General features: G+C 40.1%; 9 protein-coding genes and 1 long non-coding RNA gene across 17 annotated transcripts in view; 3 read left to right on the top strand and 7 right to left on the bottom strand.

Moving 5' to 3' along the window:
• Positions 1 to 23,453, bottom strand: part of LOC144512252 (uncharacterized) — an 85,721-nt gene extending 62,268 nt beyond the window's left edge. The window contains exon 1 of the long non-coding RNA XR_013500979.1: positions 23,371 to 23,453. This is a non-coding gene — a long non-coding RNA (uncharacterized LOC144512252). The remainder of the gene's footprint in view (positions 1 to 23,370) is intronic.
• Positions 23,454 to 25,612: 2,159 nt separating this feature from the next.
• On the top strand, positions 25,613 to 41,499 carry nrf1 (nuclear respiratory factor 1). 6 transcript variants are annotated; one of them, XR_013503896.1, is made up of 13 exons: positions 25,613 to 25,749; positions 27,609 to 27,729; positions 27,925 to 28,069; positions 28,799 to 28,913; positions 29,103 to 29,229; positions 29,394 to 29,534; positions 32,085 to 32,243; positions 32,652 to 32,864; positions 32,999 to 33,097; positions 33,444 to 33,616; positions 36,007 to 36,128; positions 36,830 to 36,924; positions 40,394 to 40,483. XR_013503896.1 is itself a non-coding variant. In XM_078281676.1 (12 exons), exons 2-12 carry the CDS (start codon positions 27,652 to 27,654, stop codon positions 36,351 to 36,353), a joined length of 1,500 nt encoding a protein of 499 aa, XP_078137802.1. In that variant the 5' UTR covers positions 25,613 to 25,749; positions 27,609 to 27,651; the 3' UTR covers positions 36,354 to 36,391. The 6 variants fall into 6 exon arrangements, 5 of the variants coding, with proteins under 5 accessions (XP_078137802.1, XP_078137799.1, XP_078137801.1 ...); XM_078281676.1 differs by lacking the exons at positions 36,830 to 36,924; positions 40,394 to 40,483 and adding an exon at positions 36,226 to 36,391; XM_078281673.1 differs by lacking the exon at positions 36,830 to 36,924 and having other exon boundaries at positions 25,614 to 25,749; positions 27,609 to 27,720; positions 40,394 to 41,499.
• A 16,943-nt stretch (positions 41,500 to 58,442) lies between these two features.
• ube2h (ubiquitin-conjugating enzyme E2H (UBC8 homolog, yeast)) lies at positions 58,443 to 84,786 on the bottom strand. The gene is made up of 7 exons (XM_078243139.1): positions 84,501 to 84,786; positions 67,972 to 68,048; positions 66,808 to 66,882; positions 66,655 to 66,694; positions 64,217 to 64,269; positions 63,099 to 63,227; positions 58,443 to 62,897 (listed from the first exon to the last, which is right to left on the bottom strand). Exons 1-7 carry the CDS (start codon positions 84,551 to 84,553, stop codon positions 62,773 to 62,775), a joined length of 552 nt encoding a protein of 183 aa, XP_078099265.1. The 5' UTR covers positions 84,554 to 84,786; the 3' UTR covers positions 58,443 to 62,772.
• A 1,033-nt stretch (positions 84,787 to 85,819) lies between these two features.
• On the bottom strand, positions 85,820 to 91,051 carry zc3hc1 (zinc finger, C3HC-type containing 1). Of its 2 annotated transcripts, XM_078243138.1 has the most exons (11): positions 90,412 to 90,744; positions 90,272 to 90,311; positions 90,035 to 90,137; positions 89,640 to 89,790; positions 89,429 to 89,512; positions 89,176 to 89,303; positions 88,815 to 88,954; positions 88,284 to 88,554; positions 87,918 to 88,121; positions 87,079 to 87,291; positions 85,820 to 86,779 (listed from the first exon to the last, which is right to left on the bottom strand). In XM_078243138.1, the coding sequence occupies exons 1-11, from the start codon at positions 90,488 to 90,490 to the stop codon at positions 86,705 to 86,707; spliced, it is 1,488 nt and encodes a 495-aa protein (XP_078099264.1). In that variant the 5' UTR covers positions 90,491 to 90,744; the 3' UTR covers positions 85,820 to 86,704. The 2 variants fall into 2 exon arrangements, with proteins under 2 accessions (XP_078099264.1, XP_078099263.1); XM_078243137.1 differs by lacking the exons at positions 90,272 to 90,311; positions 90,412 to 90,744 and adding an exon at positions 90,902 to 91,051.
• Positions 91,052 to 92,841: 1,790 nt separating this feature from the next.
• On the top strand, positions 92,842 to 97,885 carry klhdc10 (kelch domain containing 10). The gene is made up of 9 exons (XM_078242778.1): positions 92,842 to 93,072; positions 94,191 to 94,412; positions 94,519 to 94,673; positions 94,801 to 94,949; positions 95,051 to 95,135; positions 95,293 to 95,359; positions 95,441 to 95,488; positions 95,684 to 95,823; positions 96,301 to 97,885. The coding sequence occupies exons 1-9, from the start codon at positions 92,982 to 92,984 to the stop codon at positions 96,508 to 96,510; spliced, it is 1,167 nt and encodes a 388-aa protein (XP_078098904.1). The 5' UTR covers positions 92,842 to 92,981; the 3' UTR covers positions 96,511 to 97,885.
• Positions 97,886 to 98,894: 1,009 nt separating this feature from the next.
• Positions 98,895 to 107,017, bottom strand: cax1 (cation/H+ exchanger protein 1). The gene is made up of 20 exons (XM_078242701.1): positions 106,896 to 107,017; positions 105,705 to 105,881; positions 105,411 to 105,538; positions 105,138 to 105,246; positions 104,903 to 105,019; positions 104,753 to 104,814; positions 104,482 to 104,646; positions 104,122 to 104,307; positions 103,422 to 103,524; positions 102,954 to 103,095; positions 102,409 to 102,592; positions 102,184 to 102,283; positions 101,966 to 102,084; positions 101,662 to 101,699; positions 101,304 to 101,557; positions 100,863 to 100,999; positions 100,521 to 100,615; positions 99,691 to 99,769; positions 99,497 to 99,605; positions 98,895 to 99,284 (listed from the first exon to the last, which is right to left on the bottom strand). The coding sequence occupies exons 1-20, from the start codon at positions 106,966 to 106,968 to the stop codon at positions 99,211 to 99,213; spliced, it is 2,451 nt and encodes an 816-aa protein (XP_078098827.1). The 5' UTR covers positions 106,969 to 107,017; the 3' UTR covers positions 98,895 to 99,210.
• Positions 107,018 to 107,759: 742 nt separating this feature from the next.
• On the bottom strand, positions 107,760 to 116,986 carry smo (smoothened, frizzled class receptor). The gene is made up of 12 exons (XM_078242661.1): positions 116,086 to 116,986; positions 114,910 to 115,109; positions 114,530 to 114,739; positions 114,266 to 114,438; positions 113,944 to 114,163; positions 113,698 to 113,821; positions 113,467 to 113,559; positions 113,014 to 113,122; positions 112,460 to 112,645; positions 111,669 to 111,817; positions 110,543 to 110,677; positions 107,760 to 110,430 (listed from the first exon to the last, which is right to left on the bottom strand). Exons 1-12 carry the CDS (start codon positions 116,345 to 116,347, stop codon positions 109,832 to 109,834), a joined length of 2,460 nt encoding a protein of 819 aa, XP_078098787.1. The 5' UTR covers positions 116,348 to 116,986; the 3' UTR covers positions 107,760 to 109,831.
• Positions 116,987 to 120,632: 3,646 nt separating this feature from the next.
• Positions 120,633 to 128,215, bottom strand: tspan33a (tetraspanin 33a). Of its 2 annotated transcripts, none has more exons than XM_078242488.1 (8): positions 128,193 to 128,215; positions 123,389 to 123,446; positions 122,964 to 123,091; positions 122,539 to 122,613; positions 121,827 to 121,922; positions 121,550 to 121,678; positions 121,287 to 121,448; positions 120,633 to 121,160 (listed from the first exon to the last, which is right to left on the bottom strand). In XM_078242488.1, the coding sequence occupies exons 1-8, from the start codon at positions 128,208 to 128,210 to the stop codon at positions 121,059 to 121,061; spliced, it is 768 nt and encodes a 255-aa protein (XP_078098614.1). In that variant the 5' UTR covers positions 128,211 to 128,215; the 3' UTR covers positions 120,633 to 121,058. The 2 variants fall into 2 exon arrangements, with proteins under 2 accessions (XP_078098614.1, XP_078098613.1); XM_078242487.1 differs by lacking the exon at positions 128,193 to 128,215 and adding an exon at positions 125,617 to 125,934.
• Positions 127,917 to 131,910, top strand: LOC144511979 (uncharacterized). The gene is made up of 8 exons (XM_078242486.1): positions 127,917 to 128,020; positions 128,229 to 128,431; positions 128,804 to 128,914; positions 129,091 to 129,186; positions 129,361 to 129,471; positions 129,612 to 129,732; positions 129,978 to 130,181; positions 130,272 to 131,910. The coding sequence occupies exons 1-8, from the start codon at positions 128,002 to 128,004 to the stop codon at positions 131,300 to 131,302; spliced, it is 1,896 nt and encodes a 631-aa protein (XP_078098612.1). The 5' UTR covers positions 127,917 to 128,001; the 3' UTR covers positions 131,303 to 131,910.
• Positions 131,911 to 133,625: 1,715 nt separating this feature from the next.
• cacna1c (calcium channel, voltage-dependent, L type, alpha 1C subunit) lies at positions 133,626 to 287,799 on the bottom strand. Its single transcript, XM_078243219.1, has 50 exons — positions 287,787 to 287,799; positions 286,231 to 286,681; positions 279,816 to 279,921; positions 214,409 to 214,548; positions 209,734 to 209,873; positions 208,712 to 208,864; positions 207,420 to 207,619; positions 204,190 to 204,293; positions 197,961 to 198,048; positions 197,347 to 197,431; positions 187,200 to 187,290; positions 182,854 to 182,880; positions 180,101 to 180,261; positions 179,816 to 179,889; positions 179,518 to 179,669; positions 179,200 to 179,401; positions 178,806 to 178,926; positions 178,258 to 178,372; positions 177,463 to 177,583; positions 177,294 to 177,363; positions 176,684 to 176,816; positions 176,363 to 176,492; positions 175,027 to 175,086; positions 174,473 to 174,579; positions 171,265 to 171,352; positions 171,058 to 171,165; positions 170,902 to 170,954; positions 170,638 to 170,784; positions 170,186 to 170,387; positions 169,164 to 169,322; positions 168,915 to 169,025; positions 164,929 to 165,012; positions 156,221 to 156,358; positions 154,675 to 154,740; positions 154,231 to 154,322; positions 152,970 to 153,132; positions 152,360 to 152,487; positions 152,156 to 152,252; positions 151,589 to 151,691; positions 150,869 to 150,970; positions 150,523 to 150,650; positions 150,083 to 150,217; positions 148,841 to 149,205; positions 146,519 to 146,647; positions 146,286 to 146,413; positions 146,066 to 146,163; positions 145,800 to 145,896; positions 144,808 to 144,916; positions 144,529 to 144,691; positions 133,626 to 143,149 (listed from the first exon to the last, which is right to left on the bottom strand). Exons 1-50 carry the CDS (start codon positions 287,797 to 287,799, stop codon positions 142,670 to 142,672), a joined length of 6,717 nt encoding a protein of 2,238 aa, XP_078099345.1. The 3' UTR covers positions 133,626 to 142,669.
• Between the last annotated feature and the right edge of the window lie 559 nt (positions 287,800 to 288,358).

The raw sequence follows: 288,358 nt of genomic DNA, 5'->3' as shown, positions 1-288,358 counted from the left end.
TCTTTATTAGATAGTCTGCATTGAAGTTTCACTGGCAGTGAAGTTCACTTATGACACAGCAGCTTCTCCTGAAATATCAATCTTAAGGCGAATGCTAATGTAATTACCAAACGTTTTGGGTTCCCAACAATAGATTACACAGCCTGTACAGCATGCTATTTAGTAGCAAGAAGCATAATTCCTTTTCCTTTTCTGCTGAGCAAGAATTGAACACCCATAATACATTGATTACTACAAATCTACTGTATTTGGCACAGCTCAAACTATACACACACATGCACACACTCCCACTGGACCTAACCTTCAGGGAAGCAAGACTTGCCTTAACAAAGTGGAAAATAATTTCCAATACATATTAATGAAGCAGAGTAAAATCGATGCCCTTGGAACTTTATGATAGTGTGTGCCAATGCAATGCTGCAACAGCAGCATAGTGTGGCTCAGATTTTGGGGGGTGGGGGCAGCGATGCTAGCTAGCTTGGCTCAACAATAACAGCCCTCATCTATCATGCTGAGCTCAGTATCACACTGACTCATAGGTCCATGTGAGTGACCCTGACTAAAAAAGCCAATCATGTCTGTACAGAAGGACTAGCAGTGTTTGAGTGCTTCAGTACTGTATGTGTAAGCAATTTAAAAAGTCAGTTAATGATTCACAACACAGAGAGATTCCATCAATGATCTTTGGATGTGCAATCGTTCTCACATGCACATATTTGTGATAACTACTAAATGTGTCTGCACTTGCTTGCACGCACGCACACATGCACACATCCTGCTTGGGCAGCAAATTGCCCGAACCAGCTTGTTCATCAAGGGAAGAGCGTATGTATTGAACAGAGGGAATTACAACCCCTGCAGCACTCGTGAATGACACAGCCACTTACAGCTTGACCAATAGGCCATTTGCACTCAATAAATCACGTATTTAAACACATTAATAACTAAGGCCACTGACTACTGTACAAGGGGGGAATAAAAACAGGTGAGGAGGCAATCGTGAATGTCCACACACCTGTAATTTAACATTCTGCCTACAGCCACAGAAAAGCAAAAAATGTAAGCTTTTGTAGGCTTTTAGTAATTAAACATTGTTATTTGACACAGCAATGTTTTCACATGCAGACGGGTGTTTTGAATCAGTTTATTTGGTCTCACAGGCATGAATTTAAATGTGCAGGACCATGAAGTTTTTCCAGAAAGGAAAGACACTCGGACTGTAATTAAAAAGTGTATAGTTCCAGTAGCAACACACACACACACACACACACACACACACACACACACACACACAGCATGGTGAAGCTTGTTGTTATTCCTGTGCTGTGTTGCCACTGCATGATCATGCTGATACCCTGGGGCAATTTGTTATGGACATCAAAGGAGCAGCGAAGGTCACAAGCAAGACAAAGTATCCAGCCAGCCTATCATAGGCTCTGCTGATTCAGCACTTTCAAAGACATCACCTGCCGATGTTGAAAAAAGAAAGTGACAGAAAAAAAGACAAAAAAAATGTCTGGGACAGAGTGACGGCATGCAAAGGGATAAAATAATAATAATAATTGTGTCTGTCCTAAATTCAAATCGAGATCAAGAGCATCAGATTTATGCAACATAGTAAATATAATGGTATTTGATTTTGGATAACAGGTTATTTGCCTATTATTTGATGGTATACATTTTTAAATGTCACCAAGTGGAGGGCATCTCATCTTTACATCTTGAGCTTAAACAGTACTTGTTCTGCCAACTACTATAAAGAATGCATAAAAAAAAAAACTAAACTCTTGACTCTAATATGGGGCTTTATGATGTAGTGGGCATCATGGTTTAGCAGAAGGATACATTATTAAAAAAATGAAAACACAGAAGACTGGGAAAACAAAACTCATCTAAGGACTTCTTCCTATTCATCAATTTATTCAGTGCAATTACCTGTAAAGGCCAACATATCTTAAAAACAATCAAATGGCATTTCACACTCAATCACAAAAACACTGAGCCATCTGATTAATATTGAGCTGAAGCAGCTTTTGCATAATCCATATCTCAATTATCTTAAAGCCTCAAAATCCTCCTCTAACTCACCTACTTTTTCATCTATAGAAGTTACTTATTACTTTATTACTTATTAGTTATTAGTATCTCTCGGTGGCTAGTGGTTCATTATTGGTGAACAGGTGCAAGTGATCATCAAAAAGTCATTTTCAAGTATGCTTTTTTTAACTACCACTATGCAGGAACTGATAAGGGCACAGATTCAAACGCATAAGCCTGATTTTTCCTGAATCAGGTTATGAAGGATTACAGGCACTGTGGCCCCTTGATCATTCTAATTAACACACACAGCGGTGTCACAACCCCTAACTACCACTTCAACAGTCAGCCAAAACTGGGCAGATATCCACAATCTCCACAAGTGAGATTAAATTGGTCTGTCTTGTCATAAACTACATTTTTTTTCTGACCACTAAAAGGAACTGGAAAGTTAAGTATTGTGGAAATATTTGACTGTGACAACGTGACCTCCAAAAAGGCACTGGGTGGAACAAGACTAACTGAAGCTCTTTGGAGGCTAGATTTAGACAGAGACAGATATATTTTGAGTAAAAGTTTGAAGAGAGATCGAAAGAACTGGAAAGACAGAGAGAAGGCGAGAAAGACTTCCACAGGGGAGAGTGCGACAGGAAGAGTGAGGAGTATTTAGGTCTCTTTAGTGCTGAGTTGCAGCCACTACTTGATTGGGTGCTTTGGGAGGAAATGGAAAAGCTCTCCAGCCAGGTGCTTATCTCTGACCAGAGCTTACAGAGTCAACCGACCGCCAAACTGCTTTACCTTGACTGCCAGACACTCACAGGGTAAGTTCCAATCAGCCTGTGAAGAGCAATGTCCAGGAAAGATATTTCCACCAAGCTAGTGTAACTTTTCAGTAACCAATATGTGCTTTTTAAACTTCTGTGTGAGTTCAAAACACTTACATTGTTGTTTCAAGAACCATGAACTCCTATTTCAAATTTTTTTCTAAAAGGTACCAAACGTGCTAGAAGGCAGAAACAGCATCTTCACTCGTAACAATTTTGCAATGGGTTTTGGTTGGAGGGGTACAGCAAGCAGGAAGAGAACTCACTCCAGATCTTCACTCTAAACACTAAATTGTGTGATCACTGAAATAATGCTGTTGATTCAAACTGATGGAAACAAATCCACAAGCAGTTCACAGACCAAAGGTCTAGACAAAGTGCTTGCTGTTAGATATGTAAATGTGTTATTGGCCCAGTAATTGTTGAAGGGTTCCTGAGCTGAATAGAAAAGATCTTCAATTAGCAGTGCTTTCTATACTTGAACTTCTGTAGAACTTTGATGGGAACATTGCCATAACAGGGGCTTAAGCTCATCTAACACTTAAGGGGGAGCATAAAAGAGCATTGCATTCCCAAGTTAATCTCTAAGTAGAAAAGTCACACAGTATTTTCAGTCTACACATCTATGAATCCATCATTATGGCAGACGTTACAATCAACCCATACTTCTAACTTTATGTGCGAGGCAGGCTTTTTAATGGAAGGAATAAAGTACAATAATGTCAAGACATCTATTTGGGTGGATCACCGAAATAAATTCAATATATGGGAAACAGTGCTTTTAATATGCTTCTCAATAAAGATACAGCTAAAGGGTGATGTGCATCTGCATAAGAGTAGGATGACTCCTTGGAGTGTTCAATGAAACATGACCTATTACTTAAATATAAACAACAATGTTGAACATCAGCGCATTCTAGTTGTCGTTACGGTTCTCAGTCTAAGGTCTTTTTTTAATGAATATCTGCATCTTATACATGCAATCCTTGTATAAGATGTGACAGTCCCACAGTGTAGCGACAGAGCCAGTGGGTGGTTGGGGGGGGGGCTGCTGATAGTAAAAAAAAAAAGAAAAGGTAGGTTCCAGAGAGAGTAGAGGAAAGAAAGGCAGATAGAGAGTGAGATAAAGAGGTGTGGTGTGTGGGGCTATGGGCCTCTGTGTCCTGCAGGGGATTACAGATGGCCCTCAGAATTAAATCAAAACTGTGCTGACTGCCAAGGAATGGGCTCTGCGACACATCGGGTGCCACATGAGAGGGGGGTAAGACTGGCGCAGAGGGAGGAAGCTGAAGGCAAGGGCTGTAGCCATAGAGTGGCCTTCAAATGAGTTTTTGAAATATCTAAAAATAAATTACTTTGAAAAAGCTCAACAGACAGTTTATATGCGGGCTGGATGGGGGCCAACTGAAAAGTTGCCCTCTCCCTCCATTTCTCCTCATCTCAGCCTCTTCTAAATCTTGGCATCATTCATTTTCTCACGTCTCGTTCCCTTTACTGCTCACTCTCACTCATAGACACGGACACCGGCATGCATGCAGGTACTGTACTAATACATTGGTTTAAACAAAGGTCAAGTCTTTCATTTAGTTACCAATTAACAACATTTGGATTATAAAATGAATAAAGCACCTTCTCTTGGCTGTTAATATTTATCTACAAAATATTGTATATGTGGATTCATTCCAAGGGCCCAGCAGATGGTAAGTTCTCTTTTTAGAGGAAAAGACTGAATAATATATAATTGCCTCTGTCTGCTCATCATTTTCTTTGCACATGCTGCGGATCATACCGTACATACGGATAGTATTAACATTTAACCTGGCACACAAAGGTGATTGTTACTGTTGATAACCAAATTAGGACATTAAAGCTCCAGATTTGCCATCGTTAAACACCTTTTTAATGTCATGTATTTGTTTAACCTATAAAGTCATGGAGTTTTGAGAACATTTAACACACTTGCATTTTCTAATTTAGGAAGCCACACTCACATGCTACCATCTTTGAGTCAAGCCTGATGCCACTATCTAACTTACAGCCCTGTAGAGACTAAGTATAGTGTGTAATTGAAAATGTCACATCTATAAAATGCAAATGAACATGTAAATGAGTCGAGGGACATATAAGATTGAATTTTTAAAACTCTGCAGCTCACAACTTTTATAAAAGTAGGCATACGACAATGATGAAACGTCAAGTGTATTGTACATACCTGCAAACTCAGAAGGGCTGAAAAAGGTGACACATTCCCTCCCCTTGAATGCAACAACATGGTTAAGGAGGCGAGGACATCTTACTTATCTAACCTCATTTCTTCCAGTAAACGTAACTCTAAAGTCCTTTTTGAAACCATCAACAATATTGTCAATCCTGCTCCTCCTGAAGTGCCAGTGTTTTGAAATAAGGACTGCAGTGACTTTCTCTATTTCTTCGTAAATAAAATTAGTGATGTCAGAAATGGCATTATCCCCTCTTGTACTCCATATTCGGTTCACTCGATCCGGCCTCCAATCTTGAACTGTTTTGCTCCGATCTCACTACAAGAACTCACTGATCTGGTTAGCAGTATGAAATCTTCCTCGAGCCCAGTAGATATTATACCAACTTCCTTGTTTAAAAATGTTCTTGGGTCTGTGAGTACTTGGGTTCTCTCTATACTCAACAGCTCTCTGCAATCTGGTTGTGTACCTTCGTATTTTAAACATGCAGTTGTTCAGCCACTACTAAAGAAAACCAACCTGGATACATCAAATACCGCAAATTATAGGCCCATTTCCAAGATGCCTTTCATTTCCAAAATTTTAGATATCTAATCTAAAACTTAGACTTAAGCACTGGGTTGGTATCTCAGGGAGCGCCTTGGATTGGTTCACCTCGTATCTTTCAGATAGAAGTTCTTCTGTCACTTGGTCCCTATGGTTCAGAAACTGCTGCCCTTTCCTGTGGGGTGCCTCAGGGTTCTGTGTTAGGTCCGATTTTATTTGCATTGTATATGCTTCTCCTGGGACATATAATTAGCCAATTTGGAGATATCCGTTATCACTTCTATGCAGATGACATCCAGCTATATGTCTCTTTTAACCCAGAAGAAACTGACAAAGTGTTGGAAAAGGTTAAATGTTTGACTTCCATCAAGGATTGGCTGGCAAACAACTTCCTACAGCTCAATGAAGATAAGACCGAAGTCCTTGTCGTTGCTCTGGACACTACAGCTTCCAAGGTTACTCAGCTCTTGGGGTCCCTTTCTTCAGCGGTACAGTCCAAATTGAGAAATCTTGGTGTTATATTTGACAATAACATGTATTTTGATCAACCTATCAAATCACTGACCCGCACATGTTTCTTTCAATTAAGAAACATTGCCAAACTTAGAGCTGTTGTTTTGCATTCTGAGCTTGAGATGATCATTCATGGTTTTATATCATCCCGGCTTGATTACTGCAACTCCATTTTCACTTGTCTCAGCAAGTCGTCCCAGGACCATCTACAACTAGTCCAGAACTCTGCTGCAAGGCTTTTGACCAGGTCCAGCAGGATGTCGCACATCACTCCATTTTTATACTCCAATATCCAATATAAAGTTCTTGTTCTGGCTTATAAAGCTTTGCATGGTCAGGCACCTGTTTATATCTCGGAGCTGCTCCATCCATACACTACTAACAGGTCCCTCAGGTCTTCTAACCAGGGATTACTGGTGGTCCCACGCACTTGTTTAAAAACTAAGGTGGCCGTTCCTTTGAAGCAGTTGCTCTAAACCTGTGGAACACCCTTCCTACTGTCTTATGTTCTGCAGTCTCTGTTGAAGCTTTTAAAAAGCAGCTGAAGACGTACTTGTTTAAATTCGCTTTTGACTCATGTTTGTAACTTTGGGTTTTCAGTTGTTTTTTTTCTAGCTTATTTTCTGTTGGATCTTACTGTATTTTTACAAATGTTTATCATGTGAAGCACTTTGTGACTTTGTCTTTAAAAGGCTATATCAAATAAACATATTATTATACTATTATTATTATTTATCTATAATAGGCAAACGGTAAGTGTACATAAGGACATGATTTTACTTAAAATTATGCATTGTTTTTATCAGCGAAAACTGAAAATCTGTGGTGGTAATTCCTTAAAGAAAACAAACCCAGATCATACACCTACCTAATGACCCAAATGTTTGGTAGCAGAATATGTGAAACTGCTTCAAACTAAAATTGTCCCATTTGTTCAGATTTGTAAACACTTGGTTGTGCACACTCTGCTCATGCCTGAGGCACAACATTAATCATATTTCCCAAGGCTTACATTCTGTTATTGTTTTCCCTTTGTCTTTTCATAGATGCTAACACTATAGCATAAACCAGGTACTGCCAGGCCCAAACTAAAAATAATGAATCTCTGGAAGAAAATTATAGAGCTTTCCCCAAAGATACAAAATAAATAATAATAATAATTCAGTGTCCACACACCTTAAATATATTTAGTCTACCCTTGAAACACATATGCTGTAAGTAGTTAACCATATAATGGCAAGAAATAGGAATCATTAACATTTTCAGCAATATAAACGTGTGCTTTCACACACATCTTTAGAAACCTAAAGCTAACCCTTCAGAAAAGTAAGGGACCATACACACAGAAACAGACAAACTCCAGCTTCTCTAATGTCCACTACATCTCTGCAGTGTCCATCTCTCAGAGGTGGATATAGGAGGTGAGGACACAGAGGCTTGTTGGCCTACATAGAGTGGAGACCCCACTAACCTTTAATATTGGTAGCTTAGCCTTGATTAAATTCCTGCAGTTTGCATTTAAAAAAACATATCAGTTGCCTAGGGCAAAAGCACACCTGTATGCCTCAATACAGGGTTTACTATTAGTCAAATTACATCAGCTGCACAACATTAGAGGATACATCAACAGACTCTACACCAGAGAATTGCCATTCGCGTATTGGTGACCTTCTCTGATAAATCATTACAAAATATATATATATTCAATCATTAGCCATCTAAATCAGACTGCCACCTCTTTTAGACTTGAATCACACTAACTGGCATTTATATAGCCTACACAAACTGCTGGCATCACTCACCAGTTAGGTAAGCATTGATCATAATACTATAATAGCTTGCTTCTATAGCCTCTTTTCACAAACTTGGGTTTAGTTGCTATATGGCTTATGGCTATATGAACCAAGAAAAAGAATATCTCAAAGAAAATATCTTCTAATATAATTTATCATTTATTTTGTAAATGAAACATTGGCAATAAAAAATAACAGCTTCTTAGCACTCTTCCCAGTCCCATGTTTACTCTTGTAAAACTAAATCTGCTCCACTAGTGCAACCAAGTAGCTACGTATTAGCTTTCTTCCACCTCTGACCTGACAAATGGTAATTATTTATTAAATTTTATTATTGCTTCTAAATAAGCTGAGGACAGATTGTTGACGACAGCACAAACAGAAATGTCTCTGCATAAAGACAGACTGAAAGACATTTGTTGAATCTGCATTCCATGGAAAGCAGTGACTGATAAAGTGATAGTGGCATAGAAAGGTGTTGGATTTTTGCTATGCAGGCTTCTATCAGGTTGTTGCAACTATGTTTTGTCCAATATTTAGCTACAGGCTGTTAAAAGTCAGCAATTTTTCAGGTTTGAGAAGTTAAACTATATTAATTTTGCACAATACCAATAATCTGAGGCAGTACAATAAATAATAATAAAAAATGGCATTCATTGTTCTAGCAAGACATTAAAAAGGATTATTTTCCAAAGTCTTGGTTACATGTGCCTTCTATTGTACCAGCCTAGCTTGGTGAGCCTCAGGGGACCTTGGGACTGAATAACCAAGGAATTTACAATAACAAACTAGGTTTCAGTTTTTCTGAAGTATGGATTTACATTGATAAGGATAGGGTGACGAGATGACACTAAGAATGATTCTCTGTGGTTAGAGTCTAGCATAGACAGACCACATCTACCATATCTGACAGACGGCTAGTTTCCCAAAGGTTTCTTTAAAGCAAAACAAGACAAAAAAAACAGAAACAGACAAAGAAATCTAAAATGAATGGGTGAGGAGGAGTGAGGGTAGACGATGAGGGCAGAAAATACATTAAATGGAATGTTTTTTGTCTGTCTGGAATGATGATGATGATGATGATGACAGTGAGCATTGGAGGATCGGAACCGTTTATGAGCCACTTTAAGCTGTTTCTTAATGCGCTTCACTTCAATGCAGCTCCTCAGTAAAATAGCCTATTAAAGCTGATCATGAAGGCATGTCTGCCATCAAAATGGTCTCTTTTTGTGGTATTGCCTGTGAGGGAGGTTTTTCCCAATGATTCATCTTATGCATATGCAAATAAGACAAATCTAAATAAAAATGCAACAGGACACTTGCATCCTGCATCTGCATGAAACCGACCTGGGGTTACAAAAGGTGGGATTTGGTGCAGTGGCCTTTGCTCTCTATCCTTTAGACAGTCCAGAAGTACATTAGGACTCAAACCAAGAACCACATAATTCAGATGTACTGAAGACTGAGCCTCCTTCTGGCGATTTATCTAACTTGCAAAAGTGAGAAGGCAGATGCTGTGGCATGGACAGAAAGCAGATTTAGAATGAATCAACACTATACTATAAAAACTAATGTACATTTTTCAAGGGCGGCACAAAATTGCTCCAAATCCCTTTGGCACCATTTGGCTCCACTGATAGCCATACAGAGAAAGGGAGGCTGTGAGACAGATGCATGTGGCCTAACAGGGCTGGTCTAATAACAAGATTAGCCATTTAATTTAGATTATTCGAGACTTGTTGGCATGCAGAGATGCTTGCTGTCGCTCCGACTAGTACAAAGGCAAAGTGAGAACATCAAAAAGATGAGAGAGTGACATGCTGTTTTCCAGTAGCGCTTTGGTAAGCCCAACAGCTGGGGGAAAATGCTTGGAGCTGGCACAGCCCCCTCTGAGGAAGACAAACCGCAAAAGGTCACTCATTTGGCACCGGATCACACATGCTTTAGGGAGGTTACATGAAAGTAAAGCCAGTTATGAAGTTTACGCATTAGGATCCATATCTTAGCATTTGACATGAGGTGTAGTGGTGGGAGGGACACAGCAATTAATTTTTAGTGAACCTAAGCAAAACCAAAACACTAATCAGTCTGTTGGAGTCCTGTACAGTTCATCACACTTTGAAGTGACATGATTCATTCAAACACACTTTTGCTCTTTCAGCAGAAGCTATGGGGACTTAAATAGTATGTCTTGAATAAAAAATTACTGAGAACAAGGAAGTTAAAAATCACTCACAAGATTGTGAAGAAAGATTTAAGTCCAAAGCTAATAGCAGGAACCGGTTATTTCTTTCTACAGAATATCTATAGCCATATACAGAAGTCACTTAACTTTTAGATCTTATTCTGTGAGCCTCCAGTCATATGGTATCATTTTACTATCACAAATGTTCAGGAGTTTTGGGAATTTTCATGTCTTATACTCATGAGGGCAGAATGAGGAAATCCCACGGTGATGATCAATCTAACATGACCTTAGGCCTTGTCATAACATTGTCACAGTATCCAACCAACACAGGGGCCACTGTCCATGCGTAATAAAAACTGACACAATCTGAATTTCTCCAATTACATACACACACCACCTCTGGCAGTGCAGTAGCAACATTAATACCACATTACAACTGCATTTCAGAGACATTATGAATAAGCAGTGATTCACAGCAGCTGCATTCATTAAGCAAACGTGATTAAAGTGACGGACCCCTCGGGCGTCCGGGGGCCTAATGATCCCACTCTGCCTTTTGTTATTCACGTTGGCTGAGGGCACGCCACTAAGCAGCAGCCCTGGGTGTCTGCTTGCACCAAATGAGACCTCATTAATAACAGGCTATTCACAAACCTTGCGTTCATACTCAGTACCCGGCCATGGTAAATAAAAGAAACGGAGCCCCCCGGATGCCCGGGTCTATCCCTGGCGCAGATGGGTCTACTCGCTCTTCTGCATGATGATGTTGATGTCCACTTGTGTGTGTGACAAGCTGACATATGTTACTGGGCATTCATCGCTGGCTGTTAAATTGCCCTCTTTGGATGCTCAATTCAGCCCCATCGGCGCACTCTCCCTCCAGAGACTGGCAATGTACATATTTACATAATGCTTTAATGCAATCAAACAAATGAATACAGTCCTGTGTGGGGGGGGGAGGGGGGCTGGGTCAGAGAAAATAAACCAGCCCACACTATTTGTACAGTGCAGCTGCATATTCAATAAATGCCTTAAAACTACATCATGCAGACATTAGTTTTGTCTTAGGTGAAGCATCACTCCAAACATCAGCAATAACCATTGCATCACTGCAATAACTGTGTTGTTGAGGTTCCAAACTCACTTTCATATATCTTATTATATTTGGACACAAGGTAACAAGATTAAGCTAAATGTGTGCCTACATATTGTTACCTAATAAATCACAGATTGATTTAGACATGATTTAGTTAACTAAGGTAAAGGTAAATATTCTCATTCCTCTCATTCCATCCCTTGGATGTTGTCCTAAATCACAGGGATATTGAATATGTTTTGCTGGTTTTGCTGTGTTAATCTCCCTTTATCCCTTTAAAAAGGGCCAAAGCCTACTGACAGCACCACTATGCCATAGCATCCATCAGAAGACAGACTCAAACCAGATAAATGAGTTTTAAGCCCAGGTATTTCAGCATGGGTTTTCTATCCCAGAATCCCTTAAAACTCCAACTGATCGCATTACCATTATGATGTCATAAAGTTTAACAATTCATGCTTTGTCAGTTGGACAGGCTAACTCTTTCGATACACGGTTAACGTTAGCTCGGGCTAAACCTCTTGTGCTAATCTTGCCGACAGGCTAACGTGTCACGGCGCGCCTGGTAAGGTTGTATATTTACGCTGTTTTTCTTCCTTTCCAGTCACCATGTCCTCTGCAGCACCCCCCGCCAAAGGGTCGGAACCGAAGGCTAGTGAGGCTGTATCCTGCCTGTGCCCCGCGTCATGTGGGGCATCCATCTCGGGCAGGGACCCTCACCCAATGTGCATAGCCTGCATGGGCGCTAAACACGCTTAGGCAGCGCTGGCTGACTCTCAGTCGTGCACCCACTGTGCGTCAATGCCAGAAAAGATACTGGAAAAGGGACTGAGGGTGGCGGTGGCCAACAGTCATGACCCATGTCTGTCAGGAACCACACCGAAAGCCACAAACAGTACCCATCAGCCGCGAGCTACACCAAGCTGGGTGGACATGATGGATGAGGAAACCCCGGACATGCCTCCACTTTTCGAGGACCTCCTCGAAGTGGAACCGGGCTGTGAGGATGCAGAGGGTGATGCCATCTCTGATCTCCTCGACATGGATGGAAGGGAGGACGTGAAGGAGGACTCCACGTTCCCCGTTCAACAGTCAAGGCCTCCTAGTGCATTCAACGCTGCTCCCCCAGCAGACAGCAACTTGTACGAGGTCTGTAAATGGGGGGCTGCCAAATTGGGGATACAATGGCCGGCAGCCCAGGACACCATTGGGGGCAGAGAGAGACCTGTACGACAGCCAGAGGCTACCACCAGCCCAGCCGCCTGCGAAACAGCTTCAGCCGGCAGTGTCTAACCTGTATGAAGGAAATGAGCCGGTACTGGTCCAGCCCGTTCAAGAGTAAGCTCCCAACCAAGGGTTACTCTAAGCTTGAGAGCCACGGGATGGGGGCACTGGGGCTGGCCGAACCCCCAGTGGTGGAGCCTTCAGTGGCTCATCACCTCCACCCAAACCGCCGCTCTCTCTCAGCCTCCCACAGCATTCCTCTGCCTAACGAAATGGAGCGCCTCACTGCATCCATGTTTCAGAGGATGTACAGATATGCAGCACAGTCAGTGTGCTCTCTAAATGCAATGACACTGCTGGCTGCATACCAGGCTCGAGGAGATGGGCCGTCAGCTGGACTCAGGGGCACCTAACCCGGTCCTCTGGGACAAAATCTGTGAATGACCTTGTGCTGCGCTCCTCACCTGGTGCAGTGCAAGGCTGCAGTCATGTAATGGGGCTCGCAGTCGCAGGTGAGAGGGCCTTGTGGCTGAACCTCTCGAGCCGAAGTGACACACAGAAAGCAGAGGTCATGGACACAACATACGCCCCACAAAAGGTCTGTTTGGTCCAGCTCTAAAGAAAATGAGAGAGGCCAGCACCCTCAGAAAACAGGAGGGCGAAGCCTTTGACCTCTGCCTGCCCCGAAAACACCCAGATTCAACATTGTGTTAGTTTCAATGACAAAAGGTGATGCAGCACAAAAATTAACATCCCTATTAAACAAACGAGCGGTGGCTGGTTAGCTCAGTTGGTAGAGCGGGTGCACATATGCAGAGGTTTATTCCTCGACGCAGAAGGCCAGGGTTCGAGTCCGACCTGTGACGGTTTTCCTGCATGTCTTCCCACCCCCTCTCCCCCCTTTCATATCTCAGCTTTCCTCTCTAATAAAGGCAGAAATGCCCCCCAAAAAAAAAAAAAGAGAGATCAGAGCTGTGCCGAGCGAGGAAACGCATCAAGGGTTTTACTCCCGTTATGTCCTCATTCCCAAGAAAGGGACCTCGTCACTTCACCCGATATTAGATCTCCGTGTGTTAAACAGACACCTACGAAAATACACGTTCAGGATGTTAACACACAAAGTGCTCGGTTATTCAATCCGGGGGATTGGTTTGTGACGATAGATCTTTCAAATGCATATTTCCACATCGCTCCACACATTTATCCCGCACACAGAAAATTTCTCAGGTTTGCGTATCGGGGCAGAGCCTACGAATACCAAGCCATCCCATTCAGGCTGTCGTTAGCACCGAGGGTGTTCACCAAGTGTGTGGAGGCAGCGCTGTCTCCGTTAAGGAACAGCCGTATCAGAATATTTTCATACATAGACGAATATCTGGTCTGCTCCCACTCACGGGAGCAGGCAGTCAGAGATTCCACTACGGTGATAAATCATCTCAGGGATTTGGGGTTCAACATAAACTGGGCAAAGAGCTGAGTAGAACCTGCGCAATGTACGGAATATTTGGGTCTCAAAATAAACTCTTCAAACCTCTCCTACCGCGTCACGCTATCGGAGGAGAGATTAGCGTCTCTGGTACAATGTCTCTCCCTTTTCCAGCTGAGCAAAGCCGTGCCGTTCAGACTATGCCTGCGCCTGCTTGGCCTTATGGCATCAGTAGTGTCTGTGGTACATTTGGGGTTTTTAATGATGAGGGATTTTCAGCGTTGGGTTGCAGCATAACGCCTGTGCCCAGGCCGTCATCTCAACCGAAGGGTGAAAAATAACCCATGGAGAAACACGGGCCCCCGCTAGGGGCGTTGTCATCCAGAGTAACCATGACAACGGACGCGTCCCTGTCAGGATGGGGAGCGATGCTGTTAGGGGGAACAGTGAATGGCACATGAACCGGAGGTTAGCCCAGGCTCACATAATTGTCTTGGAGCTTATGGCAGTGTTTCTGGCTCTGAAACATTTTCTGCACTTTCTCCAAGGTCGTCATGTTTTAGTGAAAACAGACAATTCCACTGTGGTTGCGTACATCAACCGCCAGGGCGGCACTCGGTCACTGCAGTTGCACAAGTTAGCTCGCACAGTGATTTTGTGAAGCAGCAGGAGACTGCTGTCTCTTTGAGCAACACAGGTGCCAGGCGTTCTAAACAGAGGTGCAGATCTCCTGTCACAGGGGAATCCTCTATACGGAGAGTGGACTCTCCACCCACAGGTGGTAGAAAAGATATGGCAGATATACGGTCAGGCAGCCATAGATCTCTTCGCCTCGCAGGAAAACACGCAGTGTCCAGTGTTCTTCTCTCTATGCATTTCCCCCCCTCAGTCTGATCTCCCCCACCCTAGCAAGGGTGAGAGGACAGGGCCTGTTGTTAATCCTGATAGCGCTGCGGTGGTCATCCAAGCAGTGGGTAGCAGAGATAATACAGCTCCTGGCAGGAGAGCCATGGCCTCTCCCCATACGCAGAGACCTTCTCTCCCAAGTGGGAGGGGAGATCTACCACCCTCACCCAGACCGCATAGTGCTCTGGGCTTGGCCCGTGAGAGGTGGAACCTGAATGCATCAGGCCTGCCAGAGCAGGTCACTGACACCATTCAGAGTGCAAGGACCGCATCCACCCGCTCTCTTTACAGTGGAATGTGGCGGGTTTTTGAGGAGTGGTGCAAACATAGGGATACCATCCCTTTTCAGTGTTCTGACCTGCTGTATTTCCTGCAGTACCTGATGGATAAAGGGAAGGCTTTTTCGACAATTAAGGTGTACTTAGCTGTTGTCTCAGCTTGTCACGTGGGTTTTGGGGATAAGCCGGCCGGGCAACATCCCTTAGTTTGTCGTTTTATGAAAGAGGCACGCCGCAAGCTCACAGTTTCCAGGCCCCTGGTTCCACTGTATGATTTGTCGGTCGTGTTAGACGCCCCCTCTCATCACCCGTTTGAGCCTATGGAGGCAGTAGGGATGAAGTTTGTCTCTCTTAAAACAGCTTTGCTCTTGGCTTTAACCACTGCAAAGCACGTAAGTGACTTACAGGCTTGGTCTATTCGCCCTACCTGTCTGCAGTTTGCCCCAGGGCTCTCTAAAGTCTGTTTGCGGCCTAACCCAGCCTTTGTGCCTAAGGTGGTGGAGTCAGCCTACAGGAGCTCTTGGCTTTTCACCCGCCTCCTTTCTCCTCAGGAGAGGAGCAAAGACTTCACATGTTATGCCCTGTCCAGGCTCTGCACATTCAGAAAAGCGGCTCAGCTGTTTGTGTCCTGGGCTACTCCCCATAAGGGCAAGCCATTGTCCCACCAGAGGCTGTCCCACTGGACTGTGGAGGCCATATCATTGGCCTATGAGTGCAAAGGTTTGCAGGCCCCCCAGGGCCTGAGAGCTCATTCCACAAGGGGCATGGCCACTTCATGGGCCCTTTTCAGGGGTGCGTCAGTGAAGGAAATTTGTGCGGGTGCAAGCTGGGCTACGCCTCGATGTTTCCGGACCGTCCTTGGCACAGGCTTTGCTGGAGGCTACGGCACCGGGGTCAGTGTGACTCTCGGTTCAATATGATTTTGGTTTTGGGAGATTCATGCAATATGGGAGTGGTCTATATCTCCCATAGTGAAACACCGAACGAAGTTACAAAAAGAACTTTAGGTTACTTAACCTTGTAGATGTAGCAACAAACTGTGTAAACTGACAATGGTTTTCCTAGTGTTCCTGAGCCAACATGGCAATATCCTTTACATAATGATGACGGTTTTTAATGCAGTGAAATGCCTGAGGGATTAAAGGTCACGGCATTCAATGTTGGTTTTCAACCTTGCCGCTTACGTGCAGAGATTTCTCCTTTCAGTGCATGGCTACTCATCAAAAGAGATCAACATGTATCATGATGAAGATATAGGTGTTACAGAGACACACTGTTTAAACCATCTCTGAAGGTTGCTGACAGGTCCAGACTCTGACTTTGCTGACTCTGGACCTTCAGACCTCTAATGGACCTGTGGGGGTGGGCAGAGGGGGGCTCAGAAGCTTATTAAGCCAGGTTTAATGGCCTTGACCCTGGCCCACAACCCCAAAGAAGAGTCCTGGAGGAAGAAAGGTCAAAGTTTGTATAATATTAAAGAGCAAGAGGAATCAGAGGTGTGGGATGTTTGGCAGGGTTCCATCTTTGCGTTGACTGTAAAACAGATGGAATTCTGTAAACCAAGTTTCCCAAAATGTGCTTAAGCATTCAAAGCCAGCCAAGTCTGAAAGTACAACATTCTGTGACCTTAGCCCACAGCTAACGCCAATTACATTTTTTTTTAAAGACTTTTATAAGTTGACAGCAAGAGGGGTGAAAAAAGGTGCTTGGCCAGATTCTAACCCAGACCATGAGGTTATGTGGCATGCGCTTCAGACTATGACACCCAGGTAGCTATACAATTATATATTTTAGATGAGAACACTTTAATGTACTCCACTTAGCCTATATTACTGTCACTGAATTTGACATTCAAGAAAAGTGGGTACATTAAGATTTTAATGACAGAAAATTGTGGGACATTTTTCTGCATGCTGCTTTTTTCATTGGAAATCTTTAGCAATTAATTTGTGCTGGTATGGATTTATTGATTTCTGCACACTGTATCAAGTAGATTCCTGAAGTGGGATTTGGTATACATAATTACATTTAATTTACAATACAAATTGTTTTCATAAAGGAATGGGATTAATAAAGTGAAAAAAACAAACCAAGCTTGCCCATCCTGATCATCTATTCCCAAACTGACTTTCTGCTTCCTTCAATATTTTTTCACTCCATCTATCTTTCTCCTCCACTTGCTTCCCTCTCTCACTGAAATTATTCCATTCTCCCTCACTCTGTAATCACAGTCCCCACCAGTTCCTTCTCTCCTCTTCAGAGGTGTTATGGATGCCTGGAACGGAGGGTACAAGCAAAGCAATAAGGCCTGTTGTGAGATGGCCATGGGATCAATGGGGGTTTTAAGGAAGCAGAACACGTAGCTACAGCTGGTCAATTAGAGAAAGGACAGCAAAAGCACACACACAAACTTATGCACATAGTGAAGGTGGCTGGCCTTTAACAACAGAGTTACTTTTCGCCTCCCGTCAGCTCTTTTTCTCCAGTTTCAAATGGATCAGCATCAGGGAACAGATTTGACTGTAAGGACAAATGGCTTGGGAGATAATATAAACACAAGAAAGACTACTTTGATGGCAAGAGTTGTCCTGACAAGCAAATATGGAGTAAAGTGCTTAATTGCATTGTAAGACATCTAGCAAGATATGATAAGATAACTACACATAATCACATAATGATCACACACATGATCATGAAGAAATCTAATACTCTACAAGCACCAAGCATGATAAAAAAAACACCCAAAACTCAGGAGTCAGAACTTAATGATGCTCATTAAATCAGAGAGAAAACATTGTGTATGACAGAGTGAGTCACTGGCATCCAAATATGCACTTCTTTCAAGCATTTAAGCATGGGTTAAAACTAGGGCTGTCAGCATTAACGCGTTAATCGCGACGCGATTGAGGGCCGACGCAATGCGATTAATTTTTTTTAATCACATTATGCGCATGCCGGCATGCGATTAATTTATTTTACACTTCACTCGGCTTTGCATTGTGCCTAACGGCTACTATTTTGACCCTTTGGCGCTGCCGTAGTTCTTCATAACACATCTTCTGCTGCAGAATGCAGGCAGGCTGCCGGCATGGAGAAAGACAGCAGCAACACACTTCTGAATGGCGCTTTTCTTTTAAAAAAAACTCCCGGACGGCTCAGTAGACAAGTTGAAAGCCATATGCACATTGTGTAAAGCCGAATTAAAATATAACCGAAGCACGTCAAGCTTGAGCTACCACCTACGAGCTAAGCATATTAACGTGACGCAGTTTGATGCTAGAAATGGATGGCAACTAACTGCAGACCTGTCAGCATCGTAGAGGACTCGGGTCTTAAAGAAGTGCTACGGTTGGCATGTTCTGACCCGTCTTATACACTGCCATCGAGGGGGACAGTAGTTTCACCATACACAGCCTGTATGACACGGAGAAAGCAGCTAAACTGTAACTGCTGCCAAGTGCAAACGCTGTCTCATTAACCGGTGATCACTGGACGTCAGTGAGTAATCAAAATTATTTAGGAGTTACTAAACACTATATTGACTCTGGCTGGACTTTGCACTCGTTTGATTCCCAATCAAGATACACTGGTAATAATTGCTTTCCATTGTTATTATGTACTTAAAAACAGTCCTGAAATGCAAAATAATAGAATTTTAATTGTGATAAAACATGCGATTAATCGCGATTACCTATAGAACTTCAGCGATTAATCGCGATTAAAAAATTTTAATCGTTTGACAGCCCTAGTTAAAACAGGTAAATCTATTACCATGTTTTATATTACAGCTTGACAAGAATTAAGGTCATGGTGTTAGTGCACAATTTGTAACTAATAGAATTTCATGCTGAGTATTTATTTCGTAAATGGAATTTCAACTAGGCTTACTCGACTCCTGCAGCAAGTGACATATCTTACTGGTTGGGTTGGAAACGTAGTGCTGAAGCTCAGGAGACTCTTGTGATTATGCCGATGTGATGCCAAGCAAAACAGGTACAGTCAGAGAAAATAATTACCTACAATATGGATAGACACAAAGCTGAATCTTTTTTTCACTTGGAAAGCAGAGGCCCCCCCTCCTCTTTGCTAACAACAAGCTAGTCAGAGTTCAACCACCACAGGTGCTAGAATAACAATAAAACATCATCATCATCATGACAATCTGACCAAGTCACTCCCCACAAGCATACACTAAGCTCAGAACAGCAAAGATTGAGGAGTGAAGATACACTCTCACTCTCTAGCAACATTAGCCCACAATTTCTGCTTTGCTCATGATGTACAATCTTGCAGTAAAAAACTGAGCTTGCAAGATGTACAGCAGTCTGGTTTTACGAGGCTATACTCCCGTTTGGCAGGTGTTAAACGAGACACTCATGACACTAAACAAGCCGACAGGAGCCCAATTATCTTGGTCACAATAATCAGCATGTGTGAATAGACATCAAAGTACACCTGCAACATCTTTTTTTTTTTACATCAAAGTTTGCAGATTCATGACAATGATATTTTCCCTTCCATAATTTTCAATTGTCCTTTGTGTATTTCATTTTCTTCTATTCTCCTCTTCACAGCTATTGTCCTGGATGTCCACAATACGTTGTGCTAATGCTGAATATTGTAATGATGAGTCTATAGACAGCTTCATTACCTACACTGTATTTCCAATTAGGCATGGGAACACATTGTGAAGCAGGAAAGAGACAGAAACTTGATAGAGAAACAGCTCCCTGATAGTTGTTTCACTCTGTCTTCCCTTTACAATGTCTGCCTGTTTTTCCCTTCAATCTGTTTTCTTGCCTTTTATTATCATCCTCTCTACACTCCTGTTTCTATTGACAACAGGCTGGGCTTAGAGAATCAAAGCAAAGCCTTGACTAATGAAAACACAACTCTGCCTTCTTCCTTCCCAACTCATATACAGTGGCAAACTCACTCACAAATTCTTGCATTTACATGTACTCTGTTTTCAACCATTGTACTCAGAAAATACCACTGATAGTGAAAGGGCAGATAATACATTACAAGAAAAAGGGAGAGTTGAGGAGAGTGGTAGAGCAGATGGTTGGAAACATTAAGAAACATGTCTTGCAGCAGGTAAACTAGAGACAAAATATGGAATCAATAAATACTAAGTGCCTCACTGGCTTCTGTGTGTGTGTGAGATACTTTAAATGTTCTACATCTATTCATATTCCCTTCCCGCTGAATGGTAAGTTACATAGAAACAGAAGAACGTCCAATCTAATATCCGGTTAAATTGCAAAAAGCATTCTTCACTGACAACAACCTTCACCAAATCCTCCAGGGAGTGGGACCTACAAGAAAGAATGCTGGAGCAGCTACTTCTCAGCCAGCCAATGACAGGAGAGCTGCAAAGTTGTGTGATCACCTGGAAACCATTGGATGCGACATCAAAGTAAGTGCTTGATGTTGTATCAATGCATTTACACCTACTCACCTAAAATTTCTCTCACTTTAGTTTGTCAATCCAACCACTGCTCCCATTCACCTATGGAGTCCTTGTGTTCTCTTAGAAATGTGTATATGTTCTTTGTAGGCTATATCACAATTGGTAAAGACTAAAACAAACAAGCATCCAGAATGCGATATAAGGTTGTTGATATTGACTATCAGAGACATTATACTGATCCATATGCAAAAATGTAATAAGAATTAAAAGACATTGCATTACCGTCTATGCTAAAGAATGCAAATGCTATGCTAAGAAAGTTTCATCACTACATAATTTGTGCATCAGACTTTTGTTTATGCAACTCTGCAGCAAGTAAGGTGGTAAAGTACCCTATCACAGGTACACATTTGAGCAAATAATTGGAGGGACAGCATCACATAATCAGTCTCTAAAATCGGTTGGCATTGGGACACAACATTCTACAGAGTGTCCCCAGCCCTTTTTGTCAGGGACAAATTTGACTTTTTGTATCCCAATTTTAGGTGAAGCCTCATCGGTATCAAAGTCCATACTGAGCACTGTGAAGTCAAAGAAAGCTGTACTGTTGCTGCAATGTTGTTACTCTCAGTGCAATACCACAATAATATTTTGTACTTTCAAGGTTACACTAAATACATAATTGTATTTATTCATTGCTAATACAATATAAATGTACTTTCTGCAAGTGGAAGTAAATTCAACTGCAAAGTACACCCCTATATTAGCTAGAATCCACAGAAAGATAACATAGCATACATATTGGATTTATTTTTGCTCTAAGATACTAGATGGAAGTAATTTCTGAATGCTATAAGAGCAAAAAAGATGAAAAAGTGAATGAATGTGTCGTATCGTTCAGTGGGCATGACTCTGCAAAGCAGCAATACAATTTCTACATCAGTTTAGTTTTGGTTCAATGCATGGTACTCCTGTGCCCCCTGCTGATCATGCAGAATATTTCACCCATTATAGCCAATGTATGAACCCCTGGAAAGTCCAACAACCTTAGGGAAAGGAATATACTTTATAATCAAGGAAATTTACTACATTAGTATTTGTTGTGTTCTTTGATTAGTAAATTGATCTAAGACACACATTACCAATGGAACACTGGCAGCTAAATGACATGACATGTAATGTATGCGAGTTACAGTACTGTTAACACCTACACTTTGACTTTAAGCTGTTGCAACCTTGTGGCTAGAGATTTAAAAATCTGCCTGTTTTAATCTTGTTCGGCTGAAATGATTTAGACAAAGAAGTGAACGCAGTAAACTGCGCACTCAGTCCCATATGTACTGTTGAGGTGCCCTTAAAGAAGGCAGGTATCCAACAACTGCCACAATGCACTGTCTTAGAGGCCAGCAGCACAATAGCATAATTGTGCTTATGAGAAGGTAAAACAGCAAACATAAATATAGAGGCAACATGATTTTCTAGCATGTAAAAACTGTTTAAAAAGTGACTGGAGGTGATAAGACTGAGAAGAAAAAAAACTATAGCTCAATATTTAGAATTTCCCCTTGGGGATCAATAAAGTATCTATCTATCTATCTATCTACCTACCTACCTATCTATCTATTTGCAGTCTTTATCACTGCTAATTTCTCTGTTAAATTTAAATTAGTTTCTTAATTATACACAACACCAGAACTTTACAAGTTGTAAAGTACAAGTAGAGATTGGTACCATGGAGATGTTATATACAGTAGGTCGGCCAATCGGAAAACCCGGGAATCATTTTCTTTTCCCATCACCTTCTACTTCTCTTCATCTACTACTACTCTTGTCTTGACCTCTCTCCAAGGCTTGTGACGATCCACACAATTACCTTCAATTATCCTCACTTCCCCCTCACCAGTTACATCCATTATTGATTCCAGACCCCTAGGCTGAAAGCCTTATCTATACCCAACCACAGCCCATGGAGGAGAAAGCAGAATAGGACCAAATAATAGGACCTTGGTTCATTAACACTCTCCAGCTTTTCACTCCATCTACGTCACACCATCACCTACCTATTGGGATGGTTTTCCACTGCAGTGCCCTTGAGAAATAAATTTGCAAAATCAGTACCTTCTAAGTAGCTACAACTTTGCTAAGGTGATCCAAAAACAAGAATACAAGGTAGTTTATTAGCATTTAATCCTTAAATGGTCACCAGAGTCAGAAAGCCGAATATAAAAGCAGGACTAACAAATTATAATTGATAATATCCAAAAGCTGGATTTTTGCAACGAGAACAACAAATTCAGCTCTTAACAGGGTTCTGTAAGCAACAGTGTAAAGTATACCCATCCATTTCTGACCATAGTTTGTCGATCATGTAGCATTAGGAGACACTGAAACTATACTAATAATATGGCATCCTGTCTGCAGATGTTGAAAGCAAAGACAGAGGCATTACAGTGAGACATTGTAGTATGAAGGTCAGTTACACAGTATGGAAGCTGTAAAATGTGGAGTCACACTCTGCGTCTCTCCTGCCATATTTTTGAATATGATACTGGCTGACATTTAGTGAGACACAAACATAAGCTGTTGTCACCACACACTAATGTAAAACATCCATCATCTTGAATACACGCCAGGGTACCTGCGGAGAGCCACGTCAATGATGCCTCACTGCCATCTCCTGTGCTTGAGAGGCTGAGTTCCAAGTGTGATTTGTAATGCAACGCTGCCCCCTTGAGGCGTGTTTTAAGTTGTGGATGCTGGCCAGTTGGAGCAATAAAACTTCTAATGAATATTGTTTTCATCTTGTTCTCTCTTGCTGCTGGTCACGGAAAGTTACCAAACATAATTTTGTCGTATGCCTACAATGACAACAAAGTGTCTTATGATATGAAATCGTCAGAAACTTACCCTTCCATCCTTTCAGTCGGGTATCCATGGAACTGTCACCTTGTAGCATCACCAAACATTGTCCATCTCACCTTATGTCCCTTGTACCTATTTGGTGTGCAAAGTAGGGGAGGATTATAGCATCAGGGCAGTGCAGTAAACTTTAAAGTGTAGCCACCAATACAGACCAAAATCTCCCGTGTCAGGGATAATTTTAGTCCACTTTAATGAATACTGAAACAGACACACAATACCTTTAAATGCTATTATACAGTATAGAGTAGCAGTTAACTGGCAATGAGATTGAGAGGCTTTTACCTTCCAAATTTATTTGACATCTCTTATGTATTAACCTATTTGGATCGCGAGCATGTTGACCTATAAAAGAGAAGAGAAAATTAGGCCACTTAAAAAAGTAAACTGTCATGTTAATTTATGTAAGTTTACTATCATATACACTTATTTGCAAGTCTATAGGGACAGCTAGCTCAAACTAATGCAGTCTAATCCAATAGTCCTGCAATGAATCCTACCTTCATTAAGGTTAATGTTTTGGTTGAAACTGTTTTAGAGATGTGTTGATTCAACTTAATGTATTGTATTGCGTTATAATGGCAGCTGTTTCTATCTTTTTGTCCACCCCATATATATATATATATATATATATATATATATATATATATATATATATATATATATGAGAGTAGGCTAAATAACAGAATCATCTCTGTACAAAGCAGCACAAACTGCAGCCTCCAAACTGATCATAAAGTATCTCTAAAACAGTTTTAACACTGAACATGAAACCTTCATGGAGGTGGAGGTAGGATTTTTTGTAGGACTGTTATTTGTACAGACTGCGTTAGCTTTAGATAGGTATTCCTACTGTAGCAATGCAATAGTGTTCTTAAAAGCTGGTACCTCGGTAAACAATAAATATGTCTGTACAAGCCTAGCTAGGTCCAATTAGAATCACTGTGAAAATGTTGTGCAGATTTAATCCCTTTAATAAATGTGTCCTACATTGTTTGCTTGAATAATGTTTTTGAACAAAAATTCTACCAAACTCTTGGGGGAATCAACAGTTTAATGTAGCAATGTATACAGAAATGTATACGGCTTGAACGACACAGGTGATGCTAATTGGAGTAACGTTAATTTGGAAAGTTTACTTTGGTCTAGAGTCAGTTGCTCTTTCTCTGCAGTGACGTTTTCCCAAATTAGGACATGCACCTTTTTAACACTAACACTATATAATTAACCTCAGCTGCTTTTGTTGTTCTTTTTGGCTTTGTTTGTAGCACAGCAAGCAGATAACTTCACAACAACGACGGTGGTAGGGTGCTTCTGTTGAGCTGATCAAGTGAGCCTCAGTAGAAAGGGGCGTGGTTTGCCATGTCTTGTGTGGCGTTTAAAAACTATCGGAAATATTAGCCACAATAAACGATGCATGAATGACCGATTTCGATTTTAACAAAAATGCACAATCGCTGTGATCGGAAAAGGGGAATGTATGATGCCTAAGTTTCCAAAGTGTAGCCAATGGAAACTAAGTCAGCAAATGTCATATGTAGCCTACTGTAATAATAAACGTTTAAATGTATATATATATAATTGCTCGTAACAATGCTACAAAGTGCTTTACACAGGAAAATACGGTTTTACGGTTTTTCTTTTTTAATGTTTTAATACTATGAACACTTGCCCTGCATTGTGGTTTACATTTTCGATGTTGCTTTTCTATTTCAATTTTATTTACCTTTATACTTCATGAATATCACTGGCTTTGCAACAACTGCACATATCTTATAGACACGTTTTTACATACATTATTATTGTGTTCTTAGTTTTGCACTTTTTAAACACGTGGCTTGGGTGTCCACTTCATTTATGATTTATTCCTTGTAAAAGCATGTGTGACTTGTGTCAGTGAAAAGCGCTATACAAATGCATTGTACTTACTTACTTACGTACTTACTTACTTTTGTATTACTGTCCCTAAAGATTTGCAACTATTGGTCAAATTGTATATTATATTTTCTGGCCATAATGGCACGTCCTTATATGTAGTCTACTATCAGCATAATATGTACTTTCGATGAAACGAAAGAAATAAACAATATAGATGTGCTTTTGCGTACGTCTTGTGACTAAAGGGGTTTCAAAACGCATGTCTGAATCACTGAATCATAGTCTACTATGGTCTATGTATGAATCGTGACTGTAGGAGTTAGAAGCTCAAGAGGAGCACCTGAAGGCATCACTAGTGCAGATCAGTGTTGTGTGCGGTCTGCTCGCTGTGTTTGCTGCGTTTGCTGCTGGCTCCCCTCTGTCGTCCATTAGAGCTCGGTTCCATCCCCACTGTACGGCGCAGGCCCGAAGTAGCGCAGCCGCTCTGAGGTTAGTGCCCTACCGCGCAATCTCCATCTATTTCAGCCCCGGCGCAGCCGCATCATCGAACCCGGCAGCGTTGTGTTGAAAGATGCAGATTGTTTAGATGTTGACTGGAGCAGGTTTATGATACATATATGGCTCTTGTGGGGAATCATGTTCTAGGCGCGTATCGACAACAAGCCCAGAAAGAGTAGAATAGATGTGGACGAGATGCAGGCCGCTGGGCCTGTTGTAGCGATGTGTTTTGTTTCGTATTGCGCGGGTTTCATGTTAACTGATGCGTTACCAAGGTTTAACGTTACCTTTCATTGCTGAATTCATGTGTGTTCAGTGTCCGAACATCAGGAACTTGCTGCTGTTCGCGTTCAAAGCTAATGTTCATTCAGATGACCAAAGCTACACCGCCAAATGGTTAGCTAGCTAGCTTATTAGCCAAATGTAGGACATTGCTAGCTTAGCTAGCTCAGTTTGGCAGTCGTTGTCTACAGACCCGGCAAGTCTGCTAAGATTACAGCACCGCAATGCTTGAGCAGTAACGTTGCCTATTTAACAGAGTTAATTATGCGTACTTACTAGGTGATAGGACATTTGCCTTATTGCAGGCCGTGGATATGATTAAACATCAATGTTATTGTCGAGTCGCGCACCGATTCGTGCATCATCCCATTGATCCTATCCGCAGCTAACGTTGCAGTCCATGTAGTTGTTAAAGGGGATATTGCAGGCAAATAAACCTGCCTGGCTGCTGTTGATAACAAACATTTTGCTTTGTAATTTTGTAATGGTGGGTAACAAACCGGTAACAACGTTCCTGTCCAAGTCTCTTTCAAAGAGACACGATCTGTTCAAATAAATATTCCATATACCAGCTGCCCACCATGAATCCACTGAGCAGGTTATACCATATTAAACTGCCCAGTCAGTGGTTCATTTCACTCAAAAAGCGTGTCTACATTGACCATGTATTGATTGAGTCGTGGATGTCTGAGCGAACAAAAGCATATTGTGTATGTTACTGACTTATGTTCAAAATTGCCTTTAACTAATTTGAAACTATGATATGCATCTAAATAGTTCTAAGCAATATCTATTAATGTGTTGAATGTATATCTTGCAATTCCATTTATTTTAAGACCTATGATTTAACACATAATACATGGGAAAATAAAACTCAAAATAAATAAATAAAAATTCATCCTTTTGATCACAGTTATTCCAAATGAAACTCTCCATTAATGCAGTACAACGCCCCCTATAGGCAGAGCAGCTGTGGTACAACCAGTACACTCAGACAAGAAGCACAAAGATAACAGGGCATATATTTCCACTATTAAGACACACTTTTTAGGTAATAGAGTAATAACTATTGTGCACTAATGTAACAGAACCTCGTGAAATAAATTATGAAGATGACAACTGTGCATGGTCACAGTTTTGTCCTAAATTGCTTGAGTTTGAAGGTCTTAATTCCATGAACTTTGCATTCATGGTGCCCCTATGTTCACATAAATACACAAAATACTTGCAGTGTCTTGTAAGATTAACATACCAGGCAGTATTTCTGATTAATTTGTATTTCATTTAAATTATGTGTTATCAACATGATGTAGTTATGCCAGCAAATGATTATAAGAACCTGTTGCAATATAGATAATAGTAGATTTTGAGGACATGTTACATCATTGTGTATATGCTAAGATGTATATCAATTGCCAATACAGCAGGAATTACTCTTAATACGAATTTTGTGCTATATTATAATGAATAGATGGAATTTACTCAGGCACCATATAGGGGTAAAATAGTTAATCGGTTAGTGTCAATATCTTACGCTGCCTCTGCTCTTTTCCTCTTTCTCTCCTCAGTCATTGTAACGTGGATCCAGCTGTGTAGACCAGGTGGCCGATAATGGACGAGCACGTCGTTCACCAGACAGAACACATGACCACCATCGAGGCCAGCGCCGTCAGCCAACAGGTCCAGCAGGTGCCCTTATAAGCAGAATAATTAAACAGTGGAAACCAGGAAGGATGAAGAGGCAGTCCTCCTCTTTAGCACAAGGCCCAATTACTCACAAGATATTTAAACAACCAGCTAGTTAGATTGTTAGACTAGAACAGAAACAATAATGCCTCAGTCAATTTAAACCCATTCTATTTGGATTATTACTGTATACTATAGGTACATGTGGCCACCTTTACCGAAGCGTCCATGATGAGCGCTGAAGAAGACTCAACGTCCTCACCAGATGATGATCCTTATGACGATACGGACATCCTCAACTCAGCTGGCACTGATGAGATCACAGCTCACCTGGCTGCCGCAGGTACGTCTTGACTCTACCCAGTAGGGAGAAGCCGAGCATTTGGTGGTTCCAAATTAGTGGGACTAATTTCATAAGAAGCATCCAAGAACACTTAAGGAGTTTCCCAACCAATGTCTGGCAGACAAGCAGATGTTTTTATCTTGCATTTCTGATGAATTCTGCTAATCCAGTAAAACATTCCATAGCCACCTGAGTTCAGTGTAATGCTTTTAATTAAACAACAGGTGGTGCCAGTGGACTGTTTTGTGGATACATGTAACAGTTTGCCAGATTGAATGTATATACTAGAAAATGGGGAAAGTACTGGAGGGCTCCTAAGTAGCTTTGTGCTGGGGAGAGACGTGTATCATGGGCTTATGGTGTTGTCATACATGTGTATTTGGTTTATTGTCTTTTTTTTGTTACTATTCTGTTGAAGGGTTTCGAATATTGTAGTTACTGTGTCATCTTTCTTGATTTTTGTCTGGGTGGGTAGTGATGATGGGGGGGGGGGGGTTCATGTTGTGAGTTGAATGTTTTGTATTTTGTTAAAAATTGAAGAAAAAGAAAAATTGTTAATCACAAAAAATCAAAAAGAAGATTGAGTTGTGCAGGCTGTACATTCAAGAGAATTATTGTAAGCTCAATTCAGAAAGAAAAATACATTTAAAGACAATCTACAGTATGTTGTTCATTTTGATTACTAGCCTCTTATTTTACTAACAGTCAAACTTGCTCTTTCTCTCTCAGGGCCAGTAGGCATGGCAGCTGCTGCTGCCGTGGCAACTGGTAAGAAAAGAAAGAGGCCTCATATCTTTGAATCCAACCCCTCCATCCGCAAGAGGCAGCAGACACGTCTGCTCAGGTGAGCTTAAAACACCAATAGTGCAACATTCCCCAATACCTCTACCATGTATTATCCCTCAACAGTTTCAATGACAGAAATATCACTTTCAGCACCTGAAATCATTGGTGACTCTCAGACAGAGTTGCTGTTGTACTTTATGGCTTTTATTGTGAACCAGGAGATAAAGGATGGTGTGTGTGTTTTCAGGAAACTGCGAGCCACCCTGGATGAGTACACCACTAGAGTGGGCCAACAGGCCATAGTGCTGTGTATCTCTCCCTCAAAACCCAACCCTGTGTTCAAGGTGTTTGGTGCTGCTCCTCTGGAGAATGTGGTGAGTGTTATAGTCAGCAGTTATTTGCAATTATTTGTGTTTGTGAAGATGTTTATCAGCAAATGTTTGGTATTTGTACTTGATAAGAGACTCAGATGATTAAACGATCTTCCAAAATTAAGTCAATTAATTTTCTGTGTTGCAACTGTCTTTCTATCCTCCAGGTGAGGAAGTATAAGGGCATGATATTAGAGGATCTGGAGAATGCTCTGGCTGAACATGCCCCCGCTGGTGGAGAGCTGGCCTCAGAGCTGCCCCCCCTCACCATCGATGGCATCCCTGTCTCTGTGGACAAGATGACCCAGGTCAGGCTCAACACTCTCTCTGCTTATCTATTATGGTCCAACATATGTTCCATTAAACAGCTGTTCCTTTGTCGAAAATTGACAAATCCAAAACTCCCTTTTTGGTGTCTAAGACACAAACACAATGCTGACAGTCCCAGCAGAGGGCACCAGTTGGCAACAAATCAGAATCATAATTGTGAGCTTAGCTAGCTCCTACCTATGTATCAAGGTCAACCACTCCGTTTTAGCTGTGTCCATCAGTGTCGCTTGATGAGTTTGATTCATGCGTGTTTAACCAGTTGTTATTTCCAACATACTCATTCATTTTATTGGTAAAGAGCGACTTCGATATTGTAATTCAAGCACACAGTATGCCTGATGCATAGGTAGTATCCGCATTTGAAGAAAAAAAACCAAGCCGCCTCCCTTTGCAAGATAGGCTGTCGTACCAGTGAGAGGATGTGCAGAGTAGATTGCTCTTTGTAAAACCCTCACTGCAACATTAGCACCATTGGCAGCTTGAGTACTCTCTTGACCCGAGGGAACTCGGCTTGTTTACTCTGCCATCCCAGTGCTGCTGACGCATTCGCTGGATCATCGTCTGAGTAGCCAGCATGACAGTGGCCCTCAGAGACGGTCCTCAACCCTGGGAGTACGGTAGCCAATCCCAGGACCTGATGCGTCCTCAGAGGGAAGGTGTTAGTTGGTGCTTGTTTTTCTGGAGGCTGTAGGATGAGATTATCATGAGTAACCTGTTGCCTCACTCAGTTTGGCCAAGCCAGGTGGAAAGGTGTCGGGGTGGGGTGTTTTTAGAGGTATGTGTGTGCCAAGTGTTGGAGACAGGATGGTTGATCAATCTTGGAGATGGCAAATATGAAAATTAGAACTCTGCGATGAAAGAGAGCTAATTCAGACTTCATGCTCCTGATCCATTTTAGCAAGGCCTTATTGTCTTCTATGCAGGGACATCTGCAGTAGGCTTTACGCAGCTGAAGAAATCCAAAGTGAGGTTTAGTGACGCAGGTCGAGGCCCTGGCCAGTCCGATATATGGAGCATCTGTAGCAGGTGATCCCGGGTCTAGCCTGAGCCCATAATTACCCCCTAGCCTTGTTAAGGCCGGGGACCCAGCAACATAGCCGCCTTCCTAAATGCTGATTGGACCATTGCTTGGCGGATTAGGATTGTGGGGGGGTGGGGTGGTGGGTGCGAGCACAACATGCCACTTAACTCACTAGCTACTGTAATTAGGCCATCTGGCCACATGCATCCACATACATCCACACATGGATGAGCCACAGGTGGAAATGCAAGCATCTTTTTTGCTACTAAGTCCGTCTTTCTGGGGCTAATCTAAGTTGTTCTGTCAGCGTGCCAAGTGTCGGCTGAAGAGAAGCCCCTTTACTGCAGCCACCAGTTGTGGTCTGTGTTTTTCCAAAGCTGGTGGGATAAAGTATTGACCATCCATTTTCTATCAAGATCCATTTTGTCATATCTCTTTGTGATGCACTGAGGAACTGTGTATAGGTGGGGAGGGATGGATTTATTTCTCCCGGAACCAAATTTAGACTGTGATGTCAAGACAGGCAGACGCTGCAGTGCCTCATTGTGCAATATAATCCCCCAGTGATGCTTGCATATTACCAGGACACTGAGGACATTTGCCACTAAACCCCACCCCAGCCTGTCAGATAGTGTGAGCGCATGCCTGGCCTGGAAGTGGTGATGGTGAGTGAATAGGCATGCTGCTCACTGCCACACGTGAAGTATATATGTTGCCCGTTGATCAATAGTGAGCAAATCGGATAAGACCCCCACTTATTCTCTCTCCCTGCTTTGGACCACAGTGCAAACTCTCAAATAACAGCCACCACAAATCAAACAATTTCCTCTTTTACAATTAGTAAAAAAAAAACAAGCCTCTGAAGAATGGTCATGCTATGTGAGTGTTGGTCCCCAGGACAGAGCAATCAGCCCACAATAATGGTATTTTTTTTTAGTTCTAACGTCATGCATTAAAGACGCTTGGCTCCCTTACTTTGTTGTTTGTGAACACTCAAATATAGTGGACAAGCACTCATTGATACAGTCAATGTACAATAATGAAATAATAACTTGAGTCTCATAAAGTAGCACACACCATGAGTGATCAAAGTAAATCTAATGTTTTTGTTTGACATTGATTTTCTTTTTAACAATATTGACCAGATTGTCCTCGTTAATACCTCCACTGAGTGTACTGGAGCCTTTGCTAGGACAGGTTGACTGCTGGACTGTGTTGGATCTCCCCTGATGTTCCCATGGTGTCTGTCTAACACATCAGGCTGGAGCCACAGCCATAGATTGGTCTGTTAATAAATATGATCGCACTGTTCTCCTTTTAGAAAGCCTGATTCTATTTGCAGGCCTTGACCACCTCAGCACCCTGCAGCAGGCACCCGATCAATACGCGCCTCCTGTTGCCTGCTCAAGGGCGTGTGTGCTTATGTGTGTCTGAGAGAGACACTGTGACTTTCCGTTTTGGTTGTCTGTGTCATCTCTTTTCTCAATGCGTCTCTCTTTTGTCTCAGGCCCAGCTGCGAGCGTTCATCCCAGAGATGCTGAAGTACTCAACGGGCCGAGGGAAGCCTGGCTGGGGTAAGGAGAGCTGCAAGCCAGTGTGGTGGCCTGAGGATATCCCTTGGGCCAACGTACGCAGCGACGTCCGCACAGAGGAGCAGAAACAGAGGGTGAGAGAAATACTGGTGTAATGATGATGTCGATCTTTGCAGGGAAATACTGTTTTTTGTTGCCCCCCTCTGTTTTTGTTTAGCCTCGATTTCTGCACTGTACGGAATAGTTAACAAGCATATTCGAAGAGATGCTATGTATCTTTTTGTACATTAGGTCCCAAAGTGACACTAAACTACACAAACTTCTGATTTTGCATTTATGGGAGGGTAATTAAGATTGTTATCCCATTCTATGTCAGTCATCAAAGGTATCTGATGATCTGGTATCTGAATACGCAGTTCTTTAAATCTTTGACATGAGTGAATTAGGGCACTCTAATCTGTAATGTGGCATTCAGTGTCAGAAGTCCTTAAACCAGTCTGCAGAAAAGTTTGCCATATTGACTTGTATTTTTGTTTCCCAAGGTGTCTTGGACGCAGGCATTGCGGACTATCGTTAAGAACTGCTACAAGCAGCATGGCCGTGAGGATCTGTTGTATGCTTTTGAAGACCAGATAACCACGACAACCACTACCCAGCACCACCTGACCACTGCGCAGAGTATCACTCATCTCGTGCCCTCGCAAACTGTGGTACAGACCGTCAACAACCCTGACGGAACGGTCTCGCTCATCCAGGTACATTTTAGCTGCTTTTTAAACATTATAGTCTTGAGGATTGCACTTTTTCAAATCAAAATCTCATTCAGTTATTCTAAGGTTTAGTACACCATTTATGAACTTTTTTTTGTCACTGCACCTCTTTCTCTTAGGTTGGCACAGGACACACAGTTGCCACCCTGGCAGATGCCTCAGAGCTGCCAGGTGTGACGGTGGCACAGGTCAACTACGCCACAGTGACTGACGGAGAGGTACGCATACCTCTAATCACTTTTTCTAATACTACAATACAAACACATTCTGACCATTTACTACACACACAAACTGCAGTAATAAACTCCAAATCAACCACTCCTTCATTTCCTCAAACACATAAATTGATAGAGCTAGCAAGTCTTATGCCTGAGTCACAGAAACAAAGACTATGCAGCAAAAACAGTGAAGTGTTTAAAAGGTACTTAATAAGAGCTCTCCGTTCAGCACCACAAAATCAAAACACAGCCCAGAGTACCAACAATCCAATAATAGTTATTTTTCTTATTTTTTTCTTAATTACCTCAACGCAGATCCTCATTTGCTTTCTGTATGAAATTATATATTGTCCCTTTCGAGGTGGAGCAGAACTGGGCCACCCTCCAGGGCGGCGAGATGACAATCCAAACCACTCAGGCCTCAGAGGCCACGCAGGCTGTAGCATCCCTGGCAGAAGCCGCTGTTGCCGCAAGTCACGAAATGCAGCCCGGAGCCACCGTCACAATGGCTCTTAACAGGTAAGTGTGGGAGATTTGAATAGGTTATTTTGCAAGTCACAAGAAAATAGCATTTTGATGTTATTTAGGTGGCTTTAACTTTGTAGGGGCTGAAGGCAACGTGAGAAAGGAGTGTTAAATTATAGATATAGACCAGGAGGTAATCAAATGTCACTATTTCAGGTGGACTCCTGTCATGTGCTTAAGAACATAAGATATTGTAGATCTCAAGTGCATCTATGGCTAGTATCCTCAGGTCAAAAAAAATGCTACCTCTTCAAACTTGAAAATGTGTAATAGCGGGGAAACAGAGGTTGGCATTAAAGCATAAAGCTGTCACTGTAGAATTGTCCCTACTTATTTTTTTTTAATTTTATGTACACATACTTTTAGGATGGTTTGGTGTTCAGCTTTCAATGACAATCCTCAAGGGTCCTCAGTTACTGGTGGTGGAGGCAGCAAACACTGCAGTAAAGAAGAATCCATAATTATATAGGCAGCTCTAACAAGTGGATGAGAATGGGACAACTGTCAGGGCAGGTCACCGGGGTCTCTGGAGATGAGAGTCAACTGCCTCTCATCCTAGTTCAGCATCTAATTAATTAGCCTGTAGCTTTTATAGAGGCAAGGTGCACAACCATTAAATTGGTCCTTAACCACATATTTCCATGTGCTAACGACTCAGTAGGATTTTGTTTACTTAAAAAACACTAGTGCATGTGTTAAATGCTTGATTGCTTATTAGTGCAACAAAGTCAGTTCAGGTTTGAAATAAAATCACACATAACAGCTTTTAACTTGTACTAGGACTTGTACTTGGTCCTGTAATTAAAATACTGTGAGAGTTGAAGATGCAGTATACTGACCTTGAGCAATAGGCTGTCTGCAGAGTCTGGAAATAGTCTTTGTTTTCAGTCATATAACTATCAGTGACAAATGTCTTAACTACAGCCACTTCAGTGATACAATATGTACAGGGGTTGTTGTCGGTGTAATGTTTTTCTAGAGGGAAATCAGCCACACACAATTGTACTCAGGAGGGATCTACAACAGGATCTTAAATCATGTCCCTTGGAGGGCCAAGTGTCTGCAGGATCGGATTACAACGCAAGAATACAGCAGGTTGAAAGTGTGCCCATGAATAAAATGAGTTAGTAGTCTTTGGCTGCAGCTACAACCTGTAGACCTTTAGCTTTCCATAGCCTGATCTACACAGCTTTGATTTGCTTTATGATATTATATATATATATATATATATATATATATATATATATATATATATATATATATATCTCATCAAAGGTATATAATTTGTCAATTTCAGTTCAGTCAGTCAGTTACTGAGGTGCTAACATGTTAGCTGTGGTTAACCCTAACCCTTTTTTACTGCAGTAGTGTCAAGGCAATAATTTCAGATGTGTATGGGTATGTCCCATTGGGGCTTGTTACCTGCACCCACCTGAGTCCTCCTTCCCCTCCCCTCCCCTGTTTACCTTTGCCAAGCCACTATAGGCTCTCTGCTCCACAGGCTCTGGAACATTTTGTTTCTGCTTTCCAGCTCCAGAGGGAGAATAGAGCCTCTTTCTCCCACTGTCTTTTCTGCTGAGTGGACCACAAATGATACTTGATTATCTTGTGTTCATTGGTGTAATTTGTTGCACAGTAAGCTGTAGATTGATAACATAATGTTTACCGCTAAACTACAAAATGTGTACCCATGTTGTCTTTGCCACCACGATTAACAGCAAAAATGATCAAAATTCAATATCTGTATTCAAGGCTCAATAAGAAGCCTTTTTTTACCGATGTTGCCAGACTTTGCTTCCATTGTCTTACCGAACAGCATCCAGTTGGGTGGCATCCACTTACAAAAGTGTGAGTGCATGATTACTGCTTACTCAGCTCCTCCGTATCTGACTGTCTGTAGTTCTATCTCAGATGTGATTATCAACCAAGCTGTGAACAGTTCCATTAGTTCATAACGAAGCTGGTGCGGTAATAGGCTCCTGGTAATTCCACTGGATAGATCTGGTTAATAAAACTGCTTTGTTAGACCCGTAGCACCTGGCCTTTAGGGAGACGTGACAGATTCTCCATAAGTCCCGACTAGAAAAGCCTCTTACAGCTCATACACTCCTACCTCTTCACCCCACATCTCTATAATAACCCTTGCCTTTGTGAGCAGACTGTGTGTGTTTTACTTTGCTTTGTAGAAATGATTGTATCTGAAAGCATAATATATGCATCCATCTCGTGTGTTTTTTAATTGTAAATTGTATGCACAGAAAAGGTTTAGTTGCCTGTTTTTACATATTGCACACTACATCGTGTGTGTGTGTGTGTGTGTGTGTGTGTGTGTGTGTGTGTGTGTGTGTGTGTGTGTGTGTGTGTGTGTGTGTGTGTGTGTGTAGTGAGGCAGCAGCCCATGCTGTAGCGACGTTGGCGGAGGCTACTCTACAAGGCGGAGGGCAGATTGTCCTGGCAGAGACAGCAGCTGCTGTTGGGGCACTGGCAGGGGTTCAAGATGCCACAGGTACATATCCATTCAAACAAGATGCAAAATGCACCTCAAATGACAGCATTTACAGTCATATACAGTATAAGGACACCTTTGTTATTGTCTATGGCAGTGGTTCTCAACCTATTTGAGTCGCGACCCCCCAGAATATTCAGGTTGATGTTGCCAGAGAGAGCAAGAGAGCTGCAAACGGACGTAAACAGCTGTTTCTACGTGCCTACCCCAGCTGAATTTGAGTGATTATTGTAAATGCTCTGATTATTAAATGTAAATAAATGCTTTGTTTGTGATGACAGTTTTGTTTAGTTTTAACAGCTAGCATGTTGTCCAATGTGCTCCAGGCACTGTAGATTTTTGATGCGTTCCGTGACTTTTTCTCTCCTCCTGAACCGACAGCACCCTCTTTGTGTACTGGGACCTCCTGATTTACAAATTAAGCATGTGATATAGTATCATCAAAATGCCTTTGCTTGTTTAGCTGTTGAATTCATAGCTGCCATTAATAAATAGCAAGTTCAGCTACTAAAACCCTAGATATAACATATGTACGTCTGAAATCACTCTTCCCTTAATTGTGCACACATCCCTATATAATAGACACTCAATAGTTTACTTTTTAGTGAGTAGTAAATTGTGATTTAAGAGAGTTATGAATTAGAGGCTGACATTTTTTCGGGAATCCTGTGGGTCACGGGATTCCTGTGGGATTCCCGCAGGATGGGAGTCAATTTCACTATTCATCACATGACTGGGACGGAACAGGAACAAAAGTCAACAGGAGCGGGCGGGACAGGAATCATAGTAACAATAGGTCAGTTTTTATATATAAATATATAGTTTTAATATGAACAAACTATATAGTCTATAAATTACACTCCCAGAATTCAGACACTAGCACACCCCCCAGAAGATTAGGATTAAACCACATTTTCTATATCTTATTCAAATCAGTTGTCTGAGCAGATGAATGTAAAAGTCACAAAATTTTGACAGCTGCAAAATTTGCCACCTATATTTATTTCAACCTAATTCGAACAGTAGGAGACTCAAGTAATCTCCCAAACGGAAGTTGGGAATATTTTGTCAGAGTTTTCTATTTTGACAAATGGAAATACAATAACAGAAAACTGCTATGTTTTATCAAGACCTTTTTTACATCACATCTTTACTAATTGGTACTTGTGTGTGCTCCCCAGCCAATGGCATGTCTAATTAGTCTGACTAAGTGTAAGCCTCCCTGCAGTAGCACTGCGCCCTCTGAGCTCCTACACTCTAATCTACTCTGTGCTGATATGACAGATGGTGTGTTTTTTATATATGTGTCTGTGTGTATCTTATATATACTCCCTTCTTTTAATGATACGTTAGCTGCATGACCCCATCGTCAACCTCCTTACATGCATACTGTATGTAATGCTGTGACGATGTTGGCGATGTGTGTCTGATGGGTGACCAGTTTGTAATGACATCCTCACATCCTTGTTGCATAGCAATAACAGCCTTTTTTAGCATATGTTCAGTCAATAGCCCAAGGGTGGAATTTAAAGCTACTGCTTGTCAATGATTAACATCAGGGGACACGCTGCTAATGTTAATTACTAAATGGAGTCTGGAAATATCAGTGGCCTATTGCGCATAAATACAGATATACAAGTGAAACTAAGCGTGAAATGCAGAACATATGAAGTCTTGCTGGCTTAATAGCAATTTGATTGTTCAAGTTGCAAGTGCAATTCAAAAGCTAATGATATTTTTATTTTTCAATCCAGTTTTGGAAACCATGATTTTATGCATTATTATTTATCTTTATTTTATATGTATACGCATTTTTTAAATGTTTATTTGTTATTAAAATTGTTATCCTTTCATATTGATTATTGCTGGAGCCAAAACACATCAATTCAATCATCTCTTTTAGCAGATTGATGATTTGAATCTTGGTCATTTATAATCAATGCAATGATACAACAAATGAATTATTAAACCCCAGTTGATAATGCTAACAAATGTAAACATCTAAGTCTATCTCTGCCATATACAGTATAACAGGAAGGTCTACCCAGACGAAAGGTTTAGTTACACACATCTTGTCAGGCTGTCAATCTTTTTCTTATAATCAGCACAATCCTACTGTGGGATAAACACACTCACACAAAGTACACTAGTCCAGGGGCATGAGCAGGTCCCACAGGGTCCCTTCTAAAGAGTGCCAATCCACTCCATTATCAGTCCAGGGTCTAAACACCAGGGCAGCCTTCAGCACACAACCCCAGGTTCTCTTGTTTGGCTTTATACATGCTCACACACACAGGCTTTTTCTAAAGTCATGCAAGTGTATCTGCATACCTATTTGTCTCTATGCTCTAGCACAGTCTTTTCTCACCGGTTTATATTGAACCACAAATCTTTTTTCAAATCAGTGGATCTCTAGAGGCTTTTTACCTAAAGCAGCCTTCTAGTTGTAGCACCCAGTTTATACAATCAACAAACAATTTAACTTTTTTTTTATGAAATCAGGTTAGTCAAAGGGAAATTGAATTTCATCAGAGAAATTGTCATAACAGACAGCCCTCTAAAACATTGTGGAAAATGGAAAAATATGTACAGTGTGTATTTGCACATTTGTACACTAATTTAAATTCAAGTTATTCAAATCTGAAATCTGAGCCTTTGTTTTTTTGGCATCTTGCTTCCTAAACCATAAGAAGTCATTTGGCTGCAATAGCTCACTTAAACAATCAATAGAGCTGCCAAAGCCAGTCCTTCTCCCAACGATTGACCTTAGCTAATCACTGAAGTGCTACACAAGAGTGGAGCGCTCTGTTTGAAGTGCACCTGCCCAGACACCGCTGATTGGCTTGTGTAGCGACCCTTCGCTGACACAGGCATGCAGACATACACACGCCACACGACCCTTAATGTCTAAGTAACTATGTTTGAGTGACCCAATGAGGCCCTTCACTCAGTAACTGTGCAGTGTCTGTACTTCACCGTGCCCGGCCCAATGCCCTCTTCCCTCCTCCATAATCACCGGCAGCACAATTGCCTGCATCAGCAAAACTTAACCCTGTCACAAATCACTGATGAGTGGGCTTAGCAAGGGCCCACATTAGATGACCAACAATTACAAACTGACCTATCAAAAGGGGCCTGGGAAACTTGAAAGATGAATAATTATGAACATGCAATATATATATTTTTGTACTTTTTTCTTTTTCAAAATCTTTAAATATCATAGGTATTTGAAAGGATTTATTGGTTGTGTGTATTCGGTGCGTTTAAAGTCCAGTGTCTTAGCTCACAGTAACGGGAGCGGGCATGAGCCACTGCCATCCCTAACACTGACCTTCTTGCCTGCCTGTGACACTGTGACAGCTTGCAGGGTGGGGCAGAGGCCCACGTGACTACAGCAGTAATCCCTACAGGCAGAGACACACATACAAACACACAGCTGGGCATGGGGGAAGCGAGCTGAGATCGTTCAATCGGACCATTGTTCAGAAATGCCGTCTCTGTAACATAGCTGCCTCCTGTCACAGACAACTACCTGGACTTGACTGCCTCCCAAGCACCGTGTCAGACACAAACTTTAGTTACAAGATTACCTTTGGCCAAAGACTTAACGAGCAGTATTTGTTAGCATTAGGGCAGCAACTAATAATTATTTTCAATATTAATTAATATGTTGATTACTTTTTTCATTAAACAATGAATTGTTCAGTCGATAAAATGTCAGAAAATAGGTAAGGTATGCCCATTTCCAGAGCCCAAGGTGATGTCATTACATTGCTTGTTTCATCCAAATAGTCGATTTACAATTACATAAAACAGAAAAGTCGCAAATCCCTTTCATTCGAGACTCTCCAACCATCAAATGTTATGCATTTTTCACTGATAAATGACACGAATGATTAATCGATTGTTAAACTTGCCTATAACACATTCTGTGAGCCTATGGCAATCTCTTCAATAGCTTGTTTTATCTGAAAAACAATCCAAAACAGAAGGATATGCAATTTAAAATCATAGAAAAAAAGAGGGAAAACGAGAAATTAAAAACATCTATTGCACTACCAAATGCTACCTGGTAAATTTAATTTAAATCTAATAAATAAATAAATAATCAGTTTTTGGAATTGTTGCCAGTTAGTTTTTATCTGACTAATAGATTCATTGAGTACTAATTACAGCTACTGGGATACTTGGTGTTCAACCCTAACACAAACAGGTTAATGGTGCCGTGTGTCTACATCTAAAACATCTCTGTGTCTTCTCTTCAGGTCTGGTCCAGATCCCAGTCAGCATGTACCAGACTGTAGTGACCAGCCTCGCCCATGGCAACCGGCCCGTCCAGGTTGCCATGGCACCTGTTGCCACACGCATAGATAACACTGTCACACTTGACGGCCAAGCGGTGGAGGTTGTGACCCTGGAACAGTGACAATTAAGACCCTGGAAGCAGTAGGAGGCACTGAATGCCACCTTGAAGATTTGATTATCCTACTGGCTTCCAAGACATCACGCTGTGTACAATGTCAAATATATTTTTAAATGTACAGCTGGAGGGGTAGCAAAAGTGAGTTATCAATGTGTTTACTATGTAAAGATATTGCTTTTGTCGGTATGATTTTTCTCCAATTTAGCTTCATGTTTTTTTTGTTAGCTCTGTGATGTTGAGTATTTAGTATTTATTTCTTTACAATTAATCTTTACTTAAAACAAAGATGAACCAAAAAGCCAGGGAGGAAAGCCACCACTGCTTCACCCGGAGTGTGTAACTATCACTGTTCTGGATTTTTCATTATCGTCTATGTGCTTGACTGTTTTGTTTTTAGGATGCATTTACAATTCACTGCCATAGTCAGAGATCGCTCCTCCTCGGTTACCCATATCCTTGATCACTATTCTAAATGTCACTCTTTCCACCTCAACTCACTAAGGCTCTGGAACAGCATCTGAGCTCCCAGACATTTCTCACATTAGATGAGGAAATATTATGTTGTGCTTTTCCCTGTGCTGTTTTACTGTAGTCCACGCACAAGCCAAGATTTGTGAAGACTCAGGATATACATCAAGATGTTTTTTACTGCTGAGCTCCCTTCCTGAAGCAGCTATTTTGTCTACCAAATCCATTTATTTACAGTGCATGGATAGGGGCATCCCTTGGTATGTTATTTTTTTTAACATGAACTTGTATCATGTCATATTTGGACAGGAGCTGCAGTATTTGTGATGCAAATATCAAATGGGCATCTCTTTAAATCTTGGAACAACCTAAATTTGCTTGCCAAGAATCGACTTAGTTTGATACAGCTTAACAGTTGGTTCAACTTTCACCACTATTTAAAAAATAAAGTCCAATAAAATGGCTGCTGTTCACCATTCATTCAGTTTCTCTTATGATTATTAGTACACTGTTCATCCAACAGCATAACCATCAATGCAAACATAAAATGCTAACGCTACGGTAGTCAGTTTTTCATATTAATATTGAATCAAATGACTACATTAGATAAGGGCAGTTCTGCAGCTCAATAAAGCCTTTTAGCATCTTTTAACTGTATTATCAACCCATGTAGGCAGCTGTATTCAGCAAATAAGCTATTAACCCAATGTACAAAACTCAAACACCAAATGGTGACAAAATTGGAGAATACAGTCAAGTATCTAGCAAGGTTGACCCAGGTAGCCTATTCTTTCAGGGGCTGGTGGAAACCCAAACAGAGCTACAACAGTGAATACTGGGCTTCATTTGCCAGGAAGCCCAAAAGCACAAATCAGTGCTTATTTTACTCCATGTCTTCTGAGCTATTGTTTGCTAACACATTAGATATAGCATCATAAACTTAATTTGTTGGGTGATATATTGTTGGCTGTGTGTCTATCAATTTGTTTAGGTTGCATTTTGTTTAGCAACTTAAGATTTATGATTTGGGAGCTGACTTGGACTGGTCTGTCTTGACTTGAAACTATTGAAAACAATGACCTTGTCCCACCTCTTCCATTATATCACAAGAGACATACACACAGGAAGCATTAGACTTTTCGGTCCTCACAACTATACATAATTAGCTTTTTGAGGAATGCCACATTTCTCTGCATTTTGTCCCATAATAAAATAGTTGTCACAAAATCCGATAGCATCCACGCTCTCCTATTCAGCACCCCCACCTTCCCTGCCGTGACAGACAGGGCCATGATTACATCATAAGCTGCCTGAACCTCCTCTGCTTTAAAGCCTGGGATTTGCTAGCTGGGCCCTTCTGTTGCAGAGTAGAACAGAGAGAGAAGCGTTCAGGCCTTAATCTATCAGGCGTGTATATCCCGCTCTTCTTCCAGATTAAAGCGGAACCAGGTTGCATTCACACAGATGAAAAGATCCCATTTTCTTTCTTGTTTTACGTTGTATTCTCTCGTCTGTCATTTTAGATTGGACCCATTGTGTGAGCTGGAAAACACTCAAGGGTATAATATGGGTCTTTGTAGGGGAGAGAAAACTTTATATAATGTTGAGTCATTGTAGGTGTGTGGCACGCATGCGCGTCAAACTGTCACTGCAGATTAAAAAAGCCTTATTAGCGTGCTTTCTTGGAAAAATGCCTACACCTCATGCTACCTAAGCCTCTCCCTCCTCCATCTCTGTCTCTCGTTTTCTCTGCACCTTCCGCTCAGCTACACTTACACAAAGTGCATTGAAACCTTTCAACTGTATCATTAAAGCTGAACATAACTGAGTTATGAAATGGCACAGGTTCAAATAGGACAGAATTTGTCTCGAAGTGATGATGTCAACTCTTGTCTTAAAATGGGGCCTTCAGCTGTTTAAATCCTAGTGATTGATGTATTTGAATTTTTACCTTTTTTTTCATTGTTTCATTCTAAAATATGAACTAAAATATTTGTAAACAGAATGCACTCAATTTTTGTTATTGCAAAATGATGAACTAAATGAGAAAGTGTGTGTTGTATTTTAAAAGGAAGGATTATGGTTGACAATGATCCAACACTTGAAAAATAATTCCCTGACACTCTATGGCTCACATCGAGAAAAAGTGTCTTTGACTAAATAAAGTTGCTATTTTTCACAAATCCACAACCAGTATTGTGCTACTCTCTTCATATAATAAATTATCTTCATCAAGATCATTTTTTATCACTATTCAATGCCAAATATGCTGTACATTTTCTCTTTTAAAAATTATTCTTTAAAATGCCATTATAAAATTATAGAATTGTTTTGTCCCAAAACTCTGTGGAGTCATAGTTGAAATGTTCTGGGTGAATACACATTTGTTGGTTGATTACTTCACCTGCTCTGTCCCCCTTTTAGGCCTCACAGCTATGTTTTACAAGTCTGTGCTGCATTGCGTGTTACACTGTTACAAGTTACATCATCGTGCACGACACAACGCAGTGCACTCTTCCAATCATCATATCCATCTGACTGACTTTGAACCTGATTGGATGTCATTAAAACCATCCAATCTAGGCAGTCAGGCTGCAGTGAGTGCTTGTGCTCGGTCCTGGGGGCAATATGTTTAGTGGGCAGAGGAAAGGCAGCGCTATTGATTCTCCACAGCCGGTGGACAAGCCTGTAGCCAGGACTTCAGTAGCCTGGCTCCACAGGGGGCACTGCAGGGTGAGGGGAGAGGGGTTGGTCATTCTTGTTGCCTGGGGTCGTGCAGGAAGACTCTAAGGGCAGAGCTTTAATCTCCACTAATCGTTTCTTAATACGTGCATCCCAGGCTCTACACCCCCGCATGCATGCACACACACACTCCCACATCGGCATACACACGTGTAAAAACCCCAAACGAGGGGCAGGAGAGATAATCTCCTACCCCTCGTTCTGAGCATAGAGTTGGTTCACAACAAAAACATCCTTCTTGCACAAGGAAATGGACTCTGTAACCTGCAAAATTGAAATGATGTTCCTTAAAGGTGAATACTTGTACATCTGTCACTGTCTAACCATTCACAAAAATAATTTCCCTCTTCTACGGACCCATGTCTGACCTGGCCTGAGAAAACTTGTGAAAATCCAGAAAAACTAACATAAATACTTTCTTTTGAAAAGAAAAAAATCTATCTCAGCACGCATTTGGGCCTAATGCAGCATTTTCTCTGAAGTCTGAGCATCAGCAGACATGATGAAGTATCTTCCCCCATAATGTAGTCCGATAGTCTAATAATGGCATCCTCACCTTCCCAACTCACACCTCTGTCCATCTCCAGCCCAGACACTGCGTAAGGAACAATGATAATCTCATTTTACTAATGCTCTGCAGCCTGCATTAGAACACAGGCAAAGCACTGTCTCAGCCCAACTCTACCCACCCAGGAAACCGTGTGTGTGTGTGTGTGTGTGTGTGTGTGAGAGAGAGAGAGAGAGAGAGAGAGATGGAGAAAGGGGCCAGGGGGGCTGTGGGATAGAGGGGGCACTGAAAAATGCGGTGTAACCTGAGCTGCTCGGCCCATCTGGAGAAGGCCTGCATTGATAAGGGTTATCCCACAATGCACTTTGCTGCAGAGTAGATCATTAGAGGGAGTCTGACACACGGATCAGTCTTTTGAAAGTATTTATTTGCATCACAGATAAGGGAATTTGTATGATAAAATAAAACATATCATTTGAGAGTTAAAAGTCAGCAGGTGCAAACAAAGAACTAACTGAGAACATTCTTACATTCATGTGGCATTATCAAAGCCCAGACTGTGTGGTTACATGTACACACTATATATGTCATAGGTGTGTGTACATATGTTCTGTAACATCAGACACAACCACAGTTAAGCCGAATCAGTTGTCCGGTGAATAATAGCTTGAGCCGAGCTCTTTTATGTCAACTAGAATCACCACAATGTCAGCACTTACCCACTCTCCTTCTGTTTTAAAGGCCAACCTGCACAAAAGCAGTAGAGCCCCTGCACAGGTCTGATGACAACGTCCACGTAGATCAGATATAGCTAGCCTGCAGGCAAACTAATAACAATACAACAATACAGTAACAATACAAATGATATTAGCTCAAGCTGAAGTATAGGCTATAAAGCAGGATTTATGCAAAGGCAGATAAAGAGGTTTTAATCCCCAGATCCCTGTGCCACCTACATTAGCAGACCCTGACCCAGATATATGGAGCTCAGTATATAGCAGCTTTTCAAGCCATACCATCAATGGACTGTTACAGCAAACCAAACCAACATCTGAGAAAGACTCCCTCGCTCACCACCCTTTCCATGGAGGGGAGGGAAAAAAGGCTGCATTGAAAGAGAAGGGTAAGATGACACCGCACAGTTTGCCAATTATGCCATGGAGCTAAGAGAGGAATCCCCTGATGGCTGGCTGAAGGCAGAATAGCTCTATACCTAAACCTCTATAGGTGAAGTCAACCAGTGAGTCCCTCATGCTGCAGGGCTGCACTCACTTGATCTAACTCTGCTTGTCAAACCTGAAGACAGTCTGACTTTTGAACAGAGGAATCCATTATCATCGTAACATTATGGGCATGAAATATTTCTTCCATTAAATCCATGTAAGGATGCAACTAATGATTACCATCACTTTTTCAAATAATACATACGTTTTTCTAGTCTGCATCAAGAAAAATTGTATTGTGGTCAAATGCCCTTCACAACTTCCTAGAGTCCAAGGTGATGAGTCAAATTGATGGTTTTGTCTGATCAACAGTCCAAAAGCCAAAGATACTGAAAGTAATAGTATTATAAAAATGATAATAGTAGCAAATGCTCACAGCAAATGTTTCTCTTTTTTGCATAGTAAATGACATAATCAACTATCAATCTAGTTGACGAGTAATTTTCTTTTGACTAATTCTTTAAACGTACAATATGTAACTTCCTGCCGCTTGGAGTCTCTCAATCAAAACAAAACCAAAAGACGCAGTTCGGCGACATTGTGAAGTAGCTTGGGATCAGGGGAGTTGTTGTCTTGATACAGTTAAAATATATAGAATATATATATATATATTTTTTTATATTATATATAATGGCCAAGATCTAAAGTGTATTGTAAAAAGGTGGCTTAAAACTGGATACATAGTCAATCTATGACAGCTTATGGCAGACAACCACAATGAGGACGCACGCGCAAAGGGACATGACGCCATTGACAGACAACCAAATGTAATGTTAATTGACTGTTACCTTGAATAAAATGACAGATTTCTCTGGGTTTGAACATTGTTGGAAACATTTAGGATAATGCAAGTACACAACTCAACAAAATACATAACATAGGTCTAGTCGTTTTTAGATATTTTAATGCGGAAATGTTACATATTACACCTTTAACTGAGTACTTCAGCATGAAAAGCTTGAACAATGACATGTTATGACATCTTGGTTTGGGGAAGAAGAAAGTAAACATACAATATCGTCTGAGGAAGTGATTTTGGGAGGTGCTGATAGAGGTATTTGCTTTGATTGCATTGTAAACTCTTGTTTCAAGAAACACTTAAATTGATTTGGTCTCATTTCTTTCTTGTTTTTAGGGGCATTACCCATCTTCTACAGCCTATTTTTTTGTATTTTACAAACAATAAAATAAAATAATACATCGTATCAAATTTACGCAGAATTGACTAAATATGAGAAACATATCTTGACGTTGTTTTTGAGTTGCAGTCCTTTGCAAAATCCACATTTCCATTGTCTCAAAGCTTAAAAATCCTTTGTGTCCATATATCTCCACATATATCTCCATATGTTGCCTCCTTCATCTCCTCTTTGGTAGATTCAAGAAGGCAAACAGCTCATGGTTTTTACCTGGATTCCTCAGTCAGTGCTTGACCCAGGTCTGGTACGTTGTATGCTTGACCGCAATGCAGACTGTCCTTCAAAGAGTCACTGGAGCTTTGAGGCTGGGGTGTGCAGGGGAGGAACAGAGTCTTACCCCACCCTTCACCACCATCAGCCACTCACTCACTCACTCACTAATATGTCCTCAAGATGTCTCTCTACCTTGGACCGGAAGGCTGGTTTTGTCTCCGAGTCGTTTTTTTAGCTGCTGGACACTCTCAAGCAGTAGTTGGCAAGTCTAGAACCACCGGATCCATCTACCTCACCAGTGTGAGTTCTACCATTGCCAAACACCACCAGAGAGCTGCTGGGCCTCTTCAGACCCACCTGCGCCCCAAACATGGATTCTTGGGATGTAGAGTGATTCAGATTGATACGAGAAAATCGCTAAGATGAGAAGGCATCTGAATTGCTTAGCAAGAGGAGTTACCTTGAATGAAAAGATGGGACAGGAAAATGGGGAAAATCATCCACTGAATGTTTTTACATAGTCAGGCAATGAATAGCAAATTACATGAAAGGACAACTGAAAGGAAAAAATGCCTTACAGAGGACAGTGAGGAGAATTCAGAGATCAATCATGAGCAATTTTTAACTGAGACACCAAAATATGTGCGAATACAGAGAAGTTTAGAATTCACGATTATGCAGAAGCGATGGAAGTCTGTCTTGTCCTATATTGGCACTACACATAATTGCTCAAAGTATATATACAGAAGCAAAAATGTGCTAGTGCCAAAATGGGCAAAGAAGAGAAGTGGCTGCATCCAAATGCAAGCAGCTGTTGTTATGGAGGCACATCAGGACAGAGAGATGTCGAAGTACCCAGAGACATGCGCAACTCAGCTCATGCAACCGCACCAGAGTCATTACATCACATTCACCCCACCCACAAGCACAGGAGAGGAGAGCCACAGACAGTAAGCCGCTATGGACGGACATCATCAAGTGGTTCTTTCTCTGCTCTGTTTATGGCCCTATGGTAATTCACTGATAGTGAGCTCTCACAGTGAATTCTACCAGTGCCATACACAGAACAGGAGTCATTATCACCCCAACACCTAGGCCAGCCAGTCAGTCTTTGAGGATAGTCAGCCCCATGAAGCAAAGCTATATGCAAACTAGACCACCCGACCCTCGTGAGGAGAGCAGAAACAACAGCCTGGAGAGAGAAAGTGAGAAAAGGAGGGACAGAGATATGAGAGCAAGGGATGTGAAACAGGAAGAGGAGCATCCACAGCCGTCAATATGTCCAGAGTGTTGCAGTGATGCAGCTTAACTCAAGATGTGCTGCACTGCAGTGGATTGATCCACGCGTTGAGTAACAGGTCAAAGGCTACTGTGTCTCAATGTGGGCAACTAAATATAAGTCCAGTCAATCCTAGGGGGAGCAAACATCCTCATCTAATTGCTCACTGCTAATCACTTGCACTGCCGTCTTTAGATTTCTAGGAAAGGGGAGTTAAGGTTGACAGCAGGTGACTAGCAAGAGGGGATTTTACAAAATCATTGACCACACTGTACACCCGACATCAAACCACTACACTCTTGCTACCTAGCAGATTTTTGTAATTTAAACAGCACGGCTGCTTAATTTTCCTCTTTGCTTTGCAATTGTTCTCAGTAAAAAATTACAAAACAGGAATAAATCAATAATGCTATTTTTCAAACACATACAATGATTCAAATATTATGGGCAAACACTGGACGCGACTGACAACGTACATGCAAATGATTCTACATTAACGGCTACTATTTTGTTAGGACGCAATGGGGAAACAAACATTGTAAGACAACTTAAGGTTGGGCCCTCACGGTAATCTCTTTATATGACGGCTCTGCCCTCCCCCTACACCTCCAATTTGTCCAAAGTGTGACACCCTAAACTTGACCTCTTAATTCGCTCTGTAGATTAGCGTTGTAACATTGCCCTATCAATGTTCTTCATGGCTGCATGACGGAGACATACTGCCACCTCCTCTACACAGCAAGTCAATATAAGGCCTTTTTAATCTTTGCAGATCTATGTTTAATCTATTGCAAGCTTTTTAAAATAAACTTCTCCCTATAAAAGTCAAATTAACAGCCTGCTAATAGGTTTTTGATGTCTAACCTGCTAACTATATAAGCTCCATCAAAACTGGGTTGTGATTTGGCATTGATGTCTTAGGGACTTACAGCAAGCAGTAAGTATAGCAGTATTTTCTCTCTCATCTATGTAAAGCACAAATCCCAGAAAATGGCTGCCATCAGAGTCAGATGTGGACATTGCAGTAAATTTCTTTTTCAATTCAGCTCAAAATAAACAGCTCAGTATGAATGTTAAGTCCACACAAATTATTATACACAATATTGCTGCTGAGTGATAACCTTCTGTCCATCTCCCGACCTTGGATGTGTTGTCAAAAGCATCTCTGCGCTGCAGAAAATCCGAATCGGAGAGGCTAACCCCCCTCAGACGCCTCACCCTTGCTTCAGCCATTAGCTCCCTCACCCTGGGCCCTGCAGTGCACGGAGCTTCCATTGATTCCAGTGATCAAACCATGTACTAAGTGATTCCTTAGACGCCCAAATGGCTCCCTGAGCAAGACTCCCATTGCCATTTCCTGGAGAAATCAATACCACTAAAAAGCCAAGTCGAAAAGAACCTGCGTCCTTTAAAGGTGTGCCCCTGTCTTGTTTTCCCATATACCTTAATTAGTTAATAATGGAGCTTCATGAGATTTTGAAATATGTAAGAGTCTCTTTGAACCATGGCTGTAGCACAGAAACTAAATTTGTTGCATACCACAAAAACATATTACTTAATTGATTTTAGTTATTTATTAATTCTAAAAGATTATATAAATATAATTTCAAAGTGTTTGTTCATGTAGACCTATTTTCTTTTTTTAATCCTGTAAAAACCAATCTTGTTAAGATAGTTATCTGGTCAACAGATGACATATATAGTCATCTTGCTTTGATGTGTCATCAAGGCCAGCTGTTACTAAATACACAACACATCTGCATTAGCCTACATAAAAAGGAACCACCCTTTTTAATGAGGATGATTTAAAAAAAACGTGAAAATTGTTTTATTATTAAGGTTTGCACATTTTTAGTAATTCTGTAGCTTCTATACACACTGTCAAGAGTTCATAATTTACCACATCACTCCTTAATGAACAATAGTAATAATATTACACATTTACAAAGGGAAAATGGTAAAATGTCATTCCATATCAGAATATTGCAGTAAGATTAAAGATTTTTTTTACAGATTAAAAAGATAGTACTAACTATGGCAGACACGTCATACATCTATTATAGCGATGTTAAAAATATTTTTTCCCTCATTATTAAGCAGCATGTGAATTTACTAACACGCTTTATTCGACTGTAATGTTAACATTGCATGGGCCGGACTGCCTTTTGTCTTTGCCATCGTTAATTTAACCTCAGAGCAGCTCCAAAGCCCCTTCAGTTAATCGCATTTGTCTGAATCGGGAGTCTACAAGTCCTCAACTTCACGGTTATTTCAGGAGGATTTATCGCTTCTCTAAAGCCTGCAGCAAGATTCAAATGCTCTATCCGTCATGCAACCTGAAGTAGGCTCCGGTTTAAACACAAATAGGCCTTTCGAACAAGATGAAAATCCTTTACAGACACTCACAATCTAATTTTATTCCGATGCGAATTTACAGATTGTCTAATGTTACTTTTAAATGTGTTATTATTCTTATTCTAAGAACCTACGGTTTACTTGCAGTTACCATCCTACTTAGCCTATGTAAAATGTGTTTACTGTGTTTTCCCCCCTTTTAATTTTTGTATTCTACATATAGGCTACGCCTACCATTCTGACTATCCTCTGTCGATGTGCGTAAACATTTATAAAATACCAAATTTAGTAGGCTATTAATCCATAGGATTAGGCTGTTTAAACCTTGGTTCTCTTCAGTATTTGTTGCAGTTGAAAAAGCAGGTGTAATGTGATTAAGATGTAGGCTACCAACAACCTCCGGCTTTATCGGAAACAATATTAAAATAGCTACAAGGTCGTTTGATATAAAGATATTGCGGACAATTTAATTTTGTAGCACTGTATTTGTTTTCTTTTTCTTGGTATTAAGACCAATTTCAACCTGTTAGGACTACTTGTGGGTCAAGGCAGAATTATAAAAGAAATAAAAAATAGTACCCCGGCATTCGATTTGATTTAGCCTACCGCTATTGCATTTAAAAGTAGTTTTTCTGGTTTTAAATTAGCTAAATCCCAGAAATTATAAACCTGTGGGACATAAGCTACTTTTATGAAATTTCATCGCGCTGCTTTCTTTTTTTTCACGCGTAGCTCTCCCCAAGTTGTTTCTAAGCTATAAACCTTATCATGAATAGTCTTACTGGAGTAAAACTGGGAAACATAAAATGTAGTCCATACCTTCCTCCGTGTACATCGTTGTGCGTCACACCTGAAGCTACAAACTGCACTGAAGTCGAACCCATCAGACATTTTAGTCCTTAACCTATTTTATCTTTTAAAGAGTTCCACTATTGAAGTCGTGTTGAGGCAACACAAGCCTCCGGTCCGTGTTGCCCGCAGCAGGACTGCAAAATTACAATGAAACAAAAGAAATCCAAGCGGCGTTCTGAACTTCCTGAGTATCAAATGTCAATTTGAGCCCTCTCCTCTCCTCTCCCCTCTCTACTGCAGGTTCTCTCTCTCTCTCTCTCTCCCTCTCTCCCTCTCTCCCTCTCTCTCTCTCTCTCTCTCCAAACTCAACCTCCTCCCTTTTACCTGCGCGTATAAACTTCACACTGGCAGAAAAAGGTGCTCCGTGCACCTTTTTAAAGGCGCAGACACACAAAGGAGCTAGCTGGTTATGGGAGTAAAACAACAGCCCTTAAAATATGCAACTGGTTTAATAGTATGCGTTTAAAGCCTTTAAAATGGATTACAGCTGCCGTGACTGATATATTATCTGGCCTATATGTCTATATAGGCCAATGTGCGTTTTTAAATAGATCCCAAGTGAGAACATATCCATTGAGACATATGCAGTACCTTTTACATACAAACACTGTTTACATACACAACTCTTTAACTTTAAAATCGCATAGCCTGTAATGGTACAAATTGTACCGGTGTGTACCTGTGTTCATAACAGCGGACGTTTTTCTAGAAGCGGAACTCAAACAGCTTCCATCGTCTCCCTCGACCTGGTTTAGGCTGCGAGTCCAGGAAAGAAAAGACACATTTTTAAGCACCAAAGCAATAATCCAAACTGTATGTGCCTTTCCTGTTCTGTTGCATTCATGGCCTCAGGTATCGAGCTCTATAGGCCTATCTGTAAGGTGGATCTCTCTGGAGGCCAGAAGACCTGAACAGTGGTGGTGTTTTAACCCGGGGACTGCTGCAGTCTGAGCGGATGAAGACTGGTTTTGTCTCTCCGGATTAACGGTTTCCTGATGAATAATTTGGACCAACCCACTGTTTAGAATGTCCCAACCCGAGAAAAGACAGACACTTGGTAATTTTCATACTTTCATTTGATATTACTTTCATTTTATTCCCATAATATTGACACACAAATCAGTAGATTTTAATGATCCCTGTTGTATTTATTTTATATTTTAGACATTAACTGCTGCAATTTATATTTTACAATGTCTCCCAGAGGCCTAATACCTGTTTTAATTTGAAAAGGCCTTTACAGGTAGCAGAAGGGAGGCCTGCAGGCCAGTGGTTTGTGTGTAGGTCAATAGTTTACATTAGCAGCACCTGCAGACCACAATGCTGTCACTAGATATAGCCTACTGTTGGAGAGAATGATCTAAATTACACGTTAGCCTACCATTTCAATTTGTATACGAGTCTTATTCTTCACGGGCCTCTGGATTCTGCTAGAAGATGGAGAGAACAAGCAGGCTCCACCATTAAACTAACTACAGTACAACATGGCTTGCCGTTACATTTTCAGATATTAAACCGAGCATACTATCAGACAGACTATTTGGCGCAGCTTCCCAGCCCCCCATCCCGGGATTAGTTTTAGTCGGCTGATGCTGTTGAGGCTGCAGTTCTTAGGTCGAGATGCTGCAGGATCAAATGACCACGTCCAGATGGCTAATGATTATCAAATACTGCATTTAAAGCCTGCACTAGTGGTTACTCCGTGCAGATTGCATAACATTTCCTGTCCGCGGAAAGCATGAAAAATAGCCTACTTTTGCTATAACAGGAAAATAGGAATATTGTGTTGTTGCCCTGTTTTCCTATTTGGTTATCAACTAGCCTATATTATAGCCATTTCTGTCTCTTTGTTCAGGAATTTGTCACTAAAACCCTTCCAGTTAAAACCATACAACCTGCTGGTGTCCTGACAGGCAGCAGCGGCTCTTCTGGGCCTTCAGGGGCCTCAGTGCTGCTCCTCATCCCCAGGTTTTTGCAAAGCTGCACAGCATCAGCGGGGCACCTGCTGAAGTGGGAGCCCGAGGTAGGCCTATGTCCCTTGTTCACTTTTGGGTGCCTATTATATGAGGGCGAGCTCCTCTCCGATGGCCATTCAGAGTCCATTTACCTGCTGTTGATAATTAGGCAGATAACTAGGTGGACACAACTCGTCTAATATTTAGAGGTGATGGGGCTGGGTTTGGTTACACTCCTTTCAGTGTGGATAGCGACAGTGAAATCAATCCGCGGTGACTCGCCGCCGCTGCTCTGCGCTGAGGGGAGGAAGCCTGAAGTCTCTCCGAGCCTTGACGTGGTTTCCACCTGGAAAAACTGAAACCGGAGCCGCGAATCATCTGTGCGAGAGGCCGGCGTGTATAGGAGATGAGTAGCCCTTGATGAATATTTAAAACACTCATTTGGTGTCGTGCCGGAGCCAGATGAGACAGGTGCCAGCGGAGGGATCAGATGGACGCTGTGCGTGTGTGCCACCACCCGTCTACCGTGAAGGGATCCAGGCCATATGATAGGAAGCTGGATGAAATAATAATGCGGCAAGATTTAGTCTACTGATCCAAAAGAAAAACTAAATAGCAACAATAGAGATCACTTTATTGAGGATGCAAGGCAGCTATCTGAAAAAATAAATAGGCAGAGATCATATTTCATTATAAATCCTCAAAGACAGCTGAAATAAATGTTTAAAAAAGATCTGGTATTTCACAGAACTTTATACGGGCGTGCTGAATAATACAGTTTCATCCGAACTCTACACATACACATACGTAATAGAGCAATTTCAATTATTGAGCCAGTTAGTAATTTATTCCAAATATTGAGCATAGGCCTACTGGATCAAAATAAAATGGCAAGCCAATTTCAATAATATTAAATCAAACGGGATATGAATGATGATTACTCATTTCTGTGGGGGTAAATATTAATTTTCTCCTGATATGAAATTACATTTTAGCTCCAACTGGCGTTACTTCTGCAGAGGATTACTGAACAGGGGATTTACTGCCATCAGCAGCACGTGCAGCATCATTAGGCTACCCAGGAAAACAAAACATGTAAAGATGACAGTAAAAAGAAGGTCATGAAATAAGGGCACAATAAAACACATCTGACAACTGGCCTTATTTTGTAGGGATGCCTGATCAAAAACAGGTCAACATTTTTTTTCATATTAATGTTTTTTTTTTATGTTGAAAACTGCTCTTTCTTTGTATAACTCTTTCCATACAAACCACCTTCTGCAGGGTCTACTACACCACTGCAACCACCAGTGCTATATTTCTGCTGTCTGATCCTGTTGCAGCAAAGGAGTGGATGGGGGCATCATGTTAATCAGTGGGTCATCTATTAGTAAAGACCCAGGGATCACTGTATTGCTTGCTGCTGCTGTACCACCTCCTCATCCACCCCCCACTGTGCCGGTGAAACAGAGCTTGTAACCTGAGAGAGCCCATTGCCTGCCACCCAGCCGTAGCTTGAGAAACCCAACACACAGCCTGCATGTGGTGATGGTTCACCCAGATTGGTTGATGGGCTGTCAGCTCACCAGCAGCAGGGTATATTGAGGGAAGAGAAAAGAATGGAATTAGTAGGGGAAAAAACACAAGAGAAGAAACAAAATCATCATTTTTATTTTTGGTATCTTTGGTACCATATAACACCCCAAACTGTTTTATATGATTGCACCTGCACCATGTACTTTGGATCTGTAGAGGCCTCATGCCATCAAACGAGGCGTGATGGAAATGTCAACAGCTATACTGACTCTTTTCTAAACATAGATGAGTATAACTTGAGCTACTAGGGCCTTCATTAAAGAATGTACAGTATATTTACTGCTAAAAGCTTTGCTATGGAAAATACCACAGCCAACAAAGATTGATCATAACTCGCAGCAGACAGCCCATGAGCCTAATGTGGAGCCTCGGGGCATCGTAATGCCTTAAAAGGCCACAGCGGCACAGGTCACCTGATCATCCTGCTCAGTGAGGACCAATCAGACAGCTGGCATTACGTCATGGAGGCCCACAGTTTGTCTTGACCAACGCACTGCGGATAAAACAGAAGCTTTAAATATTTCATTGAGGATCTCAGGTTGCTGGACTTCTGGAGGTCAGGACTACGGAGAGACAGATAGCCTCGTCCTCTCCTCCCTCCCTCCATCATCATCCTTCTCCTCTTTTTGATGCAGGAGAACGGTGAAAACAGAGGGTTGGCTTTGAACAGCTAAAGGAGTTTGTTGTAAACAATAGTCCTCAACCAGGGGACTTGAAATGAAGTACACTGACAGGGTTGTCCAAGCTACTGCTTTTACATACTTCTACTGCTCTGACTTGTGCCTCCTCAGAGGTTATTTATTAAACAGAAAACTCACCAGAAGGGATGCAAAATTGCTGTTGCATAATGGCAGGTATCACAGGAAGTATTTGCACCCTTGGTAGTTTAAGAGGAACTAAATCTACATCGAGACTTCAAATTCTGCATTAAAAACTGGAGTTAGTAAGATGAGGGTTTTAAACAAGCAGGGAGGGTTCGAAATCAAAGGCAATTGAGGTGCATTGTCGGAATTGTTGGAACCATCATTTTTTTAAGCTTGAGTCATACTAGGGACTAAAAGTCCAGATACCTCGTCCTCTGCTGCTTTCAATTCTTTTTTCTGTCTTTTCTACGTCCTCTAACTTTATGGAAGTGCAATAGGCTACGGAATTTCTGGAGTACTACTTTAATTTGTACCCACAGTATGGTGAATTAGTATGAAGAAATACTGTAGCTCTGAACATGTCTGCCTTATCTTTTGTTGGAACACAGACACGTGTCGATCACCTCACTGACATTCCTGGTCGGGACGAAGACCCTCTAGGCTAGGGCTCTGCTCTGTCACGCTGATGCTTGTGGACCGGCAGGGACGTACAGCACGGAGAAAGAGGTGTGTATAAAGGAAGAGCACAGAGTAACCTTATAATGTACTGTAAGGCAATTCAATCCAACTTCTTACTCCAGCCTCAAAAGACAACAAAATGGCAAGATCAAACACAAATCTAACAACACGGCTATTATAGAAACTGCATTACATTTGAGGGTGTTCTTGGAATTTTGTCTACCCTTTTTTAAGTATACATGACAGAGAGAAAAAAATGTAACATGGGCAAGACAGACAACAGAACATCTAAGAAACAACAATGTGGAGTGTAATTTCACATCTCAGCACTGCTCCAGAAATGAAGACAAACAGGAAGAGAGAGCAGATTGCTGCGTGACAGAATACATTTTTAAGAGGAGAGGGGATTGAACAGCCTTATGTCACAGCATGTATCCCCCCTGCTGTGACTATACAGACGGGGTTTCAGCAGAGGATTGAGGATGGATGAGACAGCACCATCATCTGGCTCACTTGTGAAACGGCATCCATCATTGCATGTGAAGGAGACTGCCCTCACAGCAAGGTTAATCTCACACAGTCCAATGTCCCCTTCAAAATAAAACCCCAGTCAGAAGCTCAGATGCTTAGCAGATTTGGCACAGATCACTGCAGTATACAAGACTTATGCAATGCTATATAAACCCAACCAGCACTCAGAAAGGTTGAGACACCGGGCACTCAATGTAACGGATCAAATTACTCAAAACACCATTTTAATTTAGGCTTTGTAGGAAAACTCAGAAGCCAGTTCTGTGTGTTTGGATGGCTATAGTCATTCATCACCCCCATTTTAGACTGGAAATACTGGGGCACTAACCTCTTTCTCAAGTTTCACAGAGAATCATGCCAGACAGTGGCCCATACAGTGGAGACAGTGGAGTCGTGACACAGACGAGTGTAGTGCCACACTGACACCTTGTGGAAGTGCTGCTATTACAGGCCAGTTTTCTGTGGAACACAAACTATTAAACTATTAAAAAACACGTAGCTCTGTTGTTTGGAAATTTGGAGTGCTGTCAGTAGCAAGAAAAACTAAACCAATCGGTGCTGCCTACACCGTGTTATCCCCCTGCTAGCGTTAGCACCCAACAGGCTTAAACAGGGCAGGTTTTAAACGTGTTTTTAGCCTCTAAACATGTTCGAAATGTCATTACAAGTGCCTACCCATGTGCAGGTTCCTTCCGAAGGAACACAGCAAATTTGACTGGAATATTGGATTGTATGAGTTCGACAGTGTGGACTTGACCGGAAAACAGGAAATTAACAGAGGTATGTGCACTGGCTGGATTAACACAACTTTTATGCCTTTCTGTCACATCTACTGCAGTCAGATTCGCGGTGTTCCCTCGGAAGGAATCACTGCACATGGGTAGGTACTTGTAATGACATTTCGAACATGTTTAGAGGCTAAAAACACGTTTAAAACTTGCCCTGTTAAAGCCTGTTGGGTGCCAACGCTAGCAGGGGGATAACACGGTGTAGGCAGCACCGATCTTTTTTGCTACTGACAGCACTCCAAATTTCCAAACAGAGCTACGTGTTGAAATTGACCGGAATTCTCCTTTAATTACATACGTTACATAATATAGATTCAAACTGTGGAAACTAATTGAATATATGTATTGTGTTGGTGGCCTGTGTAATTTGCCCCATATATAAAAAATGCTAAACATTATGTACATTATGGGACAGTTGTAAAGCCAACTATAATGAAATACTGCTAAAATGGCTAAAAAAAAAAAAACTAAAAAAAAAAAACTAGGACATCAGGATATCTAACACAGCTGGAATTCAGCTCACTGAGAGAAAGTTAAGGGAGATTTAGATGTACACTTATCAGATGCTGAGGACCCACAGGTTCCAACTTGTATGAAACAAAGGTTCACAGATGCTGTCATTCAAATTTAGAGCATTGAAATGTTAATATGAGATCTCTTTGAAAGCAACCTTGATGCATGAATAAAAAACTCAGGGTCATCACAATGTTGATGAAAATGTACATTGGATGCATTTAGACATATGCAATATATATTGTTCAAGTTTTCTGCAGTCAAGTCCTGAGGATATGACAGATCCTATATCAGGAGGTTAAAGCACACTGGGTGAAACCTATGAGAATCATCAGCCTCAGACAAAGACCTTTCATACACATTGAATGTTTTATTAAAAAAGAAGTTATAACAGTTTATTTTATACACAACTATTTATGAGGTTATAAGCATATTAATAGAGAGCATTTGTCTTTTTGACAAGCATGCCCACTTCACAATGCAAAGAAAAAACAAGAGGGCAAAGAGGGTGATAAAAATAAGACCAAGGATGGACTTTTCAAAACAAAAAAAATAAACCTTTTGACTTTTTAACCCTCAAGTATCACACACTAGGTAAAAAATACATAGTTTCTATAACAAAAAAAACTGCCATTTTCCATGCTGTGTGGGCCTGCTAAATCCCCTGATGGCAGCAGTAGGCCACAAACACAAGCCCAAAACAGAATGGGGAGGTGTGCACCAAGCGAGCCTCGACTCCACACCAGAAGCATGCAAGTGCATAACGAGACACAGTCAACACACAGAGGGAGGTGATATTACAGGATCAGGATGCTGGCTCTCTGCAGATGTGCTGATAAAACTGAGAACAGGCCCTGGATGTCTTGTCTATGGATTAAAGATAGAGCAGTCCATTTGCTTAGCGGAGGCCCTTCATCCTTATTGTATCTGGCAGGGTGTGGGGGAGTGCGAGTACGGATGTGGGGCTATGGCTTTGGACTGGACCTTCTCTGCAGGTTTGCAGTTAGAAATTTGAAGCCCCGTCAATCATGTTATTGTGGTTGTCTGGAGTCGCTGTGGTTAAAACTGTGGGTAGTTAAGACATTATCTGTACACCTGTGGTCTTCGAGCAGACAAGGAGGGGTGAAAGCCAAAAGGGAAATTAAATAAAAGCACAATAAACATGTTCTTTTTTTTCCAAAAATAATTTAGAATTCAAGTTTCAATGGGAAGCATAATCATTCACTGATTTAAGGAATTTTTTTTTTTAGTTCTTGACTCGAGTTAAAGACAACCTGAAACACAAAGGCAGTAGTTATTTCTTTTGACCTTGAATGAGTAAATGTGAAGTAAAAAAAAAAAAAAAAAGTGAAGATCAGATGGTTGTCATGTTTACCAGAGCAAAACTAGGCCACAGCTGAGTATATCATCAGTTTATTACCCAGCAGATGCCAAAAACCAATTCTATGATTTAACCCAAACACAAAAGTCATATTTTTGAAAAGACAAAGAATATCATTAGTTCCCTGTTGCACAATTGCAACTATGTGCTATTTTATTACAATTCTCAAATTGGATATACTGTATCTTCAGCACTCGCATACAATACTGCACAAATGTAAAGTAAAACAAGAATTTCAATCTGAATTACTTAAGAGAAAAAAACAAAAACAAAAAAAAACTCAAGATCAAGTTCTTATCAGGGTGATAATTTAGCGGAACCATAACTTAGAACAGTGGTGCTTGGCGGCCAAGATTAAAAACAAAAAAAGAAGGTATCTCTAATGGATAAATAAACTTATAGGCTGCTTAGGGAGAAAACACAAGCCAATTATGAGATTGGGAATCTGCATACAGTTTGTAGGTTTGTTCTGTTTGAGTGGATGTCGACCACAAACACTCTGAAAACACGAAAACATTCATATAGCTTTATACTGCCTTGAACATGTTGAAGTATCACAAAAGTTAGCTCTACGGCAGTTAAAATGGCTGCATCCTCCTGGAAGCTAACCCCAAGCTAACATTCAAAACCTCCCCGGGTTGGGTGAGAGAAATTATTATTATTATGAGCACAGAATTGTTTTTGGAGAAAATCCAATGTCTTGAAAAGGGCTGAACCACACCTTTGAATTCTGTACAGTTAGATCTACCAGGCTCACTACAGGTCAAACATCACCCTAGTTTGAAATAACTCACACTCATCTGTACAACTCTGCAAGAAGAGGACAAGCAGGCATGTCTATGGAGTATCTTACATTTAACCACACGACAGACACTAACTAAAAATCAGATGAACAATGAATGCTTTATCAGGTAAGTATATCAAACTAGCTAACTCTATCTGTAATACAGCCATATAGCATATGTTGTTTAGTTGAAGTCAACACCGAGCAAAACTAACTACCCTGTCAAAAACACAGTTCAACAAATGTTAGCATGAATCCCATCCTTTCAACAAGTCCTGGGTGAAAATGTTAATTACTATGCAAGATACAACCAAACTGTATTTCAAACCTGAGCCAGAAAAGTCTAACGATCCTACATTTGCTCAAATAAACCCAACGTCACTCACACAGCCATGGGCAATCCCCCCTTTTCTGCAACAGAGTGAAAAATTAGATGTCAAATCACAAATTCCGCAAGGTCACATTGCAGAAAGAGGAGAATAAAAGTAGGATGACTAAAAACAATGTGTTTTTCTAGTTGCTTTTAACCTTCATGGCTTTTTGGAATAATGGTTTTGGGGACTTCTTTAACGCTTCTTCACCCTTCCTTTTGTGATGAGGCACAGAAGAGGGAGTTGAGATCAGAGGTGATAAGGTAACCTTCGGAGTACGATTCAGCGTTGAATCTCCCACAAAGCAACCAGTGATTCTTACTGCAATCTATGAAGTGAATACTTTTCAGGGTTTTCTAGGTAGTTTGACTGCCACGTTTGCCTCGACAAGCAACACTCGGCCAGTGTTTTGGGTTAAAGACAGAGTTTTCATGACGGTGTCTTAACACTATTCGTTCCACGTATCATGGATTTACATGTTATCCTGCCACATTGACTCAACAATGAGTAACATTTTTTTTTTTAGATAAGTCTAATCTATACATATGAAATTAATTCTCAACGAAATTTGCTACAAGCCTAAATGTTATACATTGAGCTCTTATTTTGTAATCTTCTTCAAACTAGTGATCCAAATAGGTGTCCTGGTAGGCAGACAAAGTGTGGGGGTCCAGTTGATGCAGTCGGGGTACATACCATAGGTCAGACCAATATGAAGGGCATGCATTGGAGCAAACTCCATGTAACAGTGGACTGTGAGGAGGGCCGATACTACACAAATCAGAATCTTCAATAAATCACTTCATTTTTTACTCAGAGCCACTCTATAACCATGTGACCATTTCTGTTGCTTTTCACTAAAATAAAAACTGCTTTGGTGCTGGTTTTCTAAATTCACAAGAATAGGTGATAATGACATTATTTCTCTACCTGAAAAGTTGTTATTGACCAATAATACTAACAGCAATGTGTTTTTAAAGCAGGACAGGTGATTAAATGCCAGTGGCATCGTGCACAATGAGAATGTTTGGTGTTCATGTGTTTGATGCACCTCCTGACAGAAAACTAGTGAGAGCTGCATGAATGAAATTCATATGGTTAGATGGTTAAAGGGTAACTCCGGGCTATTTCCAGGTCCCATCATACCAAGTGACTCTGACCAGAATCTCCACAAAGGCCACTCCGTTCTTCATTTCCTTTGTGCACGAGTCTTCCATACAGTTTATGCAGCTAGTGTACGTTCCACAAATCAACACCAAAAGCACCCAACACATCGTTCTCACCACACTGTCCCTCACCCTGTAACAAGACATATTTAATGCATTTGTTTTCCAAGACCTGACCTTGTTAAGCATTTATTTAGCCATGCACAGCGGCACATGTAGACAGGCAGCTGCAGCAGGTTAACAAAGAGTAACATGAAGTAACATACCAAGGTATCATCCGAACTAAACGAGAAACAAAGCCATAATTTTTACTGACGTGTCTCAATCAATATGTTGAAAAATATATGCTTAGGAAGCATTCAGGGTTGATTTATGAACGTCTATTGGCACTACACTTTAAGTATTTTTATATAAGGTGTGCTATGACACCTTGTTAGTGATTGTTCACTTCAAAAAACCTTCTTGACTACAGGATATATTGTAGAGCTGTCGCCCAGGCAAGCAAGACCTAAGCAGCTCTGTAGCGGAGCAACTAACAAAATGTTTGTCAGAATCAATTAGCATTCTGGAAAAAGAAAGGAAATTAGGATTCAGGTGAAACGTATAGACTTTTTATATTTTAAAAAGTGAAATTTCAGTAAAGAAATAAAATGCTATTGGGGAGGTTTCCTGTCTACGCCTACATGACACCTTAAAAATGCGGAGATGACAGCGAGAGAGTGTGAAAGCAATGTCGACATCTGTGTAGGGAGAAACAGCTACAGAATGGGAGGGGTGTCTGTCAAACACACCAAAGGCTAGATATCCATAAAAATCCTTGTTTAGTAGTAATAATAATAATAATAATAATAATAATAAAAAAAATCAACTTGTTTAAATATGAATATTATAAGTCTGCTTTCTCATGGTTAGGAAATCAAATATAGTCTCTGTGGGGGTTAAAGGAGGAGGCGGGATGGGGGAGCCCTCCTATCACTACAACTCCATGTCCTGGGCCTCGTCTTCTGAGAAATCCGACATGGAGCTTTCAGATGAAGAGTCGCCTGCCCCCTCTTCCTGCTCCTTCAGAGCCTCCTCTGTTGCATATTTCTGGATGTACTCTGGAGGGAAAAACAGAGAGGAAAAGAGAGCGAGAGCATGGTCAGACAGTAAAAAGTGATAGCCTAAACTCCAAGAGAATGAGGTGATCTGAATTACTTATATTTTGTTGGGTAATAAAACTGGGGAAATTCCTTTTTCCAGGTGTGCAATAATTTAAGAAGCTAAAGGGATTACATTAACAGTTTTAGATTAGTTTGAACCTTTGATTTTTTGCTTGTACTCCTCTGGCCGGTGAAGGTACATGGCCGCTGCGTCTCCATTCAGGGGGTCGATGGGGTTTGGGTAAGCCAGCAGCTGCGGCAGGAACGACTCAAAGATGTTGGTCAGATCTGGGGAGGAAGGCAACAGATTTTTCATTACCACTTTACCAACTGACAGAAATAAGTGATCCGACATTTATATAATCTGGCGATTTAATGGCAGTTTCTGTTGGGCTTCTTTGAAAGGAACCTGATGCTCACCCAATATTATGCCAATTACACGTCTAATATAAAACTGCTGCCTCTGTTGATTGGCCACAGGAAAGCTCATAATCAATGTACACACATCAGTCAGTGATGACCATACAATGCAAGGTGTATATGCTAGCAACAAAAGTAAAATCCTCCCCCTGATAGCCTCACAGCGGCTGGCACCCCACTAATCCCTTTTACTAGCTCTCTGCTAGCAGGCCTCAGCTTTCTCTCAGAGTTGAGGCCTAGTGGAAATACCTGCAATTCCGCTCTCCTCTCCTAAGTGTCACTGTTGCGTCCATTCAGTTGGGAAAACAAACACTTTCCTACGGTCTATTGTACAGTATTATCATGTAGGGGTTTAATCAGTTGATTAAAACTGCAGCATTTTAGTACAAAGATTACATAACACAAATGTGATTATTGACTTGATGGTTTAACTATATTTCAGAGAAGGAAAAAAACAGGCCAAGCTTGATATTGACATTAGTTATCAAATCCTTTCCTCTTTATATCAAAACAATGGAATCAATAGTTCATTATGAATCAAGATGCTTAAATACCATTTAGGGGTTTCATATCCAGAACAACAGTGAAAACAAATAGGGTGAAATGCTGAAACATCTGCTAGAGATATTACTGTAAAGTCATTTATATTGCTCGAAAGCCATCTTAGTCCTGTGTTGGGGCTGTAATGAGAAATTAACATTAAGAAATGAATGCCTAATGTGACCACACTTGCTAGCGAGGGGCCCGCATTCACCTTTTTGGTGCTGATGTCACAGTGTGTCAAGTTCTTTGCACATAATCGCACAGACTCCAGTGGGGAAACTTAATATGGACACATAAGCAGTAGGGCCGCTCACCATAAAGGGCTGTCCATGTCTGGTTGATGACATCTAAGCACACTGTCCCTGACCTGGGAAACAGAAGAAAACAGAGTTAGAGGGGTAAGGTTGAAGGGAGGGAAGAGCGAATCTGTGTGTAATGTGTGTCCCAGCTCACAGACTGGATCCCTTCAAGTCTACTTCTCTATACTAAGTATGTCAACAGTTCAACAAGGCTTGTCCTTTTGCAAGTGTGGCTGAGAAATGCAGCCTTATTTTGCCCAAAAGTGGAGTACAAGGGTGATATATTCCTTACAGCCCTTTTCACTTGTGTAGCGTCAGTTGTTTTAGGAGAGTTCAGGAGATTCTAGTCAAGTTGTGAAATATCATGTGACCAGGTTGGACATACCAGGTAGTTGCAAGAAATGGTTATCAGTCACAGATAAATATTTAACTTTAAAGTAGACCAATGACAAAGCTAGGTTTGAATAATGGAAGCCTGACAAATACTCTCATATTGATATATTTACAGTTTACCCTACTATACAATATTTACCTGTTGTCTGTTGTGTTTTGAATTGAAATGTCACTACTTGTATAGTAAACAGGGTTAACTTGCTGCAGTTTACAACTGGTATTTGCTTTGTCAGTCGTTATATCCTGGTGATAAATGTGAAACTTTCTGATTGGAACCACCTGAATGCACCATGATTTTGATCTTTGGGAGACTAGACTATCCTCTTTGGGGAGGAAGCACAGGTTCAGCCTGTCCATTGGGGCCGTTTCAGGAAAGAGGTTGAACTAACTTGGAGTCTAACCCTGAACTCTGAGTTGATTTACCCTGAGATGGGAGTTTTCTGTTACAGAACAGCTGATTTGAGTTGGTTCAATCACCTCAGAGTAGGTTCACTCAGAGTTAAGCGCATGCACCACCACTACAAAAAGGTAGCATGAATGGAGCCATGATACTACAATTCACCATGGCAACAACCACAAAAAAAAAAAGAAAATCGGTCGCTGTACTTTACCCCTCTGGAACTGCAAATACTCATGGGCACATGCAGCGAGTTTGAACATCTATTTCGTGAAAAAGAAACACGGCTGCTGCTGCAAAAGAGTGAGAATTGGCGTGGGAGAAAATTGCTTCTCGAGTCAATGCGTAAGTTCCAATATAGTTCATTCATTTCATATTTAATCACAAGTATAATATTACTGGTGAAAACTGGTGGAATGGTATTTAACCTATAATCTATTTTATAGTTGCAATCCTGTTGGCAAAAAGTACTACTAATCCCATTCTAAGGTTGCATCACCATGTCATTAACAGATTTATAATTTTTAATCATTTATTTCAAAAAAGGGTTTTACATCATTCACCTGCAATCCTGTGGAACTCCTTTTTAATGGCTCTCACTGGTTGTAAAAATGTTTCAGAGCGAGGCACACAGTGGCTTTACTAATATGCTCCGCATCACCAATGTTGTAAAGAAAACTGCCGTTTGCAAAAAACTAACTAATAATGTGACACAAAGAATCTGCTCGGAAGTAAGAGCATGTCCAAGATGGGTGACGTTAGTGATACGAGGACGGATAAGGTTATGTACATATCTGATGGACTGAAGAAAAATGATACCGCTCAGGTAGTTATCTGGAAATGAAAATATATCTAGTTGGGGCCTCAATATCATCTCTCGACGTATGTTTAACTCCCTGCGAAGTAATACAGCTTCTTCATCAACGGGATCATCGACAAAAGGAAATGTTGGAGAGAAAAAAATATTTACGCCTGATACAGACTGAACGAATGAATGAGGAAATTAAAGAGCGCTGTGTCAGAGGGAGGAGACTGTGAGAAACTCAAGGTTTATTGAAGAAAACCTGCTCCCAACCAGGTAGGGTTCACAGACTCAGTAACCATAGTAACTGACTCTGAGGTTAAGTTACCTCTCTTTCTGAAAACGGGCTGGAGTTACCCCTCTTTCTCAGATTAGATTTACCTGCCTTTCTGAAATTCCCTCATCTCAGGGTTAACAAACTCAGTTTTTACTAAACCTGCTTCCTGTAACGGGCCCCTGGTCCTCCCAGAGACCAACCTTCACAGACCAGGTCCGTCAAAGGATCTACTCTCTCAAGCAGTGGATTACTGGGCTGAGATGAGGTGATTTGCTGCTGCTAGCCAATTGTGCCAAAACTGGTGGCTCATATAAAAGTTAAAAGTGTAGTTCACAACATAAGCCGATATTCTATTACTATTTCAAGGCCTAGATGTTAAAACATGTATAAAGCAATATAGAAAACAAAGAAATATTAATGAATTCAACCAGTGTTTTTAGTTTACAATATGACAGTCCAGCAACATGACATAATTACAAGTAAATATTATTCGATGAGCTTAAATACACAAGGCCTTAAAAGGGTGTTAAGGACCAATAATCCAATAAATATTGACTTCAAATACATGACTATAATCAACTTACGCTTCGTCAATGTTGGGATGAAAAATCTTGTTCATGAATCCTGAAAAGAGAGATGATGAGGAAAGTGTTTTAAAAAAAAAACTAAAAAAAAGAAAGTGGAACCCCCAATAAAATGTGACCTTATAATCCCTCATGCGATAGTAGAGCTCCTACCTATTGATGGTGATTTAAAAGGATATTTGTCAGGAAGATCTACTCGCACCTTCCATACGCCTCCCTCGTAAGGTGCTGTACATGAGGAGGGAACACAAAAATGAATGAGCGAACACTATTGAGGGCAGAGAAGAGACTTTGATTCCATTTAACATCATCCATTATGCACGGCGATGGATTTAGACACTGAAAGGTTATATCAATTTTCTGCACTCCTTTCCTCTTTCTCAGAAACACAATAGAGAGAGGGACACATAAACAACACATATGTTTTCCCTTTACCATTTATATCATGTTTTTTCAGTAATGTATTTCAGGCCAGGGGAATTCTTTACTTCCAAATCACTTCATATAATGCACTAACAAAGAGGAAGAGAGTGTGAGCGAGTGATGCTCTCCCAGAGTAGCTGTGTGTAACAGGACCCTTATGTGTCATACTGAACAGCACATAGGTGACTGAAAACACACTTGATGGGTTTGAATGGTGGTGAGTATGTGCGCACACACACACACACACACACACACACACACACACACACACGTGGGCAGACAACAGTGCCATTTTATTTGGCATAGTTATGAGGCATCATAAACAGGGTCATACACCCACTTCCTCTCTTTGCTGATGCGTCTGTCAGTCTTTAAGTGGCAGTGGTTTTAGTGTGAAAGATATTGCGAACAGCACACAAAAGAAGTATTTCCTGCTGATGAGGCCACTCTCATCAAAATTCCCATCAAGCCTAGCTCATCCACTTCGTGGCCTCAGGCATGGTTTCAATACATTTTACGTTCTTTACGCCTGCTGTAACAAGCCTCTCTTTATGTTCCACACACAAGAATGACAAATTCCTGTGCTGGCTGACCTCACAACAACAATCATTGTCACGTCATGCTCTAATTAGAGTTTTTAAAAAGTTAAACATTTGGTCAGAGAAGGGGCATTGATGGGAGAGATGTCAAGATCCCAAGTGGCAGACACACAAATAAACGCTCCTTAATTTGTTCCATATTTCATGGAACCCGGATGAGAACACACCCAAAATCCTATGGCCACTTTCTGGAGCACATTAATCAGCCCGAATGAGGATTCAGCAACAAATTAAGATAGTTGTTTCATTTGTCAGGACAAAAAAACATTGTTAAATCAGAAAAGAGAACACTTACTTCCTTGTGGTCCGAAAAACTTCACTACAAATTCATTGAGTCCACTGAGGATGGTGACTTCGTGCTTGCTCTCAATGCTGTAAGGCTGTTAAGGACAATATCTTCACATGACTGCATACACATGAACAAACACAACCTGAGGGACTACAATAATGAAAAATGCTCAAATAACATTCAGGATCACTAAAAATTTGGCCTCTGTTAAATGGTAATTCAGCTGCAGTTGTTTCCAGGTAACACATCATTACATGCTTTGTTGAAAGGAAGAAAAAAACATGACCAGAGTCTGACCTTTTTCCCTTTCTCCTTACCAACATCATTTTTTCATATCCTACAGAGTTCTGAAAACTAAAGAGAAATTATAGCTTTAGACAGATAATGAAAAATCAATGCAGGAAAATTACACTTGGATTATGTTCTGACCCTTAGTCCTGGAGCATCACTTAAATGACAATCAATAGCCTTACGCCAATTTGTCATTCTGCACGTTGAATTAATAACCCCCAGATTGAATGTGAAGTATGCAGGCCAGTGATTAAAAAAACAAAACAAAAATCATGCACACTCACATCAGCCAGCAGATCATATTCACCCATGCTTCAGAACCATGCTGGCTTTCCTCCACCTGTCCCTCTCCAATAGCAATAAACACACAAGTCCCCACTGGGAAACAGTGCAGACGTTCATCTCTTTACAGCGACTGTCTGAGATTCTACAAGTTTATTTTACCACATATACTCCTGACAAAACCCTTATCCCCTCGCTATGTCTGCCCTGTTTCAACATTAGATACAACAAAATTACATAAAAACAACTTAGCTTGTCGTAATCAATTTCTGATTCAACTTGTGTTATGAAGCTTGTGATGCTCTAGAAGAAAGTGGAGAGAATCTCCCACTATCTGAAACCTACACACTACAGTCTCACAGACATACATGTAGTTATTTTCAGATGAAATTATGTTGGGTTTCCTCAGCTAGACAGAGTGGCTCCATTAACCCAAATACTATAACCAGTCAGAGAGAAGCACTCTGAAAGGCATGTGTAAGTTACTAAACTGAGAAGTGCCTTTGTCAAGAGGTAAACTATAAGCTTGCAACCATTTAAAAAAGGTAATTTAGAATTTTTTTTTAACCTGAACCCTATTTTCCTATGTTTTTGTGTAGGTGACTGATGTGAACAAAAATCTTTGAAATTGGCCAGTAAGCAAAAACACTGCACTGGCAGCCACGAACCGAGCTGCAATGTAATCCTATAGGGCAAATGTGCATTGTCAATTTCATCCACTAAAAGTGCTGTTTTTGCCACCGACAGGCTCATATTGTTATTATAAGTGTCTGACTACATTATGGAAAGGATCCCTACAGAGATAGACCTTTTTTTAAAAGAGTAAAATCCTCATTTTTTAAACAAGAAACAACTCAGAGATCTAACTCTAAACCTACCAACCATCCATCAAGACTCCATTTAAATAAACAATACTTTTAGCATGTATAGAGCCAGCATATTTCCATATGTAAATCGGTAAAGTATGTGTTAATTTCAACCAAACCAGAGTGGCGATTGTTGGTAAAGTGAAAAGACGAACCAAGACAGCTTTTCATAGTTTTACTTTGAATCAACTTTGAATGTAGTGTACGATGCTGAAATTACTGTTTATTTACATGGAGTCTGGTGGGTTTAACGAGAAAGGTCGACCTCCGTAGGAATCCTTTCCATGATGTTGTCAGACACTTGGAACAATAATCTGAGCATGTCAGTGGTAAAAACAGCACTTTTGTGGATACAAATTGAATGTGCGCAATTGCCCAATAACATACATTGTAGCTTGTTTTGCTGACTGCAGCGAGCTTGCTTGATACTGGACAAATTCCCATCAGTCATTTAGACACAAAGGCATAGCAAAATAGGGTCCAAGTTGAAAAAGACTGAAGTGATAATTTATTATCTCCACTCCAACACAAAATCATCACAGAGAAATGATTTTTTGATGTGAGCAGAGGGAAGAGGCACAGGAAATCAAATTGAAGCAGAGAGAGAGAGACTCAGAGATAAAAATAAACAAGAGAAAAAGAACGATAGAAAGAATGATCACAAAATGAGAGTGAAAGACTCAAAGAACACATTAGAGACAGAAGGTACAAGAGATGTGATAAAACTCTGTTTTCCATGCCACACAGTAGCAGCTGGCTCGTCCATCCTGATTGAGTGAATATCCCATTAGCAGTAATGTAGCACTGACCCCCAAAGGGTTAAATCAAACTGAAGGTTATTTTAAGCTCTGGTTGAGTCTGCGAAGAGCAGACTGAGTCCTTCTGCAAGGAAACGTGTCATTGTCAGACAGAAGAAGCAGCTCTCTGTTCTGACTTGTGCTGGAGTCGAAGAGCCATGCTGAGACTCTTTGATACAAAATCCAAGGCAGAATGAAAAAACACTAACACCAGGACAATATGTATCCAAAGCATGCTAGCAAAACAACAACTAGCCATGTGCAATAGGGAGACTCCAGTCAGACACATTAGACTACATGCATTATGTTTATGCTCACCAAAGTCTGCCCTTCATGTAAGGACAAATTTGCATCTAACTATTGTAGTAGTGAAACTACTGGTGTGTAAGTGAATGTGTGTATGACCACAGGAGAGAAGGACGCAATGCTGAGGAGGGGGATGGTATGGGCTGTGTGTGTTATGTTATAGAGGACAGCAGTGAGGCATGGTGGGGGATAAGCTATTAATGGTGTTGAACCAACACTGATTATGCTGAAGGCTAATTGACATTGGCCATAATGACTGAGAAGCCAAAGAAGAACTGGTCTACCTGTGCAAAACTAGATTATTTTATTTACATTTTAGACATTTAGTTGACACTTCTAAGTACATGTTTGCAGAATACAGTGTCTAGCAGGAATTCACTTTATAAGACAGCAAAATTACAAGCAGAAATGCAAAGGTCGGGGTCTTGATCTGTAAATATTCGTGTATCAATTAGTGAGATCATGTGAGGTAGGGAAAGGGAGTAGCCCAAATTGCACCAACTGACTTCTCGCATAATGGTATACTCACATGACTATGCCACACACACACACACACGCTGATGAAGTTCAGTCATAAGTCACAAATAACCATGTCAAGTTTTCAATAGTGACTGTGGCTGGACTGAGCGCCTTCCATCTATCCCCACCATCACAAATCACCAACCAACCCCGCTCTCCTTACAAACCCCCTAGGTTAATGATATTAATACGAGTGTGGTCTTTGTTGATTTGCTTGGTCAAAACCATAGCAGCAACATGCACACACAATACTCACAATCTTTATCTTAAGAAACTATCTCTGGCATTGACGTCAAACATCAACCCTCTCATCTGTGTCATAAGAAAGACCAATCCCAATCTCACTTTGATAGGGCCATCGTCCATGTCCTCATGACACAAAGGTCTAATCCACTGGCCTTTTGTTTAAGACCGAAACCAAGCACTCATTCCTTTCACACAGTAAATAACTAGTCACTGTCAACAACAGCCCTCTTCTTTTCAGATGGCATTATGTTGAGATTCCTCAGCTAGACCAGATTGGCTCCATTAACCTAAATACGCAAATACTACAACCAATCAGAGAGAAGCACTCTGACAAGGCATGTGCAATGGAGTAGTTTGGCAGGTCTGGTAAAATGAAGGGAGTTCCTGGTAGAGCCTGTTAATTCCCAACAGTTTGATGGAGTGGGAGATGTATCGAGAGTGTAGTTGATAAACAGCCACTCAGCCAGTATAACAGAGAAACAAAGAAAAACTGGATAGGCAGGACATTCAGTATATACCATTTAACTATGTGCTGCACTGTCTTTTGGTTTAGATTTGTAAACAGAGGTGAAATGACACATTGTATTTCAAAAGGTAAGGCAAATTGGTTTCACTCCAACAGCTGACAAGAAAGCAAGACATTATTATAAGAAATTATGTTATACAACAACAAAAAATGCATTTGGTCACAGTCTGGAGCCCTAGGCATCTACTTGTTCCCTATTCCCACCATAACGACTATCCATCCACCCCCCACCTTGGATTAGTATAGATAAATCATAATCTGTGGATAGCACCAGGTAAATATCCTTTTACACACACTTGTAATCTGATACACAAAGCCCAAACAATCCAGAGGAACATACAAACACATCCTCTTTACCATATCTCAGACATCCCTGAAAACCCTGAACTGTAACAGCAACACGGTCTCCTGTGTTAACGCCATGTCAATGCAACACTTTCTTCATATAATGACATACTGGCTTGACAACACTCAACACTTGAAAATGCTGCATAGAAAGAAAGGTCTAAAAGAACTACTTTCAGGCTACCAATTACCCTGTTTCAAAGTTTATCCAGCCACTTAGGGCAATGCTCTCCTGATTTCAAACATTTAAAAGGTTAAAGTATAGAAATATGCAGTAATTAGCATCTACGGTTGTGGTCTAGACATGTCTTGTTTTCCTTCTGGTCCATTCAGGCCACTATCCCTGTCTGACCCTGGATCAAAATATCCCATCCTGACCAACCTCTTTCTAAGTATGGAAAATAAACGTGATGGGGTATCATAAACAGCACTCTGTCAAACAATGAAGTGTCAACCATGCTTGAAATGTTCCTCTTTGGAAACAGAAGTTGTTGATCTAGTAAAAGGGAGACAACGGCTAGTTTCAGAGAAGTTCCCATCTTTCTTTTTGAGAGGAAGGGAAGCCCACTATATCCTTTCATCAACAGGGTGATTCAATAAATCCAGTAGCAACTTCTTATGTTTTGTTTATTTTCAATTTTTGAAAAACAAAGCAATCAAAAAGTGCCAAAACGTTTCACATCATGGAAAGAAGAAAACATTTCTTCAAATATTGTACATCTTTATGTCTTGGGCATGGACAATCAAATTCAACAATACTCTGACCACCTGCTGATGCCTCCAGCTTCAAGTAATCCTTTTAAATGGGAACGTACAGACCTTCAGGGCAGGCTAGGCTGAAATAACAGGAAAGGCAGCAAATCAAATAATCCCGAAGGCATTAGGAGAGAGCTAGGTTACTGAGTAACAGAAGCGGCACCATGCAGAATTTCCAGTTATTAATGGCACTAACCAGAGAAAAAGACTCTCAAAGAATGAACATAAGAAGCAAAGCTAAGAAGTCTGTCTGAAAGACACTAATAGTTCATAACCTGCATAAAGCCAGCGGGAAATAGGAACATAAAAAGAGCGGGTAGAATAAGGTCAGCCAACAGAGCGGGTGGGGGGGGGGGGGGGGGGGAAGCATGAGAAGATAAAGAGTTGTTAAAGAATAAAGCAAAAAGGAACATGGAAAGAAGCAAAGAGATAGTGATGCAGCGATAATGAGAGAAAAGAGTTAAGCCTGGTGAATGCTGATCTAGCCTTGTGAGCAGATCTGTGGATGTGAAAGACATTGCTGTGGACTCCTGGCTGATAATGGTGATGATGATGATTTGGCCTGTGTGTATCAGGATACATAATAGGGCAAAACCTGTGTCTGGATAGACTTTTAATTTATGTTATGATAGTTATCGGTTAAGAATCAACCCAGATTTTCAGGTGATTGACTTTTTGACACTTTAAATAAACAAGCTAACCCACATGCGCAAAAGAACAATAACAAAGACAATGTTTAAGTACATAGGGATTGGATTATGCTAATTTGTCAAATTAGTTGTTTCAAAAGGCAGAACAAACACTAACCTAGCACATCTTTGTTTAGAGATAAGGAACTCTGAGGCAGCTACCTCTCTTTCGTGTTCTCTCCCTTCCACACATGTACAATCAAAAGGCCTTGCAGATGAAAGGCAGGAAATACAACAGCTGTCCTCAGAGTGTAAGCAATGGGTAGGCTTCCTCTACCAAAAGAGATTCAAGTATAGACTACCAAAAGAAGAAGCTTATAGTCTTTACCACAAAAAGATGGAGAGAAAGATGACTTATTTACTTAAGACAGTGAGCTACATTTTGCAATGACAACAGAAAGCAGCCTGTACATTAAAAAACAACAACGAAACAGACAACAAAGTCAATACTAACAATACACCAACAACAAAGCTGTTTTCTTCCTCCAAATATGGGCTCAATGCCCACTCTCTGATATTCTCATAGGAGTCAAAGAGGGTTTGCTCGTTTGCAGTCTCTGCCTAACACTTTTATATATGCATTGCTTCTTTGAAGTCCTAGCCTGTGTGTAAATGTGCCCTGTGTTTGTGCATTAAACTTTTTATGTATTAGTGCACTGTATCGAGCCAAGGATTACTGTGTGACCTCCACTACACTCAGAGCTCTGAAAACAGAGGCAGCTAGCACAGCAACCATCCTGTCACAGCAGGCAGATGAGTGATAGGCAATGTGTTGCTGTGAGAGTGTGATTTAAATCAGTTCAACAACACCGTCACTGCAGCCGTCACTGACCCACTCCTCTACCCTCTGCATCTCTTACACTCTCTCTCATACTGAGGCTGATGTCTTACCCCAGCGGTTTATTTTTCATCACCCATTAAGTAAAACTCTCTCTACTCAATTTTATTGCATTATTTGGAGCCTAACTGAACCATTTCCACCATCAGAAACCCCCTCACACCCCAGCTTGACTCAGTAGATAAATAATCCTGTGTTTACATGGCGAGTTTAAAGGAGACGAAAATGAGAATGAATTAGACAAGAAGCCAAGTCTAAAAACAGCTCCCATTCATCCAGACTACAATCTTTTCATTTACATTACATAATGAAAATAATGATCTGCCTATTCCAATCTGATATTTCAGATGTTTTATCAAGCTATTAATAATCAATCAATATGCAACTTGCCTGTTGCTTGTGTTGTATAATAAAATGAGATGCACTGTAGATTTGGTTTAAGTAAGAAGTCCCTTCGGGTTACATCAAAGTGAAAACAACAAAAAAGATCAAATTAGCTAGCTATATTTGACAAAATGCTAAAAAGGAGTGTGGGGGGGGGGGGGGACAATACAGCACAGAAGCCTAGATACTAATTTTCAGTTTATAAATGAAGAAGTTTTAATTTGAGTTCGTAATTTACAGCTAAAAAGTAGGTAATCATCAGGCCAGCTTAACAGAAATCAGGTCACAGATCAGTGGTAGAACAGAGGTGCAACAGTGGTTTTAAGGGTGTTTGAAGGTATGCTTGACTGATTTGGAAATTGAGGTGCCCTCTACTGTACCATACATACAAGCTAATGCAATGCTTGTCCCAAACTGTTTTAGACAAGCCTGGCAATAACCACAGTTCCTCAGTCTAGTTCCTTCATTGTCAATGTATGGCAGGGTTGTTCTCAGATCCAGTATGAGGCAAGCGGGTCTTGGCTGTTCATGACTGCCCTGGCTGGCTCTGATAACTGAATATAGGTATAGTGGTATACTAATACTAGCATGCCTGTGGTCAAGCCAGCTGCTCTCACTTCCCCTTTCAGCCCAGATCCCACAAGAGATAAGAGCTCTCCCACCTAGCTTTGTAGATCTGGGGAACTAAGGACTTAATAACCTGTACTACTTACATAAACAGATGAAGAAAATGTGATTATTCTATGTGGAAGCAAAACAAATGAATTAGCCACAAAGAGTGATCTAATCCTTCAAAGACTAGGGTGGAATAGTTGTATTAAGATCATGTTTACTAGGACTTTAGCAGAATTATGTGCATATTCAGAGGTCTACAAAGTTCTCCACAAACAAACTTATGAAGGGATCGGGAGATTCTGGGATTCATGGAGCTTTCTTTAAGTCAAGATTCTAAAAGCATGCCCCAAGACATTAACTTACTTCAACCTCTGCTTATTACTAAAAACACAACATAAGCTTCATTGATCTCTGACAGGAAATTGGTTACATATGTGGCAAACTTTAACCCTGAAGTCCTGTTATCCTCGGGTTTATTCTTACTCTTCTATACTCTGCCAACTACTGCTGCCTCACAAATGAAGCTTAGCATAAATTCTTTCAGGAAGACTTCAATGCTTCACATTTCTCTCTCTCCCAACCTAATCAGCTGCATTGTCATCAGCTGAATATGGGCGTTTACTCTTTCAGTTAAACCAACCAGATTTGCCACAATCTCCATGAGCTATTGCGTTGTTGCATTCAAACTTTAAATCTGTTCTGCTCTCTGCTGCTGCCAGTTGTCATTTCAGGCTAAATCGATGCAACCCTCCTCCACCGCATTCACCTCCGGTTCTCATCAATCCCAGCACCAAGGGTTCCTCCATCAGAAGCCCTGCTTCACATCACATCCATCCAGATCTTCAGGCTTCCTTTATCCCTTCATCACCTCCACCAGTGTCTAGACTCCATCGGGGGGATATTCCTATATATCCACTGCCCCTTAAAAACGTACATTGCGATAAGAGTCTAATCGCCAAAGACTAACCCATCAACCTATTATGCACCATGTTTATTAAACTTATTTCACTCTTAAATGAAGTCTCTCCTTACTGAAATCATCTAAGGAAATATACTAGACAGCAGTTAAATAAAAAAAATTGGTCAGATGGTCAAGTTCAGAACCTCTTATGGTCACAGTCACAAGGCTTAGGCCAATAATGAGAACTGCGCCACAGCACTTGTTTTGCATTGGAGCTCAGTTTAGTGACAATTACCCCAAAACAAACGGGTACGGTATGAGTAAAAAAGGCTTAGGCTTTTGTAAAGCCATGCAGCTGTTAATGGAGCTACTAACTATGTCAGTAATATGGAATAGAGTAAGTTAGCTCGCACCCAGCCTGTTCTGACAAAGTGTTTAAATTCTGATGAAGCACTTGGTACCAGCGTGTGCGGTCTGTGCGGAAAAAAACCTTGCAGCACGTTTTACATATCAATGGACACATGGCCCCAAAGGCCTGACTCACTGAAACCAACATGAAAATGTCTGGTAGCTGTTAAGTGCTGCACTCACTAAATGGTGGATGGGAAGTAAATTAACTTTACTTCAGTTTCATTTCTGCTTTGAAAATTAAAAAGGTAAACATCTAGAATTTGAACACATTTAACATGATGAAGCCTAAGGATTACGTATACAACTGTAATTATATTAGTTACTTTACAGTAAACAACAAAAGCACACATATACAGGCAGCCTAAAATGTTGGACCTGTGTAAATTTTACCCGGCCTCATTCATAAGTGTTAACAAGACTATGTTTTCTCAGCTCACCGAGAGATGTGTAAACACAGCTGAGACTAAAACACATTGCAATTAACATTTTCAACCAACATTATAGTAACAGTTCTGAAAATGTACATAAATGCATAAGCTGTCTTTGCAATCCACAATTTGCATGTGCAATCAAACAATTAGAAAAAGACCTGCAGAAACAAATATACCTAGCTCAATACTCAAAACTTAACCCAAAATATTATAATTATTTTGCAATGCATACTTGGTTTCCATTAAATACAGGCCTGACTATACTATGTTAGCTGATGGCTACCTCCTTGTGTGAGAGCTGGAGTGGCACAGTGCTGCACAGGCTAAATTCTTTGTCTTCTCTGGTGAGAGATGAGAGCCCACCCACTGCAATTAAAATGTCAATCCCTCAGCTGTTCCTCCTCTCAGCCCTTCACTAAATCAACAGTCTATTTACAGCAATAGCACAGAGTCTCTGTGTGCATGCACGTGTCTGAGCTGCGTGCATGTACACACAAATTAAATTATCATTAATGATCACAAAACTGAGCCAGGACAGAAGAAACAATGGCCTAAATCAGAGGCAACCATTTAATGAGCAAATCTATTAACATACAAGACAAGATTTTCTGTGACAGGGCTCGACATTAAGTTTTTGAGACACTTGTCCTTTGGACAAGTATATTTACGTTTCACTTGTCCATGCACAAAAGTCACTTGTCCGGGTAAAGATTTATCATTTTATAAAAACAATTTTGTGTGTTTTGCTAATGCTGAATTCGAACAAACCGTTGAAAGCATCCAAACTCTAGCAACATTAATAAAATTCAGTTGAAACAGTAGAAACAAACGTGTCCCAACAATAGATTTCCCCTTCAACAAGAAAAAAGGATCTCCAGGTTCCATATTACAAAGTAATACATTGCACGCTGGTGTGTGCAGTGCATCACCAGAGGTAGTGGTGACTACTATATCTAAAATAATTTTGTAGACATAATGGATTTTGCACTAAATGTTGGTGTTAATTTTTTCCTACAATTTCACTTTCTAACGGCAGTGGATGATTTACCAAGAGAACCTTTAAAAGGAGTAGCTACTTTACATTTGATTATTAGTTGATATTGAATCAGGCAAGTCGCGGAGCTGAGGTTTTACAATAACTGACGGACAAACGAGCAGCGGAGTAGTAACGCTAAAGCTTTAGTGGCTGGCAGAGAGCCAGCCGCTAAATGAGTCAAATTAACTTAATGCTTCATCCACACAAAGCACATTGCTATCGCCACGAGTGACATCTGTATTCGGCTCGTTTTCTGTGAACGATGTGGCGAGGGGGATAAGGCGGAGTTAGCAAGCTAACGTTAGCCAACTAACGCTGGCTGACTTGCTGGTTCCGCGGTGCTTTCATGTTGCATCGCTTACAGAGAATGAGCTCAACAGCGGGCTGGGTCTAATGTTAGCGGTCCGTTGACCCTCTGCCGCTGGGTCTAACGTTAGTTAATGTATTGATTTCAAATCGGTAAAATAAAATCGGTAACATAGACGTAATGAATGGCACATAACGTGACGTAACATGGCATTTTATTTTGTTTGAGTTTTAACTTGTCCAGTGGTGCAAGTCAATTTCTCTTCCACTTGCCCTACAAAAAATCCACTTGTCCCGGACAAGCCTTAATGTCGAGCCCTGCTGTCTGTTTCAAAGACGAATAAACCCTGAATTTCAACACTGACATGTTGAGGAAACTGTTAACAAACCCAAATTTTAGTGTAGTGAGACAGATACGGCTTTATACGGTTTTATTAACTTGATACAGACGAGACGCACAGAGGCAGATTACAAGATAGAGTCAAGTGTAGGGTGTGGGTAGTGTAGGTTGCACTTTTTTGATAAGGTTCTTTTGCTTCATACATATAGGCATACATTTTAGCCAAAACAAAGGGCTATTTTAAAGTCAACATTTTTTAGACAACTGGACTTCGATTTTCCACATTAAAGCAATAGCGCACATGAGCGGCAGAGGCAGGCTGAACTCCCCAGTGCCAGAAAAAAAAATCATGTGAAACAAAGAGAGGAACTTCAGTCCATCTGTTTTTCTAAGGGAACTCAGCCATGCGTGCAGGAAGCTTCACTGTTTGCACTGTGGGATTAACAGTGATGGCCTCAAATCTACTGTCAGAGAAGCCTTGCTCATGGACCCCCCCCAAAACAGGATTATCAATCAAGGTGGGGGCCCCTTGACTAAAAGGGGCCTCATCCACAATATACTAGGTTACCTTATGTTTACTCATGAAGAAATAAAAAAGGAAAAAGAGCAGGAGCTTGGTTAGGGCTGGATGATGTAGCATATGTATAAAAATACCTGCATGGTGTTGTGTTGAAAATAAAAAAATTAATAAAAAACAAAAAGAATGCATGCATGGGCGCAGACAAAGGCATATGTAAACGCAGCAATCACAAAAAGGAGATGTAGATATAGAGAAGCAGAAACTAGTATTTTTTAAGCTTTTAGACTAACACAAACAGAAAACAGCCCAAGAGCCCCGACACTTACATCTGGAGACATTTGCTATATTTCACTGTGTACAATACAAAAACATTTGAATCTAGTATTATATTATCAGCTTTCCCAGGACTCGAAGACACCAGAAATATCTCAGTTTAGTCTTCCTAATTCTGTACAATCATTGGTTCAGTACAGCAGGTGGGCCATTCCCTACATTGTCTTAGTCAGTGTTTGAGCTTCTCACAGATGCAATCATTTTGTAAACTCATTAGATTCCACAATCAAGGGCCAATGTTACAAAAAAACTAATGTAAAGTGAATTATGTGCATTTCCATCCACTTGGTTGAGGTAAATAAAGTGTCCTACCTGAGCACATGGCTCCAATGTCAGGATAAAATCATGGAAAAGAGAGCTTGGTCGTCTAGCTCTTACTGCTGTTGGGCAGGTTCTTCCGTTTCAGCACATATGAGACCGTATTTGTTTCTTTCCGAAGCAAATGTGTGGTCGAGCGAGAAAGAGTGAGGGTGGATGTGCTCAGAGAAGACAGATGTTGGGGATCGAAGCAGAGACTAAATTAACAGTAAAGTTGTCATGTGGTAGTAAATGTACAGTGTTGGTTCCATTTTGTCTCTGAATAAATGCTGTAGTCTTGAACCACTTTTTGGTTATACAGGTTTGGCCTACACAAAAGTTTTAGAACAATATATTTGAAATATATCTGTGCAGCAGATTAAGAGGTGAAACATTGTTTCAGCAAACTATTTGAAAATCAATTGACACTCCTTTGCCAACGATCACATAATTTCGATGAGCAGTCATTGAAATTAACAACATGGATTTAGGTCTAGTTGCAAAGCCAAACACAACAGCACCGCTGTGTGGCATAAAATGAACAGAAAATGCCAATTAAAATCGTAAATCGCAATTATTTGTATGACAATTAATTGTCAACTAAAATTTCGTGATGTAATAGCCCTACCTGTAGCCACAATAAACATGGTCTACAAAGTGATAACCGGCCTTTAGTGTTAACCAAATGACCAATGCCTACGTCACAGGTCGGATTCGAGCCCTTGACCTTCTGCATCGAACAATAAATCTCTATGTGTGCCTGCTCTACCAACTGAGCTAACCGGCGACACTATGCCATTTTTGCTGTCAGCATAATGGTACACCATAACAAAACATTTTGTTTATGCAACTTCATCGTCCGACCAGAGCTTTCCCCATTCTCATCATGAGTCCATCGTGCTCCTATTCATTCAATCAATCTCTCAGTCAAGAACAGGCAGAAAACTGCTGGCTCCTTCACTACAGTCAACTGCGTCTAGTTGGTTCAGTCCCACAATAATAGCACTGGGTGCAGAATAGCTGCCTGTGACTGTGTGACATGGTCTGACACAGCAGCGGGAGATGGAGGTCGCAGGGGCTTCTGTAAACGGGGAAACACAAAAGACTCCACTGCTGATGCTGTCCGGATGACATGTTACAAGGGCACAATGAGGCCAGAAACACTAAGCGGAGTGCAGATGAAGCTCAGGATTGGTTTCCACACCGGGAGGATGGAGGGATGTGGTGGGGAAGGGAGTAGGGGGAAGACATTAAAATAAAAAAGGAGGAGGTGGACACTGCCCCTAGAAGCCTACCCCCTGATTGTGGACAGTTGAATAAACCAGGATTACTGAAAGTATTGCTTCAATAGTTTCTTCAGAAAAGTTGAAGAAACATGAAGCAAAAACATGACACAAAACATGTATCATACACCTAATTTGGGGGGAAATGATTAAGACCCATATACGCTGGTATTTATGCCAGGATACTGGAGCTGATGAAGCATGCAACACCCAGTCTTGAATATAATTCACCGGTGGCCATGCTTCACAGAACTATAGCGCATATATATATATATATATATATATATATATATATATATATATATATATATATATATATATATATATATATATATATATAAAATAAAATTACACATTTGTACAAACATGTCTTCTTCAGGTCAAATATAAATAAATATAAACTGCTGTACAGATCATTTTACACTTCCTTTTCCATTCTCTGCATTCAAATCCATAGGCCAGACACTGCAAGAGCCTGTGTTAACATTCAAAATAGGCTTAGTCCTTTGTAACCTACCTGTGCTCAAATTCCAGCAGCTTACTGCTTAAAAGCATTTGTAAAGCGAGTAGAATGATGAAAACATGCAAATAATAGCACAACTACCAACACAGTATGTGCAGTCAACCCCACAGAAGAACTAACTGAATGTAAAGCTCTTTGAAATGACACAACACTTAGACTCCTGATCAAGAACACTGTGTTCCAAAATTAAAGCAACCTGTCCTAGAGAAAGACTGAATAGCCAGTGGCCAAAATGTATGCAGGTCATTGGAAAATAAGTCTAATTAAGGTCTAGGACTACAGTTTGGCAAGAACTGGACAATAAACAAGTTGTCTCTTGCCACTCAGGACTAGTTTAGGGTACTGGCATGCTAACACAAAGGCTGTACATTTGGTGCAGAAAACAGGCTGCCATCCATGGGCCTGGCTCAGGACAAAGCTTTAACCCAGTGATATGACATACTGAGGTGATTCTGACATTCATTTTCATGAATTCCCTTATGGCCAACGCTCTAGATTCTCAGCTCTCCGGTGGCCACAAGAAATGAATGTGTTCTCAGTGTCAGCCCATAAGAAAGAAGCCACTCCTGTCTAAAAGGCAGCGTGAGTTTCGGGTTTTGGTTACACCAGGGGGAGACGCAGGGATAGAGAGCACAGAGAGGAGGTTGTTACTGCTAGTTTTGCTCAGGGGACACAAACAGAAGGAATGACCTGTTTCCCATAACAGTAACCTCCCTACTTTAACCCAACAAGACGGACTAGTCAGCAGTGAACCTATGTGCTATGTAAGCCTGTAAATCCCAACTCTGCAAACCTACACTTAAACGCACATGCCTGTCTTCTTCAACACTTGCTGGCCACTGCTCCCTCATGGTATCATAAAACAAACACAGTCATTGTATGGAATTGAGCAGGTGGCATACAGCAAACCTGCTCTTGCCTGTCAGTCAAGTAGCTCAGGAAGGAGAGGGGGTGTACTACTACTGCAAGGCTGCATGTCTGTGTGCTGCTCTCTGTCTGCTTCACCACTCTGTCATGGCTGGCATAGCCAACACGTTAGTGGAGACAAGTGGGGGGGGGAGCATAAACTTGCACAAACAAGCACTTTTGCTACCTAGCAGATGTAATACAATGCCTTAGGCCACATGCCAAAATAACAAGATAAATGTAGCTTAAAATGAACTAGCTTCACCTTCCTTGTTAATGGTTTCAATGTATCTATAGGCTACTGATATTCCAACTCTAATGTGATGGTATTAGACAGGATGTATTATGAAATGCACAGTATTGCGTGAGTCAGATATGTTAGGTCTATATTTGCAAACATAACTCAGAATACAGTTATTCCTCAATTTCAGGATCAAACTACCAAGACTTTCAAACTTTTCCTTTTTAACCATTATGTTGACCCTGTTAAGACAACTTCCCCTTGTTTTTGGTTTGTTTTGACCAGCCCAGTTCTAGCCCCATATTTGACTAAGCTGTACAGCCATCCCATCAGCTGTTCTAAGTCCCTCCCTCTTATGGTTTCCGGTTAGTAACAGGCTACCCAATCATAAAGCTGGTTTCCACTGTGCTGGGACAAAAACAATACTACTTGTTCATACTGTTTTCTAGAACATTGTATGGACTGGAAATTAATTGTTAAGGTTCAATGTAGAGCTCCCTCTGTCAGCCCTAAGTGAAGTTGAACAAATAAAGCAGCAGGACAAAAGTAAACATGGTGACATCGACTTGAAAAACAGAACACAAATAGATAAAAGTTAAAGCATTCCTCAGTGAAAACGACTGAAGGCTCATGACACCTGCTGTACCACTTAACAGCTGTTACGTTCACTCCAATATTTATAAAAAAACAAATTACAACCACTACAAAAGTATACAAGTTAACCTTCCATATATTTGCCTGCAAACACTGAGGTACAGTGAGGCACACAGATCAGGTGGCCATTTTGATGTTGAAATTAACCAGCAGGCTAGCCAGCCAGCTCAGCAGCGTTACAAGGTAACATTTCAAGTGGCAGATGCAATAACACAATTAGAAAACCCTTAGTAGGGTTATAAAGTGAAGCTAATAAGCCCCAGAATGCTATACATTCTGCAATAACGCCAACGTTTTTACGAGAGTAGAACAAAAGACAGCAGCATTTTTCAGTTGACGTTAGCCTTACGTTATGTAAACAAGCTCCTGTGTCAACGTGTATGGACAGTTTGACTACCCTGACAACAACAGGCTGGACAAAGAAACCAAATTGCCATAAGGTGTTAATATAGTCTATCGCTGTCAGGTCTATTGGTGGTGCAACAAGATGACAGACCTTCCTGGAAAATGAGAAGGACGTTAGTCTGTTCGGCTGTTGCAGTAATTTTCAAATATAGACAGCAAGCTAGACAGCTAACGTTACAAATATACAGAGTTGGAAAAATGCTAAAAAGGACTTGGGAACTAGCGTTATGTGATTATCTAACACAGCTGTCCCGATAAGCGACTGAAGGTTCGCAGGACATAAATAGCTAACACTTGGCTTTGCTAGCAAAATGTTGTTTACACAAAAACACCAGTCATTCACAATGAAAGCTCTTTCTGCTTTGGGTTACCAAGACAAACAAACAACAAAATAGGGTCTGCTAATGTCACATTTCCACATAGCTACATCAGGAAATAGCTGACTAGACAGCGAATGAGCGACTGTTGTTTATGTTCAGAAAGGATACAGTTTCACCACGTCGGTATCCATTCGCCTTTTACCCGGACTTGGAGACGACATTTTTCCTATTTCCACCGCAGAACACCAGTAAGTAAACTGAAAGCTAGCCCCCGAAACGCTAGACAGTCCAGCCAACGGTACTATCCGAAAGTTAACATTTGCTTTCAGAAATGTTCACAGCAAACGTCTTCTCAGTTCTATGTCTCTGTCCTAATGAGTAGCTGAGGCTGAGCTAACGTTAGACTTCTGCTGTTCACTGGCTCTCAGCGTTCTGACCATGGTTCTGACAAGATAGGATCCCTCCGCGGCTACGTCATATATCTGCGACCAAACGTCAACATAAATGGCTCATCTTTGTAGTTTATTTAGAACACCTTTGGTTTTGGTTTTATATCTTAAATTGCATGCTAAAGTACATTTTGATACCAATTACATTGTTATTTTCTATTTCGGGATTTAGAAACGATAGAAAAATATCGAGACATAGAAGAAACCTAACTATAAAGACATTCTTCAGGGTTTTACAAGTAAACAACTCATTGCTGTGGCACTGGCTCTGCCTTGGTTTTGCCTGTCTTCCACTTCTTCACAAGATGTTAAGGGACACACCCAGGTGCTGAATAGCAAGATACATAACTCAAAATGTCTGGCCACAGCTAACAATCCTTGGAAGAAAACTTTTTCCAACGAAACAAACAGCGGGGGAAAGGTTGCTGCACATAGATCTTTGAATCTTTTTAGGGGAACAAAACTTAAAATCGGCTCATTTCTGCTTTTTTTTTCTGTTAAATGGCCAAATCGAGGTTGAAATATACATCATTACAGGATATACATGAGACCCAATAAAGAGACTGTTTTTAATAGCACAACCATGGCTAAAAATATACCATTGCTCCAAAGACAGCCTCATCAAAGCCAATGTTTTTTCTTGGGTCCCCACAACTGCAATGAAAAGACTGCCATAGAAATCGTCATTTGCATAAAACTGAGAATTCTAAGGAACATACAGTCTTTGTATAACTTTCATCCTAAAATGTTTTCAGGCAACAAAATGGCTGCCAGTGATTACTGAAAGGTAACGTATATCAGCAAATTGAATAGATTAGCTAATCCCAAATCACAACTATGTGAAATCACAGAATTTTTTTTTTTTCCAGAAGTCAAGTCACTGTGCAAGCTGCAACAATGGGTACTAAAATATTTACAAGAGGCATATCTGAATGTACTTAATGTATTTTCCTTGTATTAACAATATAATCATTTCTAATCTTAGCTAACCTTTTCTTTGGTTGAAATGTCAGGTTCAACATGCAAAGTAAAACAAACTTTCAGAAGAGCATTTTATTAAACCCTTTTAGGAAACTACGAAGATAAAAGCACATGCAAGAAAAAGAGGACTGCATTAGCAATGAGATGTCACTGGAAGGCAAAAATGCAGTACAGGTATCCTGAATTTGAATCAAAACAGGTTTGAAATTCATGGCACATGGTTCTTCCTGCCTGCAGTAATCAGGATTGACGAAATTAAAAAAACATTTCACTACTCCAAAAAGGATTGTTCTTTTCAAAAGAGAATTCGTATACATGTTAGCTTCAAGCACAACAGTACACACACAAAAATGACTTCCTCACAGTTTTTTTGCTAATCTGAGGTTAAAAATTGACCACTCCCGAAATGACTCACCATACATTGAAGGTAAACATTGCCTTTCCAGTGTCGAGCCATTTTGCCCTTTCTCACGATAATGGATTTCTTGTCTCGTGTCCCACAGAAATCCAGACTACCACAATGTCATGAAGGACTATCCAAGCAATCCTCATGTGAGGTAAATAGTAATAGTAAGCCTTGTTTGTGGCCAATTAACAACACTGAGATGTGTTCTATTACTCGATGACTACTTATGCACACACATTATACAAGGCTTAAAGAGGCCCCAATGTCTGCACATCCCAATTTTGATGAAAATGAATTCAAAGGTTTTAAAGCCACACAGGCATCCTTCACATATTTCACTGTTCACAGAGAAGACACTTATTTGCCTATAGACACCATCAACTTCCTTTCCCTCCAGAAACAGTGACTGTAAACACGATGGCAAACATTGATATGATATTACACTCCTGTCATTGGTACTACTACTCCGTACCACAAAAAAGAGGGCAGGTCTGTTCATCAATTCAGTGTTGTGATGCTGTTTGGATGGAAACAGTCTACTGAGACGGAGAGGAGGATACCTGCCACTGACGGAATATAGCAAAAACCCTTTTAGACTTGTCCCTAGGGCCCTGGGAGGAAAGAGAGAATAGAAAAATGTCACATATTGTTTAAATTAACACTACAAAGCCAAGTGTTAACAGTAATAACAAAAAAACTGAAATTAGCATGTCCATGCATGTATTGCTATGCATCTTTTTCCAGAGGATGTGATGTGGTCATTTCTGTTTTAAAATGCAACGTTTCTTTGCCCTTAACTCTTTTTACTTGACTCAAAGAGCCTGCACAATAATTCCTATGTGCCTGGACTGTTTGGTGTATGCACAAATGGCAAATAAAAATCCTGAATCTTTCATAAGTCTTGACTTGCCTGTCCTGGACTGCCTCCTACTGTACTGGAGTTCTTCTTCATGGGCATGAGGAGGTCAAGAGCAGCCTTCCAGCCCTGCTGATTAAGCTCTGAGACTCCATCCAAAAAGGGGTTTGCCCCTGGATCCACATTCTCCTTTCCCGCAGAGATCCAGGGACACCAGTCTCTGTGCTGAGCGAGGGGGTCAAATGCATTCTTGTGCAGGAGCCCATCCTGAAATACCATTAGGATATCGGTTATACAGCCTTACCTTGAATTAGGTGTGTCAAATACTGGATAAAGTGAGAATTCTGATTTTTTTTTTTTCTCCACTTAAACTTGAGTTTAGAAAAGGTTTCTCTCATGATTCTTGGGAAAACTATGTCTGGATCAAGATATACATCTGTGACCTCTGTAGGCCTTTGAGAGCTTGTCAGGTATGTTGATATTATTATTTGATGACATTTCAGGTGTTTGCACAAATGTATAGTGCTAACCTCTTTTGCTATGATTAGGACAAAACACTGCTTGCAAACTAGGTGCTTTCATCATCATCATCATCATCATTTGCTGATGCTACTTATAAAGAAACTAGGAGTACTGACTTTAAAGAACCAATCTCTTTGCTAATGTAAATGTGTCAAAATCTGTCATGCAAGAATGAGATTGCATAGAGGTAAGAATCAAAATGTGATGAGTGCAGTCCTATCTTGACTACAAGTGTTACAATCATTGATATTACTCTCAAAACATTGACTTAATGACCACGCAGCACTGTATTAAAAGTTATGGAGTCCTGTGTTATAATAAAACTGTAAAAAAAAACAAGGTGTGAAATCAGCAGTAATGTTAGTTCTTACAGGATCACCAACTGATGACAGGCACAGGCGTTTAGGAGGGTGCTGCAAGCTCGCAGCACCATCAGCCCCAGAGGTGTCCCCCTGTCCTCTACTGCGAGTTGCAGACCTTTTTCCCCTGGGCAAAAGACTTGGCAGCTCTTCACTGGGGCTTGGTGAGTCTCTGCTTCGCGCACGCAAAGACACAGGGGAAGAGGTTCCCTCACTCTGTAACACACACCAGAGCAAGGTTAAAAAAAAAAAAAAAAAAAAGCAACCTGGTACACTTGCCATTGTTATACAGAGAGTAAAGTAATTCTGCTTAATATTAACATATGCATATAAGTCTAGCTTATTTAGCTGGTCACCCTTCAATTGCTTAAAGCTTGCCTGGTCAGAGCGGGTGGCGTCCTGGCTCCTCAGCTTCATGCGACATGGAGTTGTAGCAGAGGAGGCTGAGGCAGAAGCAGACTGGTCCCCTTGGCCCTCATGCATAGCTGCAGGGGCAGGACCTGTTGCTTGAGCAGAGGGCCCTTCAGTGTTTGGTGAGGCATCTCCATCGCCTCCATTTCCCTCCATCTGGTGGAAGTTCCACAAACCCACCTTGCGCATACAGTACGAGCAGGTGAGGATGGGCAGGTTCATGGCATGCAGAGCTGGGCTAAGATAGAGAAATCCATGGCTCAGACATCTTGATCAGGTGGAGGAGTGTTAAAATTGTTTCTCTCAGTTTCCTAAATTACTTCCCCTGTACTTTACAGCTAGTACATCATTGACAATTTATTCGACATTGGAAATTAGCTTCTGTGTTTGCTTACTCTAGTTTATGGCAATATCAAGTTGTGTGTACTAGAAAATGTACTGAGCAAGTGTAAAGTGTATTGAAGAGTCAAGCACAGCAAAAGGGTAGTTTCATCTCACCTTGCAGCCCAGCCACAAAGAGAAACAATGCATGCAGCCACCTGGACAGCCAAAGGTTCAGAACATGGAGAACGTCCCGTTCTCTTTTGTTCGTCCTCGATCAGCTGCAGTATAACACTGATTACATCCTCAGTCAAAGACTGCAATGAAACAGTGGACATTAGTAACGTGAACAACTGAAAATGCTATGTTTTCTAATTGTTGAATACATCCACACATAAAGTTCAATGTTTTCTAGAATGAATCTGACTGTTCTTAACATGATCTCCTGGAAGCATTCTTCAAAGGCCTTTCTGTAATATGAAAAATGTTCATAATGCTTCAGAGTGAATTTTTGTCAGTATCCAAGACTCGGCCTCACCATAGACTTTAGCTGCTCCGGCTTCATGGCAGGCAGCTGCTGTGCAATGAGACAAGTGCTCTGGAAGCGCTCTAAGAAGGCAGTGAGAAGTGCCGATGGTTCACAGGCTGGAACCTGCCAGAAACGCTCTGAAATGATAACATTTATCTTAACCATCAAGTGGATCCTCAGGGTTAATTCAGCTGAAATGACATGGTCATGGTATAGATCATTTTGTTGGTGTATGCATGCAATACAAAATGCTTGCGCCTACCTGGGCATGGAAAGTCAGGCCAGGGGCAAAACTTCTCATGCTGCGTCTGAAGCTGCCTTGATATCTCTGCAATGCGGGATCCATCTATTAAAGAAACAAGGTGAGTTGTTTGACCTTTCATTTTTGGCAGACTGGCATCATCTGCCCTACCTTGCCAAAATAAAAAATAAAGTGTGCCCTTGTATTTTTCTGTTACTTAAGTTTTGCTCACATTTTTCAAAGTCTAAAGTTGGTTGTAGTGATGCACAAAGGAAAGCCTGGCAGCTGGAGCACTTGAGCATATCACAGCCAACGTTGATCCAGCCATATCTGGCGCACATCAGAGGGGACAGTGTGCGGGGTTTGCCTGCCCATTTCAAACAGTGCTATGCTAAGGAAAATTTCACTCAGACACAAAACAAGTAGCCTATCGTCACATTTATTATTACTCTGAATGAAAGTAGATATCTATACATTTCCCACATGGATCATCTAAGTCTCTTCATATGTGAAATATAAAAAAAAAAAAAACATATCAAAATTATAGATCAACAAGTGCTGTCTTTATAATGTAAAAACATGGATGCCTTTAACTGGGTCAAAAGGTCAAAATAAGTGAAAGGATATTGAATAGGATTCCACTCTTGAGAAAAAGGCTTCTTTGTTTGTTGCCTCGCAGGGTGCTTGAGTGTTGCTTTTTACTTCCAGAACGTTCACATTTCCTTGTCCACTGAAATCCACATAAAAGAAAAAAACATCTTCAGTTTCCACACACTTACTTATTATTTGAATGGTAAAAAAAAACACATTGATTAGCAATTGATTAACTTATGTGTGTGTACTGTACATTTTCTCCTCACTCACGCAACACTTGCACCACTATACAGGAATGCTTGCTGTAGACCTACCAATTTCAATTAAACAAGTAGTAAGGGGTTAGTTAGTTAACTGGTGGTAATATGAATTAAAAAGAAATTGCAGTAACATGCAGTTAAACATTTCACCTGAATGGAACTTGTGAATCGAGATAAAACAATGAATAGCAGCTCCATTCTTCCAGATCTGTCTGCTAAATGAATGCATAGTAGGAAATCAAACCAAATGTATTGGCCTTGATGGCTGGGCAGCAAGTGGACAATACTCCAGAAATGAATAGCAGACTAACAGAGCACCACGTTACATTCAAACGTTGGTCCCCAACCCCCCTTATCTTTAACGTCAACAGTGCACGGGAGCGATAGCATAATGACTACCATACCAATCTGTCCGTTAGATGGACTAATAACAAGCCAGAATAGCAAAAGTGTGCAAACTCCCGTTCCTGGCCTACAAGCTCCCAAATCTGTAGAGACTCGTCCCTCTTGAAATAACTCTGAGTGAAGGCGGCTCAAGTAGCAGAGCTTCCAGGCTAAGTGGCTAACCAAATTAGCTAATGTCAACATGTTCTTTGGCCACTTTAAATCAAAATAGCGTGCGATTGTTAAAAAATTGCACCTGTTGGATCCGATATCTGTTGATGACACTCCTGCATTAAGAAGTTCACGAACTTTCTCTGGAGATGCAAAAGAAGACTTTTGTTGATTAGTGTTGCCGAGACGATCCCCACGACTGCCGCCGAGAGTCGCCATGATCGGCTCTGTGGTCCCCCGGAAAATAAAACCTGAAACCAATCGTTCCGCTTTACCACAACCACAGCACCCTACTGAGCTCACCGATGCTGCCTGACTTCTTCACTGTCAACAAATTTTATAGACGTTTCTATCATCAGAATGTTATTAATAAAGTAGGATTTATCAACGAGAGATATGAAAATATCTCAAAATGCAATTTGATGTTCATCTGATGATCATTTGACAGAATGAGTTAGTTATTTAAAGCAGGATTCAATTGAACCGTTTTTTTCCTTTTTTCCTGAAAAAGCTACCTTATTTGAATGCACATTTAGTAGTATTTTGTTAGATACTTCCTAGCAGGGAGATGAAATGCGTCACTTTTTTAAGATGTTTTTATTGAAGCAAAATAGCCATTTTTCCATAAATAGCCTACACAAGAAAAAGCCAAGAAAGGGAACAATCAAAGAACCCCCTACCACCCACAGCCCAGGAATAGTAAACATTTCTCCCTCGTTCACAATTAAAAAACAGTCAAGTAAGGCAGAGGTTCTAATTACAACATTATGTAGACAAGAGCACAGGAGTCCACTACCTCACTGGCCAAAGAGAGTCCCATATATGTTTTTTTCATACGTTGCTGGTTTCCTCCTCATACTAAATAAATATTTTCAGATGTACTATAGGATGTTAATTCATTTCACCTTGTCTCTGTGAAGGAGGAAGTTGAAATACCTCACTTTAAATTACTTTTATTACACTGCAGTACAATGGAGGAAATATTTGGATACTTTAGGCAAAAGTAGCACTATGTAAATACTCCATAACAAGTAGCCTAAAAGTGCTGCATTCAAAGTCTTTAAAAGAAGAACAGAAGTATTGTCATCACATCCTCATTGTCAGCGTGTTGATAACCAGCTCATGGACCATGCAGTCTCACTTCATTCTCCCCCTCTCCCCTGCATGCCTCTAATGGAAGCACAGAAAAAGAAAAATGATCTGCAAAAAACTGCAATTAGATATTAGTTAGGGCCTACCTGTCAGCCACAGTCTGTCTTCACACACACAATAACTTTGCAAATAATGCTTTTAACACATTCTTGAATCGTTTCTTCTTATTTTTTAAGACTTTATTAGTTTTTTTTTAAAACTAAGTTCACAGTTTAGGACAGAGAAAAAAAACAGTCTTCAAGATTAAAATAAATTACACAAATCAGCATAAGAAACAAAACAAAAACCGATGAAAATATTCCAATCTAATACATTCCCATGTAAATAAAGTTTTGTGCATAGTTGAGCATGGAAATAATACATAAAAAATAAATGTTATTTCTATGGTTCAAAGTTATTCAGTCAGTCAAAAAAGAGCCTCCTTGAGTATATGTCCCTTGGATCAAAGATCCAGTAGGCCAAGGAAGGCTCAGGTCTTTGTCCAAAAGTTTTTTCTCTTTCAAAGATCAGTGAGCACCTGCTTGACGAACGTGTCGCTGTCAAAGACTGTTTGAAGATCATGGCACGTCTGATCTATCACAGTTTTACACATACAACATTTTCCAAGTCCCTGGACTACGGTACTGGGCCATAGATGTATTGTACTGGACCGCACTTTGACAGATACAAAAACTGTTGTTGTTTGAAGACGCGCAGTCCCGGGTAGATCCTAAATCGCATCTGCTAGAATGGTCGACGTCTACGTCTCCGTTAGCACAAGGCACGTCCTTTGACGTCGACACGTCTAGCGGCTCCGATCTAGCGTCTACCGCAGTCCCGCCCATCTCTAATGACGCCACGTCCTAATAACAAGCCCTCTGATTGGTCAAATGTCTCAAGGCCGGGGGGGGTAAAATGTGTGAATGGTTTCATACTGAGATGTGAAATTATATATAATGTTTTATCAGCACTTTAGCAGATGTTGTTTTTATTTGATGTGACGTTCTTCAGGACTGGATTGTAAAGGGGAAACGATGTCGGACGCTGAAGGTGTTCGCAGTCCAGACCAGCTGAATAGATTCGAGAAACTGACACACAGGCCGCCGCACCGTGAGACATTAGCAGGTCGGTCAACAACATTAGCAAGACATGCTAACTACAGGTTATAACTTGACGTTGGCACATGTGGCCAGGCTAATAAACACTGTGTGACTGAGATCCGCTGCGACCGAATACAGTGTCACTTTTGCATAATAAGAATTTAAATGTCGTCCCTACTGGTGTCATTGCTAAGCAAAACGTCCAAGCTAGTAACATCCAGCTATTCAGCCTGTTTATCTTTTATTAGCTTGTTAGCCCTCATATCCAAAATAATACGTGTTACAAAATGAATACCATTATAAGCTGGTTATGGTAAATGGTTATCATAGTGTTTCACTTTTTGTAAAACCCTGTCTTTAAACTGCACAGAAAACTTATTAATTATATGGCATGACACAATCATTGATTGCTAGGTTTTACAGACCTGCAAACACCTTAATGCCAATTATTTTTTAGGAGATTCAGGGCCGTTTACTGGGTACCAAGTATTGATAATCATTATTTCCAGAACATGTTACTCAATGGACATACATTATTTAGATAACCCATCATGTGTGGAAAAGCCAGGAAGGATTGACTCCTCTTTGATCCCTAAAATTTTCATGTGGCTGTTTATTAGATTTCAATGTTGTGATATATCTTCAGTACATATCCTGGTCCTGGTCTGTTTTCGTTTTTTTGTGTCACAGATATACGCTTACATTTGTCAAGGCCAGTCACACATGGGGCCCAGCAATGCATGCTTTCTGTCAAGGCATGCTGGGATGTCCTTCAGCATTCTGTGACAAGCAAGAACGACAAATGAATATATGAATAGATTAGGCTAGCTTTTACAAAGCAGTTCATCATCATGATTACACAATGTGATGACTCCATATTGTAAGCAGAAGGATTTCAGGATGTTCTGAAAAGCCCTAAAGTGGATGATGAATGTGCCTATTTTCTTCAGGTTCAGTCAGATTTTGTAGTACATACAACCAGTGATATTTACTTTACTTCACCTGACTTATTCTTGTATATTGACTTAACTTGTAGTGGACATCTGTAGCTTCTTGTGTGGATGTTATTCTTATCTGTCTAGTATCTCTGTTAGCATGCTCCTCCTCTCCTCATCCTGTGAAACTTTGTTCCTCCCTCTCCAGGTCATCGTACTCCCCCCGCCCGCAGTGGGCATCGCTGCGTTGCTGACAACACTAACCTGTATGTATTTGGAGGGTACAACCCTGACTATGATGAGTCAGGAGGCTCAGAGAACGAAGACTATCCACTGTTCAGGGAGCTCTGGAGGTACCACTTTGCCACCGGCTGCTGGCAGCAGATTCAAACAGAGGGCTACATGCCCACAGAGCTGGCGTCTATGTCAGGTGAAACATTGTATATCTAATAGTTTTGAACATTTTGATACTTAATGTTGGTATTTTATACCAAAAATGTGTATGGAAATTGAGTTTGGTGTTGCTGTCTCTTCAGCTGTTTTGCATGGCAACAACCTCCTGGTGTTTGGCGGTACCGGGATCCCCTTTGGTGAAAATAACGGCAATGACGTACATGTTTGTAATGTGAAGTACAAGCGATGGTCACTGCTCAACTGTCGGGGGAAGAAGCCCAACAGAATCTATGGACAGGTAACCTCATAAATTACTCTGTCATGTGATTGCTCTCTTGAAGGATTATTGTAGAGACTAATTTTGAGTTTTTTAAATCCAGTGGATATACAAACGTTTAAACTTGCTGTTATCTTTCGTCTTTCAGGCAATGGTTATTATAAACGGCTTCCTGTACGTGTTTGGAGGAACAACGGGTTACATCTACAGCACAGACCTGCACAGGCTGGACCTGACCACCAGGGAGTGGATCCACCTCAAGCCCAACAACCCTCCTGACGACCTGCCTGAGGAACGGTACGCCTTTATGACGCCTGAATGTGCTACACAGGATCAAAACAAGCCTTGAATATTTTCAGTGTAGTAAAACTCATGGCGGGCTATTGTGTGCGTCACAGGTACAGGCATGAAATAGCACATGACGGACAGAGGATCTACATCCTGGGAGGAGGAACTTCCTGGACATCTTACCCTCTGGACAAGGTACCAGTTATCAATAAGTATATACTCACCAAACGCGTCACTGTGTGTCAGCCAGAATTTCAAATTCAAAATGTTTATGACAATTTGTTGTTTTGTACACAAGCCAAATCTATCTTAATCACTGCACGAAACACTAAATATTGTATTTTTTTAATAGATACATGCTTACAATCTGGAGACCAATTCCTGGGAGGAACTTGCAACTAAACCTCATGACAAAATAGGTGTGTTTGTTGCACCTCATTATTAACTAAGCCTGTTTTGTTCTCTTTCATACCATTCTAAAATGTATGTGCTTCTGACAGGGTATCCTGCTCCTAGAAGATGCCATAGCTGTGTACAAATAAGAAATGGTGAGAACTTTTCAATAACGCCGTGCAGCTAATATCACCTGATAAACATAATCTGCTTCAAAGATAAACAGGCACTCCTGTCAATTGATATCCCATCCTCCATATGTTAAACTGATTTGAGAGTAACTCCCTGCCAGCTGATACATGTACAGCTACATAAACCGTATCTGACCATTCAATTTTTCTCTGCTGTAGATGTATTTATCTGTGGAGGCTACAACGGGGAATTGATTTTAGCTGATCTGTGGAAGATCAACCTGCAGACTTTCCAGTGGAGTAAACTACCAGCAATGATGCCTGAGCCGGCCTACTTCCACTGTGCTGCTGTCACGCCAGTTAGTACAAAACCCCCAGTCACTTTGCATGCATATACTGTACATTTAATAAGCTTTTCAAGCAGCAGTTGTTAGGGCATGTCAGTGGTAACAATCTTTTTCATGTACACAACAAGTGAAATGCATGTTGATGAAAGTAGTTAGTAATTTAGTTATGTAATGTAACCCATGGAATTCATTTAAATGACCTATCCCTTTTGTTAGTCTAATTTCCTACTAGATAATGTTCTGTTTTATAAGTTCTGTAATCAAAGCAAAATGAGATGAAAATGTGAGTGATAGAAGAATGTGTTCTTCTTTCTTTTCTCTTATTGATCTACTTTGTATCAGATGTTATTTTGGTCCCACAAGTTACCAATGATGGCCCATAGGGGAGCTTAGAACCAAAAGGCCCAGGTGATTAATGTAGTAAACTCTCTCTCTCTGTACTGAATATAATATTTACATCTTACTCTTTTTCCTTCACTCCGTCCCCAGGCTGGCTGCATGTACATCCATGGTGGGGTGGTGAACATCCATGAGAACAAGAGAACTGGCTCTCTGTTTAAGATCTGGCTGGGTGTACCCAGCCTGCTGGAGCTATGCTGGGAGAAGCTCCTCAAGGCCTTTCCCCACCTGACTTCAATCCCTACCATGCAGCTGCTCAACCTGGGATTCACACAGGAACTCATTGAACGTTTGAAATAGGCCGCACGTGGAAGGACGGACAAATGAATGGATGGGACGGGCTGGAATGGGAGGAGATGAGTTCTGACAGAGCACAGAATTAAATTCTTAGCAAAATTCTCGGGAAAATGTCCTTTCCCTCCCCTGCCTAACGTAGCCCCACCTTAAACCAAAAAACAATGGGATGCCTTTTTTTGTTAGTTCTTATTATTTTTCGCAGTTTCAGTGATAAAGAAAATAAATGTGGAATGTTTTATGGATTTTACTCAACCCCCCCTGTTGCCACCACAATTCCTTACATGATGCCTTTGTGTCAAGCTAAACATAAATTCCTACTTCTCATCCTCCAAACTGTGACAGCTGGAAATACTTTATTTTGCCATACCACGTTTTCAAAGATTGTCTATTCGTTCGATCGTTTTTTTATCTGCCTCCTCCAGTACTTTTAAGAATTCTGTGCAAAGGAAGAATGCATGTGTATTTATTTGAAAGACTAATTCAGTTTTTCTTGGGGTATTCTCATCACCTGATATTGCTGTTTGCACACTTTGTCTTGCAAATTTGTGGATATTTCCTTTTTTTTTTTTTTTATTAGATCATACAAGCAGTCTTTCAGTCTAAAAAGTGGCAGAATGTTTTTGAATAAGGACCATGCCATTGTTTCTGCACATTTTAGCCAATTTAATTCAAATCTCACGTATAATTTTCATTTCTGCTGACATGCTGTCGTGTTTTAGATTTGCTTTTAAAATGGTTTTGCGACCTTCCAGGCAGCCTTTTTATTTCCCTTATCTCCCTATGGTATGAAAAATGCGACTTGAGAATTGCGACTCGCTTAACATAGTCAATCACACTGATTTGCGTTTGCTTTTATTGTTGAAGTTCTGTTATCTTTGTATAACTTTGACATAAATAAGAGCAGACATGCTGGTCACTGTGAGGCCAACCAATCTTAAATTTCAAGTCTGAGTTTTTTATACTATATTAATGGAAATCAGTGTCTGCCTGGAGGGAAGGAAAATCATTTTTTTTTAAAGTTATGGTATACTTCGAAAATGGTCATGAGTAATGTTTGTGATAAGTTAGCTAAAACGTGCAGAAACACTGTATGCCCGTCGTTATTGTGTGAAGAAAAAGGTTCAATGCTGGATTTGCATACTGTATGTCTGAGCTCTTGTATTTCCTGTATTTTCCATTCTACATTATGTTACAGTCTAGTCTGGAAAACGGTCTGCAAAAAGGTTTCAAGGGTGGCTATCTTCAAAATGATTTATTTTCCATCCTGTTTGCTTGCAGCTCTCATTTGTAAACCAAACCATGCAACACATCACTGTGAATTTGGTGCTCTTTAAAATTAATTCAAAAATGCTTTTATTCGAATAAAGACTTAAATCTGTTCAGACTTTTACTCCCTCTCTGTTGAGGACATGTTTTGCACAGGGAGTTGCTTTAGTAGCAGGCTTATACAAACATGTTTTCACTGCAGTGCCTTTTTTAAACCTTTGAGGCTGACATTTCCCAAATATAGGCAGTATACGATCTTTGCATGCTAGACAAAGGGTTCATGTTGAAAATTGTTTTTAAGTAAGTTAACATTTTCAATAAGCTGTAACATAATCATTCAACATCTTGGTGACAAAAATAGCAATTGTGTATCCTGTTTCAAGGATGCAGAGGCTTTGTATTCTCTTCCTGTTAATGGTCAGACAGAGTAGACTTAAGGACAGGATGCAGCATATTAGGAATTAACCCGAAAATCACTTAGTGTTCCAATACAGTTCCTAGGTTTAATTCATTTAATGTATGCCAAATATTGCGCAACTTGAACAAAGTGATTATGAGGTTAGGTGAGGCCCAGGATGGGATGTTGCCCTATGCTTTGATCTGCCTGCACTACTTTTCTCCCTTTTATTTCTGTTCTGCATGTCGTCATTCCCTGCTTTTTATATTAACTTTATCAAACCTTTAATTTGAGACAGTTTTAAAGGTGACCACTAAAATGTTGTACAGTAGGCTTGTGTGAATGTTGTTGGGAGTACTGCTAATAAAAGTTCTGTAAATAGCACTGATTCCTCGTTTCCTTTGCTCGACTAATTATTACCATTATACATAAATCTTTTTTTTTTAATGAACTGCTGTTGCCACTTCTATTCTGAGAATGCAAACTAGATCAAGGTGATATCATGTCATTTGTCATGATAAGAATACTAAATGTGCCAAAATGTCAATAATTAACTTTAAAGAGCCATAAAGCTAAGATATCAAAGTGTACCCAAACTTAAAACTCCAATATAATTTATAGTGGTGTACATTTTTCAAAAGAAAAGTTTAAATACAAAGTTGTGTTATGTAGGTAGTGAAGCACTGGTTAAAAAAGTGATCTTCACACACAAGTTTTTTAAATAGATGCATTTATGTTGTCCTTTATAAACCACATATTACAGTATATAAGAGCCAAAAATGATTACCACAAATGTATATTTAAATGAAAGAGCAAAAAATCAAAGTCACAGATTTTTGATTACAGCCAGAACTGGGAATATGTTTGAGTGCACAAAACACCATTTAATAGAATATATTGACAAAAAGCAGACAGAAGCTACTCACTTCCAGCTCCGCTGTGAAATTTCACAACTCAATCCATCTTTTATGCTGCTGAACACAAACCATCTGAAGATGAAGGACTAATGCATTTTTATAGGATTTGTCTTGGCAAGCAGATCAACAAGAGCGTGGAGATGGAGCAAAGAAGTAAAGGGCCAAAAGGATGAGGTAGACCACCACTAGAGCAGTGCCTGCAAACATAACAGAGTTGATTATAATCTACATGTCAATTCAAGCTTAACCTTTACAAATAAAAACAGGCCATATGCACACATCCTCTTACCTGCTACTTCTTGAATCTGCATGATTTAGAAGTTAAGGTATAACCAATTGCTCATTTGCATGTGACATGCTATGTGAATTGATGTCCATTATGTGGAGAAATCTCTGCATCCTGACTCACCCTGAAAGTAGTCACATTTTCCATCCATGAAGATGTAGTTGACCAGAATGACACTAAAGATGCTGGCCCACAGATGAATATCACTGAACACAAGCACAAATCCAACATCCTGGGGGAAAAGAGTTTGCTGTATCATGATTGAAACAATTGCATTATGTAAAGAAATCCATTAGTTACAAAAACTGAGCACTTACATAGAAGGCATTGAAGAGTACGAGCAGTGGAATCTGAATCATGCAGACCTGCACAGCAATGCAACTGCCCACTTCAAGACTGTAGACAAAGACCATATACGTATATAAGTTAAAGTTTTCTAACACCCCTTTTTACAATGGCTCAATATACCTTGGTATCTACCAACCAATAAAAAATGAATGCCATCCTCCTCGGTTGAGCTGTAATGTTGTTAGCTAGCTCAGGTGAGCTAGCTGTTGTAATTGTTTTATGTGGACCACAGGAAGCGCAGCTGCTACATTGTTAACAGCTAATGGGGATCCGAAATAAAGATAGCAATATTGGACCACAAGTTAGACATCCATGAGAAGCCTACGCTTCCTTCTGCGCGGTGATACAGTTGGCGGGTGTAGTTTGGTAGAAAGAAAATAGTTCCTACATGAAACTGCTCACAACCAGGTCTGTGGGTTACCTTGAGTAGCCATATCATGTTTTTCTAGAAAGAGACCTTGCTGTTGAGTTTTTCAAACATATTCTTTTGGTGCTTTGAGCACCACAAGCTGAGTGCCATCTAGTTTTAAATTATTGGAGAGAAGGCAGATATCTCTATGGCCGATATCTCCAACTCTGGGCAACTCGCACTAAAACAATCTAGATTGATAAATAGCACAACAACAGGTAAGAGGTAAAATATATTTTTTTGATTTCGGGATAAACTGCCCCTTCAAATATTGTGCTTGCTTGCCAGATCTATCATTGCTCGAAATTGAAGTAGGCTATGGCCTTTATAAAGTGGAAGAAGGCGGTAACAAAAAATTATACTACAACAGCAGAGTGGACTAGGACTAACCTCAGGCTGATGTTGTTCTGCAGTGCAAATTGGATCCCATTAACAATCTCAGGAAGCTCTGGCACCATGGCCAACACTGTGACACCGATGAAGTACTGCAAAAGGGGGCAGCATCAAGTACAAAGAAACACATTGAAGTTTATAAAATGTTTATATTTTCTATTCCTAACTATTGGAGTTAGTTTATCAAAAAATGTATTCCAGGTTGTGAATTTCAACTTCAATTGAAGGTTTGCATCTTCTTCTATATACTAATGTGGTCGTATTAACCAAGGACCAATGACACTTGGAATCCAAGTGGCATTTCCCTTCCTCTTTAAAAAGGTAAAGCATTTTGAGTACCTGAGAGATGCGGGAATGGGTCAGAATAGGCTCAATGTTCTCCGTGCTGAGGTCCGCGCAGCAGGCCATCAATATTGTGGAAACAATCAGCACTCCAAGAGCCCTCCACCGGGACCAGTGGACTACATGATGACCTGCTGGTGACATACACAAAATAGGCTTACCAACATTTAACGTTTATGACTTACCTTACTGTTGCAGGACGTTTTTCTCCCCTTTTACATCCATCCAATCGAGTTCGAAGTCTGAACTTTCTCCCATATTTAGGTTCTTCACCCTCACATGCTGAAGGCTTTTGGCATGCACAACTTTACTGCAAGGGAAATGCTTTTCTCATATGCACAAATATAGCAGGCAACAGGCAAGTTAGTGTGTCGCAATGTTCATGTTCCTTCACCAAAAAGATTAAAAGAACACTACATGCACACCACACACACACACCTGTTGCAACGTGGCTGGTGGAAACAATGCTGGCATTAATACATGTGTTGGCTGCAAGGAGATGGCCAGTGGTGACCTCACCAGTGGGGTGATAGTTGCTGGTACCCTCTTGTGCATACTGACCACCGTGTGCATGACCCCCTTGACCATCGCTGATATGGATATCGTAGATGTGGGAGTGGGTTTTCAGTGTGAAGATGAGGCCGATCAGGTATGCAGAAGGCAGCAGCACAGAAATCGTGTACACCAGGGGCCTGGAAAACATTATTTCTTTAATAATTAATTTAAAGACTATTCAGTTTGTTACTTAAAAAAAAGAAGAAAAAAGAAAATGTGTACATGTAGCACCGGGACTTACTCAATATGGGACAGGATCAATAGTGGGTCAGCTGAACTCTGTTAAAAACAAAAAAATGAAGGTGACAATATGAATAAATACATTTTAAAAGCCTTTTTATATTATCAAGCTGTGGAGAACCATACAGATTCAATCTTCATGGTAGGAGTGTCTGGAATATGTTGATACAAACATCAAGGCAGTGAAGCACTGCAAAACAGTTCCCTCACCATTTCCAGGTGCAGGGACAATTAGCAAATCTTGATTTAAATATAGGTTTTCAAATTTGCATGAAGTTATATAAAGGTTTAGTGAATCAGCCCACCGTGTCATAGTGACAATTCTTGCAGACGAAGGCTAAACTGGCATTGCCTGGAATATTGGTGCAGCTTTCACACATCAGATTACCAAAGGTCTTGGAGAAGAGAGTGGGAGCAAACACACCTGGGGAAAATGTTACAACATGAGGGTCAGGTTTTATGAATGAGTTAGTGGAGGACATATTGTTTAAAAAGGAGTTATATGTGCAGCTGCCATACATACCTCCTACAGATATGAAAAGCAAAGCCGAGCTCACTCCAGCTGAACGACTGTTAAAACGCTGCTCTTGGTGTTTAATGCCCCCAATGATCATACAGATACCCTGTGCAGTTGACAAACAAACAGCAAGAGGTTCATAATCATGTCAGAGTATCATAATGCTGAATGTTAACTGTATGTACAGTTGTGCGATATGTACACGTTCATCTGTCTCTCTCAGGCACTCACAGGTACGAACAATATACACCCAAGCAAGGTCCCAGTGAGCGCTGATTTAACCACCTCTTCATAACATTTGGTCTTAGCATTGTGTCCCTGCAGCAGTGCTGTGATGTAGAAGGTCATCTCCGTGATGGAGCCGAATGTAGCATTCACAACCGCTCCCACTGCAAAGTTACTCTGTGCAGAAATGCTGTGGGAATATGCACAGTTACCAATAAGCAACCATTAAATATATTGTGCATCTGAATTCATGAGGAAAATGACACCCCAAGTCTGTACTGTCTCCTTTCATTAACATTCATCTACTGGCCAGAGACAGAAATGCAAAATAATGGCCGGGTTGGGTCAGTGGGTAGAGCAGGCCCACATACAGTATACTGAGAGGTTTATGCCTCGACGCAGAGATCCAGCGTTCAAATCCGACCTGTGACGATTTCTTGCATGTCTTCCCCCTCATTCTCCCCTTTCTCAACTAGCTGTCCTGTCAAATTAAAAGGCGGAAAAGCCCAAAAAAAATAATCTTAAAAGAAATGCAAAATAAAAAACCTTACCTGGCAATACCCATACCAATATAGTAGGATAGAGGAATGATGGAAGCGATCGCTGTGGCAAATTTAACCTCTGCACTGCAGACATTGTGTTCACGGTCAGTATAACCAATAATGAGAGTGAATAATACTAGGGGAAGCATGTCTGCAAGGAACATAGACTTAAAGAGAACAAATGAATGGACAGTGGACAAACCACTACTGTATTGACCTTGTACATCTGCAGTACACAAACCCTTTTTGAAATGAAGTCAGGATTGGGGATGGCAAACATATATTACTTAAGAATGGATAAATGTCCACAACTCTTATCTTCTACTACTACGACCAGAGATGATATTGAGACTACTACAGATTTCCCGTTTCCTGCTCTTAACTGTGCACACAACTCCACCACAACACTTTTTGAGTATACAGGAGACCAGTATATTGAAATGCAATCCAATGGTGCCATAGCTGAAAAAAGGATACTGAGAGCAAAAATGTTGATTCCTTGGACAGTGTATTTGTAATAATACACATTGAAAGCTTGATAACAGCATAAGATGACTCTGGTCTCATACTCAAGTGTCTGCTAAAGAGAAGATAAAACACTTACTTCAAGTTACAAATTAATTTATTAAATGTAAACAGTCAATTAACAGATAAGGGCCAGTTTATACAAAACAAAAAACATTTTCTCTGCTTCCCTCTAGTGGTAACATTTTTCCATGAACAACATCTAATCCACCAATGGCAATTCTAACAGTGAGCTATTTTCCCTGAAGTCAATTCCCAACATTTCACAGTGTTAGTGGCAGATGTCTGCAAACTATGTACAGTACATGTTATACACCACTTGTTGGTAAATGAAAAGTATGTTCTTTGTGATTTGGTTAAACTGACCCTTTAAGTTTAAAAAAGTCATGAAAGTCATAGAGGACACTAATTACATTGGCCATTTACACACTGCAACAGTGCTATTTTCACATAAGAACTTCTAGCACTTCAGTTAGCATAGCAAATAAGGCTATAAAAAGGTCTAGTACTATCTATCTATCTAGAAAATCTTGCAGTTGGTGTTTTGATAAGAATGACCAGTGCAGCAAAAGAAGGAAAACACTGCACACATTCCTTGCCTCGACACCTTTCTCTCAACTAACCACTGACATTTTAGAAAATGAACGTGCACCTTTTCCAGCCTGTGAATCAGAATTTCCTCTGGTGCCATGAGGAGGACTATGGTCAGTGTGCGAGCATTCATCTTGGCTACAGGTATAGTGAAGACCAGCAGCCAGGAGAGCACACAGGCCAGGGAGTGGACCACAGCCAAGACAGGGTAACCCAGCAACAACCAAACAAAAGTGCTGATGCGACACTGCAGAGAGAGAGAGAGAGAGAGAGAGAGAGAGAGAGAGAGAGAGAGAGAGAGAGAGAGAGAGAGAGAGAGAGAGAGAGAGAGAGAGAGAGAGAGAGAGAGAGAGAGAGTAATATATAGAAATATTACTAAATGTTCATTGCGCCAAGTGATTAAGGTCATTCTGACTCTTACCCAGTGCTTTGAAGTTTTTCTAGCTGGTAGTTCTGGGACAGGGATCTCAACAGGGATTGGGGAAGACATCAGAAGGGGCCTGGAGTCCTTGTCACTGTCCCTCTCTTCAGGAATGACCTCACACTTTGGAGGCTTTGCAACAGATCTCTTAACTACATCCCCGGCCTGAAAATGGCAGCGATAACAACAGGATATGGTGAATAATTACTCGTTGGTAATTTTGCAATGGCACTTAAATATTGGAATAGTATTACACTACATATCAAATTACCTTTTCTATCGACTTCCCAAATGGCCAAATAAAGTACAATGCCATCCTGAAACAAAGTTTGCCTAAACAAAGCATTTAAAAAAAAAAAACGGCATGATGTTCCACATTTCAGGAGACACTAAAATACTCTCTGGTTTATGGGATACATACCATATGGAGCACCGAAGATTGTTAGAAACATTACAGGACAAATGATAAAGTAGATTAAAGATATCCACCATCCAAATAAAATTACATAAACTATGTTCCCAAAGGTGACCACTGGGCCTGAAAGAGAGAAGAAATCCCACATACAGGTTATTGGTCACATAACAATTCCATATTTGTCTATATGTCAGTCCTGTTAAACATAATTAAAGTGCAAAGAGAGAGGGGAAAAAAAGACCTTCTTGAGGCTTAACAATGCTAAGATCAGAGTAGAGCCCTTTGATGATGTCTGATCGGTCTTCAATGGGTTTCTCCGTTACATTGCCCTTCCACTTTCTGAAGCCAAACTGAAAAAGGAGTCATTTTAAAAAGGTATGTCACAGAAAACAATAACTGTAAATGACCCATGTGCCCAGGTCTTTTTAAATTATTTATTGAATAACAGTGAAAAAGGTGATACTAATGAGGTGCAGGGGAGTGTTTGGAGTGAGCATTAACAGTCATGGCCCACCTTGTAGTTGTTGGCTTCCCTTTGGGCCTCCACCTCATTCTCAGCTCTGATTGTGGTCTTTGTGGTGCTTTCATGCCAACTCTCTTCTCCACCCCGAGATGAAGTAGATCTGGAGGTGCCGTGTCCTCCTGTGCAGATCACAACTATGAGAAAACTCTTCCACATGGCAATACAAGAAAATATCATAATAATAATAATAATAAATAAATAAACAGCAGTGATGCATGCTCTTGCACTTTCAGTTGACCTGTCCTGTCTATCTAACAATCATTTTTGTGATAACGTCTCATTCACCTCTGGGGACGGTGAGGAAACATTTGGGTGTGAAGTGACAGAAGTAGTGGGCAGAGGCATCTGGGGAGGGCGTCTCCACTGCGCCTAGCTCTGGATGATGGGGGCCAACACAGAGCCAATCAGTTTGGGACTGTCGTCGCGGAACATGGTGATGCTGTTCAGGATCCACAGAGTGCTCTGGATAAGGAAATATAATGGAGAACAGAGCTTTACATACACAATATTTGGACATAAATTGATTTTGTTGCCAGTTCAGCAGTGAAAAATGCATTGCATCACACACACTGGTTATTGCATTAGAGGTGTAGCGTTGATTGACATCCAGGACCAATGCCTTTCAGCCATGGAAAAGTGTGTGACTAACAAAAACCTCCTGAGAGTCATGCAGTGTCCTCTCTGCCAAGACTGATCACATTATAAATGCATTGCAACACAGAGATTAGAAAACTGTGCTATGATTTGTAATTAAAATTAGAATTAAAAATGTATAAATTCAGGAAGCAACTGGAAGTTGGTGAAGCACATTCAGAAATAACATCTTTCAACGCCACAGAAAATTGAAATAAAATGCCCTTTTTAAAACTACTATGGTAGTGTGCGGACAACTTTAAGAATACAGCCAGAAGCTAATGAGAGAACTGTCTTTTGGCTGCATGAAAGTTAGGAACAATAAATGGTTGCACATTTTTCTGCGTAATGAGACAATCCACCAAACTAACACGATGTGAATTAGATGGATAATCTACATTATGATTGCAAAGTTGCGATCATCACAAGGCAATCACCATAAAAGTACATGAAATAAACCATGCTTCTGATTTCGGACACAATCCTCACCTCTACCTGTCCGTAGAGGTATACCAAAAGTGACCTCAGTGACGTTTAAATACGTTTATGACTTCAAAACAATTCTTCTAGGAAAAAAGCGTCTTCTATGGAGTTCGACAGTCAAACAGAAAGTCCTACAGAACGTGTTTTTAGCTCTCAAAGTTTAGTTCAGATTGGAGGGAAGGTTGGCAGCACAGGTGCCTTTGATGAACGCGCAAGTCAAATGTCAAAGAAGCAAAGTAATAAACACAAATTATGATAGCCCGAGTTTTTAAAATCCGTTGTGAAGGAACAAACTCAGGGTGTTGATTGAATGGAGGTCAATGCGAAAGCCCCAGCAGAAGCAGAGTAGTTTAGTCTTACCTGAATCAGCCGAGGATCTTCTACGCAGGTTCTCCACATCAACTGGCATCAGCGAAGACTTTTTGTGTGACATTTTGCTAGTCTATTCCCCAAGTCTATTCCCCAAGAGTCGCTCCTGTCCTGTATCATCTGTGCGTCAAGTGTTCACTCCCTCTTTATGAAGTCTGCCGTGGGGTCATGATTGTTCACCACGGTAGTCTGACGCCCAGCAAAGACAGAGAGGGGCGGGGAGGTGGATGGAGTAGCAGCGATGACTGCAAGATTTTAAATCTTACTATTTCAGTCTTAATGTGCATATGTTTTCTATCTATCTTTATCTTTCTATATATGACTTTAAATGTTCCTCTTTTATCTTTAAAGTCACTGTGTGTAGGATTTGAAAATGTGCATGCAACTTTAGCGTCCCCAAGTGGCGGAATTATTAAAGACAGTGTGACGCTGCAGACAGCATCAGATTGCATTGCATGCTGTTACTGCTTTTGTAAAACATAAGCAAACTATGAACACGTTATTTTGTATGAAAATAAAAGGTTTTACAAAGTAACATCAATACATACCAATGACATTTAAACTTTTTGGTTAAAATAATTAAACAAATTAAGTGAAACGATATGTCATGGAAAAAGGCACAACTTGGAAAACAGCCAAAACAAATCATTCAGCTGACAGAATGTTTTTTCATTTAGATGGTGAGACAAGTTTTTGCGGATTCTAGAAAATACCTTCTGAAAAGTGGTAAGCTTAGGTAAATGAGCGTCTAAATTTTTGAAAAATTATTATATGACTGGAATTCATAGGCTATAGTAAAACATGAGAGGTGCAAACTGGGGCTAGTGCAAATGGCCACACAATCACACAGAAAAGTGAAAGTGTAGGGTTACTTTTATTTACATAATGAAACAAAAAAAGTACAGCTGCAAAGTGACAGTAAACTTTTTTTTACACAGTTGGGAGACTAAACCGAGAAAGCAACACGAGGCCTGCTGGTAGGCCTAAATCTTTTTGACGGCTTACCAAAACAGAAATCATTTTTCAAAGCATAAAAAGTCAAAGACAATTTTCAAAGTAATCTTTTAGTCTCTTTATAGTCTTTGAAAATAGTCTTTTTTGGTGGATATCAGCTATGCTTTATTTTGTTGCCAAACTCCCTATGTTGTTGAACCATAGCAGTGTGGAAACTACTAATAACATAAATAATTATCTATCAGATATCTCACATGAATAACCAGACACTTACAGTAGACAAACTAATTAGCATCGGCAGAAGAAACGGCCTATCACAGTCTACTTCATCATCATTTATCCATACTGAGTGTCAAATGACAATAGGTGACATTTTGGTTACAGCACAAGTACAGTGACAACCTTTTATAGCATAGTAGCATACTCTTCCCTTTTTATTTATCATATCAGCAGAATAATCAAGTGATCTGATATATAAATCTGTACAAATAATACCCTTATTGGGAACTCTATGAACAATCTATATACAGAACACACATTTAGAGAGAGAGAGAGACACGCACTGAAAAATAGAAGCATTTGGGGGGGAAGTGACTTCTAAGACCACTGCAGTCTAAAATACATCATACAAAGGATTTTCAACTGTACTAAAGAGAAAAAGAAATACATATGAAGCTCAGTTTAGATTGAACATGTACAACAGATCAACACAAGTAGAAATACTGCTTTAAAAAAATTCTGAAATATACAAGGAGAATTCATTGAGAAAAAGAGGGCAATTGCATTAATTTCAGTCTTTTTCTCCAGGTACAATATAAGCTAATGGACGGTTTATTGCACCAGGCAACAGAGCGTATGCAAATTAGTAGTATGTATTCTAGCTCAATAACTTTGTGTATACTCACTGATTAAGGAGTAACTTGAAACACCACTTCAACTTGTTTTTCATCATCTGCTGCAGTGATGTACAAGTGTACTTAAGGGCTCGGTGACATCACTGTTGGGTGTGGTTATAGGTATGACAGCACACTTCTAACCACACCAGCAGTGATGCTAGGTGAGGGCAAAGGTGAATGAGGCTTCAACCAGAGAGGGCAGCAAAACACTGCTTTTCAGCCTGGTATGAATTTATTCTTTAACAAAAGTCGTCAATGTCACTATTACTTGCATATGTCAATCAAATGAAGAAAAGTAAGGACAGTATAATAATTTTTTAGGGAGATAATGGTTAGTACCTCAAGTTAACTGTACATAAACACAAATCATTAATTGCTAAATAGTGATGGGAAGAGAGAAATGGAGTTTAACAAACATTTAAATATAACACAAAAGATGACCTGGGTTAAACAGTATTTGCAAGTAGCCCGTAGCATTTTTATTTTAACCTGTATGGTCTTCTGTATGAGTCAAATTTTACTGCCCTGCTGGGGCGGTAAAAATAATAATACACAAGCGGTCACTCAAAGATTGAGAATATAATAGACTTTACAAAAAAGTTTTATCGACTGCCTTCATCTTCAAATTTCCTTACTGGTAATTTCAAAGACAAGTTAACTGTGTCAATTAGCAATTCATCCGTGATACCTTGACTCACCCTGCAACATTAAGAGTTGAATGTTGTCACAAACAGGGCTAGGCTGATACTAACTGATGAATGCTTATGGCTTTCAAAATAACGATATCTGTTTCAAGCCACATAAAGTTTAGCTGCCTCATTTCTCTTGTCATCATGGAGTTGCCTTTGAAATTGTATTGGACACAGAGTATAAAAAAATATTTTTTCATTAACATATTCACAACATTATTATTATTATTACTTTATCCCTTTGTTTTTTCAAAATAAAAAATAAAATTAACTGAACAGCTTAGTTCCATCTTGACCTCTGGGCATTGGGAAATAGGTGCACTTTAGTAAGAATTTTCAAAGCATCCAGCACTTTTTGTAGATTACTAATATATTGGAGCTATTGCTCTTAGAAGTCAGAGTCAGCATCCATAAGTTCCGCTTCCATTAAATTGGTCCGGGAGTGAACGGGTCCGTAGCCGGCCCTTCGGCCTGCCGGTAACCTTGCCACGTGGGCGAGATCCATCTCCCCGGGGTAGCGGGAAGATCCCCTGGGCTGCCAAGTGGAGGCAGAGGGGAGGCAGCGTGGGCCGAGACCAAGATCCTCTGGGCGGTCATTGAAGGTTAGAGGGTTAGAGAGCAGGCTGCGGCCATAGCTGTTCCGACTGCTCTGGTAGGGCTGGTAGGGACACCTCTCCTCACAGGACAGCGGGTGGGAGGGTTGGAAATCTGGGTAGGACCCTGGCAAGACTTCCTCCTCCAGCTTCTGCTGCTGCCTCTGCTGTTCACGCAGATTAGCGACCAGACTGGGGTGGCATGGCAGTTTGGGCAGACGAGGCACTGAGCTGCGACCAAACTCACGCTGGCGATTAGCCTGGTGGTCCACCGCATCCTCCACTGGACGCACCTCCTTTTTACTCTTCTTCTTCTTCTTTTTCCTCTTTATCATCTCTGGTGAAATCTCAGCCTCCACCATCCACAGCCTGTTCCTCTCCTCTGGAGGTGGCACTGTGAAGAAATAACAGAAAATAAGTTGGTGATCGACAGCCCTCTGGAAAAGAAAAGGGGGGCGGAAAGGATTGATGAGTGTAATGCCAGAGTCATGGCCTCCAGCTCTCACCTGGAGTACCAGTAGGAGTAACAGAGATGTCCTGAGGCAGGATGGCACCTCGCCGGGCCACCATCTTAGTCACATGCTGCGCCCAAGCTGATGACACGTCGTTTGATGGCTCATTTAATTCAAAATTGATTCCAGCTATGAATGAAAAAAGACAAACCACAAACTCTCCATTTAGAGACAACTGAGGGCAGCTTTAAACCCAACATACACTTAATGGCTCCCCCGCAGTGCCTCTATAGCCCTGAACTGCTCCAAGCTAAACAAGCATGGCAGCCACAGCAGCCTCACAGCTTACATGAGCAGAATAATGTGTCATGCAGTTCTTAGCTACAGACATAACAGTTGCCACTGTCTGTGTAGCCTCTATGCCACAAAAAAGCAAATGGAAAATCTTTTAAGGCCAAATTCGAAAGAAAATAACACATTGTGGATTTTTACATCAGCACACATGGTGCCATTTTTGACATTATATTACACACCAAAGGCAAGTGATGTGGTTCCCCCAAATTTATATATAATTTATTTTTTTATCACTTACCTCTAGTGGTATCTATCCATGTACATAGTTGGTTTTATGTGCCAAAGTTCAGCCAAACTATATCACAATATAATGGACATGAGTGGCATTTTGTTTGTGGTGCTCCCAGCATTGAAAAACTACATTTAAAAATGTATCTAGTAGAAACAATGCCCCAGTTAGAACTGCTTTATACCAAAGAAATAGTCCCGACTTGGAAACCTATGATATCTGCATGGCTAGATACTTCTTGGGATAAGTGAGAAGCTGTCTTTTTTGTATTTTGGGTGAAGAAACCCTTTACTATAGGGGGTGAAACAGGGAGCATCCTATGAATAATATGCATATAATAACTATACTAACATGAGGTATGATCTACACAAAGACAATAATCCAAATAAGACTCCTTGCCGTTTCAGTGATTTGCCACAAGGTGAAAGTATGCAAACATCACCAGACATGGCTTCCACTGTTTCAATCTTCTCCCCAAATAGTGGACAATATAGCAAACCTTCATTCGAACTTAAGTCAGTCTAATGTATCCTAAAATATCAGTTTAAGCATACTCAGAATGGCTCCACTGATATACTGAATAAACTGAATACTCACCCACTGGTCCATCGTGGGACACGGTGTGCATGCTGAAGGACAGCTCCTTTTCTGGGTCCTTGTGAAGCTCCTTCCTTAGTGCAAATGCCTTGGCAATCATCTTGCTCTTCTTGATCCTCTTGGGTTCATTGTCACTACGACCAATAATCCTGACACAGGAACAGATGTACCGTTCAGAAAGAAAGTCACTGACACTGTCTGATAGTTAGAAAGACCCAACTGAGGATCCCATGTTTAATTTCATCAGCAGCCATGTGATCTTGGGCAAGATGCCGATATCTTACACATTCTCTCATTTTACGTCACTCAGGATGATGTCTTAAGCCCACACTGAAAACAATAATTCCAAGCAGTGCAATTACTGTTGTTTTTCAAAGCTGGAAGGAAACAAATTCCTGCGAGTAAAATCCAAGTCACAGTGAGCCCTTGTGAGCGGTGTTACAAAACCAAGGATTAACACTGCAAACCTAAACGCACACAATTGGGACACACTGCAAGATTTATCTAAATATATGCTGCCATTCTTCTAAATGATCAGGGTGAAAATCCCCCATTTTCAAAGATGTTTGGCAGGGAAAGTCTACTCGGTTAGTACATATCTGGGTGCATAGAGATTAGACTGTTCCCACACTGTTATCATATCTTTAAAACCATATATGGACGTGGAGAGGCATGTAGCCATCATGTGAACACAAGCAATGAGAAGAGACTGATATAAGAGATTGGAAAAGAGTATTTCAAAGACAGAAATATAATGATTAATGTTATATTTCACACTGATGTTTGCTTACTTGCACCAGGTCCGTTTCCAGATGAGGATGGTGGCCTTGGTCCAGACCCAGGTACTCATAGCAATTCCCGTCCCAAACATGGAGAACAGGTTGATTTTCTCCACCATCAGGCTGGGCCGGTTCTTAATGGTGCATTCTGGGATTGGCTTGTTGGTCTGAGAGGCGATTGTCACGTTGGCTTCACACCTGTTGAAAACATCACAGCGATGTTCAGTCTATGCCTCGACCATGCTACATGTGCCTCCCTCACCTTCGAGCCATATGACTGAGGCACATTCAAATGCTGGATCTGCTAAATAAGAAAGTCTTTTAAATGTCACGGCAGGAGAGAGCGGTTTACATTTTTGAGGCGAAATTAATTCCACTACAGCCAGTGTCAACACTGTGGGGAAATGGGGCTGCATTCACCACTGTAAGCTGAGCGGTTGCACAGCGGTTTGGAGTCTCAACAGCATCAATTTGTGGATTTCTTTGTGTAAGGTTTGCAGGTGTGCAGCAACAAACATGCAACAGGATTGCTGCCACTTAAAGAAGAAAGACAATAAAAAACCTACAGCACATATTCTCTGAAGCTCCTCTCCCATTCAGCCTGGTTGAAGAAGTCGTAGAAGTGGCAGCCGAAGGTGATGAAAACAAAGCCAAAAGCAAGGAATCCAAATATACCTGACAGGGAGACACAGAAATCAGAGGTTAGATACCAGACACTTGACTCTTAATATTATGGGACAATGCGAAACAAGAATAATCTCTAAAACCATTTAAAAACAGATAGAAATTATTCTTTCTTTGATAATTTTTCTTATTTCAAAAACCTGGGGGATATAAACTGAGAATAATTATCCATTGATTGTGTTTTGTTTGCCCAATGACATGCTGCTAGACTCCTAAACATGTCTTCACCTAACACCCAGGTCTCAACTCTGATCATAACTAGGATGGTTTTTACCCTCATACTATTTCTCAGGTCACCAGTGTGGTGTGAAATGGCACCAGATGATTGAACATACCAAGTCTCAGCATCGTCTCGTTGATTTTGCTGGCAGCTTTTTCACTCAGAAGTCCTGGGTGGTTACTCTTAATGGAAAACAAAGTCATGACACCTAAAAAAAGAAATAAACAGAATCAGTCAGTGCTGGTGGTGTGGGGATGAATTTGAGGAGCACTTCTGGGGTGTCACATAGCTTGAAAGACTTCCAAGAATGTTTACTGAGCTATTTTACTTGTAAAACATTACTCACCCCGAATGAGGAAGTAGCCGCCGACAACAAGCACCACTCCAATGGGGGCCAGCACAAACCCAGCACGGTATCTGTAGTTTTTGTAGCCTACAAAACAGATCCCACTCACTGAGTCTCCATCCACCTGTGGAGCACAACAGAGCCACAACGAATGAGAAAAAAAAGCTCATATTTTCTCATAATTGGAAACCATTTTTCAGTCTCAGAGTGTGAGATTGTAAGAGGTGAATCAGACTCCCTACACACCTCAGCGATAGCCAGGATGGCCACAGTGAGGACGAAGGGGACGGACCAGGTCACCATGTGGAAGTAGGAGGTTCTGCCAGACAGCGGCTGGTGGGTGGTGCCCAGGGCTTTGAAGGACGTGTGCCAGGCATAGGTCAGCATGACGAACCAAATCACGCCCGACATCAGGGAGTAGTACACGATGATGAAGATGGTGACGCATGACAGTGTCTCTGAAGACCTGTGGAGAACAGCCAAGCATGAATGTGACTTTCAGGGTTACATTTTCTAGTTGGGAATGATCTTTAATCTCATGATTGATCAGGTCAAGACATTCGCTTACGAGGGTTCCCCGAGTCGCATGGTGTTGTCGCTCTTGCACACAATCTCGTCGCGCGCTCCATCCAGGAACTGGGCCAGCCAGCCGATACTGCCCACGAAGAAACAGGCGTTGATGTAGAAGAGAATGACAGCTGGGTAGCGATTGGAGTTCTTCCAGTCGGCAAGAAACGTGGCCTGAAACGGAGGACATTTTAAAAGTCAGAAGATGCAAAAAAAAAGAAGAAGCAAAACACACAGAATTATGGGTACTGTACTTATGTCTCACCAGGGTGAAGAAGGTGCAGAGGAGGGTGATGGTGCCGAAGTAAGCGATGTAGGCGTGCATGTCATTGTGCTCCTCCTCAGTGAACAGAGGGTTGTCACACTGGATACCGCAGCCCTCCACGTCCTTGTACCAACTGGACTGAATGTCTGTCTTCACCAGGGGAGCTTCACACTGGCCTGACATGTTGAACTTCAGCTTCTGCACCTCATTCTGCACACAGAGAAGGCAAAGGGAAAGGTGAGCTTCTAATTAGCTAGTCTGGATAAAATACATTAATATCTGCGTTTGTGTAGCCTGACATCTGACCTGCAATGAAAAGAGACTTTTCCCTTTGGGGATCAATAATGTATCACACGGAATTACATAACAATGAAGCATACCGAACAGCCCACAGGGAATTTGTCACATTTGAGGAAGCTGGGCCAGCCTCTCTCCTGGTCCACGATGCTACATGGTCGACGTGTAGCCAAACACAGGCTCTGGCTGGGCAGCTCGACTCGACCGTTCTCACATTTGGGCATGTAGACGGCACAGAGCAAAGGCTGGATGACCGACCAACAGCGAGGAGCGTTCCGCAGACCTAGAACAGAAAAGCAGTCTTAAAACATCCTGAAACAGCAAGACATGAGAGATGTACAACAAGACACAGGCCTCACTTATGAAACTGATGGCGGTGACGGTGATCATCATGAGGGACGAGAAACTACATAAATCCGTCAGCTTGATTATAACTGACAGAATGCAAAGATTAATTTGAGAATAGTCCTGATGAAGTATGATTTTGTGAAATGTTTGGAATTTGATATATGAATCATTTAAATTCATCTCTGAGATTTCCTGGACATATCTGCTGTTACACAGGAGCCAGAATAAACCATATCCAAAAATACAAATGAGGCTCCTCATCAGAATGGGCTGTGAAGCAGTGACCTGTGGGTCTGACAGGTCATTAGTGAGTGCTTATGAAAGTGGTGCAGAATATCTAAAAGCCTTTTATTAGTGAAACTCTCATTTTGTTCACTCGCTAACACCTATGAGTGATTCCTTTTGTTGCCCTAACGGCTTTTAACCCTTCATTTCCTGTTGAGGCTCTCTTCCCGTCTCCAGACTCCTCATCACAGCTCATTGTCATTCCAATTAGCATTATTATCATATAAACAACGCAAACAATACTGACTTTCTGTATAGTGAAACTGATCCCACTGCTCATATATAGCCTACTTATACATGTATTTATTATTTAATTGATACACATTAAAAGCTTTTTAGTTTTTTGCTATTTGATGTCAAGGTTTACAGGGTATTTGTGGTAGTCAATAATGGATTCATAGTGAAATTATAGTTATTTATCATCACTTTCAAAATAAGTAAGTCGTGTTAATATTCATAATGAGCATATATTTACAGTAGCACTATATTTGTGCCATTTACGGTAGTGTTACAACAGTGTTTTCTTATTGGCTTACATAATGAATACCACTCTTCTTCTACGAGCTATAAACTATACCATGAGATGGAGCATATTTCAAACTTTGCTTGGACTCATTAAATCTCACCGGACCACATGGTCAGCTTCTCAAAAGCTTCTTCTTGGGTGCTGGAGTCCTCCGCCAGGATCAGAGAAGTATGCGTGTACGGTAAAGGCGATCCCAGACATGTGTTGTATTTAAGTGCCTCGCAAGTTGAGGTTTTCTTGCAGTTATCCTCAAATATCGTTCCGTTTGGAGACAACACCGCCCTGGAGCCCGAAAGCCAGGCAGCCCAGACGCAAAGCATCCCGTAAAATCCAACAATGGGGCCCCGACCCTGGGAAGACATCTTGGGAGTAGAGATTCAACTGTGCAAAAACGAGATCACTTTGAATTCTAGTGCTTTAGCTATTCTGTTTCCCAAAACACCCAAAGATGAAGTATTCGTCATTAGATTTGGAATAAGTTTCCAAACGCGGCATGATGAGGGAAATCTGCGGGGCGCTTCAAAGTTTTCTCGTAGTCCTCCCAAACTTTTTTATTCTGTACTTCTCGTCCGATCCCTGCTGGATCCTCCTGAATTCCTTCATTATCCAAATTCCAACAGCTCCAAAAAAGTGTCCACAACTCTAGAAAAAACACATCGCCTAAACTCAAAACCATAAAAAGAATTAATTTGAAGCATTTAGGCTGGGTATGAAAAAGACATTAAGGCCGAGAAAGTTGCAGATTCGCCCTCCCCCCACTTCCACAAAACTTGCCATGAAAAAGTCTGGATCTCTGTAATAGGAGCTCGAGCTCAGATGCACCACCCACTTCTCCGTAGCCCCCTTTTTTATGCTGGCACAAAAATAAGATGATAAATTATCCTACATCTCTCTCTCCCAAGAAGTGATTTTCTGCCGGTGAAGTGTCTGACGAGAGGTTTCTGTGGCTGTGTTGTGTTCCTGAGTTGCAGCTCTGTGTCTGGTTGTTGTTGTTTTTTTTGTCTCTGGTATGCACATGGTGAGGGAGAGCCAGAGCAACAAAACCTCTCCTCCCATCCCCCTCTGCAAGTGGAAGAATGTGCCTTATGGCAGCATCTCAAGGACCCCCAGAACAACACAGACCCCCATCTGACAGGGTTTCTCTTGTAGTTTGTGCAGAAGCATTCACCAGTAGGATCTTATACATGTCACCTGTGTCAACTTCAAGGGAGTGAATCTGAAAATGTCCTAATTTTTATGAAACCCCAGGAGGTCCTCTGACCTTCTACCACTTATCTACTAAATCATGATACAGGGGCTATAATCAGTGTTCAAAGAATTATCCAGATCCTTTACTTAAGTAAAAGTACTAATACCACACTATAAAAATACCTTGTTACAAGTAAAAGTCCTGCATTGAAAATGTTACTTCCGTAAAAGTATGTATCACCAGGAAAATGTACTTAAAGTATTAAAAGTAAAAGTACTCAATGCAGGGACATCTGGAAACGATCCAAACAGTTCTGTTTTATGTCGAATCATTTCAGCTGTGCTTGTAGGCCGTTATATTGTTGGGTAGTTTAATTTATAATAAAACATATTTTATAAACTACGTGTTTTGTTGCAAATATTTTAATTTGTAAAGTAACTAACTAAATCTGTCAGAGTAATATAGTAGAGTAAAAAGTACAATATTTCCCTCTGAGATGTAGTAGAGTAGAAGTAGAAAGTGGCATGAAAAGAAAAGACTCAAGTAAAGTACAAGTACCTCAAATTTGTACTTAAGTACAGTACTTGAGTAAATGAACTTAGTTACATTCCACCACTGGCTTCAATACAGCAGTCATTAACATAATAGGATATTTAAAATGTACGTATGTGCACTCAAAATTGTGTTTCTGATGCTGTACATTTTCTTAAGGCGGTAAACAGCCCTTTATAATATATTATGAGCTTTTTATATCTTTAAGATATGGATTCACATTCTACAGCTGCACAAGAGACAGACGTAAGCAAGCACACATAAATAAATACAAATTAAAGCCAAAATAAAAGAGATAACATTAAAGAGCAATATACATTATATACAATACCTTAGATTATATAAATGAATTGCATTTGTGCAAAAGAAATTTAAGAAATATATAATATAAATATAGGTATAAGTATGAATAATACATACAATATATACATATGTATATCATATTATGTGCAGTACATGTATTATACACACATTTCACAAAATGAATACAATATTATGAAAAAAACACTGATATAGCCATACAACATACTGATACTGTACATGTGGCCTAATCTGCACTGATGATGCAGACTAGTTCGTTTAGGGATTACATAGATACTATTAAACAGATGTAAGATGAGTTTTCCTTTACATTTATACATGTTTTTTTATACTGTATATTGTTGGCTGTTTGCCTTAACAAGACAGTCAGAATGTCTCAGCCATTTTTTTAAATAATTATGTATTATGAATTACATCAAGTTTTGAACAGTTTTCACGTTTATATGACAGTAGTGTGCATGTGAGTATCGGTGTGTGGGAGGGAGGGAGGGAGGGAGTGGAGGGACACAGTTAAACTCAAAACTACATTAAGTCCGTTTCCTTTGGGACATTCATAATGGACTGGACTTCCTGTTGTGGTTAAGGTGGCTGCAGGAATCTTCCAAAACTGCTAAACATGAAAAATAATTTACATAAAACCCCAAACTCAAACACAGTCTCATTATTTTATGCTGATTTAATTGATTTTAGTTTATTTTACTGTGCTTGAATAAGCCAGAATACCACTAAAAGCAAATTTCAAATTGGTCCAACCTCAACCCATGGTGCTGTTGTTATCGCATTAATTGGACAGTGCACTTGTGGTATTTGCATGACTGCCGATGCTTTGTTTCTCTCCTCGTGTTCTGAGAGTAAAAACTGGGTGAACTCTCCTCCCTCCTCTGTGTGTGTCTGGGCTCCAGTGCTCTGTGTGTGGTCCCTGGTTTTTGCCTCTGACTCACCCAGGCAGCCATGTTGCTGTGGGTTTCAAGGACACACACACACACACACACACACACACACACACACACACACACACACACACACACACACACACACACACACACACACACACACACACACACACACACACACACACACACACACACTTGCTTTTACTAAATTAATTACCAAATGCTTTTTCTCTCCTTTGTGGCAGTAGATTGGTGATTTCACAGTAATAGAAGTTACTACAGCGTTTAACTAACAGACATATCATGTTTAGATTGTGGACTTAAGTCAAAGGCTGTTAAACATGCAGGGCTGTTTCTGCTCCCAAGGACTACAGGCATCGGGTTTCAGGCCGGGAATGCCTTACAACTCAGGTTTTCATTTGCCAGGCAGAGAAATGGGGTAGAGAGGTTGTGTTGGTTTATGCTTCTTCACAGTTACAGTATACCTTTTGCCAGAGCTTCCCTAGGTGAAGAAGAAAAATGTAGAGAATGTCAAAGATTTGCCTCTAATTATCACATAAAAACATTAAATACTGAACTTTACAGCTGTTTTATGATTTTCACTGAACCCAAATCAAACAAAAACAGTAAAATACAGCTACACCTTCCTTTGCTGTCAGTGCAAACCAAGCTTTAATTGGTACTTTATCAAGACAACAAAAGAGGGTAAAATGTTTTTTCGTTTTTTAGTTTCAAATAAATCTTTTTTTTCCTCAGTCAGAGAACTGTAACCACTGTCTGCTCACTGATTGGTCATAAAATAAAAACTTGGCCCGTTCTAGTGACCACATCGACGAAATAACATGACAGTACCTCAGGCAATCAAACAACAGTTTTCTTTAGTGGGAATAGTGGGAAATTGGGAATTCCCCACTTCTTTTGTATTTTAGTTGAACATTTTTGCAAAAGAAAAAAAGATAAGGAAGAGGTGAGAACAGGATTCAAATATATATACAGCCTCAACACATGTCCAGAATATGGACTTTGTACAAAGCCTATGTCGTTTGGCAAACATTTACTTATAATGGCAGCATATTGAGACAAATGCAGGCTGTCAGCTGGCTAAAATGTGAGGAGGAAATGACATCATGTGCAGTGTCAGGTCTCGGCAAGAAAACCAAGTAGCCTAACATGGCCATTTTATTATGCAGAGTGTTAATGGACAGTTAATTGTCAATTAAAACCTTTAAAATCATTATGTAAAACGGGTTATTATACTGTACTGTTATAATATTCCTTTTTGTAACAAGGGTACAAGGCATTTCTGGGGCCCAGAGGTAAATACTTTTTAAACGCATTCATAGGCTTGTGAAAGTATACAAAACTACATACCACCTAGCATATGTGCATTGCTTAAGCTTTGTCTTAAAAAAAATGTATCAAGTATGTTGACCTTTCTATTTGACACATATTTTAACTACAAATAGAAAACATACTTATATTTCAGGTACACATTGCTAATACATTAATAAAAACCTCAACCAAACGTAAGATGCATCTCATAGATAAGCAACATTACTGAGAATGCATAAGACATTCTGTCTGTCACTCTTTTATTTTGAAAAAAGTCTACTAAATCAATATATGTTCATAAATGCAATTCCCTTTTGCTTAGCTAACATTTGCTGCATTATGGATACAGTGGGGAAAAAAAAAAGATGTGTAATAGAGTATACTGATTGCAGTTCTTAAGTTAAGGTCAATGATCCCATCAATATGACCCTGACAGCCAAATGCCCTTCCTGCCTTTGCTTGTACTAACTACCGTATAAAGTTTGGTAAATACAAACATTGTCTATGTCCAGTAGGTGGTGACAGAGTCCTGTTTCTCCACCTGTTTCCTTTACGTGTACTGACCTTCACTTCCATGCCAAGTGTTTGAAAGCACATTAATGGTTTGTCCACATGCTGGCTCTTGACTAGTCTTGTTTTTTATAAGTCTAAGACCAATGATACCAATTGCTCAATCCAGCCAGAGATGACAGATGTTTTTCAGGCATTTGTGGTTCCCCCGCCCATCTGCTGGTGTCACCGTGTTTCTGGTGCTGTTCATCAGAATCTGGTCTGATCCGACCTAGGTTAGCTCCACGGGTCTGAGCGGTGCTTGAGGTTGTAGTTCTGAAGCTCGATCTGGTCTTTGATTTGGTTTATCAAAATCTGAGACAAGAGGATGCCAACTAGCTGCAGAAGTGAAAACACAAACAGAGGGCTCAGCAGCTGGCTACGACGGTTAGTCTCTACTCTTAGAGGGGTTAAGGTTATTGAGTTGTGTGTGTATTGGTATGTATGCTGTGCACCATATCCTACCTGTGGTATGGCCAGTCCCAGGGCGATGCCTCCAAGTAGGAACAGGTTACTGTGGATCCAGTTCACCATTTTGTCTATGCAGCCATTGGTGTGGATGTGGTCTCCAGCTTCAATGTACTCTAAGTCCTGCATGCCCTGGCCACACATTGTGTTGATAACCTCCTGCTCAAGTAAGTAAGTAAGTAAGTAAGTAAGTAAGTAAGATAAATACATTTAAAAGCATTCACACAAAAAGATATCAGCAGTCTTGTAAAGATGGTGACCTTGTCTTTGGATATGATACAACAGGAGAAGGGGACAGAACAGCGTTCTCTGCTGGGGTTGTCCTGCTTACAGTTGAAGTAAATGTTCTGGGACCAGTCAGTGTACGTCACACCACCACAGCAGCCAAACTGAGGACACATACAAACATTTGAGATAGAAGAGATTAGAAGACATGTTAATGATGTGTGTATACATTATTGCTCTGGTATGTATGACAAAATGATGATGACGTACAGTGTTTATGGTATGAAGTCTGTATTTGGAATAAATCCTTACCTCTTTCTGACCAAAGTCTATGAGATTTTGGAGATCAATGTCCTCTCTGTAGTGGACGATAGCATTGTTGATCATGTCAGTCACTCTAGTCCGGGCCTTGGCAGAGAAAAAAATGTGTGCATGCACAAAAATATGCATGATGAAGACACAGAATGGTTATATAACAGTTTGATAACAAATATGATAAATCCAGCTTCTTGTTAAGATCCTCATTTCTAATGAACCAGAACCACATCTGACAACCCTGCAGCAGTTACAGGTGAAGCCCAGGAGAGGACAGTGTTACACCATTCTTTACAATCACAAAGGACAGTAAATAAACAGTTAAACCCCCCAAAAAAAAAGTCTACCCAAAGAAAGACTATATAAACAAATGTTGTACATTTTTCAAGGTGCATCAGTCTTATTGTAAAGTTTTGTTGCTCACAAATGACTAGATTTTAAGGATATTATAATAATATATATTATATAATGCATCTAGACCTTGTGTGGGATTTAGTTCAAAAACAATAATATCAAAAAACTATTTCCGTGTCCATGGCGGGTTTGACCATTTCATGGTTCAGTCAACCAATCAATTACCAGGAGTAATTTAAAAAAGAAAATTAAGCATGGCAGGTACAGTTTTTGCAATAATTATTATGTTAGGAATGTAAAAAAGCAAATACATGCATTGTTCGTACAGAGAAAAACCTCCATGTTGTTTCATTACCTTATCAGAGAAGATGAAGCCCAGGATCCCAGCAGCCAGCTGGAGCAGGAAGATCACTGTCAGACAGATACAGAACTGGGAGGGGGGAGGAAAAAGATAGGGATGTTTACAGCTCTGTAAAATTAATCTGTTTCTGTTTAATTCCTTAGAGGACAGATTTCATTTACCTCCCCTACTCTTAAAACACGCACAAAAAAAATCCTAAGAGTAAGCGCTTACGATAGAAGGACATTGTAAAAGAAAAAGAAAAAAAGAAAGTCACCCACAAAAATACTGTTGAGATGATCTGGCAGCTCACGTTGGCAGAGCTTGAATCTGACTCCATGTCATACACTATGTATCTCTCTGCACTGTTATACTGTAAGGAAAAAAATCATCTATGCAGAATACACTGAAGCCTGGCAGTAGAACAAATCCTGACTTACTGTGTTCAGAAGGCAGATGTTTTCTCGCAGGGAGCCCACACAGCCACAGAAGGTGATGATAAACATCAGGACCCCCACGACCATCAGCATTACAGCGGGGTCCACTGACAGACACGCCAGAGCTGCCTCTGAGAAAAAGAAAAGAGGGGTTCAAAGACTGATGTGAAGAGAGTAACTTGGTTTGTTTTTTTAAACAACAGAATTATTTCCTTTCAAACAGTAACAGGAAACATTTATGGAAGTGTGCTTTCAAGTGTCTTTGTCTAGCTCTGTTAGTATTCTTGAACAACACAGATTTAGAGGCAGTTTTCCCACTGTGTTGTTTGGTGAAAGCAGTGGAAGCATGCCCTGACACTCAATACTCCCACTGTTTCACACTCAACATGAAGAAAGACTGTGTGCACTATCATTGAAGGATCGTTTACCTGCATGTTTCATCATGCGGGCGTACACGCCGATTGCCACCATCACCAGAGAGATTATCTGAGAAGAACATAGAGAAAAAATATTTCTTTATACATAGTGAATCTTGAAAGAAGAAATAGGCAAGAAACCACACAGCACAGGAAGTGAAGAACCATTTTTATGTTCATACTTCTCCAGGGAGGGGCCCCACTCACCAGAACACTTAATCAGACATATATGACAAGGCTGTACTGATAGAATAAAAACAAATTTCCCCAAAATAGGAGAGTCTGTGCTTTTTGTTAGCCTCAGTGCTTTAAGTGGAGTCAGTAGAATCAACTAGAGGACCACAACATTTTCATTAGACATGTAGATAAGGCGAATCTGCCATCTATTTGACTAAATCGATCTGGCAGCAGTCTGTAGCTTTCCCTAAAAAATAAAGGGCCTTTCACTCAGCGCTCCTCTCTCAGTCTCAATTGAATAATAGAGAGCCCTCAGAAACCCTCCTCCTACCCCGAGTGAAATGGATCAAGTTACCACAGACACTGCACCTTCTTGGGGTTGGAGGGTAAACCTAGATTTTCTGCCCCTTTTGTAAAGGTTTAGTTTCACTGTGAACAAGCCAGATCTGAAGAAAACAGGCCGTTTTTTTTGCAATAATGTATGTTGTTGTACTAATGAAATGCAACAGTTTTGTGAAGTGATGTGCTAAAACTAAGTGGTCACCAAATACCATTCTTGCGTTGGTTACATAACCGATTCACTTATTGGTTAATCGCCATTGTATCAACTCACCAAACAGCTAATTACCACGATTATAACAAACATCCCATGACATTTCTAGACTAGAAGACAACCATGCATTTGCAGTTATCATCGGTATGTACAGAGCCCATTGTAGCCAGAGGCAACAGAAATGACAACAACACATTCCACGTCAAAGAGCTTCAAGTTTTTACACAGCCTTATCCTGTTTGTACATGGCCTGAAGTCATGAACATGGCTGACACACTCATATAGGTGTGTAGAAGGAAATGGATAAAGGAACAGCTCTACACACTTTACGATTTCTCAGATTTTAGCATATAAAGAATAACTCCAAAAAACTTCAAACCTTTTGTCTGTGTATGTTCTCAATAGATTCAAATATGTTATATTAGTTCTCTTTTTAAGTCATTTTCTACAGCTTTTTTTGCAGCAACAAAAAAGTCTCCACTAAACCTCAACAAGTTTAATCTGCAACAACTGTTGCAAGTCAGAAATCTCCTTACATTACAATGCCTAAGCACCTGACACTGAAACCCACTCATATGAACTTTGGTTTGTTTACAACCTACTGCCGAGCTCAGCTGTTACTTTCAACTAAATTCTTTACTTTTAAAAAGGATAAAGTTTTGCAATTAGTAACATTGTGGGTGACAAAATGCCATAGTCAGAAATAGCTAATGATAAAATCAATGCAATAATATGCTGTGTTCACCAAAGCGTGTTTAAAATCTGCTACACAGAAATCTTCCCCGTTTCCCTCAGTCAACAGACAAGATTTGTGGAAGAAGTGGGGACCCACTTGTGCACGGCCCCATCAGCATATGAATCAATAAAAGTGTATTTCCTGGCAACAGAGTATGTCATGAAAGGAACTATAGCCTGGAATGAAACCACAGCAGTTGTGTTGACTGAGTACAGTTGTTTTAAATATTGTTGTTGAGATGACAACAATATTTTTGGGTCAAACAGGTTCTGAGCTCTAAATCCCCTCTGACAAAATCAGATGATACATTTCTGATTTGCATTATAATAAAACTTAGTCTCTGACCAATGGCTGAGCAGCAAACACTTGGTGTGTGCGTGTGTCAGCCATGTATGTTAACTTCCCTTCTTCCTCTTTCCTGGACACAGTTTCACTTTTTGTAAAACACCAAAGTTAATGAAAAACAAACTTAAATAAAGCAGTGGATGTTCCAACTGTCAGCAGACTAAATGTAGATCTCACAAGTTTGGGTTTTAAACAAAAGTAGTAAACACAGTAGGTCTGACATAGTTGGAAGCTGAAATCCTGAGAAATGTCCTTTAACTTTTATCTTGTTAAAAACAAACCTTTTTACCGTTTAACCTAAGCTCACAGGGAGCAAATTTGGTTTGCCAAGAAACGCAATGATTAACCTGCGCACAGAGTAAATAAAGGTTACTATACACTTTGAGATCTTTGTGACCCATTGTTTTCAATGGTATGAGAAACACTCACCCAAAAAATGAAATTAAACAAGAACAGTAGGTATTTGACAACTGGACTGACAAAGGAGTAGTCCTCGTCAGATCCAGGTGCGTCTCTGCGTCTTCCTCCCATAGTGACAAGTATCCAAGCGTGTGTTATCCAACTTTGCGCACAAATTAACTATTAACTGTAGGCTATGAAAAAACGAGTTTCCGTAGGTAAAACCAAAGAGTCGACACCCAAATGATGATGACGAGCTGCTGATATTCTTCTAATACTTGAGCCGACACGTACAGTTACAATGAGTAACGTTAGCAAGCTGCCGAGGCGCTGTCTGGCCAGCACTGATTGGGCGTGCGTGTAAAAACTGGGTGTGTTAATGTGTCTCACGCCCTTACCGGTGATCATATGATAGGGGATCCTGATTTCTTTTTTTAAAAAGTCCAGTGATTGACCCCGTGGACCCTAAGCAAAATCAGGAACAGTTTGCTACTTTGTGTGCATAATTAAGTGAACGATTTGTGTCTTTTTATTTTATTTGTATGTGTTGGTTACTGTATAGGCTACATTAGAATACTATCATGTTTTTTTGTTGTTGGTACTTTTGCTTTAATACTATGTTCTTTTGCCATTAAAGAGTAATACAAAAACTAAGTAGGCTAGACTATTTATTATTATAAGTATTATGAATGTTATTGAATTTAAAATTATCTCATGAACTACAATTTAATATTACCACTGATTTATAGGCCTACATTCTAATGTTTTATTACATAGTCTGTTACTTCCACTATGACATTTGAACCTACATACTCTGACTGGATGATTGTCAGTCTATTACATGCAGCATTAACGGTTTTAAAAAGTGGGTTCAGATTTTTTACCAGTTAGGCCTATTGATACATAACTACAGTAAAGCTATTTTAACAACTCCCCCCATAGCTTAACAAAGATAGGAATTTATTTTAGGGCTGCAGTATTCGGTTCCGTTGGATTTATTTTTTGACTGTTGAAATTAATCAACTAAAGAGTAAAAGGTCCAGGATACCACAAAAAGTGACACATGTGCACCATCTACTGGCAGAAAGTGTTATTTCCCAGTATGCGCTACACAACCACCGCTATATGTTGTGTTATTTTTACAGTCTGTAGGCAGTTGTTCTCAAACCTTTTACACCACGTAGGCTACCACGTTAGAAAATATTAGTCTCCACCATTATGGCCCACGTTAAAATAGAGTAGCATAGGCCTACCCTATTCAGCTGCAGGCAGTTCACGCAGGAGGCTGTTTATTCCTAAAAACATTATTGTTGACAGCCACAGCCACGCTGTACTTCCTCAGTCCCTCCAGCTTGTAAATAATTATCGATGTATGCGCACTCCATTCATGAACGTGACTACTAGCAGGCTGATATCGAAACAAAGCTATTTACACCTAAGGAAACAGTCTATTTTAAATTACCTTTAACTGATCATAGTTTACCGTCGCGACCCGCCCCCTATAAGCGGACGAAGATGGATGGATGGATGATCATAGTTTATGTTTTATTATTAGAAATGTTAAATTAATTTATTTCAATTTATTTTTTAAATATCTCAAGATTTCATCCGCGTACCGCTAGAGGAAGCTCACGTACCACCAGTGGTAGCCTAGTTGTACCACAGTTTGAGAACCATATAGTCTATGGTGTAGGCCTATATGTATGTATGTATGTATATGTATGTATGTGTGTATGTACAGTCATATGAAAAAATTAGGACACCCATGCTAAAGTTGACTAAAAAGAGGAATAAAAAAATCATCTTTTGGAAATTGATCTTAATGCCTTAATTAAAAAAATGAGGAAAAATCCAATCTTTAAGGACACCAATTTTGTTTGTGAATAAATAATGTATCGTAAATAAATAAATGGTCTTCCTTAAAATACAGGGGGCATAAGTAAGTACACCCCTGTGTTGAATTCCCATAGAGGCAGGCAGATTTTTATTTTTAAAGGCCAGTTATTTCATGGATCCAGGATACTATGCATCCTGATAAAGTTCCCTTGGCCTTTGGAATTAAAATAGCCCCACATGATCACATACCCTTCACCATACCTAGAGATTGGCATGGTTTTATTTCAGTTAGCCTAATAGCTGGTTTGATTTGCATTGAGAGATGATTTTATGGAAAGTACCCCATGCCAATCTCTAGGTATGGTGAACGGTATGTGATGATGTGGGGCTATTTTAATTCCATATATAATTCCAAATATTGAACATTCTATCTTTTATTTTGAAGGAAATCGCATACGGGACGACAGTTTTCATAACATCCGTTTTACCCGGAAGTTAGGAGTATTTCCTTAGCTAGCTACTCATTCAGATGAATGCAAAAGTGGTATTTTGTTTATTTTCTAGTCGTGTTACTAAGAAATGGCGTGGAAAAGCAAAGGTTTGTGTAATTATTTATTTAGTTATCGGCTAGTATTCGCAGCTAGTCATTTTAACAAATAATGCAGTTACTAATACATTTATTAACTAAGCTAACGTTAGCTTATCCTCGGATGGAGTTGTGGACAAATCGCTTGCAAATGGTCATTTGAGCCTCTGTAGTTACAATTTACCTTATTCATTAATTCCATTTCAATTGTGCTTTGCAGGTTCCCCTCTTCCTCCGGCCTCCTTACATCTCCTCGTCCCGCCAGTCAGACTAATGTCTGCTTTCATATGGCAAATAGTACAGCAGCACAGTGTGATGCAGTATGACAAGCTGGTGGACTTCATCTGTTTGGCGACAGAGATCGTCCCAGAGCTTCTGAGTCCCAGCCAGAGAGCTCAGCTCATCCTGGGCCTGAGAGCAAGGGTGAGGAATTAGTTACTCGGAACTGTGATCCTTCTCTTTGTCAACAGTATTAAATTAAATTAATAAAAATAAATCTGAATGCCAGTGATGCCAAGATGTTGCGTTCATTGGCCCTCCCTGTACCTGTTTCCCTCAGTGGCTCCAAGGGACACATTGGACATTTGAAATCATGACACATAATATAATTATTCCCCATTTTACTTATTTTTTAATGCATTATTTTGTAATTGTCTTAGTTGTAATGTTAGTATGTGTCTTGTTATTAGTTACATTTGCTTATCAACATACAGCGGTCCTCTCTTATAATAGAAATTGTCCCTGCTGTGTCATGCTCTTTTGAGTTACCAGTCTCCCACCTTTGCCTTGTTGCAGCTGGTTCTGGAGCTGTGTCGTGGTGATGGCGTCGCCAACCTGCAGACCATCCAGAGTCACCTGGATAAGATTCACACCTGCAGCGCTGAACTGAGCTCCACTGATCAGATGGTGGGTTTTATAAAGAAAAAGAGCTGCTCCACACACTAAACATGGACAGCACACATCCAGGGTGTTCTCATAGTCCTCAAAAATATGGCGTTCCAAAATGAATAATCTGTAACACCATTACTGTTAATTATATAATTATTCTTTTTTCAACTATATTGTTGTCAATTTCTTGACAGGCCAATGGTGATATACTGAAGACCTCTTACACCAACTTTGCCAGCCTGGTTCAGAACCTTTTGAATGTTCCTTTTGAAAAGGAGTTCTTCTTCCAAGTGAGTCTATCTGTGAGAAATGAATATCTCTTAAAGATCAAGGGGATGCAAGGGATACAGAGCTCATATATTTTGACAAAAGATATTAAAAGATTCAATGTTGATCTCATAAAATCCAGAGATTCACCAACCATTTAACGCGGTGATGTGTTGATAATTTGGCTGTTTCTGTAGGAGGTGTTTCCTGCAAACTACGGCTCTAACTATGACCAAAGACTGCAGCAGCTGGTGTCTGAGTTCCTGTCCAGGCTGGAGCATCTGCTGCCCGTACCAGACCTGCAACAGGTACTCTCGTTTTTCAGTGTGAAATGTGTCTGGATGTCGCTGGATTTTCTTTTTTTGTGCTTTTGCTTTGAGGTCTGTAAATATACAGTGTTGTTTCTTTTGCCAACCTGCATCTCTGTGGTCTTCTCTCTGTGCCTCAGACAGCAGCATGGCTCACAGAAACAACATCTGTGTCAGAAGAATTAGGACAGCATCTGTCTGAACCCTTTGCCCTGAAGACTCTGCTGCTTCATCACAGACAGTCAGGGACTCTCAGCTCTGGTACGTTTTAACAGAAAAGGCAAGAGGAACAGAGTTCCATCTGTGCAAAAGATCAAGGTTCGAAAAGACCGTTTTTTCTTGTTTCCTTCCTTCCTTGCTGTTTTGCTTTCTTTCTTACATTGTCTTGTTTTTGTTCTTTGACAACAAATGCAACTTTGTTCAGACTTTTACCAGGAATTCATGCTCCCGTCACTATAACAAGTGACTCTAATGTGTAAATGTTAAATGCCTTCCTCTACCAACAGCTCCTTCCAGCAGCGAGGGCGATATTGTTTTGTCCACTCTGTCCCTCCCTGCTCGATCTGGAGTGGAACGGTTTACTGAGTCTTACAGTGAGGACGATGATTATGACAATGAGGAAGAGACCCTGGCATCGGAAGATTTAGAAGAAGACTCGAGTCGAAGCTCAGACGCCACTGCAGATGATTTGTTGCCAATTAGGGAATCAGGTTAGAAACAATCAGTTGCAGTAGGAGACCAGATTTAGTCCAAAATGTTATTTGACTAACTTGCTGTTTTTCTTGCTTTCATGTTTTCAGGTCCTCTGTCGCGTTTGTTCATCTGCCCTCAGTGTTCATTCGCTCACCTCCTAAAGAGAAAAGTCCAAGAGCACATCCAGAGTGAGCACCACGTAAGAGCTCCCATTCAGAAAAACCTATCTGTGAAGAAAGCCAGAGCAAAGACCCAGCAGAAAAGTAAAGACATGACTGGTGAAAAGAAGAACGTAGAAGGCAACTCCGGGATAAAGAGGAAACATAAACCAAAAAGCGGTGTTAGAAAAAAGCGGGAACGTAAGCAGAAGAAGGACAACTTAGAAAATAAGGAACAACGTAGACGGAAAGAGCCCGCGGGGGATGACAAAAGGTTTCTGAGCACGCGACCTGTCAACAAAAACTTCACAGAGGAAGAAACCAAATGCCTGAAGTGTGAAAAGGTTTTTGAACTTCCAAATCAACTTAAGACTCACATGAAGCTTCACAGCTTCGCCTACAGCTGCACCCAGTGTGAGAAGGGATTCACCAGCTCGTCAGGTTATTATCAGCACCAGAGACTCCACAAGAGAGGACGGATATTCGTCTGCAGCCAGTGCAACAAGGGATTCCTGTGCAACTATTCGCTCAAGCAACATGAACGCCTGCATGAAGGTCCCAGCAACCTGTGTACGATCTGTGGGAAAGGGTTCAGCAAAGCAGGGATCACAAGACACATGCAGATGCACAAAGGGGAGAAGAATTACTTGTGCACCACGTGTGGGAAGTCCTTTTTGTCTTCCGGGGAGCTGCTGCTGCACACTCGGTCCCACACGGGCGAGATGCCGTACACCTGCACACACTGCGGGAAGGGTTTCTCCAGCAAGAGTCACCTGATTGTGCACACACGCTCTCACACAGGGGAGCGTCCGTACCTGTGCTCGGAGTGCCCGAAGCGTTTCCTTACACTGAACTGCCTGAAAAGACACACACTCAGCCACAATGGGGTGAAACCATTTAAGTGTCCAAACTGTGAGAAAGAATTTTCCCAGAAGGGGAACCTGAAAAGACATTTGGCAACTCATAAACTTGACACGTAATGTGAGGTTGTTAGAAAGGAGAATGTAGTCATAAATAATGCCTTGTCTAGTTTTTTGAAAACCCCAAATGAAGTATTATTGTGTAATCAGTAGTAACAATTGGAAAGTAAAGTATTTGAATTATTGAATTATTTAAATTCCTCTTATCTGCTTAGGTTTCTTCATTACATCCAGTTACCAAACTTGGGCATTTTAGCTGGTTACAATCACCAGTACTGATGTCATTGATTTGTTTTAGGATCCTGCTTTGCGTCACCTTTTTTTTGCCTTTTTCTCCAAATTCTGCACCCAACTTCGCCTGACAATTGCAAGTCATATTAAACTGTGAGCAAAATACCCTCACACACAGCTGAATATGTACATTAGAAAAGCTGTGAGGGTGAACAAGACAATTATTTGATGCACGATTTATCTTTCAGTTTTTAAATCCTGTGTGGGTCACAGTTATTCGGAAAATAATAATAATTTACTATAAATGTAATGACAGGTTATAGTACCTTGTTAGCTGGGTACCAGCCTTGGTCTACCAAGACACAGTGTGAGGAATGTGACCTGAAATACAAACGTAAAAACAGAGCTGTAGGAAATGCAATTTATTTGCAATTTTTTAATAACATCATTCCTCAGATAAAAATGCAATGTTACAGGAATATACATCAGATATTAATTTAAAACTTGCTTTCAAGGGACCATACAGTCTAAATATACTTTTTCCTTTTTTTATTTACTGGTAGCGTGCGTTATAAGCAAGACAGACTCTGTCACCAATGACAGACTGACAAGTTACAGATACAAACTGTACATTACTTATTTACAAATCAACTTTTTGTTTGGTTTTTCGTTTGACTTTTTATTGAAAATAGGAGTAGAAAAAGTGATTGAAGTAATATTCAGATTTATTTCATTTGCATTCTTTCCCTTTCTAAAATGTAAAATTAAGTGAATGAACAAAAATGAAATCAACAACTCTCCATTAGAAAAAAAAAGAAGAAGAAAAAAAAGGGAGTGTCAACTGTGAGACCATGCAGTCGTCACCGAAGAGACAAATGGTGACTGAGGAAACCAAATGATGTTGGGCCAGTGTCACTTAGCAACCTCAGAACCAATGATATCCCTCGCAGTCGAGGGGGAGTGGCTTATGTTTTAAGAACAGTTACAAAATGACCACCTGCCTCCAAAGCTACCGCAAGTACAATTACACACTCTAGTTCATTTTTTTGACCATAAATAGTGCTGTTATTAAATACTACATTTAACAGTAGCGTCACGTACTAATATTACAACAAATTGGTCTCTGTGTGAAAACCTCTCTCCATACAAAATAATAACAGACAAACAAACAGCTCAATCCTGTCAAAGGCCCTTTAACACTTTGCATGAGTAGTGAACTAAGACTACGAACAAGATCTTAAGACACTACTGACCAGTGGAGGACAGAGCCACATAGCCATGGCATTTACCCAGTAAATAAGGAACAGGAAAGCCTTCGCCGAACACTACTGTATATGGAGCTGTGGACCACCTGCCATTGAATCATCAGGCTGGCAAAAGGCCAGCATCCCCCTGCCTGGGTAAAAGAAAAATTAGTTAACGCCTGCATGCTGTTAAAGAGGCGTTTCCACACCAGCAAGAAATAACTCACGGAAGAAAACACTGATAATGTACATGACACTACTCTCAGATGGGCCACCTCATTCATTACACACACAGGCATACAAGACCTGTTTGTTTCTAACTCTTTGTGGTCAAGTGTGGCTTTCTTAGCGAGACAAACCCACTGAATCAAAGTTTGTAGAGATCCTATGTGTCAGCTAAGAGTTAAAATCTGATTCTTTATGAATGTGGTGGTCAAAACTGAGATGCCAGTTTCTTCCATTAAGGGATGCTAAATATCCAAACATAAACTAGTAGTCTAACTCTCAAATACTTTAATTTTCCAGATATGTATGAGCATCGCTGCACATTCAAGGGATGAAATCATCATTTATGTGTGTAATGTTAAGTATCATTAAAATTAGACCGTAGTAGATGAAGGGAGGCACAGACATTTGTGGTTCTACTGAGGAGCTGTTTTACCACCAGAAACACTGACAGAAAGTCTGCATCGTAAAGCTGCTGTCACACCTCAGGAGCTCAGTTGTTAGCTGAAGTTATATCCGGAAGAAAGTCAATGCTGGTACACAAAACTCCTTTCCTCAATCCACAAGCTGTGGGTGCAGCTTTCTCCACCAAAGTAAACACAAAGAGCAATCTATGTGGCAGACTCAGATATTCTAACGTGCAAACAGGGATCTCCTTTATGAGTTATTATTGATTTAAGTGTATGAATGATAAAAGAAGGAATTAGTGATGAACACAAGGCTTTCAAGGTCCTTCCAACAGTAACAGTTGTCCTAAATGTTTACATATGGGTGCTGCTGTAGGTGTTGCTACACAATGGGTGGGTTATATATCTAACAATCATTTATGCTATTTCTAAATCTATCAGGCAAGTCAATATCATCTATTTGGTTCATTTAAAAAGGAAGTAAATTAATCATATTTTTGTTCCTCACCACCATCTCGAGTGAACAAATCAAATTTTTCCCAAGACTGATCTGTGAAGACTTGTCAAAGACATGTCTAGGAGCGTTTGAATGTTAAACAGCGCTGAGCCAGTGCAGCACAGTATGCAGAGGGTTGGTTAAGATTTTTTCAATACTGATCAAAGTTTAAACACTGCAATCAATTTGCCTCCAAAACCCATCCAATAACTTTTAATCATTTATATTTAGCAGGCTGTGAATTGAATGTGATTTTTCACATGGTTTCTTTTGATCCTCCGCAAAGTAAACTATCATTTACCATCATATAATTTAGATATAGTTTGATTATCTCTCTCTCTCTCTCTCTCTATATATATATATAAAATAGAAGACACTTGCAATATAAATGTGTATTTTATAGTATATTCCCTTTCGCGTTCTGCTCTATTCCCCAAAGCATCCATCAGCATTGATGTCAAGACATCCATACAAGAGAAAAACAAAGAGACGATCCTCTCTTGTTTCTCCAGAACAGGGAAGTTTGAATTAGGTTTAATTTGATTCCTACAACAGGCTATGCTGATTTTTTACCTAGGAAAAAAGTAAAATAAAATCTATATTCAAAATAGTCCTCTTAAAATATGTCAGGATCGAACAATGATCAACAACACTTTGGTTTACAAGAAAATATAACATATATATATATATATATATATATATATATATATATATATATATATGAGGGAATCTAAGTGACTAAGACAGGAAGAATAACACAACTCCTGCTTTCCAGCCTTACACTCTCTGTTAAATTGAGCACATATCTGTGTATAGTTTAGGATAAACTCAGAACTCTAATACTAAAATGGCACGTGTAAAATAAAAAGCATGTTTCGATGACATCTTTTTTTTGTCATGTACAGCAGCTCTTCCACACAAACAACATGGTTTCTTAACACCCTTACTGTCAAGATGCAGAATAAATTATAAATAAATTCAGCATTAACCCACAAAATCAGCTAGTCAGCTGCTGAATTACTCCTCTTCCTGCATTTAATAAGAATGTATCTACACTTATATAGTTCAAGTCCTCTAATTCCTTTCTTGGAAGAAAAAAATAGAAGCTACATGCTTTTCATGGCTCAAACCATAAAGAGAGCTAGTCCTTGATGTGGTGGATTATTTTGGTTTGATGTCTTTAATAGCTTTGATAATGCATTTGAAAAAGTGTACAGTGTATATGTGTGTGTATCGACTAGTGAAAGAGAGACAGGTCTCTCGGTGCTACAGTAGGAAAATGTCCAGACTTTGACCTACGCTGACAGGTTGCTGGTAGGTTATTGTCTTTCAGCTCACTTCACGAAAAAAAAAAAAAAAAAAACTAAAGCAAACACATATTTCAGATCTCGCTGTTGCCTAAAACTTAAAATAAAATTGGGAAATGTGGCAAGTGAACCACATTCATTTCTGTACCCTAGTGTATTTAAAAGTTGAACAAAGAGCCTGTCTACTTCTGGAGACACAGCACTGGTAATGGATAGATTTCGAGGGGGCTTAGCTGTGGTTAATTATGTCATCTGAATCATCCAAGGCGGTGGTGAAACGACCTTAAAGCCCATTGTGCATATGCCATCAGCTGAAACATACAATGTTTCTTCTTCTTCTGTAAATATAACTAGGCTACATGATTCCCTGCTGGTTCCCTATTGGTCAAAAATACAGTCAGTAAAGTGGGACTAAATTCTTACTGACCCTCAGTCAGTAGGCTTATATAACACATTTTCATAACCAACATTTCACTAACTACATTCCCAAATAAGTGTCCTGCCTTTTCCTTATTATAACATTCTGGTGATTAAATATTATATATTCATATATTTCTTCCTATAATATGGTATGTGGTGTATAAAAAATATACAATCATTGGCTAGTGGTGAGATACAGTTATTATCATTCACATAGGGCCAATACTTTATATCCCTAGAGAGAGAACTCATGCATACATTACTTGAATATATAATTCACCATGTAAGAACTTAGACCACCCTGAAATTCAAACATGATGAAATAAAATCTTCAACGATCCCCAAAAGATACTCTCCATCCAACATTCTTAGGCAGACCAAACACCCACTGCTTCCCATTGTCATCAACAGATTGTCTTCCGTCTACTTTATTCTCTCTCTTTCTTTGCTTTCACTTGAGGAACTGACTTGAATTTGACCTGCACCCTTTATGGCAGAGGGGTGTGGCTGTAGTTTAACTAGCTGTGGACACAACTGCAGCTTATCAGCCTGATAAGCTGGCTACTAACTATCTACATTGAGCCAGAGACCACAGCTACATAAACACACACAACAGACTTGCAAAACACATGTATAACTAATATTATTAATAATGGCGACTTCCCATTTAGTGGTTCCAGCTCCACAGCTGAGGTTTGATGCACACCGGTTTACTGGCACACCAAAATGGAAGTAAGCCATGTTTAAGGTTATAAATTCCACCTGTGCTTTTACTGCTGATAAGTCAAAATGCCAGCCGTTAAGGGACTATTACTGGCAGGGTGGACAAAAAACACTGCTGTGTTCCAATTCCATACTACACGCTTATTGTATATAACTACATACCTATATATATATAGTATGTTTTTGCTGTTGGTTCACAATAAATCAGCATACCTAACCATGTTATACTACACTGTCCAATGTCGATTAAACAGACTTTAAAATTACACTATCATTTGAATGATACTGATATTGATAACTGTAATTCGTTTTAGAAACCATGAAGTTTAAAAGATGTGGGCAGGGAGGGTCTATAGAAAAGCATATTTAGGTCTAAACGTCAGGATATCTCGAACTCTGCTCCATCGATTTCTACCATTCTTCTTTTAATCTTGCGAGTCCCCCTTATACTTTTACTTACAGTATATATCTGAACACACTAAATACTTAAAAACTGCTCAGAATTAGTGTGTGGTATGGAATTGGGACACAGCTTCAGTTTAACCTGTGGATTTTAAGTTGACGTTTTCATGCATACTGTTTACTTTGTGCTTGAACATAGCAAGTAAGCAATCGAGTGTGTACGTGCTATGTAGCTCCTGCCTCTGTGTTTGTCTGCCCTGAGCCTTGATTTCAATCCACCAATATGTTTTGTAAAAAACAAAACTACTAATTATGGGTAATTTGGTCCATTTCATAAAAATGATTCCCACTGGTCCATCTTCCAAATGTCAAACAAGGAAAAGATACAAGTTGAAAACAGAGACTATGGCAACACAAAGGCAAAGAAGTAGTGACACCTGTCTAAACTGTGGAGTAAAAATACTGTAGTTTGCTTTCTCTCTCAACGTTCGACAATCATATAAACATGAGCTCTGTCCTTCTCGGGGTTAGGAATCAGAACACGGACTAAGAGCCCGAAGGACACAAGATATGCAAAATCACCTTCCGAACACCCCTCCTGCTGTCCACACTCAGATGTTTATCTAGAGAAGAAATACTGACTTTAATCATATGTACACTAAATAGAAATAGCTACTGTCATAATGGGATATGATACTTAACCTGATCAAAACAAAAAGACTGCAAACCTGGCACGTTCAATGTCAACATGTGAACCTCATGCAATACTGATGGCACACCCTAGTAGCTTAATCAGTATAAAATAAACAGGAGAAAGATATGCAGTCAAACACATATTGAGTCAGGGAGGTGAAGTTAGTTGTTTTTGCTGCTGAGTCATCAAAATAAACAATCAGATTTTCATCCTGGGGCTACACTGGCTGGAAGCTAAACCGCAAGCAAAAAACACCAATTTCATGTTGATGTCTCAATACACATTTTAGACTGCAGATGCAGATCCAACACCATGGCACGAGAAAGATAAATAAATACTCTTTACTATACTGCACTGCAATGTACCTGATTTCAAGTATGTTAGGTTTCTCTGGCATGTAAACCACTGAGTTTACGTCAAAATGTAAAAAGAAAAAAAAACTATACATCGTCATGATATTTTTTTTTCTCCACTTTCACAAATATATTTACTTCGGGAAACCTTGTATACAGTCAAAGTTATTGCATTGTTTTTGCATATCTTGTGGGATGCAGGATTACACCCACTCATACCATATACAACTCATAGTTCAACCAATATGTAACATAAAAACGGCAATGCTGCTCCACTCCACACAGGGGCACCACATGCCTCTATATCTCTCTCACCAGCATTTGAAATCAAAGAACTTTTTAACAGAAACAACAAAGCCCGGGTTTGCACTTCTGATATGCAGGGTCACTCTATATGTGTGTGTCTATAATATGTAAGTGGACATTTATTAGGAACACAAAGGTAAAGGGTTTGAACTGTAGTTTCTGAGGTGCATGTATGCATTATCTATGTTCTTTTATCCTCAAAGCTGGAGATGATACTGAACATTTATGAATATGACTATTGATCAGTGATTGTGGAGATCTTCCCATCCTTTTTCTTAACTTGGTCAAGTCTGAGAATGGTTCTGTTTTGGATAATTCATTGATACATTATTAAAGTAACTATTGTCATTCATTACATGGTTTCTTATCAAAACTGCCTTGAGAGAGTAACACTCACAGCTGTTGCTATACTGGCTGATAGAATGGTTGATAGAAAGCCAGATAGCTTGCTGGCCTTTCTGTAGCATCTTAGATACAAAAACTACTACTTTACAATTCAGGTGCCTGCTGGTTACATTCATTATTGAGGATTTAGTCCTATAGTCATCAGGTGTATTGAGTAAACCAGCATTAATAACCAGGAGGAGGACTCATATTTTTTAAATTCGTTCAGGGTTAAATCAACTTTACCAGGGCTGGAGTGTGGAAACAAAAATAAAGCACAAAGTGAGATTGTGCACAAAAACACTGAACCCAAATGCTTCGCTGCACACACATTAACATGTTTGACCACACTTCAAATCTGCTTTCCTAACTTTTAGACTTAAAATTTGACTAAAATACTGAAACTGATGTGAGCCACTAGCCAAAAAGTAGTCTGTTAACATATGGTACCAAGTCGTTTAAATATAAATACTATTTTTATGAGTTGCTTTTAAAATAACTGAAAGAAAAAAAATAAACGCTGAAGATGTTTTATGAGGCCACAGGAAGAAAAGAAAAGAACAGACTACATGTCAGGGAGGGTATTCCTTTGACAACACAGACTTCTTCAGGCCTTGCAGTATGATAATTACCACAAAACAACAATAGCACTGCCACTAAAACACGTTCAACATTCACATTTAGTTTGCATAATAATGTCAGAAGTCTGTTACTGGCACAGGATGCAGTGTATGGCAGTGTGTTCATGCATACCCTTCCCTGCCACAAACCTGCTCTTCTTAACATGATAACATGTAGGAATGAGAGCTCAGCAGTTAGTCCGGAATGGTAAATTAAAGTGAAAACTAATGGCTGTAAGTTTACATGTGAAAGTATCTCTGGGTGGGAATTCAATGTATTTAAAAGTGAGATCTTTAGAGATAAACATCTGTTGCAAAATATTAGAATTTTCTTTAGCGCTCATAAGAGAGTGTAAGTTAAAAAGTACGTTTTTTAATGCTCTAACCCGAACATAAAATTGACCATAGAAAATCTTTTTGCCTAGATCCACTGAGATGTACCTGCATGTGAGCACTGGTCTGGTAAGATACAGGCTTTTAATACTAGCCTAGTGTACAGTTGACTTTGCATCTGGATTGTGGTGGCAACGACAATTATGTTTTAACACTTTAGAGAGCTGAACTGAATCATTTCAGTTTTAAATACTATAAAGTTGTTCAATAAATGTGACAATTGGCACCAAGGATGTGATACTGACATTAGGAATGTTTTTTTTTGGAGAAGATACAACACCAAGGGGAGACCTGTGCCCTGTGGCACTACTGTGAATCTACTGAGGTGCCTGAGGTCCATAACTGGCCATGGCATCATGTGGTCATACCTTATCTCAGGTGAATCCAAACTATAAAAGAGAAAGGTCAGTAAAAGGTTGTGAGCATGCTACCTAAAAGCCATTAGAAGAAAATGAAAAGACAAAAATCACACCACTGGGGAATCATCCAGGACACAACTTCCCTCCAAGCTGACAGTTTACGGATCTGTATTCAATAGTTTTTCATGTTAACCAAACAATTATCACATCTTATCAACTGACAGTAAATTACCTGTTTGTAGTATAATTTATTTCAGTAATTAGTTTTACCAGTAAATGATATTACAGACAGGGAGCTGTTTTATTTCTAACAATGACAATAAATCATAATGTTTTGTGATATGAGCAGACCTCAGACAAAGAGATGTGATTCAGAAGTCTTGCAGCATCTGTACACCAGCCCTAATAGTTCATTTGGAGTTTAAACTACGATTAAATTATGAAATTGTGTGATTATGGTGTGCTAAAGCCGAGCAATCAGTGCGTCACCCCCCAGTTCATTCACGAGGCGTCACTGTGGCAGTGCGAATTTGGTGCTTCTACCACTCAGAGCAACATCCACCATAAAGAAGAAAAGCAGCAATTGCCAAAAGGCTTGTTCCCTTCTGGGCAAGCTGCAATGCCAAAACTCATCACCACTGTAAACTTTACCGTCACTCTGACCTCGCTGGAGACCTTACGCCTAATTACATCTAAACAGAGAAATAAAGAAAAATTATACGATGACGAAATTTCAAAGATAGAATGGCTTCTGTCTCTGCAGCTTGGCTAAAAAGTAAAAACCGTGCTAAAGAAATCCCAAAGCTTTGGAAGCATGCCTGTCCATGGTAACCCTGTGTTAAGGAGGCCCATTATCACATACACACACACACACACACACACACACACACACACACACACCCTTGCGCACACACACGCACACACAAAATACCATACTTGTAATGCTACCTTAATTTACTGTCTAGGCTTAAAATCAGCTGTTTAGAATACATAAGTAACCACTCGGACACAGGCACGCACACATACAAATGCACATTCTCACACACATTTTTCTCTTCTGGGAAAAATAAATAAATAAATAGATACAATCTGTAAAAGGTGCATACTGATAGAGAGAAAGACCCCCTTTTAGATACACACACTATCTCACACATTCGTGCATACATACATTCTGTACTAAAACGCAGACACACACCCGCACGCACCAATATAGTTATACACTCGCACGCAAACACTACGCCCTGCTTCAATACTTAAAACCTCTTAAAATTCTCCTAAAATAAACCGAGCAAAAATACATTTATAAGACCAGCACCCCGATTGTGCAAACAAATCAAGGATAAATTAAACCAATAACATCATGAATATAAAACAAATTAGTCATGGCTAGCCAGTTTTGCACAATATTGAACTGTTAAATACATAGTGGGCGTGGTCTGTAGAGAGAGTGTGTGGCAGCAAATCCAATAGGATTCTACGCTGAGAGGAAGAGGAGGGTCTTGGAGAAGGAAGTGAGGTTGATTGACTGACAGATCCTCTGTAGATCCATGCCCCAAGTTTGTTTTCTTTTCAATCGGTCACTCCCGTTCTCTCCTCCACCCTCCGTCTCTGTTGCCCCATTTGACACACTCACCTCCCGAGGGCTAAAAAAGCAAAAAACCCAGCGATGGAGGAAGAGGGGTCGTGGAATAACCAAATAAGAGGGAGGAAGGAGAGGGGGGAGTGAGGAACGGCGAGGTATGAGGCAGAAAAGGGGGCTTGCTGTCTTTGCTTAGCCACCAAATGCTCCTCCCATTTCCTGTTTGGGGCAGGTGGTGGGCGTGGTCAAACAAGGAAAAGCGGGAGAGGAGGCGATGCCAGATCAAGGTGATGGACGAGGTGAGTTTGTCTCTCGCTGAACAGCGGACAAAAGAGCTGGCCAGCCTCCTGTTGGCCAGAGAGTGTCTCTCTCTGCCCGTGGCCCCCTACAGAAGCCCTGTTGTGGCTGTTGGGCCATCCCTAAAATCTTGGGGATTTTTGGCAGGGGGTGGTGTGTCACCTTAATACCACCCCCAGGCTGGCAGGGCTGTGCTCCAAGGTTCCTTAGCTTTGGAAGAGGAAGAGATTTCAAACAGGGTTTTTCCTCGCCCTGTTTACTCAATACAGCGCTTCATCATCAGTGAACCAAGAAGGTGTTGACCTTTGACCACAAGTGGGTGTGGTCAGATTTAAATCCTTAACTGACCCCACCCCCCCAAGCTGGTCTGCTGTCCCCTACCTGGCTTCATGGCGGCCAGACAAACAACACTAACACAACACCTAAGTAGGCATAGGAAATGAAAACAATAAACACTTATGTCGACTGCAGGAAATCCATAAAAGGACTTCCTGCTTCTGTTGTTTCCTTTCTACCTTTCCTTCATTTCTACTTTCTCCTCGCTTTTTTTGCTTCTCTCTACTTTTCTGCTCTTCACACTTTAAGGACATGATAAAACTGTGAGGCACTTTAGAGACACACTCAGACACGTGTAGAACACACGCACTCACGCACACGTACAAATCATAGGTCACATACAAGCATACACTCAGATAGTATAGAGTATAGTGTGGTATACTTGACTACAAACATTCACACACATACAAAGTCATATTAACCAACAAAGTCATAACCAGGTGTTTAAGGTTGCGTCACTGGCCGCCATTGTCCAGAGCGGTTACGTCAGAGAGGCAGACACTGTGTGTGTGTGTGTGTGTGTGTGTGTGTGTGTGTGTGGGGCGGGGACAGACAGAGCTAGCCGCGGCGCTGTTACCCAGCACTGACAAGCGTCAGTCTCTGATGATGTCAGAGGGGCCAGTTGGCCAATCGAACCCGTCAATCTAACTCCTACAAACTCGTCACACACTCCATATCCTCGTCCTCCAACAGCCCGCTGTTCCTGTGCTGCGCTCCTCCAATCACAACCGAGCTTCTGTGTTGCTCCTCCTCCCGCCCTACTGCCTCTTCCTCCTCCTCTTCTCGTCCCCTCACCCCTGCTAGCAGCTCCTGCCGCTCCTCCACCGAGGACGGCTCATGGACAGAGCCTCTGCTTCCTCTGGCTTCTTCCCCGCCCTCGCTGACCACTTGGTCCCTGTGTGTTGCTGCTGCTGCTGTGTGGAAGGGGAGGAGGTTGCCGTTGGGGCTGTGCTGGGAGGTGGAGGAGGTGCAGGATGTGGCGTTGGTGGCGGTGTTGCCGTTGAGAATGTTGATGGCGGCGTGCTCCATCTCTTCAATGGTCATGTCACATGCATCGGCCAACTCGGCTTTGGTCGCCTCGATGAATGACGGGTCCTGGGCGAAATGACCCAAACCCTCTGATATTAGCACCTGGGGAGGGATGGGAAAGAAAGGAATGGATGGAGATGAAGGGAGGAAGATAGAGAGAAATTGTGGGATGGAATGGGAGAGAAAAATATACTTTAATGTAGTAGGAAAAAGATGCAACTGTTACGGCTGCAACTAATGATTATTTTTATCAAACTATAAATCGAGGACCCTCTGTGTGTGTGTGTGTGTGTGTGTGTGTGTGTGTGTGTGTGTGTGTGTACGAGGCTCTGTACAGCAGTGGAGGCGAGGTTGCTACATCCATAGTGGGCTCATTGGTTGCGGTTCACCGGCTCTGACTTTTCTTCACTTCGTCTTTTTCGTCCTGCCATTCCATTGGACTGTGACTGTGTTAACACTGACTACATCTGTAGCTGAAATAAAGCCACTAAATGCTGTTGAGCCAAGATCCAAATTCGTTAAGGATAATAATGACAAGATGAGATAGCACCGCCATCATTAATCGCTGAGTTTGTCACGGTACTAGGTCCGGTTCTGGTGGTTGATTACACATATTTTTGCTGATTGGCTATCATAACGGGCCGGATGGATGGCACATGACGCACCGCCATGAGTCCATGAGGCAAATGTCTGTGATTACTCCATATTTTAATTGTGATATTTTGTGAGTAAAAATCTGAATCTGCAACATAATCATAACATTTGTCTGTCAGGTAAATGTAGTAGTACACTGTTTTCCTCTGAAGTAGAAGTACACAGTAAGTCGATAGTATGCAGTGCTTTGCGGTCCTTCTGTAAGTAATTTTGGGGGACAATGGTTCTGGAGAAAGCTACAAGCAGCACAGGATGCCAAGCAATCGGCCTGTTCCAAACAGGCACGTTTTGAACGGGCACTGTACTAGTTCATTTAAATTAAATTTTTATTTTCTTGATAAATTGTTTTGTCTATAAAATAATGGAAAATGCCAATGGTAATTTCTTAAAGCCAAAGGTCATCAAATTGCTTGTTTTAAATTAAATATAAAGCAGTGTCTACTTGCGACCCCTCGTCACAGGTGTCAGAATTCTATAAATTATAAGTTGCAAGGCCTAAAGAGGTAAAACTACCCAATATTTCACTAAAAAGCAAACATACAAATTAAACATTGTGTAGCAGAACATATCATGAACCCCTCGAATTTATCATGTGACCCACTGCAGAGGTCTTAACCCCCAGGCTGGGAATCACTGACGTAAGACAAAGAAAAGCAGAAAATCCTCAAAACTGAGGACTGTTTTAGCGCCAGACGAACGTGTAACCTTGTCAAACTTGTACACGCACACACGCACGTGCACAGGCGAGCGTGCGCGCACACACACACACACACACACACACACACACACACACACACACACACACACACACACATATACATACTCACCGCCTCCACCAGACTGCCTGCGCTGCCGTGACACAGTGAGCTGGAGTCTTTGCCCAGTAGCGAGGGCACTGTGAGCGACACCGGCCGTTGTGGTCTTTGATTGGACACTGACACGCTGGGGCTAGGACTGGGCACCCGGCTGTTCCCATTACTGTCGTTGTACCTAGGAGCAATACATTTGTTTATTATTGTTCCTACAGTATCATGAGTATCATCATAATTGCTTCTTGGACAATTGTACTGTGACTTAACAGCTCTTTCCAATGTACTTAATCTTACCAGGGCCCACAGTTGACAGAGGGCAAGCTGGTATTGAGCTTTTCATGGGAGGAGGAGCCCTCTAGCCTCAGAGAGGGCACTCGTTGGTACGAGGCATCACTGCCATGGGCTAGAAAAAAAGACAAGAGAAGCAACCATTAGGAGAACAAACCTATCTCAACAGTAGAGTTGGGTACCGTAACGCGGTGCCAATAGGGCACCGGTTCCAACGTAGACGGTAGTAACGAGACCGAATAAGAACGAAAATTTCGGTGCCTCATTTCATGATTTTTTTTTTTTTTTTCAGAAGCATTGCTGCACGGAACGCTACGTTACTGCTAGCTAGTAGCTGGATTAAACACAATGGTTAAAATGCTGACAGCTTACGTTAAGCGGTGTAAAGTGTGACTGTATTTCCCTGTAGAGGATTCCAACACCGGGACTGCAGTTGTCGGAAAAACAACACAGACGGTGCGTTTACTTGAAACTCACCAGCCTTGTGGTGCATTTTAAGTTATTGTAAAATACCCTTTTCCCATCTGGTGCTTGTTTTTGTCATTTACCAGCAATTTACTGGTGAAATAAGTCATTGTTATAAATTATTGTTATTACATTATTAATCAATCATTTAATTTTGGCCATATGGCCTTAGTAATAAACAAGCTGTTCTTTAATGTCGCCAACTGTCGTTTTGTGCTCCTTTTTTATATTTTATATTATAAATATATTATATATATTTCGGCTCAGGCACCGGTTCAGGCATCGTTTAGGCACCGGCACCATTTTAAAAGTATCGTTTTAGCATCGGTATCGGAAAAAACCCAAACGATACCCAACCCTACTCAACAAGTACAACAACAAAGCTGCAACATGACAAGAACAATATGCACTTAAAAATCCACTATTCTGGATTCTTTGCTTTTTCCCTCATTAAATAAAGGTATAACTCTGCTTGCAGAAGAAATTGAATGCAACATGTTTTGCCTTTGATGTGTGTATAGGATGTAGTATACCTAAGGGACTGGCTGGAGGCGTGGAGCACAGTTGGCTGAAGAGGGTAGGGGAGTGACTCCTTCTTAGCAGAGGACTCAACCCTGCGACTGCCAGAGCCTGGAGGAGGACAGAGCAGAGGGACAGTGTAAGAGAGGAGCAAGAAGGGGTGGGGGGGACACAGCATGGACGAGAGTTCAACTTCAACAAAACATACTGTATTTACAACTTGTTGATGTGCATCCAAATGTGAGAGCATGTTTGTGTTTATTTTGTGGGCATCTTCTACCTGATGATGTACAAGATGTAGCGGTACACTCGTCTTCTGGGAGATGTCTGGCTTTGACTGTCTCCTGAGACACTCCAGATGGAAGGACGATCTCCGCCCTGACACACACACAACAAATATGCAAACACAAAAATATTAGTCATATATAGAAAAGTAGGCATCGTAGCAATACTTTCGAACAATTTTAGTAAAAGGTGTCTATCTGCACACGTCTATTCACCCAGAGAAGTGGGGCAGAGGAAGACTCTCCTGGGAGACTGCCACCCTCCTCCTCCTCTTCTGTCTTCTACCTCCTCTCCTTCCTCCATGGGAGTCAACTGCTTAAATGTCTCATCATGATACACCAGCCTAATGAGTTCACACAGACACACAAAGAGGAGTTAATGAAAGACACACCCCAAAACCAATAACATTTAGAGATGAAATGGACGTGTCTGTATGTTTCAGCAGTACATGTCAGAGGAGAGCGAGTGGTCGGCCTCGTGGTACTCCCTGTCGTCGCCATAGCTCTCATCATACGTCTCCTCCGTTGACCCCTCGCCTCTTCGGATGATTGGCAGACGGCTGTCACTTAAGTCCGAGCTACCGACAAACAAACAAGCACACAACCAAAACAAACAAACAAACAAACAAAATGAACAAAACACCGACCACAGATGGAAAAACAATTGGACAAATGTGAACAGATGTAAACATAAACAGAAAAAAGAAGCAGCTGATTAGCAAAAAACTCAGAGAGAAGCTTAGGAGGAGAGACTGAGAAACCCACTGAGGCATGTAGGAAAAAGAAAGAGGAGGAAGGAGACGAAGAAAAAGCTAGAGGAAAAGAAGGAGAAGCCGGTGGGAATGAACTATTTTGTAAATTTTGTAACGGTAAAAAGCATCGAAAGCAGCACCTGGAATATGACAAACTGATAGCACGACTGAGGTGCAGACATCTTTAAAAAACAAAAATTAGGACACACAAGATAATGGCTTGTAACAGCTAATGTTGTTAGCTAGACCAGTATTTTATTGTAGGCATACAGGGGAATTAAACAGGTAGGTTATGCTGTTCTCATCATTTACAATAATAGTAAATAAAGTCCTGGAATTAGATGCTGTCTTTGTTGCTCATCTCTCAAGAAGTGGACGGAATGCCTACATTAACCTGGATACAATTTTGTTAGCAGAAAACACAAGAAAGTCTTAATACTGAAATCTTGGTTGTGTGTGTTTTCTTTTCTTGAGACAATCTTAATCTAATCTCTGCATATAATCTGTATTCAATTGTATTCTCTTTGTATTCCAAAGATGTCTTGTCACCCTATCTGTACATATCTGTTTCATACTCTAGACTTAAGCTTTAAGGAGACATCCTGACATTTCAAGTTTCAAAAAAAGTATTTAATGGTTGTAACCAAGAGTCATAACAAACTGCTTAGCTTGCAGTTAGCACTACCCATTTTCTTTAATGACGGACACTAACAAATACAAATAATTATTAGTTTTTTTAGGCACCAGCACACTCTACTAAGAACTGCCTGGTGAAGAAAAACTAAATTGGAAAAAAACGAAAATCCTGTACTCTGCTCTTGCTATAGCATCCCATTATAGCATCAATGTTTCGGTTTTTTAAAAAAAAATTATAAATGGTGATGCTATAGAAAGAGCAGAGTGCAGGATTTTTCTTTTTTCCAAGTTTGTGATATTTTCCAACACACCTGCACAGAAGAATTGTTGGATGTGCGAATTGTTTCTTCAAGAAGAAAAACTAAATAAAATTTCTAAATGTCAAGATGTCCCTTTAATCCACAGCTATTTAAGCTGCTCCACAGCAAACTGTGGGTTAGAACAGCATTCAATTAAATCTGACTGTTCTTAATGAGTTTGATCAAGCTGGGTCAAGGTTACTCTGTCGCTAAATCAAGCAAAGAGATGCATCGGAAAGCTTATACTGTACTCTGCTTTGCACTGGAGCACTTATTTCTAGAGCACTTACTGTCTCTACACAGGGAAAGTGAGTGAGTTTAACGCTCTTCTCTAATTAACTATGACCGAGCTGTCTCACAGGCTGACCTTCTAGGATCAAAACAAAAAAAATAGAAGTCTGAAGCGCTACTAGACTATGACTATCCAGAGCAAAAGTTCAGAGCACAAAGAGCAGAACATAAGATAAAGAGCAGACATTGTGTCTAACCCAGACAGAAGCAATAAGAGCCTTTGATAGGAAAGGTTTGGTCATGTTGCACCAAACAGTCTATCCATGGCTTTGGCGGCAGATTTTATAGTAACAGCATAGAGCCGGGCTTTTGCTATAGCAACTAAAGCATTATGTGCATAGCAAGTCTCACTATAGCACTCTGACAGCGATGCCATTTTATGTAGCATTATGAAACCTTTAGCACGCAGTTAGGGGACTAAGACAACACAACACACACACACACTTTCTCTCTCTGTCCCCTGGCAACATACCGCATGAGGGTGTCATAAAAACACGTCCTGCTTGCCACCAGAGACAAGAGACAGGGAAAGAGAGGAGGAAGGGAAAAGAAAGTGAAGGAAATAGAAGAACATTTATGTCCGCAATGAAATGTCATGTTGTTTATTATGTTTACCAAATATCTGTGATGATGGACAGGAAATGAAAGAGACAGACTAATAATTCTTGCCTCAGTTCAAGAGCACATTAAATAGGAAAGGATAAAAGACTCCAAAACACCAAGTCAATAAAAGAAAAAAATGTTAAACACTTGATAAAATGCAGATGTAACCTGCTGTCCGGCCTGCACTCACCTCTTTGGAGGAAAGCACCATGCAGATCTTGGCAGCAGGATGGGGGTGAGTGGCTGTCCTGTGTGCCCGTCCACAGTGCTTATGGACGGGCTTGGGAATCGACTGATGCCCTGGGTCGTCACACCGACCATGCTAGTGTTGTTGGCATTGTTGATGTTTGCGTTGGAGCCTGATGAAGAGTAAGAGGAAGGGGTGAAAGTGGTCGAGTCCATAAGCTTCTCGTGGGACGGGCTCTCGCCTTCACAAGGGGAGCCCTTCTGGCTGATGTGCAAGGGACGCTGGGTAGTGAAGGACTGTGGGAAGGAACTGTGGCCATCGCTCTGGTTGTAGTAGTTGACGTGGTTGCTGAACAACCCACCGGTACGCTGGGTGGTGAGAAGAGAGAGGGTGAAAGAGAAGGGAGAGAGAGCGAGAGAGAGAGCATAAAGGAATGATGACAACGAAGATGAGAATTGTGGAAAAAGACAGGGAATCCAAATAATGTTTTAAGTCAAAATATCTTTATATCTTACTACACTCAAACACTCAGTCTACAGTCACATTCACCAGCAACAAAACTTTACTCAGCCAAGATGTAAATGCGAAGCAAAGGTCTTGTGTAACAAACTAAGAAGAGGTTATATTTGTGATGTATTCTCAAAAACTAGAAATGTATTTTTAACATATGATATCTTTGACATGGGAGCAGAATGATTGAGACTGAATACACCAGGCATTAAATATTGGTCAAAAATCTAAAAAACACGTATTTCAGTCCATCTGTGTCACATATTGTACGTAAAAGTAACGAAATACAGCTGTAAACAAAACAAAGTGCATGAATGTGGCAATGACAATGACAATGGAGGCTGATAACTAGCATAACTCGTGTTTGTGTGTTTGTGTGTGTGTGTGTGTGTGTGTGTGTGTGTGAGTGTGTATGTGTGTGTATATGAGGTTTCTGTAAGAGGCTTACAGTTACAGTGCTCAACTGTTCTTATTTTGCAGCCACTGGATGTGCTTCTAAAATGCATAGACCAATTATTAAAATGTTGTTCAGCATCAACAATAATTGGTAGCCAAGCTATGTGGTGGAGAATGAGGCCTTTTAAATGTATTTTTGAACCTCTGAGCACATGCAAGCATGTCCGTGTCTGTGCATGGAGCAATAATATGGCTTCAAGCTGGACGCCGATCATCCATCTCTCTCTCTCGCTCTCTCTCTCTGGAGAGTGAGTGAGGGTGTGTGTATCCAACCTTTACCCTGAAGATATCTTCCTCGGATGCAGCCGACACAGGCTCCTTCAGGCCTTTATCCAGCTCCTCCTCCACAGTCAGGTCTCCAGAGATGGCCCTCCGAATCTCTGGACCGATGTCATGCAAAGTCCGCAGGCCCGCCTGCACACAGAGCAAACACACTAAAGTGTTGCACTTTCATTGAATAATACAGTGATCAGCATGTTTATTTTCTGGTCAAAACTCTGAAACAAGGCATCTGTACTTAAAGAAAAGATTTTTTTTTTAAATTAATAATACAAAAGCCTACTATATGCTGTACACTATATCCCCCCCTCACATTTCTTTAATCATTTTGGGATCCCTCAAAGTCACAATTTGAAACACCTATTGCTGTCTTCTGAATTTCCTGACGAATATATACAGATTTATGTTCAAGGGGAAACATTCTCTGTATGTTTGTGTACCTGCAGAGAAAGGGCAGTTTTGGGGGCCACCTTGGCCACCAGCCCCTGTTCTTTCCTCTTCTTAAACTTGCGGAAATATTCCTGGATGAGGAAGGTAGCGTAGAACTTCCCGACTGTTACCTCATCATCTGCAGGAAATAAAAAAAATATAATAGCGTTTAAAATATAATATTATATAATAATGCTTAAAATAAGTAATTCAAATGAAAAAATTGAAAAATGAAATCGCAGCGTGTAATGTAATGATTACTAAGTGTTAAGTGCACATTTTATGGATTTGTGTTTATTGTTAGATATGGATGAGCTAAATTCCAGAGTATGAAACTGTGGTGCAGAGTACACCAACCTCCAGCAGGGGGCACTACTTGATCCAAGAGCTTCATGCTGGTTCTCTTCCAGATCTTCTTCACTATTGACCTCAGTTCCTCATTGGCCTGCTCTAGGTTACCTGCACACACACGAACCGCATACATACTGTAAGGTTTAAAGTATTTTAATAGTTGCACACTACATTACTACACAACCTTATCAGTGTGAAAGCCTCAACACAAGTGTGTCTGTATTTGTATTTATGGGACAGTATATTGTTTGTGCTTTTAACACTGGAGTCTAAGGATTTCCAGGATTGCTATGTGCCAGGAGTGATGTTACATTGTGTGGTTGGGATTAGTAGAGTGTATAAATCAGGGTGGCAAAAGTAAAAAATCAGCACTTCCCTCATCACCCTTGACACCAACTGCTCTAGTGTAGCTGCTCAGTGGTCATTAGATCAGACTGGGGTTGTACTGGGCAGCTTCCAGATGTGAATGTGTGTAACTATGTAACTTCCCTCAGTAAATAAAAGTAAAAAAGAAGAAAAACAATGAAACTGGGCAAGACGGTAATGAATTGAATTCCCTATTCCCTAATTCCTTATGTGCTACACTATGTATATGTGCTGATGTGTCTGCCATTGTGTGTGTGTGTGTGTGTGTGTGTGTGTGTGTGTGTGTGTGTGTGTGTGTGTGTGTGTGTGTGCCTTGTGCCTGTACAACTGCATTAGAGTGTTTGGTTGTGTGTCTTTTACCATCTGTCTTGATCCTGAGTGCTGTTCTGACCAGGGCAAACAGCGTGGCGTTGAACATCACTGTTCCATCACTGTTCAAAGGCATGTTCATCGACACCAGACGCTACATAAGAGAGAACATTTTCTTTGATCATGGAACATTTAAAAAAAACAAAAAAAACAGGTACATTTCCTGTGCAAACTGTCAGCTGCCAGTATCTATTGGCAGCTGACAGTTTGTTGAAAATGAGCAGACAGTGGTTTGACACTATGGTCACTATTATTTTCCTACGAAAGGACTTCACTGTCTAAATATCTAAAATATTTTCTGTGCACAATCTGTCAATGTGCCATTTGAGTCACTATGGAAGGTGTTATGAGCTGTCAATATGTCATCACATTGACATCAAGAATGACAAATTTCTGTATATTTACAGCTGGCAAATAGAGAGGGTTTCAATTATGCCCCCAAATAGCAGCAGAATTAATTCTGAATTTGAAAGCCTGATCAAATATTTTGTATATTTTCTGCAGCCTTCACACAATGTTCAGGCATTTGTGGCACCATGTGTGTGCGTGTTTGTTTACCTTGCAGGCCACCCTGTGTGGACAGAGCTTTCCAAAGCCGAGGGGAGGCTGGATTCTCCGCAGCAGAGTCACAACATCCAGGTGCTTTATCCTCCCCCTGGAAACAGCACAGACGTCACGTTAAAGTGACTCTCTACACAACCTCTAATGATGAATGATAAAATTATTTGGATGACATATATTGTTAATTATCTGTAAACTTACTTAGCCTCTGGGTCATATTCAGCCCAGATCCTCTTGAATTCGTCAAGATGATGCGGCCCCAGGATCGACCAATCACGTGTCAGGTAATCAAAGTTGTCCATGATGACGGCCACAAACAGGTTTATGATCTGGGGAGAATACGGAATCAGTAAATATAACGATATACAAAATAACGGTAAAATATGAAGCTACAGCCAGGGGATGGTTAGCTTTGGTTAGCACTTGACTGGATGCAGGAGGAAACAGCTGTCCTGGCTCTGTCCAAAGGTAACAAAATCAGCCTACAAGCACCTCTAATGCTAACTAATTAACATGTCATGTAGTTGACAAAAAGACTCCAGGAAGTCATTGTGCCGGGCTAAGAAATAGTGTTCCGAATAAAACCCCAACATGTCATTCTTACACCTAGTATTTTTGCCCAGTCTTTTTGCAAAGTTAACCACCCGCAGGCTTGACTTTTATAACATTTTAATTTTCTGGAAGTGTGTTTGCCACCTTCCCTAACTGTAATTGATTAAGTGGGATTACTGTAATCTTATGAAATATTTTCTTTCAATCTGTTTAGAAGAGGCACATTAAAAATCTAAATTCTCTTTCTCAATGTACTCACCAGAAAGGCACAGAGCATGTAGAAGCTGACAAAGTAAATAATGGAAAACTGGCTGCCACAGTCCTCGTTAGCCGTGTTGTTCTCATTGGTTGATCCTTTCTCACACGGCCGAACGGGCGAGCACGCCAGCATGATCTCCTGCCATGCCTCACCTGTTGCACATCTGATAGATAGACATACATGCACACACCCACACAAATATGCACACACGTTGACGCAGATATGCATGCAAAGATACGCACATATACAGATACATTAGAGGTACACATTCATGCATAGTTGTGTGCATGTGCGCACCCATGCACCAGCATGAAGTCACATGTGTATTTATGCATTAACATAAACATATATAGACCCATGGACGTGAACAAGCATATAGAAACACACACACACACACACACACACACACACACACACACACACACACACACACACACACACACACACACACGCATAGATACAAAGACAGAGAGAGGCAGACACATAAACACACACAGACATATGCATAAGTGTTAGTTTGAACACCATAAAGAGCAAAAAAAACGATCACATCATTATTATATCCTGATACACTGAATTTACAGAGCAACAGCAAAGAAATAATATTTCATATTTGCTTTTGTTGAGCTGTAGATCAACTGTCTTCCGTTCTGAATACTTCAGTACTATTGCGCTTTCTAACTCTGTGATCATTGTTGGGCTTTGCTATTATTTGTTGACTGTTTGCTGGATATAAATTACACAGCAGTATGAAGTATTCAAGTATCCTGTCTCTCTGAATGGAAGCCCATTGCTATAATATTCCATGAAGGGATCAGCACATAGAATATGAACAAATAGAAAATACGCTTTTTTATGATTTTATGGCAAAATGCTTTCAAAAATAATAGAATGGCTGCTAAAACATAACATAGTTTATCATATCTGATCTATTCTTTCAGTTTCTGTGGTTTTTGTCTGCTGTCATAAAATGTCAGTGGTAAACTCTAATGTGAAATATAAAATGTGTTTCAGAGTAAATAGAAGAGAGAAAATATATAGAAGATAAAAAAGGAAAAATAATTGTTGATGCAACATTACAGGAATTGATGATTGAGGGAGAAAAAGAGCAGAATGATAATGTCGAAAGAGCAGAAGGCATTGACTTTGAAACAATGAACAAAAGGGTACATGTTAAGAGGAGTGGGAAGATGGAGGAAGATGAGGGAGGAAAAGAAAGGGGAAAAGTACACAAGATGAGGAGCGTAATCTTCTTCCTCACCTGAAGAGCAGCAGCACTGCCTGAGGGAACGTCTGAAAATTGTTGTTCCTGTTGATCTGTGTGTGGTCCCGCAGCGCTATCTTACCAAACATCTGCACAGGAGGGGAAGGAAGTAGTCACAGCACACAGGGTATGATGTCAGCATTGACAGGAGGAAGTGATTGCTCTCTGGGATAATCGAAACTAGAGGCCGCTGTCCCTCTCATCATCAGTGATACAAACAACTCAACAGGATAAAAAGAAGAACAGACAGGGAGAGGAACAGGAGCAACAGCTAGAAGAGAGAGAGAAGTGGCACAGAGAGGGACGACTTGACCAAACAGGAACTCTGGAAGACAAGACTCCAGGAGGACAGACACAGGATGGAGGCCAGCTAGAGCAGAGAGGGAGAGAGAAGAAAACACAACAGAGGGAAGGAAACAAGTTGACAAGACATCAGCTTACCTGCATGCCGATGACAGCGTATATGAAGAATAGCATCACTATAAGCAGAGCTACGTAGGGCAGAGCCTAAAGAGGAGAGAGACACTTTAGTGACAAGTTGTCGACAGTATTATCCTGCACCAAGGCTGATGTCCATTCACTTTCATTCAAATATTACACATCCAATAGTTTACAATTGATTTTGGAATTTATTATTAAAATAGGTTGATTGACCTCACACTTCTTTGTTTTTCAAATTAGCAGGTGCAATGTGAAAAATGTATTGGTACTTTCTGAAGTGAAAGTGAACTGATCTGCAGCCCTATGTGGCACAACACCAAAAAAACACAGGACAAATCATCTGACTTAGGAGTGAAAAACCGAAGTAAAATACAAACTGCTCTCTGCGTTTAGCCAGGAGACCAGTCCCAACCTATCGTTGTTTTCTATTTCACACACCTGGGAGACTGTGTGGAACTGAGCTCCTGGCTAACATTGCCCCTGTGACTGGGAGGGCAGGGCCAAATCATGATGAATAAATGAAAAAGTGAAAGTTTGATTATCTGTCAATATGTAATCCACTGATTAATGAAATAAGGATAAAAGGTACAGTGAGCTTAAAAAAGTGTATCTGTGTTAAGTACAGTAATACATTCAAGAGCACTGCTGATTTCTGAATCAAACACCGTGAGTCTGGTTTTTGCTGAATCACTAATGTTTCAAATCCCAATGAATGTACTGTGACATGAAGAGGCCCGCCTCAGTTAAAACAAGAGAGAGAACAGATTATTTCCATTTCCCCATAACTCTCTATCAAATGATTTCATTTTTTGGTGGAGTGCGTCGTTACACTTATCTACTGCTTAACCCGCTACGGGGAATGGTGAGCTTTCAGGGGTTAGTAGTAGGGTGTTGGAGGGAAAAGGAGGTAGAAGAAGAAATGGAGAAAGAGGAGGAGAGATGAGTACCAAAGAGAAGAAAATAGATTGCTGGTTAAGTTTGTGCCTGTTTCCTAGCTTCATATCCCTACATCCCTCCCTGCCGTTGTAAAAAGACTCCTAAACCTCCTCTCCGTTACCTCACACCATCCCTCTTTCTTTTTCTCCTTCCCCATCTAGACTAAACCGTCCGACGTCCCACCCTTCTGATTTCTTGCAAAAATAGTGGGTGGAGACGAGAAGGGAAGAGGCAAGGAAAGGAGAACTGGCTTGTGAGACTTGACCAGGCTGAATTTACACAAGAACAAAGATATTTTTTAGCCCTATGTGACTCAGATCGGAAATTTTTTGCACAGTATTAATAACATTAAATTAGTCTATTCTATTCTAATCAAATGGAATTTTAATACCTACATATGGGAAATAAACTTCACTATGCCAAGTGTGGATCACAAAATCTGTTATAAACTCTCTGCTTTGAAAAGTGAAATGTAGATAAGATAGTGGCCTCCAAAAAAGTCTCCAATCTGGGTCACGTTAGGGTTAAAGCTCCACTTTCCCTCTTCCATTTCAGTCCTGTGTCAACCCAACCCCCTGCTCTAGCATGTTGTGTCCGGTTCTCCCCTCACTTGGAAGGATTTGATGAAGGTCCACAGCAGGGTCCGAATCCCTTCCCCGCGAGACAGCAGCTTCACCAGCCTCATCACGCGGAACAGCCGGAAGAAGGTGATGGAGATCCTGGCGTTCTCTTCAGAGTTCTGCAGTCCCTTTTGGTGGGGTTTGGTGTTTTTTTTTTGGAAAAAACACAGGACGCATGGGGACACATGCAGAAAGGTAAGGGAGGGAAACACACACACACACACACACACACACACACACACACACACACACACACACACACACACACACACACACACAGGTAAAGATGAACATACAAACATACACACATGCACACACAGACATATGCAGAAATGCAGACATACAAGAAACATTCGTATGCGTATTCCCACCCACACATATGTATGTGGATGTAAATATGTATAACACGCATACATGCACACACACACACACACACACACACACACACACACACAGACACACACACACACACACACACACACACACACACACACACACACACACACAGAGTTAATAAATGGAAATCTGCGTCCTACAAAATCCCATCAAAATCAACTGACAAAAGAGATCTGGGAGAGAATCGGGCAATCATGCTTATTTTTCTGGCTTCATGGAAAAATCACTTGGCAACAAAGACATTCACAAACTATCTATCAGCTTCCTAAATACACCTGCTTCAACCTCTCTTTATAGATACGTCCAAATGTGCAACAAGAGTCTTTAAAGGCACCTAACCATCAAAACTAGAAACGGCCACATTAGTCTTTACTGATATTACAGGTTCAGGCATTCTGCTGTTACTTATACATTACCTCAATGCTGTCATAATCAAGGTGAAGAACACACTCTTGGGTGTTGTTTCTATAACCAATTACAGGTTAATTGCAATGACTTTTGACAAACAGGCATTAAAATACGTTTGGAGCCCCTGAAGTAAATCATCTTACAAATCTGAATAATTGGATTATTCTGCACCGGTACGGACTAAAAGTCTAATAGGTGAGACCGGGCCAGAGAGATTTCCATCGATAGAGGAAAACTCTTTCATAAATCACTGATAACAATTCACAACAGATACAGTACAAAAATCCTAGCCTGCAGGCAGATTCCTGTTTCAATAAATCATGCAGGCAGGCTAATTGTTTTTTTGTCACGGAGCAACTGGCCACCGGGAGAAACAATCCAAAGATGACTTTTAGGCGGATTAAGATATTACTACCCAATGAAGCCACTTCCAGGTAAAAAAATTATATTTTCATCGGTGGTAAATCTTTTTGTTTACTATGGTCTTCTAAAACAGTTTTCTCCCCTACAGTCATTTTATTTGCAGAACCTCTTGCAATGAACATGCAATATTTCAACCCTCAAGGTGATTTAAGCAATTTATTATTTGGTAAGCTCTGAAGTACACTGAGAGGCACTGTATCATTCTAACCGTCTATTGTCCCAGTACTCATCCACACAAAATAACTCCATGATGAAATATTCAGCCATCTCGCTGAGTGCTATTCTAATACAGATTTATTTATTCATGCTACTGCTGCTCATTCTCAGGGACAAAACGCAAAAAACAAAGGCAACATCAGGATTTGTGTAAAGCATGATGCAGTTGCAGTTAATCGTCAACTAAGGACCCAGTATATTATTTACAATTACACTGCAAACAGCAGATGGATCAGGTGAAGCCTTTATACAGCAGTGACAATTATCAAGTATGCATAAAATAAACTTGACCGCATAGAAAAGCAGCACTTGTACCATAACAATGCAGCCACAACAGTTCCATACTACATATGCTTTCACTGTGATGAATAAATGTGACCCTAAAAAGATCATCCTATCTGACCTCTAAATCTGTTTCATGCCATTTGTGTTTTTCCAAGAGGCCATCAATTATTTATGCTAATCCCACAAAGGAAACACAGTGTGCTTCTCAAAAGAACTAGCCATTCGCCACACATCTTACTGCAGTTTGGGATAACAGATGTCATATGTTACTTTTCAACATAACACATGTTAGAGTTGTGTTCAGAGAAATAACTCATCTTGTCTCTAAAAATTTTCTATAGAAATCAAAGATTGTAAAATTCACCACACTCATTATTCATTTTTCCATATCTCTGGGAAAACTGGGAGCAGTTTGGGTACTTTCTAAAGGTAGATGTCCCATTTTTCTGGTTACACTGTAGTGTTGACAAGTAACCCAAGACATGAGTTGTCCCAAACTCCAATGACAGATATGCAGAAAATGAAAAATCCTTCTGAGGAGTGTAAGTCAAAATGTTGTACTGCATGTAATACCACAACTGGACCACAATGGGGACCACTGCATCATTAAGAGAGTGGGTCAGTGAGTGGGAGAGGTACAGTAACAGTGTAACAGAGAGAGAGAGAGAGAGAGAGAGAGCCTGAATATAAAGAATAGTTTGAATTATTCAGAGACATCCAAACAAATATACTGATTCACAGATAGATTAGACAGATAGAAAGATAGACAGCAGGCCAGTGGAGAAGAGTTATAGAAAGAGAGACAGCGTGATAGCGTGACCATGATGGCTTGCACTCATGACGAAGCACTACAGATACCTCACCCATAAGGGAAGGGGAGCGAGTTGCAAGCCATGTGGGGAGGTGGGGGCAGCGGGCACCATGGCAACAACAATAGCCACTCAAGGAAAGTCACAAGACTCCAGTTATACTAGGCCTGCACAATACAGTGTCCTTCACCATACACACACACACACACACACACACACACACACACAAACACACACACACACATATATATATATATAAACATGTAAAAAGTATAAACAACAGCTACATAAATATACTGTAACTCTGGACATGCTGCAGAAGATGACAGCAGGAGCGACAGAGGAGAGTTGACAGGACAAATGAAAAGCCACAATTTTGGATCATACCATGGTTGGCGTAGCAGAAGGAGGGATGGAAGGATGGAGGGATGGAGGGATGGTAGAGGAGGTAGGGAGGCGTACGAGGTTACCGTCGGCGCGTACCATTGGCCTTACCACAGGGGGGTGAGAGGAGGAAGAGGAGGAGGAGGAGGGCGAAGAGGAGGAGGACGAGGACGAGGAGGAGTCAGCTGGCTTTAAGGAAAGGCAACAAAGATCAGCACCAGAGCAGCGCCTTGGTGTGTGTGTGTGTGTGTCACTGTGCATGTACAGCATGTGTGTCTTTTAGTGTTTTTATGTATGTGAAAAGTTGTGAGGATTTCGCACCACCCCTGAAATTAACTCTGCCAGGCTAAAGAGGGTTCAGTCTCTGATTAGCCCTCCCAGGTGAAAATCTGGGCCAGGAGGGAAAATTCTATAAAATATTACTGCATATAGAGACTGAACCCATCCTCTGTGAGGGCCACATCAGGCTGAATGAGAGCACTAGAAGATGAAAACATGTAGGAAGTTTAAGATATTGTGAAATTGCTGTCCAACGCCTTGAGGGCCAAAATAATGAATGATGGTCTGGGGCAGCCACAAAGGGGAAATGAGCTGACTGTGTATGTGTCTATGTGCAACACTGCCTTTGTCACATGCATGAGTTTGTGTGTATGATGGCGGATAGAGAGGCGCCTCTGTAGCTATCTGTTTTTCTTTCTACCAGCTGAAGCTACAGTACAGTAACAGTGGTTAAAGCTTTAGCTTAACTCAGGCTATGTTTACCAAATGCATCTTGGCATTAAAAGGACAATGCCTCCTTTCAATATGTGTTATTCAAGCCTCTCTCTGACCTGAGAATAGTCAAGATCCAAGTGAAATTCAAACTTAAATCTACTTTCAGGTCAAAGATGCATCCAAATACCACAATAAAAAAGACAGGAAGTTTAGATAATGTTGGCCATTTAAAGATGATTTTAGATGCTTTTGGAAATCGGAGCCAAAAGTATTTAAATAACACTGAGAAGCACAAAGATAACATACTGTAGGGAGACACACTTTGGTCATCTCTGGTATTACAACATGTATTATAACATTTACCCATTGGAGTGATAGATTAAAAACTAGTTCAATCTATGACTCAGGAGCTGTTGTGTGTGTATGTGTCTGATGAGAAGAACTGAAGCATTAGGGTATGAATGGAAGGAAGTTGGAAGGAAGGACAACTGTAGGAAGGAAGGGAGGGAAGATTGATGGATAAAGGGAAGATAAGGACGAGTTGGAAATATAGGCAGGAAGGAAGAAAGGACGGAGGGACGGAAAGAGGGAAGATGGGACTGATTCAAACTAAGTGCAGACTAAGTAAAAACTGAAATATGGGAAAATGTCTGCATTTGTCTGCATGTATGTGTGTGAATTACACAAAAAGCCAGCTGGGTCAATTTAAGCATAATTTAAATCTAAAGTTGCTTCAATTTGTATGTGAAATCAAAGCTGTGAGCCAAATAAACTCAAATAATTCCTCATTATTATATTTCTCATTATAAAGTGACACAAAGCAAATTACAGACTACCGTGGACTTGGAGGATCCGTGCATGGGTTGTAATTTTAACCAAACAGAACAGTCAATTTGTAAATAAATATACAGTAGTCCATTCAGGCTGAACTACAGTGCAGATGTGAGTTACTGTAGTTGCAGCTCATTGGATTTAGGGGCTCATTTAAAATTAACTTGAGCTGTTTTCTCACATTGCACGTTATTTTTTCAAGCATAACAATTCATCAGTTCAGTCAGTTCAATAGGTAACACGGGTATCTTGAGAACATTCTTACCCTCGATTTGTGGCTTATGCCCCTTTTTGTTTCTTAAGCTTGATCCATACATTTTAAATACTGCAACATAAAAGTGGATTTTAATATAATGTGTAAGATGCTGGGATTAAAAACACACAACTAACTGCTAACAGATAATTGGTTGACCTCTTAGGGTATATGAAAATCATGAGAGACCCATGTTACCCAGCTTGCATTTCAGGTGAGCAAGCCGCACCGCAAACCAACGAGAAAGAAGACAGAGAAAGACAGAGATAAACATCCATAAAAGAAGAGTTAAGTGAACTGAAAAAGATCAGAAGGAGAAGGAGAGAGATGGAGAGTAGAAGAGGAGGCATTCCAAATAGAGAGAAAGAAAAAGAGAAATAGATGCAGTCCATACTGGCATCATCTGCAAGACACCGCTCAGAGAAAACCACTACAAATCTGTTCACACTACTTCGACTCAAAAACAAAAAACCAAAAAACGAAAAAGAAACCATATAAGATTTAAGAAGCAGCCGCAGGTTGCCGGGGAGAATTAGAGACCCAGGATTAAGTAAGTATTCTGATTCGATGACCACAAAAAGTGCAGCTAATTTAAGTCAACAAGCACCCGACAGAGCAGCGATGTGGGTGCACTCAAACAAGAGATTTTAGCCATTTAATATTTACTAAAGGCAAAGTGATAACATTTTAAAGCTGGCCTGTTCTGCACTTCGCTGTGTACTTAGGAATGCAACGACAGAGAGGTAGCTGTTGGCAAGCTGCTACTATTAGTTTCTAATTGCATTGCTCAGTACGTTAAAAAAACATTCACTTGTGCTTTACTGTCGGATGAAATGCAGTAGCAGGCTAACATTTAAAATGTCTCAGTGGCAGGGTCCCAGTTAAAAAAACAGACAAGAGTTCTCACAGTATTGTAGTGCGGAGGGTTTCTTAAAAAGAAAAATTGAAAAGGTAGCTTGGGCATCTCATCGCCCAAATCATTAAAAACCACCAGAGAAGAAGAAGAAGAAGAAGAAGAAAAAAAGACTTGGGGCATGCCTTTAGGTTAGGGGTAAAAGAGGAAAATAATGAAACATTCAAAAAGAACTGCAAACCACTCAACAAAATCAATCAAATCAAATCAAAGGCAAACTCCAAACCAAAGTGTTGCGTGCAACATCAGTGACTTGTATAGATGACAAAGACGTATATCTCTGGCCCATTGAAACTCAGTATAAAGTTGATTAATCAATCAGTGGTTGTCAGTTCCCAACAGAAATGTTATATTTCAAATTGATTTTTTTTCACTCTGTCAGCCTTTTGTTAAGTGTCTATGTATAGATTTATGTATTTATACACTTCTCTCTTCCTGTGTGTAAAAGCATACTTTGCTTAAAGATCAGATAAATTCATTGTCTGCAAAGCAACAGGATGTGGACATGTATGATACTTTTTGTGATTCCCCTGACATCAAATTCCTAAATAAAAAATGATTAAAACATAAAATATATGTTTTAAAATTACCCAGTGTTGTTTCTAAGCAGCTTGGTTAGCCTCTCATGGGGACAAATGGAATTCCCTTTCTAAAGGCCCGAAAACAACCTCCAAGCTCATACACCCCTGGGATACACTCACCCTATTTGTATGCCTGACCAGTGCTGCCTGAGGTGAAACACTGCATTCCACCATGGGGGGAACACACCGGTGAACACATCTGTGCACATCTTTTCTCTGCTGCATGTCCTCAAACCAGCAGCAGGCTGAGGGTGTGAGAGCATTTCAGGCAAACCTATGCTTAATATGCCATATATACATATATATATATATATATGTATATATATATATATATATATATATATGTATATATGGCATATTAAGCATATATATAATATATATATATATATATATTATATATTTATATATAATTGATGTGAAATATTTAAAAACTGTTGAAGCTTGGATACATAAACGTCTTTGTGTATATTGACCTAGTGGATGTGGATAAGGATCAGAGATGGGGACTTGAGTTTGAGACTCGGACTCGAGTCGCACTTAAGTTGCACACGCAGTGACTTCAGACTTGACTTGAGATCTTGTCCTCAAAATACTTCAGACTCGACTCTGACTTGAGATGCAGGACATGTGAACAATGTTTATTTTTAGGAAACATCTGACGAGCTGAATGTTATTCCCCTCCCTGCATAACCTATAACCTATCTACGTAATACGTATCTGCTGCGTGAGGCCACACGTGAGAGAGGACAACAAACAAGTCGACCGCACCGGCAACTGCTGAGCTACCTGGATGGAATGCAGCAGGTGATACAACACTCATTATAACCACGAGAGACTTGAGATTTGACTCGGACTCTAGCTCAAAGACTTGAGACTTGACTTGAACTCTAGCTCAGAGACGTGTGAGCATCTCTGAAAAGGATTCTGTATAAATTGTAAACAAAAAAAGGCATAGTTTTGGGAAACTGGCTTATTCGCTTTCTTGCTGAGAGTTAGATGAGAAGATTGATACCACTCTCAAGTCTGTACGCTAAATATTAAACTGGACCCAGCCATTTGTTAGCATACAGTAGCTTAGCATAAAGACTAAGCAAGGCTGGTATGTGTGTCTTTATAAGCTGAAACAAATGTACATGTATATCAAAGTTAGACTTGTATACTTATATATCTGTCTCCACCTAATGAGCTGCCACATTTTCACTGGATGTTTTCTTTAACTTCTAATGCTAAATTAAGAGGAGTTCTGTCCAGTCACACTTTGCAGTGTACATAGTTCTCAGCCCATTCTTTTGCCAAAGAGCACTTTGATTATCACATGAATAAAACACCAATTATCCCTGAAGTGTAAATACAATAGACACTCAACATTTGACTTGTGTTTGGGATATTCATTCTTATTCAGCGCCACAATTGACCATATGGCCTCCACATCGATAGTAAATGAATTCATACATACATTTACATAAATTTCACAGGCCTTGAGTAAATCCATTTATGGATCAAATTGTTCCCCATGTCTGCACATTACTATTGTCGGATAAAAATAAAAAAAATAAAAAACTGCAACTTGTATTTTTCTCATTTGGATAAAAATTGTCCCTAGTGATTTATGAATTGAGTGTGTTTCAGGGCCCATTGTTCAGAAATGAGAATCTGTATTTGTTCCTTCTTTCCAGAAAATCTTTCTTTTGCAGAAATGTGGATCATTACATACAGTACAAGGCCTGGATATACCACCTTTACATCTGTCATGCTATACAGTGCCCATCATGCCAGGGGAATGGACACTATCCCCTGTGGCAATGATAAAAGATCAAATAAATGTGAAACCAAACCAAGTGCTGAGACAATGCAACCGGTTCTATTGGCAAATGCAATAGTTTTTGATGCTATTGATGCTCAGCAGACCGAGGCATGAATACCTATCTGAAGCAGCTTCAAATATTATAAAATCTAAACAAAATAATACTCGGAGAATAAAGTTTTAAATGCAGCCTTATTACACTGCTGAAGAACAATGCGTAGGAATGAGAAGGGGGAACATCAAGAACAAGTTTGAGACAAGTTGTTTTGCAGCCTCCATTGTTATAAACAATACATTTTAACATAATATAATATGATGGAGTAATGATAATGTTAGTTCCCAAAAAATATTAATTATAAATCAAACTGACTGTGTCAAAAGGTATTTAGATGTCAAAGGGTCAAAGTTCTCCAAGCATAACTTTAAAATTTTGTGTTTCATACGTTTTTAAATTACACATACCCTACACAGGGCACTGTACTCTGTTTTTATTGCACTACATCTGGCTGTTTTCACTGCCAGACTTATTCAGCCGTCTCTTAAGTCCAAATGTGGTGCAGCTGAAGTTCCCTAATCATTTGAAAGCATGCAAGATGGGTATCGGCACTCTGTCTGTTTGTGTGTGTGTGGGAATGGCAGAGCAGGCAGGCAGGAAGGGAGGGAGGGTGTTGGACTACTTACGTTAACCTCAGTGATCGCTATGTCAACAATGCTACCCACAACTATCAAGGCATCAAATGTGTTCCATGCATCAACAAAATAATGCTGCGTAGGGGTGGAAAGAACAGAAAAACAACAGAAGAAAAGGACAGAACATAAGACATTTAAAAAATGGATAGAACGGAAATTAAAGGAGAGAGGAGAAAAATAAGATAAAAACGTTATATACATGAGCACTGGAGTTTCTAGTAGGAGAGAGGGAAAGAATCAACAAAATTCAACGGCAAAAAAAAGAATAGAAGTGGCAGTCTGAAAGAGATGGACAGCAGAGGAAGAGCAGCGGCGATCGGTCATGCTTGTCCATGAGAGGAAATGTCAACAACAAGAACAACAGTAAAGAACAAATTGCAACAAAATCACAACAAAAAAACGCCCCTGTTGCTGTAGTTAAAGATGATGTGTAAGTATGTTTCTGATTGGTCAGTGAGTTAGTTCAGTTAGTGAGGGAGGGAATCAAACCTGAGGACATGTCACAGTCTGACAAAAAAAAAAAAAAAAAACCCAACAAACATCTGAGATACTGTAAGGAATAAGGAAGGAGGACGCAAGACAGGAACCCTTTGTGTTCAAAGCTAAAACCCTGCCTCTGTTGCCTCTACTTTTTAAGAAACCCAGGAAGAAGCTTGTTCTTGCTCAGGAACCCTTGTGGTTGGGGGTCCCCTGAGTAGCAGCGGCCATCTTGGAGTTAAGGATGGAGGGAGAGAAGGAGGAGGAAGAATAAGAGAAAGAGGAGACAGAGAAAGAAGGAAGAGAGATGAAGAGAAAAGACAGCACAAAACAACACAGAATAGCCACAAAGGAGAGGAGAGTGGCAAGAAATGAAAGAGTCAGAAGAAGCAAGAGGGCACAAGACAGAGAGAAAGAGAGAGCGACAAGAAGAGTGAGAGTGGGCATCGTACTTACGTTGATCTCACTGAGAATGACGTCTATTATGCTGCCAATTACGATGAGGAAATCAAACACATTCCAGGGATCACTAAAGTACCCCTACACAGGATGAGGTGAGCAGGAGGAGGAGGAGGGTAAGAAAGGTAGGTTAGAAGGAAAACAACATCTGCTGCCACTTCGCAGCCCTATTAAGGTGTTATGAGGTTGTACAGTACACAAAGGAAACAGAAAAAAAAATGATGAACCAACACATGAAAAGCCACATTTGTATTCTAATGAACAGAATCAACTTCTTTCCTTTGCAGTATCTGTTCATCAAGTGCAGCTGAATTTCCTGCTCTGTTATAGCGTGTTAGATGGCATTTAAGTCTGTATTCTCTGTATTTAAATGTTATTACTTAAAGCCAACTTTGTATGTTTAACTAATGAGCGCAATTTATCATCAGTAGTAGTACAAAGTGAGTATTTATGAAAAAACATAACTAATATAATTATTATTGTTATGTATTGTATTATATATTATAATATATAATACAAAAAATATATATTATATGTACTGTGAAAGGAGAGAGCTGGATATTAGAGAGACTGTGCTATGTTCTGGTGTAGAGACACAGCTTTAGTATACTTGAACTTGGAGAGACAGCCAAGATCTAACAAGGGTAATTTGGAAACTAGCCTGGCATATGGGCTTTTCAGAAACATTTCTATCTACTGTAAAGCAAATTACATCTAATTCAGATTCAGGCTGATTGTTTTCCCATAGCACATTTAGATTTTTTATCACTGTGGCTAGAAAGGCTAATGATGTTACTGTGCTTGTGCCAATATTGTGCAACGAGATGGGAGGAAATTTGTTAGTTATTGTATGTCTAAAGATGGTTCGAAGTTGGAGCAGGGGAATGAGAAGGATCACTGGATAATGAGATGTGAGGCCTCTAGTCTAGAACTCTTATTTAACACTGACTACAGGTAAATACTGTAGTACACCAACAGAATTACTGCATAACTTCCAATATGCACAAGCAAATACCACTGACGTGTTTGCATCAAACTGGTAAATTGGCAGATACAGAGAGATGCTGAGAGAAAATGTATCGTACTGATCTATTTTAAGCTTCATCATCTGTCATCAGCAGTGGAGGTATCATCATAAAAGGTTATGCAAATATTACAAGACATCCTGGGACTCTATAGTGGTTTTAATCAAGTTGTTTGGAGGTATAAGAATATTAATGTAAAACCAGGGTTAAACATTAATAGAGCTTAGCATTAGTATTTAAATGCTAAATGATGTATGGAGTGATTCAATTTGTTTGACAAACTAATGTAGACACACATCAGTTTTAAAACAGTAAGTTGGGCAACTTGAAACTGGACACCGGAAACAATGTGTACAGATGTTCAGAACTATACAACACAGAACAGAAGAAGAAGGCTGAGGCAATGAAACCTGTTCAAAAGTTAAAAGGCATTAGCACACATCTTTTTCACAGAACAAATATTACTGGAGCTGATTCCACGTGAGTGTTGACAACTCTAATACCTGAGAAGTAAAAGTGTTAGTGAGCTGGTCCCCTGTGTGTGCCGGAAGAGTTTATTGAAGTCAATGAAAACGTTCTAAAGTTGCAACTTACTCACACACAAATTAAGTGGTATATTCTCATTAGCATTGTTCAGTGTGGCTTGGGAACATGTTGTCATGCTGCACTGAGTAAATTCATGAAAGAAGGAAAACAGTTTGTATATTTTCTTAAGGTTTACAACTTGTACAACAGAACTGCTTCTACAAAATCTGGTAGTTTAAATTAGCCTTACTTGAGGTAAACATGACATGACATTACATAATATACATAATGCAGCATAGCATGAAGTCAATTCCCAAGCCGTAAAGATTGTCCTGCATGGTTAGGCGGTTAATTCCAACTGGAAATACTACAAGGCACGCATGCTCTTACCCAGACTAAATGGTAAATCATTATTTTTAAAAGTTATTACAAGATAACCATCTTTTATCCCTCTTAATAAAATGACACATTTTGTAGAACATCATTTGGATTTTATAGATTATTGGAAAAACAAAATAATTAAATTCTAATTAGTTGTTAGAAAGCCCTGGCTTACAAATACTGATATTTTTGGGGATGGCGTTCATTCATTTCAACAAATAACTTCCAGCAATTGACTTCACAAATAAAATAAATAAAAAGGGCAAATTAATCCATTCAGACACTTAAAATAATGGTATTTTTTATACCTGATTTATTTTGAATTGATAGTTTAGAATGTGGTTATAATGTACTGATTCTTCTATTCTGTAGTATCCAGAAGGGAGGGCTTAAAAAGGAAAATTAGATTGTTTGATTTCACCTCAGCCCACTTCAGTGTATTAAAGAAGTCAGTGAGCTGACGTACAGAGGCTTTATGTATTTATGTCATTGCTGTTTGGTTCAACATAATCTGTAAAAAGCCATAAAAAACTAAAATATACATGTTTCTTATGCTCATCTTTTAATTTACGACCTGCACTGTGCAACAATATAATACAATATTAAACTATGTTTTCACTATTGATTGTGTTCAAGCATTTTCCACAAATCCTACTGTGATAGGGAGAAGCATTCCCATCTGTTACTGTTTAAATAGCTGATGCACCAGGAAGCTCTAAAAGTGTACCAATAAACCCACACAGCCACATAGCAACAACAGCAGGGTAACAAGGTGAGCAGTGAGATTAAAAACACATGATACCATCCAGTAATTTTAAATCCATGATATGGTAATTATCATTTGGAGGAAATTAATTAGAGATTAGGAATATACAGTTCAACATCAGTGAGCAGTTATTTGCAAAAAATGTGATTCAATGCCTAAAATGTACAGTATTTGACTATTCTATTCATTGGTTGTAAATTATTAGTAGTAACACGCAGATCTGTACATTTGTTTGATCAAATTTACTACTGTAACCTACTGAATGCAGAATATATCATTTCCAGCTCTACTGTACTGTATTGCACAATTGTTATTCTACGCCGCAGCTAGAGAAGTGGACCTACCCTGGGTTTGAAGGCGATCAGTTTAAGGATCATTTCCACAGTAAAGAGTCCAGTGAAGAGCATGTTGAGGATGTTCATGGCATCATTGAAATTTTTCGTCTGTCCATGATGCTGCAAAGACACATAAACAACTCATTAATGTCCACAAAGAAAGGGGGATTGATGGGATTTTCTAAAGCTCTGACTGTAATATCTCCCCATTTTGTGTGTACTTGCATTCATCTGTGAGTGTGCATGTGTGAGACTCACCTGCATGGCCAGACAGATGGTGTTGAGAAGGATGAGTGTGAACATCAGGTACTCAAAGTAGGTGGAGTTGACCACATACCACACCTTGTACTGGTAAGGGTTCTTGGGGATGTATCGACGCAACGGACGTGCCTTCAAAGCATACTCCACACATTGACGCTGTGACACACACACACGCACGCGCGTACACACACACACACACACACACACACACACACACACACACACACGTGAGCATGCACAAAGGCACTTTGCAATTTGTCTTTAACTTTTGTCTGGTGACGTAGATCCCCAACTCTTTCTCTCTGTACTCAGATCATCATGGAGGAAAAGCTATAGAATTGTCTTTTGGCAGTCTACCCCAGACTACTCTTCTATCCTTTCTGTGCATTTCCATGTTCTTGCAGAGCCATGGATCATCACAGAAAACACAGCTGCAGGGACTTCGTCTGGCTCCTTCTTTAAGCTTTAGTCTCATCTTCTGTCTGAACTGCTGCAGCTCTCTCCTGGCTGCACTCCTGAAGTAATTCAGCCCCTTAAACTCATGTTCAGCCTCTCCAGATTCTCCCATGTCTCACCCCCACTGCCTGGCCTCCATTCCCTCTCCCTTGTGCCTCCTGAATGACAAAATAACTTTCTCACTACAGTCAAAACAACAGAGTCACTCTCATTATACTGTAACCTGAAAACTTGTGCTTCATGTCTATCTTGCTGCTAAGCAAAAGCATAACAACTGCAGTTATACACACACAGAGGCGTGCACAAATTCAGAAATAGCTGATATTGGGCCCCCGGATAGCTCAGTTGGTAGAGTGGACGCCCATATATAGAGGTTTCCTCCTCGACGCAGCGGGCCCAGGTTAAACTCCGACCTGCGGCACTTTGATGCATGTCATTCCCCCTCTCTTTCCCCTTTCATGTCTTCTGCTGTCCTATCAAAATAAAGGCTGAAAATGTCCCAAAAAAAATCTTTAAAAAAAAAAGACGAAGAAATAGTTGATATAAAACAGAAAAAACAGTACCTGGTTCTTGTCCAGCTCACAGTTCTTATATTCTTGCTCTCCTTGCTCCTGGAATGTGACGATGACAAAACCGACGAAGATGTTCATCATGAAGAAGGCAATGATGATGATGTAGATGATAAAGAAGATGGAGATGACCACGCGGTAGTTGTAGATGGGCCCAACATCCTCAGTGTGAGAGTCTATGGCCCGGTACAGTAATCTGAGTGAGGGCAGGGAAGAAGAAAAGAGTCATTGAAGGAAAGGAGGGAAGGTGAAGATTCTAGGTCAGAAAGAGGGGGAGAAGAAAGGCACTTAAACCTCAGTTACTCCAGCAAAAAGCTTTAAATAGCAGAAATTGTAGGGTAGGGTACCAGGAAATGTTGCTGTAAAACTGAAACAGCAAGAACATAGCGTACATACAATATGCAGATCAATATACATGTGCATTGTGTTTGTATGTAGACACACACCCTGGCCAGCCCTCAAAGGTAGACACAGCAAACAGAGCCATCATGCCTTGCAGGACATCGTCAAAGTTAAAGTCACTGTTCTCCCACTTTCTCTCGGATCTTTCAGGCTTCCCCACATCACCATCCTTATACATAATGTAGAAACCCCTGTAAATACAAATACACACACACATATTCAAATACACACACACAGTCCTCATTTTATCCAGTAGTTATGCTAAAAGAGAGAGTTCAACAAGCTTGCATGCGAAGGGGGTCTCGTACCTGCATTCTGCATAAGTTTGTTTGGAGCTGTCGCTACAGTAGAAGAACTTGCCCTGATGGAAAAACACAAATATGTAGTACTCAGTATTGAAAAACTTTCATGAAATTTCATGAAGCCTGCAGACAGGTCTAAGAAAGCCAGTCTTTCTTCTTTACCTTAAAGAGTTGTACTCCAATGCAGGCGAACATGAACTGGAGCAACGTGGTAACGATGACAATGTTGCCGATGGTCCGGATGGCCACAAACACACACTGCACTACATGCTGAAAAACACACCAAAGATGTAGTATATGGTTGTGTCTTGTTAGTTAAGAAGATAATATGTGTATATGTTGTGTTTTTATAGGTGTGAGTGTTCTAACCTTTAGTCCTTTGGCTCTATTGATGGCCCTCAGTGGTCTGAGCACTCGCAGAACTCTCAAGATCTTCACCACATTAATTGCACTGGACCTGAAACACACATAGGGTTTAAACTACTGACCAGTCAAAGACATATTTGGATGGTTAAGACAACACAAACTTTAAATAGCAGTTTGTTAACAACAAACGGTAGCATGAGTCAAAGAAACTGTAGAGATCGAGACAACACACAAGCTAAGGAAATTAAAATGATCAAGATACAAGTAAACTGGACAACTAAAGCCAAATCCCATCTGAAACTCAACGAGAAGCATGACACAAAAAAATATATGTCTTGATGCTGAAAAGCAATGAAACATATTTCAAACCACCCTTACCACTTTGCTAAATACTATCTCAGATGTTTAACAGGGGATTGGAAGACATGCACTTATTATTATTCTCAAGTAGTCAAACATGTTCATTTAGCTAAAATCAGGTGGCCAAATAAAAAATACTTGATTATAGTCTGGTTTAGTACATTTTACTACTAAAATAATTATCATATACTATACTTGTTTAGAAAATGTTGTTATCTAACTGATAGTACCTCTTCTGACTATAGCCGCTTTCCGACCGGAGGGATTTTTGCAGTTCCTAGAACATAATGTTCCTAGAACCCTTTTTTTCCTTCCTGTTCCAACTGGACCAATTTGGGGATTATTAAGTTCCTCTGGTCACAGTTCGGTCGGAAAGAGGCTATTGTTAAGAGTACTGATTATTAAGGGACCATTAATCATAAAGTCTGTCATCATGGGTCAGTTTTTGTAAACAGGAAGCAAACAGCATGGTTTCTCTTTTTAACATAAATTGTCTACAATAGTAAAAACAATACAGTAAAAGTGCTTGTATTGTATGAAATACAACGCACACAAATACATGTGATCCGTGGACAAACACATACAAGTACAACACAGACAGACCAACACAAGGACACAGACAGACATTTATGGGCAAACAGAGTTATTGTGCTGTAAGAAAGTGTCAGTTCAAGCAAAGGTCAAACAGTGTGACCTTTTAAAGTTGAAGTGGTTGAAAGGAAAATGTTTTAACATACTAAACAAAAGAATCAAATGAATACCGTGACATTTTGAATTTTACAATAAATATTTGGAAAAAGCTTGAACATTGGTCCTTCGGTTATCTGAACCAGGCCACGTGTTATTACTATTCGATGTCGACATGTATCAAAAGTGCTACAAATCTAGCTTGGCAGTATATGAAAGTTTTGAAAGCTAATAGGCCAGTTATTCAGTTAACTGAAGAACAAATACAAAAACCTTTTCCCATAGTGTCACAAAGGTAGAAGGGGAAAAAAAGTATTCAGAGTGTCAATGTATTCTTTTGAGGGAGTGACTTTTTAGATGGATAAAGGAGTGATTTAAAGGGAGTGACATTACTTGGTGTTGACTTTCAAACAGAAAGCAAGAAAAGAGCTGTTGTGCAACATTTTACACAGGAAGGTAAAGTTTAAAGGCAGTTAAAGGTAGTTCATGTGGAGTAGGGTTTCATCAGTAACATATCACAGTCAAATCAGCTGTGAAGATATCTTCTAGTCAGTGATAGTACAATCCATTCAAATGTCACCTGTATTTTAAATATAACTTTTCAAATATTGCAAAAATATCAAATTAATATAGTTGTGCTTCAGTTAACCGGGCTAATAAACCTGTTACACTATTTGCAAACCACCTGATTCTAATTAGTTTCATCAGAAAGCTAAATAGTGTTTCCGTTCAGAGATAAGAGGTCAATTGTATCATGTCAGCCACACTGCATTAATTCTTTCATGAGAACTAATGTTAATATTTCATGCTGTCCACACACAATATTATAAGACTACATGGGATGAGAGCACACACATTTTCTGTATGATGTCATTTGTTTAAGGGCTGGTTTTCGTTTGCATATAAGATTATTAACCTCTTTATTAATCATTTCCAGTCTGACTTTTTTACATACTTTACTTCAATGTGCACATATGCTTAAATGGAAACATGGCAAGAGAGATATATATTTACAGTATGTCCCCGGACAAATACTTCAATATTGGGTAGTAATAACAGCAAAACAATATTGAAGGAAATGTACAGTAAATACTGAGACTGTAGCAAAAAGTACTTTACAGACACTAGTAAATGGAGCACCATCACAAATTATTTGACTGTGATGTATTCAATAAAAATCCCACACACTCACTACTTTTAACAGTTTTAGCATTTAGGTCTAATTTCTATAGCCCAGGAGAGTTTAGTTGATCAAGAAATATGACAACTGATGAGTTTGAGCTGCCCCCAAATGTATGACAAATAATAGATAAACGTATTAACATTTACTGGATATGACAGTTGAATAAAGTATTAGAGGACCCAGGGGGTCCCTCTCCGAAAAAAATCTCTGGTTCAAAACCAATTATGCTTATGCCTGTAAAGAGGCATTTTGGTGTGTTCATAATAGCAAATCACCCATTTATTATCAATACAGTGTAATCCCACGAACCTACGCCTCTTGATAACATCACAGATTACAGTCTTTGGTTTCTTTTTATTGCTTTGAAGGAGGCTTCGGCTAACACTCTCCAAGGCAATAGAAATACCAAAATCAAAAGAGTGACAGTTTTACACAGTTAAGGTGAAGGTCTGTTAAGGGGGTTATTAATTAGGACTAATATAGACTTACGTCGAGAAGTCTAGTCTATTAAGCATTAGAGACAAAGAGTGTAGCATAGCATATTAAACATCAGAAATACCACAGCATTTCAAGGAGTTATTTGCTACAAGAAGCAGAGAACATATTTAAAGAAAGAGAGAGAAAGGGATTGGGAGTAATGAAGTGTAAAGTTGTTAGAGACTAGAAAGACGTGTGAAGCATGGGGCAATTTATATTAACAAAAACGTTTCCCCACTTTGCCACTTTACAACTTGATGTGTGTGGACTATTGTCTCGTACACTAGTCATTATCTAGCTGACTAGTCCAGTCTTTCAACATGTAATTACATAAATGTATAATTGATGATATTGTAAGCTTCACTGATGATGTCACTTGGAATTGCTGCCAAATATATTGGTAATATCACTGCATACAATTTTGTCTAAGATGCTAAAGCAGTGAATGATTAAAATGGGAGAAGATTATAAAACATGCATCAGGAAACATCAAGTTGCACTCACTGTATTCCAGAGGAGATGAGGGACACACTGACCACCACCAGGTCCAGAATATTGAAATAGTTTCTACAGAATGAACCTTTATGGAGGAATGCCCCATATGCTGTCATCTGTAGGGGTTAAAGTTCATATTTCAGAGCCAACTACAAAAGGATCAAATCACAGCTTAGTAGTGTACATGGTGATACCGACTGCCTTACCCTTAACACTGAGCAGGGATTAAATAGTATCTGCAAGTAGTTGGTCATTGTTTTAACTTTCGTTAAGGAAGGGTTTACTGCCAAGGACACATACTTAAAATTATGTGAAAGTCAAGTCTTTCTATTTTTGTAGTCCTGATGCAGCAAAGCCTTCTTGTCAGGCATATCAACCAGGTTGTAACAAACACGAACCATTGTTTGTCAGCAGCATAGCCAAATATCAGCAGCAGTCTATATTGCTATCCTATATGTGAAAACTGTTTTGATTAGGACCACATGAAAGTAAAGCAAATTAATACTGTAGCACTTGTAGATTATATGGCCCACTTATCATATATCAGAAACATTAAATACTACCTTAAGAATAATCTCTATGGTGAAGAGTCCAGTAAAGACGTGGTCTGCATAGCCTAGGATCTGAAAAAGCAACAAAAACGAATAATTGTTTTTTGTTCCGAGATACCATTTCCATGATGCTGCTGGACTAATGTTCAGTACACATAGCTTCCCTGGGATTAAAAACAACAGTCAATGGCTGATTGAGCAGGAAACAGAGGCATTATGTCATCATTTGTATTTGCCATAATAGTAAACTATGACATACTGTGACTGAACCAAGGTTGTACAGTGGTTCAGCAACCTTCAAAACCTAACTCAATAAAAATCTATTTGGCATTCTTGTCACCAGTAACAGGGTCCACCAGTAACAACATAAATATATATAGATCTATGCTTCAATGGAATTGTTCACACAGTTGATATAAAGAGAGAAACAGGAAAAAGTGCAATTTGTTGGGGGTTAAGGCTGACCTTATCGTCAACTGTAACATACTGAAATAATAATGCTGAGGTTCGGGTCTAAGGATAATGAATTCCGATTGGACTAAAATAGACTGATAACAGAGTGGAATCTGAAAAACAGGATGTATTATTTCATTAAGGTTTCAGACTAAGGTTAATTGATTTAGACTAATACACAGCAGCCTATACCATAGCCAAGGAAAATACAATAAAAAGGATCTTTATTAGCTCCCAGGGGATCTTGCTCACTGAGACAATACACAATATCTAAAAACAAATACAGCACACACAGTGCTCAGTCTTTACATTAGACTACAGCTCACAAATTACACCCATTAACACTAAACAACATGAATGTATAAACAATTTGGCTCCATTAGTGTAAATAACTGCAGTGCAGATATATCTCCTATAAATACAAATAGTATGTTTTGGAATTTTGGCTGAATATACAGTCTCAATTATTAATACTATTATAAAATTTCTTGGTAAACGCGGGTTAACAAAAAAACCTGAGGGGTATTATTTTAACCATATTTCTTCGCTGTATGTGTACATTACAAATACTGTTATTGTAAGTTGCCAGCCTGTCATCAAAAATTGACAAAACAAAGCTTAACAGGCGTTTCACATCTTTTTAACATAAAGTAAATCACAGTTACAGTACTCTGGAAGAAATCTCATTAAGTGTAACAGGCCAGTCACAATAAGCTTTGGTTCCTCTATATGTTGCTGTCAGCTAAAATCCATTTAGTATAGAATTAATGCGCATGGGCAACTAATGGTGACAACAATGTTTGCTTCAGTCTGTGCCTTAATGTATATTCGGCCTAATATGTGTATATACTGTATTTTTACTTTAATACATGTTTTTTTTAATTGTGTGTGTTACCTGGTTTCTGAAGGAGTCGTTCTTGACCGGGTCCTCTGCTGCTAGGCTGATGCTGCTGAGCAGGATGAAGAAGAGGATGAGGTTGGTGAAGATGTTGTGGTTGACGATCTTATGGCACAGAACCCTGAATCTAAAAAAAAAGTAAGAAAAACATATTTGAGTCTGTCGTTACAAAAATAATAGAACATTATATATGATCAGAACATGACAGAGATGGAAATAAAAAGGATAAAAGATAAATGTAGAAACCGACCAAGATCAGAAGAAACAGAGGAGGGGGGAAGAAAAGAAGGGGAAGGCAGAACTACAGTGTTCTCTTACTGGTTGGTGTGGCTGAAGACGAAGAAAGCACGGGCCTCAGGCATGGGAATGGCTTTCTCCTTCAACTGAATGTCAGAGAGTGGCCGCGGCCTTGGGCCTACTGGCATCTCTGGCTCTTCGTCGTCCTCGTCTCCTGATGAGAGGGAGAACAAATGTATAATAGTGAGAGTAAATAGGAGGAAATACAATGATGACAAAAAGTGTGAAAGTAAAGTTTAAAGTCTTAAAGTATAGGTGCCTTAGCAGAAGGTCACACAAAGGAACAATTGCACCCGGTTGATATTGAAATTAAATAATACATTAATATAGTTGTTGAGCAGCTATGTGTAGATATGTTCAAAAACTTGGTATTACCAACATCGTAATACCAAGTTTTTGAACATATCTACTTAAACTATTAAAAAATAGGACAAAATGCATAATTTTAAATGGATAGAAAACAACCTCAAAATATGTTAAAAGATTTACTTATGTATAGGGATGAGAACTACTTTATCAGATGTTATTTTGCAGAGAAAGGTAATTTAATGGGGATGTCACATAGACCTGTATAGTTGCTGGCAAAGCACAAGTTCTCATTTTCATTCATCTAATCTGGTTTGTAGGTTACCTATGTAATCATTGGCAGGATATGGGTTCTTCTCTTCAGTCTCATCACCACAGTAGTCATCCATGGTAATCTGCAGAGGGAGTGCATTACATTTATTTATCAGTTCATTCATTATATAGTAGTCTGCGGCTACTTTAGTCTTTCTTGATATGTGTGTGTCATTGTGTACCTTAGTAGCAGTGTTGGTCTCTCCATCAGAAGTAATGGACTTCAACTCTATCTTCTCCTTCTTCTTCTCCTCCTTCAGAGGCGGCTTCTCATTGGCATGCCGCTTCTCTGGACTGGCCAACCTGGAAAAAGAGGGAGGAGAGAAGATTTGCATCTTTACCCTTCTCCTAACCCTAACAATGTAAGCCCCATGATAATCCACTGATGTGTACTGAATCACATTTTTTTCATTTTCAATGACAGGTGGCTGTGCTGTTATAATTAAACTAAATGGATAGTGAGCAGGCAGGTTGTTTTCCATCGCACTTTTTTTCATCAGATCAATACAGGTTGCAACCAAAAAGGAGACGTTAATGATTTGTGCCACTGAGGGGGATGCTATCTTCCTCAGCTGCACTAAAATCTCACAATACCATTGCTGACAAAGACACCTTTGTAGGCAATGAGACACTAAAATTACCCAATAACATTGTCAAGAAAGAAAAAGCCAGCAAATGTCTGTCTGTCTTGAAAACATAATAATACGTTCATGTTCTAATTGATGAGCATTTTTAGTACTTTAATTTTGAGGCTCTGGTATCAGGATCCTTAAGTGCTTCTGGGCAGGACTGACTATCCAGGATACTGTAAGCGAAAGCTCTCCCTTGATGCTGTTGAAACTGGACCAACTCTTCCACTTCCTCTCTACCCCTACTAGCTTTTTGTGTGTTTCTCAGACCCAAAAAAAGCTTTCTTTCCTTCTCTTTCCTTTCCTCAGCTAACTGTCTACCTGTCTTTCTTTCTCCTTCTGCTGTACCTGGCCAGTTTTTTCCTCTCCTTCTCCTCTTCCTCTTCTTTTTGGGCAGATGTCAGGCTCTCAGCGTCTGCCAGATTGTCAACAGCGATGGCCAAGAAGACATTCAGTAGGATATCTGTTCAGAGAGGTGAAGCTAAGGATGTGGCTGACCCATCAGATCATCAGTGTGGTTGGTTGCAAACAATACTGGTAGGCTAAGTGAGTAATTAGTAACCTTTCTGCATCTAAAAGACACTGAAGTGCTTAAGACGAGATATTCAGTGACCTCAAGCAAACGTTTTTGGCTTCATGAATGTATCCCCATGCAGAACACAGCCTTCCCTCCTGCAACTGCATCCTAAGTAGGGGTTAGACCTTATTCAAATCACAAACAGTCAGATTGTTATCTGATTGATACAATGCAATTTAACAGAATCAAAATAGAAGTTTGGCTGAATCTTTGCTCCAGACTGGATTTTTCAGTGTCATCATTTATAACTCTGTTACCTCCCGTCATATCCACATTATATAGGCTGCTATGTAAATACTTTATCTAGGGCTCAGGATACAGTTTCCGCAGATGAAGAGGATGATGAAGTAGATGCAGACCAGCATGCCGGGGAAGGATGGTCCACCGTATGCCATGATACCGTCATACATCACAGAGTTCCAGTCCTCTCCTGTTAGGATCTGTGGAGTAAAAGATATGGAATACAAATCTCATCTGCATACAGAAAATATTACAGGATTATAGATTTTCATTGGAAAAAAGTCTCACTCTTGTGACAGTGATTTACTGTATTACATTTCATTTCATTCTAAGACTCACACTAGATTAAATGACTTTTTGTACTGTACAAATGGAGAAGACAAAGATCATTATTTCATGGACGAAAGAATAAAAAACACAGGAGGAAAACAAGGTGCAGAACCAAGGACCAGAAACATTTGCAGTATCATTACCTGAAACACAGTGAGCAGAGACTGTGGAAAGTTGTCAAAGGTGCTGCGTCTGGTCTCGTCGAAGTTGAATTTTCCCCCAAAGAGCTGCATGCCGAGCAGTGAGAAGATGATGATGAAGAGGAAGAGCAGGAGCAGCAGGGAAGCTATAGAGCGAACAGAGTTTAGCAGGGAGGCCACCAGGTTGGACAGGGAGTTCCAGTATCTGGGGAAGAGACGTCCAGTTAATGTGAGCATGCAATAGGTGACTTTCAAGTGTGTGTATGTGGAAGGACATAGGGATACTTAATAATTGTCAACGTTAAAAATGTCTATACTAACCTGGTAATTTTGAAGATTCGAAGCAAGCGTACACAACGTAACACAGAGATGCCGAGAGGAGACATGATCTTGGTTTCCACCAGAATGGTCTCAAGAATTCCGCCACATACTACAAAGCTGTCGAAGCGATTAAAGAGCGAAACAAAGTATGCCTGCGGAGAGTTAAGAGAGAAGCAAAATTTAAGGTAGCAAGTAGAGGAGACAGGAGTTTACTATTTTCTTGACAATCTTAGAATTTATTAAAGACAACAGTCCATTCCCATACAACTCATTTTGAGAGTTACTGTTAGCCACCGACCTGCAGACCCAGACTGTACATCTTCAACAGCATCTCACCAGTGAAGAGTGCTAGCAACACCTTGTTAGCTATGTCTGAGGAAAGAAAGGAAAAAAAGAAAGGAGGAATATGGAAGGGGTTAAAAAAACAAATAAGGGCGGCAGAAAAAGGGATAGCAAAAGAGGAAATGTGGATAAGGAAAGACAATGCAAAAAGGTAAATAATTTAGCTACAATCTAAATGAATAGAGGTATGTCAGTGTTTGTGTGTAAGTGAATGTATGTGTGTATGAATGTGCTTACATACCTTGTACATCGGTTAGCCACTGAGGCTGCTGGTGATGTTCAGAGGCAATGGTCAGAGTGTTGAGGAAAACCAGGAAGATGACCAGCCAATAGAAAACCTGTGATTTGACCCCTGCCCGGCATTTCCTCCTACACAGCCTGTTCCACCTCCGAGAGTATCGACTGAGGAGGAAGAAGCAGAGATTGAGAGATGGAGAGGTGAGGAAAGATGGGAAAGGAAAGAGGTTGGGAAAAGAAGGGACGTGGGAAAAAGAGAAGAGATGCAGGCAAGGGAGCAAAGAAAAAGGAAGAGTGAGGGCCCATGAGAGAAGAAAACAGGAGAAAAACAAAGAATGATCAAAAGAAACAAGTGAAGAAGAGAGTGAATAACAAACAGCAGATGAGAGAGAGAAAAAGAGTTAATTAGTCCGTCTACAGAGTAGTGATGACATCACTCCTTGGCCGATGGTTGTCTGTTGTTTGAGAACAGAGCTGTGGAACAGTTAGTCATCCTCAAAGATGTTTCACACCAAGAAAATGCCACAATGAAGAGTTTTGTTGCAGAATAAGATATGCAGGAAAAAAAGGAACGCTTATTCTTATGAAATGATCGAAGGCACACATTTAAACTGAAATATGTTATATTCGGTTTAACACTTCAATGGAAATTCACGTCTCAAAAGAAGAAGTGGTTCATTTTTTGAACATGTTGTTCAGAGTTATGTACAAAAGGTCTTTTGCACTTTTCCTGCTCTCTACTGTTGAAAAATAAAAATTATTGTTCCTGGTAATTGCCGGCTTCACACAACACAGTCACATGTGAACCAATCCACTCAGAGCTTCAAACTGGTTTTTATCTACACCCATGTACTAATGATTGGACGACTAAAATTAGTCCAGCCACTTGTGCAGTATTTTCCCAGTGGCAAAATGGCAGCATGTAATTACAAGAATTTGCTCCAAATTACCCTAAAAGTTAATGAGGAGACAATCATTTGTTAATGATAGACTGCCTTAAAACAAAGTGAATTAAAACAAGAAGATAACTGTCCAGAACAATTCTTATAATGTAAGATCAGCATTGTACCACAGCTTTCACAGTAACTTAAAGCTACAGTGCGTAGTTTCTGTAGCCCCCATGAGGAATTCTAAGTAATGAAAACAAAACTGTCGGCGCAGCCACATGACACAAGCCTTCCGTGATTGCGCACCACCTCCACCCCTTCCCCACGCAGTTGCTAGTAGCCAAGGAGGACACGGAGGATTAAAAAAACATGATGGACTCTTCAGAAGAGGTAATTATCTTCACTCGAGTTTCTGTGCGCGAAAGTCTCCGGACGACACCATTTTCGTAACATAGCTATACTGAGAAATACAGAGAAAGTTTTGTGGAGCTAAATTTTTAATTCGCTTTGTAGCAACTCATTTGGCAATGGCTTGAATGTAACGGACGTTCATTAATATCAAAAAGTTACTCACTAAAGCTTTAAGTGAGGAAATCTCTCAGATCAATTAGCTTTTATTCATGACAACTAAATTAACCCAGACCAAAACTGCCCTAATTAAGTATCTGTCTTTTTTTGTTGTGGGTGTCTATAGATTATTTGTACTTGACCACTTTCTCCTCTGGTAACACCAGACATGGTTGCAAAGAGATTTGTACTGTAACTGTAACTGCGAGACCTCTTTTCAAACAGATCAACACAGGTCACCAGGAAGTGTTATTCTTCTCTGCCTGTTCCAAATTCATGTTTCACCAATATTCGTTTGTGTGTGTGTGTGTGTGTGTGTGTGTGTGTGTGTGTGTGTGTGTGCGTGTGTGTGTGAGCCATTTAGAGTCAGTTATGGCACACAGCGGCTTTTACCATGATGCACACAATAAATGTAACACAACACAGGCGGACATGCATTCTTACAGAAAAAGACATGTCATTTTTAATGTCTGTGGTTGTAATTTGTGAAAACATCTGGTGTGGCCTTTCAAAACAACCTGTGTTACAGTAACACAATAATTTCCTGGCACTAATGAGGCCAATACACCTTATTGTTTAGAAAATGACCAATTCTCTTTTAGGGAAAAGTTCAACATTTTGGAAAAGATGCTTATTTGCACCCTTGCTGAGAGTAAGATAAGTTATATATGAAGCTAAACCCCCCCCCAGAACCACAGCTTGCTGCTTTTTCTAACGCAGGTTTTGTACAGATTAAACTTGTTAAATTATGTTAGTAAGTGAGCTTTAGAGGTGCTGGTAGATGGGTTACCTTTGGTCAAAGCCAGGCTTCCAGTTTTTGTGCTAAGCTTAGCTAACCGGCTGTAGATTAATATTTACTATATTGATCTTCTCATCTAACTCCTTGCAACAAAGAAAGTTCCCAAAGTTGAACTATTCCTTTAAAGAGCAAGGCTCTCTCTTTCTTTCTTTTAAGATTACTGTATTTTTGGGGCTTTTCTGCCTTTAACGGGCAGGACAGCTAAGTGAGAAAGGAGAGAGAGAGGGGGAAGACATGCAGGAAATCGTCACAGGTCGGACTCAAACCCTGGACCTCTGCGTCAAGGCATAAACCTCTATGTATATGTGCGCCTGCTCTACCAACTGAGCCAACCCGGCCACAAGGCTCTCTCTTTCTATGTCAGTCTGGTGTGTTTCCTGTGTGCTACTGTACACAAGCGCACGCACACGCACACACACACATCCGGTGACCATACAAGTACCACAGTAGTAGAGACATTACAGTAGGTGGATTAAAAGACTATGGTAAACAACATGTACTAACCTGAACTTGGATTTGGAGATCCTATTTCTGGAACACAGAAAACAGAATGGATTATACACACACACACACATAACACACATATAGACACGTACACAACATGAAAGGGGTGATTTGAAAGGAATATTTGCCTTAGCAAAAATGTTCCTTGAACAACTTAGGACGTTTTCACACCTACCTCATTTGATCTGGACTTTCAGACTTTTCAGTTTGATCCGAACCAAAATTACAGGCGTGAAACCTCCCCCGGACCACGGTCCGGATCAAAAGACCAAATCTTGGTCCGATAAAAAGAGGTGGTCTCGGTCCGGACCAAACTGAACCATGGTCTGGTTTGTTTATAGTGTGAAAGCATTTTTTGGATGGTTCGGACTTTCGGACCAAATACAAGAAGCTCTGGCAGGCTCTCCTTGTGTTACAAGACCAGGGAATAGCTCGGTGCTTAGTGTGTAGGCTACATGAGAGAGTGTGTGACAGTGAATGCGCTCAGAGCAGACAGCTGTCGGCTATCAGAGCAGAGAATACATCAGCAGTTTACTTGTTAGGTGGTAGTAAATGTACAGTGTAGGTTTCCGTTTGTCTCTGAATAAATGCTCCAGAAAGAAAGTTCCCGTGTCTTGCTTCTCAACATCACAACAAAACAAAAAGAGCCGTGGCAGTGGGGGAGAGCAGCAGTCAGTTGAAAAATCTCAGACACAGAGAGAAGATACGAGAGGACGGGGAAGCCCGTCTACAAACCAATCAATTATAATATCTGGAGACGCAGCTCACGTATGTGATGACGGCAGGTCGTAGTTTTGTCACGTATAGATTAGTGAGCTTGCATAACTACAGTGTGAAACCAAAACTTACCGGATCAACGTAACAAAAACATGAACCTTGGTCCGGACCTTGGTTCAGACTTTCAGGTGTGAAAACGCCCTTAGTTGTGTGGGTCTAGTATTTCCTGCCCTTTTGAGATGCAATTACCTTATATCACCAGGTAAACATTTGCTAGTTTAGAGACTAAAGAGAACTACACTACTACAAAAGTTGCCAGTCTTGTCTTTTCTCTACAGAACTGAATGAACATCAGTAAGATCACCCACTTTTTTTCTAAACAAATCACCCCAAGCAAACACACACATGTGCATACAGTGGCATCCAGTCAAAAGAAAAAAAATGTTTTAAGTTTGGATTTCCTCCAATCAGCCCTGGTGTGAAAAAAACACAATGTATTAATAGAAAAATGTCTGTTGATTGTTCACCACTGTAACAGCAAAAGGTACATACATAAAGTACAGAAGACAAGAGATTATGGAAGACATTGGAGGGGAGGAGAGGAGAGGAGAGGAGAGGAGAGACATGCTGGTAAGATTATTGGCTTCTTCTCTTAGCCAAGGGTTGTTTAATGATAACCAAACCTGGTGCACAAAACAGTACAAAGTGTGAATTGGTGAATGCGATGACCACATTCAATGATGTACATGTTAGTATCTTTACGGATCCTTTTGTTGAATTTAAATTTTATTTTATTGCTTCTACATTAATTTTGAGAAACTAAATAAATGAGCAACTGTGTTCTGATTTTATCTGTAAAAGCAGATGAATTGACTGACCTGCTGGCTGACTGACCAACTGACTGACTAAAGCAATAAAATGACTCACTGACTGACTGAACGATAGAATAAAATGACTGACTGGCTGGATATGGAGGCTGACAGTACACACGTCTCTTCCCTCCATGTGTCCGTGATTATGGAGATCAGCGGGCGTCGAAGTAGCTCCTAACCCGACGCCTGTCTCCATAGCAATGGAATAAAGAACTGACAAACACTGAAAGTATCAGGTTTTATACAAATTGTATTAATTTGTAGTTAACAAAATGATGGTTTTACTATAACTTCTATTTGGCATTTGGCATTATGTACTGTATTGGGTTTGTGGCACCTCCTGAAGAATCAGATATAATGTATCCTTTGCTTTGAGTTGTTTAGGTCTGACTGGACAAATAAACACAAACAACATAACAAAGACAAAGTAACAAATGGATAGTGAGAGTACAGATAAACAACAGTGCGCCATCGAAGTGTACCAACTGGCCTTACTGTTCCTCTGATCACGAGGACAATAGTCTATTTCATACTGAACAGCAACTTACTCTATTTAATTCTGCTACGTTCACAGTAATGCACAGTTTTGTATGTAGGTGTGTTTGCTCGTGTGTGCTGAAGTGGGCCCGCTGGGGGTCACGGCTCCTGTGCGTGTCTAAGAAAGAAAGCAACACACGTGTTTGAATAATGTAGAAATGAAAGGATAGGGGGGAGCAGGAGCATGTGAGTCAGCTGTTCGTGAGCTCCCACATGGGAGGAGGAAAGCACTTCACCAGCAAACACACAAAGGTGAGAACGAGAAAGCAGAAACAGACAGAGAGAGAGCAAAAGGAAAAAATTTGATTAGATGTAGCCATGACAGATGTCCTGCTTTTCTACTTTTTGTTTAGTCCCAAATGACGGTCAAGCTTTCGTTGTACCACAAGAGTCAAATGGGGACTTTGACTTCTGGAAATTGGCTTCTTCTCTCGGTCTTCCTTCTGTTAATGAATTTATATAATGCCTTCTGTAAAGAAAAATGTCACGGACCTTTTCAGTGACAAGTAGGCTACTTTACAAGTAAAACGGAAGTAACACTGGATATATTTACTTAAAGGACAATTCCGGTGCAAAACTAACCTAGGGGTTATTAACAGATGTGTACCCACTCTGTCGCTCTCTGGGACATGTTTTCATGCTAATCGAATGAGTTTTTAGCTTGAAAGACGCTGCGCGGACCGCCGATTAGCTTGCAAGGCTAGTATTCGGGGCACAGGGAACGTAAAACCAAATCGCTATTTATACCACTAAAAAGGCTCAAAATATCACCAAACTTCAACGGTAGCATAATGAGGGTCCCTAAATGTTAACCGAAGCATTGAGAACTTTGTAAGTGTACAGACAGTTTACTGAACGAAGAGCTGCGGGAGCTCCATGAAAGGGCTATGAGAGAGAGAGAGCTACCCGTAGTCAATGCTGCAACACAGCCTCGTACTTCGGGAAACTGGTGGTGTACCTGTGTTGCAAGGAGTGGGACCTGTTGCGTCGCGATGCCCAAGAGACGCAGTGTTTTGTACAGTCTGAAGATTTCCCCTTTCTGATAAACAGGGCTGTACTGGCGACCCAGACCGGAGGGACCAGATGGACAGTTATCCACTGAGTAAGTACACTAGACAAGTTATGCAGAGTGCGATTATTTTAGATATATTGAGCAAATTGCTTTTGATTTTAGTTTGCATCGCCAGCTGTAAGTCATGAATGGTTTCCAAGACGGCGGCAGCATGTAAACATGAATGCGAGTGTCTTTATAATCTATCTTTTCAATAAACTGTCTGTACACTTACAAAGTTCTCAATGCTTCGGTTAACATTTAGGGACCCTCATTATGCTACCGTTGAAGTGTGGTGATATTTTGAGCCTTTTTAGTGGTATAAATAGCGATTTGTTTATACGTTCCCTGTGCCCCGAATACTAGCGTTGTAAGCTAATCGGTCCGCGCTAGTGTCTTTCAAGCTAAAAACTCATTTGATTAGCATGAAAACATGTCCCAGAGAGCGACAGAGTGGGTACACATCTGTTAATAACCCCTAGGTTAGTTTTGTGCCGCAATTGTCCTTTAAAAACACTATAGTACAGTGTACAAACTATAAACCTGTATTTCTTACCTAATGAAAATAATTTAATAATAATAATAATAATAATAATAATAATATAAAAAGTTAGCCCACAAGGAAGATTAAAAAAAAAACTTAATTTTCAGCTAAAAAAAAAGATAGCAACTAGTCTTAGAACCAATTACAGAATTCAATTGCGTTGTTTAAGTGTGGTATACTAGAAAAAAAAGAATAAGGCACTGTGGTTTAGTGTAGGATTCATTCCTCTTAGCCCAACCTACGTTTCATCAAGGCCACAGATTTTTTGGGGGGAAATTAGTCATTTATTTGGTTGTGAAAATAAAAAATGACCGCCTAGTCACCCTAGTTGTCTCCTCTGATCCACCTGAGTTCTCCCCATTAAAGTTGTATCAGTTTGGAGTATGATGACAACCTACTGTCAGTCTCCTCTAACCAGCGTTAATGCATGAATTCTTCCAAACCCTCTGTGAGCTTAATGAGACAGAGGTCTGGCTTTATGAGATCAGTGAAGGATAGAGGCAGGTTGAGCCACTTGTACTACTGAAGTTCTAATCCCAATCACCCTTGGGATTGACAGAAGGTGACGGAGAGAGCTGAGGCATAGAAAGAGGAGAGGTGTGTATGAGAAAGGTAAGATACTTACGCTAGCCGGGTACAGCAGGTCTCTCCCTCCACGTCTCCTCCGGGGGCATTGTCTGTGTTGACTGATTCATTCTCACTGGCTGGCATGCTCACTGAGAGACAGCAAGGAGCAGAGCCCGAGGAGAAGAGGTGACGAAAGAGAACGAAAGACAGAAAAAGAAAGAGAAAGATGAATTTACAGGACAGGGAAATGGGTTGTCCATCCTCACTTACACAATTCTTACACAGTTTTTTATTACTCTAAACCCTGAGCTCAAAACACTGTAGACTCCAAAATGTCAGTCAAAAATGTCAGTCAACACACACACACACACACACACACACACACACACACACACACACACACACACACACACACACACACACACACACACACACACACACACACACACACACACACACACACACACACACACACACACACACACACACACACACACACACACACACACACACACACACACACGCTTAAAAGCTAAAAAGTGCATCCAATCTTCTATAGGTAAGTACTAAGGAGCTGCACTCGATTCTGGGTCAAACACTGTTAAAAAAAATCAAATTTCTATAAGTTTATAAAAAAGTATTTCATAGAAATATACTATTTGCACTGATTGTCTAACTAATTACACACTAAGTTTCCAACTATATTTACCAGTTAGGGATCCTAGGACACAACCTCTTCAACAGCTATTAGCATGGATTTCAACTTCTAAGCTTCTAAGGATTGCTTAACTAAACTGTGAACTAAATCTTAACAAAACTCTTTTGTGATTTTATAGCTCATGGAGATTGAAAGGAAAACATGCTGTAGATTTCGGTCTTTGGTCTGCAAACGTTGCAGGGGATGATGGAGCTTAATTGTAGCCAAGGTTTTGAAAAAAACTTGTAATGTCTGTTATTGTGTCTTCTTAACTTTAATCAAGCTATGAGAGCTTTGGCAGGATTTATGCCAGCGTAAACATCTGAAAAATTTCCATTACCTCTGTGCTTTTTTGCAGATGTGTAAACAGGTAGGAAGCTCACTGAGCGCAATCTTTCTTTGTTTATAAAGCCACAGAGAGACTGCACTGTGTCACTTTGTCCAAGTGTAATGGTGTGTAAAGATGGAAGGATAAATACCGGGAAGATGGGAGGCAGAGACTGATGTAATATGAATTTGGCAGCAGGATGGAAGGGAGGAAAAAGAAGTAGAATGAAGTGAAAATATAAAGAAGTTGAAGGGAGGGAGTTATGGAAGCATCGAGGGAGGTATAGATAGAGGGAGAGGGAAACATGGGATGAATGTGGGGATGGCTGGTTTAGAGACTGATATGATTTTTATTGCTTCTGTCAGTCTTTGCCTGCCTGTGGAAATAAGCTGCACTCCCCTCACTGTCACCTCAAACACTTATTGTCACACCCTCTGGGTACCAGAGTCAGATACTGATATGAATCTCAATGCATCTTAAATATATTAAATATTAAATTAAGATATCTGCCATTTTCAACCCTGACTTTGGCCCTTCTGCAAGTCTACTGGGCTTCAAATATTGTTCCATGCATATTTGCTAATGTGAAATTTCTAAGGTCCAAGCCATTTTTCCCAATCTTTGGTTTCCTTGTGTAACAATGCTTGTATAACCTTTTTTTCCAGAACAACCTGGGGTATCAGGATATGTATGCTGCAGGGATGTCACATGAATGTTTAAATTGTTATATGACTATAAATACAAAAGATAAACTAAACGGAAATTGAATCTCACAGAAATGTATTGAATTCACACAGAGAACAATAATAAACAATACTTTTGGCAATCAAGGGAAACAAAAATAAACACTGTAACTAACATAAATATAAAACTTTTTAGATGTTTTCCCCAGAAAAGTGCATACGCTTTTATCCAAAAAGTGCCTTCATGTGATTGGTCGATACAGCCAGCAGTCTGATGTCAGAAGCCAAGATGGCAGTGGCAGTAAAAATAACGCTTTTGATAGAACAAAATGACTAAATAACTGTTCAGTTGTGGATTTATCGTTCTGGAATTATTGTGTAAAGTCTCTGAAAACACACCGAAGTTTCAAGCCGGATTACTAAACTTCTGGAAGGGCTACGATCGCACTGAAACCCTGTTTCGAAAGGCCCTGGTGTTAGCTACCATGCTAAAACACAGAATGAGGGTAGGTTAAAGTGTCATGGAGATATTGGAGATAACGTGAATCCATTTTTGGATTCATATTTATTTATTTATTTTACAAAGACACTGTAATTCTATGATCAATTTAAGCTTTTGGATGGCGCACAATAGCATGGAGAACCTCGTTGAAACAGCACATTTCTATGCTTCTAAACAAAAAAAGTAAGTCTCTGCACTGTATTGATGTGGAGAGATTAAATATGACATAATTAGTGAGGTCACTGGCATCCTATACAACACCGTCGACTCCACAGTGTTAAGTTACATATAAAAAAATTAAAAACATGGTGAATGTGTAACCAATGTATGAGTTATATGACCTTGAATAAAGATGAGTAAATAATTGATGTGCCAAACAAATAGGCAATCAAGTAAAGCTAAAGCGATCATCCCAAGCTAAAGGTGGCTGCAATCATCAAGCCATTCCTCATTCTCAAATCCTGAGTGTAAACATAAAAACTACAAACAGTGTCCGGTTTTGACATAAAGGGTCCTATCTTGCACCAAGTGCAGAGCGGAGCAAAGCCCGATGCAAGTATCTTTGCTATTTTAAGACCGTACAGCGCCCACGTCGTTTAAATAGCTAATGCACCTGCGCCCATCTTGGCGCCCATGGGCATGTGGCATGGGCAGGTCTTGCAGGCAGCTGTGTTCAGGTGCATTCTTGGCATATTGCTATCTTGAGGCAGTGGGAAGTGATCACGCCATTGACCAACAAAAACCTGGTCTAAAGTCAATAGCACAGCATTTCATTGTTATTTTAACAGCGCATTAGTAAAATGCGCCCTAAACGCACCTGCGCCATGCGCTTCACGCAGTGTGCTTAGATCGTTAAAATAGGGCCCTAAAGCATCTTTTTGTAGGCCAACCTAGTTCCCACAGCAGATTTCCAAAGGATTATTTTTTTTTTTGTGTTTTATATTAAGAGCTGGCTTGTAAGCACTTAGCTAACATAATACATCAAAGTAAGCTAGAGTGAGTGAACAGTGTACGTTGCCACATGCTTGGTGATGGATGAATTCTGTGCTGTAGAGATCATGATGGTCTCTGTGAACATTAAGTCCTCTGCTGTGAACATGCTCTATGTTCTACCACCTCGACACGTGCCACCTGCTGCTATGCTACTTATTTAAAAGCACTCGGGGCCCTACAGGCTCTCCCGAGGCTAAAGCCTTTCAAATATAAAACCAGCCTGGTGCCTTCTCCTCAATAGAGCTCTGAACTAGTTTAATACCTATTGTTAGAGTAAACCCCAAAGACTTGAGATGCAGAGAGGAGGAAGGAGATGGAGAAGGAAAATGAAGGAAAAGGAACAAGGAGCATGGGAGGGAGAGAATGAGAAAGACATGGAAGGGTCACACCTTTTCAACGAAACAAAAATTCATTCATTCTTACCAATTTTGGTACGTGCCACTACAGTAGTAATTGGGGAAAAAAACCTGTGTGTGTGTGTGTGTGTGTGTGTGTGTTTTTGTGCACTAGTGTACAGATCTGTTTTGTGTCTGTGTCCACATACTGAAATAGAGGTTAAGTCAGATGCCATCATCTCCATTGGTCATTTTCAGATATTTTAAGGGGTTCCAATACCAAACCTCAAACTGCCCAAAAGTGACTTTGAATTTACAGTTTAAATCCCAGACAAAATATTCCGAACATCAGGTTTTTCATGCAGTCTAAATTTAATACATTAATGTAATATTTTGAATTTTAGATCCTCTTTTTTGCTCACTAGGCAATTGTCACATTATATTGGGGAGTAAAAACAACTAATAAACAGCTTGTTAGCATGTAAGCAATCAACACTGAAGTCAGTAAAAAGAAATACCAGTAACTTACATTTCTACTCAACAATATGACAAGTGCTGGGTGAAATTTATTAAAAAGGCTAAAATTCAAAGGTTGAAGCTATTTCTCTATTATTTGTTATTAACAGAGCTAGCATGGCTAGCAACAGTGCAGAGGGATTTTAGGGAAAGGAATCTGAAACAAAAAGGAGAGGACTGTGACATCACAAATATTACAAATGTTTTTAGTTGTCATGTACAGTGTGTAAACCGCACTTCAATTGTTTTCTGTGATGACATTGTCCTCTTATTTTCAGACAAGTCAGGCAGATGCGAACGGTTTCCTTTCCTATGATCCTATGAAGGAAAACGGTGGCTGCATCTCAATACAGAAATGTTTTCTCCTCATACTGTATCCCTAGTCCTTGTACTTATAGTTGCAGACTCGTCTTTTCGATTATATGACATTTAAAGTTAAAGAACATGAAACATGGACAAGGTTGTAATGCAATGGAGACATGCAATAATGCCAGCAGCAGGGATAGTAATTGGTGGCAAAAGTCCAAATCTCCACTGCGAGATAATATTAATATATATGGCCTTGAGATTATTATTCAATGGAAGGTGCACAAAAGGAGTCAGCGAGACAATAAGAATAAACAACATTATAGTGTTGAGAGGCAGCCACTGAACAAAAGGTGCTTACTACAATGCAGGAGGAGAGGAGGAAAAGGAGAAGAGAGGAGAAGGAAAAGGAGAGGAGAAGGAAGAGGAAGAGGAGGTGCAGTTTGCTTGCAAGTCTGGAATCACGTTTCCAGTAAATCTTTAACTAGTGTTGGACCATGCAGACAGACGCACACGCCTTACGAAGGAAAGACGCATTTTTCTTCACGGCTCCACGAAGAGATTGAAAACGCTGGCTCTTACCTGGGGATAGAGAGCACGGCTCAGCAACACAATCACACACACACACACACACACACATGCATGGATACACACAAATAGGTACTCACAATCAGCACAAATACGGAAATGCACACTCACTGTAAAATCGAACACAAATAATCACATGTACTCTGGCTCTAATGACATACATACAGCCTGTTGTAAAGAAACATGATTGCTTCTGCAAAAATGACATTCTCTCTTTACAGTCACACCTCATTACATTACTCCAGCTATAATTTCAGATGGATTACTAGCATAACTGGCAAAGAGGCATTACTGCCCTTTTCTCTCTTGTACAATTTAGTGTTTTAGAGTGTTTCATTGCCAGATTTTGCCATCATATCTAAACTAAAACCGTATTCTCTGTGGTAAAAAGAAACAATTGCTAATGTTTTCCGTCCACTTCACCTCTTTCTCTCACATTATTTCCATCACTGTGAGCCTGTACATTCATAAGTGTGCTCCTCCATACTAGGATCATTCTATTGTTACATTTTTTCAGTGATTCACATGATTGTCCAAGCATAGTGCAGAATAGTGCAAGCAATATTCTTTGAATTAATTTGTATAGCACAATAATATATGCAAATACACAGCTAAACACACATGCACTCATACCATAATCAAAGTATTATAGTTATTAGTTATTATAGTTATCCATTTCAATTAACTAATCACTGCTCAAGGATTGTTTTAGCTTTGACTAAATTGCAGATGATAATAATGATGAATGAAAACCGGTTTCTTGGACACCACCATATTCAAAAGTGCACACACATAAAACAGCTCTCACAAATAGATGTTGATCAAATATACATAGCAGGATATTTTGATAGAAATATTATGTTTACTTTGTATGACCTCCATTATCACAATAATCAACACAAACACAAGTCCAACTCCACACACTGGGTCATGCTGTTAATACACATTTTAAACATCATTTTTTTAATTTACTTTTCTGTAGGAGTTGTTTAATGACCTCAATAATAGCCACAGACAATTCATTTGTTAATATGCCATCGGTGGAGACAAACAGACAACAGAACATGTTCTCCCTTCAAAGAGAACGGTCCGAAGTACGCTGATACTTTAGTTTTAAAAAGGCAAAATATTAAATTTACTGAACATATTTTTACATGCTATACTTCCAACTCATATACTGACACATCTCTATGACTATCAACTTGAAACAGAGTGGTCTTCATTGAAATATGTTTTAATAGGGAGTTTTATCTTGTTGAACCACACAGTGGGAAACTAAAGCAAAATAACTCTGACATGTTTCTCCCCAGCATTACATCCTCCAGATTCTCCTGAGGTGTATAGATGGGATATGTAAACCAATGTGCTCTTAAGGGAGGCATCTTGATCACAAGCCCTTCAGATCTTATTTTGTATTTATTGAGATTTACCAAGATAATTTCAACCAAAGCAATCATACTACACAAGCCTGATAACAAGCAAACACACACAACAGTGACGGCACTGAGACGCACACATACCGTCCTTAGAGTCAGCAGAGTGACTGAACCAGGCAAGCTTACTGGTCTTTTTACCCAGGTGGGCTGGAGACACTACTAACACAGACAGCAGTGTCAGGATGTCAAAACAAGACGACAGCATGCAAGAACAAGATGGCAGAGAGTGATAACATGCAAGACACTCGTACACAGGCATACAGTATGCCCCTGAGATGACAGGAAACACACAAATGTGCAGAGGAAACAAAATATGATGCATATACATAAATAAATAAAAAACTAACAGCCCATTCATATCACACGATATAGCATTGCATTTGAATATGTGAAAATGATAACCCCCATATTTTAGAAGCTCTTGACGCATGCACACTCACTCATGCTGTTACTAAAAATCTATACAGTGAATGACATCTAGTAGTCTCTCTCTCACCAAAAACAACCACACATGTACACACACTATAAATATTTGTGTTCATGTGAACAGACTATCCACATCCTACATCAATATGCTGCCCCTGTAGCTCTTCATGTAAAGATGGGATGACAGACAGACACGTAGAAAGGTGTGTGTGGTCTCTATACGAGTGTGTGGTCAATAGTATGACTTGTTCATAATGTGAAATCCCATGTTCTCTGTCCCAGATACCCTCTCTGTCACCCCCCCCCCCCACACACACACACACACACACACACACACACACACACACACACACACACACTATATTTCTATTCATCTTTCATATCTCAACATCTATTTTCCCTTCCATCTTTCTCTCTGCTATCCTCTCTTCTATTCTCTAAGTGTACAACCCTCCTAATGTATGTGTGTGTGCGTGCATTGGTCTATGCAAAATATCCTGGGCAGCAGGGACAAACTGCCCTCATTCATCTTCCCAAAGGAGGAGCCATCCATCGAGGAGAGAGGGAGACAGAGCAATATGGGACGAGTGACTTGATTTTCCCCCTTTACAAATAGAGGGATGATTGATCTTTCTGATAGAGAACTTCTGATCATATGTATCAATCATTTTGTCAACTAACGTCCCAAGTTATACCGTTTAATAAAAGTGAAGTGAAAATGACTGAAAAAAAAGTGACTGAATCTTGCACCTGACTGATACACACAGTTTTAATACTGAAACGTAAATTGTTACTCATATGGCAATTTTGTTTGATTGTAGTAAGAATTAATATTATGTATTACGGGTGTACAGTTCCACAAATAGAAAATGGTATCTGGTTGTATTATCACAGATACGACTACAATGATACATGGACACCTGGATCTATCTAAGTGGACCAAGAATTGGCCGCTGGCCCAATTCTAACTCCACAAATCGATTGATAGAAGCTCTGCTGTCATTTCAACAAAGCTGAAAGAGACATGTGTGTGTGTGTGTATCGCTGTGTGTGAGGGAAACTTGGACAAAAGCCTCGTATTTGTGTAATGAAGGAATTGGGTGGCAGGGGTCAGCCAATCACCATCCTTGTTTGGTTTTGCAGAAAAAAATACTCGTATGTGTCGGCTGCTAACGTTAGGTTTCACTTTTGGAGTTAGGGGTGAAAGTGGCTGAGAGGAATACATCGTGGCTATTGTGAATCGTACTAGCTGCGGTCTGTGAGTCATCCATCCACGTGTGCGTTCATAAACATGTGAGTAGACTGGCATAAATATAAATAGATATGTATTTCGGTATGTTAAGTTTATATTGACATTATGTTCTAAGATGTTCATTTAGAATATCCTACATTAGCACAAAAGTCTGCAAGTCGCATGCTAACACTCGCAACAGTATTATTGTGCTCATATGTGTACTCCCGTAATACTGTATATTGGAGTGCTCACGATAGCTGTGTAACGTTGACCTATGTTTGAGTTACTGACTCTAAGATTACAGCAGCAAGGAGGCTGTTTCATTTAACATGGAGCTGTGTGTGAGTGTATGTTATTTGGTTATAAGTGGCTAGCTAATTAAGTTAAAGTTATACTATTAGCATGTCCTAGCTTTGCTATTTCCTGGTCCCTGTTATGAAATATATATTTATTTGAAATATATGTTTATTTGAAGGTAGGCAATGCTTCTTTTATAGAATTTGCTTATTTTAATTTAGAATGAAAAATGAATTTACATTAAACGATTAACTGTATCTATCAGATTGAATCGTATCTCACGCACTAAATCGATTCAACATCAAATCGCACTGAATTGCTCCATATCAAAATGTATTGTCCCTGAACAGTATCGTAGCCCATGTATCTAGATAAGGTATATCATCTTATAAGGTAAAGATGCACATCCCTGATATGTATATGTTTATATTGGACTACACTGGCTCAAGCACATACACATTCTGTCTTGTTTTACACATTCTGTCCCTACAACACGTTCTGTCCATACAACACAATTGGCCCAATTGGGGACCACATACTGTATTTGTTTGCTCATTAATGTGCCACACACTGCTGATGGGTTTTTGCCACACTGATTGGCCCAGGGGGGTACAACGGTAACAGGTGAAAGCAAGTCGATTTGTTACAGATTAGCCACAGGGGTGTTGTGCCTTATTTTCATGTAAATTAGGTCATTGCTCATTTGACCATGATCATTTTTTGAGCTTCACTGAAAGATTAGATCATCATTTTTTCTTTCTTTCTTCTTCCCTTGGCAGTCATCAGTGTTTCTAACAGTGCTTTGTAGAAGATGAGCATGCTCTGTGCAGAATGCGTGCTCTGCCTCTGCATATTTAGTCTTCATCATTCATTCATCATCAATGTGAGGAAGCTGAACTCCAATCATTTATAGAATAGTGCACAGTACATACTTAACAGTACATGGACAAAAATAGTACAGACACACTTTTTGTGAAATCCCTGCCTCCCTTTCGCACCATTCCTCTCTCTCTTTCTATCTATCTATCTTCCCTCAAATCAAACCTCCAGGTCGAAAGAGGCCAATGCTATACTCTCCCTTCCCAGGAAATGAAGTTCAGTCCTGGGGAGACATGTACAATGTGTGGCTGTGTCTCTCTGGATGTGTTGTGGAGAGTGACAGTTTGTTAATTTAATTGTTAATTAATTTGTGTTTGCAATTTTTTTTAAACACATTCCTAAGGATGTATATCTGGAGAGGGTGTGTGTGTGTGTGTGTGTGTGTGTGTGTGTGTGTGAGAGAGAGAGAGAAAGAGAGAGAGAGAGAGAGAGAGAGAGAGAGAGAGAGGGTTTGTGTGTATGTAAGTTTGTGGCTAGAGGCTACTAGCTGCAGTCTAAAACATTCCACTAATATCTAAACAGGTTTTAAACCTCAGGAGGATTCTCAGCCAAAGCAAGCAGACAATATTAACATCCTCTCAGTCTGTCAGTCACTCTGTCAGTCGTTCATTCACTGACTATGAACCCGCACCATGTGATGGAGACTGCAGCGAGCTCACTACTTACAGACCAAACATGTGCACAGTTACCCTCACAACTTCTTGTTTGCACGAAGAACAAAATATCTTCAGGTATAAACACAATCAATCCAACCGTGCTGTCTCATGCGAAGTCCTACTGCACCCAAAACACAGACTAACCACCACACAACAATTCATAAATCACACGCACACAGTCATCCTCAAGGCAAACTGCAGTAAGTAATAGATTGTCACTCCCTTTTGGCATTACTGTTAAACACACACACACACACACACACACACACACACACACACACACACACACACACACACACACACACACACACACACACTGTAGTACTCACGGTTTCTAGGTTTGTCATCGTCCATGCCCTCCTCTTCATTCTCTGGGTCAATGTCTTCAGCCTGAGTGATCCAGTCTAAATAGCCCTATATCCCCCCCCCCACACACACACACACACACACACACACACACACACACACACACACACACACACACACACACACACACACACACACACACACACACACACACACACAAACAGAAAATACTGTATGGTTAGCAGTACTGAAAGCAGTCTGCTTCAACAACAAAAAAGGCCAAACTGTAGTAATCCGGCTTTGGTTTATTTTATGAATTAAATGTTTCACATTCATTATGTTTCCCTGTGTTCCTGTAGCCTATTCTTATACTGAACACTTTAGATGATGTTTCTATGACTTTTTGGTATATGTTAATGTATATACTTGGCTGTCTCTTGATTTCCTCTTTTATCCTGTCTGTAAAGCGTGTTGTCTCTCTGCTCTCCTTTCTTTGCTTACTGTCTTAAACCGTTGGTGTTTTTTGACATCCATCTAAAATATTAATCACCTTGGCCTGGCAGTTATATACAGTGATTTGTGACAGCTGTTATATCCTCTGTCAAAAGGGGGCCTCAACTAAAAACGCACTGCCTACCTTGAGGTCCTCCTCCAGTTGCTGTTTTTCTCTGAGTTTCTGGAAGTCACCACGTGCCTTGGCCTTCTCTCTCTCCTTGGAAAACTCTCTGGGAGGAGGGGAGCAAGATGGAAGAATGGGGGTAGACCGTTTGGGGGTGGGAAGAGAGAGAAGAAAAAGAACCTGAAAATCTTGACTGAAGTGCTGCAAAACAAATCATGGTAACAATACTGTGTTAATACAGATTATACAATGGTGCAGAATACGAAGGAGGGAAAACCTGCTAAAGAGAGAGAAAACATGTCAAGTGAAGAGAGAAAAGCTGTGCCAAGGAGACAAGGTGTTAGTATGCAAATACAGATAAAAGCACACCCAGACAGACACATTAGAGCTGGATTCACATCTTAATCATTCCAATTCATCAAAATATATTTTTAAGCAGCCAACAGATACACACAATTTAATTCAGTTATTTTTGTATGTTGGTAAACATGGTAACTTCTTAATAAGCACACAATAAGCCTCCATATAAACACAATATGTAAATGAGCTGCAACTATCAAATCACCATCATTTGTCTGAAATTTCTTCCCAGCATTTAAAAAAAGTCTGAATCGATGTAGCTGCATTCTAATCATTAAACCTGATGCGCTGGTGGGAATGTGAATTGAGACACCCCTACTGACTGACTAAGTGTAGATAAAGTAAGTGAAGACATGCCATATACTTTGAAAAGAAGGAGAACGTTTTGAATTAAAGCAAAACAAGTTTCCCATAAGTGTGCTTGTACAGGTAGTCTCAAATAATCACCTGTGCCCAAACATTGCTGATGACTGGATAAATCAAATGGCAAAACTGAAGCATTTAACAGTATGTACTTTGTCTATTTTAGAGGACTGCTCACACACTTGCTACTAATGCTACTAAGTGTCATACAATTGCATTGTTTTATACCATTGTAATAATTACATATTATAGTGTTTTGGTCTATAATATAATTATAGATAGAAAATGAATTAGACATGATGGGGCCAAATTGTGTAATTCACGTCATCTAATTGTTGCTGTCCCAGGGCATCAGGGCCCCAGGTGCTCCCAAGCCTGCAGGGAGTTGTAGTTTCTGCAGTCCACCCCTGGGTCTCCTCCTACTTGCAATGTGCTTGGTACAACCCCAGAGAGAGGGGATAGAGAGGGCATCCCTCACCAGCTGTACCAACTCAGCTTGCTCCTGTCAAATTGTAGGAGAAGTGGCTCTGCACCGAGGTCGTCCTGTATCACTGAGCTCCTCACCTTTTGTCTGCCATCTCATTCTTTTGGTCACCACCCAGCGGTTTTGGCCATAGGTCGAAATGAAGATGAACAAGTAAACTGAGAGCTTTATTTTGTGCCTCATCTATCTTTTTGCAAGTCTTCATGTAGAAACAATTGATTGAATGGTATGTAGAATTAGTAGAATTAACATGAACAATCCATTTTATTTCTAAAACTCCTATAGCCACTTATTATGGCGCGATCTAATTTTCTTTACTTTTTTCTTATTAATACAGTAGATTTTTTTATGTGTGTCTAGATTTTGGAGGTGATGTGGACAAAGAGGACATAAGCAAAGATAATTTAAGACAACTAAAATCAATGTTAGAATAGTGTGAAATCATGAAACATTATGATGAAACCTAGTGAAATTACTTTAAGGTGTCAGGATGAAAGAAAGAATTAAGGAACATTTGATTAAATGCTGCACTTGGGGAAGGTCAAAGTCAGGTTGGAGCCAAATAATTCATTTGGATGAGAGCTGGGAGGCTCGGGAACATTTGCATCTAAAAAAGTGTAAAAATCCACATTCGAAAGTCCATTGACGAGTAAACTTTGTCGGTGCCACCTTGTCGTGAATATTTTGAATGAGGAAATAAGTGCAGTCAATAGTGTTCCCTGCTAGTCGGTTATCTCGCACCTTGTCATCTTGCACCTTGTCATCCTGTACCCATTACAGCCTTGCCAGCTGCACATGCAGTATGTTTTTATATAATAACGTTCAATTAAGTGGGACTTTTTGCAGCTATAGAAGTCTAAAAAAAGGTTCAGACTTATCTGAAGGCTTATCTGATCATATATTATGCAATCAATACATAGATTTTAATTAAACAGGTTCCCTGAAGCGCAAGACCAGGATGAAACTCTATAGATTGTCATATGCCATTTTCCTTGATTTCTACAGTCAGTCTACAGGTTAGGCTGGAACATAATTTGTGTGTGTGTTTCTGTGTGAAATTTAGAGGAATGATGGAACAGATCACACATACAGACAGCACAGACAAAGACACGCACTCACAAACACAAACGATCAATGAGCATTAGGACAAATTGCTACTGTCTCGCTTGTCAGAACATTAGCAGGAGATCCAATCCTATTTATCTGTGTTTGTATGTGCCAGTGTAACCTCCCCCCCATTCTCTTTCAAGACAGCCTCTCTCCCCATTCTTGCTATTTACACATTACATAAAGTCCAGACAAACAGTCACACCCAATGTTTCTTACAGTCTATGGTCTCTATGCCCATCGCTCTCCTTCTTCCTGTTTAGCCATTAGTTATTATGCCAATCTGAGACCCACACACACTCCATGGAGGAAGCAGTTGGTAAAAGGTCAGGCTGTGTAGTGTGTTGACAGCATCATTAGTCAGAAGTCAGACAAAGCGTCAGACAGCCAAACCCCCCAAGCTGTTTGGACCAGATAGACCTCTATTATTTTCCCCACAATGCTCCTGTCACATCACTGTGGGTATTGAGAGTCAGATTTGGGGTCAGTCAGTCAGTCAGAGGTGAGACATTTCACTCCCCTAAACCTGTTTCCTACCCTAACTGCCAATACCTAAGTCCATCATAACTACAGCATGTGAAGAAACCGTCAGAACAAGTAGAGGATTTACTAATGTAAAACTTTTCACACAATAGCTGTGATTTATACAACTCATATTCAAATTACACTCAGGTAATGATTCTAGTATTTTTTTTAAATGCCCTAACCCCTAACACTAACCTTAAGCAAGGTTAAGGTTAACTTTTTAATGTGTTAAAGCTGAAACCCAACTGCAAGCTGCAAAGTATTTGCCAATATTCTTACATTAGTCTACAAACGCAGCTTTCATTTGGTAATATTAGGCTGTGTACACTGGGAGCCTGTATTTATACTGCTGTCTTATGGTTGTCTTTATTTTAAATTAAGACAGCAGTGTTTTGTGCCATCCCAGCAGCACTGAGAACAAAGAATTTTATGATAGTAAGAGTGCTATTCTATAAAGCCAACACTATAGAGTTGTAGAGAGCGGAGAGTTGAGAATGAGACTTTTGATATTGCTACTTAGAGGCAATATCAAAAAGGTCTCTAAGCCAATAATACCCATTTGTCCTGTTGTAGTGTCCTAGAGCCAGATGCTGAAGTACCATTTCACTACAGTCAGCTACAATGATAATGACTAACAATGTATGTGCAGTTAATTTAGTTCAGATCTATGAATCCACATACAGTACACATGGTACTGTAAAACATTTTGGACATAAGAATCACTAGATCATATACAAATTTGAATGTCACTGTCAGGTTGCACTTTTCCATGTGCCACATGTGCTGGTACTCCTCAAACTGTACCTGGACCAGTTCAATTACAAAACATTCCTGTACATGCTTTGTACAGTACAAACTTAAACACCATCTACTTTCAGAAGCAGGAAGTAATAATGAGTTCCCTTCAGGAAGGACAACAGCGAAGCTCTCTAGAAACAACAGCATGAAGGCATGAAGGAGAGAGAGAGAGAGAGAGAGAGAGAGAGAGAGAGAGAGAGAGAGAGATGTTAGTCTCAAGTGACCTTTAACCTTGCCCTTACCCGCTCAATACCCCCAGAACCAAGTTTAGCACAAAGAAGGATCCGATGATGATTAAGGTGACAAAATATATCCATGGCCACATGTACCCTACTGCATCATTCACCTAGGTAGAGAGATGGAGGCATGGAGGAGTGGGACCAAAGAGAGGAGACAGAAAGGATGGATGGATGAATGGATGGATGGATGGAAGGAGAATGGGAGAAAAAATGCAGGGAGGAAAAGACAGGCAAGTAGAGAGGACATTTATTGAGAGGGCAGGGATGAAAGCAAAGAAAGAGCAAAAAGGAATGTTAGGAGGGAAGGGAGGAGTGGAAGAGGGAAAGGGTAAGATCCTTAGTGAAATTTCCCAACAGATGGAACCGTTGGCTTCTGCAGGATCCCTGCAGAGATTATGGTGCATTCATAGTATTTGTCAGATTCACTTAGTGGGCCACATGGCAACGTATCTGACCGGCTGTATTTAACTTGGATCTGAACAAATAGGGATGTATCGGTTGAGCACATGGGGTTACAAGTTTAAGAACAGTTTAATTTACTTCAGTTAACACTCAAATCAGTTCATTTTCAGCATTATCACTGTGGAGAGAAGGTATTGTAGTTAGACACTTCAACAGACTGTGCAGCAAGACTCCCATGGATTGGACATAATTACTGCCCTTGTGACAAATTACTCTCTCTCTCAATGTCATTACTCTTTCAAAATAAATGTAATTTTTCATCATTAACAGTTTAGTCTTAGTTTTATTGTTGTTTTTATTCAAACGTTTTAATTTTGAATGTGATTTTGAGCTGTAACTCATTATTATCATTACTAGTATTACTATTAATATCATTGTTGTTATGGTTGATATATTTATCATCTGGTTTTTAACTCTGATGATCAAATTATGTATATCTGGTAACTGTAATGCTTTTATGAGCATTTACAAAAATTGATGTTCCCTCAGTGCAGCCTTCCATCCTATAATTTCCATTTTGAATGCCATGTTTCCTCCAGACGTCACTCTGTCCTCAGAATAACCTTTTTTGCCTGTTGTGTTTTCCCTGTTGTGCAAGTTTTTTTTAGGTTCCACCTCCACGGTTGGCCTAAAGGGGTGAATTATTAATACCCCAGTGTGTCCCTACAGGCCGGGTGGTGCTTGTACTAAAACAGCGTGACTTGGCCGAGTGAGGTAAAACAGCACCCCAGCTCGCCTGCTGGAGAGGCATTTATTGAAAAGAAAACACATCATGTGCCTCTATACAAACAGGCTGCACATACACAAACAATGTGAGCAGATGCAAGCTAATCTGCACATGAGACAAACATGTATGTCAACCAACACACATGTCAGATCTTTAAATGCAGTCAGATGTTTAAGTAGGAAGAGGGTCTCTTCAAACTGAGCCTGTACTGAACAAAAACAACTAACTTCACTAAAAGAAAGACAGAATGACAAAAGAAAGCTGCTTGTGTATGTAATTCAACATGTGTTGGTCTTAAGCAAGTCTAGATGCTCTGTAAGTGTCTGTGTGTGTGTGTGTGTGTGTGTGTGTGTGTGTGTGTGTGTGTGTGTGTGTGTGTGTGTGTGTATGTGTGTGTGTTTCTCTCTCAGGCTTGTGACAAAGAACTGATAGCGGGAGATTTTGCTCAGTTCAGTGATCGCCAGTGCGTCTTTCCTCGACTGTAGAGAACTATGAACTTTACAAGATGTCTAGCTCTACTCTTACTGGTGAACTGCTGCCGTGAAACTGCCTACGCAGACGCTTAAAGAGTAGCTTACTTTCAGCCATTAGCCAAGGTTTGTCCTGTAACTTTTGCCTTAATCCTGTAATGTGTGTAGTAAGATCCTTAATTGAGATGGTGATGATAGGGATTATGATGTTAAAGGCTGAAGCATGTTCAATTTACAGCAGGGGATTCTGGATTTACGCAGCTTCAAAACTATTAACTAAAACAGACTTGAAGCAAAATGCTTTAAGATGTATAGTGCAGTTTATGTGAAGTTATATTCAGGAGAAGATGCATTTATATATCAAAAATCTGTATTTACTTAAACAGACACTGGCATGTAAAGTGAACTTGCCCTAATAATAACAATAACAATAATGACAACAATAATACTATGAATATGCCCAATATTGTGCTTTTATAGTGGCAAACTATGGGTTTTTTCCATTCCATTCCACTCTGCAGTGGTTCACTGGATCCTTAAAAATCAACCATAAGTTGCACTTTAAATGTCTGGTCCAGGGAGTCTTGTTGCATGGCCATTTATCACATCCAAAACACTATGTACTGTACAGCCACATCACAAACAACACACACACACACACACACACACACGCAGACATTTGTACACACATGACAACAGGACAACCTCTTACCCGCTCAACACCCCCAGAACGAGATTGAGAACGAAAAAGGAGCCGAAGATGACGAGAGAGACAAAATAGACCCATGGCAGCTCATAGCCCATAGCATCCTGCATCTGAGAGAGACAAGAGACATAGGAGAGAAAGAGACAGAGAGAAGAGGGGGATTAACAGGGAGAAGGTTGGAGGGGTGGAGGATAGAGGACAGATAAGAGGGGTGCAAAGAAGAGAGGGATGAGGACAATGGGGAAGAAAGAAGACGTGGGAGAAAGAGGAGGAGGTTTGAGAAAGTTGACATAGAAATAATGAAGGGGGCAGTAGAGGTCAAGGGCAGAAATTGTGTTAGAGAGGGAAATAAAGAAGGAAAACAAGAAAAGAGCAGTGCATATTTGAAAGAGCAGTAGAAAGACCTGGCGAAACAAGAGTGGCAGTATTGTATGATTAAGTGTGTGTATAAGCCCTTTTGTCTGCCTTTTGGAGAGCAGGTGCTTGACAATCCACAATTAAGAACACACTAAACAACACTTAACTGCTTTTGTCACCTCAACGGCAAACCTCTTATATAACAAATGTTTACACAGTTACAATCCCTGAAGAAAACGTTTCTTGTAAAGGTGGATGGGACTTTATGGGAAACAGTTTTAGATGCTGTGACTCTACATTGACCATATAAACCAATCATATTCTGCTATAGAGAATTTATCGCATGTGACACTCAAACATCCTAGTGAAATAAATAAGGATGACGATTTCCATTTGCAGGGAAATATTCCACACACTCATCTGGATATTGTATTAAGGATTGCTTGAGACAGATCGTTATTAGGGCTTATGTAAATGGTAGATGGTGTAGACAAGGTTAAGTCTGAGCAGTTTAGCATCAAGAATTGGAAATTAACAAAAATGTCAGATTATTATTTTGATGGATCTGTTATTAATCGACAGTATATTTCTGAAAATGTGACATAATGAAAACTAGCAAAATGCATGGCCCAAACTGAATGAAAGGCTTGGTGTTGTCTAAATGTTTTTCCATGATCATTTGTACTCCAAACAAATAGGTCCTGTTCATCATAAAGAGATCTGGCTGCACAACAAAATAAGTGAAGTGTACGATTTAACTGATGTGTGTACATGTGAGTGTGCAGGAGGTTGCAGCAGACAGGGTAGTTGCAGGAGGGGTGTAGAGCCAGTAAGCTCTCTGCTCCATGTGTATACATGCACTCAGAGACAAACAACATTTGCACGCACGCAGGCGCGCGCACACACACACACACACACGCGCACACACACACGCACACACACACACACACACACACACACACACACACACACACACACACACCTGCTTGCATGTACAGTAAGATCCCACACTCACCCAAGACTGACCAATTCTTCAATTTTGCCACCAAACTGAGATTAGGTTAGCTAAAAACATCAATTTCCTTTGCATCAATCAAACTGCTTTACCAGTGTAACTCTTCATTCCATTACTTTTGCATTCCTTAAACATTTACTAATCTAATAATGAATTCATTATTCCAATATTGCTTGATAGCTAGCCCCAGTGTGTGCTCTCATGTATTATTCTAGTCACAGAGTGCAAAATCTGTTTCTCTGAAAACTAAATCACTGCCGATCTTTTAAAAAACGAGAATGTAATTTACCCCTTCTAACTAGGGTTGGCTACCGAAACGCGGTGCCAATAGGGCAAAAGTGTGACTGAATTTCACTGTTGAGACCGGGACGTAACAGCCTGCTCTGCAGTGCAGCAGCTGCCGTTGTCGGAATTAAACAACACAGACGGTGCGTTCACTTAAAACAGGTAGCCTCGGAGTGCATTCAAAGTTATTGTAAAATACCCTTTTCCCATCTGGTGGTTGTTTTTGTCATTCAACAGCAATTTACTGGTGAAATAAGTTATTGTTATAAGTTATAATTATTACATTATTATTAAATCTTTAATTCTGACCATATGGCTTTAGCAACAAACAAGCTGTTCTTTAATGGCTTTAGCACCGGTATCGGAAAAAACCCAAACGATACCCAACCCTACTTCTAACAAACTCTAACAAAAAACAAACTAACAAAAAGAAAATACTGGATCTCATTGGTCGATTGACAATATGAACAAAATGTTTTGTTATCAGGTATCTGTATATTATACTTATTTTTAAACTTTCATACAACAAAAAAGGCACAAAACAAGAAATGAAATATGTCTTGCTGCCATCTTTTTCGGATTAGGAAATATAGTCAAAACTAGATACAGGATAAAAATATTTTCATTTGTGGAGTGGACTGATTATTTTTGACAGATTAGTCTTATGATCCTGGAAAATAAATACTGTCATAAATGCGTTAAGTGTTGTTCGACAACCTCCTGAGATCACATCATCATTTCAATTCCAGAGAAATGGATACTTAGCTCTGTGACCTAAATACAATGATAATACATTAGAAGCGCAAATTGTGGCTATTAGATACATGGAAATTAGCATAATTTCATTGTATTGTAGCAGTTAATGCAGACATTCAGTTGAAAAGTAATGTTTTGAAAATCCCAAGAACCGGCACTTATCTGTACCACATGAGTGCTTTGCAGTGGTGAGACAGACCGCAGTGTGCACTCATATTAAGGACCTTCCAGTAACTGCCACAGCCCTGTTGAGTAACAGCTGACTCTAGGCCATGAGTCTCATCATGGCAAAGTAACACACAGCAGTAAAGTAGTGGCAACAACTCTGATTGATGTTTGAGAAAACACACATACAAGCTAAAACACGCATACAAGATTCATGATTTTTGAGCCCTTATCACCTAGAACTGGACAGGGCTGCTGCATGCTTCTGGCCATTTACTAAGAAAGGGATAGTTTCTGTGTGTTTATATGCCTTGGTGGCTGTATGTGTGTGTGTGTGTGTGTGTGTGTGTGTGTGTGTGTGTTTTCACTTGACACTTCAAGCATCGGGATTCTACACACGTTCCAAATGAATTGGTGCCTTCAATGACACAGTGTGTTGTCTGCACCGATGTAGCCTCAGTCTTTCTTTGAATAATCTTTGTGTGCATACCTGCCTTTCTGAGAGAAGTGCTTGTGTTATTGCTTAATATTCTTTTTTTCAAAAGCACTCATGTGGCACTGATGTTACAGATACAGTACAGTGGCTACACACACCGAGCAGTATGGCACTCACTCCACACATACACACATAAAAACAATGTTGTGGTGTCCGGCTCACCCAGTACAGCACATCCGTCCAGCCCTCCATGGTTATACACTGGAACACCGTCAACATGGCAAAGGCGAAGTTGTCAAAGTTGGTAATGCCATCGTTTGGGCCCTCCCATCCCACTCTGCACTCTGTTCCGTTGTATTTACAGTGTCGACCGTAAGCTCCGTCAGGTGCACACGGTGCCGGCTTTTCCTCTGCAATGGTGCCTGTGACAATAGAAATAGGAATAAAGAGATGTTATTATACTGTATACTTCCTATCTAAAAACTGGTACAAATGGATATAAAATAATTAATGTATTACCTGGTTTGTATAAAGTGTTACCTTTAGGTTCTTGCTGGTCATTAGAGGCGAACACAACAGAACTAAGCTTAGTGATGGGATGTTTCTTACTGATATGTTACTGGAGAGTTGTAATTTGCATCCACCCTCGTATTTTATGCACCCAGGCTTTGTACCTTTGACTTTTTCTAAAAGATGTCTTCTAACATAGTGCATCTTTTATAAAGATGATTCCACCGTAGGAGTTTCATGCCCATCCAATCTTTGGAAGTGGTCCAACTGTAAGTCACCTTACACTACCTATGCAGAAAATGACTGGGACTCTTACAGTACTTCAGGAAGAAGTACACAATAACTACTACTACATTTTCAGTACATCTAAGAAATGTCTACATCTAAAAGAAAAATCAATGTGAAAACGTGTTTTGCTATTACTGTAATAAAAAACAAGCTCTCGAGGGTGATGTATATTCCACCAGCACTTACCCAGTGCAAAGCTAATGCCTCTCATGGGACCTATAACATCACCATAACAATACTTAGGTCCATTCATACCTAAGAGCCTTTACTAATACATGTTTCAATCATTTATGGCAGCTGCTGTTTCAATTATTGCCCAAATTATTCATACTCAGAAACATAAATGATGGTTTAAATAATGAATGGAGGTTATAATTTAAACTGTTTAAGTTATGTGCTCTATTTTCTCCCTGCTCTGTTGGCTGATAGGTGATGTCTTATTGACTGTTAAAGATTTATGCCGTTTTATTTCAGTTGAAAAGGTTTGTGTGGTACAGTATTCACCTGTGTGTCCATCTCTGGAGCTGAAGTGTGAATATATGCCTACTCAGGCATGCTTTCACATACAGTTGAATACATGCTTCAACATTAATCTCAGCATTGAGTAAACAAGTGTATGTATGTTTGATTTGCATCTATGCATTACTGGACACTAGTCCAGATATTCTCTCTCTGTCTCTTTCTTTATGTGCATGTGTGTGTATGCGTGTGTATACCTGTATTCTGGTGAGTGCAGGTTTTGTGCATCTTGCCCATGAAGAGCTCCAGGCCAATGATGGCATAGATGATGATGACGAACAGGACAAGCAGGGCGATATGGAGCAGAGGAACCATGGCTTTGATTATGGAGTTCAACACTACCTGTAAACCTGCGGCACACACACAGAGAAACTGCTGAGGACATTACGGTTGGACAAAGAGCAGTTAATGATGAAAGCCTTTTTCTCATATAAAAGCGTTTGCAGTGCATCATATAGCAGAGTAGTTGAAGTTAATCACCATGTAAGCACTCAAACTGACTCCTATTATTGTTATAAAGCCTAAATATTTCCTTTTGCATGTGATCACCCACTCAGAGAGACAGCCTTCAATGAGTTTCTAAGAAAGAATACAAAACATGATACTTGTTCGATACAACTTTACAGTTACTTTACTGAATGCTTTGATGGACAAAGGCTCAGGATACTGCATACTAATAACTCACAAAAACAGTGACAGGAATACATTCTGTTGAGGAGACTTATTAGTATGAAAGTATGGCAATGTTTTTGGCCATGTTTATTAATCAGGTAAAATCAAATATATGACAACAGTTCAGCTTATTTTTTACTTGTTTAATTTTGCATGCAGCTGTAATGACTTAGATCTATTAATCCAAAACTACAGTACCTATGAACTGGGAATTTTGCATGCTATTACACCTTTGATAGAAAACGAAGGCCTACATTGTTATGTAGTTAGTATATCATCCAGGTTAGTCACTAACACAGACAGGCTGACAGACAACTCATCTACTGCTCATACTGTCTGAGTATCTGACAAGAGCACTCTTTGTGTGCGCATGTGTATGTGTGTGCATTTACACGTCACTGTGTGTGTATACGTGGCATCAGGCAACAATATCAGCTCCAATCTGTGGTTCATTTCGCCCTACATCACCCAATAACCATTCACACCTGATCCTCAGAGCATCTCTTTCTTTTCTGTCTTTCTTTCATCCACAGCTCTTAGTACTTACTGGGTACTCCAGAGACTAGTCTGAGGGGTCTGAGTACTCTAAACGCCCTTAGAGCCTTGACATCGAAGCCCGCTGCCTTCCCTCCAATAGGAGTGGCACCGTCCCCCTTGGTGGCCTGCTCTAAGATGGCACTGAATAACCTGCAAGACAGAAAGTAATGACTTCAATAAGAATCAGCATCAGCATGACATCCCATTTCCACATACTAGAGAATATATGAGAGAAGAAAACAATAAAAGGGATACAGACATACAGGGATATATTATAGAGTGATGATTATCTGCAGTTGTCATTATGGCCTTACTTTCCTGCGTTGCCACTGAACCATCTACATCATCTTTATAACAAGTTAAAGTGGTGTACATTTAGACATTAACCTAGTTTAGGACCCACATTTTAAAGCAAAGGAAATTATGAAGACATCTGCAAAAATCTGCAGCAAATAAAAACATGTTAATTAGTTAGTTCTCCAACAATAGAAAGTGTTTCATCTGTTCCCTCTGTCTTTCACACATAAGGAAATGTGAGACACTTGGCTTTAATGATTTGACAGTCAGCTCAACATTTCTTTAGTGAAGAGGGGCGTCTCCAAATTGTGTTTATAAGTGAGTGCGTGCTCATAGCACTGTCAGATTCACTATAATACACATTTACATTTTACCATGTGATGCCACACAACCTTCTCTCTGCTGTATTATATCTTGTACTTAAAGCTGTTGCTTTTTGTTAGCTATTAGCTTCTATGATTTTTACAGGTAACAGGTAAGAGTGGCCCCATGACTCCAATTACTGTATGCTACTACATACAATAATATTTCAGACCAGTGGTTTTCAACCTGGGGTTGGATGGTTCAGTAATGAGATGTCCAACAACCACATAGAGGTGTAATTTCCAGGTGTCCACACACTTTTGACCATATAGTATACAGTAGACAAAGTATAATCGTAAATTAAAGGGCTAAACATGTTTTATGCTGTTTCCTTATGTTGGCTATTATACCCTTTGAAATTATTTACAGACGCCTCTTTGGATGTTAGTGGCTCACAAGCTTGAATTTACAGTAAGTATGTCCAGCTGAGCTTATCACTCTCTCTCTCCTCTCTCTGAGATCCTTTAGAAATCACCATACAATACCATTTTTTAAGCTAGCGTGGCTCAAAGGCCAGTTAGCGGCGCGTTAGTCATGGAGAATTATCAATTAGCACAGTTGAAATGGCCACTTGAAAATACCTTTCAAAATATTTCGCCCTCTCTCTTCCTCTCACTCTCTCTCTCTCTCTCTCTCTCTCTCTCTCTATTTCACACTACCTCCCCTGATTTACTCACTCTCTTTCTCTCTCCTTTGAAACAGAGTATGAAAAGCACGTCAAGGATCCACAGTTTTGCACCACCAGCATTTTGCCCAGCATGTTTTGCTGTGGTGGGGTGTTAAATGATAATTAGAGCCTTTGAGTATAGCACCACATAATGGCTTGTGTACATCCACAGCTAAAGATAGCAAAATATGTGTACATTTATAAAGCTAGCAGGGGTTTTGTGGTTTCATAGTAGTCATAATACCACAATACTACTGAATTCATTTTTGGAATGATTATAAATTCATAATAGACCTGCAACTAATTATTTTCATTATCAATTAATCTTTTGATTTTTTAATAACCTATTTCTAGTGAAAAGGTTCTCATAGCCCAAGGTTATGTCTATAAATTACTCTTTTTGCCTGACTAAATCCAAAGCCTAAAGATATTCGATTTACAATGATAAAAAACACACAAATGCATGACATCCTCAAATTATAAAGGCTGGAACCGTGTTAACCAGTGAGTTTTGCTCGATATATGACTTTAAATGATTGATTTTATTCTTGGCAATTGGCTAATCAATTAATCAAATAAAGGTTTCAGCGCTAATTTTAAATATTTGTATGTGAAAACTGTATTTTTTGTGATGATCCTACAGCAATTTGTACCATAGAAAAAAAGTCGAACTGAGTTACAGGGTATAAAAGTGGAAAGTAGCAAGAGGAGAAAAATATATGTAAGGGCAAAGAGAAGTGATGGAAAAAAGACACACACACACACACACACACACACACACACACACACACACACACACACACACACACACACAACCTGTTAACCATCCCTAATAAACTCTATGTGTATGTGTCAGTAAGAGCGTAGGCTCTAGCATATGTGTGTATATGCAAGTGTACGTGTGTGTGCATGTATGCGTGCCTGTGTGTGTGTGTGTGTGTGTGTGTGTGTGTGTGTGTGTGTGTGTGTGTGTGTGTGTGTGTGTGAGAGTGTGCCTCCAAGGCTGCTCCGCACCAGGTACAAGCTCTTTCACCCATATGGTGAACATTCCAGAGGGAGCGAACTCTGTCACTTCTCATCTACACAAACACACACACACACACACACACACACACACACACACACACACACACACACACACGCACAGAGGCACAGGCAGGCTGGCAGTTAGGCACACACAGGCACAGAGACAATCACTCATTCATGCACAAACACAGATAGAGTGCTGTCACAGCTGAACATTTTCTGGATCTGTGTGTCCTCTTTGAGTATGTGAACTGGAGGGAGTGTGTGTGTATTAGTGTTTCACGACTTTTCAAATGTTTTTTTTCCATTCTGTGTCTTTTCCATGATAAATTCTTATTCTTATATAAAATGGGTCAAAGTCTTGTTCACACTGTAATCTGAGCCTTTTCTAGTTTACTTGGAATGGTGAGGTTTAGGCACGTAAAACTGCTTGAATTAAGTTATGGAAAAGTTTGTGATTCTTTTCATAAAGGAAACTGGACATGAACTCTGGCCTCTGTCTTTCAACAAAACAAGTAATGCTGCCTTAATTCTTATTTGCACAACAGCAAGATGTCACTTGTCATAAAACCCTCCACATTGGTAATTGTAAGCCTTTTGATCAAATGGCCAATGCTGTAATTTCTCTGGTGAGTGCAGTCTCCATTATCATGCCTTCATAATGTTTTTACTGGATTTCACCTCATGTGTTAGTGACCAAGTCAAAATATAAAACAGTTACTGTGTCAAAAGGGAAACGACAATTTGGTCACTTTGGTCACAGAAGAGTAAGTATGCTTATTTTGCCCATGTGAAAGATGCTTAATCTCCAAACATAGCAAGCACCAACCCTCCGAGAGCAAGACAATGACTGAACCCTGTCAATTCCAGGGCTGCAGCAGGTATCTGACCTTCTGACCTTATTTTGGCAGGGTTGTGGGGTAGAAGACAATTTCCTCGAAGGGATCAATACAGTATCATTGGACATTAAATGATACTGCGTCACAATAAAAGCGAGAGAGACAGAGAGAGAAAGAGAGAGTAAGAGAGGCAGACAGAGAGTGTAGATAATAGCATAAGAGTGGTAAAGGTTGTGTTAATGCCAGGGGCACTGGCACCAAGACGTCAGTGATGTATGTGTGTGTGTGTGTGTGTGTGTGTGTGTGTGTGTGTGTGTGTGTGTGTGTGTGTTTGTGTGTGTGTGTGTGTGTGTTGGGGCATTCACAGAGCCTTCCTTCAGGTTGTTGGTTGCTTTATTCTTGCAGTCTCTCTCTCTTGTGCACTTGCACAAACACGTACACACACATGGTCAATTAGACCATTTTTATGGCATTAATGTAACTGTCAGGTCCACTGGCTAACCCCAACACAACATTGTACACACAGCACAGCTGGCAGGCAGGCAGGCAGTGCACGCACACGCACACACACACACACGCGCACACACACACACACACACACACACACACACACACACACACACACACACACACACACACACACACACACACACACACACACACACAGGCACAGAGGGTTTAGCAGGGCTAGGTTGCTGAGTTGCAGATAAAGGAAAACAGAGCAAAGCTTTGCTATCAGCATCTAACAAGCTAATCAGTTTAGGCTTCACCAATACACTGTAGGCCAAAGTTTACTGCGGCTTTAATACAGATTCACTGTGATGGAAGATTGTTTTATGGCAATGCTTTTCAAAGTTGTTGAGTATTGAGTATTGTAGTATTTTAATATTATTACCATATATTAATACCACATGTACTGAGAGATAAGCATTATTCCTGTGGAAAAACAAGACCACATCTTTCCTCTATCAGCCTCTCTGAAAATTGTATTGTGTGCCAGCAAACTGGATTTTGGAAATCTGTTGAATTACTAGTAAAGGTACAATTGGTTGAGAAAAAAAGATGAAACCATTTTCATCAACACAACTTTAGTAAATAAATGTAAGCAAAGATAACAGTAAGTGCAATAGCTCCCTTGTGTTTACTACAGCAATCCAAAGTGTTTACGGGAAATGTGATCCTAATTTTGAAAGATGCTAGCACTATGAGCACCTCTGGCATTAGATAGCGGCTGCCAATTGTCTTGGCTGTAGTTTCATTTGTTAACAGTAATTATACCAAGGTACTATGATTAATTTGCAAATGATGTGCTGATGTTTAAAAATGTGTCAGGTGGTGCTTTTACAAACCCTGAAGAGACGGTGAATTACAATTATACAGGACTTGCTATCCCTGTCATCCCCTCTATTAAACTACATAGATTCACTTAGAGTAACTTAAAAACAACATTATTTCACAGCTTTTATCTTTTCTGTGCATTTCTGTCCACTCACCCTACGACTACGATGATGAAGTCGAGCAGATTCCATCCGTTCCTCAGGTAAGCGTTGGGGTGGAAGAGCAGGCCGTAGGCTATTACCTTCAAGAATGCCTCCACCGTGAAAATGATGAGAAACAGATACTCCACACGCTCCTGGAGAGACAAAAACAAGACAGGTCCATATATTTGTCTGGGCAGCAGCATTGCAGAGAGACTCAGTATGGCAGGCATTAGAGATAAATAAAAAATACATTAGATGAAAGGGAGAGGAGATAATAGAAAGGCCGCTGGTCGTAAAGTTAGTGTTAGTGTTTGTGTTTCACATGTGAGTAAATACTACTAATTAACCGGATATTATGTATTGAGACACACCAATCCTTTGAGAGAACACCAAACATCCATTCAAAAACAGTTTGCAGTAGATCTCTGGCCATACCAAAGCACTAAGATCCACACACATTCTTTCACAATCATGACATTTATTGATGCCCATGTCAACACTAAAGGCTGTGTGTGACTTGAGAGTACCAACAGTGCTGGCTGCTTACAGTAGTTCTGTACTCATTCTGTTATTGTTTATGTGGCTTCTAGTCTGTGTGTGTATGTGTGTGTGTGTGTGTGTGTGTGTGTGTGTGTGTGTGTGTGTGTGTGCGTGTTTGATTATTTATGTGTGAACATGTATTTGTCTCTACTTGTAATCGTGTACACAATCAAAGCATTTAGATTTTTTCATCAAAGCGCTCTCTTCCTGTCCTGAAGACAGGAATGCATGCATGTGTGCATGTATACACAAATACATATGCACAAAAGCAACTCTTCTACTACAGAGTTCCTCAGGGATTGTTGCCATAGTGATGACCCCTGCCCAAGGGGGTCCTGGGAAATGTCCTGAAAAGTCCTTGAGACAGAGAGAGGAATTATGTAACTTTCTGGCCATCATAAACTTACAAACAATTCATCATCCACCTAATCATCCGTAGTTTCTGCTTTCTATTTTCTTTGTCAAGTTTGTAACTGAAATTAGATCAAGGCAATGGTGCAAAACTATTAAGCTCCTGTGTAAACAAAACGGAAAATATTATATAACTGAATACTGTATATTCAGAAATAGTCTCTGTCCACTCTCTCGGTCCCTAGTTTTTTTATTTTTTATATACACAAATATATTTAGCTCCATCTATCAATCTATCCATCCATCTGAGTCCCTGCTCCTCCTCCTCCTGTTCCCACTGTTTCCCCATGGACATACGCTCACAGAGGGCCAGAGGTTTGGGACAGAAGGCCAGCCAGGTCTCTCCAGACTCCAAGCCCCATCCCTGGGAAGAACCAGCTGAACCTGAGGCTGAAGGGACACAGCTTCTGTATGTGTCCAAGTTACCAAATTAGCTTCACAAGCTGATAGAGTTAGCTAAGAATCACCACAAAATGATCATAGAAGATGCAATTAAGATAGTTGGCAACTTAATGTCAGGCCTTTTTACCAGTGCAAGAATAACTCCTACAAATAGAACATTCTTTATATTCTAAAATCTATTTAAACACAATCCTTAATGTATATAGTCTATTTTTTTTAGATACTGACTATTTAACATGGAGTTGAATTTAATCAAATGTGTTTAACTGAAGTGATTTGTCTTAAACAACTAGTAAACAAGTGTTGTTAAAGTTAAAAGACCATGTTAGTGTTGGATAAAGATTTGGCTGTTTTAAGATTTGCTGTTAAGGCTGATGTGAGTCTTAAGTGGGTCCAGCTAAACAAACAACTTTCTCAGCATGAAGAAAGACTGTGTCAAACTACCATTAAGCCACTGGCATGCACACATATCCTGGACCATGGGAATCAGTCATCCATGTAGCCACTGTTTTGACATGTCAGCTGTGGTTTCACTGTCACATTTGTAACTTAAGAAGAAGAACGAAGGGTTAGAAAGGCGTTTATTTAACTTGGATTTTCAGAGCGCTATCTTCTCAGCAGCTGACACCGCATTACAACTTCTAGATATTGATAAAAGAATCATGCTTGGATTTTGTGTTCTTAATGATGTGACTATCATACACCCTGTGATTTGGAAGGGTTTTTCCCACACATAGAAATACTCAAGAAGCTTGACGGTGGAGGGAATGACATGAATAATAATACAGAGGATTAGCACAGTTTGAAAGACAGACAACTTGAAAGGCAAGTTGATTTTTTAGGCCAGGTATTCTGCACCTGAATGGCTGCTCAGAAAGCCGCCTTAAACTTGTTTTGCTTCCCGTCTCTGTCGCTCTAACCTCCTCATTTCAATTCAAGTCCATCCAGTGCGCTTTATTGGCACAAAAGTATCCAGCTTAAAGATAAAGATCAAGATTTTCACATTAAATAGCAGTCTTCTTTTTCTATCTGTGTGTGTGCACGTCAATTTCAGAGCCTGGAGAATTGATTGTTTTTCATAATCATCATTCGTACTGCAGACCCTTCACCACACAGTGAGTATTAGTAGTCTATGCGGAAGTAATTAATCTCACAAACACATACACTTATCCTCCCTCTCAAATACACAAACGCTCTCCATCACTCTCTCTCTCTCTCAAACACACACACACACACACACACACACACACACACACACACACACACAACGGCTGTGTATCTGGCGGTGACAGGCAGACAGTGTGGCGCTCACAAGAATAAAACAGAGAAAAACATCTGGTTGGAACAGCTAAGCCTGAAAAACACACACACACACACACACACACACACACACACACACACACACACACACACACACACACACACACACACACACACACACACACACACACACACACACACACACACACAAACACAAACACATACAGATACACTTCTCTGCCTCCTTTACTTTCGTTCATTCAGACCCATAAAGGGCAACATCCATAAGGGGCAAGACTAATCTGGTTAGTAACTGGAAAGAAATAAGAGAGAAAATATGAGAGACTGAGAGAGAAGAGAAGGATGGATGAGAGAGAGAGAGAGAGAGTGAGAGAGAGAAGGCAGACAAAATGACAAAAAGGTGAGTATGTGGGAGCAATAATTCAGTTAGCTGTGATAGGTCAACCAAACCGCCTATCCATCAACTAGGCCAATCAGATTATTGTATCGACATTCTACCATACAGCGGACAATGTTTCCATTCACCATGACCTTCTGTCTATGTGTGTGCTGCAAAACAGGATTAGCTGATACGTTATTTATTTATTTTTTTAAACCTACAGACACATCGTAGTCTAGTGTCAATGGAGAGACATGTATGAGAAAATCTTTCTTGAAATGAAGACAGGAGAGCTGCCTCTGTGATACTGTCATATCATTTGCTTTTTGATTGTTGTAGTATGGCAGAGGTTGAGAGAGAAACTTTGTTGTGTGTTGGGACATTACATTGTAACAAGATCATTAATAGATCTGGGAACATGGTGACATCGCTAAGAAGAAGTCAGACAGGGCAATTCATACGGGCAGTCAGACAATGGTACAGATTTTTAACAAACTCCAGTTACCTAAACGTATTTGGAGGAGAGAATAAAGTACTTTCCTTGTGCAACGAGGGTTTTTTAGAACTTTTATGAACAAATAAAGTGGTTTCAAAAAGCTGGCTTAAATGTTTGATGGTTAACAATCTATTTGTCTGACTGCTGATGTTTCCTACCCTGTTGTCTTTGTTACTTTGGTATGTTGGTGAGTACAGTGCTTTCATAAGTGAACACTACAGATAAATAGGACTCAAGTCGTAATGAACCGGAATTATTCTTTAAATAAGGTGGGTTCTGTATGTAAATATATATGTATACTGTATGTATTGGGGCTGTCAATTGATTAAAAATGTTATCGCAATTAATTGAATGAGTGTCCTAGTTAACCCGCACATTTTTTTATCTGTTCTAAATGTACTTTAAAAGGGATTTCAAGTTTTAAATGCTCAAGTGGTATTTGAGACTGGACGTACTCCGGTTGTAACTCAGTTCACATCGCCAGTACATGCAAATAACTTTAGTCTTGTCGAGAGAACCATCTGGAAGGGCTTTGGAACTCAACTTGCCTTTCAAAAGACCCTTTTTATTAAATCCATTTCTGCTCAAGGATCTTTGTTTCTGCTAGCTATCCACTCCCGGTCATTGATGTATTATAAGACCCGTAAGACCCACTCCTGTTCCGCCGTTTCGTCTCTGCTGCTTGTCGCCAAGTTGGCAACACTGTCCACAACGTTACTGCTGCGGCTTTCTGATTTCTAAAATCCTGGAGCGAAATCACAGAACGTTCGTGTGTTAATTGCGTGTTAAAAAATGAGTGGTATTAAAGGAATTTGCGTTAACTTGTTAATTTTGATAGCTCTAATATGAATATATATGTATATGTAAAATTCCATATGGTCAAAAACACCTTTATCACACTGTCGGATTTGAACCAGCAACTACCTTGCACTAACTAACTTGACATGAAGTAAAGTTAAAGCTGTTTCATGCTTCTTGCGTTCAGCGCATGTTTGCTGCGAACCGTCTGGTCTTTCATACTGATTGCAGTCAGAGCAGCTCAAAGAAAGGACTTCTTCTCTCCTGTAGCCAAAATAGTTACAAAATCTTGGACAGTCAACCAGGCCGCTTTTGCGTCATAACGCTGTCCGCGCCGTGCCGACCGCGCTAAACGCAAGAAGCTTGAAACAGCTTTAAGGAGGTCTTTACTTTCTTCTTAACTCTCCAACTTCTAACTCCTTCTCTCTCTTCCCTAACTTGTCTCTCTCTCTTTCTCATCCCTCACTTCTACTTCTTCACCTCCTCTTGTACTTTCCCTCATCGCTCTCTTTCTCTGTGGGTGCCAGCAGAAGTTACCATAGAGACCAAGATGGTTCCAACGTTACCATGGAAACTGGGCTGCAGCAGCAGACTTTCTTTCTTTCACACACAAACGGATGACAATGATCAGTATTGAACCAAGAATATCCACAGCACATAGTCCTAACTACTACTCTTCTGTCAGCATCCAGACTTCCTATTGTGTCTGTGTGTGCATATGTGTATAATCAGTTGCCACCAGTTGATAAAACTGAACTTTGTCATATATACAACTTAAGTGTGTCATTCTGTCACTCTGCACAGGCCTAATAAAACTTGAATTGCTTTCTATTGTACAGTACAACAACGTGCCACACTGTTTACAATACAAGATCTACAGTATAATGCAATACATAGTCTATAAAACATATGCAGTATGGCAGTGGATGAACCATTCTACGGTTTCAGTGGGATATGGTATAGTATCTTCTCTCTTCTTTGATCTGCTTCAGTCTTAAAGTTGAAATACGATGGGAGTGAGACATATCTGAGGCCTTTCTACAAAAGCTTAAGTAGACACAAAAAGGTAAACAATTAATCTGAATTATGGTCTGTGTATTGTTTTCCTTTGATGAGGGTTTAATATAATTTTGGGGTTAAGTTGTGGGTCAGTAAGCAAAAATTGGGTCTGTATTGGGTCTTTTTTTTTCTTTTGTTGTAATTGCTACAGCATGGAAATAAATAAAGATCTCTAATCAAAGCTGACAATGCTCAAGAGAACAGCGGCAGATTAATAATGTCATTATCTTGTGATGTGAATTCCACAACAGTGAAAATTAGTGGCAATACAGCGGTAAATGTCTCAGTTCCTAGGACAATCTTCTTATGTGGGTGGGAGAACTGAATGAGCAATTTATTTTTAATAATTTTAGTTTTTTCTTTTGCGGGGTGCAAATGTTCCACCAAAAAAAGTTCCTTCCCGAGACCAATTGCTGTGTCCCGATTGTTGCATTGTAAAACAGGTCTCAACTCATAAATAAAGCATACATATACAGGAAGAAACAGGTACATTGTTTGCAGTTTTACCAAATAAAAGTGCCAGGGTCAAACTCTACTTTTCATGGCCAGAAAGTTAAAACCAGGTTTTTCTACCAAAAGTTCAATGCCGCTTTAAAAACCACCCAGGTCAATGGAGCTCACAGATGCTGTGGTTGTACTGGGATTCTCCCAGGTGTGAATTTGAGTTACTGTGTATATATATATATGTATATATATATATATATATATATATATATATATATATATATATATATATATATGTATATATATATATATATATATATATATATATATATATATATATATATATATATATATATACAGTAACTCAGCAGCACATGTTCAACATGAGTCTAACAGACCTAAGATTGAATCTGTGGGCTTCTGGTCTAGGATTATGTTTGATTAAGGATTACACTATGTGTGTGTGTGTGTGTGTGTGTGTGTCTGTGTGTGTGTGTGCGTGCGGGAGAGAGATAGAGAGAGAGAGAGAGAGAGAGAGAGAGAGAGAGAAAAACAGACAGTATTATCAGTAACCTCTGACCCTCAAAAGGAAGATACATCACCTTTAACTAGTGGATTAAGTTTCACACACACACACACACACGCACGCACGCACACGCACGCACGCACACACACACACACACACACACACACACACACACACACACACACACACACACACACACACAACCATTGCTTACTGTGTGCATTTGTGCCCAACACATCCAACATGCATGATTTACTCTGCCTCAATTGCTCAACAGCAGAATAGTTTTACTACTGTGTACATGTTTTATGTGGCTGATCAACTTTTGTCAAATGATAGGAAAATGGACACTGCCTTATCAAATCAATTTATTTTCTTCTTCTGTTTGTCTTATGTTTCTTCCATCATTCTGAATATCAAAGTTTACAGAAAACTCCTGTTTCCAGGCAACAGGCAGTGTGGCTATCAGAAAGAAAGAAAGAAAGAAAGAAAGAAAGAAAGAAAGAAAGAAAGAAAGAAAGAACATTATCACCTGTACAGTAGTTTTTGTGGTGAGTCTGTTGTGTCCGATGGTTCACAAGTTTTATTTGTCTTTCGATAGCAATGTCTTACAAATTCAGACAGATGACAAGTTATTTCCTCCTATTTCTTTAAATATGTGCATGTTGGCTGTCAGCTGTAGTCTTTGTAGTTTTTTCAGGGGCAACTTTTGATGCCAAGTGTTTGATTAGCTGGCCTTTTTCAGGATTAATGCTTTGCGATTGGCTTGGTGTGTTAGGACACAAAGACAGAGAAAAAGCAAGACAGGAGGCTATTTCTTTGGTGACAGACCTTACAGCACCTTACTGGAACTCACACTGCAGATCAACAAATCTCATTGACACACTGTTACAAGCTAACTATCCTAACTCTCTCTACACACACACACACACACACACACACACACACACACACACACACACACACACACACACACACACACACACACACACACACACAGAAACAAGTAATCTGTCCACCTCCAGGTTCAGACTACCTATCTACAAGATCGTCCCTGCTGAAATGTCTCTGGGCAAACACAGTAATTAGGCTACCATCAGCTTTTATTTTTCTAAATTAATAATTCATTTATTCACTTTCTTCAGCTACATCCCCTTAATATGTTCTAAGTTATAGGGTCTGAGGCCTATCCCAGCAGATTTAGAACATTTTGAATTGTCTGCAAATACAGACTTAGGTGTAAAAACAGGAGTACATATTTAGAGAGGAATGGTGAAATAAAGAGAATAAGGATTTGAAAGAGAGTAAGACAGATATAGACGTGAGAGATAGAGATACAGAGTAACTGGTCTAAAAAATATTAGAACACAGGAGCATAAATCATCTTATAAAGACAGCCAGTGTGTGCGTGCGTGTGTGTGTGTGTGTGTGTGTGTGTGTGTGTGTGTGTGTGTGTGTGTGCTAGTTGGTGTCTAAGGGGAAGGTAACTGGTACTCTTGAGAGAAGAGGAGAGAAAGAAAGCAGGAGATGGCAGGAAGAAAAAGAGAGCAATGTACTCTATGTAAAGAGAGGGAAAAAAGTCAAGGTGAAAAGCTAGAGAAATATTACTTTCTTCCTCTGTTTTTATTCATCCCTCTATCCCAGCTAACATACTCTCGCTTTCTTCTTCTCCCTTCATTTCTGCATTCTGATATATTTTTTTTGTGCGTGTGCTTGCTGACTTATCACAACTCCTATCTCCCCCCCCACCACACACACACACTAGGGTTGCACGATATTGACAAAATGTTATATTGCGATATCGATTACGAATATTGCAATATCTATATTCATTTCGATATTTTTAAACACAAGTTATGGGAAAACGCATCAAAATAGATTCATAACAAATACAACACAAGGTTTATTTCAACTGATGGTACAACATGAATAAATAAATAAGGACCATGTCTACAGAACAGGACATGTTTTACTGGTTGTACAGTATAAAATAAATAAAGAGAACAGGACACAACTTTTCTTTCGCTTCTCTGATTTGTTCCGTTTTGTTGTCTCTATCTATTTCTTCACTTACACTGTCACTGTTGAAATATGCACACACATGGTACGCTCCATAGGGTTTGTCACGTAGTGGACCCGTGTGCTGACATGTACTAACATGTGCAAGTTGACCCGGTAACTGGCCAGTGAAACAGGATCATTATAGCGTTTCTAGCGGGCTCTAAATCAAACACAACTAAGCCACACAGCCAATGGACGGGACGCAGCGCTCCACAAAATAAACAAAATATTGCATACTTATCACGACACTTTCGATATAATATTGTGCAACGTAATATCGCAATAACGATATTGAGTCGATATATCCTGCACCCCTAACACACACACTCACCATGACCGCCATGCATTCATCTATATGCACACACACTTTTTCTTACACACACACACACACACACACACACACACACACACACACACACACGCTAACACATTTGCACATGCAGTAAGACACACAAACGGAGGTACAAATGAAGACAAAGTGAAGTGACACACAAACACACAGATCACTGTAGTGCATCAAGATCAGAGTAGCTGCTCACTAAACTGACAGGACAAGATAGATTACTATACTCTGTAACTCACTGCATGACTCATGGTACAGGGGGCCTGTGTGTGTGTGTGTGTGTGTGTGTGTGTGTGTGTGTGTGTGTGTGTGTGTGTGTGTGTGTGTGTGTGAGTCATCTAATATGCCTCTTGGATTGATTGTGCTGTTGTGACTTACAAGAGAGAGTGTAAGGTTGTATAAAATGACAAGAATATACAGTAGTATAATAGTATATTAAAAATAACCTGTTTATTCATCAGGTGTTCCAATTATGGTTGTACTTGATGTCTTGATGTCACTTTTGTTCAGTGCTCCACAGAAATAAGACTACAGCACTTACAGTAATAACAAGATGAAACAGCTGGTAAACAGATTTCATCCAATTACATTCAACATTGAGTACTGGGAAATTAAACTGTGTAGTATTATCCCCCTCAATCTGACATTGTTAGAACCAGAGGTTTAACCATCCAATCAGCCAACAGTCCAGTGTCTTTAAATGGTCATACTGTATTTATATAGCACAAACATGTCAGAAGTGAGCCAACATGAGAAATGAAACACATGGTCATTACTGTGTTATTCAGTTGCAGATTTAATTTCTCTCTTTGTCATCCCAATCCTTTAAACCCAGTCAGATAAGTGAAGCTGTGCTTGTTAGCACATTCTTTTAGTCTGCCCTCCCCTCTTCTCACTCATCTTACTTCCCCTTTTCTGTCCATATCCACCTCTCTCCTTGCTCTCTTTCCATTTATTCTCCTTTTTTGTCCATTTGATTTTCTCCCCCAGCATCCCCATGTCTCTCACCCTATGTTCTCTCTTCTCTGCGCTCCCAATCAATTAGCCTGTCTTCATACCAGGAAGATACAGAAGGAGTGCGGGGAATGGAAGGGTTGAAGTGTGAGAAATCGCAGAGACTAATACATAAAAAGAGCAGTACTGATTTCATCGTGCCAGTGGCATCAGCTGAATAAACTCATCAGAAAAATAATGTGAACATTAGGTAGGCATGGTTCATGAAAAAACATCCGAACCGTTCGGTCCGCTTGTCTTGGTTCGGAGCGTGTGTGTGTCACACGGTTCGACGCATGCGCAATGTAGCCTCGTGCCCGTCAGGTGCCCGTATGTGACCTCAGACAGTGTGTTTCCCTTTTGCGTGAAAGAAGAGTTGTGGACAAGTTACCAACAAAACGTACAGCGAAAGACCATGCAAAACATTTTAGACCGTCCTGCCAACCTGTATACATTTTAACATCAGTGTACGCTGCATTTTTTCACTCTAAAGCCGCTGAAGCGGCTGCTGTTTCAATCCTGTCGGCTCTCTGCAGCAGGTGGGGCTGCTCAGTTCCCCCCGCTACTGACGCGCGCGCACACACACACAAACACACACAATCACACACGGTGGATGCAGGAAAAACCGGAGATGAGACGTACAGGATGACCTAAATTGAGGACAGCTACGCTCGTTATTGTAAGTACAATAATAAGTTAAAGTCCAATAAGTACTTTATCAAACCGTATGAATGTGTGTCCCAGCCCAGGCCAGGATAGGAAATTAACTAACAATGTAAAGATCAACAAGCCATTGACAGACATGTTCAAATTTGATTCATTCATAAATTATTATTTTTTGTCTTAAATCCACCAGCCATTTTCATATTATACAAACATTTGCAGCATCCTGAGCCTTTTTGGTAAGGTTACTAGGAAAACTCAGCCTAGAGTTGTATTATTCTCCCCAAAACAAGTTTCCTTTTTATTTTTAAAGAACTATACAAAAGAAAATCGCAACTTTTTGATATGTTTAAGGTTTAAGGAAGGACTTATTCAAAAGACGGAGCTTTAAGAGTTCCTCTCTTTTTCTTTTAAAGGATAACATTTTTGTAAGAGCGACACTGAAGTTGGCAGTTTGATAAATGCAAGTTATTTCAATTGATATTGATATTCTGACATTCTCTTTTTTTTGCCAAATAAATGAAAAGCATGTTGAAATCATCAATGTCTTCCCTCTTGCTGTATCAAAATCTCAGCTAGCTTTCCTCAGAGATGGTCCCAATAATGTGCTTAAAGTCAAGTCAAATTTAGTTTGTGCATGATTACATGATATAACTATTTTTTAATATTGTATCCTACATTGTGGATAATTAAGCCACATATCATATGCTGTATATTTAGTATATTTCTGGAGTGTTAAAGATTAAAAGAAAAAATAACAAGAACCGTACAGAACCGAAAACCGTGACCCTAAAACCGTGATAGGAACCGAACCGCGGGTTTTGTGAACCGTGCCACCCCTAGTAAACATCCACTTCCTAAGGAACAACCTAAATGTGCCCTGAATGACAAACCAGAGACTTTTCACTCGGTGGTTAGACAAATAAGATTTGCAATTAGAGCTTTCCCAGGATTCCCTGACTTTCATATAGCACAAGACCTGAGGCTGTAGAGTGCATCAAGTTTGTGCCGTTTCAGATAATTTTTTCTAGCATCAAACCTGGATTATCAGGGATACTGTAACTGTGAAAAAAATCATCAACATCAGTACAACCAGTAAAAATAGACAAAGCATGTGTTTTGTTTTTGTCTGATCCTTGTGCACTGAGGCTTAGCTACAGGGTGGTTGCTACAAATGAGGGTTGTGGATTGTCTGAACAGTTCACACATGCTGGCATGCACACAGAAACTCTCGCAAACATGTGTGAGCAACCTCAAGGATAAATGAACACAAAACATTAAAGCCACTCATGAACAAACACAAACAACAATTCACACCTTAATGTCATTCTAATCACACAAATCCTACGACAGCAATATGAGAACACACAAGCCTCAGACACACATACAGTGACAATGTAAGATATGTGTGCTGTGTGTGAGAGGGCACTGAGTTTTGACTTCTAGCTTTACCTACTGAGATCAAATACTGTATGAGTGTGTATGTGCCCACAGACGTGCATGTGTGTGCATCCCACTGTGATGACATATGGTCTCCTCAGATATGACGCAGGATGGGCCAACAGCCACGAAAGTGGGGTTTTCATTTTAAACTTTAAATGATGAACAGAAGTAGAAAAAACTCCTCAGGTTTAAATACATTATTTGCAATAGTCAGAAAACTGTACCTCTAATACCAATACTTGTTTTGAGCTCAACTCTGGCATGGGTAAACCATTAGAAATACAGCAGCACTGATTTGCAATAGAATCACCAGGAAATATTGATTTACTACTTATGAAACAGAATTACTTCCATGTCCTCTTGTTGTTTTTTCTTTTTCAATATCCAAAATCATGTGGAGAGCAAGGTTCCTCCTGGAAGACAAAAGAAAACAACCTTAGCCTGTCTCTCTTGCTCTCTCTCCATGTTGAATTGGTTGTATTGCTCCTATCAGAACCAAACACACCACTCTATCTCCCCGCAGAGTGCTGGAAAAGCCCTGTCTGTGAGTGTGTGTGTGTGTGTGTGTGTGTGTGTGTGTGTGTGTGTGTGTGTGTGTGTGTGTGTGTGTGTTTGAGTGTGCGTTGAGAATTGCTCCATCATTCCTCCCCTGGTTAATGTCCACTGGAGCGAGACCAGAGCACAACACTGAAAATGGAGAAACAGAGATACAATGGGAAAACAATGACGTGTGTGTGTGTGTGTGTGTGTGTGTGTGTGTGTGTGTGTGTGTGTGTGTGTGTGTGTGTGTGTGTGTGTGTGTGCGTGCGTGCTTTAAGAGCACTGTAACTGATATGTCAATAACAATTCCTCTCAGCAAACAACATCTGCATTACATGTGTACTAAAATGTGTATTTTAAACCAGAAATGTAACTGAACTATGCACTGATTTAGCAGATTTCTTTATTTATTTTTACCAGATCTCATAATATTGCAAAACCATACTTTGTCAGCCTGCTTTTGGGCTATCCGTTTATTTTTATTTTTTTTGAAAACAGCTGCCTGCTGTGCAGCATTCTATCATGATCAAAGTTATTTAAAAAAAGATATAAAGTATTAAGTGAATGAACATTCTTTCTAAAGAATGATGTCATTATGGTTTTCATTCTAGGGCTAATACTGTGTATATGCTGTACTTTTCCTGAAGTAGTTTAGAACACAAAAAATGCAGGGGAAAGCAGGGAACTATGGCAACAAGCTATTCCTTTATGAGAACTAAGACTAATACTGTATCTTTGAGGAGTCAGACTGCTCAGCTGAAACTGAGGAACTGTAGATAATAACAGGACTCTAAGTGAACTCCGATTTGTGTGAAAACCCAGCATCTTACCCCCTGACCTCCCAAATCCTTATTGATAAAATATGAAATGAGAAGAAAGCTTGTGTAGCTCTCCTACTGGGTGCCACAGCAATGCCACCATGACACCCAAACAGGATTAATGGCTAACACCCACACCCCTGCTGTAACCATAGTAGCACTGTTGAAACAGCAACCCACAAGCTATAAAAAGACAAACTGAACTTGAAGAAAGCAAAGTAAAATAGAAAAAGAAAGTAATTAAGATAATGAGGGGTGTTGGTATTTAACATATTTGATTTGACTAAACACATTTTAGCTGACGGGTCAAAATGATTAAGAGCAGGAAAGGCTATAAAAAAGGCTAACAGGGTTATTAATCAGGAGGGACGGGAACAAAATTAATTTCTCTTTTTCTTCCTTCACTGTTGAAACCTCAGCGGATCCGTCCTGACCTTGTCCACTTTCAACCTCTGTATTCTCTTTCTCTCTCTTTCTATCACTTCTCTCTGCCTCTGGGAAACCTCCAACACTTAGGATAGAAATACCTGGGTTTGGGCTGCAGTGGAAGTCATCTTTCCTTGATAAATACCCTAAAAGGTTATTCAACAACAGTTGATAACAGGATAGACTCCTGGAGCCAAATGTGTCCATGAGGTGTACCCACAAAAGCCACGTTCAACCCATTTTCCACACATACACTGGTATTTATAAAAGAAGAATGTGCAGCGAGAATGTGCACCTCAGGCATACTTACCAGCATACACTCAGTTTTCTTGGGATACCTGTAGCTGTGATATAAGGAGGAGATGAAATATAAGGTGATACTTAACCTTATAATAAAACCTTGTTTTGAGATTCTTTGCCAACTTCATGGATTGTTTTATTATTTTTGTAGTCGACACAGCAATCTTTGAAATGTCAAAATAAAGGCGCATTTTTGACTTAATTTAGAATTATCTATGAATAGGCTAAAACATTTTATCATTATTTGTTCTTAAATATGAGCCATCATTCCCCTGTTAATGAACTTTTACCGTAACTTGATGCTGGATTGTGAAGTCTGTTTCAATATATGCTCTATAAATTAATTAAATTGATCATCCTTCAGATATTTAATAATTATGATTAAGAAATTACCGTGGCAATGGTTTACAGGTACATGTGATGAAATAGTGATATGGCTCCTTTTAATTTGAAATGAATACAGGAAGTGTTGAGTTTGTATTAACAGCATAATGCAGTAAGAAAGATTCAACAGCGTAAACAACAGAGGATCCGAAAACAAGGAGACTTCATACTAACACATGACCAAATATACAATCAAACGGGGGTAATTAGAAATAATGGCCTCTCTCTCTAATATAAGCCTGCTTCAAATGAAAAACCTGATACCCTCTGCAGCTATTTGAGAATATACAGTAATCGACTAATTGTTACACCACTATACAACTTGTGTCATGAAAATTCTAAGGACATTCATGCTTTTATGCTAACCCTAAAAGTTCTTGATCTGTGAGCATGTAGTGCCAATAAGGAATTCAGGATCACAAATGCATACACAAACAGACAAAGATGTAGCAATGCTCTATGAGAAAGACAGGGGTAGAGAGTTCAAAAGAGTTTCACGATACGATCACAAGATGTGGAGAAACTATAAAGGTAAAAACGAGAGGAGGGAGAGCTAAGTGAACCTGCGGAGCACCACATAAGTTCAGGCAGAACACTAAAGTCGCACGCGCTGTTGGGACCATCAGAAAGGGGATTAAACTGACCTCTGAGAGACATGTAGCCACAAACAAAGGGATTGCGGCCTTCACGCAATTCCGAAGCCTGAAGGCTTTCTGAGACAAAGAAAGGCCTGCATGTAGCTGTAGCAGCCTGACATTTCACACGTCTATGAGAACTCCACGAAGGGATGGGGATTCAAACTGGGGAGGTCTAAAAACTACAGACGTTGTAGTTCACACCTTCTAATACTGTGAATTCCTATTGGTTAAGCGGAACCTAAACACAGCGTGGATCCATGTCCGGTGGCTGGAATATAAAACTTCACGTCACCACTGAACCATTGTCTTACCCCTTGGCTTCGGTCGCTACAGTTTGCACGACAAACGTTTTTCTTCAAAGTCGACTGGAACTGTCCCCTACTGCCCCTCTGGGGAGAGACAGTTTTCTCCGTGAACCGCTGACGAGCGAGTGACACGGACCGTTCTGTTTTACCGTGGAAATCTATAGACCAAACGTACGCGAACACACAAGTAAGAGGCATGAGGTTTCTGGGCAGAGAGATATAGAAGTGTGTTTATTAATGTTAGTGACTGCTAATGCTGCAATTGTGTTACAACATTGAATGTGATTTGATTAATGAGTGCTACTGTTGCACGCCTTGGTTATTAATCTGATTGTGACCGCAGAGTCCAATCTATTTCTGTGAAAGTCCTAGATCACGGGACATCGTTGATATTTTGTGTTGAGACTGTAGCTTTATTGGAACTGTAAATGCTACACAGCTCCCGCAGCGGAGCTTAGACACTGTACTGAGCGAGAGAACAAGGCGTGCCTCGCGGGCCTGTGCAAACAAAGGGACAGGTTACTCTTTCAGCGAACAGATCAGCTGTTAGCTTACCAGAGAGGCTAAACATGTTAACATCCCCTCGTTAGCCTCTTGGGGTTAAATAGTTTTGTGCAGCTCACGCGAGCAGCCATTTTTGATGTTTTTGTATTGAACTACAAAGGGTCTCACATCCGGCGGTGCTTCATCCGCCGTCTTGATCACGTGGCCCCCCCCCCCCCCCCACACACACACACACACACACACACACACACACATGAAGAACTATTGATTGACAATTAATAATTTGGAAGTTAAATAAATTATATTATACTTTAAATAGCAGTTGTTTGTGATTATTTGTGTATTTGTTGGGCTGGTTAAACAGGTCAGTGCTCGAATTTCACCACTTCTTTTGTTCCTTCAAAGATACCAGATAAATTGATCAAATTAATTCAGATCTGTATTTTAAAAGGTAACACCACCAATGAGACTGTTTCAGCTCAGTTATTGGTCCCTGATTCCAGGGTGGTGACCCGTTTTGATTGTTTGTCAATTTGGTAAAGTTATTAATAAACATATTCATAACTTTATTAATATAAAACACCTTTGACAATTTTCCAATAATGGAATCTGTACCCCCCAATTCTCAACAACGCCATCAGCTGATCAGTATCAGCTGACTCGGTTTGTATAATCTGAAAAGCTCTCTCTCTCACTCTCCTCTGATCATTCATGCCGCTGCTGCTGCTGTGACTGGTTATGCTGATTTATTCCTCCGGCACTACGGCATCATCCTGTTGTGATCTCTTACTAAACATAACTTGTCATAGCATCTCCGGCCTTGTGCATTATGTATACTCCACATCTTAGTGATACAGTATGAGTATGGTGAGTTCTGTTCTGTATACACCAGAAGGGTTTACTGAGTTCCCTGTAGAATGTACAGTACTGCATGCTGGTTGGTTTCAGTTGTGGAGCATCCTCAAGAATAAAGCCTTTTCTACATAGATACAAATATAAATGTATAATCCTGAACCATTTCTACCTTTCGCCTGTCCTGTATAACCAATATACCATCTTCCCTTGCCCCATTCTTTCTTCCCTCCTGTAACCAATCAATTTATGGAGAAAAAACATATGTTTTCACTTACCTTGGCGACAGGACTCAGGGACAATATGTTCTGTTTTGAGCTGAGTGTGTGCTCTGGGTATTTCTAAGATCAAAGACAAAACAAAGCACACACACACACACCACCTACACTCTCCCTTTCAGCTCAGTGGGGAATACAATAAATGTGGCTTGTGGCCCTGTTACATACTGTACAGACATGGTCATCATTAACCACAAGACACGGACACACTCGCACATCTGAGAACTAACTCACTATCTCAGACCACGCAGAAACTCAAATCCCACATTCACCAGTAAATTCAGCATAATTAGGGGATACTTTAGTGTGTGTGTGTGTGTGTGTGTGTGTGTGTGTGTGTGTGTGTGTGTGTGTCCAATTAAAGGAATACCTTTAGTGTGTAAAAAAGAGACAGTAAACAGGGAAAAAAATGGAGTGGAAAAGCCAAGCCAAGAGAAGTGAGTGAAAAAAAAGAGAGCAAGGAGAAAAGGAATCATAAGGAATAAACAATGACAAAGAAAGAGACCAAAGATGGGAACTATTACATATATACATATATAAATATAGCTATAACAATAGCTTTTTTTTTATCTGCCATGTTCTTTATAATGATTTTGGTTCTCAACTAAATTTGGTACACACTTAGATTATCGCGTACTGACCTCCATATAAAACTTTGTCCTTACAAACTGTAATGGGGCAGTTCGAATTCAAAATATACAGTCTAAAAGCACAACAAGCCACTTGAAGTTTTCCCTGTGGTCCAGCAGAGGGCGCTCTTAAAATTAAATATCCCCTTGGCCTAAGGCATGCCCTATTGACCTATCAGTAAACTAAGCTAATAAATAAAAACACTAGTAAGCAAAGCCGTGCTCAATGGATAATCACGACACCAAAGCATCTGAGAAGCAATGTGGGGAAGTATTTTGGGTTCTACACCATAAGTGGCAAAATTAGCAACAATTTTGCTAATTTTGGCTTTTTGCCGACTTTGTAAAAAGCAGCTGCTTCACTTACAACCACAACAAATCAGATTGCTTGCTACTCAAGTGAACCAGCCGAGGCAGCAGAAACGAGTGGAGCAACATCCACTGTACAACCTCTGGGTCTGACTGCCCACTTTTCACCACACTCATCCTTAGGACTTTCACCAGAGTCACGTAAAAAGGCCAGCACCATTAAGATAGCATGATTTATATGCAAGGATATGTGGTCCATTGACATTGTTTCAGGAGGAGGTTTTGAGGATAATGACAGATCTGGAGCTACAAAATAAAAAATAAGAAGTCGCACTACAATCACAAGACACATATTGCAGTTGTGTGACACCACAAGGGAAAATATAAAGACTATACTGTAAGTGTTAAGACACACATTAGCTCACAATTCCTTGCTACTTCCCTGACTCAACCATTTTTAAATAAATGTATCCCTTAGTGTGTGTCATACCTAAAACAACTGCGTCATGAAACAGGAAAGACAGAAGGAGTATGCAGCAAAAAAGGAAAGAAAGCAAGAAAAGTCCAAATTGAAAAAATTATCCCAGCAATCCCCCAATAATTCCAGTTTCTTAAATACCATTTTATGATCTTGTTAAAGGTCCCATGGCATGAAAATTTCACTTTATGAGGTTTTTTAACATTAATATGAGTTCCCCAAGCCTGTCTATGGTCCCCCAGTGGCTAGAAATGGCGATAGATGTAAACCAAGCCCTGGGTATCCTGCTCTGCCTTTGAGAAAATGAAAGCTCAGATGGGCCGATCTGGAATCTCCTCCTTATGAGGTCATAAGGAGGAAGGTTACCTCCCCTTTCTCTGCTTTGCCCGCCCAGAGAATTTGGCCCGCCCATGAGAGAGAGAGAGACATCATGGCTTGAAAACAACGAAAGCATGGCATTTGGTCAAGGCCACACCCCCACCCTCCACCTTGCCCCCCCTCTCTCCTCCTCAATAGCATTTAAAGCTACAGACACAGAAATGGCACATCCTAAGTAAAGCTCATTGTGGGACTGGCTCTAGTGGCTGTAATTCTGCACCAAGGCTGAATTTTGGGAAAGAGACTTCAGATACAGTATTAGGGGACCATTAGGCCTATATAAAAGCATCCATCGTAGCATGCATCCTTTAAACCAAGTAAAAGTTGAGCTATTGATGCAACCGCCTTTTTGTGAACCACCACCCTGGGATGGTTTATATTATCACTCATGGCCTTAATTCAATTACATACATGTGGAGTGATAAAATCATGTTGAACCAATTACTAGAACAATTTATCTGATATTTGATACATTATAAGCAGAAGGGGACAACAGTTGGAGTGAGTAAAAAAAAAAAAAAGATGTTAAAATGTAGAAATCAGGACAAGCGCAGCCAAGAAAGAGAAAGAGGGGTAAGAAAATGAGTCTAGTTTCTCATGAGCTTCTTCACTGTCTCCTTGCTGGCATTTTACCCTTGCTGTCACTTACTACACATTGTGTCCCTGCTTTGTGTGTGTATATGCGATGCGTACATGAGAGTGTGTGATGAGCCATTAATGATAATGGATTTTGGACTGCCAAACACATACAATCACACTGAGACACACACTGTTCAGCCAGACAGCAGTATATCACACAGATAGTCTGGATACAAGGACACGCTCTTCCTTCTTACTCTTTCTCCATTTCTCTCTCTCTCTCTCTCTCTCTCTCTCTCTCTCTCTCTCTCTGAGTATGTTTTTGTCTGTTGTCCATCTCTCTTCACACACACACGCGCACACACACACACACACACACACACACAAAAGTATCCCCTAATTATGCTGAAATTACTGGTGAAAGAGTTGAGTTTCTGCGTGGTCTGATAGTGAGTTAGTTCTTAGATGTGCGAGTGTGTCCGTGTCTTGTGGTTAATGATGACCATGTCTGTACAGTATGTAACAGGGCCACAAGCCACATTTATTGTGTTCCCCACTGAGCTGAAACACATCCTTTATTCTTTCTTTGTTTAAGCATCCTCTATTATATTACTTTCTTTGCAAACTTTCTCTGCGTGTGATGCCTTTGGGTATGGTTTTGTGCATTAGTGTTATCTCTGTATACCCAATGTGTGTGTGTAATATACACCAGTGACTTGTTAAAAGCTCCGTTTGCACGCCAACGTTAGTTTTTGATTGAATCATTTAGATTGGCTCAACTTTGGACCCCTGTGTGCATGTCCCTCAGTTTGTGTGTGTGTGTGTGTGCGCCTCTCATTAACTTTCCACCCAGTGTTATGATGTAAACCCCCGCTGAGTCTGGCATGTTGACCAGCTCTCGCAATCCATCCCTCCATCATTATCACGCTTTGTTTCCTCTGCTTGACTTCACTCTGTTTTTTCTCTGCTGCCTGCAAGAAGATGTTTCCTAATTCTAAAATACAGTATGGATTATCTTTTTCGCCCAAACAAACAATTGTTACATTTCTATGACTCGTTTAGGCTGCTTAGTACTTGTCTTTACAATCATGCATGCAGAGTAAAACTATAAATATTACACAACTTTGTACATAACTTTACACAAATTGTTGCACTACAGCAGCAAATACTGTTCAGTATAGGGACATTTATTTTGTTTTATTATCCAGATAGAAGTATCACAGTTATTTCAAAAAACACCTTTACATCTGTGTGATGCAAGCTAGACAATGACTTCCTCTTGAATGGAAACTGTGCGTAGTAAAGAGGAAATCACCATGGCAGTGGACATTTAAAGGCAACAGAAGGTTTGAGAAGGTTTCATACTGTTGGCCCCTTCTGAGTTTGACTCAATGATGATAAGTCACTGTTTTGGATTGCTGGGAGAAGCCTTCGGTTGGCCGGCAATTGCATACAGCTTCCTCTTTATTCCAGTCTCTGCTGCCCTTGTTTAACGGCCCATGTCTATGGATAATAACAGTGACTAGTGTTCAGGCTAGCAGGCTGTGCTTCTCATAGAGAACATTGACGAAAACTTGGATTGTGCAAAAAAGAAGGCAATGTGCAAAATGTCATCAATGTTTTCCTGCCAGCACCAGTTCTTGTGCCATTAAACTGCCATTAAACTGTGCTTTGAGCTGTTCTTTGTTGCAGTGTTACCAACAGAAAATCTTTGGCATGCATTGTCAAGCATTGTCAACCAATGATTATTGGGTAGAAGCTGAATTAGGGTTTTTAGAAGTCAAAACTGCCTTTCAATAACGTGATTTAAAAATGTCTAATATGTTATTGCAACTGAGATTACTCCTATAACAAGAATATATTAACATTTTTAGAGTTTGTATCTGGGTTCCACATTACTTGCATTGCTGCTTTAATCACATTATGATTAGCTTGTTGGCATGCATGTAAACCTAGCCAATTACATGTTAGCCTGCTGCTTCCCAACACTTTGGAGCACCACTAGTCACCATGGCAACCTAAACCTCTTCCCTCTATATGAAGCTCATCTGTAGGGCGACGTGTCCTAATGGTTTGCTTGAGTCACGAGGTTAACCAGACACAGAGAGACGCCTCCCAAGAGAGGACAAAATGTGCCCGTCTGGACACAAGGACATACAGATATAAAGTGAATAGACTGCACAAACACAATGCCATGGACACATTCCAACATAAAAACATGTGGACAGATAGTACAGAATTACACACACACACACACACACACACACACACACACACACACACACACACACACACACACACACACACACACACACACACACACACACACACACACACACACACACACACACACCTGCCCTTCAGTCTGTGCCCCAGTATAAGAAAAAGCCCAAAACAGTAGAGAGCCAGGAACAAACCGCAGCAACACAAAGTAAAAGAATAGAGGATGTATGGGAGAAGATGAGAGAGGAAAGGAAGTTACACGTGAGGATAGGACAGAAGGATAAGAGTTTTCTTTGATTGTCTCTAAATCATTTATGGGAATGGTTTATTTTGTAGTCAATCATTGTAATCAGAATCAGATTAATTTGCCTTGGTGAATTAGGTGCATACAGTAAACAACAAAAAGGGAATAAACAATTAAGCAAAGCACTGCTTCAGTCAAGAACATAAATACAGAAAAGATATATTACAATAAAAAGTAGGCTATGTAAAAAGACACTAACAAATATGTGCAACACAACCGTTTAAAAAAGGTTGTATGGTTTGTGCAAGGTGTGCAAAAATATTGATCAGGGGATGTGCAAAAGTTTACAGTATATATATATATATATATATGTATATATATATACATATATATATATATATGTATATATATATATACATATATATATATATATGTATATATATATACATATATATACAGTCATGTGAACAAATTAGGACACCCATGCTAAAGTTGACTAAAAAGAGGAATAAAAAAATAATCTTTAGGAAATTGATCTTAATGCCTTAATTAAATCCAAAAAATAAATAAATAAATAAATGTTCTTTCTTAAAATACAGATTTTTATTTTTAAAGGCCAGTTATTTCATGGATCCAGGATACTATGCATCCTGATAAAGTTCCCTTGGCCTTTGGAATTAAAATAGCCCTACATCATCACATACCCTTCACCATACCTAGAGACTGGCATGGTTTTATTTCAGTTAGCCTAATAGCTGGTTTGATTTGCATTGAGAGATGATTTTATGGAAAGTACCCCATGCCAATCTCTAGGTATGGTGAAGGGTATGTGATGATGTGGGGCTATTTTAATTCCAAAGGCCAAGGGAACTTTATCAGGATGCATAGTATCCTGGATCCATGAAATAACTGGCCTTTAAAAATAAAAATCTGCCTGCCTCTATGGGAATTTAACATAGGGGTGTACTTACTTATGCCCCCTGTATTTTAAGGAAGAACATTTATTTATTTACGATACATTATTCATTCACAAAGAAAATTGTTGTCCTTAAAGATTGGATTTTTCCTCATTTTTTTTAATTAAGGCATTAAGATCAATTTAAGATTTAAGATGAATAAGATGATTTTTTTTTATTCCTCTTTTTAGTCAACTTCAGCATGGGTGTCCTAATTTTTTCACATGACTATATATATATATATATATATATATCTATAGTGTTAATGTAATGTGTATTGACTGTGGGTGTGGGGGTGTGTGTGTGTGTGTGTGTGTGTGTGTGTGTGTGTGTGTGGGGGGGGGGGGGGGTTTAGGAGACTGTCAGAGTCTGTCAGTGTTGTTTAACCTGTGACATGTGCACATGTTAAACAGTGTTTAACATGTGCTAAATCTATTTACCTCTCCTTAAATATTAGCATCAGCCAATAATACTGATTAAAATAATTAAAAATGAACATTAGCATTTGTAATTAGGCCTAGAGTTATCTAGATAGTAGCATATACGTTCTCAGTTATCAGCATTCAAAGTAGGGCTTTCAATCATTACCTCTTTCTTTCTGTCTGTCTTTAACTGTCTCTCTGTCCTTTAATCCAACACCCTTTCCATTAATCTTGTTTTCAGCCTTCCCTGGAGCATTTTTTCATTCATCTGTCAGTCTGCCTGTCCTTGTACTGTATTCCATGATACAGCTATTTATTTACCACTCTGACTGCCTTCCTACCTTCCTCTCTTTGATGTTTGTTCATTCAGTCCTTCCTTAACCAATTTGCATATTAGCTATATGCTTATGTGTCTCAATTTTCTGATGTGTCTGTCAGTCCGTCTACCAAACATATTCACCTATATAAATGCACACCTCTCCCTCCTTCCTTTTCTTCTTACCCTCCAGAGCATGCCCATTAGTTCTGCTTGCTTGGTGTTCGATGGAGCCTGTCCCCCATACCGGCCCCCTTAGAGACCCCACTGGAGCCGCCATGGAAACTCTGATTCATCAATCTCCCTGCAGCTGGCAGGAAACTGACCCACGGGGCACAGTCCCTGGTGGCCGCCAGGAGCCAAGATTGCTGACGGCGCAGGAGAGAGGAAGGGAGAGGATAGAAGAGAGTGGGTGCTTGTGAAACTGTATGAGAGGGGAGGTTTGTGTGTGTGTGTGTGTGTGTGTGTGTGTGTGTGTGTGTGTGTGTGTGTGTGTGTGATAGCCTGAGATAAAATAAAAGAGAGCACCTGTGTAGCAAAAAGACTTTTTCCCCCCTCCACCGTTTCTAACACTACCTTCAGTAGTGCTCTGTTATCGTGTGGCCACCTGTGTGTGTGTGTGTGTGTGTGTGTGTGTGTGTGTGTGTGTGTGTGTGTGTGTGTGTGTGTGTGTGTGTGTGTGAGCTAAAAGGAGATTTCATGGTACTTAGCTGATACACTAAAAGCACAGTAAAGGGCACCAGGGTTAATAAGCATTCAACAAATGGATTTATAGGACTACATGTAATCCCCCAACATACCAAGCGTACACTCATATACTCGTATACTCGTAGAGCAAGGTATCCAAACACATGCACAGTCTCTCCCGCAAACTAGTTTTAACACCACTCCATCTCTAAAAGAACAGGACAGAATAGGAGGAGAGGTGATGAAGAGAATGAGAGATAGATAAAAGAGGAGGAGGGAGGGGTTGGTACAAGCAAGCCTGCAGTAAAATGGGATGTCTGCGACAGCTAAATGTATAGATTCCTTAGCCTGAAGCTAACTCTTTGAATGCAAATTTAGCTTGGAATGTTTGCTCCTAAAATATTGACATTGGTATTGAATCCAAAAATATTGTATCTGGGCAGACTGTCAGCACAGCAACATCATGTGCAACAAGCCTCTGCTTTATAGGCATGATACACCCTCAGAAGCTGCCCGGTGTAACCACAGTCCTCTATTGTTGGCCTCAGCAGCTTGACTGAAGCAGCAGAGGTTAAGTGCCTTGCTCAAGGGCCTCTCTGGGACACATTTACTTTGAGTTTTGCCAGCCTGGATTTCCCCTGCTGGTCTGGGCACCCAGTCTAGACTGCATCTTTAACATTCTGGCTGCACTACCTTGAAAAACCTCCATAAAACTAAAACCAGAATAAAAACCTTTCTAGTTCCTTGACTTTCAGTGCTTTTAGCAGCAGTCTATTTACCGGATACTTTAGTGGGCACTGTACTATAGCTGATCTAATGATTGTTTTCATTATTAATTAATACGTTCATAAATTGATTTACAGTGATATAAAAATGGGAAAAGCCATAAATCCTCACATTTAAGAACCAGCTAATAGTTATATTATTAACAAATGTTATGTTTCTTCTGTTGCTAACTTAAATTGCCCAATATATAATCCAACTAATAGAGTTGTGTGAAGCCTAAAACTGTGTATTTGCATGTATACATGGGCACAAATCAACAGCAAACAGTACAGTAATTCCCCACTGTTCACATAACTGCTAAAACGCATGCACGCACGCACGCACGCGCACACACACACACACACACACACACATACAAACCTTTCCTCTCTGTGTGCTACTTTTCTATGAGACTGAGCTGTGTGCTACTGCATTGATGAGTCATTGATGACACACAAAAGCACACACACAAAAGCACACACACACAAACACACACTAAAGATCATTAAGTCTTCTGCTTCCTATCATAATGTGTGAGTGATTTGGTAAAACTCATATTGTGTTACCTGCCAAAAAGACTCACACAAACACACACAAGCATACATGCACCACATACATATACACACATGCATACCCCTGCGTGCAATAAACATACTTGGGCACATGGATTCTAATGCACAATTACAAAGAAACACACACAAGTGAGCAATGGGGCTGCAGTCTGTTTCAGACTAGCGGCCTGAGCTAACAATGGGTAGCAAGACCTGTGGGACACACAAACGCATGCACACTCACAAACATACTCCCTCTCTCTTTCCCTCTCCCCCTGTGGGTAGGGACACACAGTACATTCTGGGCTGTTGTTCAAAGCTTAGCAGGATTAGCTGCATGATCTCGGCACTTTTTTTAAATATATATTTCCACATTTTTAGTGGGTTTTGGCTCATTGAAGCAGGAGATCAGCTTTAGAGAAAAAAAACTTCAGTATAAACAGATTTCATCTATGTTTAGCAAACAAGTCATATCCTAGGAAGCATGGAGGGACCAACTATGGTATGCTATGTATACTATATGGCAAAAAGTATATGGACATACTTTTGTGTTCTTATGGTCTGGGGCTGTATTTCACAGTTTAGGTTAATCCCTTAGTTCCAATTAAGGGAAATCTTAATGCTACAGCATACAGTCATAGTGATAGGTTAGTGGGCTTCCAACTTTGTGGCAATGGTTTGGGGAAGGCTATTTCCTGTTTTAACATAGCAATGCCCCCATACACAAAGCAAGGTCCAGACATAAATGGTTTTCCGAGTTCAGTGTGCAAAAACTTGACTAGCCTGCACATAGCTATCAAACATCTTTGAGATGAACTGGATCGGCAACTGCAAGCCAGGCTTTCCCACCCATCATCAATGCCCGACCTCACTAATGATCTTCTAACTGAATGGGAGCAAATCCCTGCAGCCCGGTTTCAGAGAGTAGAGGCTGTTATATTAATGTCAATAATTTTGGGATGAGATGCGAGTATGTGATATGAGTGTCCAGACTTTTCGGCATGTAGTGTATAATACCGTATAATCGAACAGAATCAAATTGAAACTACATTTTATGATAAAGTTTTTTTTGACTTCTTCTCTTGTAACTCTCCACTTATCTGAGGGTATTTTCTGAACAGCCTCTTGCAGACAGACATAAGCCACAAGAACATGTTGCTTGTGTAATAAAGTCATGTAATGGCACTGTGCTCATTCTAGCTCATTTTAAATAGTCTCCTTGGAGAAGGTTGACTTCGCCTTTTAAAACCAGTGCTGGTGATTTGTGAGTCTCTGGTGAATTCTCAGGGCTCGGTTTCAGTGAAGCAAGCAGTAGCAAGATGTCTCTGCCTCGTTGTATTTTACATTTTGTCCACTTTGTGTCATTTTTTATATTCTCCTTTTAGTCTCTCTCTCTCTCTTTTACATCTTGAAGCTATCAGTATCTTGGCAGCGAGACAGCAGAGAGGCAACACAGCACGTGGAGAGAACATACCCACAATTCCAAGGCTGTGTCCAACACACACTGACACGCAAACGTGTCTATAATACCATTGTGTTAACAAGCTGGCAGAAAGCCTACCTCAGTGTTTCCAAGGCAACAAGTTTATAAATTTAGTGACATTGTGGTACATTATGTGTGTGTCTAGATAGTGTATGAAAACAATAATGAAAACATATGAAAACGCAACAGACACTAAAACACTTGAAATTGGGACTGAAACACTTCTGTTCTCCTTCCTCTTTCTGCTCCGACGGCTCTGTGGCTGTTCATGTTAATGTCTGTGAAAAGGACATGAATGATGTGTGTGGTTGAAGTCCTAATCTTCTACTGTCATGTTTTATTGCACTGCACATCCCAGAGATCACCTGAAAGTCAATCTCTGCTCCCAGATTGATGTCCTAATACTTAGTTTTGTTGATGCCGACTGGTTACAGTTAAAAGAGAACAGTGGCGTTTTTATATATTTTTCTTATTGTCAACAAACGCTATGCAAAGACAGAAACTAACAATGTATTGGTCCATATCTTAATACTTTTCAACCTCCATATCCAGTCTGGCAGTGCAATGGTGTGGCTCACTGATGTGTTTTTAATAGGTTTGGTTAACAATGAATGTCTATAGTACCGAGCAATAAGCTATACCAGGCTTTGGATGCACAAGCAATAACTGTTAATCGTATCATTTTATTGTTGGTTTTGGTCTTTTCATGGGATTTCTTGAAAATGAGAACAACTTTGAATATCCTCTAACACTCTTTTGTGTGTTTAGCAATGCTGGCTATTATTGCTATGCTAATTAAAACATGGGTATACAATATTTTGCTTCTACATATGCATTATATATGTTAGCATATGTACTGTTTAATAAAAAAAAAGAGACTGATGCTAGCAGACAGACTTGCAAAGAGGGTCGAACGGGAAGAAATTTGAGTGAAAAAACCTACAAGGAGTAAAGAAAAATGGGGAAAAAGAGAGATACAGAAATAAATTGAGAGGTATAAGAGAGGAAGTGCACATAGATATGACGTATCTCTGTGTTTGTGGTTTTCCTGGGCTGTAAGAGGGTATGTGTGATTTACGTGTGTGACTGTGTTTATGAGTATGAGCCAAGATCGCAGTATGGTCAGCAAAAAAAGGGGTAGTCCAGTGGAACTTGAATGTTGGTGTGTGTGTGTGTGTGTGTGTGTGTGTGTGTGTGTGTGTGTGTGTGTGTGTGTGTGTGTGTGTGTGTGGTTTAAACCTTGAGCTGTCTTCTTTTCTTTTCTTTCAATAGGCTCTGACACGTATGGATGCTGCAGGCTATTATCAGTAAAAACACTTGTGTATAGTGTATACTACAGGGATTATGCTGGTATACAGACACACATGCATTAAGGATGGACCGATTATCGGCCTGGCAGAGTGTTTCTGCTGGTAACGTTTTTACCGGATTATTATAGTTATACAACCCGAGTTGGACCTATTCACATGAGTCAGTCGTCCCTCTGTTTTTCACTGTAAGTAGAGAATCCAGTCTGCAGTGTAGTTCATAAATATGTGATGAAAATAGAATTAATACTCATTTACTCTTATATACCCAATGTATTTCGAGACATTTTTGTGGTTTAATTAATGGTAAATTACAATTTAGTTGTTCTTTATTACTTTAAACATTTCACAGTTTCTGTCTTCAGCACAAATGTGTTCGCGCCACTCCCTTCTTTTCAGCCTTGTAGAAACTAGATAAGGATGCTGCATTCTTTCAGACTGAACTGAACCTTCTTTGCACAAAAGTAAAATAACTACTTAAAAAAACTTTGTTGAATGAAGCCTTATTCCAATCTCTGTTGCATTTGTGTTCTGCTTTGCAAAGTATATTATACTTTAATCTTTTGTCTTCCAGTTCTGTTAAATAAATACTTTTATTATAACTTTTTGAATTTGGCTATTCTGTTGACGGGTCTTTCCTAATAATGAGGATAAGCAGGGACCCAACAAACGTAACTGATAAACCAGAGAACTGTACAGTAACAATCGCTTTAAGATCAAAGAAAGTTTCATACTGCATACTGGCATGCTCCCTCTTCCCCCAAATGAACCACAGTAGGAAGCTGGGAACATTTTGGGGTTGCCCCCAGAAATTCACAAAAGAACTGTGTGTGTGTGTGTGTGTGTCACCACTGTTCTAATAGGTTTTCTTTCCTTCTTTTCCTTACATTGAGCGGAAAAAAAGAGAAAGAGGCAGAGAAAAATGTTGAGAAAGGAAAGAAAGAAGGGAGAAAATGATGAAAGAGAGAGGGAAAAGCGTCACTAATGTTTCCTGCTAAAATATTCAGACTACTGCCGCATGATGCGTCACCCTGTCCCACACATACACATGTACACACAGAGCAAGAGACGTTGTTAGCCCCGCTACCAGAGCCTCGGAGGAGCACGCAGGAACCGGCAGCCATATTTGACCATGCTGAACTTCCTGTTCACACGCTTTTCCGACTCATGACTGTATGAATAATAATTTAGGAAAGGGAATAGGAAGAGAAATTTTGTGAGTACAGAAATGGGAGCACAAATTGCTGCTTCTTGCCTTGTAGAAACAATATTCTGAGAATTTACAGTAACAATGGATCAACAACAACATCAACCTTAAAGACCAGCAGATGCAGACTTTACAAACATTCCTTTTTTTGTTGGAGTACATGTACAATACTACGTAATAATAGACGTCCATATACAGTTTAATAAAGTTGAAACTAGGGCTGCACGATATCTTTCATCGTCTACATCAGGATGTGCGCATGTGCGATAGTCACATCGCAGGATGTGCGATGTTAGCGCTACAATGTTTTTGCTGCTTGATAGAAAAGTAAACTTTCACCGTTCTCCTTTCTCATGATTGTTACCGGCCGACCCTTCCCCTTTAAGACAGGTGGCCATGTGGGTAATGTGTGTATGGGTTTGTTATAGGAAGTGAGGCTCTCCCGTGTGTAGAAAAGTACCGTAAGTGGACACAGTGATGCACATGCTTTTCCATGGATAGTGAACCTACAGTAGTCAGTGTTTTATGTTCGCTGCAAAGACGAAATAAATCACCTGATTAACGCAATGTTTTCACGATGTCTCCCGGCCATTTTTCACCGCAGAGTTGCCAGAAAACTGCTACCTGCCAGGCTACAGCTAATGTAGTTAACGTTAAGAATCAAGGGGTCTGTCCCAACTAACGTTACGGTTCAGAGCCGCGAAGCTGGGAACGTAACACTAATCTACAACAGCAGTATGTGTCTGATATAACGTCATTTACAATGATTTAAGTGCTCTTGGATACACAGTTTGTTGCTAGTGCGTGACATGCAGGCTCTGCATGCACAGCCAACCACCAATCACAATCTATGTTACATACATTTATACATTATATATTTTTCAAACAAACAAAGCAGGCCCCGCTAGTCGACCACAACCTGAAATTTAGAGGAAGCAACACGCATGCAATATTAATATCATTGACTCTAGCCTGGAATGATAGTATTTTATGAATACAATGGTGTCATGTGAGTTAACCAGTGTATTTAACTACCTAATTTCCTCTCCAAAATCACTTCAGAAGAGTAGTCACAGCGCTTACTTGCTTTGGTGTTTGCATGCAAGTTCAACAAAGAATGGTTCACATAAGAAAAGTTCTTTGTTCATTTTTATTTTCTATGTAGATGCACTCCCCTACAAAATCACCCCAGTAGTCAAGAATGATTTATTATTTCCAAATAGAACTATTCATGTCTTTTTTCATATTGCAATATATATTTCGCAGTAGGGCTGGACGATTAATCGAAAAATTATCGACATCGAAATTCTGAAGCTGTTATTGACGTATTTTTTCCACGACGATAACTTCGATAATTTTTATGAAACTAAAATGTGACTTTTTTCACAAGACATTTTCATTTCAAGCAATGTGTGCTTTCATTTCACTTTTATACATTTTCAATAAATAGCCATAATGGTTCCCGCTCTGTGTGTTTCCTTCAATTATTTTAAAATAACAAAAATAAGCACTTTTGAATTAGAAAAAATATCTCACCTTCAATATTTGAGCCTATTTACAGTACAAACCTTGACGAATAACTATGAGGAAAAAAAAAAAAACTAATCACAAAAAAATTTAATTATCGTTCATTTATCGTTATCGAGGTAAAATGTGCAATCAATCGTGATTTTGATTTTAGGTCATATCGTGCAGCCCTATATCGTAAGAAAACAAATATCACAATATCAGGGTTTTTTTTCAATATCGTGCAGCCCTAGTTGAAACTATGAAGGTGGTCTGGTCATTTCCCTTTCACATAATGAGAATGAAGAGTGGAAACGAGGGGAAAATAAAATGAAGGAAAAAAGAGCAACTGACAAATTTCACATATAAATGTTTCTGTGGAAATTGAAAGATTATTTGGAATGACAAACAAACAGCGGAGCTAACACCAAAGACAAAAAGAAAGGCCCTTGTAGCCCTTTCTTTCTTTCTTCGCTTTATCTCCTTCTACCTTAGACTCAGCATATAAAACATTAAAAGCCTTTAGTCAGCTCAGGAACATGGGGTGGGTAGAGAGGAGGGAGGAAAAGAAAAGAAAAGAAAAGGAAATGAGAGCAGTATCAGTCTGTCACCACTCGACAGATAAAGCCTAGACAGAAGACATGTGTAACTTGTTGAGTGCAACACTCACATGTGGTCAGTGTGTTCAGTCAAAGCAGCAATCTCCATGGCTGAATATGCTAATGCTGTGCCTCAACATGCATTTTCTCTAGTGATAGCTAGAAAGTGGCTTTAAAAAAGAGTCAGAGTAGTGAAGACTGAACACAACAGAAAACTAATTTGTCTCTCAGAATATAGTCTCTGCGTCTAATTGTACTTCTCAGTTTTGTGTCTTGTGGCAGTTTTAAGTCATATTGTTCCATTAAGATAATATGAAGGCTAAAACAGGTGTGTTTGCCTTTTATGGTGTGTTTCCCTTTACAGCTCCGCCACCATCGGTGTATGTGAATGGGTGAATGAGAGGTAAATTGTAAGGTAAGGTAGAAAGGTGCTATATAAATGCAGTACATTTACCATGAGTTGCTCTTGAGAACGCGTCGACCCTGACAACGCTGCAAGCAGCAATACTGGGAACCAAGCCTTTTATAGTTGCATTTTGTATCAGTGTTTGTGAGAATTTACACGATAAAGTTTTGGAGAAAGAAATATTGGGAACCAAGCAATTGGCCAATTCCAAACAGGCACAGCACTAGTATGAATAATGAACCGAGCTCTTGTCATGCAGGCAGTACAGTAGCTCATAACTCATGGTTATGAGTGCAATACGGTGCAATATACTGAGTTTGCATCAAAAGGTAAAGAAAGCTCAGGTTGCCAATGACAGCTACGAAGTACAGAAATACTATCTTTAGCTCCCTCACTCCTGTCTCTTTTTTGTTTCATATTTTGCACCAATGAAAAAAATGGCTGCTTTAATACTATTCCTGTCACAACACACACACACACACACACACACACACACACACACACACACACACACACACACACACACACACAGTCCTCTCAGGCATAAGCCCACTAACCAGAGTTTTCAGGATTCTGATTGGACGCTGTAGTCCTCCACCCACCAATCCCATGATGGCAGTAAATTGCTGTGGTGCAGTATTGATTTTCAATGGGTAAGCATCAAACACACAGTCTCTCACACACAAACAAACACACAGACACACACACACAGTCAAAATGCAATTGTGTATAATGGTGAATAAGAAGAATTATAAAATAATTTAAAATATAGAAAATAAATACTTGAATAAAATATAACAATCAGGTAAAATAAAGCCGGGAGATTTATAACCCAGAGTTGCAGTGATGAAATTCATCACATTCATCTGATGTAACAAGCTTACTTCTCTCCACTTTGGCTTCCTGCGTTGCTCATTGACTTTCCGTCTCACTTCCTTCCTCTCCATACACAATCCAGCAGTCACACAAACTCACCACTTTTCAAAGGATTTGGAGACATTTTTATACCATAAAGAGAGCACATCATATACTTTGCTGTAAACATACATAAGCATGCACATACACACACAGTCCACTGCAGCTGTGATGGTGTCCCTCCAGAGAAGGAGTGTGTCCAATCCTCTCCTGCTATCTAGGTCAGCCTCATACAAAAGTCTGCACACCTCTCTCTTTCTCTCTCTCCATCTCTTTTCTTCTCCCCTCTATGTCCCAACATCTGTCTCCATTCTTGCCTCCTCTCATTCTCCTTACTACTGTGTGTGTGTGTGTGTGTGTGTGTGTGTGTGTGTGTGTGTGTGTGTGTGTGTGTGTGTGTGTGTGTGTGTGTGAGAGAGAGAGAGAGAGAGAAAGAGATATTAATGACTTAGAAAGCCAACCAACAGTTTGAAGAGAGTTCCATTTATCCTGTTGCCAGGGGATAAGGTTACATTTTAAGGAAAGCCAGATATTCATATTCTGCATAGCTGTAAATCACATTAAAAGGCTGCAGCCAACTGAAGAGTTTCTTAAAAAAAACATTTTAAGAAGTATAAAGTCATGTTGATCGGAGGACAATCTGTACAGGGCTGCACTAAGAGTTTCATTCTGAAACCAAATATCCACCATTTGAAAAATTCACACCTACGCCTAAATAATTATTGCTGGCAGTGACTAGTCTAGTTGATTTATGAGTCATCTTCAATCCTTTGTTTACAAAGTTTTATTTAAAAGTTATGTTTTTGAGGAGCCAAGGTCATCTGTGGTTTGGGGAAAATGCACTGATGAATTTCAGGTGCTTTAACATGTCTCTCATGCTGTAGTTATTACTGTGTCAACAGTGGCTTCGCCACATGAAAACATTTGTTCAAGTACAAGTACAAGAATGCTGAGCTTAGATGACAGGTATGCACGTACTGTATGATAAATGACAGCGATAAAGCCTGTTTTTGTCAGAGAGGAAGTGTAGGCCTACATTTATATAACAAGACATGAAGTAAAGTTGTGTCTGCTGGACTAGTCTTTATGCCCTATGGGCAAAACAGAGAGAAGTCAAGGGGAGTGACAGTAAATAGGAGCTGATGGAACAACTGGTCACACACACAGGTCAGTGCACATACAGCAGACTCAGACACGCATACACAAAAGACACACGGAAAAACACACAGGCAATCACACAGACTTGAAAGCATCCGTAAAATATATGTATTTTCTTCAAAGAGCTTCTACCTGACTGCTGGGTCAGTGTAATATGAATGTGTACTGTATAGGGATGTCACGAAAACCGGTACTTCGGTACCAAGTCAGTACCAAAATTCTGAAAACGTGACAGTACTCTTTTTTTCAACTGTACCAAAGGGACCGGGGGATGCAGTTCTTCCGGACGTAAAGGTGACCTGACACTGAAGTGTTCTAGTCTGCCGCTAAATGCTGGAGAAGAAGAAGAACGCCGACCAGCAGAAAAGAACTCAACTCACAGAAAGTTGAGACAAACCCTTAAAAACATGTTATAAAGGAGGACATGGGATTTATTGTTTTGTTTGTTTTTTACCGTGGTATCAAATTGGGTATCAACAATCATCAAATATCACTGGTACTGGTGACTAAATTTCTGGTATCATGCTATCCATAGTTGCCACTATTGTTGTGTTGTTGTTTTTTATGACGTTCAAATGTTTAAATAAAGTAGTTCATGTTTAAGTATTATTATTTTTTAAACACCGTGTATCGACTTTGGTACCAAGTATAGTGTACTTTTGGTGGTATCAGTCTACTAGATTTTTGGTATTGTGAAATCCCTAGTACTGTATGTAAATGTGTATGTATATTTCTCAAAGCTTATGCAGTCAAGTTTGGGATGTGTGTGTCCATGTGTCCCAGGTTGACTGTGATGGTGGCGGGTTGGTCCTAAGTTTATGTGCTGAATGGAAGCACAGACACCTCACACACTTTGAGGGTTCTCTGCAAGACATATTTATTACATTCACAACTACACTTCTGACTTAAAAAGTAATTTTCCAGTCTGTACTATGGGGGGAATTAATTTTAAATGTTTCATTTAATCCATAACTGCTGTATATAAAGGCATATATAAAAACAAATATAAAGGCATTTGAGAGGAAGAAATAGTCAATGCACAAATGATACATAAAAACAATCTTTTCAGTATGATGGTGGACTTTGCTCTGTGAAAGAGATGAGGGCCTGACAAAGTTAACCCCTGAGTTGAGTTATTGAGCAAACCACACAGACACGCACTGCCATGCTGCCTGCCACAATCTGAAGCTGGTGACAGAGAGAATGAGAGAGAAAAAAATAGAAGTAGAAAGCTGATTTGGTACAACCATTTAGTAAACCTAGTAAACTTTCACATACAGTAACACAGACAACTGAATTCATCATGCACTTGTGAATGAAATTAAGCTTTGAGACAGCGTTATTAAATCATAGTAATGGATGATAGAAACGATATGCAATATAAACGATACAAAATTGGCCTACGATAGAGATTTTAATTATATTGCACTATCGCGATAATGCATGTTGATAACGCAATCTACCCGTGAAATTTAGAGCCACGAGTTGCAACCAGCTGCAACCATGGCTGCAATGCATCATCATCATCTTGAGTAAACATGGCTTAGAGCGAAACGGAGGAGCTGGTGAAAAAGACCGATGCAACATCCATTATTTGGACTTGGTTCGGATTTAAGCCGCTACAACGGACCTGTGGTCGAGCCGTACCCTGGAGCCTTTCATCAGCCTGACAATTCACTATATAACGGACGATTGGAATCTTGGCAGCCGGTGTTTGCAGACGTCGTACTTCCCCGCTGAACATACGGCCGTGTGTGTGTGTGTGTGTGTGTGTGTGTGTGTGTGTGTGTGTGTGTGCGTGTGTACAAGTGTGCTCTGTCACTTTTTACTGTCTATGGCATGGCACTACTGTAAAGAAACTTTTATACTTGAAACATTTTCTTTAGTTGACGTATATGTGCCTTATACTGGAAGTATCTTCTTTATTCCAAACAAATGACTGTGCTTTCATTTTGCACTTTATTATGTTTTCATTTGTGTTATCTGTGCACTACACTTGGAAGAATTTTATCTTTATTTAAAATAGCCATGCCTAATACTGGAAGTATTTCCCTAATTCACAGTATCTGTTCCTTTATTAACAAGACACCAGTTTTCATTTCATTAAGAGAACAAAATGTTTAAAACCAAATGTGTTACATTAGGCTGCAGGTAAGAAACTTTATGTTTGAAATATGTTTTAATTTAAAGTATTTAGTGTGCATCTTTGCCTAATACTGAAAGTATTTTGAGTACAGTGTCTGTTCCTTATCTAAAACGACACCAGTTTTTCCTGTTCTCTAAACGTAGCTCATCAGTCACTCTCAGTAGGTCCCATTTCATTCTGTTCTGGTCCTCTGTGTGGCTCACAGGTTGGGGCTGGCTGGGTAAAGCTTAGAGAAGAGGACTAATTCACATAAAGCCACCTGTTGAAATCCTCAGGTGTGGTGGAAAATGAATAAGTGAAGGCTCTCCATTTGCTCTACAACTGCCGTTGAGAGGCCCTTAAACAAGGCACATAACCACCGTAGCGCTGCAGCTCTGTGGCCACAGGCCACAATCTTACCTTAGACACACAAATAAAAATCTTCACTTGACAAGGATCCATATTGCATGGTAAAGTGAGCATATTTCAATTAGGAGAGGATTTCCACCAGAGGTCTCCTTTCTATCAAACGCAGTCAACAACCATTATGATGAAATCACTAGAGAGTGAGCAGAGAGGGCTGTTTGGCTAGCAGCCTCAACAGATGGACTATAACACCAGGCTAGGGCAACAACATGGCCTGGAGGAGAGAAGAAGCCAAACACACGCATGTAACATACACATGCAACACACAGACCACAGGGAGATGGCCAATCATACCAGCCTCTCTGCCAAGGTCAGTGACCCACTGAGAAGAAACAAAAGACACAGGATCTGTGGTGTGTGGTTTCACTGTACAGTATATCTTCTATCTAATGTGATTGCACTTCACTGAAATATAGTGTACTGTAAACCTCTAAATGAAGAAATGAAGAAATACATGTTCTATGGCAGTGGTTCCCAACTTGGGGTCCGGGGACCCCTCAGGGGGGCGGCAAAGATCACAGGGGGTGCGCAAGTCTTTATCTGGTTTGAGGTTGAGGTAAAAAAAAAAAAGTGCACATGTTAAACAAATTATGATAATACACTAGAATATATAATGTATACAAAAGTCTGTATAAAAACTATATATTTTTGTTCTTGCTTAAAATTGTAGGCAGGCTACTTAGTAGGCCAAACCCCCGGGACCTCTTAACCTGGGACCCTTGCTGTCATCGGGTCAGCTGCTAGCTGCTATCATCCTCGTTTTTCCTGCCACCACGGCATCACTATTTTATGAATGAAACATGGCGGAGAAACGTAAAAGTGCTGATAACTCCTCCTCTGTATCAAAAAAGAAAGTAAGGCTCTATCTCGAGAGTTACCTCAACTTCGGTTTCGGAGGGGGGGCTCAGCTTTTCTTAGACATAAGTAGGGGGGACGCCAAGGAAAAAAGGTTGGGAACCACTGTTCTATGGCCATGCTATTTGAGTCTTTTAATGCTCTACTCAAATGGAAGTTTAAAAGGCTGTTTTACATAATTATGAAATACAAATATTTCCACCATTTCAAATCTATTCTTCTCTGCACTGATCTTTTCCATAAACTGCAGTATTCTGTCGTCTACTCTTGAGTGATTAACAAACCCCCTTGTCTGGCTAGGAAGCAGATAAATGAGAGCAAGCCACTGAGACGTGTTGAGAGTTTGACTCATTACTGTTGAAGGAGAGAGCCCTCTGTGTCTGTAGCTAGTATGTCATTAAGACTTGTTGAGGTAATTCCTCTCCAATTAGCCTCTCTGTGATATGAGGACCAGTTAAGGAGAGAGCAGTGGAAAACGAGGCCACTCAGAGTCAAAGCCACCCTCACATGCAAATCTCACCTGATCCCTATCAAACAATTCAACTCGCGGCTGTTATTAACTGCTACCACAATAACTACAACTATGGCTAAAATATTTTTTTAAAGACATCATTAATTTGCACAGGCCTCCAAAAGTTAGAGAGAAGATGTATGACTGTTGGAGTGCTGCCATCAAATCAAATTACTCACGGAAACAACATTTGGCAACACTTGTCATTTTAACCAATGAAAGACAAGATGTGCACCAATCAAAGTAAGAACACGTAATAACTGCATGCAATTACAAATACTAAAGTGGTCAGACTAAAAACAAATACATATATGAGATTTTGGCTGTGCAGTTTTGAGTTTACAGAGACAAGACAATCTCTCCTCTCCTCTTTGTCTGTACTCCTCCCTCCATCCCTCTTTGCCTTTTTAAATCGTTAAAATGTCATCTTAACACTGGACAAACACTCTCCCTGTCTCTCCCTAAGTATTTTTGTCGTTTGTTCACCTTCTTTCTCCAAACATGGTAAACAGAACAGAGTTGCACCACCACAGTTTGAGAAGGCGTGTGTAGCTGCTGAGTGGTTTATAAACATCTCTCGCTTTCTCTCTCGGACACACTGTAACCAAACCCATCTTCCATGTGTGTGTGATGAGTGAAGTTCCCTGCATGTGTATGCACACTTGAGCATGAGCATGCTTTTGCTGCATGCTTTCTGTGTGTATCAGTTGTCACATACACACCCCCGTCTCTGCAAATTTAAGGCTACTAAGCTCCATCACCAAGGAAACCAGCTTGTTGCCAGGTAGCAACAGAGAGAGAAAGAGAGAGAGAGAGTGGAGGGGAAACAAGAAAAGTTAGTGAGACCGAAAAGACAAAATTAGATAAAAGTGTGAGACAGCATGTGCGGAAAAACGGGAGCTACATTAGGTCAACTTGGACCGAGTAACATTACTAGGGGACTAACAGCAGCTAACGTTAACGGTTGAGTTTCCCTGGTGCGGAGCTTCGCCTCTAATACGAAAAATAAACTACAGTTATTACATGTACAATTATTACATTAGGAGGCAGATGAATAGCTAAACATTTAACATGCTGATCAACAGAGAGCCGGAGAGGGAGAGAGAGAAGCCATCACTACCTGCTAAACTAAAGTAGCTAACAGAGCTAATAGCATGTAAACAACTGTGGGATTAGCGAGAAAGTCGCTAAAAGGAGCTCGCTATGAGTGTGAGAGTGAACTAGTGTAATGTTAGATTTAAATGTAAAGTGGATAATTAGCTGCTTTAATAAAGAATATAATAAAAATAACCGAAGCAAGACGCTATCAACCCAGAAGCATGTCGGCCCGTCAGCCAAGCAGGAGGCAGGACAGCCAAGCCGGTGTCACCAGTTTCATTGATGAAAGTAAAAGCTGCTCCGCATATCCATAATATGTTATGTCCAATTGCGTGTTGTAGCCTGTCAGAACGATCAGATCGCCTATTAGCGATCACGAGTAACCGTGATTGGATGATTTGAAAATATTACTGATCGCCCAAGCCCACTGTATTTGCCTCCCTCAAAGCTGCATGTATGCTGTTTTGACCAGAGGTTGTGAAGTATCACACTGTATGTTACTCTGTGTTGGGATGTGGGAGGGTGGGTGGGCATTTTAATCTATCTGTGTCTAAGTGCTTGGGTTCATAATTAAATCTGACTTTGAGGCTGCTGAAGATTAGAATTAGATTAAAATTTAACACTCATTCAACAATGTATGCGAGACAAGGTTACATCACAGCTCTGGAGCAATTGGAGAGTTGCTTCACACTGTCAATCTGTCGGCTTTCATAAAGCGCTGATGAGGTATCAGCAGATCAACAGGCTGGTGAAGTGTGTATGTTTGTGTGTGCGTGTGTGTGTGTGTGTGTGTGTGTGTGTGTGTGTGTGTGTGTGTGTGTGTGTGTGTGTGTGTGTGTGTGTGTTTAAATGGGGCAGCAAATGACAGAAAGGTAATGAGAGAGATAGTTAAAATGTAAAAAGAGTTCACTATGTTTGGAGTCGGCGTGGACGCCATCACAGTGTAGGTCTGTCTGTGTTACTACCTTGTTGATGACACACAATGTAATGTTTCTGAAGTGGGAATTGAATCCATAGCTGCAGCCTTCAACATGGCATAAACCTGCTCACACCTCCAGATCAATTCCATGGTGGCAATTATGGCCCTAAGCATGCCTAAGCATAACGTATCTTCAAAATCCCTGTCTAGTCCCATCTAACATGGCACAGTCAAATTGTCAAACATGGCGGATCAGCCGCTAAGCTTCCAAATCATGACACAGCGGATTCAAACTTTTAATATGACACAGCATGTTTACACTGCAGCAGAGCAAAGAGAGAAGAAGGGAGGGGGCCCACCAGTGAACCAAAGATGGCATTTTAATTAGATCAGGGAGCATACACGCAAAGAGCGAGGCTGGAAGAGAAGGAGAAGTTAAGAGATAGGAAGCAAAGAGAGGAGAAGACAGGAGCAGGAGGAGAGGAAAGAGAAGGGGGATGCTTTCATGTGCATCTTACCCAGTTTCCCCCTGGTCATATAATTAGTAGGAAAAACATCTTCTTTCATGGCTACACCAGTGATAATCAGTTGTATTGCTGTATTTCATGACTGCCATACCCATGCCAAAGACACAAACAATTCCTTTAGATGAAATCAGACAAAACTAAGGTTACATACATTTTAGTTTCTCCCTAAATAAGGCCTTTATATATATTAGTCAAAGGGAAATTAATTAACTTAATTGACCTCTATGGATGAGTAAGTTAAAATTATTTACGTTTCACAATAGAAAGTAGAGGCTAACTCATTAGAGTAGAGAACCATCAGAAGCATTTAGGTTGTTGTTCATAAATTTTTGGCTTAAGAACAAAGTAAAGGGGATTAAACACAACATAAACGTGAACCTCTGTCTACATGAATATTAAATATATAAAGAAAAAAGAAAATTGATATTGCATTTTTGAAAATTGATAAAGTATTGCAAAATAAAATATCGCGATACTCAAGTGTATCGATTTTTTCTTACACCCCTACTCCCCCTTCTTATTATTCTTAGGTTTTCTGCCCTTATAACCTCAGCCGTTAGCGAACAAGCTCATTATTTAGACAAAAAGAAACAGTAAAAGAAAGTGAGAGATTGTATGAGTGTAAGAGATAGAAAGTGAGAAAGACTGAAAAGGAGATAAAGAAGTGTAGAAAGAAAGAAAGAAAGAAAGAAAGAAAGAAAGAAAGAAAGAAAGAAAGAAAGAAAGAAAGAAAGAAAGGAAGAGCCACAGTGATAGGAAGGCAAAGATAAAAACAGAAATGTCCATATACGGTCGCTGGTGTCACTGAGTTGCCAGGCAACCCAAAAGTTTGGATCTCAGTGCCAAGTCATTATTGCTGTGAAACAATCTGTATCCTTTTATATCTACAGTCAAGTCAAGAGGCAGTAGCACGTTATACCAAACCAAAGACAGGACACGGATGGTTTGGACAATGTTTGCACATTGCATTTATTTACATTACATCTGAGGGCCTGCATGTATGCTCGATGTACTGCGTGTGGCACTGCTGTATTCACCACGTTAGATCCTCAATGCATCTGCAGCCTTGTGACTTAAAGAAAAGGACTGTTCATTATATAAAAGGTTTTCCTTACCTCACCTTAATGGTGGACATCATCGTTACGGTATTTAAAAAGCACCAAACAGAGAATGCATTTTTTCTTTCATTTCTTTTATTGAGCAAATGTATGCATTGTTAACTTTGAAGTAAATAGGCTGTGTTGGCATTTAATAAGCCTTTTAGATGAAGTAAAATATATTATTTACAACAGCCAACGAGAGAGGGCATTGCTGTGTGTGTTTGAAACATCTGCTGTACAAACTCAATGCCAGCCCAAGGATTGACAGCTCCAACAGTAATGGGCATCCACCTCAACATGCCCCTTGTGCCTGCTCCAGAGAAAGAGTGGATGTGTGTATTAGTGTGTGACAGCTAAAGTGCTATTCAACAGGTGTGTGCTGCAGTCAGCAGTAACAAAGATTAACTACAAACTACACAAATGGTCATAATAGCACACACACTAGAGCCCGACCGATATATCGGTGGGCCGATATTATCGGCTGATATTAGGCCTTTTCCAAACTATCAGTATCGGCATTTATAATGGCCAATAAATTAATATTTAAAAAATAAAACAGACAAAAACACCCTTCAACCATGTTATGAGTGACCAGAGGGCGCTCTACAATGTCCCTGTTAGCAACACTCGTGTTTAACCCTTTAAGTTTCATATCTTAAGTTTGTATTTTTATACATTTTATTTATCAGAACTTTAATATATTTTGATGTTCCTCTGTTCTGTTGTGACAGTAAAACAAGCAAGTTTATTTTTAAACTGCATTGTCATTATTTTAGTGAGGACTCATAAATACAAACAAACTACAAATAACTAATGTTAGGGAAATCTGTTTATGTTTTGTTACATGTTTCTGGATTTAAAAAAAATATATATATCAGTCAATATATCGGAATATCGGATTGTTAAATCACAGAATATGTGTATCGATATCGGCCTTAAAAATCCTTTATCGGTCAGGCTCTAACACATACCTACACAAACACATTCACACAGACACAAACACATAACTACATAAAAGTCTTCAAATTGTGTTGTGATTGTCTGTCTTATGATGATCACCAACTAGCAACAACAACACCTTCATCTTTTTAATTACCACTACATCTCTGGTCACAAGCCAAGTTATGATCCCACTTTGATTGTGTTTGTTTGTTTAAAGGTGCAGTAGGTAAGACTTATATATATAAAACTGTCTGTCATATTTGCTTAAACTGACCCTACGTTCGAGTAGAACTACATGAAGCAGGTAATTAAAAAAAAAATCTGGCTCCTCTGGCACCACCTACAGCCTGTAGTGCGATTTGCAAAAATCCACAGCTCCCTGTTCAGATAATAATAATAATAATAATAATGCAACATCTGTGAGGTTAACAAAACTGTGAAATAATCCCAGTAAAGAACTTTAAAGTTAATGTAGCACTATTTATATAATACTCTTAGAGCTTGCTTGATAATATTTGAATTGTCCTGGTGTAATAAACTTCACCCATCTAATGCCCCCTCTTTTTCATTACTCCTCTTCTGCTCATCTTCTAAACTACCGTATACCCACATTCTCCTCCTCTTGGCCCTGTCTCCTCCATATCCTTTTTATCCTCCAACTCCTAATATTCAGCTACACACTGTCTGTCTGTCTGTCTGTCTGTCTCTCTCACATTTGCCCCCACACACACACACACACACACACACATACATCAAAGTTCTTGTTAAGCAGACTTGGTAAGACTAGAAGTAAAGTCTAATAGCTAACATGTGGAAACATGTGCTGCCTAATCTTCTGAACCATGTGCTGTGAATGTGTGTGTGTGTGTGTGTGTGTGTGTGTGTGTGTGTGTGTGTGTGTGTGTGTGTGTGTGTGTGTGTGTGTGTCTGTGCGTGCGTGTGTGCATGCATGTGTTTGTGTAAAAATACAGTATGTAGTGTGTTTGTGTGTGCAGCACATGTATTGCAGCTCTTTTTGAACTCAGGTTCACTGGAGGAGTCTGTAAAGAAGGAAATGCCAATATGTCGCTGAACCAAAACATAAAAGTCTGGTTGTAGCTAGCATAGTGGAGAATGTGCAGACTGCTCCTTGAATACGATATTGGCTGTGGCTTTCATGTCTTCATCTGTCCTGTGAAAATAAAGGCCTAAAAATGCAATTTTGTGCATTTGCCCATCCAATTTAATTTATTAAATAAAAAGTTCATGAAGTTGACATATCATATTACTCCTGAAACAATTAGTTGATAAATCAATTACTCGGTCAACAGAATTATTTGGCAACAAGTTTCATTATTGATTTTTACACATTTCACTAATGAAAACAAAGTCATGCCTGTGCCCATCTGATAGCCCTGTAGAACACCCAACTTTATCTGCAATTTGCAAGCAACAAATTGCAATTAAAATTGTTTGTGAAACATGACGCTGCCAGCATTTTCACTCGCAAATCGCTTTGGTGAAACCAGCCTCAGATCCTCAACTGTAAAGATTTTCATGTTATGTAAAGATTAATGGAATGTATCAAACATGAATGGTTTAATGGTGACATATAAGTATGTGAAAAACAGAACTGCACTACAGACTTTTTACTGTACAACTTTTAACTCCCATGCAAACCTCCAGTTTCACAGTGACACTCTATGCCCTCTGACTTTATAGAGGTCTAGGCAGTCATTACAGCCAGCTGGCTCCTCAAAATTTTGCATGTGCAATTAACACACTGGAACCCTTACTACCGGAAAACAGAGGGGTAAGAAATGTTTTCAGCCCCCACAACATCCGTTAAGCAAGCATGGTGGTTTTCTTACATGCTGTACTTTTTTCTTTCATTTCTTTTATTGAGAAAATGTATGCATGCCTGGGCTAACTCGCTGCTTTGAACTCAGAGGCTGTGTGGGCACTTTAAAGCCTTTTAAAAGAAGTAAAAATGTATTATTCACAACAGCTAACGAGAGAGGGCATTTGCTGTGTGTTCAAACCCACTGCTGCTGCTGTACAAACTCAATGCCAGCCCAAGGATTGACAGCTCTGGCAGAACAGTAAGGGGCATCCACCTCAACATACCCTTGTGTGTGTATGTGTCGGCTCCAGAGAAAGAGTGGATGTGTGTATTAGTGTGTGACAGCTAAAGTGCTATTCAACAGGTGTGTGCTGCAGTCAGCAGTAACAAAGATTAACTACAAGCTACACAAATGGTCATAATAGTACATACGACTACACAAACACATTCACAGAGAAACAGATACACACTATACACACACAGGCACACAATCCCACCAGAATTTGTCCATAAGCCCTCATTGCAATGTTAGTTATTTAACTCACTGACTATATAGTGATATAGTTAAATAGAGCCGTGGTCTATCGAAAAGTCAGTGCAGAAATCCAAAGATAAAGTAGGTTTGAGGTAATTTAGACACAGTGGGCACCATTACATAGTTTGCCTACTAGAGCCCAGACAAGTTTATTTTTCAACTGTAGAATTCCACACTCATTATTGTACAGCTTTAACTGATATGTGCTGGGCCCAGGCTGCATGCCTAGTGGCACTCATGACTCTTTCCAGGACAAGCCTGGGCCCTGTGTATTCAATTCAATCAGTAGGGGCTTTCCGACCGGAGGGATTTTTGCAGTTCTTAGAACCAAATGTTCCTAGAACACTTTGTTCGCCGTGTTCCGACAGGAAAAATGTGGGGATTTTTAAGTTCCTCTGGCCACAGTAGCGTACTTTTTTAGCTCCTACTCCAGAGCAGGGTCTTTTCTCTTTTCCTAGGTGTACTTCATTGGTCGAACTTATAAGTCACGCCCACTGCCAACTCAGAACTTGCAGTCAGAGCAACAACCAACAACGGGACATTTTTAACAATTTTCACCATCTTATTCATCATTAAATTCACTTCTGACAACGTTTTAGGCGAGAAATTAACTGTTTAGATTTCGAATATAGGCAGTCTTGCGAAAATTTATTTCTAATTGACAATTTCTAAAAATTGCAAATGTTATTGATGCCATTGCTCCCATTAAGGTAAAAACTGTCTCTGATAAGAAAAGATCTCCATGGAGAAATGCCATACTGGTAAGAACAGAAAAAAGAGAGTGTCGAAAAGCAGAACGCAGGTGGTGAAAAACTAATCTCCAGGTCCACTACAACACCTATAAAGAGAGACTTCGCATTTATAATTTGGAACTGAGGAATGCAAGGCAGTCCTTCTTCTCGGACATTATTGCTAAAAACAATAATAACTCACGTGCTTTGTTTGCTACTGTCGATAGGTTAACAAACCCTCCAATACCTTCCAGCATCTGAACTTTTATCCACCAAGGCCTGATATGATTTTGCCACCTTCTTCAAAGACAAAATTCAGAAAATTAGACAAACAATCAGTGCTTCCATATTGAGTACAGGGTATGTGTTGTCACAGTGTCCAGGCAAAACAAATTCCAATATGACCCAATTTCATATGATTAACCGTAAAAACCTGGAGGACATTATACAATATCTGAAAACCTCCTCCTGCTGCCTTGATATTCTACCAACGGGCCTTTCCAAAAATATTTCGAAATGTTTGGCTACAGACCTTCTACAGATTGTAAACACGTCTCTTCTCTTAGGTGTCTTCCCACAGGCCCTGAAAACTGCAGTCATTAAGCCACTCTTAAAAAAGAACAATCTAGACACGTCACTAATGAGCAACTATAGGCCGATATCAAACCTTCCATTTTTAAGTAAAATCATTGAAAAAACGGTTTCTCAATAACTCAACCTTTTCTTGTCACTAAACAACTGTTTTGATGCCTTCCAGTCGGGTTTCCGACCACACCACAGCACTGAGACAGCTCTTGTTAAAGTCTTTAATGACTTACACTTAAACACAGATAGTGGCAAAATTTCAGTCTTGGTATTACTTGATCTCAGTGCTGCATTACTAGACCGATTGGAAAACTGGGTTGGCATTTTTGGCTCAGTACTAAAGTGGTTTGAGTCTTATTTAAAGAATAGGGACCACTTTGTGTCTATAGGGAATTATACATCTGAGCATACAAATATGACGTGCGGAGTTCCCCAAGGCTCTGTTCTGGGGCCTCTCCTGTTTAACATCTACATGCTTCCACTGGCTCAAATTATGGAAAACAATAAAATAAGTTACCATAGTTATGCGGATGACACACAAATTTATATAACCTTATCGTCAGGGGACTATAGTCAAATACAACAACTGACTAAGTGCATTGAACAAATTAACGACTGGATGTGCCAGAACTTTCTTGAATTAAATGATGAAAAAACTGAGGTGGTTGTTTTTGGAGCAATGGAGGAACGATTAAAAGTCAGCACTCAGCTTCAAACGATAATGTTAAAAACAACAGACAAAGCCAGAAATCTTGGTGTAGTCATGGACTCAGACCTGAATTTTAACACCCACATTAAGACAATTACAAAGTCAGCCTATTACCACCTTAAAAATATATATCAAGGGTTAAAGGACTTATGTCTCAGCAGGATTTGGAAAAACTTGTCCATGCTTTTATCTTCAGTAGACTTGACTACTGTAACAGTGTCTTTACAGGTCTCCCTAAAAAATCAATCAGACAGCTGCAGCTGATTCAGAACGCTGCTACTCGAGTCCTCACTAAGACCAAAAGAGTGGATCACATCACTCCAGTTCTGAAGTCTTTCCAGACTCAAAATACTTCAAAATACTTTTGCTGGTTTATAAATCACTAAACGGTTTAAGGGCCAAAATACATTTCTGATCTGCTACTACACTATGAACCACCCAGACCTCCCAGGTCATCTGGGACAGGTCTGCTTGTTGTCCCCAGAGTCAGAACTAAACAGGGGGAAGCAGCGTTTTTTTTATGCTCCACATATCTGGAACAAACTCCCAGAAAACTGCAGGTCTGCTGCAACTCTCAGTTCTTTTAAATCAAGGCTGAAGACCTATCTTTTTGATGTTGGCTTTCTTTAAATAACTGTTCATTTCTTATACTGAAGCTGCATTGTTGACACTGTATAACAATCTATATAAGCATATAAAGAGAAATTCCTATTTTATCTGCTTTTATATATTTAACTGTTTTAACTGCTCTTCAATGTTTAATTTCTTATACTGCACTGTAACGTTTTTTCTCGTATTTTATCTGTTTTTAATTTTTTAATCTGTTTTCATGTAAAGCACTTTGAATTGCCCTGTTGCTGAAATGTGCTATATAAATAAAGCTGCTTTGCCTTGCCTTGCCTACATAACTTGGTCCCATGAATTGTTATCATTACCTCCTTAATGTGATATATTTCCTCTTCATCTTTTCTCTGTCCAGCTCTATCCCTCCATTTCTGATACTCTAACTACATCCTAACCCTTTCTCTGCTTTGGAGAACTTGTACTCTGTTTTTATTCTTTCTTCTTTTTTCCTCTTACTTTTCCATTTCTATAACACTTTGCAGTCCACGTTTACCTCCCTCTAATATTTTGACCCTTTTCCTCCTATATGTGTTACCTCGCTACCCCCTCTGTCTCTCCACTCATCCCCACTGTCCAATACTCTGTCACTCTCTCTATCCATTATTCATGGCGCAGTCACAGTCGGCAATAAAGGACCTCGTAATATCGCTACGGCAACAACGCAGCAGAAGCAGCCGCATTGGATCATGGGAAACTGGGTCACCTCCCAGGAGCGGGAGGGTGCGGGGGGTGCAGCGGAGGGAGGTCGCTGTCACACACACACACACACACACACACACACACACACAAACACACACCTGACAGTTGTCCTACAGAGCAGGAAAACAGTAAAGAGAGGGTGAATAGAGAAAGACAGAGAGAAAGAATAGTAGGCAATGAGAGATAATAGGATGAGAGAATGAGAGAATATAGGCTAATTTTACTCAAACTATAATTCAAACTAAGGAGGATGTTGGATGACATTCTGAAAAGAAGCATAGATGAGAGGGACTTGTGAAAAAATCTATATGATATTGTATAACAAACGTTTATTTATCCTGTTAATTGTCTTATGAACCCTCAGATATACAGTATGTCTTGCAATCACTGGTTTCCATTCACTTTCTGTTTTGAAAAATGCTTTCAAGGCAACTTTGACGTCAAATGGCAACTATTTTCCATGCAATAAACAACCAAATTGGCATTAACTGTCTTTAGTTGTCCATGTACTTTTACAATTTGATATGATATGTCCTGAGAAAATAGTTCATGAGCGCAATGATTTTGGGCAGCCAACCATCCAAGCTTGAATGTTAGCACTCCCTTAAATGCAACAGAAAGGATGTTTTCACAACTTCCTAACAAAATACACTCTGAAAACTGGTTGGCATCCTTATAAAGTACATCCAAGTTGTAGTCAAGGGGATAAAACTTGCTAAAGCATCAGTATGCTCTTAAAATATGTCTCTGCTCCCTAACCCTAACCCACAACACATTCATTTTCATGTTTATTGATTCCATGATAAACATATTTCAGTGAATAGATATGAGTGGAAACAGCACTTTACAGTATGAGCAAGCCACTCTATTGATCATGACCAATCTGCCTCCCACCAGCCTCTCAACAATGAACGATAAAGACCCAGAAGCAAACACTAACTGATATTCATCTTTTGATGTGACTTCACTATTGCACTGCAGATGACTCATCGCAAGAATAAAACAAACACTGCTGCCGCTGCTGACTGCATGTCAGGTGGGCCTAAATTGTGAATGTACAAAATATGATTTCTTTCCCAGCCCTTTTTGCACAATCAACATCTTAATTATCTGAAAGTTAAAAATCCTTTATGTGCATCTCATCATCAAGCATCTCCTTTGTAGTTGGTATTAGGGATGCCAAGGTGAGGAAATTTCCCCACAGGTTAAAGTGACACACCAGTGTTACCGATTACACCGTAAACGCACCACGGCTATGTCTGGCCTCTCCGGCTCTCTGGTGGAGCTGTGTGGCTCATTTTGGCATATTTGGCAATATGATGTTAACCAATTGGGCTGTTCAGACAGCTCCACGATTGGTTAGCAGTCTACACACAGCAAAAAAACAGTGATAATCTATTCCAAACAATATAAATGTATTATGTATGTTATATGCACGTTTGCTTTTGACTTTGAAACCAAAGCCTCCACCATCGTCCTGTCAGTCTCGTCAGGTGATGAGTGAAATCTCATCACCAGACTCCTGCTACTCTGCCGCTGCTGTTGCTGCTGCTGTACAGAGCAGAACAGACACTTTCACATAGGCGCTAATATGCAAAAATGAACTAAATGGGTTTTCTTTCTATAAAAAAGGCAAAATTATCTCTACTTTCAAGGTATATCTCACACACATGCACACACAGAAACAGTCCGTCTGTATGTCACCAAGGAAAAAAACAAACATCTGTTTCTATGGGAACCTGGCCTTTTGATGATGCAGGCAAAACACACAAACCACACTAGCAAGCTTGCAGGTACACAGATACATACACACTCACACATGCATCATAGTGACACGCCTTACCGCCAGCCAGAGTTTCAACGGATGATGTGTATGTCAATGTGAACCAACACTTTGTGTGTGTGTGTGTGTGTGTGTGTGTGTGTGTGTGTGTGTGTGTGTGTGTGTGTGTGTGTGTGTGTGTAAGAGGGACACAGAGAGGGATAGAGAGAGAGAAAGAGTGTGTGGCTGCCAGATCCCAGGCCAGATGGCTAAATGTCAGTGAATACCACACCAACATGACAGCTAGTTTTCCCTAACAGAACCAGTACACACTGTAACACCTATTAATTCAGTGAGCAAGTGAGCTTAGGCTTCTGCACTGGATTTCAGATATTTTGTTATCTGTTTTTGATCTCAGGGCATCCAGAAGGCTTTCACAATTAGGACCATTAGTTCAAACGTCCCAGCGACAACAAGTTAATACTGTACATCACTGGAATTGAAAATAAAAAGGCTCTAGGTCTATTATTGACAAGTCTGCTTCTTCCTTTTGCTTCTAAATATCCATTTTTGCACCTGAGTAATTTTTAGTTTGTAGTAGGGGTGCAAGATATATCGACTCAATATCGTTATCACAATATCACGTTGGGCAATGTTATATGGAAAGTGTCGCAATAAATATGCAATATTTTGTTCATTTTGTGGAGCGCTGCGTCCCGTCCATTGGCTGTGTGGCTTAGTTGTGTTTGATTTAGAGCCCGCTAGAAACGCTATAATGATCCTGTTTCATTGGCCAGTTACCGGGTCAACTTGCACAGCGCACGGGTCCACTACGTGACAAACCCTATGTAGCATATCACGTGTGTGCATATTTCGACAGAGTGACAGTGTAAGTGAAGAAATAGATAGAGACAACAAAACGGAACGAGAAGTGAAAGAAAAGTTGTGTCCTGTTGTCTTTATTTATTTATTTTATGTTTATGTTTTACTGTACAACCAGTAAAACATGTCCTGTTCTGTAGATATGGTCGTTATTTATTTATTCATGTTGTACCAGTCCAATATGACAGTCAGTTGAACTAAACCTTGTGTTGTAAGAAAACTTGTTTAATTTGTTATGAATCTATTTTGATACGTTTTCCCGTAACCTTTGTAACCTTTGTAATTTTAGATATGTTTAAAAATATCAAAATTCGAATATCGATATCGCAATATCACATTTTGTGCAACCCTAGATTGTAGTGCTACAGAAATCGACTGACAGGTTTTGCATTAAGCTCAGGAGAGATTGATGGAGGGCCTTTTAGCTGAAAGTAGCTGGTGTGCAGTTTGCTTTACTCCTCTGGTTACTCCTCTGGGCTTTTATGGCTGTTCAAATATTAGTCCGGAATGATGAAGACACATGCACACGCAAAAAACACATTACACCTGTTTACCACCCTAATTTGCCCAGAGATCTACTGTGCAATTCCATTACTTTTGTTGCCATGGCTCTAATGTTTGCTGTATAAGCAATTTGTTGTTTGTGTGCCTAATACTGGGATGCCAGTGATAGGATGATGCTACAAATTAAGTTCAAAATTCCCCAGTTTAAATGTTACTAGGCTAAACATGTTGCGACCAAGAGGACAAAAGGAAAGGGAAGAGAGAAGCCTTGTAGTATCAGCACAATCACGTCAGGGTTTTTGCTGCATAGAGAAAGTTTTGGCACCCCCCAAAGAGGTTTTTAGCCAGCACCAAAAGAAAATCACGAGTGCCAAAACGTCCGATTTTCAGCAGCCAGCCTCTCTCTCATCCACAGCCGCTATATTTTGCACATGCGGCTGGCACTGATTTGACTAGATATGAACGCTCCGCTGTGAAACTAGCGGAACTGGGATATCAGTTTGCAGAGTCAGGCTGTACCGGACTCTCCCATGACCATGCTGCCTTGGTGACCGGCGGCGCAGCGAGAAGCCGCTCCTGGCGGGCGTGGAGCTCTCAAGGTGTGTGTCCATCCATTGTCAGCGTCATTTCCCCCCTTCCCTTTCATTTCTGTGGGAGCATTCTGGTAGCGTCGCGGGGACTTTGGAGAAGCGGGGCGTCGAGTCGCCTGCTCTTGCTCGCCTTGCTTTATGCAAATGAGGAGCGGCTGGCTCGGCTCACTGCCTCTCAAAAGCTGAAAATCTTTTAAACTGACCTTTGTCGATCTGAAATGAAGATTCAGCAACTGCATGGCCTATTTCTCGCTTAAAATGTTTTCAGAAACATGTTTCTGTGAACTATTTTCATAAAGTACGAGATGAAAATGAACTGAACTTTGTGGTCAAGTGTAGTCAGATGCGAAAGCCCCCTTACTGCGTTATATTCCATTATATTTTATATTTTGAATTGCCACCTGGCTCCTAAATTTTGTGTTTTCCTTGATGTAAATACAGACATTTTCACTATAAATGTGTGCCTACAAATTTATCAAAATGCAGGAAATGAAGTCTTTGATGCTCAAAATGTTTCAAAGCAGTATTTGTGCTGAAATACAGCTACCTCTTTGCCCATACAGCAATCCAACAGATCTTCTCAGTGATGGTACTCTTGCCATTGTCCTTGACCAAGGGGAGCGCTGTGGTTGTCTACTGCTCCTAAATAGTTGAGATGGGTCAACGCAAATTTCTCCATGGGGGTTTAAACTTTTAACTTAACACTAACTTCTGCACAGCAATCTGAAAATACTCCAAACATCACATTACTATTTCTAGAATGTCTGTATGCTGCCATATGCACAGTAAATACCCAAACAGGACTGTTAAACTTTGTTCACTGTAATCCCTCCTGAAGTTTTCTTTATTTTTTATTTTTTGCCCTGCCCAGTATAAAATTATTTTCTGTTTGGGCAGAACACAACCACTGCCTTGAACACAACCACTAAGCTTAAGTAAATTGTATTAGCCAGAATAGCGTACTACAACCAAACTAAACTATGTTTAGAACTGAAATGGGACATTAAGACTGACATTGATCCCTGTGGTAAGGTCGCACTGACAACTTTGAGTTTCAGTGATGGACAGAGACATTACTCTCTTTTTCTCTCTGTGTGCTCTATGGGAGCTGTAATGTGGGTCGATGTAAGGCAGAGGACACTTTTAGCTCAGTAAAAATATCCTGCTCTACCTCATTCTCTTCTGTTCTTTCTCTCCCCCTAACTGCCTCTGTCTCATTCATCTTAAAGGAGAATTCCAGTCGATTTCAACACGTAGCTCTGTTGTTTTTAAATTTGGAGTGCTGTCAGTAGCCAGAAAAATTAAAACAATCGGTGCTGCCTACACCGTGTTATCCTCCTGCTAGCATTAGTACCCAACAGGGCAAGTTTTAAACTTGTTTTTAGCCTCTTAACATGTTCAAAATGTCATTAAAAGTGCCTACCCATTTGAAGTGATTCCTTCTGAGTGAACATAGTGACTCTGACTGCAGTAGATGTGAAAGAAATGCATAAAAGTTCTGCTAATGGCGCTTTTCCATTACGTGGTACCTGCTCGACTCGCCTCGACTCTACTCGCCTTTTTTGGTTTTCCATTACGAAAAAAAGTACCTGGTACCTGCTAACAGGTACTTTTTTTAGTACCACCTCAGTCGAGGTTCCAAGCAAGCTGAGGCAAGCCAAAAAGGTGACGTGAAAGCGACAGTGTGTGTGTGTGTGTGTGTGTGTGTGTATGTCGCGTTAGGTCACGGCAGTTTACTGCGGCGCCGCTTGTTTTACAGTTCTGCGGAGGCTCCAGGCAGAGCTTTCGCCATAGCCTACGTACACACACACATGGCCGCCTCGACGCACGCACCAGCGCACAAGTATAAACATCAGGCCACTTACATAGTATACGGCGAAGGCTCTGCGTGGAGCCTCCACAGAACTGTAAAACAAGCTCAAGTGGCCTGATGTTTATACTTGTGCGCTGGTGTTTGCGTCGAGCCGGCATATAACGACCAGCCAACAGACGCACAGTGTGTCGAGTCGAGGCGAGTCGAGCAGGTACCATGTAATGGAAAAACGCCATAATTCAGCTCTGTTTAGTTCCGGTATTGATACTGGAAGGAGTGCTTCGGGACCATCTACAAACTACAACACTGAAAAGAGATGCAAACATATTTTGAAAAATAGGCATATGCTTATTTTTTAAAAGTAAATGCTGTAGTACAACTAGCAGGAGACAAGTTATAATTGAGGTAAGTTTGGAGACACTAACCTTATTTAATCATTAAATTAATTATTGTTAATATTGTTAAAGAGATAATAATTGTTGTATCTCTTTTCTGTGTTGTAGTTTGTAGACGGTCCCTAAGCACTCTTAACTGCCGTCTCAACACCGGAACTAAACAGAGCTGAATTAGCAGAACTTTCATGCATTTCTTTCACATCTACTGCAGTCAGATTCACTGTGTTCACTCAGAAGGAATCACTTCACATGGGTAGGCACTTTTAATGACATTTTGAACATGTTAAGAGGCTAAAAACAAGTTTAAAACGTGCCCTGTTTAAGCCTGTTGGGTGCTAACGCTAGCAGGAGGATAACACGGTGTAGGCAGCACCGATTGTTTTCATTTTTCTCGCTACTGACAGCACTCCGAATTTACAAACAACAGAGCTACGTGTTGAAATCGACTGGAATTCTCCTTTAACCACTGGCACATCTGGAGATTCATACAAATGTTCAAATATTCACCTCAGCCTTACTAGCATCTTTCAGACAGTTATGTAATGGCAATAATTCTTTCCTCTGCGTCTTATTTTTTTCTAACTTTATTTTTGTTTCATAAGGCGCATTTGACCTGATTAAACATGACTTGTTTGCCAAATTACTCTAGCTACTGATTACCAATGCGGCATCACAAAAATCCACATGCATATTCACAGATGCTGTATGTGTCCTCCCAAACACAAATACACACACATATAGACAGACATAGCCCCAGAATCCCAGGGGTCTGGTATGCAGGTTTGGAGTGAACAGGGAGTGTATGATGGGACAATTTTCTAAAGATCTGCTAAGGAATCATGGGATTCATGCTTGGGACAGTTTTCACACAAAAACCTAAAAATACTGATATGCTGTTTTTAGTTTGGACTGGCAGACACACATACATGCAAAGGCAAACACACACAAATAATATTTATTTTTCTTCTCTTTGAAGACAGAGAGAGATGTATGTAAAGAAAGAGTAAGAATAAGAGAAGAAAGACTGAGAGGTTGTGAGGTTTGTGTGGAAATCTCCCTATCTTTATCTAGAGATGTTCCGGTACCGGCTCCAATACTGCCTAAAACTCTGGTATCGGTATCGGGAAGTACTGGAGTTTATGCACCGATCCGATACCACGTAATAAAGCTCTAAAGAAAATCTACGTTAAAGTAGTTTATTTATGTTCTTTTTCCATTATAACTGACTGTCAAACTGCATAATAAAAGAAAGTTCTGGGGCGTTCATTGTTTGTTCAAGAGTTTAACCTGAGCCAGACCAACAACAAAGATAGAAATCATATCACATCCATACAGGGATAGTAGTATACAGTTGTTAAAACATAATAAAATATATGACACACAGGTATCAGATCGATACTCTGTATCGGGAAGCAAAAAATGGTATCGGGCCATCTCTATCTTTATCACCAAAATGGGACTATTAAAAAGTAAGGGAGGAGGAGAGAGGGAAGAGGAAATGGTATTGTAATGAATGTGGTGCCACAGCTGACATCATTTAGAGTCTTTATCTTTCACTTTTATTAGAGGTGGAAGAGAAGAGCGATGAAGAGAAGAGAAAGGCTCAGAGAAAGAGGGAGAGACTGAGACAACAAGGAATAACAGTTACAGAATGTTAAGCTTTAGCCATATTGTTTTTGTTTACAGCCATGTCAATGAAGTTTTTCCAAAGAGGGAAACAAGTTTTTTTAAAGTTTATTATAATATATTATACTGTAAAGTTTAAAGAGGCAAATAAAAACTGCAAAAGTACAAATAAGTACCAATACAAGCTAACATGATCATCTCAATAAAAACAATAGCTCTGCTGTGTTGTACAGTGATGCAATAGTGGCTTTGTTTCATGTTACATACTAACCCCAATCCATTATCTCTTCCATGTGGCTTTATAGCCATTAGCTCATACATTAGAATATTGCTAACCACTTTTCACCAGTAGATAAGAACATAAGTATGGCGAACACAAAGTCAGCTTCGCGTCATGGTCCTGATCACCCTGTCGGGGCTGTATTCGCTATAACAACCGCCTCGCTCTACATTATCCCGCTTATTACATGGCTACTTACCAAATAAATCAATCATTTGACAATATTGAATTAAAAAGTAGTTTATTGATTTAAATACAATTCTATTGCTTCCACTAAAGAAAATATTCCATTCTTTCTCTACTGTTGGAATCCTGCGTCCATAGCAACGTAAACTCTGTAGGGCCCTATGAAATCCGTTTTATTTTTTTCCCAAGTTCCATTTTTTTTTTTTTTTCAAATTCTGTGTATTCGGATTTATTTTTAGTCCTTTCGGATTTTTCGGATTTGCTTGTTTTCTTTTCACTTCTAAGCAGTATTGACCTTTAAAAACTCAGTGACACAAACTCACAATTCAGCTTTTTTATTTAAACTGTTAATATATTCAGCAAAGCACATTCAAAATTACCTAAATGAAAGCTTTGGATGCTCACCTATAACAATGTTGAGGACACTGCGATCTCGGTTGTCAGAGGTTTAGTCGACAACAACGAAGATTTTCTTTCCACGGATCTCTTGCAGCACTTTTTGCATGTGCTGGTCAAAGACTCGCGGCAGGTGGGTCTGCCTGAGGCTGCTGGCGTTTTCTGGGAGTGCGCCTCCCTGCTTGCAATGTTTAACAAGAAATGGACGTATCCTCTTCATTTTCTCAAGCGGTATGTCAGCTTCAGCAGACATTGCAACAAAATCTTCCACAAACTCACGCCTTGCATCTATTGATTTAGTCGTTGCCTCAATGGTAACCTGGAGGGATTTGCCCACTGTGGATTTCGCTTTGTTCTTGAGATGAACGTTTGATTTCAAATGGTCGTTACATGTGTCTTTGCGGGTCCATTCAACAGTATGTTGACAAAACTTACAAAACAGTTGTTGTCCAGACTCATAGTAGTCTTTGGGGTATTGTTCAGCCTGGTATTTAGCAGTCAATTGAGAGTTTCTTAATTATTTCACCACCGTTGGCCCATCAGGAGCCACTCGCTTCGACATTTTTTTTCCCCACGCAACAAACATTAATTTATTATTTATTATTTAGTTCCGTGATTCCGTCCGCATTTTCAGCATCACGGAAATCATAGGGCCCTAACTCTGTAACTGTTTAATGCAACCCTCTGTCTGTCACTCAACACCACAGTGTCTCCCCCTCCTGCAGCGAATGCATTTCTGGCAAAAGCCGGGCACACATTTTATTCCCTTTACGGGCTGTGGGCTGTTATGGGGTGCTGCCGCGCTATCGCTAGCTATAGGTGGACAAATTACCCAGCTGCTGAATTGACACAACATTAGCTGAAGCGTTGTAGTGAGCTAGCGGGCTATCGGCTGCTCTAATTTACATTAAACTGAACATTTCCGTTGACGGTGAAGTGAGACACGGTGAATGGGACTTCTTTGGGAATATTTATGTTGACGTTTATGTCTTCATTCATCTTGTTTCCTTTTTGCACAGCCGCTGCAGTTGACCCACCTGTAACGTTAAACATGTTGCAATGTAACGTTAAGCTAACTAATTAGCGTTGTTGTCCCTATGGCTGAAGTTACTGCGTAGCGATCATAGACCGTATATGAAGATGTAGGATAGGCGCTCAACAGTTCTGCTGTCATTCCTTGAATTGGAGGACAGAAGTTGATCCACGTTTCCCCATTTTTTTCCACAGCTGATAAATTATCCGGACTTCTTTCAGCGGATTGATAGCTGTCCTCCAGAGTGAACAGAACCGCGTCCATGGCAAAGCTCTGCTATGCATGGCAACGGTGTGTTATCAAGAAATAACAGACCGCAGAATGTCTTAGAATTCAACCAAGCCATGTAATAAAGAACAATAACTGCCAAACCTTAATCAATTCAAAGCATATCTATTCAATTAAACCCTGCTGATGGAGGCATTCCTGATTCCTATTTTATATTTCTATCATTTCAAACTACAAACTGTGTAAAAATAAGAGAATTAAAAGAGAGAGAAAAAAGAAAGATATTCTGGTAAAGCAGAGAAACTACTCAGATAAAAAGACAACTTTCAATGTAGTCATACTGGAGCCCTGCAGCAGTGAGGAATTAGTACAAAGTGGCTCAGAAATATGGAACCAATAGAGTAGAAACCAAACAGCACTCTGAAGTAGTAGCTTTGGAGTTGGAATGCACCCATGTCTCTAACAGAAATGGTAACTGGGGTATTCCTTGTTTCTTCTGGGAGCTGAAAAGGGGAACAACATTTATAATCTCCAAATAATGACTCCCCAGGCTCCAGGTTGGTTGGAACTTGTTGTACTGAAGAAAAATCGCAAGGGATTTTAAGTTTCCCATCTGCGTTGATAGGCCATATGTGTATAAGACCAGATAAGATACAGTAGTGAATCATATTAACCTGTTTATATATACAACACACACACACACACACACACACACACACACACACACACACACAGTCAGACTCATATATCCTATTGTTAAATGTATTAATAAATGTTCCAAAAATTCCACCGTAGCTATTCACACGCCGAAATACACCACCAGACACACAAATATAGCTACATATCTACATCCTTATCTGGATGCACTGTGAGTGGCTGCATTCCACTGTGACTATTCAGAGGTACACACACACACACACACACACACACACACACACCACCATCAACAAAAGAAAACACAGGCCAACATTGTTTAGATAAGTGAACGTACAGATAGATGCTGATCGCTCCTCTCCAACTATAAATAGACACTCCTAGCAACCAGCAGAGTAGCACCCAAAGGAACGGCATGTTAACTTGGTCCTCTACAGCAGAAATGATAGGGAGAGGACGGAAGAGGCAGGAGGACATGTAGAGACTCAAGAACAAAGACCAGATGGTATTTGGAGTACTATTTGGGTAATAGAATCTTTTTAAGGCAGGTTATTTTGTCAATTTAATAAAATTCAACATATTGGATCCAAAGGCAAAAACCAAGGCTAGTTCTGAGGTAAAATATGAGCAAACAAAAGAACACCAGAAATATAGGTAAACAAAGTTTGTCTCTTAATCTTAATCTCTTAATCCAAAAATATGAATCTTAATCTGCCTAAATTACAAAATACAGTGCCCTTAAAAAGTATTCACCCTCAATGGACATTTTTGTGTTCTATTGTTTTACAACTTTGAATGAAAGTAGATTTAATGTGGCATTTTTTGACATTGAACAACATAAAGACCCTTTAATCGCAAAGTGAAAACAGATCTCTAGAAAGTTATCTAAATGAATAGCATATTTAAATACACCCTGTGGATGCAATGCAAGTAAAGCATTACTGGTGCAGCCCATTGATTTTAGAAGTCACATAATTAGTTAAATGGAGCTGCGTGTAGTCAAGGGGTTTCATTTGACTGTAATATACACCTGTATCTGGAGGCAGCTTTTAGTAAGTTAGAATCATAGCAAAACCTACACCATAAAGACAAAGGAACACTCCAAGCAACTCTGCGAAAAGGTGATTGAAAAGTGTGAATCAGGGGATGGATACAAGGAAACTTTCAAGCTACTAGTAGTAGTTAGTTAGGGCAGGGTACCGAATTTCGGTACTTTTAGGCACCAACAGAATTGCCTACATAGTATAGAGTATCCAAAAATGCCTTGTCATTCAATACCAAATTTCAATACCTAAGGAGTAAATCTCATCAGCGTCAGTGAGATAATAAGTATGCATATTATGGTTTGGTATATTTCTACCAAGATCTTCTGGTAAAACTAGGAAAAACTCTATGTTACGCACGGAGACAGGGTCACTTAGGTGTAAAGGAGCGGAAAAAATAAATACAAAAATGTATACCTAATTTGTAATGTTGTAATGTAGTTTTGTTAAAATTGATTTTATAAAATTGGTACAGAAAAAAGTAGCGTTCAGGGACTGGTATGGAAGTCATGGTATCGGTATTACTTGGATCATCATCTAGCATCAGCTGTAAATCTGCCTGGTTAACCTTCGGCAACTAAAACTACTTGGTTAAGGATAGGAAAACATTGCCTGCATAGTTTACGCATTTGAACAAATTTGCCAATTCTATTCATTATATGTTCATATAAAAAGAGAAAAACATATGGCGCTTTTCCATTACGTGGTACCTGCTCGACTCGCCTCGACTCTACTCGCCTTTTTTGGTTTTCCATTACGAAAAAAAGTCCCTGGTACCTGCTAACAGGTACTTTTTTTAGTACCACCTCAGTCGAGGTTCCAAGCGAGCTGAGCCGATACCAAAAGGTGACGTGAAAGCGACAGAGGAGGGTGTCCTGAACAAACTTTTTAATTAGTTTAGCCAGCTGTGTTTATTTTTGCTGCCTCCTGCTTCATTTGAAACAAAATGTGTCAACAACAACACACCTTCCACGTTCTGTGTGTGTGTCGCGTTAGGTCACGGCAGTTTACTGCGGCACCGCTATGACGACCAGCCACGCTGAGGCGGTACTAAAATCTGCAATGGAAAACGGACGCACAGTGAGGCGAGTAGAGTCGAGGCGAGTAGAGCAGGTACCATGTAATGGAAAAACGCCAATATAGAGAAGACACAGAGCAAAGAGAAGGTATCTGTGTGTGTTGTGATAGGGTCCATTATCCTCTAAAAGGTGATTCATTGACTTAAAGGTGCTTGTTTCACACGCCTACTGAAGAGCCAGCAGCTAATTCATCTAACACTTCACACCAGATCACCTACTGCTGACACACACACACACACACACACACACACACACACACACACACACACACACACACACACAAAACCAAGAAATCAGGTAAACACCATCCATGACTGACACGGCTGACACCATACAAATGGATGCAAACAATATAGAAGTCAAATAAACCATCTAAACCTGCATAGGCACCAAGGTAATCTCAAACCTCAATCACTGTGAATCCTATAAAGCCTCATTATTGCTTATGGGATTTATTGTCAAAAGTGTGTGTGTGTGTGTGTGTGTGTGTGTGTGTGTGTGTGTGTGTGTGTGTGTGTGTGTGTGCGTATGTGTGTGTGCGTGCCTGCATGCATGCATTCTTGTCTCTCCATCAATCAATGTCTAATCAGGTGTATTGATTAGTGAATTGCTTGGTTATGACAACATTATTCTGTCAATCCGAAAGTATCCATAATGATCTGATTAGATGGAGGAATGAAGGGAGAGCAAGAGGGAGAAAGTGATTAAGGAGGGAAAAGGGGGGGAAGGGGAAAGAGAGATACAGAGAAGAAGAGAAACAGAACAGCCACAGGGAGGGAAGTTCTTAAGCTTCACATTCTAGTTAGAGAAAATTCATCTAGTTTTACCATAAAAAAAAAAGATGTTTCCTGAACTGAACTAGCCTAAGTGCAACGTATTTTCCTCCCTGAGAGAAGAGATTTTTCTCACTTTTGTTTCTACCCTTCTTTCCTCTGTAACCAAGGACAGATGAGGAGCATCACTACGGTTACCATATCCATGACAACCTCTCCCGCTGCTATTATTGGGCATGTCGTCATGGAGACAGAGCAGCACATTATGGGATGCAGACAGAAATAGAAATCATGTACTAGAAGCAATACAACAGATCTCTGGTATTACATAAGAAAGACCTGTGCAAATCTAGCGAGGGGGCGCCATATTGATTCAAAAACTCAGGCTCAATCACACTTAGGGTCGGGGGTGAATATAAAGAGCATCATCACGATACTGAACCAGTCATGATGCAGCTGTTTTGAGCTTATACCTCATTGAAAGATCAAACTTTATATAAGCCTGGGGCAACCTCTAGCTCACCCAGTAGAGTGTGCGCCCCATGTAGGCTGAGGCCTTGGCAGTGGCCCAGGTTCAAATCCGATCCATGGCCCTTTGCTGCATGTCATCCCTCCTCTCTCTCCCCTTTCCTGTCTTCAAGCTATCCTGTCGATTAAAGGCCATAAAAAGCCCAAACAAATAATCTTTAAAAAAAAAAAAAATTGTATACCGGTAAGCCTGTAGTTTATTTGCAAATATTAAAAACTGGCAAAAGTGGTAAGAAAAAAAAAACTGTGCGGGTGAGCTAACAAAACCACCAGGGGCTAGGCACAATGTGTCACCCCAAATTACAAAAAGAATGACAACATTACTTAACAAGGGGGGAGGATGACACAAAAATGTGAAATAGCACAGTTACAAGAGTTTTGATGCATGGAACGTTTAAAACCTCCCGCTGCTCAAACTCAAATTATATTTAATGAGAGGGTGACCTCACAGTTTGTAGCAGTTGAATGCAAAGTTAACACTGTAAGAAATAACTTAATAGTGTAAAGACAACGTTAAAAAAAGTGTCAGGTTTCCTACTGATAAAATAATAACATCACAGGACTCAGGTGGTCTGTTAGAGTGTGCTTAAGCAGAACAGTCACTGTAGGCAGCTCTTGAATGATGATAAACCCATCATTCAAATGATTTAAATAGAATATAATGAGAATCACAATAGACACTCGCAAATTAACCAATGAGACGTAAGAGGGATTCTGGTAGTTTGGGGTTCACTGCCTTGCAAAACACAATAAAATAACTGAATAGGTCAATTGTCAAAGTAAATAAATATTGCAAAGACAAAGTAAAAAATGTAAGATTCACTTCTGGCAATGCCAGAGGAAGGCTTTTTTTGAAATGTTATGTTTTCATTTTAACTCATGATTGGTACATAACGAGACAGTTTACTGTTACAAACCTAGAGCTTTAAAATAATTACAATGAGAGAACAATTATGAGGCTGCAAAAGTAGTTGAAACAGAATGTAGACATAATGTAGTTCTCCTATGTTCCCCTTCCTTCCCCACAAAAGAATACTTGTTTGTATACTTGCTTACTTACACACACAAACACACACACACACACACACACACACACAGATACATGGTTCAAACGTTATTTAAGCCTGTAGTCCATCTGTGCATTGCTTCCTGTCTGTCAGAAGGTTATAAAACTAATTGACCACAGCTGTGGTGGTGGTGAGTAGGTTGAGTGTGTGTGTGTGTGTGTGTGTGTGTGTGTGTGTGTGTGTGTGTGTGTGTGTGTGTGTGTGTGTGTCTGCATGGCAATGCTTCATGCTGTATATAGTTTCAAAACTGCAAAAAAACGTGGCATTAAAATTCTCCTCATGGTGTTGACAGACATGGAGAGACAGAGACTGTTATCCAGTCTAGACTGTCCAGTGAAAACATAAATAAATTACACACTAAGCATTACTTTTCGTCAATACAATGCTCTACCATACTTATATTTCTTGAGAAAAGTCAGTATTTACACAGAATATTTACTATATTTCTGGTACGACCTTAAATGGATGTGCTATCTGCTTTATTTCTTATCCTGGAAGTCAAGGCTTTCGAGATGCATCTGAAGGTGAATTTTAGGTTGGGACCGTCTGAGTTGTATAGAATTGACTCTTTCCTGGTTCATTCATTAGCTCTCTACCTGTAGTTCCAAGATCTGTGACTTGATTCAATCCTATTTACTATTCTACTGACTCATATACCTACTCTAACACTGTATCATTAAAGGAGAAATCAGGCAGTAGATAAACAAATAAAACAAATGTAATTTCTCCACTCACAGATCTATAGTAAGCCCAAAGTAACTTCATGAATAGACAAGGTCGCTGGATCCTCTGACTGTTTTCTTCAGAACAAATCACAGTAAAACTCTCCCTAATACTAAAGAGATTCTCTAAATCAGCAATTAGAGCATCCATGGACATGTTGGCATGTGAATGGGTACATTGCAAAGTCCACATACAAACACACTACAAGCAATCTGAAAACCATAGTACAGCATGAGCCCTCAAAATAAGTAAACGTGGCAAGATCATTCTTAGAAAGAAGGAAAAAAAGAAATAACGAAAGACAGAGTAACAGATGTTACATGGCCAGAGGGATTAGTGTCCTCACACTAATACACTGGCATACATCTGCAAGTTGACACACACACACACACACACACACACACACACACACACACACACACACACACACACACACACACACACACACACACACACATACACACACACACAAACACATGAATTGTACAGATATATGTAATCATATTAATTTGTAGCCCTGTGATTGACTGGTGATCTGCCCATGGTGAACCCCGCCTCTTGTCCAATGTCAGCTGGGATTGGCATATCCTCAAGGATAAGCAGGCATAGCTAATGGATGGATGGATGGATGGATGAATAGATATTGATTTATATAACCACAAAGCAACACACTGCTTTACACACACACACACACACACACACACACACACACACACACACACACACACACACACACACACACACACACACACACACATACACACCCTGGTGAGTGGCCAGGTTGAGGTAATTAGATAAGAGGTTTGGCAAGAAGCAGTCAGAAAATCAGAGTTTCAAAGCAACAGATGTCTTTGTTTTGTAAGATATTTTTGCTATACTAGGTTTAGTAGGCTACATTACACAATATGACATTTTGGCAACCACAGAATCATTCCTCAATCAAAACAACTATTTTCTCCTTCCAAAAATGTTCTGTTGCCCACAAGAAAATTATGCATTGCCTTTGATTGAAATCAACTCACATGGCTTTATTTCATATAACTGAAGAGCCCTCGGTCAAAATAACTGAAACCCTCCATTTTCTTCAGGCTTCAAAGTGGAACATCATAATCAACAGCTCTGATGTATCCAAACAATCAATGATAAGACAAATGATGCTCAAAGAATCTATTATTCAATTATTTTTACTCCCCACTTCTTGTTCCCTCTTGCTCCCATCATTATTTCCTCCACTGTCTTTCACTCTTTTCTCTCCACACTTCTTGTCATTCACCTTAATGAACCAGTCACAGTGTAATACAGCACACCTTCTGGTTCTTATATACATGGCAGCAAATCACACACACAATGGAATCAGCTGGATATGTGCAAATTGCATGCTGCTCAGTAATGTTAATTAACAGAAAACCCTTTTTATGAAATGTTTCATAAACCAACCACACGCCCCATAATAACAAATGTGAGTCAAGATAATACATTCACATGGGAAACACAGGTGTCAGACCACAAGAACAAAAAACAAGAAATTCAGTCTTCCAGGATTGGAAAAAAATAGCCAATGAGCCAAGCGGTTACATAAACCCGCAAGTAGTGGAGAAAAAAGAGCAAGTGCGCTAATTTAACTGTTAAATATTGTAGATAACTCACCAGGTTGGAGTTGGTGGCGTTTGAGTCATCCTCAGGGAAGGGTATGTAGACGGCTAAGGCCACACAGTTGGCGAAAATGGTCATCAGGATGATGATCTCAAACGGTCTGAGAGGAGGGTTAAGGAATATACAGAGTACACAAAACACAAGTATAGATACATTTACACAGTAGAGATCATCTATTAACTGACAGTCGATTGAGGACGGGTCAAAATAATATTCAGTCTAATTGTATCTAATTCTAATGCCGCTGATCTTGGGTCATAACAATATGTATTATGATCATGTGGTGCTACAGTACATAATCCATCATTGCTGGAAGTTGGTTTTTTTTAGGCGAGTTTGTGATCTGCTACTCTTTTAGACCATGGCTGGTTGTTAATTAGTGTTCATTCTGTTTGGGTCTCTCCGGGCAAACCATTTTGGTATTGTTTTGAATCGAGTCTAATTACCCTCTGGTCTATTTCGGCCAGGTCTGTCTGTCCTCAGGTCCGTTTTGGATTGGGTCCCTTTTTAAAAGTATAAATCTATATATGTCAGGTTCAGGTAGGTTTTTAATGATCTATGAAAACCTCTAGTACACAGTACAAAAAAATACAGGCTCTGACATCTGACCTTCCTGAATAGAAAAGGTCTTCATATCGGGCATGTTATTTTAACAAAATGGTATTTTTAAACAAGCTAATTTATCCCTACATAAGCAGAGGTATATATACACACATAGCAGAGTGCACAGGCAGTGTACACAATGAGAGAGATCAAAGCTGTTGAGTTTGCCTTTGCGTTAACAATAAGATATATTGGGTCACTTAGGAACATCTTTGTGTGTGCAGGGGGGTAGAGAGACAGTGCATGTCCTAATATGGGTGTGTCGAGGAGCAGGCCTGTCGCGTGGAAGACGGGATGTGGACAGAGAAAGAGTGAGAGCGAAATGGAATGAGAGAGAGGAGAGACAAGGAGGGTTTTTTATATGGAACGGTCCTTGAGAGGGGAGTGACCTCATTATTTTTGGCCTCAGAGAGAGAGAGAGATGCAAAGTGAGAGAATGGAGGGTGGAAGGAGAGTGAGAGAGGGAGGGAGAGAATGTGAAGGAGAGATAAAGGAGGTCTGGTTTTCATCAACACAATTACTAACTGCCACTTCTGTCACCTCCCTCCAACCTCCTTTTGCTCTTCCTCTGCTCTCTTCTTCTATTCCTTCCTTCCTTACTCCCTTCCTTTCTTCCTTCCCTCTTGGCTGCATGTCAAATTAGTCTAGACTCCAGATTGTGTAGTATAACGTAAACAGCAATGTACTGATGAGTTGTCAGAGGTTCAAACTAATGTACACTTTTAGCTGACATTCACGTTCAACACATCACACCATGAATTCAGGCTTTTGCTGCACTGAATCTGACTTTGCAAGGCTTTTTATCCAACACAAGTGACAGTTTTCACAGGTGACAAGCCAATAAGAGATCCTAGTTGCTGCTTAGAGTCTACGTTTTGCCATGACCAAAAAAGGGAGTTAGCAGCAGTACTTGAGAAAGTGACCAAATTAGAAGAAAAAGGGAAAAATGCTAAAAGTAATTGATCTCTATTTTCCAAATACGAATTTACATTTGTTGCTGTAGCTTTAATCAATTTGATCCTGGTTACCTAGTTGGAATTATGGCAGCTAAAAGACACCAACATGAACTTCTGGGCAGCTTAAAGGCATACTATGTAACTTTTCTCTCTTCGGTCCCCCTACAGGTTGTCTCCATGGAACTACAGCACAAGCTGTAGTTCCATGGAGAAAACCTGTAGGGGGAGCGAAGAGGGTAAAGTTACATAGTATGCCTTTAAGTTCCAACTTCAGCTGTTCATTATCATTACATTTAGAAATAGATAGAAACGGACATTTTTTGTTTTCAAATTCCTACTCTACCACAAGGCCTTGAACACTTGAGTTTCTAAAGTTGAGTGAATATACTACCATACAATCTCAACACGACAGTGTTGTCGTTAGCTAAAACCACATCTCCAATTTGTTAGTACACTTTTAGTTTTTTTACTGGTGCCCAATAATATTTTGAAATTACCCAGTACAGTTTCTAATAGGTTTGACTGCAGATGAGAGATGGAATTGTCTTGACAAATTAGTTACACCTTTTTAGTTTAAATAAGAAGTAAACTTCACAACTTTAACAATCTTGTACTTCATATAATCACACTACCAATCTTGCTGTGCGTGGCCCCTCTAGAAACAGACCTGCCATCTACTCTAGAGCTTTAACTACCGTTTTAGAAATAGCCTGCAGACAGAAATGGCGAGAGGGAGAAAGCACAAATCTTAAATCTTTTTTATGGTGGAACTAATACTTAGTTTATGTTTGGATTAAGGATTGACCCTTGAACATCATTGGCCAAAAAAATCATTCAGCCTGGGACCAAAACGCATCAAAGTTAATCACTCACATGCAGGGACGCACAGAATAACAGGCCTGTGACTCATTCGGGGTTTCTGACCCATAATTTTAAAAACCCTTTTGGTCTGCTTCAATCAACATTATAATAAATCTGTCTGCTGTGCTGTTGAGTAAAGCATCAAAACAAGTACCGAGTCTACTAATAATGTACATTAATCGGCATAACAATAGCAAATAACCATCTCTAACAGCATAGAAATATTAGTGGTCACAATTCTGCCCAAGGCTAATTGGGGGGATTGACTCTGACAGCTCTAGGAAAAACGGCAATAAATAAAAATAAAATTGAAATCAGCATCCAGTTAGCTCAGCAGGTTTCATAGCTGACATGATGTTGTATTCGCCACGGTGCTACTGTCTGGGGCATTTTGGAATTTAACATATATATTCAGCATTTTGATCAGTTAACTGTATGCTTATGACAAATTGTTACACTGGGACTCCACAATGTTATTTTCTAAAATACTCCGTGTTAAGCAGTCACCTCACATAACCACCATATGCAGCTCACAATAACACAGATATCCTCTTATCTTGACAAACCCAAATAAGAAAACAAGGACATACTGATATTATCTGGAAGAGCAAGCTCAACACTCTCACATTCTGTGTTATGCTTAGAATATTTATCGGTCTTCCTGATTGAGTTGAAAATGCATACAAATAGTGTAACCCCTCATGTGACCTGATGCAATATATAGTCTGTTAGCTAGGAAACAGAGTGTATGTGTGTGTGTGTGTGTGCGTGTGTGTGTGTGTGTGTGTGTGTGTGTGTGTGTGTGTGTGTGTGTCTGTGTGTAAATGCACTCAATGACACCTTTTCAAAATTACCACTTAGTGTGATTTCATATAGCGAACATGGTCGTTAGCCTCGCTCTCTCTTTGTCTCTCACGCTGACCTTGCAGTGTGCAGATAATGCTTAAATGCTATAATTACCCAGCATGTGAGAGTGCTGTGTCTGTGTGTTTCGGCCCTTTATCATCTGTGCGTGTGTTCTTCAAGAGTGTTTATGTGTGTGTTCTGTAATCTAAGTGTGTGTTTGCTTGCATGTGCATGTGTGAGCTCAGACAGGCCCCAATCGACCTGTTGAGAGCAGTAGCTGTTGTCATGGTAACAGAGGAGGAAGAGAGGAAGATTTTGGATCGGCTTTCTCTAGAGGCAGAGGTACTCACAGAATACAGAATACAGGACACACACACACAAAGCCTAAAGAATAACAGTGACACATGAACGCAAAAGTACACACATACACAGGACCAATGTATACAGTACAGAGCACAGTCACCCACAGACTACTGTTCAAAAGCATTCTGCGTTTAAACAGGACCACACTGCAGTTATGAAGGACATCCCAAAGTATTATGGTTAGTTAGAGAAGCAAGCAGAAAGACTGACAGTTTGATAGGGATTTTTGAAACTAGTGAAGGACAACATTTACTGCAATTTTGATACTGTTCTGCTCCTTCCATGTTTATTTTTTTGTGGCTCAAAATCCATGCTGTTCACTTCTTCCTCTTTCTGGTCTCTCCCCAAAAATCCCTTTTTAATGTCCCTCGTCTTTCCTTTACTCATCTCATTCCCTCACCTTTCTCTCTCCGTCACTCTCATCTTTCCCTTCTTCAGAGCTGTTTAAATGAATGATGCTGGGAATTGTGGGTAATGATCTGAACGCTCATCAGTCATTGGGTGAGATAGTTCCAGTGACCCTGAGGATTTATGCATGCTTTCTCCCATTCATTTTCTTTTTTTTTAACAACATAAGCACAGCTGGACGGAGTAGTTTAAGGTCTACCATTGACATTATGCCTTTTAATAATTACTATAAATACACAAGGTGGTCAGAAGGATAATTTTCCTGCATCTATCGCTTTACCACACGGGAGATTACACACACACTTTAAGGGGCAGGGCTGTTCCCATGGGAAATTTTGAATTGTTTTTAAGAACATCTTTTGATTGAGTGATATGCATGATATAATGCATAGCATGGTGGACTCAAGAGACTGGCTTTTCACAATAAACTGAGAAGAACCATCAAAACATATGCAGGACCAAATAAAACCAAACAGTTATTTTGTGGTTATTTGATAAATATACACGTCACCAAGAATTATGCCATCATTTATTACTGGATTACTACTGCTGTGAGAATATTTTATCAGCAGGAACTAAGAGTGGAAATCCAATAGAAAAATCCTTTCAATCTATCTTGTTAAAAACTAAATTTAATTCCTGAAAAGCCAAATTAGAGAATGTGTTTTGGCTTAAAATGTTTTGATTAAAACATATTTTGTGTGTGATGTACGATTATGACAAACGAACAAATTGACCATTTAATACATTATAATACCTCATTATAGCCTACAATGTTATTAACTCTGATTTATTCTAATGTGATCATTTCCTTACGCAACCCTCTTTAAACACACAAACTCACATACAGTACTGCTTCTACTCATCTACTCTTTCCTCAACAATTCGCTCTGCCTTCCACTTCTCTCTTTTCCTCCCTCATTATCCCCCCATCCTCTCTCCTCTCCTCACTCATTACAGTATTTGCCCTCCCCCTGCTCTGTCAAGTTTCTTGTTTACCTTTCCCATCGTCCCCTCGATCCCTCCCTCCCTCCCTCCTCAGCTAATCCGATCCATCATCTCTCCTGTCGACATCCATGTCCTGCCCACGTCCCTGCCCTTCTCATCCCCCCAACCCCTCCGCTTCCTCTTCTTCTCTCCCTCTCAGGACGATGTGTGACTTTGCTCTTGCTGAGTTGATGCTCATGTGGACCCTCTCCTATTATAGATCACTTTGACTGTGACAGTGATCATTTCTGCCTCTTTCCCTTTCTCACTCCATCTCACCCTAAGGGAAACCAAGTCATTATGTTCAGCAGCTTAAAAAAAAGGAAGAAGAAAAAAGGAAGGGTAGAAAGGAAGGACGGGTGGAGGAACAGTGGGAATAAAGGGATTTGGATGGACAGAGGGAGGGACAGACGGATAATAAATGGCAAAGCAAATGAGGAATAGAGGCATGGGTGGACCTGGGGGAGAGAGGATGAATGCAGTTAGGAAGAGCTTGGGGAAAAACATATGCCAGGAGAGGTGTGAAGGAGGGATGAAAATGACACAATTTGTTTTATCCTCCTGTGAGAAAAGAATGTGAGATGAAAGAGGAAGAGCAGAAAGAGAGAGAAAAACAGACAGAGGAAGGGGAGCAGAGGATCACACTGAGGGAGACAGGAAAGAAGAGACTGACTAAGAAGGAAAGAGAAGGGATAGAAGAGAGGGAAGAGGGATATTAAACAAAAGAGGAAGGGTGATGCTTTCTTAACATGTTTATGTCCTTCCTCTCGTATGACCTCTTTTCCTCATTCCAAAATCGCTTTTTAAGCTGCAAAAATATTGTCCTGCACTCTGTGAATAAAAAAAAAGGCCAAAGCCGTAATTGGCCTTCATATTAAAAACAAACCATGTAGTTTGAATAGATCATCAGATCAGATTTGTACGGTACAGTAAATGCTTTTAACATTACTTTAACAATGCAACATTAAGGATTTTAACAATTCTCTCACCTCTGATGATTTATTCCTCTATTTACTCCATTTAAGATAGCACCTGCGCTAAACTTTTTGCATTTTCAACGTTATTGCTTGTTGATTGACTGTTCATTCTCAGTTGCATCAAGGTAGGTTGTTCCACATCTGCCAGATTTGAATGTGCCCATCTTATAAGTTCTGAATGAAGGCAACCTAAATTAAAACATGTCATTTAGAACTAGGAGCTTAAGAAGATAGATTCAGGACAGGGTTCCTTGCTTCAGGCTATCCAACAAAAGTGAATTAATTGAGAATGTCAGGTGTCCACCTTTAAAAACATGACACCTTCTTGAAAGTGAAACATGTTGCATGTTATTCCATATCACAAAAAGTATAAAGACAAATCTCCACTTATAGTTAGTTAAAGGATACTTCCACTCCACGATGCTGATGCAGGCCCTGCGGATGGGGTTCTTGAGTGTGAGACAGAGTAGGGCCCGAGGCGGCCTTGTGGCTGTCGTCGTTGTCTGTTTCTTGGGCTTAGAGCCATAGTGTTGTCTCTTCCTTTGCGTGGAGCTGGCCGTGGAGATGGGCCCGCCCCCTCCCGACCCAAGCCCCGCCCCTCCACCCGATGCGGCATTGCCCATCATCTTTGCCTGCCGTGCAGCGTCGATGGCCGCCTGCCAGCTCAGGGCTGCCCCCGGTGTGGCGATGTGCTCTGGTGCCAGGCCCACCACTCCTAACCCGTGGTTGACCCCGCCCCCTCCTCCACCGTGGTTGACCCCGCCCCCTCCTCCACCGTGGTCACCATGGCTACCACTTCCACTGTGCTCGTTGCTCAGGATGGGGGGAGGAAGGGGGGGAGGAGGAGAGTAGTCGGAGCCTGGAGTGGAGAGAAGTAGGAAGAAAAAAGAAGAGAGGAGAAAGAAAGTTAGCAAACACCACAAGTGAACTGTCAGTAAGCTCTTAATTCACTTCTTTCGGTCAGTAAGTGATTCACTTGATTTAAGACATGACATGTTTCCTTGAGGTTGATACAGTGTTTCAATTTTCTACAGTTTGGAAGTTTAGTTTGGAGGCTTCAAGGGTGTTTGAATTTTTGATAGATAAGCTAGTGAGCCCGTTTTTTTTTCAGACACTGTCTCTCCCTGTAGAATAGACGATGACTAATATACTCCCATCTGTCAAGCAAGTACAACAGAGCTAACTGTGTGCTGTTTAGTTCATCAACATATTGTGTAGTTTATGCAGTCCATTCACTCTGTGTCAACACACACTCAACGCCACTCATTAGCAACTACAGGCCGATGTAATGATAATTTTCTCTGCTAACATTACATAATGATAATTTTATTTCACAACTCTTTATCATTACTTTAAAAAATGACAGTTTTAAATAAAATCTTGTTGTACCACTCACACTCTTTTTCTTTAGTATAGAGGCTGATGTTCAGGAGAGTTTACAAATTCCTTGTCCAAATTTTAACGCATTAGAGTAGGAAAGCATTTTAAATGTTGTACAACTTTGCAACGTTTAGAACCACAAAAAATGCTTTGTTTCATAAACCAAGGCCAACATCTTCATGCAGTCAAAAATTTAGCAATCTCAATTAATTTGAGAAATGAATAAAGAGTAGTATGGTATAATGACAAGAGACCCAGAGTCATACATTCACTCAGTGGGGAAAAAGCAGAGAATAAAATAAAATCAAGTCTGAGAATAGAATTGCAAGACTGCAAACTACAATTGTACGTAGTGGAATAAAATAAAAGAAGAATGTCAAGTGAAAGACAGAATTACAATAATCTCAGTGAGATTACATAGTTGTGTCACCCAGGAAAATTGTAGGAATAAGACTAAGTGAGTAAAAGTAAGAGAGAGCGGATCATCCATACTGTATGCTTAGCCAGATGAAAGACAGTTACAATATCCTCTCAGCCCCTCCTTCCCTCTGACATCTGAACAAGGCTTCCACAAATGCTCTCACCGTGTGAAACCATGTACCCTTTCCAGGTTTAAGACAACACACATTTGTGTTACTTTTGTGTCAACAATTATTATTAACAAACACATTTTAAATGTTCCTGATAATGGAGAAGAATTGCATTACGTTATGGTAACTACAGTATATTTCTGAAACTAAGAAGTCCCAGCTACTGATGCTATCAAACCATTTCAACATTCAAAAGTTTCTTAGTAACACCTTTGCTTGAAAAACAAGTGTTTGAGGACAGAATCACTTGTTGTGTTGTATGTATGTATACAGTTACAAGTTGGTTGCATACAGTAATAAAACCTTAATCTTGGCTGTAACAGTACTATGTGTACAGTATTAACATCAATGCTTTGAGCAAATTATCAATATGCTGATTTTAGTTACATTTGACCAAATGTATTTCCAAATGTCAAATTCATAAATCCTGTAAATGCAAATAAGCTACTTTTGGGAGAACAGGAATGCAACGCTTTAAACCTTACACCGTAAAGTTAATCCAACCTGTGCTGTCACAACAGAGAAAGAGGAAAAAGAGATGCAGAGATTAGAGAGAAGAAGGGGAA

Source organism: Sander vitreus, chromosome 23, assembly GCF_031162955.1.
Source record: "Sander vitreus isolate 19-12246 chromosome 23, sanVit1, whole genome shotgun sequence".
Taxonomy (NCBI): domain Eukaryota; kingdom Metazoa; phylum Chordata; class Actinopteri; order Perciformes; family Percidae; genus Sander; species Sander vitreus.
This window is presented reverse-complemented; position numbering and strand designations above follow the sequence as displayed.

Coding starts and splice junctions, on each gene's coding strand:
- nrf1 (XM_078281672.1), top strand. CDS start 27,652: ATGGACGAGCACGTCGTTCACCAGACAGAACACATGACCACCATCGAG. Junction 29,535..32,084: donor CTGTGGACAAGATGACCCAG/GTCAGGCTCAAC, acceptor CTTTTGTCTCAG/GCCCAGCTGCGAGCGTTCAT. Junction 33,098..33,443: donor CCACAGTGACTGACGGAGAG/GTACGCATACCT, acceptor ATGAAATTATAT/ATTGTCCCTTTCGAGGTGGA.
- ube2h (XM_078243139.1), bottom strand. CDS start 84,553: ATGTCGTCTCCAAGTCCGGGTAAAAGGCGAATGGATACCGACGTGGTG. Junction 68,049..84,500: donor GATACCGACGTGGTGAAACT/GTATCCTTTCTG, acceptor ACAGCCTTACAG/CATTGAGAGCAAGCACGAAG. Junction 62,898..63,098: donor GTACAAGCAAAAAATCAAAG/GTTCAAACTAAT, acceptor TTTTCCCTCCAG/AGTACATCCAGAAATATGCA.
- zc3hc1 (XM_078243137.1), bottom strand. CDS start 91,035: ATGGCGACTCTCGGCGGCAGTCGTGGGGATCGTCTCGGCAACACTAAT. Junction 88,122..88,283: donor ACGCCACCCGCTCTGACCAG/GCAAGCTTTAAG, acceptor TGTGTGTTACAG/AGTGAGGGAACCTCTTCCCC. Junction 86,780..87,078: donor TAGGAGGCAGTCCAGGACAG/GCAAGTCAAGAC, acceptor CTTTCCTCCCAG/GGCCCTAGGGACAAGTCTAA.
- klhdc10 (XM_078242778.1), top strand. CDS start 92,982: ATGTCGGACGCTGAAGGTGTTCGCAGTCCAGACCAGCTGAATAGATTC. Junction 94,413..94,518: donor AGAGCTGGCGTCTATGTCAG/GTGAAACATTGT, acceptor CTGTCTCTTCAG/CTGTTTTGCATGGCAACAAC. Junction 95,824..96,300: donor ACTGTGCTGCTGTCACGCCA/GTTAGTACAAAA, acceptor CTCCGTCCCCAG/GCTGGCTGCATGTACATCCA.
- cax1 (XM_078242701.1), bottom strand. CDS start 106,968: ATGTCACACAAAAAGTCTTCGCTGATGCCAGTTGATGTGGAGAACCTG. Junction 102,085..102,183: donor GCTTTTCATATCTGTAGGAG/GTATGTATGGCA, acceptor CATTTTCCCCAG/GTGTGTTTGCTCCCACTCTC. Junction 101,558..101,661: donor TTGATCCTGTCCCATATTGA/GTAAGTCCCGGT, acceptor AATGTTTTCCAG/GCCCCTGGTGTACACGATTT.
- smo (XM_078242661.1), bottom strand. CDS start 116,347: ATGTCTTCCCAGGGTCGGGGCCCCATTGTTGGATTTTACGGGATGCTT. Junction 114,164..114,265: donor ATGCGACTCGGGGAACCCTC/GTAAGCGAATGT, acceptor TGTTCTCCACAG/GTCTTCAGAGACACTGTCAT. Junction 111,818..112,459: donor TGGAAACGGACCTGGTGCAA/GTAAGCAAACAT, acceptor TTCCTGTGTCAG/GATTATTGGTCGTAGTGACA.
- tspan33a (XM_078242487.1), bottom strand. CDS start 125,718: ATGGGAGGAAGACGCAGAGACGCACCTGGATCTGACGAGGACTACTCC. Junction 123,447..125,616: donor TGTTTAATTTCATTTTTTGG/GTGAGTGTTTCT, acceptor TGTTCTTCTCAG/ATAATCTCTCTGGTGATGGT. Junction 121,923..122,538: donor GCTTCATCTTCTCTGATAAG/GTAATGAAACAA, acceptor TTCTCTGCCAAG/GCCCGGACTAGAGTGACTGA.
- LOC144511979 (XM_078242486.1), top strand. Junction 128,915..129,090: donor TGAGCTCCACTGATCAGATG/GTGGGTTTTATA, acceptor ATTTCTTGACAG/GCCAATGGTGATATACTGAA. Junction 129,472..129,611: donor CCGTACCAGACCTGCAACAG/GTACTCTCGTTT, acceptor TCTGTGCCTCAG/ACAGCAGCATGGCTCACAGA.
- cacna1c (XM_078243219.1), bottom strand. Junction 146,414..146,518: donor CACTCGCTCTCCTCTGACAT/GTACTGCTGAAA, acceptor TGAACTCATTAG/GCTGGTGTATCATGATGAGA. Junction 143,150..144,528: donor CAGGCAGTCTGGTGGAGGCG/GTGAGTATGTAT, acceptor ATCCCTCCCCAG/GTGCTAATATCAGAGGGTTT.